This window comes from Mauremys reevesii, linkage group 1 (genome assembly GCF_016161935.1).
Source record: "Mauremys reevesii isolate NIE-2019 linkage group 1, ASM1616193v1, whole genome shotgun sequence".
Taxonomy (NCBI): Eukaryota; Metazoa; Chordata; order Testudines; family Geoemydidae; genus Mauremys; species Mauremys reevesii.
Genome location: NC_052623.1, coordinates 336677795 through 336905278, shown reverse-complemented (window position 1 = coordinate 336905278; position 227484 = coordinate 336677795). Strand labels below are relative to the sequence as shown.

General features: G+C 43.4%; 2 protein-coding genes across 9 annotated transcripts; one reads left to right on the top strand and one right to left on the bottom strand.

Annotated features, from left to right (window-relative positions):
* Window positions 1-32606: 32606 nt before the first annotated feature.
* On the bottom strand, window positions 32607-206676 carry PHTF2 (putative homeodomain transcription factor 2). Of its 4 annotated transcripts, none has more exons than XM_039517872.1 (18): window positions 206569-206676; window positions 174880-174959; window positions 141703-141759; window positions 127933-128002; window positions 122407-122565; window positions 118789-118954; window positions 117907-118071; window positions 95444-95645; window positions 88147-88305; window positions 72983-73201; window positions 65466-65594; window positions 63530-63802; window positions 60625-60756; window positions 55847-55933; window positions 53881-54036; window positions 42304-42399; window positions 35479-35604; window positions 32607-34697 (listed from the first exon to the last, which is right to left on the bottom strand). In XM_039517872.1, the coding sequence occupies exons 2-18, from the start codon at window positions 174922-174924 to the stop codon at window positions 34677-34679; spliced, it is 2262 nt and encodes a 753-aa protein (XP_039373806.1). In that variant the 5' UTR covers window positions 174925-174959; window positions 206569-206676; the 3' UTR covers window positions 32607-34676. The 4 variants fall into 4 exon arrangements, with proteins under 4 accessions (XP_039373806.1, XP_039373805.1, XP_039373799.1 ...); XM_039517871.1 differs by lacking the exon at window positions 206569-206676 and adding an exon at window positions 206268-206431; XM_039517865.1 differs by lacking the exon at window positions 206569-206676 and adding an exon at window positions 205994-206135.
* On the top strand, window positions 206047-215666 carry TMEM60 (transmembrane protein 60). Of its 5 annotated transcripts, none has more exons than XM_039517907.1 (2): window positions 206047-206064; window positions 215012-215666. In XM_039517907.1, exon 2 carries the CDS (start codon window positions 215061-215063, stop codon window positions 215463-215465), a length of 405 nt encoding a protein of 134 aa, XP_039373841.1. In that variant the 5' UTR covers window positions 206047-206064; window positions 215012-215060; the 3' UTR covers window positions 215466-215666. The 5 variants fall into 5 exon arrangements, with proteins under 5 accessions (XP_039373841.1, XP_039373828.1, XP_039373824.1 ...); XM_039517894.1 differs by lacking the exon at window positions 206047-206064 and adding an exon at window positions 206137-206275; XM_039517890.1 differs by lacking the exon at window positions 206047-206064 and adding an exon at window positions 206181-206368.
* The last annotated feature ends 11818 nt before the right edge of the window (window positions 215667-227484 follow it).

The window sequence follows — 227484 nt, the reverse complement described above, 5'->3', positions numbered from 1 at the left end:
TTCTTGAGCCGTTTACTATTATCTGCAAACATTGCCACCTCACTTTTTACCCCTTTCTCCAGATTATTTATGAATAAGTTGAATAGGACTGGTCCTAGGACTGACCCTGGGGGGACACCACTTGTTACCCCTCTCCATTCTGAGAATTTACCATTTATTCCTACCCTTTGTTCCCTGTCTTTTAACCAGTTCTCAATCCATGAAAGGACCTTCCCTTTTATCCCTTGACAACTTAATTTACATAAGAGCCTTTGGTGAGGGACCTTGTCAAAGGCTTTCTGTAAATCTAAGTATACTATGTCCACTGGATCCCCCTTGTCCACATGTCCCTTCAAAGAACTCTAATAGATTAGTAAGACACAATTTCCCTTTACAGAAACCATGTTGACTTTTGCCCAACAATTTATGTTCTTCTACGTGTCTGACAATTTTATTCTTTACTATTGTTTCAACTAATTTGCCTGGTACTGACGTTAGACTTACCAGTCTTGCCGGGATCAGCTCTAGAGCCCTTTTTAAATATTGGTGTTACATTAGCTATCTTCCAGTCATTGGGTACAGAAGCCGATTTAAAGATAGGTTACAAACCATAGTTAATAGTTCCGCAATTTCACATTTGAGTTCTTTCAGAACTCTTGGGTGAATGCCATCCGGTCCCGGTGACTTGTTAATGTTAAGTTTATCAATTAATTCCAAACCCTCCTCTAGTGACACTTCAGTCTGTGACAGTTCCTCAGATTTGTCACCTACAAAAGCTGGCTCAGGTTTGGGAATCTCTCTAACATCCTCAGCCATGAAGACTGAAGCAAAGAATCCATTTAGTTTCTCCGCAATGACTTTATCATCTTTAAGCGCTCCTTTTGTATCTCGATCATCCAGGGGCCCCACTGGTTGTTTAGCAGGCTTCCTGCTTCTGATGTACTTTAAAAACATTTTGTTATTACCTTTGGAATTTTTGGCTAGCCGTTCTTCAAACTCCTCTTTGGCTTTTCTTATTACATATTTACACTTAATTTGACAGTGTTTATGCTCCTTTCTATTTACCTCACTAGGATTTGGCTTCCACTTTTTAAAAGATGCCTTTTTATCTCTCACTGCTTCTTTTACATGGTTGTTAAGCCACAGTGGTTCCTTTTTAGTTCTTTTACTGTGTTTTTTAATTTGGGGTATACGTTTAAGTTGGGCCTCTATTATGGTGTCTTTAAAAAGCGTGCATGCAGCTTGCAGGGATTTCACTTTAGACACTGTACCTTTTAATTTCTGTTCAACTAACCCCCTCATTTTTGCATAGTTCCCCTTTTTTAAATTAAATGCCACAGTGTTGAGCTGTTGAGATGTTCTTCCCACCACAGGGATGTAAACGTTATTATATTATGGTCACTATTTCCAAGTGGTCCTGTTATAGTTACCTCTTGGACTAGCTCCTGTGCTCCACTCAGTACTAAATCGAGAGTTGCCTCTCCCCTTGTGGGTTCCCATACCAGCTGCTCCAAGAAGCAGTCATTTAAAGTATCGAGAAATTTTGTCTCTGCATTTTGTCCTGAGGTGACATGTTCCCAGTCAATATGGGGATAATTGAAATCCCCCACTACTACTGAGTTCTTAATTTTGATAGCCTCTCTAATTTCCCTTAGCATTTCACATCATCACGATCACTGTCCTGGTCAGGTGGTCAATAATAGATCCCTAATGTTATATTCTTATTAGAGCATGAAATTACTATCCATAGAGATTCTATGGAACATGTGGATTCCCTTAAGATTTTTACTTCATTTGATTCTACATTTTCTTTCACATATAGTGCCCCCCCTCACCCCCAGCACGACCTGTTCTGACCTTCCAATATATTTTGTACCACAGAATGATTGTGTCCCATTCATTGTCCCCAGTCCACCGGGTTTCTGTGATGCTTATTATATCAATATCCTCCTTTATCACAAGGCACTCTAGTTCACCCATCTTATTATTTAGACTTCTAGCATTTGTGTACAAGCACTTTAAAAACTTGTCACTGTTTATTTGTCTGCCCTTTTCTGATGTGTCCGATTCTTTATGTGAATGTTTCTCATCTGATCTGCCATTACATTATCCTCTTCCATCCTCTGCTCCTGACTAAAACCTAGAGAATCTCTATCAATAGACTCTCCTCTAAAGAAAGTCTCTGTCTGATCCCCGTGCTCCTCTGCAGCAGTCAGCTTTCCCCCCATCTCCTAGTTTAAAACTGCTCTGCAACCTTTTTAATATTAAGTGCCAGCAGTCTGGTTCCACTTTGGTTTAGGTGGAGCCCATCTCTCCTGTATAGGCTCCCCCATCCCAAAAGTTTCCCCAGTTCCTAATGAATCTAAACCCCTCCTCGCTACACTATCGTCTTATCCATGCATTGAGACTCTGAAGCTCTGCCTGCCTACCTGGCCCTGCATGTGGAACTGGAAGCATTTCTGAGAATGCCACCATAGAGGTCCTAGATTTCAGTCTCTTCCCTAGCAGCCTAAATTTGGCCTCCAGGATGTCTCTCCTACCCTTCCCTATGTCATTGGTACCTACATGTACCACGACCACCGGCTTCTCCCTAGCACTACAAATAAGTCTATCCAGATGGCTCGAGAGATCCGCAACCTTCACACCAGGCAGGCAAGTCACCATACAGTTCTCCCGGTCATCACAAACCCAGCTAGCTATGTTTCTAATGATCGAATCTCCCATTACTAACACCTGCCTTTTCCTAGTGCCTGGAGTTCCCTCCCCTGGAGAGCTAACCTCAGTGCGAGAGGATACCCTAACACCATCTGGAAGGATGGTCCCAACTATGGGAAGGTTTCCCTCTGCTCTCATTGACTGCTCTGCTTCCCTGGGCCGTTCTTCCTCCTCAACAGCGCAGGGGCTGTCTGACCGGAGGTGGGACAACTCTACAGTGTCCCGGAAAGCCTCATCAACATACCTCTCTGCCTCCCTTAGCTCCTCCAGTTCCGCCACCCTGGCCTCCAAAACCCGTACGCGGTCTCTGAGAGCCAGGAGCTCCTTGCACCGACTGCACACATACGCCACCCGCCCACAGGGCAGGTAATCATACATGCTACACTCCCCTTCCAAACTCCCTTGCGAAACTCCCTGGTCGCAAAGCTCCCTGGTCACTTGCACACTGCTTTATAAAGCCCTGGCCTTCTTGATAGCCCTGCCCACTGACTAAGGCTCAGCCAGTTAACAGAGGCTTCTAGCTTTCAAACCTTACTTGGAAGCTCACAGCTTCCAGCTGCCAGCCACAGCACACGGTCCTTCAAACAACCAGAACAGACAGACAGACAAACACAAGCTCAGCACACAGCAAGTAACCCCCAAACACAAACACACACTACAGAGAGCCACTTACCCCACACACATCTCTTACTTAACACATACACACACCCTATACCCCCAGCCCACACCAGCCCCTCCACACACACACACATCCCTACTCACCACCCACAAACATATACCCCCACATGTGCCTTACCACCCCCACATATATACCCCTCCACACCCCTCACTCCATACATACACCCCCTGACCTCCATACACAAGCTCTACACACATCCCTTGTTGCCCCCCCAAACGCCCTTCATCCTCCACACAACTGCTCACTCCTCCATACACACATACACACACACACACACAACTTGTCTGTGTGTGGGGGGGGTTACAACCATGCCCATACACACAAACCCCTCACACACATACCCAACACACACAGGTAAGATTGGTTGCCCAAGAACCAAAAAGTAATGGTCAGTAGAATTTGTAGCCTGCTCAGTACAAAGAACAATTAGGAGGAACATTGGTGACAACTGTTATCACACAGCAATATATCCATTCTCAGAACAATATAATAATGATTAGGGGCGGCTCTAGACATTTTGCTGCCCCAAGCACGGCGTCATGCCGTGGGGGGCGCGCTGCTGATCGCCAGTCCCGCGACTCCGGTGGACCTCCTGCAGGTGTGCCTGCCAACGCTCCACCGAAGCTGCGCCGGACCAGAGGGCCCTCCACAGGCACGCCTGCGGGAGGTCCACCGGAGCCGCCTGCTGCCCTCCCGGTGACCATCAGAGCACCCCCGCCCCCGTGGCATGCTGCCCCAAGCACGCGCTTGGCATGCTGGGGTCTGGAGCTGCCCCTGATAATAATAATATTTCATGACATGCAGAGTGTCCTTATTGGGGTTAAAAGAGGATTTATTTTCCTCAACCAAAAGATGGCAGAAGGGATTGAACTGCTTATAAGACAGAGAGTAGTACCCATTTACCACACATAGGTGGGCTGTACAATACATGCTCCACTTGCATCATCGGGTGCAATTTTCAGACTGATTCGAGCACTAATATTTCTAGCTGTTGTCTCACAAACTGTTACTGTTACCAAGTAACATAACAAATCATCACTGTAGGTAAGGAGAACTGGCTGGGTTTTATGTTGATTGCTACTACTGAGGATGGGTAGCATATGCAATGTCATAAAGAATACTGTGCAATTTGATAAAAACCAAAGGAAATTTTCTTATTAAACATGTCGACATGCTGCCTTAGCAAGGTGTGGTTGTTTCAGAATTGCAATTTAAAGGTGAGGTTTTATACCTTAATCCTGAGTACTAAGCACAGAATTTGTATCACTTCAAATATTCCTTCCATAGAAGAACAAAGCCTTTGAATTAAACTAATGTTTAGTTGATGATTGCTGCATAATACTAAGGGAGGTAGCTTTTAAGGACTCTAACAATATTCGGAAACTAGCCTGACCTACATTACAGAAGGTTAATAAATCACTTCAAATGCAAATCTCTGTCTGCTCTCACCTTGAGGTCTGAATACCTTTAATCTTGGAACATCATAGAAATTTTGATCAAAGGATCTAATGGCTTTAGTGTTGCCAACTCTCATGATTTCTTCATGAGTCACTTGTGTTGAACTCGGGCCAATCTCCCAGTGACAAAGAAACTCTCGCCCTCTTGAGAATGTCAGCCTTGCTTGGGGAAAGCCCCAGCTGATTGGCTGTTTTCCCCATTGCTGCACCTCCTAGAGAAGATCAGCCAATTGGGACTGCTGAAAAAATCAGGCAGAGCTCTATCGCCCTCTGCTCAGGAACGGACGCCATTCTCATAGGAGGGGCTTGGCTCCCCTCCCCTCTTGTGGGCCTGGAGCGAGCACAGCTCCTCTGTTGCTCCTCCTTTCCTCTCCCTCCCTGCAGCATGGGATGTGGCCTGAGACTGAATAAGAGAGACATGCACGCCCTGCACCCACCCACCCAAGCCTGTGTGTGTGTGAACTCCAGAAGCTGCAGGGGGAGCAAAGATGGGGCTGGGGAGAAGCAGCACTGATGGGGACACTAGAGGACCAGACTTAATTGGCATCTGAGGACAGAACTGATGTGGGGCCAGACTTGATGGGGAGCGAAGGTGTTGATAGGGAAGGCCCGTGGGGGGAAATTATTGCTGGGCAGAGGGCTGGACAGCTGTGAAGATAAGAACTCTTTCAGCAAGGACCAAAATCACCTTGATACATTTAGGAGCATTGATAACACTTCCGCTCACCCTAAGGGTGGGGCAGGTAGAGTTCAAAAATCAACACACAGACCAAAATGACATTTTTTTTAAATCACTTGATTTTGGAGGTCTTGACTCGTAAGTTTTGAGCCTTGGTAGCTGGCAATACTGCAGAGTGGAACTGCCACTTGGTAAGAGAGCCGGGACTTAAAGTTTGGACGATTATTTTAAAAAGTTTGAAATTCCATCTCTCTGAAAACTATAAAGCCTAACAAAGAGATAGAGAAGATTTTAATGTTTAACAAAAGGCACGATGGCTTAAAAGGCCCAGTATAGCTGACACCGAGATGCCAATGGGACAGGAAGGAGTCAGGGACTTTGTAAAGATGAATGAAATCAAATGAGCTGGGTCATTCATGATCATAGGTTAAGGAATAGTATGGGACACATTTCTATCAGCTTATTCCAATGACTGTTTTACTCTATAGTATAAATTCACTATCTTTGGAAGAGAACCATTGAGTCTCAGACTTTGGAGCCCCTGGTCCCAGAAGACTTACACATGAAAGGTTGAAGCTGCAAGTGAGTCTTGAAGGCAAAGTCCAGGCTCACAAAGTTTGGAGAAGACAAAGAAATGAATCTTTGAAGATCCTGTTAAGAAGTCTGAAGGAAGCTGCACTATTGACCTTCTAAGAATATTGTCCCATAGTAGCACTGCATGAACTCTTTTTGCCAGCAGTGAGAGATACAGACCTGCTGGCTCAGCCAGCAACCTTTAATAAGCAACTTCAGAAGGTTTTTATGCAACTAAGTTTTAAACATCTTTTATTTACAAGAGCTCTTTAAATAGAAATAAATGTTGCCTATAAAAAAATCGGCCTAAGAACAAATTGTCAAGAAGGAGAAAGCAAAGAGAGATTCTCAGCCATCAGAAAAGTTTAAGACTAGACTGAACACAGCACTGGAATGTGTATTATAGGGACCAATCCAGCACTGACTAGGAGATGGAGAGGATCACTTCAGAGTGCTTTTTCATCTCTAATATCTATGACACTATAATACTTATCTTACCCATCCACTCATCTTGTACAGCTTCAAAGAGCTTCAGATTTGCTTTGGAACATCATTGCACTTGGTATTTATGTAATCCATATGTTTTGTACTGCAGTATTTGATTGTTTTGGCCCAAAACAAGATTTTTGTCCTATGAGGGAAGATTGAAAAACTGGGGTTTGTTTAATCTGGAAAAGAGAGGACTGGGGGCGGGTGGGGGACAGGACACTAGTTTTCAAGTACATAAAAGGTTGTTACATGCAGAAGGGAGAAAAATTGTTCTCCTTAACCGCTGAGGCTAGGACAAGGAACAATGGTCTTAAATTGAAGCAAGGGCGGTTTAGGTTGGACATTAAGAAAAACTTCCTGCCAAGTTGGTTAAGCACTGGAATAAATTGCCTAGGGAGGTGGTAGAATCTCTGTCATTGGAGGTTTTTTAAGAGCAGATTAGACAAACACCTGTCAGGGCTGGTCTAGATAGTCCTGCCTTGAGTGCAGGGGCCTGGACTGAAAGACCGCTTGAGGTCCCTTCCAGTCCTACGATTCTATAAAAGAAAGGAAGATAAGCAATGGGGAGAAGACATGGATTTTAGTTGTACTCTGCATCAGCAGGGCATGCACGCAGCTCCAGAGGGCCCACAAACATACAGAACAACCGTTTGGCAGTTACTGGACATGCTCAGTAGCTGTTATTACAGCTGTACAGGAAGTTTTTATTGTGGGTAAGGAGTCTTGCAAGTCCCAGACATATTCACCATTTGAAAGATGAGCCAATCAGAGAGTGGGGGAAGAAAGGGCGCAATATTATAAACATAGGAGTTAAAGACAGCCCTCTGGACTCAGTGAGTGACCCATGTAGGGTTAAGAGATATGTCTGCTGTGACAGCTGGGTCCCAGTACCTGTACCACTTTGGATCGAGGTGTGTGCTAGTCCAGCTTTGCTTACTAGGGATGCCCTCCATTAGAATAATAGTTGGCCCATTGTTATGTTCGTTATGGACCTGGAAGGCGAGCTGGGGGAGGGAGGGGACAGAGAACAATTGTCGCCTGTAGAGGCTACATTTTTTATGGAACTTAACATTTAGCTATTAGCTAACTGGTTTAAATTGGGATTTTGTCCCAGCTGGAGAGAGACTGGGACAGCCCAGTGATGTGAAGATTTTTAAGTTCTTACCTGAATTTACTCGGTATTTGGGGGAAAAGACAGTGCCCTATAGAAATCCAAAGAATGTATATTTTATATGATAATCCCACTATCTGTACCATTTTGGATACAGGCTACAGATTTCTGAGGAGACCAGTCAACTATTTGATCCAAGGGTTAGAATGCTGCTAACTGTAAGACTTGTTTGCTGACAAGACTCTACAGTGTTTGGAAAAGAACCGAGGTGCTGCCATTCTTCTCTAGGTCTGAGGAATCCAGATGACACACACTGTCTATTAGAGCTGAACTATAGAGAATGAGAAATCATCTCTGAAAGATCAGTGTGTGTACTAACTAATAGAAGTGTAAATGTTACATTGAAACATTCCACTTGAATATATGTAACAGCAACAAAGGTCTGTGTAAATAGATTTACCACCTAGTATCTTTTGTTTTAGCATTATTCAGAAGTATTCCAAATACTATTTACAAATGTTTGTGTGTATTACATGTTTGTTTACTGAGAAATTGAATCCTACTGTCTCTTTGAAGCTGACTGGGAACTGTTGTTAACAGCTACAGTCAACAATGTAATGTTTTCTGAAAAGACAAACCCCGTGCCTATGTTTCAGCAAAAAAGTTTAAACTACAGGTGTGTCATCCTTGCTTTGCACTCATGCAGCGTGTCTTCATCTCAATGAAGTGGTGTCATTATGTCAATTTAGTAACACTTGTGCAAGTGTGTACAAGGCGTATGCTTTCTGACTTCTCTGTAATAGGAATAATCAACTGGAAATAAAAATAAGGTCAATACTGAGGTCTGGAATGTGTTGTCTCTGAGAAAGAAGCTTAAAAATATAAGCACTAAGCAAAATTAATAGCATTTGATTTATTTTTTCCTACCGCTCAGTAAATCCATCGCTGGCCACTGCCAAATACACGTATTTTTGGAGCAGTATTTTAATTTACTTATTAAACTCTGTTTATGTATGTTTCAGAGAGGCTGGTCATTTAGTTATAGTAGTTTATGTTGATATGTTATTAGCACAGCTTATGTTTATCCTATTTCACTGGAGGGTTTTAGAAAAGTTTTGTGAGGTCTATGTAAGTGGAAGGAGTGCTACTTGTTAATTACTGCACTATTGTCTTCAAGAAATTGAGGCCTCCAACTGTCTCGGGAAAAGGCATAGTCTAGCTTGCAAGGTTCAGTTGCTGCTTTCAGGAAACAAGCTGCAGCTCTTAGACATAGGAAGCTCAACTTGTGCATTACTCAAAATGCAACTTTCAATCGCCATCTTCAGGCAGAGCAGAACAGTGCACCCCATCATCTGAACTAGGCCATTGGTATAAGAGTGGGAAAATGCTATTACAGTTATAAGATAGAGAATGTCTTATATTGAACTAATCATGAAAGTGAACTGCAAATAAAATCTTAAAGATCCACCTAGTGCAGAAACGTGTCCCTAGTACCCTGTCTAGAAGGACTATTCATCACATTAACACTTACAGACTAACGTTTTTATGGTCAGGTCCTCTTAAGTTGCTGCAAAATGCTGGCAGTCCTAGAAGTCTGCTGGAGCATGGAGATAAATGCAGATTTTAAAAATACACACACACATATGTGAATTTATGTAGAATGTATATGTAAAAGGACAAAAAGTAATTATTGTTGCTATGAAAGGAAAATATCTGTGCCATAGTCTGACTCCTTGTTTTAGTGACATTCCACACAGTAGCTGTAGCATCACAGAAAGAGACAAATCTAGCCTTTTTATCCATCCATGCATCTAAAACTCTCATCTAACTCTCATCTCATATCTGAATTACTACCACAGCCTTCTCTGTGGCGTAGATAAATGCAATCATGTCCCATTCATATCCATTCAGAATGCTGCTACAAAGGTCGCTTTGACCATGCCACCCCAATCTTTGCATCCCTTCACTGGCTTCCCCCTTTGCTATTGTATCATAAGCTGCTTTTCTTCACTTTCAAGGCCCTTCATGGTTTATCCCCATCCCACCTATTTTCTCTTATTCAGTATCGAAAGGGTGAGTCCCATCTCTGATTGGTACATGATGCCAGCCTCCACCTCTCATTTGTTACAGTTTCAAACAAGCACCTTTGTATTTTCTCCCATGCTGTCCCTCATCTTTGGGGTTGCTCCCCAAAAGCACCTGCAAAATTACCTCATTATCCACCTTCAGATCCCTCCTCAAATCTCTATTTGGCTGAAATGCCTACAAAAAATTGACACTAGTTAACTGGTGATGTGCTAAGACTATATCCTATCATGCTGACCAAAATTGTCATTGCTTCCTTGTATTCCACAATCCGAGTGTAACCATCTGTTGTCCTTTGCCTTATACATGGATTGTTAGTTCCTTGGTACACAGACTTTCTTCTTTTTCTTTTTGTTCTGTGTTTACTACATTTGGTGTCAATACCCTAGGGCAGCTTATAATAATTTTTCTAACTTCCTACCTTTAGAAGCAGTGGATTGGAGGCAACATTTTTAGTCTCAGCCCAGGGTAAAAGTAAGTGGTTCTCAATCACTGCTTTTCGGTGACACAGACTATTCCCTTTAGCTTTTGAAGCACAGGGAATTTTGAGCTTTTATTTGAAGGTTGCCTTTCTGCCCTTTCCTTGTGTTTGGAGATTTCTACATTATCTAGGCACATTCCTTTGCTTACCGACAGGCAATTCACTGATATACTCAATATTATTCAAATACGTCAAAAGTAATTTAAAATCTTATCAAAATTGAAAACCTAAAAGAACATATATCCCCAAAATTCCACTTAGTCAAGGACTTCAGTTTTACTAGGACTTTTTAATGAAAATGACTATGTAATAAAGAGTTTGCTTTAGGGTGCTTGTGTTTATTTTTGTTGTGATACAATTCTTTAATTACTTCTGCTATAAAAATTTACTACTGACTTTTCTCTATCCTATCTGCCCAATAATATGACTTTTGAGGATGAATAAAGAGTTTAATTATTATTATAAAATACCTTCTTTTGGATTTTTCTATTTGATTCACAATATCTGCAGTAGATAAGTCAAAAACAGCTTTCATCTCACTGCCGGAATGGAATTAATTTACTATGGCTGAAATTGATGGCAGCATCAAAAGTGTTCACGGTGACTAACATCATGAATATGAAAAACTATCTTGTCTGAACCTAAGTTGCAGATGGGGCTTGGCAGAAAAGAAGTTAAAGGAAATGAATGTAATAATTGCAAAAATATGTAAGAATGACACAGATGCAGAGGCTAGACAATGTGAGATGATTGTCATGTTTTCCAGTTTAAAATGTTAAGATCTCTTATCATTTATTTGTTCTGTTAGTTTAATGTGCAGAACACAAGTCACTCTTTGAATCTGTATGATCAAGTAATTTGCCATATGTTCTAGTACACTGAATGAGCACACTGAAATTTATACCATTTATACAACCCCCCACCCAAAGCCAGCCATCTATTTCTAAAACATTAATCAGAATTATAAAAACTGCCCTCCCTCTTAAACCACATCAAAATACGAAGGGATTTCCTCAATCCCAACACCTTCCTTTTCTTCTCCTTTGCTCTCATTCTCTAAATCCCTCCACAAGTCCCAGTGATGCCTCCCGTTCTGCCTCATGACTACTCTGACCCTCTTTCGTACTTGCGTCTTTAACCTCTCGCTCATGTAATCTTCTCGCTCCTCAGAAAACCACACCCACCTCTCTAACTACCAACTCATCTCCTTTCTCTAAAATAAGAGTGTGCTGCTCACAGCCACTGCCTGGAATTTCTCTCCTCCAACTCCGCCTCATTTGCTTCTGTCCTGTCCACTCCATGGAAAAAGCACTAACCCAATGGCCTTTTTGTGGCCAGACTTCAGGGCCCCTATTCCATCCACATCCTCCTTGACTTCTCAGCTGCTTTTGGCACTGTCAATCATATCTTACTATTCAACATATCCTTCTTTGAGTTCTGTAGCTGGTGTCTACAGATTCCCCTCTTACCTCTTTTATGGGCTCTTTTAGTGGGTCCCTTCAAACTTTTCCATAGCACCCAATCATTGGCCTTCTATTTTCCTTCCGCTCCTTCTTGCTAGATGACTTCATCTGCTTCTGCTGCTTCAGTTACCATTTCTATGCGAATGGCTCACACATCTACCTCTCTGCTGCTGACCTGTCCCCTTCTGTTCAATCCCACATTTCAGCTTGTTTCTCTGACATCTCATCCCATCTAACTCAGCAACATAAATTCAACATGGCCAAATCTGCACTCCTGATCTCTTCACCCAATCTTTTGCCACATTTTCTGTCATTTTTGACCAGAACACCATTTCCTTTGCACAGGCCCATGACCCAGAGGCCATCTTTGACTTCTCTCTTGCTCTAATTCCATATCTTTCAGTTTTTCTTCCTTAACGTCTTAATGTTTTCATCGTCACCCCATCACACACTCCTCTCCTAACCAATGTTACCAGCCTCGAATATCCTTTTGTCTGCTTCTCCCATAAGTCTTTCTTCCCCCTCACTCATGCACTAATCTATAAAGATACTACGCATTCCGCCTTCAGAGCATCTTGCGCTTGTGATGCTTATGCAAAATTGCCCACTGAGAGTAGCTAGCTATTGGGGGCTTACTGACACGTATGTAAAAGTTTTTGAAATGATTTGGAGCCACGAAGTTGAGAATCTAGCTACTCTATGGAGCAGCATATTCTTATTACTGTTATCCTTCTCTGCCTTCCTTCCTATTGTTTGTTGCACTCATTGCATCCTGTCTTATATTAGGTTGGAAACACCTGTGGTCAGGGACTCTGTCTTTGTGCTTGTACAGCACCCAGCACAATGGTGCTCGGATACTGAACGAGGTTGCGGTGGGGTGGGGGAGAGACTACTGCTTTCCAAATAATAATATTCAACTACAATGTAACAGCTCAACAGTGTGTGCTGCTCTTTAACCCAGACTGGTATTTTAAGTATAAACTGAAGGACCTAAAATCAACAAAATAAGGCAAATATATATGCATGCAAAACAAAATCTGGCTGCCACTTCTACACCTTGTTTGTTCACTTATCATATGATAGTTTTATGATCAAGTGTATCGTTTTGCATTTAGAGCAGTAGTGCAGGGAATCAGAGCTGATTGCCTTCAGAATCGTTGCTAACTGGCTGAATTTCCAGTTGGCTAACAACACTCTGTCTATCCTTTCTCAACCCTGCAGTGTCAATTGCAAAAACTATATCTTCTTCGGTCCTGTAAACTGTTATTCAGCATTGCTAGGTGCTATTAAGTGTGACTGTGTTCAGTGTCGCATGAAAAAAATCCTGTTAAAGCCCCTTTCATTCTGAAAGAACCCATATAAATGTAAAATATTGTTACAGGTAAAGTGTCAAAAATAGAAAAATCAATAAAACCTCAGTGACTTTTAGCTTAATTTCTTTGTTATTTTATTTTTTGTTAAGACAGTTGAAATTTAAATAAGTTTGAGACTGGATTTAAGGAAAGAATGGCATTCCCGCGAAGATCTAATGCCATCCCAGCCTGCTCTGAGAATGTTCTGCATAACATACAAACATGAGAACAGCCATAGTGGGTCAGACCAAAGGTCCATCTAGCCCAGTATCCTGTCTTCTTACAGTAGCCAATGCCAGGTGCCCCAGAGGGAATGAACAGAACAGGTAATCATCAAGTGATCCATCCCCTGTCACCCATTCCCAGCTTCTGGCAAAACAGCCATCAGCAATGTACTACATAAACATCTCTTTCAAGCTTACTCAAAGAATCTGGAAGTGATTGCTCAAGTAATAATTAAATCAGATAAGGAGTATATCAGGAGATTATCAGATTGACCTGCTTATTGATTTATGTTCTGCACATCTCCAGGTTTACTTTGTATTTCTGTTGCACTACAGGTCTTAAAAACCCTCATAAAAGTTGCCATTCAAAGTGATATGTTCTGTGTGTTACATTAAATTTTGGAGGGATACACTGAAAATGAAATTATAGGGCTTAGTTTTCAAAATTAGGAATGTTCAATTACAGTTGCTTAAGGACATGAGATGTTGACATGACTGCACCAATAAACTGGGTAATTCCATGCACAATTAGATAGTCACATGACTAACCACACTGCATGTAACTGCTTTGTTCTGGAGAAAGCAGAATCTCTCAGACTGAAACTCCACGGGGGTGAAATCCTGGCCCCATTAAAGGCAATGGAAGTTTTGTCACTGATATTGGTGAAGCCAGAATTTCACTCCATGTCTTTCTTCATGGGATCTTAGTGGTACCAAAGTTTCTGCAAAGTAAATCACTATCCTTGATATCTTTTTTTAACCTAGTTCACTATGCTTTTCTTGTGACCTCATCCAGGGGTGAAAGTAACTTAAAGGACTTACCGGTATGCCGGAGTCCTGAGCGGGGGCGTGGCCTCAACTGGAAGAGGCGGGGCCTTTCAAGATTTGAAGGCCCTGGGGCTCCAGCTGTGGCTGGGAGCCCCAGGGCCTTTAAATCACCCTGGAGCTACCAGCTGCAGAGGCTCAGGGGGTGAATCAAAGGGCCGGGGCTCCGGCTGCTGCGGAGCTCCGGGCCCTTTAAATCACTGTGGGAGCCCGGCTGCCAGAGCTCCAGCGGCGCTTTAAAGGGCCCGGGGCTCCCCGCAGTGGCTGGAGCCCCGGGCCTTTAAATCACCATTGCAGAAGCCGATCCCGTCCGGCACGGCACACTGGCCCTTGCCGGTACACTGTACCGGACTGGACCTGCTTACTTTCACCTCTGACCTCATCTCAGTTATTTTTGCTACTTTTGCAGGGCTGAGTTTCATACTTTCAGTGAGTGAAAGTCACATCCAAAAAACTGTTAGGCTCAAGCAAGTAATATTTTGGGGACTAACACCAAGTTGGTATACAGAAGAAAATGTTACTCTAGTAGAATGTTCTCCATACACATGTAAAACAAATACTTCCACATAGGGCTGGCTCCAGCCTTTTTTGCTGCCCCAAGCGGCGAAGGAAAAACAAAAAACCTATTGAGCTGCCACCGAAGTGGCAGAGACAGACTGAAGGGCCCGCTGCCAAAATGCTGCTGAAGTCCCGGATGTACCGCCCCTTTCTATTGGCTGCCCCAGGCACCTGCTTCCTTCGCTGGTGCCGGCCCTGCTTCCACATTGCATTATGCCAATGAGAGAAAACATCTTCTGCTGGCATATTTAACATATGTACACAGTATTGCACCAGCATGTGGCTGACAACCAGAAGGCTAAGGGCAGGAAAATTGCCCCGATACTCTTCTCCTTTGGAAAAGGAACCCAAGCCTATAAAGCATATGCAGGGCCTTGAAAGGTACAGGGCAAAGCATTAGGCTTTTCCATTCTGGAAATAAGGTGAAAATTTTTAACCGTGAGAGTAATGAACCATTGGAACAACTTACGAGAGGTTATAGTGGAGTCTCCATCATTGACCATTTTAAAATCAAGATTGGATGTTTTTCTAAAAGATCTGTTCAGGGTATTATTTTTGGGAAGTTCTGTGGCCTGTGTTATTCAAGAGGTCAAATTAGAGGGTCACACTAGTCCCTTCTAGCCTTTGAAGCACCTGGCACTGGCCGCTGTCACAGATACTGGGCTAGATGGACCATTGGTCTGACCCAGTAGAGCAGTTCTTATGTTGGAACCTCTGAATCTTTTGTGTGTTGCTACATGGCAAACGGAACACAAGTTTTAACACTTACATAGACAACTTTTAATATTCAATATGGAAGTTCCAAGCACTCTCTTCACTGGTAGCCAAACACTCAGTGGCGTAGACAATCATTTAGCAGAGATTTCTGTGGTTTACTGTACATGGATGGGCAAATCCGTAGTAACTGAGAAAGAGACACAATCCAGGCTTCTTTTGTGCCCCAAGTAGCATATCTACCAAGTGATCCAAGACGGAACCTTCTCTGAACTGTGCTACTGAGCCACACTAAGCAGTATTACAGTGGTAATCACTTCTTGCACAACGTGCAGGGTGTATTTTTAGAGTGTGCATGTGTGAGTAGTAAAGAGGAAGCAGTTTTCCTTATTTTATAGCTCCACCCTAGTCTCGCCCCAAACAGAAGGCCTGAGTGCGCATGCTAAACCAGTGCATTGGCTTAAACTGTGTCTCCTATCTCTTCCAGGAGAGGCCACTAACACAAATCCAGGGGAAACATTGTAAAGGGATTAAAAAAAAATTGTAACCATTTTAAATTTGGGACTAAAGACAGTATGGGTTAGTGACTATTGTATTGCTTCTCCTGCATTTTTGAAGTCTTAATGAACTAGCACGTTTGAAAGGTTAATGCTGTGCAGAGTAGATACAATCAATCAGTGAATCAGTTTATGTAATGGCATAAGACGTCCAGTAACTACTTGCTGCTATCTATCTAGTAGCTTTCCTTGTATCTTTTATTGAAAGAATGCATGGAGAACTTTCTTACAGCTATTGTTGAGCTTATATTGATAGGTCACAGGCAGTGCTTGTTTCTCAGCTGAACCCGCAAATGATACCTAACCCCTCCAAGCATACTAGATATGTAACATTGAACTGTTTGTCAGCACAGTGATCCAGTGTCTCAGCAGTCTGGTGGTAGATTAGCTCAGGGGATTCTGGAAAAACATTTAAGTAATATCACAGGAAGCCAAAGTGCAACAATGTGCACCAGCACTGTTGGTTTACAAAATAAACAAACTATTTGCCATCCGTTCGCTGGTCTTAATTACATTGAAAATGATAAAGACCATAAAACTATAGGAAACTGAAAAAAATTGGCATTTGCCTGCTGTCTTGAATGAAGTAATGACTGCTGAACAGAGTTTCACTACCTGACTTTGGTAGCAAGCAGGGAAATGAATACCATTCCCAAGACTGTCCTAAAGTAGAGAGGTTGTGTTTTGTTTTTTTATGCATAGAGCCAAGATTGTAAACAATGGTCTATAGAGAAAGTGAGAGTCACCCACTATTTTCATGTCCTTGAGATATTGTTTTCTAATTATTCCCAGTATTTGATGCCTCCTACAGAAAGCCAATATCCTGGAAAAGACTGATGATGATGCCTTATCCCAGAGATCAATAGCTGTCTCGAGGAAAAGGCCCATAAGGGCTTGAATAGCCCTGGCAAATCTGAGATAGAAGAGGAAAACAAATAAAGATTCCATGTGGAGACTGAAGTCAGCAGTTTGAGACATAGCCATGTATTATCAGGGCCAGTGCAAGGATGTTTCGTGCCCTAGGCAAAACTTCCACCTTGTGCCCTCCCCCATCCCCGAGCCCCTGCCCTGAGGCCCGCCCCCCGTGGCAGCTCCTCCCCTCTGCCCTGAGGCGCCCCCCCTTGTGGCAGCTCCCCACCCCCCCACACTCCACCCTGAGGCACCCCCCCACCCCAGCTCACCCCTGCTCCGCACACGAGCACCCCAAGCACGCCGTCGCTGCTTCACTTCTCCTGCCTCCCAGACTTGCAGCGCCTAAGCTGATTGGTGCTGCAAGCCTGGGAGGCAGGAGAAGTGAAGCAGCCATGGCGTGCTCAGGGAGGAGACGGGGCAGGGGTGAGCTGGGGTGGGGAGTTCCCCTGCGTGCCACCCTCCCCCCTTACTTGCTGCAGGCAGCCCTCCCCGCGCACCCCTGCCCCAGCTCCCTCTGCCTAAATGCCAGTGGCAACCGTGGCAGCTGAAGATCTGTCCGCCGCAGTTGCTGCCAAAAAAAATGGCGCCCCCCAAATCCTAGTGCCCTAGGTGACTGCCTAGGTCACCTAAATGGTTGCACCGGCCCTGTGTATTATGCAATGATAGAGAAAATAGCATAATTTGTTCCCAGACCACAAGAGAAACCAATGATACATTCAAGCCCTTTCTACCATCAGAGGTACATTATGTACAATGGGAATTTATTCCAGGTCCTCTCTCCCCAATATTAAGGCCTCTATTTATCCCAGAACTGGGTGGGTATTACAAAAAAAATAGCAAGATTTTGTAATCGCTTGTGTCTCATCAATGGCACGCAAGTAGCATAATTGCACTTTAATGCATCTTTTTGGTCCAATTTTCACAATTCATAGTTAATTATGCATCCCTCCCTCCCCCCCCCCCCCATCTGAAATACTGGCACAGCTGCGCATCAGAGAGGCTTTGAAAACCAGTTTCATGACTGGCCAGGCTTCGGTGTGACAATTGTGTGTTTCTCCTTGATGCAAACCCACCTCCGTTGCTGATTTTAATTCCCTGTAAGCCAACCACCCTGCCCCCTTTGAAATAAAGTAACTATTATTTTGAAACCATGCATTCTTTCTTTCTTAATTAAAAAAAAGGAGATAACGGACAAGGTAACCTGGGTGGGGTGGGGGAGGAGGGAAGGACAAGGCCACATTGCTTATTGTAGCCACACTAAAAATCAAATTGTTTGAATGACAGCCTTCTGTTGCTTTGGACATCCTCTGCAGTGGAGTGGCTGGGTACCCGGAGCCTGCCTCTCCCTTCCCCCTGCCACATTCTTAGGCATCTGGGTGAGGAGGCTATGGAAGACGGGGATGAGGGTAGGCGGTTATACAGTGGATGCAGTGGGGGTCTGTGCTCTTGTTGGCTTTCCTGCAGCTCCAACAGACGCTTCATCATCATGTCTATCTGCTCCCCCAACAGATGCTTCATCATGTCCTTTCCTGGCCTCTGCCACTGAATGCCTCCATGCATTAAGCTGTGCCCTATCAATGCGGGAGGACTGCATGAGCTCAGAAAACATGTCATCGTGAGTGCGTTTTTTTCACCTTCTAATCTGCGATAACCTCAGGGACAGAGATGATAGGGGGAGCATAGAAACATTCTACGCTCTACGATTCTGTGGGGACTGTATGGTCACCTGTGCTGCTGAGTTTGCCACGCTGACTATACAGGAAATGAAATTCAAAAGTTCCCGGAACTTTTCCTGTGTACCTGGCTAGTGCGGTCACAATGGAATACTGTGGGATAGCTCCTGGAGGCCAAGACCATCGATTTGCATCTTCACTACCCCAAATTTGACCCAGCAAAGTCGATTTTAGCGCTACTCCCCTCGCCAGGGAGGAGTACAGAAGTCTATTTTAAGAGCCCCTTGGTTGATGGAATGGGGTTGGTTGTGTGGACGCATTCATTTTTAAATCGACCTAATGCAGCTAAATTCGACCTAACCCCGTAATGTAGAGCAGGCCTAAGAATCAAAAGCAAGTTTGTTCAATCACAGGTGTTTCAATTTGTCACTGCTAGTTCAGACAGCTACAATGTTGTCCCACCAACAAGCAGAGCTTGGCCTGGGTCATAGTCCACTCTTCACACTGTTTAAATTCAGTAATACAGGCAAAATCTCTTTATTTGCCTCTGCCTGCTTTTCTGGTACTAGCTCCAAGAGCTCTATGCTGTTCCCATTTCTACACAATTACATTCCCAGTCTGTTAAGCAGCAAGTTACAGAAGCAGGAGGATGCAGCAACTGTACTGATAAGCAGGTTTCCACAATGGAAATTAGCCGCTGTAATCCCTGTTTCAGGATTATGGGATCTGCATTAAAAAAATCCTATAAACCTAGGTGGAAGGGAGTAATCCTAAAAAATTACTCAAGGAGCTACTGCAGGGGCACTTAGGGTTAGCTGCCATGCATGCATTCATAAAAAAAAAGACACAAAAACAAAAAACAGGCAGAGTACAGTACAAGATGAGGATGCAAAAACCTTCATAAAAAAACCTACAAGAAAAAATGTTTTGAGATCAGTTAATATTACTGTGATTCTAACTGGTTACAGAATCATGGCTGTGGCTTTGTGCAAAGTGGCCCCAGGTGACTTATGGAGCAGAGATAGAAAGAGCCTGGAGAACTGGGCCTGGTGTAAGATTTGAGTCATGAACCAGAGGCTGTGAACCAAAGTCAGGCTATGTATTAAAGCAGATGTTTACAAGTTCACTATCCAGTACATGAACGTGGCAAAGTTGTTGCTAGTGTACTAGGCACCAGATATCTATGTAAATATATTTAATCTAATACAGATGCACCCCAATCTAGTACAAGATAAGATGGTTTGACAAAATAATGACTAGGGATGTTTTGTTCCAATCATCAGGAACAAGGGGAGCTAACAAGCAGATGTTATGAAATGTGTAAGTTATATATTTTAGTTGTCTGTTTTAGCCTATAAACATCAGGGTACTTTGCCTTGTTTGGTGAGGGGATAGCAGAAATTCCTGTTGCTTGTTACAGGGCACTTGCGTTTTAGCATACTATAACCAAGGAGCCAGGGCACCGGGAGTGTCTTTTGATGGCAATAAAACTGGCCAAGTGCCTTTGTCACTGAACCATGTCTGTAGTCTTACTTTATGAGTAACATCACAGTCTGCTGAAGGAGCGGGCTGCCTTATCTGCTCCAAGGACAGAAGCAGTGGGCAACCTGAACAGCATTACTCAGGCAACGACACTCCAGCCTTCCGCACACAACAGTGGGTAATATTATCAAAGCCTGCTAAGATAACTATCTGCAGAGAGCTGGACAGCAGACTGACAGGACACAAACACAAACCAGCTGACAACTCCTCACTCTAGTCCAGAGAGAGGGAGAGTTACTATTAGAGTTAGAATTCCAGAACTGAGCTCCCGCATAGTATACCTAACTTCTGCTAGCACTAGCACTGTTGCAGAGGTCTTTTGACTTAATAAAAAATAAGTGAGTAAATGTAGACCCATGTCAAATTTTGTTGGCTATTTAACTTGAGATTTATATTGTGTTTGGATGACTAGAAACCATTTAGGTTTAGTCAGATTAACTGCCTTTGTCAAAGTGAAGTGACTTGTGTCCCATTTAGTTGTGCTTATTGAATAAGGGGAAAGCAAGAGATTCATTTAATTTACTACTACACCTCCAGTGGCTTTGTTTTGGATTTTTATTTGGTTGGGAGGCAGCTAATCCCTGATAAAATTAACTTTCATTACCAAAAAGATTAAGCTCAATGCTTGTAAATAATTTCTAAAGACTGAACCAACAAAAAAAAGGGTGGTGGTGGAGCTAATGTAATTACAGTTACCCCTTCTAAACAAAAAAAATAGGTCAAATGCAGTAGGTCAAATGAGCTTCACCAAGGGTACATCCACACTACCCAGCGGATCGGTGGGTAGCGATCGATCTATCGGGGATTGAGTTATCGTGTCTCGTCTAGACATGATAAAATGATCCCCAAATGTGCTCCCGTCAACTCCGGAACTCCACCAGGGCAAGAGGCGGAAGCAGAGTCGATAGGGGAACCGCGGCCGTCGATCCTGCGCCATGAGGACAGGAGGTAAGTCGAAATAGGATATGTCGACTTCAGCTATGCTATTCCCGTAGCTGAAGTTACATATCTTACATTGATACCCCCCTCCCCAAGTGTAGACCAGCCCCAAGGGAAGAGTACAGTCCTTGGTTGTTAGCAAATCTTGTAAATAAACATGTATTTTATCTAGGAAATCCTTCCTGTAAGATAAAAGCTCTTTATATTAATCTCCTTTATGATGCTAACAAATTGATAATTTATAGTGGAAAAAGGGAGGCCAAAATTTGATGGTATTTTTATTATTCAGTGAACTGAGGTGTCTGTTCTGAAGATTGTTCTGCAGCAGTTTCAACCTCACCCAAAGGTTGAAAAGGAAGAGAAAAATCCAGTTTGTGATTGTTCTCCCTAAAGGATCCCCAGTTATTGATAGCATGAGATATACCATTGCCGACAGCACAGCTATAGCAGAGACCATGGGCTTTTCTACTATAAAACCCAATTTGCAGCAGTTTCAAACTGCATCGTGAAACCTGAGAAACTGTCAGTTCAAATGCAAGAATGGTTTAAATTATTTAAGTCCTTTGAAGTTAAGGGCAAATCAAAATAACTGGACATTTCTAGTTTGGGTTTTTTTAGGAAGCACTTTAAGGAATAAGTTTTTATGAAATAGGATAACATATTGATCTCACTTACAACTACATTAAGCCAGTGTAAATAAAGTTACACCATGGACATGTGTAACAGACACAAGGGGCAGATTTTTAAAGGTATTTAGGCTCCTGGGAATTAGACAAATATATTTAAAAATCTAGATCTAAATGTTTAAGTAATGACTTGTCAGAGTGCTAACAAAAAAGTATGAAACAGAATCCAAATGTTTTTATTTGCCTTTTACCATTGACTTCCACAGTTATGCTCTAAATTCTCACTGCTGTAATTGAGATCAGAATCTGGTCTTCAGCCCTTAGAACAATTAACAACCTTCAAAATCTTACCATTCTTTATGAAGTTAGATATTAACTTGGATACCCTCTGTGTTGAAATAGTCTAACCTAGAACTCAGTCATCAAAAGCCATAAACAACCTCGATTCTAAAGGATTTAGTGCTATTGAGACAGAACAATAAACCCTTCCAACACTAAGGGTGTGAAGTTTAGCATTCCATAGAAAAAAGTAAGACTTGGGGAAGAAAACTATAAAATTGATTCAGATAAAAATCAGATTTTGGTGTAAAAACTTGGGATGAGGTTTGAGAGTCACTTTATCATTATGAACTACTACATAAAGGGGGTCCTGATATCAAAGGCTGATCTCCCTTATACTTCAGGATGAGGTTATAGCTACCATGATGGAGGTCTTCAATAGGAGATATAGGGAACAAGTTGCTAGGTGTTCAAGAGGGAATCCCATTACACATGTTAACAACATACTGAGGTCTTGAGGAGGGGGCACCCAGATTGAGGAAAAATTAGGCGCCAGACCCTTAAGAAATGTTGCAAATGCTGGATGAGGAAAAATGATACGGCCCTGATTCAGATGGTGGTGATTCAAGATTGCAGCTAAATGTACCCTCTGGGAGCTATTGGAGAGGCCTGATTATGTACTAGCCCTGAAACAGTCCAAAATAACAGAAATTGAGGCATCTATGGATAGCAGGTGATACTGAAAAAAAGAGGAGGTTACTCACCCTGTGCAGTAACTGACGTTCTTCAAGATGAGTGTTCCTGTGGGTGCTCCACTCCAGGTGTTGGTGCGTCCCTGTGCCTTCGCTTGGAGATTTTTGCGGCAGTACTCGTACTGGCCACGCATGCGCAGAGCCTGCCCCCCCCCCACTCTGAATATACCTTAATAGAATGCATGCGTGGCCGTTCTCCTCAGTTCCTTCTTTACAACGGAGGCTACCCCAACTCCGAAGTAGAGGGGAGGACGGTAGGTAGTGGAGCACCCACAGGGACACTCATCTCAAAGAACGTCAGTTACTGCACAGGGTGAGTAACCTCATCTTCGAGAGAGAGATGTCCCTGTGGGTGATCCACTCCAGGTGACTTAAAAGCAGTGTATCTCAAGGAGGTAGGGACTTCGGATCTGATAGGAATGCAGTAGATACAGCTCTGCCCAATCATGTATCCGAGAGAGGGCCTTGAGTAAGGGCATAGTGTTTAACAAATGTGTGTTCAGAGGACCAAGTGGCCACTTTACAGATGTCAGCCAGGGGAACTTTGTGTAAGAAAGCTACAGCGGTAGCTACAGATCTAATTGAATGAGTTCTGATGGAGGCTGGAAGTGTAACTTGTTTTATCTGATAGCACTGTCTGATGCAGTCAGAGATCCAGTTTGAAAGTCTCTGGGTAGAAATAGGTGTCCCTTTGGAATGCTCTGTGATAGAGACAAAAAGTCTAGAAGAGCTTCTAAAAGGTTTGGTTCTATCCAAACAGAAAGACAAGGCCCTGCATACATCTAACGTATGCACTGTGGCTTCGAAAGAGTTTGCATGTGGTTTCGGAAAGAAGGTCGGTAGGTGTATTGGCTCATTAATGTGGAATGAGGAATGAATCTTTGGAAGAAATTTGGGGTGTAATCTAAGGGTAACCTTGTCCTTGAAAAATAGCATATATGGTGGATCTGCCATAAGGTCTGCCATTTCTCCTGCCCTTCTGGCAGAGGTAATTGCCACTAAAAATGTTGTTTTCACAGAGAGGTGTAAAAGGGAGCAGGTGCCTAGTGGCTCAAATGGTTGTTGAGTTAGGCAGGATATTACTAAATGAAGGTCCCACGGAAGGGTAAGCGGTTTAATGTCTGGGTATAGGGTTTGGAGTCCCTTGAGGAAACGCTTGGTGATGAGCAAAGACAGAGGTACTGTCGATTCTGTCATGAAAGGTTGTAATAGCAGCTAAGTGGACTCTGATGGAGCTGAAAGGACAGATTGCTTAATGTCCAATAGGTAGTCAAGTATGAGGGGGAGGGGTACGGACATGGGAGAAAGTTGTTTAGATGAACACCATTGTGTGAATCGCTTCCACTTTTGGAGATAGGTGGTGCGAGTAGATTGTGTTCTGCTGTGTAGGAGCACTCTTTGAACTTGGTCAGAGCAAGCTAGTTTGTTTTGGGAGAACCATGTAGGTACCAGGCTTTGAGGTGAAGCATGGACAGATTGGGGTGAAGAAATCGGCCGTGTTGCTGTGATAAGAGGTTTGGAATGAGGGGCAATGAGATTGGTGGTCGAATTGACATTCTGGTGAGGAACAGAAACCACAGCTGTCTGGGCCACAACGGGGCAATCAAGATCACCGTTGCACGATCTGTTCGTATCTTTGTGAGAACTCTGTGGAGAATCGGTATGGGGGGGAAGCGTAGAGTAAGTTCCGTTGCCCACGAATGCGTCTCCCAGGGAATGTTTGCAGAGTCCTGCTCTGGAGCAAAATTCGGGACATTTTGTATTTTTCGCAGTTGCAGAAAGGTCTATGGTTGGGTGACCCCAAATGTGGAATATGTTGCAGATGATTGTCTCATTTATCTCCCATTCGTGATCCCAGGGAAAGCGTCAGCTTAATTCGTCCACTGTGGTATTCATAACTCCAGGAAGATAGGCAGCCGATATGCAGATGTTGTTCGCAAGGCATCAATTCCAGAGCTTCATAGCCTCTAGGCAGAGCGAGTGAGAGCAAGCTCCTCCCTGCCTGTTGACAGACAACATTGCCTGCATGTTCTATGTAATTATGCGTACATGTTCATTCCTGATTAGTGGGAGGAAGTGATGGCAGGCATTGCGTACGGCTCGAAGTTCTAGGACATTTATGTGCAGGGAGGTTTCAGAGGAAGACCCCATAGCCCCTGGACTGTGTGGTGAGACATGTGGACACCCCACCCTGTGAGGGATGCATCGGTAGTCATTATCAGGGATGGAGCATCCTGGAGAAAAGGGACTCCAGAGCAGAGGTTGGAGGGAACTGTCCACCATAGCAGAGAGTCTTTGACTGGGAAGGGTATGGAGAGAGGCTTGTTTAGAGAGTGCACGTTTGGTTTGTAAACTATGGCAAACCAAGCTTGGAAGCACCTCATGTACAGGCGTGCGTTTTGGACCACAAAAGTGCACGAGGCCATGTGATCTAGTAGTTGCAGGCAGTCTCAGGCAGTGACCTGGGGACTGTTGAGAAGTTTTGTGGCCAGAAGTTTTATGGTGTTGAATTGGTCGGGTGGGAGAGATGCCAACCCCGTTCGGGAGTCGAGGTCTGCTCCTATAAACTCCAGGTGCTGGGCAGGACGTAATGTGGATTTGTTTTTGTTTATTTGTAGGCCAAGAGATAGGAAATCATCGATGGTGAGTTGTGTGAATCGGAGAGCTTCGTCGAATGTCAAGGCTTTAAGGAGACAATCAATCGAGGTAAGGAAATATTATGACTCCTTGGTTCCTGAGGTAGGCAGTGACTATGGCTAGGAGCCTGGAGAAAACCCAGGGGGCGGTGGAAAGTCTGAAAGATAGAACCCTATATTGAAAATGTGTCGAGCTGAGGGTAAAACGAAGGAAAGGAAGGGAATAGAGTAGCCCATTGTGAGGAGCCCTATAACTCACTTGGTGGTGGTAATGCTCTGCCATTTGTGAGAGAATGGCCATAGGTGGTGTTAAAAAAAATAGGGACATGGAGTGTAAGCGCTGAAGTGTGAATGTTGTTTTCTAGGTCCTCGAGCAAAACTTCAAATCTGCTTATTAGTTGGAGGGGGTTGAGGTGTTACCGAAGAATTGAGAAGATGCTGGTATCTGGGTCTCTGGCATTGCTGTTGTTGTTGCTCCTGTAATCTATGGAAGTGCTGTGTATATGCAGGGTAGCGTGGACAGTGGTAAGGTTGAAATCTATATTGTCGCTTTCTGGTCATAGGGATTTGGATTCCTAAGGACCTGAGGGTTGCCCTTGAGTCCTTCATTGAATGAAGTATGTCATTCATGGCAGAAGCAAAGAGTTTGTCACCGTCAAAGGGAAGATCTTCAATGGTACTCTGAACCTCTCGTGGAAAGGAAGAGGAGAGCCATGAACCTCGGCGCATGACCACTGCTGTGGCAGTGGATCTTGCTGCGGTATTGGCTGCATCGAGGGCCGCTTGAAGAGCGGTACGTGATGATATGATTTGTCCCTCAGAGACGAAAGCTATGAATTGTTGTTTCTTTTCATCTGGAATGTCCTCAATAAAGTCCATGAATTTGTTATAGTTTTTGTGGTTATATTTTGCGAGAACTGCAGTATAATTAGCAATACAAAATTGTAGCGTTGAAGATGCATACACTTTACGTTCAAGGAGGTCCAAGCGTTTACTGTCTTTGTTGGATGGGGTGGAGTGGGGTGTTTGGCCCTTTGGTTGGCTGCATCTACTACCAACGAGTTTGGCGCTGGATGGGTAAAAAGGAATTCAGAGCCCTTACAAGGGATGAAGTACTTGCGATCCGCTCGTTTACAGGTAGGTAGGCTTCTAACAGGGGTCTGCCAGATGGCCGTAGCAGGTTATAAAAGGGCTGCATTGATTGGTAATCCAACCCTATGGGAAGAAGAGGGCTGTAGGATGTCCATTAGCTCATGCTGTTGTTCTGGGACCTCCTCCAAGTTAATTCTCAACACACTAGCAACTCTTTTAAAGAGGTCTTGAAATTATGAGAAGCCATCCAAAGATGTTGTGGGAGGGGGAAGCAAGGCTTCTTCAGGTAGTACCTCTGGGTCTACTGGAATAGGAGCAGGATGTGATTGGTGTCTGCCTGGTGTCTTGTGTCAGGTACGCCAGTTGGTGGTGCTAGGTAGGTGTTGCGCCTGGTCAAGGTGGAGTAGCGAGTGTGTTCTCGAGCATACGCTGCCCATGGGGCCCAATATTGCCACGGCAGTGGGAAGGGCATAGGTGGTACCATTCAGGGGTTCACACACCATGGGGCAGGATCTTGAGTAGGATGAGGTAATTTTTCTGTGACATCTGTTGACAGGGGTCTGAGGATAGGAATCTTGATAGGGTGAAAAATCCCCTTGCAGTCCAGCTTCCTCATCACTGGAGGAAGGCTGTGCAGACCCTGAGTCAGCCATTGGAGAGAAGTAGGCATTCAGTAGGGTGACTGCAGGGTAGGTGACACGAGGAGGTCCCTTGACTGAGTAAATTGCAGTGCTGAGGGTCCTGTGTGAGGTGAAGGCTGTGCAGGAGGAATCTGCTGAGAGGAAAAATTCCTCTGCACTGGTGTTTTGAGCCTTAACTCACTGCTGGTCAGCTCAGTGGGTGTCGGTGCTGGAGCCGGTGCCAGGAGATCAACATCAGCCTGCGGGGGGTCAGGCAGGTCCTGATATGTCGGCACCGCATCCGTCACGGTGCCGAATGGTGCCAGGAGAGAGGTAGGCAACTGGAAGCCTGAAGCCTCGGCACTGGAACTTCGCGCTGCTGCCACGGCCGCAGGCGGGTTTTGCATGGTGCCAGAGGAGCCTGGCATGTCAAATGTACTCAAGTGGGGAAGCAGCGGGAGGGAGGCAGTAGACCTGCCCCGAGACAGCTTATCCCGCAGGGTTTCCTTCATAGATGACTGAAGGTGCCCTCTTTTTGAAGTTTTTGTGTGTTTCTTTGAGGCGAGGCGGCTGTGGTGGGCAGCAGAGCTGGAGTCAGCACCTGGGTCTGAAGCTGACCCTAGGGATCTCTGAAGGAGGAGCAGTTTTAGTCTAAGCTCCCTGTCCTTCTGTGCTCTGGAACTAAGTTTGCTGCAGTGGGCACATTTTGGGGGGATGTGGGTCTCCCCCAAACATTTTATACATTTTGAGTGCCCATCTGACAGGGGGAGGCTCCTTGCAGCTAGAGCAGCGCTTAAAGCCAGGGGAGCCCCCGCATGTCTGAAGCGGCTGCTGATAGGAACGAAAAAATCATCTCTCTTAATAAAAAAAAGAAAAGAAAAAAAAAGGGTAACTAACTACAAACTAACTAGAAGGGTTATTTTAACGAGAGGAAGAAAGTTCTTAGCGAGTCTGCTGAGCTCCATCTCAGGACAGGGATGGTAGAGAAGGAACTGAGGAGACCGGCCACGCATGCGTACTATTAAGGTATACTCAGAGTGGGGGGGGGGGGCAGGCTCTGCACATGCGTGGCCAGTACGAGTACTGTTGCAAAAATCTCAGAGTGAAGGCGCAGGGACGCACCAAAACCTGGAGTGGAGTACACACAGGGACATCTCTCAAAGAAGAACCTCTTTTGCCTTACTTTATAATTCACTCTAGTAAAGTTTTTTCTGCTACAAATCAGAATGTTTTGAACTTGAGATGCTCAGCTCCTGTCAGGAGCAATTATCCAGAAAACAACCAAACCGTCAGATGTAATGATGTTAGATCCAGATGCAGGATCTCACTGAAGTTTTGAGAGATTACATTGGGTAGAGCTGGTAGAGTGATTGCAGGTTTTGAACACAGAAGCAGAACAGAGTACAAAAATTGTCTGACCTATACTGGTGCTATTAAGATAATGATGTCTGCCTCCTGTCTGTTTTTCTCAGGACCTTCCGTGTTAATGGAATGGCATACATTAGTCTTGGAGTCCAATGAATGAGAAAAAACATCTGACAGGGAGCCTGGACTCAAACCCTCTCTGGAACAAAGTATTTGACATTTCTTGTTTTGATCAGTGGCATATATACTGATCCTGGGGAATCCCCCTCAGCAGAAAATCTTCTGCAAGATTGATCCTTGAGTGAACACTTTTATGCTAGAATTCTATGCTGCACAGGGAAACATGAGTGTGAGAAGCTACTCCTATCTCCTTCTGTACAAACTACAATCTCAGCCTGTCTCTCTGATGACATCTTGTGAATGTCTACCCATGAATTCAAGTTCAACATGGTTAAAACGGAGCTCTTAACCTTCCTTCTCTCCCTTCCCTCCAATTCTTCCCACTACCTGCTTTCTCAATCACAATGGACAACACCACCATTCTATCTGTCCCTCAGGTCCATAAGATGGGTGTCATCTTTGATACAGATCTCCCTTCTAAAGCCTCACACCTAGGCTATGTCTAAAGCCTTTCAGATTCTTTCTGCATAACATCTCTAAGATACAGCCTTTCCTATTCATCTACACAGCTAAAACTCTCATCCAGGCTCTTCTCTTGTGTCTCAATTACTGCAATATCCTTTTCTCTGGCCTAAATAAATGTAATCTTGCCACACTCATATCCATGCAAAATGCTGCTGCAAAGATCATTTTCCTAGCCCTTCACTTTGAACATCACCCTTCTTTTTGCATCGCTTCACTGGCTCCCTCTTCTTTATTGTATCAACATAAGCTGCATATATTCACTTTCAAGGCCCTTCAGGACCTATTCTCAACCTTCCTTCTCTCTTATTTCAGTAAGGAAAGGTTTACTTACGCCTCTAATTGGCCCATGATGTCAGCCTCCATCGCTCACTTGCAAAATTTCAAAATAAGCACCTTTGTGCTTTCTCCCACGCTAGCCTTCATGCTTGGGAGAAGCACCCCATAAACATCAACAAAACAAACTCATTATCCTTCAAAATCTCCTTTGCTGTGATGCCTATAAAAACTTGACAACAATTAGGCTGTTGGTGTGCTGAGATCACTGCCTATTATTCTGATCAATATTGTTTCATTGATTTCTTGTACTGTCCCATCAGTATGTCTGTATCCATCTGTTATCTCGTCTCATAGTTAGATTCTAAGCCCTTTGTTTCAGGGACCAGCTTTTGTTCTGTGTTTGTACAGCGCCTAGCACAACAGGGTTCTAGGTCTATCACTGGGGCTCCTTGGCACTATGATAATCCAAATAATAAATAATGAAAAATTTGGTACCCGTAAGTCAAAATGCCATGTGTGGTGCACAGTCAGTGCTGGGGCAATCAGTGGAACCCAATTCTGGCTGGTGACTGGCCTTCAGTTGTGGAGCATGATACAAGACAGAACTATGACGACTATGGAGAGAATGTGCTTAATCTCCTCTTTGGAGTGATGCTCCTGCTCCTACTCGTCTCAGACACAAGTACAGTCTGGATCAAGGAGACCTTCTTTGCCCTTCAAGCCTCAGCTGCTCACAACTGGGGTTAGTTTAGTGGAGAAAGCAGTTCCAACACGTGGGGTAGAGTTACATCTCACTGGGGCACTGATGAAGTGTGGCTGTTTAGAGGAATCGTCCTTATGAAGCTCTCTAACAGTCATTTTAACTGTGCATCTCTCGCCTTCTGTGTTCACTTTAAAAAATGAGTAACCGATAGAACAGTAGTCTGGAATCCGCCCTTCTCCCTGATTAAAAGGCACTTAGAGCACCTGTTAAGGAGTATGGAAGCTTCATAAAAACGAAACGATTTAAAGCTTGAGGATTTTGCTTTTGTAAACATCTCGGTGTTGACATTAAAATTGTTTTTTGTATAACTGGTTGGGAATTTTCCAACAGAACAATTTTCTCATCAGAAAATGTTGATTTGATTAACCTGAAATATTTCATGGGAACATATTGATCTAATAAAAATTTTTATTAAAAATAATCTAAGTGCTTCATTTCAACGAGTTTGAGCTGGTTGTTGATTACCATTTTGACTTTTACATTACATAATATCTATTACATTACGTTATATTGCAGTGTACTATAGAAGTCAAAATGTAGAGTTTCAATGAAACAAAATGTTTTGAAAAGGGCATTTTGATATTTCCAAAATGAAATATTTGGGGATTTTTGCTTTGTTGGAAATTTCAGCTTTTCATTCTGAATTGAGACAAAAGGAAATTTTGAAATGTCTGAACTTCCAGTGAAATGGAAATTGCAAATTTTGACCAAGTTCTAGGGCAGTGGTCTCCAACCTTTTTAAGCACAAGATCATTTTTTGAATTTAAATGCAACTCAGAATCTACCCTGACCCTTCCCTGAGGCCCCATCCACTCCACCCCCCCTCCTTTGCTCGCTCTCCCCCACCCTCACTCACTTTCACTGGGCTGGGGCAGGGGTGCGGGCTCTGGGCTGGGGCCGAGCAGTTTGGAGTGTGGGAGGGGACTCTGGGCTGAGCCTGGGGCAGGGGCACAGGAGGGGATGAGTGCAAGCTCTAGGAGGGAGTTTGGGTGCAGGAGGGGGTTCAGGGCTGGAGCAGCATGTTGGGGTGCAGGAGGGGGCTCAGGGCTGAGGCAGAGGCTTGGGGTGCAGGAGGGGGTATGGGGTGCTGGCTCTGGGAGGGAGCTCAGGGGTGGGGGTTGGAGTGGGGGCTCCCACCAGGCAGAAGTTACCTCAGTCAGCTCCTGGTCAGCAGCACAGCGGGGCAGGCTTCCTGCATGCCCTGGCCCCATACTGCTCCCGGAAGTGGACAACATGCCCCTGTGGCCCGGGAGAGGCATATGGCTCTGCACGCTGCTCCTGCCTGAAAGCAGGGCCACCCAGAGGCTGCCCGCTGCCAAATTGCTGCCGAAGACCCAGCACTTCAGCGGCGGGTCCCGGAGCAGAAAGACCCCCCCGCCGCTGAAGACCTGGAGCGGAAGAAGCTCCGGGGCCCCTGGAACAAGTGAAGGACCCTGCTCCAGGGTCCCCAAAAAACTCCCCTGGGGGCCCCTATGGGGCCCGGGGCAAATTGCCCCACTTGTCCCCCTCTCTGAAAGCAGCACCCCCACAGCTCCCATTGGCTGCAGTTCTCTGTCGCCGGCCAATGCGAGCTGTGCTTGCAGGCAGGAGCAGCACGCAGAGTCCCTTGCCTTCCTTCCCCCCCAGGGGCAGCTGGGGCATGCTGGTCGCTGCTGGGAGTGGCGTGGGGCAATTGCAGTTCACAAGCCACCTCAAATGTTTAACTTGAATTCTTGCTTTAGCTCTCTTTTCCTAAGGAGGACATTCCTAATTCCAATAGAACAGGGGTAGGCAACCTATGGCACGCGTGAGCTGATTTTCAGTGGCACTCACACTGCCCGGGGCCTGGGCCACCGGTCGGGGAGGCCCTGTATTTTAATATAATTTTAAATGAAGTTTCTTAAACATTTTAAAAACCTTATTTACTTTGCATACAACAGTAGTTTAGTTATATATTATAGACTTATAGAAAGAGACCTTCTAAAAACATTAAAATGTAATACCGGCACGCAAAACCTTAAATTAGAGTGAATAAATGAAGACTCGGCACACCACTTCTGAAAGGCTGCCAACCCCTGCAACAGAATAAGCATTATCTGACCCTTTGCAGCATCACAAAACTGGATTTAGGTCAAAGGAAGCAAATAAATTCAATAGCAATATGATGGAGTTACAAGACACAGATCACTGCACAGTTTTATACCATCGGCCACAGAATGCTTTATTCCAAGCCTCATCACACTTTCAGTTACAAAACATGTGGCAAAAAACAACAGTTAACACACCAGATCTGCCATATTTCTACTTACCTCTATTTTTGAACTGGCTTTTTAATATTAAGGGATGTAGAACATTTCTCTCATTTATTTTCTTGCATTACTGATGTACCTGATGACAGCAATTTACATGTGTCTGCATTTACAGTGAAGTACCCTTCATTTCCTCTTACAAACCCTCATTTTATTCTCCCCACGCTCCCACTGTTAGTGCAACAATCCAGCATATTGCCAGTTGCTGAGGTATATGTAGTTACAAACTAATTTCCATCTTCAACCCAAACTGTTACTTTTTTTTTTTTTTTTTTTACTGAAAGCAGTATATTCAACACAAGTTTCTCAAAAATATTTCCATTCTGGAATAAATTAGTGACAGGCTGTGAAAACCAACAGCCTCATCTTTTACCCCTACACAATTCTTGCTGTACTCTCCCTCCCCCACCCTCCCCCTTTAAAATACATTCTGTGCAAAATTAAGTTCTGTGTCAGTCTGTACCATATTTTGGAAAAAAAAACCTGTTTATAAAATATACTTAATTCCTAAAAACAATCCCAACATCAGATAACAGAGGAAGAAGAAACAGATCAGATGTAGCCAAATTTATCATGAGAAACTAAGAATAACATGTTCTTAAAGCTCCAGTAATACATTCCTTCAAAAACCAGAATGCACTTTGGTTATTATTAAACATTAGTACATAGGCAAATAAAATACGAAATGCTTGTTTGCGTTGTTTTGTATATATATATTTTTTATACCACACAAGTTTAAGATACATTACCTCAACTATTTAATGACAGAGGATTAGTAATATGTCATGTATGATGGATTTTTTTTAGTGTGTATATATGTATGTATCCCATAGTAGAAAATGTAATAGGCTCTTTTCCAATCTGAAGATGATTTTTCAAATTCTAATCATAAATATATTCCCCCAGAAGTAAAATGTTTAAGGATACTCAAACATGATATTGGCCCTCCTAACACAGTTTTGTAAGTGGGATGTTGTTATATGTTTAAGCACAAACTAATAACTCTAAAGGGATGAATTTCTAGTTTTTCCATATTCATACTCTAAGGAAATAATGAGTCGCAATTGAGCTAATCTAAAATGTAAACCCCAAAACAAATCTAACATCAAAATCATGCTCCTTAAGTAGCATCAGAGTTTAGACTGGAGACTTGGCAACCTAAATAAAAACACTGAGGAGGAGCTTGGTGATGCTAACATTAGCAGCATTTTTTAAAAATTGCCTTAACTACAACAACACTGCATACTAGCTTTAGTTGATAGATTTTGCAAGCTACATTTTTATAATTGCAGGAGATGTGGGCATGCAAACAAATAAGATTTACATTATATAGAAATGTTTGTTGTTGGTTTTTTTTTTTTTTTTAACAACAGTTCTTAAAGTGTGGTATAAACAGCATATACTATAGTGTACTATGGGAGAGTATCTGTCCTATTCTTGAGTGTATATAATTTACCATCTTCCATTAACAACTTTTTCCACTCACAAGTGAAGTCCAAATACTCAGGTTGCAAAAATAATATATTACTCCACAGTCCACCATAATATATTCCCTTTACTATATATAAAGGTCCTAATTAAAAGTAACAATAAAAAGTGCACATACTGAGCATGCACAGTCGAATCTGTGCAAATAGCCCAGTGTTTCAAATAAATACAATAGTTAATTTTATCAAAATATCTTACAGCATGTTAACCATTTACAATTATTGCTCTAATAAAAGTGTTAAAGAGTACTTGCTGACCTGTTATGTAATACCTTATTAATATCCAAGGGTGTTTAAACTGCAGCTTAATCAGTTTAGATCCTGGACTCACTCAAAAAAAGTAAGAAACCAGCTTGCTTCTAGCGTTAACATAAAACATTTTCACTATCTGTCATACTGTATTATCAGTACTTTAAGTTATTTGTAAATATGTATAATTTCTACTGTAACAATCAATCTACAAATACGTTTTTACCCATAAATTATGAAGTATAAAAGCTTAGCATTGGTATTTAGCTTTCAAAAAAGAGACAGTAATTTAGTGTGAAACATTACCAGGATCTCAAGTATCTGGATATCAGTTTTCTAACCCTTTCAATAACTAAGCATACCAATACTTGAAAATAAAATACAAATGTCAGCTAAAACATAAACAGTGAGATGATAAAATAAATATAAAGATTGCACAAGACAATCAGATGTAAACACTTCAGTTTTCCAAACTATATCATTGAAGAGGCAATAGCTTCCAAAGCACAGATTCAGTGACTGCTCTGAGGCAGTTTAGTCAATCAATGCATTTTGCCAGAATACTGTGCTACATCTTCTCTTTGTGTATTGTCATGATTTGATCTTCCAGAGCTGAAAAAGTGAAAGCAGCAATGAACATTTTAACTTTTGCAGGAATTTTCAGTTAAATATTAAAGTTACAGTACATTCCTGTGTTTACATTTTAAAAAAACATACCGCTGTGTCTAAAGTGTATAGAATCATTGTTACAATCCTTTACTTGTGAAAGAACACAGATATTTTTGTAATTTATTTAGAAAAATGAATGGTTGAGCATCAGGACTAGAGGCTTGATATTACTGCAAGCTTTTGTAACTGATATTGCCCTATCTCCTGAGTCTGGAAATTATGACAGCTCATGCAGTTCAGATTTCAGTGTTAAATGATCAGTTCATTCTCTAGTCATCCTGGGGTGACATGATGCGTAGTGATCCTACATCATGTTGTGACATCATGCATATTGTGGGGCAAGAGGTAATATGTACAATTTCTGTAGGACTCCAAGAACTGCAAAAAGCTAGCAGTAAAAAATAATGGTCAAGAGGCAGAGATAATTTCCTAAATTAGATTTAGGTCTTGTAAGATTAGTTAAATAAATTAACTGAGCCTGTAAAGAAGCGTATCTGCTAAATGAAGGCCCAAGGTTGGAAGAAATACATGTGAAAAGCTTTCTGGTGGTTGATGTGTTCTAAGAATAGAATGAAGATCCTCTCTTTATGTACATTAAATTTGATGAAATTATTTTCAAACAATATTCTTAACTTTACTATGTATTTTTACTGAGGCCACTATAAACATACAATTGTGACATTGTGTGTGTTCTGGATCAATACATAGTACTGGAAGTGATCACCTTCAGATTAAATCCAAGCAAGTCACTGATAACACCAGAAACAGCAGACAGGATGACAACTTGGGTGATGTTATAAAGCAGTGGGTTCATTGTAAGTCCATATAACCTGAAGGGGCTGTCCAACTCCTACCAATGGAAATATATTTACATAATTAAAACACAGAAATTATACAAAAGCAATTTTAATGTCAGGAAATATGGAACTAATACTTCAATGATCACATTAAACACATTAACAAGATTTGTGATATGTAATTTTGAATGCCTTTGAGGCTGTAAAGGGGTCACAGTATTGACAAATAAGACAAAATATTTTAAGGAAAAAAACTGCTTGCAACTCCAATTACTGCACCGGGACAGCCAAGCAGCTGATTTAACTGCCCATTTTGTTGTTGGCACAGTGTATGTGCTTGAGAAGCATCTTGAAGTTCCAGTTCTGGAGCCAACAAATACATGGAAAACTAGATTTCCAAAAGAAAGAGGGTGCTGTGCAGTGAAAAGGATGAGAATTTAAGGGCTGAGCAGAAAAATAGGGAAAGTTATAGAGCTCAGTCACTTCAGACTGGCTGCTGTACTGTAAAATAATGTCACAGAGGGCTTTAAAAAAAAACAACAACTCATGCTCTGATGCCTCCTCACTTCTGCTGCAAAAACAAAAAGAAACCTACAACTTTTCATGACAAGAGTTAAAATATACTGATGCTAAGTAATAATACAGAACACATTAGCTCTTAGCAGAAGAAGAGCTATCTATTGTGCCAAAGGGTTAATATGACAGTTCTCATGGGGTTTTTTTGTAGTATAGGACAGAAATTAGTACTACAAAGATATTAATTCAGTTTGTTATGCAAAGGGCATGTCTCCCAGGTGAAAACACTTATTTTCTTAGTATGAAAAGAAACTAAATTTAAAAAAATCACTTAAAAAAATCAAGACAACATAAACAAATGCATAGGAAATATTCATAATGATGCAGTGATTACCTTGTTCACTACTGAACAATGGTTTTATGTGAAATGGTGTTATCTGACACTTTGCATAGTGCCAAAGTTATTAAAATATTTAATAATTGCTTTATTTTTGTTTTATCTTTGACTCATAACTTTCTGTAACAAACAGTTGTTTACACATGTCCAAAATACCCGTTGGTAATTATAAAATCAAGTTTTACAAATGGCATCCCATGTTAATAATTCTTATGGCTCATTTGTTATTTATTACTTGTATTAAAGTAGTTCCTAGAGGTACAACTAAGACTGTGGCCCCATTCTAGTAGGTGCTATACATACACATTGGAAGGGTGCAAAGAATAAGAACCATGATGGGTTAAAATCTAAAGAGAGAGGAAAAGGGTGGGAGAAAGGAAAAGTTACTGTTCCCCACTGTGCAATTCACACAAAGGCATAAGTAGCCAAAAATGTCAAACTTTCATTGTGTGTGAGGTTCGGAAGCTCATAAAAATAAAGTTATTTGTCTCCCGCATGCTCATATTTGTTTCTGATCACATTTTTCCACAAACTTGCTAAACTGCCCAATTCAGTAATATGCAGTAAGTACTAAAGTGAGTGCAGATTAAAGTTTCTACTATACTATTGTATATAAGGGAAATATCTAAGAGATTAGACCACATGGTGTCTCACCTGTTAATTAATATATTCTCTGAATAGCCCTCTTCAGTTACTGTGGAAGATCTACCCACTTGCTCCTGGAGGCAGGGATATGCTAATTTATTTCTCTAGGTATCCGATCCTGGCCTTTCAGAGTCACTGTGGCACCCAAACACCTAGAGAATGCCTCCAATGCTAGAAAACAGACAAGGAACCTAGGAGAACCACAAAGAGGGCAGGATGTTCCACACCGGCAGAGGGTCACTTGGTAAGAAAACCAATTAACAGATGAGACTAAATTGGTCTGTTCTCTTAGAGTGGCCTCCCCACAAATCTGGGTACAACTACTGTGGAAATAGCAAACAAAGTCAGAGAGAAGGAAGACGGGGGTAAAAAACCTCAAAACAATAGGTAACTATTTAATAACCAATATTCTGAACTTTGTTAAATGGCAGAATCTAAAAACAAAGTTCAACCAGAAATATTCTGCACCCAAAAGGTGCCTAAGGACACTTCCACATCAGCTTTATAATGCTTGGTAAATGAATGGAGGCAATTTCAGAAGGATGCATTTTTTAAACTTAGTATTGCAGAACTCTTTGATAGCCATGTTGGCACATCTAAAGATTGTAGCTTTAGAGATTTTTGGCCCTTTATGTAGTAAGCATAGTTACCAGACTTTTGGAATAGGCTCTTTTGACTAAAGGAGAATTTGAGAACTCTGACCATGTTAGGAGAACTATTTTGTTCAAGTGAAGTGGTTTATGATGAAAGGAAGAAAAAAATGAATAACTTGGTTTAAATGCAGTGAAGCTTTACCAAGTGGTTCATAGGAGACTTTCAATGAAAGCATAAAGTACCAAATTAAAACTCCATTTATCTTCTGGGTCTGAGATATTTGACTGCCTTGAGGAAATGTGAGACGTAAGGATGAACTGCCAGTTAAATGCTAATGATGTACAGTCAAGTCAAATGATGACCCACTAGTGAAGTTCCTTCTCCCTTTAGGAGAAACTCTAGCAAAAATCCAGTGGAGGCCTGATGAGGATGAAAGATGACTCCCAACTATGTTGGTAAGCCTAGGACAATTGAGGGCTTTCTGGAAGGAACAGGAATCTTTATTGTTCAAGGGGAAAAGACTGGAGTATCAACCAGACAACCTCAAAGCTGCTAAATGTATGAGACTAGTTCTGATGAAGCACTGATCCCTAATGCACAAGTACTTGAGAAAGGTGGGGAAGCCATAGCTCAGAGACTCATCTGAAAGAATGAGAAACAAGGGTTTCTGGGGGCCACAAGAGGACAATAAAATTATCTTCACTCTGGATTTTTCTGACTAGTCAAGAGGAGGAGCAGGGGAGTTAAGGCAAGGAAAGTGTCATTCAGAGATCAGAGATGTTGAATGAAAATATGTCCATTCTCCACACCTGGGGATAAATCTGGGTGGAATAACTGCTTGTTGAGCAGGTAGGCAAGGAGGTTCACTTGTGGAGATTTTTTAATGAGAGGGTTATTAACCATTGGAACAAACTACCAAGGGAAGTACTAGATTCTCCATCTCTTGTTTTCTTCAAATTAAGACTGGATGCCTTTTTGAAAGGTATGTTTTGGTTAAACACACACACACACACACACACACACACACACACGGGTAACTGGATGAAATGTAATGGTCTGGTATATACAGGCAATCAGACTAGAGGATCTAATTGTCCCTTCTTGAATTTAAGAGAAACTGACAAAAGCTAAACACTCTTTAGGATCTGAAAGGATATTGAGCCCACGTGAATGTTCCATCCATTCAGGCTGGAATCTGCTGCAATTGAGGGGGTAGACGGTCTGACAGTTTTCTTGACATCTGTTTTTTCACAATAGTTGCAAGCCCAAAGATCTCTGGACTTTAGTGGGCAGTGTGGTCAGGGACTGTTTCTTGTGATCTCAAACTAATAAGAGGAAGGCCCAGCAATTTATAGGTATGTCTACATAGAAACACTACTGCAGCACATCTGCAATGCTGAAGTGTAGACACTTACTACAGTGACGGAAAGGGTTTGTCTGTCTCTGTAGTAAACCCACCTCTCCAAGAGGCAGTAGCTAGGTCTACTAAAGAGTTCTTCTCTCACCCTAGCGGTGTATACACAGCTCTGAGTGACGTAGTTAAGCCAAGCTAACTTTGTAGTGTAGATCAGCCTCCAGTCTGTAGAGAATAGCTCACTGTCTATGTTTAGACCTGAAGAAGAGCTCTCTGTAGGCTCAAAAGCGTCTCTCTCTCTCTCACCAACAGAAGTTGGTCCAATGAAAGATATCACTTCACCCACCTTGTGTGCCTGTTTAGAACATTAGAAACAGTTGGTGAGCTGTGGACTTGGAATGTAGGCCTGGAGCATGTTTTGGATTTAAGAGACTTTGCTGAGTCAAGAATCAGATCCTGTAGCTGTATCAGATCCTGAACTAAGAAAAGAGAGTATCAGAGGGGTAGCCGTGTTAGTCTGGATCTGTATTCACCCACGAAAGCTTATGCTCCAATACTTCTGTTAGTCTATAAGGTGCCACAGGACTCTGTCGCATTTTAAGAAAAGAGAGTTTATCTTACAGCTGATGATGGATCTGTGAGTTTGGAGAATGAAGACACTACATGGAGGTAAATCTGGACAGGTTAGAATAAAGTAGTTTTGGTCACGAGATCACCCAAGAAATAAAAAATATGGATACTTCCCTGCTTGGGAGAGGGGGTGGAGGGGAGAGAAAGCAGGTTGGTGCACATTCAATTTTATCAAGGATGTCCTCCAAGACATCAAAAATCAACAAGGGAACACGCGCCAGCCTCTTCAACTCAACAACACTGCCAGTAATGCTGTATGGCAGCGAAACATGGGTGCTATTGAAGACAGAGAAGTAGCAACTGTCTGTCATGGAGAGGGCAATGGAAAGAAGAATACTGGGAATTTCAATCTGCGACCGAGTCCCCAATGAAGTGATCAGACAGCAGAGTGGAGTGCAGGACGTCGTTGCTGAGAGCAGGCATAGTAAAATGCAATAGGCCGGGCATATAGCGAGGCTCACTGACAATGAATGGACTGCAGCTGTCGCCAAGTGGTATCCATGGGAACTGAAACAACCACTCGGCCGACCTCCAAAGAGATGGGAAGATTTTATAGTGAAAAGACATGGCCGCACATGGAGAAGGAGGACAGGATATGAGAAGAATGGAAGACGTGTTGTGATCGGTGCAATCTATATGAGGGCTGAAGGACCGATTGATCCAGGTGATCAAGGATACTTCCCTTTCTTTGGGGCCGCAACCACACTTACCAGCTGGAAAAAATCTCTCGTGGGGCTAATAATAAAATAAAAGGAATGGCCACATAGTAGGAGTTCCTGTTCATAACAGTATTCTAACCAGTAGTTAACCAGGTGAATGTGCACATACAGATATGCCTCAGAGCAATTGAACACAAAGTCCTGGGAGATGATGTTTCGGATGAGGAAAACTAGGATTTCCATCCTGAATATGGATTTCTGGACAAGGAAATATGTGCAGAAGAGATCCAAACTGTGACAAAAATCCCATCCTTCTCAGATAACAGAAGTATACTGTAAACACCTGTGTTCCAGTCTGCCATTAAGATATGAACAATTACCCCAGTGCACAACAGGATGCAATCTGTGTCCTTGTTTTTGCCAGATGCACAGACCAAATCCAAATTATATGGTAGGGTGTGACGTTGATGAAAACCTGGTCTAATTACCTACAAGACTCATTTGCCATTGGTCAAACCCAGATAAGATTCTGAAACACCTCTCTCTCTCTAGGCAGAGAAGGTTGGCCCATGCTAGCATAGCCTTATTGTAACCTGATGGCATTCTTCTGGCTCTTTCACTGGAGATATTGAACTAGTCCTTAGCTCTAGTGGAGTGAAAGGCATATCTGTAACCTCTTTCCAAGCTATACTTAGGAGAGAGAAAGCAAGAGGGTTTTGGTTTTTTTCCTTCTCCAGAGTGAGTAATCTTAAAAACTTTCTTCGGGCTTGGGCTTGAAAGATTTTATTGGTATGACAGAGATTACTTATCTTAAAATAGGAAATACAGGTAGAATCAGTTCTCTCTCACACACAGGTAGAAACTTCTTAATCACACTCACTGTAGTATGTTTAGTTCAGTGGTGTTCTTGACACTGAATAGTATATGGATCTAGATTTGGTATCTGACAGATCCAATACTGCCAGGCTGTGCTGTACACTTACAGCTGTAGAGGTTCAAATCACTGGTGAGTGTCAAAACCAGTCTGATACACCAGCACTTCTAAGCTCTCATCGGAAAAGAAAAAAAATTGCATAATCCTTCCTCCAGAAGCAAGTCGGAAGAGTTACTCCAGTAGCTGTCTCCATATTTGCAGAGAACAAGTCCATTAGAATAATGAGCAAAGTGCATTAGAATACAAGGCTTCTATAGAAGGTTCTAGTGAATGACTTCCTAAGCCACAATCATACATGTGAACACTTCCATCTATTCAATCATAATCTGTCGATCAGTTGACAAAAGGAAGTATAATATTTCCAAAACACTCCCCGTGATGATCTATTCTATACCTATACTACGAGTTCACCTGTAAAAATGTGAGTAATTTTATGCACAGGCATAGTTTCATTTACTTAAGTATCATTTACAACTAGATAATTTAAAATTTAGACTGGATGAAACACTCTGCAACTGTCACAGAAATGAACATGACTTCTATGACAGGATTCTTAAATATGTAAAAATAAGTTGATTCTAATTTTAAACAATAACCAACAACTGTTGCAGCATTTAGGAGGATTAGCTTTACAGAAGAGTATTAATGTTACAATAATTGACCACTTAGCACCTTATATAGAGCAGAGATCAAAACCAAAGCAAGCTTATAGACTCCTCCTTCTTTGGTCCAGCGTATTGCCTATCCCAAAGGCTCCCCTCACTATACTCTCCATGTACTGTTGGTTACAAAGTAAAACAATAATGATTTTAATAAATTTCTATTTGCAATCCACAGCGATGACACAACACAAGAGACTGAAGCATATGAGAGAAAGTGTCCTGGTGACTATTAAGGAAAGTGGGTTTAAAGGGGAAGGGTATATAGTGCATACTACAGAAATGCTAGGAAGGTGATTTATTAAGCGAGATGTTCTCTTTCTTGATCATGTCTAATATTGTTGTATTCCATTTTCACTCTTACCTTCAGGAGTTTAGTAGCAAGTTTTAAAACATTGTTTACTAGTGTCAGTTCCTCCTTCTTATTAGGCTTCTTCTCCATTTTCAAATACAGATTTATCTATTCAAATAAAATATTGATTTAACACCTCAACTGAGTTAGCAAGAATCCATTCAAAAACAATTGTTAACGGGATAAGTGATTAGTCAGTAATAATATGGTAAATACATAACTATTGTGGAAATCCAGAGGGTTTTTTTGTTTTGTTTTTAAGAACAAACGTTAGTATGATTAATACTATAATAAAAACACATTTTATGATGTACCAAAATAATTGTGACTCTCTCATTAAGACAATAACTGAATCTGTAATTTGACACATCCACAAATCTGATTGGAAAGAAAGAGCTATAAAAGTTGCTTAAAGGATACAAGATCCTCTGTTCTCTCTGGAGTCTTAATACTCTGACAAAATTCTCCAGGTGATTATCGAATATGCCAATGAATGAAACTCCTTATTGAAGCAGAAAAATAGAACACTGACAAGTTCAATGACCTTGCAAGACATTTTTGATAACAACATTGCCCTGAAAGTGTAGCTAAAAATTATAATTTAACTCCTTGTTCTAGGCCTTCCAGAAACTTTGGAACATAAGCAGCTTCTGTTTGTCTTCAACACCCAAAATGTGGCAAAGATCACTTGATAATTAATAAAAACAAATGAAAAGATTTTTTTTTAACTTGGTAACTTTTTAAACTAAAAAAAATAAAAAAATAAAAAAAAATCAGCTTCAGTGTAGAATAAAATGAGCAATTTTAAGATAGACTCCAGACAGACAAACTCACACATACCAAGCAGCAGAGGAAAAAATAAAGAATCAAAATAATCTAAACTGGCATTAACATAAGCTGAGGCTCAAACATGAGGAATGACCCAATAATGGCTCCTAGCATCCATACAGGAAAAAAATGCATTCCTACTCAATGCTACTGATTTTACTTCTGAAAAGAAGGAATTGCCATTTTCCCACAATATGAAAATAAAACAAAAAAAGGAGGAAAGAACTTTTCAGGTACAATCATGTTAAACTTCTAACGTACAGTCAGCCCACTTAAAATGTGCATTCTGGTTTTAGACTTAAGACTGATTCAAGCGATATTCCCTATACTTAAAGTGGGAATAGTGCGGAAACCAAAACCATCTCTAAAACAGGAATAAAGTGAGCTAACTGTACTTAGCATACTAATCATATTGAGAAAGTAATAACTAAAGGACACTGTGGGGACAAAGATCCTTTGGCAATAACCAACCTCATGGCTAGTTTACAAAAAAAAAAAAAAAAGGCTGATTCCCAAGTTTTTCAATGATAGTCTGTGGAACGCTCAGGGACACAGTGTCCGTATTTGCATAAGCATGTTAAAGTATGCCCTGAGCACAAAGAGGACTTTAATCAAAACATAGCACACATTTTATACATCAAGGCACTAGACAGAGACACTTTACTTATAAAAGCAATTGAAGGTCGTTTCAGAAGGACCTGACAGGTTACAAGCTGATAATACTAATTTCAAAGTGTCAATGGAAATCTGACTTGACCTAACTAAAAAAAGAAGCTATGGAATATCTCTTTCTCCAGCATGACTGATACCAAAAACAAAGTCCATTCACTGAACCCAGAATAGGAGGAAGCAGTAGAAAACTTAGTTTATGGAAGGCAAACTTAAGCTCCATCTTATTCATGAAGCATTTAAAAATTAAGGTCCAAATTTCTCCAAATGCGTGTTTGTGAAGGAGTCAGTATCACAGTTTGTTGTATCAACCGACAGAAACCTGGGGAACTCAAAACATGAAAGACAAGATGGCTGAATTCAGAATTGTTAATTTTTTGAAAGATGTGTAACTCCGTCCAGTCAGTTCAGTTATCAGCTAAGTTTGTTTTTAGCACATATGAATTGGTTTAGTCAAAGCTACATAATACACAAAATGCTCGTATGTTGGTTAATTGTGTAAGATGGTTACTTACCTTACAGTAACTGGTGTTCTTTGAGATGTGCTGTCTAAATGTATTTTACTCTTGGTGCACGCGAGCCCTCAGGAGTGAGATCAGAACATTTTGGCCAGCAATGCCTGTTGGCCCAGGCCTGTGCCCTAGCTACCCTCACAGCCCAGAAGGCATAAAAAAGCACAGCAGGGCCAACTGCATCTCAGTTCCTTTGCTAACCAGAATCTACATGACTATAGAATCTCATAGTGAGGAAGGAGGGCATGGATTACAACTAGGTAACACATATCAAAGAATATCAGTTACTGTAAAGTAAGTAGCTACTTTTCTTCCAGTGATTGTTTGTGTGTATTACACTCCTGATGATTCCCAAACAATGACCTCCTGCAGTGGGTCAACAGTCTTAACCAAATGGGCCTTGAAAAACTGCCTTGCCAAAGCTAGCACCAGCTCAAGAAGCCTCCCCAGTAGCACAGCATTTCATGAGTGTATGAATTAAACTCCAGGAGGCAGCTTTACAAGTTTTGGAGATGGGGACATTTTTAAAGGAAGCCACAGTTGCTACCTGAGTTCTAGCAGAGCGAGCTTTTATCTAAGCTTAGTTATTTAATAACAGTCTAATAGATTTCAGAATGTATCTGGATAACCTCTAGGAAGAGATTGCTTTCCCTTTTACTCTTTCAATATAGGCTATAAATAATATAGAAGAGACTAAATGGTTTGGTTATATGTTAATAAAAATACAATGTTCTCAAAATTACAAAAGTGTGTAATTTTCCTTCAGAACTGCTAGCATCAGATTGGGAAAGAAAACCAGTAAATGAATGGTCTAATTAATATGAAAGTCAGAAACCACTTTAAGAAGGAATCTCTGATTAGGCTAAAAGAAACCTAATCTCTATGAAAAATAATGTATGATGCCCATGCCATTAAAATTTTAATTTTGCCAACCAGACAGGCCAGACACAATGGCCACTAAAACCAATGTTGTCACTGAAAGATGATGTAATGAATTCAGCAGCCGAACTAATACCACATTAAAGTCCCATGTTGGAGGGGGTTTCCCTAATCGGGTGAGAGGGAGAGTCTGACTAAATACACTAAGATCTTTAAAAATCTAAAAACTGTAAGGTGTGAAAATATTCTTTTATTTTGAATTTGTGAATTATAAGAAGATATAGCTGCTTGATTCTGTTAGTTCTATAAAAGTGAAAGTCCACATGATTTAGTGAAAGCAGATAGCCCAAAATGAATGGAAGGCCTTTTGAAATGGTGAAAGGTTGTGCACAAACAGTGAATCTTTCCATTTGTCATTATAAGTAGATCTTTTAGGGTCCTGTGACACTGCACCCCTTATTCGTCAGAGTAATATTATGATACGATTATAGCATAATTATGATTTATTTTATGCAAAACAGGTCATGTAAGGTGTCACTGGAAAAGTTACGATTTGCTGAATATGATTATCCTATTTGTATGCATGTATCATTTTTGTATCTGAAGTTATAAATATTATGTATCTGTACTTCAAATGTAGTTACAACTGGGAAACACCCACTAGACAAGGTGCTTTCAGTCTAGATAGTTGGTTGGGAAGGGCCTATTCAGGGCAACGAGCCATTAGGGAAAACAATAGGCCTTAGGAGATGCTTATCTCCCACCTGGTGAACCTTCTGGAGAACACACCAAACAGCCTGTAGTGGTAATAGCTGCTATGACTCTACAAAGGCCTTGGCTACACTTACAAATTTGCAGCGCTGCAGCAGGGTGTGAAAACACACCCTCTGCAGCGCTGCAAATTGCGGCGCTACAAAGCGCCAGTGTAGTCAAAGCCCCAGCGCTGGGAGCGCGGCTCCCAGCGCTGTACGTTATTCCCCACAGGGAGGTGGAGTACGGACAGCGCTGGGAGAGCTTTCTCCCAGCGCTGGCGCTTTGACTACACTTAGCACTTCAAAGCGCTGCCGCGGCAGCGCTTTGAAGTGTAAGTGTAGCCAAGCCCAAAGATATGTGACCAGGCCACATGATTCTGGACTCTATCTTGGGATGTCAGTATTTTTCCACAAACTGGTCTGGGACCCAAGTTTTGAAACACAGGGTTCCCGCCATATGCTAAAGCTATGTAAGGCAGGGAGTGACATCATCTGTTGTTCTTCACCCCTCACACAAGAAGATTCCTGAAAACACCTGAGGAACAAAGGCTGAACTGGGGGAAGTGCTGGACCCAGGCTAAAGGTATATGAAAGACCTGGAGATTCCAAGCTGCAAAGCTTGTATAGTTTGTGCCTTAAGAATCTGCAGCCCACTTGTATCATCCGTCAGGGCGAGGGATTCTTAATTCAAATCCTATCTTTCTAGTATATTAAGTATAGATCACTTTTTTCTTTATGTACTAAGTCCTCTGCTTTGACCTGTTTGCTATCACTTATAATCACTCTTTTCTGGTTAATTTATTTTATGTTTTAATCCAAACGAGTGAGTTTGGAGTGACGTGCTTGGGAATCTTAGCTCAGAGAGGCTGTTGAATATTCCTCTCCACATTGAGGGGGAGGCGAACTGGATAATAAATTCATACTGGTTGGGGTTTGGACCAGGGCAGGATGGTACCGCTCTGGGGTTCTAGGCTGGAAAGCTGGGGATTATTTTGGCTGTAGCCTCTCTACTGTTGGTTAACATGCAGTGGCTGGTCAGAGAGCCTGCATGTAATTGCAGCTAGCTGTATCCCTAGCTGTATGTATACTGGTGGAAGTGTAAGGCCAGGAGCATGTCTGCAGCTTGTCACAGTAGCACAGGGTCAGAAGTAGTCCAGGCTGATGGGTCAGAGGGCACAGCAGTACCCCAGTTCTAGGCAGCACCCCGGGGGGAACCTGTCATAAGTCCTTTCTACTATTAAAATATTTGGTATATCCCTGGAGCAAGACTTCTTTACATCTGTTAAGCAATAAGCATCCAAGCTTTAAGGTGCAGTGTCTTCCTGTCATCTTGAAACATCTAATTTGACACTAAAGGCAATGTTATTGGAATCCAAACTGACAGTGTTAGCAGGTCTGGGAACAAAAATTGCCTGGGCCAGGCTGGTGCAGTTAATATTATCATTGCTGTGGCATCCTTGGGCCGTCTCAGAGTATACAAAATTAAGGGGGATAGATGGGTAGGTGGACATCAAGAATCAAGATCATGATATTAGGAAGGCACCTGATAGGGTCAGAGTTGGATCTCTATCTCAAGCAAAAGATGTTGCATTTTTGTTCACTTCTGTGGCTAACAAGTCTATGATCTCTTGCATTCAGTTTTGGAAAGTGTGCTGATTAATTGAGTTCTTTATGGACCACTCCTGGTTGGATCAAAAATGCCTGCCTAGCTGAAACACATGGGAGTTTATTAGTTTTGTTAGATGGATAGCAGTGACAGATACTAGATGGCTGGTGCAGCACTCCCATAGCTGGGTTACTTCCTGACAGAAGAGGCTCCTTCCTGCCTGTTTAAATAAAACGTTTCAGCGCTGTTGTCTGTCATCGCTTGAATTGACTTGCCTTGGATTAGAGGCAAGAATGCTACATGTCAGACAAACTGTTCTAAGCTCCAAAATATTTATGTATCAAAGAGATTCAACTTTTGACCACAGACTTTGAGTCTGATGACTTAAATGTGCTTCCCAACCTAGACTGGAAGCATCCATCACCAGTGTTAACAAGGGGAGAAGAGGCGCAAGAGGGACACCCTTGCATACATCAATCAGATCTTTCCATCATGGAAGCGAAGAAAGTACAAACTGAGTAACCCCTTCCAGTATCTCTCTATGAGGTTCTAGTCGAGTGTAAACTGATTTCAGCCAATTCTGCACACAATGAAGGTTAAGTCTGGCATGAAGAGTGATGAATATGCATGACTCATTGTGCCTCAGAACTCTTAGTCGTGATCTTACTGTTGTGCAAGGGTTACTCTGCAATTGGAAAATGATTCACATTGTGGTCTCAAATCTTGATTGATACCGCAGTGGAATCCAGAAGACCCCCTTGAATATTATTTTGTTGTGATAGAGTCAGATTTTCCTTGTTTACTGCAAGCCCCAAACTGGCGCACGATGGAGAATGTACTGAATGTTAACTGAAACTTGCTGAGGAGAGGTATCTTGAAATCAGCCAATCATCAATGTAAGGATAAACTTGAAATGTTGTTTTCTGAGGGCTAGTCTACACTACACAGTTATGTCAAGATAAGGCACCTTATATCGACTTAATTATGTCAGTGTCTACACTACAGCCTTCCTCCCACTGATGTAAGTGCCTTAATACACTGACATAAGTCCACCTCCATGAAAGGCATAAGGCTTAGGTCGGTGTAGTTAGGGCGATGCAGTGTTTGTGTAGATACTGCACCCTTTAAATCGGCTCTCTTGTCAATTTCATGGCAGGAGTCATGAAATTGACATGCAAGCCCCCACTACCTGGAGAGCTAGGCTGCTTCTGACCCTGCTGCCATCTGGAGCCCGCAGGACTTAGGACCCCACTCTCTGCCTGGAGCCAAGCAGCCATGTCAATATCATGGCCAGGAAATTGAAAGGCTGCCCTGCTCCCGGCAGAGAGCGGGTGGGTTGGTATGAAGCCAGGGCAGCTGGAGCCTGTTCCCCGGTGGCAAGAATCCCCCGGGTGTCTTGCCTCAGCTCCTGGCAGGGAATGGGGGAGGGGAGAAGCACCAGGCAGCTTACCCCGGATCTGGGCAGAGATCGGGGGGACAAGCCCCGGGCAGCTTCCCCCAGCTCCCGGTGGGGAACAGGGAGTGGAGGAGGGAGGACAGCCTGTTGGGAGCCTGTGGGGCAGCTAGAGTCCTGGCAGGAAGCTGCCACTGGAGCTGAGAGACCAGGCTCTCAGCTCCCCACACTGCGGTGGCGGTAAGTCAACCTAATATAGGCGGACATAGATTTGTAGTGTAGGTATACCCTGAGAAATGCCACCACTGCTGCCAGAAATTTTGTAAAGGCCCAGGGGCTGCTGACAGGCCAAACAGAATAACTCTGTATTGGAAATGTTGTGTACCCAACTATGAAACAGAAATATTTCCTGTGTGCAGGATGGTTGGAAATGTGCATCTTGGAGGTACAAAGCTGTAAACCAATTTTGTGGGTCTGAGGACAGGATTAGTGAGGTTAAGGTCATGGTTCGGAATTTGAGTCAAATGTATTTATTGAGTCTGCCTAGATCCAGAATGGGTCTCCAATCTCCTCTGTTGGGAAGCAGGAAAAGATTAGAACAAGTGACCTTTCCCCTGAATTGAAGAGGAACCTCTACTATGGCTGTGAGGGACTACAGAGATTGAACTTTTTGTTGTAGAATCCTCCAGAGGAGTCCCTGAAAAGGGACGGAGAAGGTGGACGGGGTGTAGGGATAGACTGGAACTGAAGAGTATAACCAGGCCGGTTAATCTGGAGAAGTGGTCCCCAACGTGGTGCCTGTGGGTGCCATGGTGCCCACTGGGGCATTCATGTGCACCCACCTAGTGCCCAGCAGTTCTCTGTGCCTGCCGGGGACAGAGAACTCAGGCTGCGGGCGCAGTGTTCTCTGTTCCCGGCTGGCGCGGGGCCTGCCTAGTGCCCAGCAGGGGAGAGAAGTCGCAACCCCGCGCCTGCCAGGGACAGAGGTAGTCCTCTTATGCAGGACCAGCTCCAGGCACCAGTGCACCAAGCAGGTGCTTGGAGCGGCCAACGGAAAGGAGAGGCACGTCCAACTCTTCGGCGGTGGGTCCCTCAGACCGTCTTGGAGGGAAGGAACTGCCGCTGAATAATGAAGCAGCAGCGGTAGAGTTGCCGCTGAAGTGCCACCAATCGCAGCTCCCCTCCCCCCACCGCTTGGGGTGGCAAAAACGCTAGAGCCGGCCCTGCTCTTATGGAAGCATTGCTTCTTTCTTAGAGGTTCAGAAGGTCTAGAATAGGCATAAAAGGTTGAGACGGTTGCTTTGATTGAGTTTGGCTGTATTGTTTTTAGCTGAAGAGTGTATATGCCCAGTGATGGAAATGTTACTCAACCTGTGCAGTAACTGTAGTTCTTTGAGATGTGTCCCCCATGGGTGCTCCACTTCAAGTGTGCATGCACCTCCTGAGCCCTCTATCAAGGATTTCTAGCTAGCAGCATCTGTTTGGCTCATACATGCACCCCTATGCCTCCCTGTGGCAGACACCAAGCCTACATAGGAGTGCATGGATGAATCGCCCTCAGTTCCTTCTCTACTCATTCATCCTCTAGGGAACAACCAAAGCAGAGGGGAAGGAGGGCGAGTAGTGGAGCATCCATAGGGGGACACATCTAGAAGAACTGTAGTTACATCAGAGGGTAACATTTCTTACTTCTTTTAGTAGTGTCCTGTCAATGCTCCACTTCAGGTGACTTCTGAGCAGTATCCCTAGAAGGAGGAGAAAGCTTCGGGACAGGATCCAGAACTGAAGATCATACTGCAGAGCCAAGTGACATCAGATCCAACAGCATGAAGTAGGGTGTAATGCTTCAACATTACAAACTGAAGACCAGGTAGCAGCTCTATATATCTCAAATACTGGGATATTCTCCAAAAAAAAAAAGCAGGAGATGTCGCCTGCCATTTGGTTGAATGCACTCTTGGCTCCAGGGGGTTGCTGACCACCTGCAGACTCATAACAGTAGCAATACAACCCAATATCCACTCTGAAAGTCTTTGAGCAGAAATGCAAGCCCTCGTAGACCTATCTGGGAAGGATATGAAGAGCCTAGGAGAGCTCCTAAACTGCTTAGTTGTACCAGGTAAAACGCTAAGGCCCTTCTAACATCCAGGGTATGGAAATAGGATTCCTACTGAGAACTGTGAGGTTTTGAAAAAACACGGATAGATGGTTAGATTGGTTGAGATGGAACTCCAGTGTAACTTTGGGTAGGAACCTAGGATGTGGATGTAAAGAGACTTTATCATGAAAGAACATGGTAAAAAGGGGGATCTGCCATCAAGGCGCCAATCTCCCTGGCCCTACAGGCTGACAGGGCCTTACAGACTGCTTCAAAGATACATGAAATAGGGAGCAGGTCACCATTGGTTCAAATGGAGTTCTCGGAAGGTGGTTGAGAATCAGGCTGATGCCTCAAGATGGGACAGAGGGTCTAACATGGGGAAAGAGATTACCTAGACCAATGAATCTTGATGATACCAGGTGAGCAAAAATTGAGAATTCCTCAACCAGGGGAAAAAAGCAACAAGATGTACTTTGACTGAACTGATGGACAACCCAGAAAAGTTCAGATCCAGCAGGTAATCTAGGATGAGGGAAAGGGGAACTGATTCCAGCCAGAGGTAGTGACAACCACACAAGTGGACAAATCTCTTCCATTTCTGCAAATCAGTAGCATGGATTGCTATTTTCCTACTATTTAATAACACCTACTGCACCTCCGTAGGGCAGGAAACCTCTATTCCGGAGAAACATCCAGGAGCCAGACTCTGAGCCATAGAACTGCCAGTTTGGGGTGAAGTGTGTGACCCACATCCTAAGGCAGGTGAAAAATGATCAGGAGCCTGATCGGCATTTCGATACAGAGCTGAAGTAGGTAAAGAGTACCATGCTTCTCTTGGCCAGGTAGGCACTATGAGGATAAACTCTGGTCTTATACTGCCTGATCTTGTTAAAATTAAGGGTGCTGGAGGAAAGGCATAGAACAGGGTCCTTTTCCATGGTAGAAGAAAGGTGTCCCACAGGGAGTGGTAACCTAGTTCCCTCTTGGACAGAAGAGAGGACCCTTCCTGTTATCAGAGGTAGTGAAAAGATCGATCTCTGGCTTTCATCATCTCTGGAATATGCATGGGAGGACCTGAGTATCCAGTTCCCATTTGTAGTTGTGGGAGAAGTGTCTGCTGAGGGCATAAGCAGTGGTGTTCCAGATGCTTGGAAGGTGGACTGCTGAAATCTGGATATGGTTGGTTATGCATCAGTTCTAGAGGTTTATAACTTCAGTGCACAAGGAGGGGAATCTTGCGCCTTCCTGCTTGTTGATGTAAAACATACTGGACATGTCTGTCATGACCTTGATCATTTTGCCCTGATGAAGGGTAGGAAATGGAGGCAAGCATTCCTGATCACCCTGAGTTCCAACAAGTTGGAGACCGATTTTGTGGGCTGTCCATCTGCCCTAAAACATGAAGGTGTTGAGCTAGGCTTTGGCTGTTAGAGTCACTGATAGGGCTGGGCAGCAGAAAGGGACACTTGCACAGACATGAGGTTGCTCCTTCCACCAGTTTAGTGAGTTCTTTACTCACCTGCCTGTCCAGAGCAAGGTTACCTTCTCTAGTTGATTCTGCCAGATTTCACACAGAATAGCAGCCTCGTGTTTCACCTTTGTAGCATCAACTCCACACTTGTGAAGAACAACTTCATCATACTGATCTTAGTTCTGCTTTGAGTGCAGGGGACTGGACTAGAAGACCTCTTGGGGTCCCTTCCAGTCCTACAATTCTATGATTCTATAAGAGACCAACTAGAGATCCTCTGTAAGATGGGCCTTCCCTAAGAGAAGTTGCATGTAAGATGTGCTTGTTTAGACACCTTATGTAAATATACCTCTTCCTGGGCCACCTTGAAGAAGAATTTCTGAACAAATGCCCCTGAGATGCATCAATACATGAGATGCATACAACCCCAACCACTCCAACCTCATCATCAGAAGCAAGCTCCCCAGAGATCAGGACAAACCAACTCAAAATGGCACCAGACCCTGCCAGAACAACAGATGTAAAACCTGTAGACATATTTCAACTGCTATGATGATCAACACCCCCTACAACACACCTTCCAAGATTCATTGGTCCTACACATACCTATCACATAATGTGGGGGACTTCACTCAGTGCACTAAATGCCCCAATAAAAATTGTGTGGGTGAAACCAGATAATCACTAAGCTCTCAAATGAACTCACAGAGAAAAATGATAAAAGACAAAAACATCCTATCACCTATGGGTGAACACTTTACACAAAGCAATCACTTCATAGCTGACCTCTCACTCATAAATCTGATCTATAGCCCATTTAAATCCCATCCCTAACATTTTTTCCCCTTTCCCGACCTATGACTTCACCATGATTGATCCATTGAAATATGTGTTGACTACATATGCTAAACAATCTGTTCCACTTTGTATTTAGCTATGACACTGAGTACATTTCCCAGATCTGAAGAGCAGCGTGTAAGATCAAAAACTTGCTTCTCTCACCAACAGAAGTTAGTCTAAAAATATATTACCTCCCCCCACCTTATGGCTAATTTAAAAAAAAAAAAACCACCCTTTTTCTTATAGGAAGCCCATACAAGACTAGGGAAACAGCAACTTTTATAGCAGCTTCTGCAGCTCGCCTGCAAAAGACTACTGTAAGATTTGTGAAGTGACTATGTGAACCGTAAAGCACTTTTTACTGAGAATTACTCTAGATTTGGCAGCAGGGAAAAATATGGGAACTGAGCAACATGTTGTATATGTCTTTAATACCATGATTTCACTGAATTTGGGGTTGTTTAAAGTCCATGGCCCATGGACTCTCAGACTGAAGACATGTGGAGAGAGAAATATGCAGGTCTATGTACATTCTCACCTGCTCAGTAAGTAATATTGAGGTATTGCTGTATTTTTTACTTGTTTCAGATCCAAGTGTAACAAATCTTAGAAGAAAAAGGGTTAATGAAATGCACCAAATCACTAGTTCCCAATTGTAGTGACAATCAAGGAAGATCTCATGCACATGAAGCAACTGAAAGTAAAGAGAAAAAGCAAAATTAAGAGTTATTGAACTTCAAAATAAAGGTTAATGCTACAGTAAGATAAAAGAACTTTAGTTCCTAATATTTTTTGGATCTGGTTTTTACTCTATAATAGACTTTTAAAATTAATTTATATTTCAAAACCAACATTCTATTAACAGAGATAGATTTTCATGTAAGGACTGAGCAGTCCTAAGAGTAGTTTAGGAAGTTTTGGTCCCTTTAGCATGCAAGTAAAGCAAAAAAAAAAATGTTTAATACAAAACGAAGAGGTTTGAAGTCCTTAAGTTATCACATTTGCTTGAAAACAGCAACATACTTATCACTTGGATTAAAAAGAAAACTGAATCCATATAAAGTTGCTAAACTTAAAATTATGTTCATATTAAAATATGTATGATTAACACTATGATTTTGGTATGGAAGTCATGGGGTTCACAATAATAATGCATCTGAATAAAAACCGGGACGAGCCTGTCCCATGGGTCTGAACCCAGCTCCACAGGTGCCACAGACAAGGGAGGTGGAGAGCCAAAGAGACACTCTCCTCTCCCCCACCTCCTTTTTAAAACTAGACTGCAAAGGAAAGTGCTGTGGCCTGATCCAGCTGTCCAGCAGCCAGGTCCCACTATATGTTGTTCCATGTGCTGGTAGCTGGGCTCTCACCTGCAAGTTGCCGAAACGATGGCAGTAGCCCTCTCTAGGTGCTGTGGACCATCTGAATCCAGGAAGAGGGACAGATGTGTCACCAAAGGGCCTCAGGCTCGCCAGCAGGGAGAGTAAGGTAAGGAGTGGGCAAAGGGGAGCAGGGCTTCCAGGAGGGTCGGGCTAGTGGGGCTCCCTCGAATGACCTTTCTGTCATTTATTTTTTTTTCTCCTGCACCTCTGTCATGAAAATTTACTATAAGTTTCCATGCCAAAATCATAGCCTTATTTAGATTATATACCAGGAAAAGGCAGTGAAATTATTTTTGGCTAAAAAGGAAATGGAGAAACGATTGCTAGTCGATTCAAATGACAGGGCTCCTGGTGGTTAGCTGCAGACATCCAAGCAAGTGTTTACAATAAATATTAGGCTATATAAACATAGGTTTGCTTATTCCACTAGAGGGCAGGCTAATACTAGCACACTTAACAATATAATCTTTCCTGAAGAGTTCTGTGTAAGCTCTCGCACCCACACAAACTGGACCAATAAAATATATTACCACACATCTTGTCTCTCTAATATCCTGAGACCAATATGGCTACAATACTATTGCATTTCTCACAGAAATCAGGATGGCAATTTATAGCAACAGAATGAAAGGAATAGGAGCCAATATACAAACACCCGGAATGCAAATAATTAAGACACTATTAAAATATCTCACTGAATAATATTATATTATACTTTTAAAATCCCCAATTAACCCCTCCAGATTAATTTTATTACACAGAGTGCCTGCAAAAGCAGGTTTTTGACAGGTTGTGTTCTGAAATCACTAAGATCCAAAATTCATGGGGAACAGGAAAAAATGGATGAAAAAAATTATAACACGGATATGAAAACAATGTTGTAGTTTATTTTCTTTTAATTTATACTCTTGGTAGAATACATTTAGCCATACACTGGTGGTTAAAAAGTTAAACTTCTAAAATGAATAAATTGAGTTATAGTAGATATTAATCTTCTGAAAAGGCACTAACCATATTTTCACTGTATATCTTCCAGCCTGGAAGGCTTGCTTATAAAGTTTAACATTTTTAAAGAAGCATTATAAAGTCTTGATTGCCTTTACATAAATGAGGTATCCTCACCTGAGCACAGCAGGTAAATACAACTGAAATAGTCAATAAGAAGGCAGACGAAACTATTACATCGACTGACCGCTGAGGACCTCGCCGCTGAAAATAAGGGAAACATATTGAGTGAAATTCTCAGTAGTAATTAACTAAGAAACTTTGTAGATCTAGTCAGGTTCACAACCCCAGCATAGGCTGATTATGGCTCTCAGTGGCATAACCTAGAACTTTAAAAACAAAATGTATTTTAATTTTACAGTGTAGCTACACATTAATATTTCCTGAGACAATGCATCACCAATGAAGAAGAAAGGGGAAGTGGCTGGCTCAGGGAAACTATAAGAGACTATGAAACACTGGTTTGTTCAGTTCCTCAGTGATCAAAAGTTGCTAGTTAATAGTTTTCCCTAACTGCCCTATGAATGGAAAAGATATTCTGCCTCAGGCCATAGCAAAGAACTAAACTTGGGTTGACAGCAGAGTTGGAATACAGACCACTGCTATCAAGATGCCATCTACATGCATCAGTGCAACAATCTCTTTCAGTTTAAGAATACTGCATTGGGATACCAAAAGATTATCCCACATAGCCATACTATACTTCTACATGTGAAAATTCTCATGAGGGATGGAAAAAAAAAGGTCTGGGACAGGCTAATATGACTGGAAAGGCATGTTTTTATTGTTTTCAATAATCTCACTCCTGGTTACATATACAGCAAGATGATCTTGTAATTCTGGGTTTTTTTTCCTTTAAGAATTGAGTGCCCTCTGCTGGATTGAAAAATGTGTATGTTATGAACATACATTCATTTTTACTCCCCATCTTTCTTTTCCCTTCTGAAAATTTACTTCTCTGTTGCATAAATGAGAAATGTAGGAGTTTGAGTGTGAGGTACTTATTTGGGACACACTTAGAACCTGAACAAATAAGACATATAATTTCTCCTGAATCCAGTGACTCCACTTTTTTCTGGATAATGATCAAAGTGAATATTGAGAACAGCTTGTCCTAGCACAAAGTATATTAGTGCATGCATGACAATTGTGGAAAAAACAAAAAGGGGGAAATGAAAATGCCGCATATGAACGTCATTCTAAAATCTCAATGTCTTGACTCACAACGGAACATACAAGCTGCATCAAGGCAGTGTCTCTCTCTGCTTCATAACTCCCCACATTATATAACTCAAAGTTTGCACAAGTTGGCACAGTTGGCTCAAAACAGGCTCTGGAACAGCAGAATTGAACAATTAAAAAATGAATGGCTTTGGCAAAACTATCCAGGAAATCTTTAAAACAGAACGTGTCTGCGTTCTGCATGTCTTTAGGCAATGTTTTCATAAAGCAATAAGTTCATCCACAAAAATGCATGGGAGGATAATTGACAAATTGTTTTTGGACTACAATGTAGTCTATAGTTTATTAGTTGATTTAATATGGTGCAGGGGCCAAATGAACTGCATATACTGTAAAAACAAAATTTTGGCTCGATAGACTGTTTATATAACTGTGTTCAGCCTAACGTTCTACTAAAAATAGTTCTGTGCTTTTTTCTTTGAAATAATCTCTTTGTATGACCATAATGTGCTCTGCTTAGGAAAGCACCTTGTGACCATTTGAAGCTAAAGCTTGTCACTCAACTATAGAATAATGCTTCCTTCTTTGGTCTTCTGGAGTCCAAACTGGTTAACCTTCCAGATGTGTCACAAGTCTCTCCTATTTTCAAGGGTATGTGGGGAAGGAACAGGATGAGGTAAGGAGAATTTGTGAATTATGCTATAATAGTTATATGGTGGGAACAAAGTATAATTGTATAAGATGGCAGTGAATTTACTAAACCCCTGATTGTTATGTATAATGAAAGGAGAGCCTGAAGTAATGGACAGATGGTCCTAGTAGGTATGGCTTTCTTTTTTTAATTGCAGTATTGAAACACAAATATTGCAGTACTAAGTAAGCAACTACATAAAGTGAAACTGATTTCCATTGTCAGAAAGGAGAGAAATAAAGAGCATAAGCAGTAACAGGTGAGCTGTATTTCAAAACTTTCATACAATATTAACTTAAATATTATTTTAATAATATTTGTAATATGGGTAAACAAACTTGTTTACAACATTTTTAAGTTGACAGTTCCCTTTAAGAAAGTGGTGTTGGAAGGGTTCAAAATGAAGTCATGCCCTGACCTTTCTCAAACAGAAGCGTGGTGGAAGCAAAGGGGAACAGACCATTTCAGAATCACAGAGGAAAGTGGAAGACCTCCTGGCCTCCCGGGGGGGGAAGCATTTTTAACAATAGTATACTCTGGATAAAGTTAGCATTCAAGGATATAATTAAGTTGAGAAGTCTAGGCAGTGTAGCTTTTTTATATTTAATCTTAGAAAAGGAAGCTTATTCCATTAAAAAGGCCAAATACTGTAGAAAATTTGTTACTTGACATTTTCTTTCTGGGACTAATCTCTTCCCTAGACAGTAAGACTACACCTCACTTCCTGCAAAGGCTGGAGGCAGTTTAGGTCTTTTCCATGAGGCTCTAGGGCTCAGCCAACCCGTGGAGAATCTCTGTGTTGGAACTGAAGCTGCAGATAAAGACGGATGGAAAACACCTGATTCCACGATATCCTGGAAATCACTATCTGCATCTTTTCAAATCTTATAAATATGAAGGAGGCATCACTGCAATAAATTTTGCTACTCCTGATGTAGCCACCTGGTTCAATCAACTTCAGGTGAAATTGTAGTTGCTGCTCTCCACCAGTCATACAAAAGAAGATCTCTGTTGTGTACAGAGGAAAGAAGTTCCAGTGATCAGAGCACTAGCCTGGGACTCTGAAGAACTGGGTTTGATTCCGTGCTGTGCCACAGACTTCGTGTGTCTCTGGTCAAGTCACACAGTCTCTATGTCTCAGCTTCCCACCTATAAATGGGGATAATAGTACTTCCCTATCTGAGAAGTTTTCTAGGCATAAGTACATTAAAGATTGCAAAACACTCAGATGCAGTAGTAATGGATACCATATAAGTACCCACAATAGATCAGATTAGATAGACTAGATAGGGAAACTAGTTCTCCTATGTTCACCTCAATTATTAGGTGGATTATTCTTGAAAGAGGATCGGGGAATGCTCTTTCAAGTTTATGATGAACCTGTGTACTTGGTGTATAGAAGGGGTCCCCTCTTGGGTCACTTCCTGCAAGATCCTCAAAAATAGTGTTCTGGTAACTATGTCATCTAAGAACAGGTTTAAATGAGTCTGTAGAATCCTTAGCTGAACTGTTAGTAGAACCAACATTTTTATAAACATGCTGTGAATAAGTTGTTAGAGAACACTCCTGAGTCCAGAACTTCTATTTGGAAAGAAAACTGAAAGGATTATTTGCCCAGCAGCTCAGTTACTTAATTTAAGAACTTGAGATGATATCTTGAGTTTTACTTTTGGAGGTGGACTGGACCTTGGACTCGGGTGGGGGATGAGGTTTTTGGCTTTACCCTGAAGAATTGCTCATCAGGAAGGATGATTCACTTTGTGGAGTTTTAAGAAGTGAAGAAGAGGACTGATCTTCCCTTATGGAGAGGTTTCTGGAAGAGCTTTTATTGGTATGATGGGAAACAGAAACCCTAACAAGCCATTCCTTGGAAGAAGAAGGATTTGCAGATTAGGAGTAATCATGGCAGTGCTGTCTTTTTATGACTCTCGAGAGAGAGTCTCCTTGTAGATGGAGCTCTTCTTTATCTTCTGATTGCTCCATCTGATTTTACTCCTGGGGGCATTCTGCACCAAAAAATTAAAAATTCTGTGCTCAATATTTTAAAATTCTGAAAATTTTATTTGTCAAAATAACACTACATAATCATGCCAGTTTCAATTATTTTGGTATTTTACTTCCCTGTCAGCAAGTATGCCTGTAACAAAACAAACACACAAAAAATCCCCCAGGAGTAGAGTTAAAGAAACCCCTATGACAACCCAGTTCCTGTTTCTCTCCCCCTTCCCTCCCTTTCCCCAGAGCCCATCAGCAGCCCCCCCCAATACACCCAACCTCCCCTCTTCCCCAGAGCCCAACCACAGGGCCCCTCCCCAGCCCAGATATCTGCACCCGGTCCTCCCCCAGAGCCCAGCTTCAGAGTCCCCCCTTGCCCATACAACCATCCCACTCCCCCCCAAGAGCCCAGGGATCCACAGGGAGAAACAGCCTAATGCTTGGTCCCAGGCTTGCACGGAGTTTTCTGCATCCCACCCTCTCCCTTCCATCAGGGCATGCTGGGAACTGCAGCTGCCAGGAATCCTCTAGTTCCCTCTCCCTACCCCCAGCAGTGTCTTCTATTTGCAATCTGGGGCTCTGCTGAGTCCAGTGGCCCCTAGTTGTGGCTAGCAGCACTGCAGCCCATTTCTATGGGGGAAAAGGAAATTCTACATGCACAACATTAATTTCTGCAAAATTCTGTGCTGCGCAGTGGTGCAGCATTCCCCCAGGAATATGATTTATTCTGTCATAAGGGAGTCTATGATAAGGCCGGAGGCTAAACCACCACCACTGGAGTCAAAGAAAGGCACAAAGGGCTTGGTGAGGACCAGGAGCTTGTTGGAAAAGCCTGAGCTAGCTTTGTTTACTGCAACAGGTGCTGCCAAAATGTCTTGGATTAGGAGAGAAGTGAGGATATTGATAGGAAATTAGCAATTCAGAGGAGGGCAGACCTCAATGTAACAATATCATCAGCTTTCCAACAATGGGACATGCATTTATATTAACAACGTAAGAGTGATAGGAAAAAATATAGTCATTTTACCTTCAAATAGGACCGGAGAGAGAGCCACATTTTTATATTTTGCACTTTCTTCAGCCGGAAGTGAGGAATCTCTGATTTTCTTGCCCTTCTAGCAGATGTTAAATGACCAAAGAGTTTGGCAAAAAGAAGCCTCTACGAGAGACGAACAAAATTTTAGAGTTAAGTTATTATAAATTCATTAAAAAAAATGCAGTGAAACAAAGCTGAGCTCAACATGGCTTATCAATTTAGTTTCATATATTAAACATGCTACCTTAAAGAGCAGAAATACAGGTAGTGCTATACTAAAAAGAAACATCAATAAATTATATGAATCCATTACATGAATCCAACAGAATAGGAAAATTTAACTGTGCTTGCCTGAAAATTTGTATTTTACACAGATCCATTACCAAGAGAGCTGGGCAAAAGTTTATCTGCAGAAAAATGTAGTTTTGGGTCAACCAAAAGTATTCACGAATTCATGTCATGTTTACTGAATAGTTTCGACCATACACACACAAAACAAAACAAATAAAACCCAGAACTCATGCTTAGTGAGATTCCAAAGAAGCAGGGGCTTCTTCCCTTGAGAGAACTACAGAGTACAATGCACCTCTCATTGATTGTTCCATCAGGAAGAATTTTAAACACAGCTCTCTGGCTTTCAGGATGCATTCTGAAAAAGACTTATAAAATCACATACTTTCTGGGCTTATGGCCTTTTCCCAGGGGAAAAAGGCACTTATTGTGTCCATCATTTATTGGAATGATGCACAACAGCCAGGTTTCAAAACCTGGAAATTTTGCGTCAGCCATAGGGCTGATAGACCTGGTACTGGTCTAAATAAAATAACTAAATAAGTAACTAAATAAAAAACAACCTAACTCTGTCTCGCTCACATATACACAAACACAAAAAGATATATATACACAGACATATATTCATTTTTCATCAATGGGCTAACAACAATATATATATGAAAAATAAAGAAAAACTAAGTATTGTAACTACACTAGCTATATAGCCACACAGAGACTACAGTAGCTAAGAAGACAATGAAGTTGGTCTGTCTCACTGTCACAAGCTGTAAGAAAAAAACTGAGCGGTGGTTCGGGGGCAACTCCACCCTTTATGCCATTGAGCATGTTTGGTGGGGGCGGTGGGCAGAACAGCATGCAGAGTCCATTTGCAGTTCTAATAGACACTGCTACTTAAAAGATTTCCATTCCTGTGTATAGGGCACATATGTACTGGGATCCACATGCACAGATACTCGAAGAAGAATCTGTACTTTTAAGCATGGCAACTCAGAGTGATAACTGAGCAAAACAGCCTGGTAAGGAGTAGGTGACCTATAGATAGTTTCTTACCTGTGGTAGGAAAACTCCATTTCCTAGGGAAGATGGGGAAGGATAAGTAGTTATAGCTTGTGTACAGAAGCCACAGACCTCCTAATTATAGTTTCTTAGAGCTCAGTATTCTGCCTGAAAGATTATCTGCCTTTTTAAAATATATAATTGTATTATTTAATCCCTTAACTCTGATATGGACAACTGGCCTTCCTGCCTTAGGGAAAATCCACCCCCGCCAAGTCTTTGGTTTGGTCTTTTCCACTTTTATCTGTCAACCCATGCTCTATGAAGGTGAACAGGGGAACTTCAGAGAGAGGAACACAATTAAGCTAAGACACACTTCCAAAAATATTTCCAAGTGGCTAGCAATCTCTCTGCCCTCAAGCAGGCAGGGCTCATTGTCTTGTCTCTCCAGTACAGATCCCTTCTGGATCTCTCAGGCAAGGTACTGCGGGATTCAACAATGAACTCCCCAGAGGCTCTAATCCTATCTACTGTACGGAATCTATAAAATACAGATGGTTCTACATTTCCCTGGATGGCCCCATCCTGGGATATCAGTACGGATCCCTTGGGAGGCCTGTTGTTGAGATGGCAGCAGGGAGAGGAAGCTGGGCCTGACTATCCAGAGTTGGCAGTCTGTCTCACTGTCAGCCAATGCCCTCCATACACTGCCTGAGGAGAGGCAGAAGAAGAGAAGACATCTGAGCTCCTCAGTCAGAACTGTGGCTGCTGGCATGAGTTCTAATGATTTAGACACTATTTTCCATCTGAAGCATAGCCCATCTGGCATCACTCCTGTTGTGAAAACAAGAGAGGGGGAGCTGCTTGCCCTTGGAGATGGCTATTTCAATCCTGCCTGACTCCTTTCCCATACAGCAGTGTTTCCCAAACTTGGGACGCCGCTTGTGTAGGGAAAGCCCCTGGCGGGCCGGGCCAGTTTGTTTACCTGCCCCATCCGCAGGTTCTGCCGATCGTGGCTCCCGCGGTGGCTCGGCCCGTGCTGCTTCCAGCAGCCCCCATTGGCCTGAAGCAGCAAACCACAGACAGTGGGAGCCGCGATCAGTGGAACCTGCGGACAGAGCAGGTAAACAAACAGGTCCAGCCCGCCAGAGGCTTTCCCTACACAAGCGGCGTCCCAAGTTTTGGAAACACTGCTGTACGGGGTACAGGGGGATTGAGGGAACTTCAGCTCTGGGAGATGACTGAGAATTAGTTGGACAATTATTGAGCTAAAGTGTTAATCAGAAATTTGAAATAAAAGGTGAAAGTTTTCCTCAGAAAAAAACTGAAGCTGGGATATCTTACTGAGTCACTGGTTGTAAAAGAGGCTGATAAAACTAGAGGGAACTTCAAAGGGCAAGGTGTTCCCCATCTCCCAGTGATTGACAGGTCTGGTTCTGCTCCCCAAGACAATCAGTCTGAAGTGTCCACTGTAATGGATCTGTGGACCTTCACACCAAGGAGAAACGGTTTAAATGTATGTCCAAAAAAACTCAAGCATAATACTTCGTTTTCTTTTTCTTCCATAAAGGAAATGTAATAAAGAGAGGCTTGATAGTATACTTACCTGTTTGTATGTTCTCTCTGCTACACATAGCAGAAAAAAGAAAATCCATACAAGGGACACACGGACTACAAAACTTATTATAACCATAGAAAGAACCAGTATGTCTCCATTTGATCCAAATGCAATAATATAAAGTTCAGAAGCAGAATGTGTAGCTAGCTGTTCCAAATCCTTAGCTTGTGAAAGTCGAAATATAAATGGCGTTAAACCCAGGATTAAAGAGATTATGTTTCCAAAAATCTGGTATCCTATTCCTGGCATGTGGCTGTTCACCTAAAAATGGGAGAAATAAAGTTATCCATTTATTATCAGAATTAATCTCATGCCTGTTGGTGTCAACAACTTAGTTATTACTTCAGTTTAGCAATGGCAGTTCAAAAAAAAAAAAAAAAAAAAGGCCATACAAGATGTAAAATACACCTCTACCCCAATATAACGCCACCCAATATAACACGAATTTGGATATAACGCGGTAAAGCAGCGCTCCGCGAGGGCGGGGCTGTGAGCTCCGGCGGATCAAATCAAGTTCAATATAACGCGGTAAGATTTTTTGGCTCCCGAGGACAGTGTTATATCGAGGTAGAGGTGTATTTATTAAACACCTTCAAAATGTACTGTTATAGAAACAATATACCTTGAATATACAAAATGACGATGAAACTGAGGTTTAGGATGGATAGGTAGCCATAGAAACAGGTGCAAATAGGTAATGCACACTGAAAATAAAATTAATAAATAAATTTAACCTATAAATTATTGTTTTTTTTATAAAGGAACTAAAACAGATGATAGGCTGAGAGGCAGCTGAGTAATTTTATTAAAAATAAAGACAACAGTGAAATAACATATGTACCAATCAACCTAAAGGCTTTGCTTACGTGTTGTAGCTTGTTCTCCTTCCCTGCATCTTTGTCTTTTTAGAATGTAAGTTCTTTGCAGGGACAATGTCTTCCTAAATGTTTGTACGGCACCTAGCACCATGAAACCCAATCCTGCCTGGGTTTTTTGGTCTTATCACAATAGAAGGCTATATTATCTCTGTGGATAAGGCACATGTGGTTCACCTAAGCATGTAACTGTGTTGCATTCTAATGGCTTGTCCACAGAGGATAATGCTCTCAATACTGCTAAAACAAATGAAGGTTCTCTTTAGCTAAAGCTGTGTATGTCTGGATTTGGTATTGAAGTCTATTCTCTCTCTGCTGGTGTCCATATTGGTTCAGCATATGCAGGGGTAGTCAACATGCAGACCGCAGGCCAGATCCAGACCACCAGATGCTTTTGAACGGACCCCCAAATCTTTATTTACCGGTACTTATTATCATTATAGTTATTTAAAAAAAAAAAAAAAAAAAACTTCTGGCGTCTGGACCTTGACAAAAAAATAACTAACTACCCCTGACATAAGGGGTCATATCAGTCTTCTCTTAAGAGGAGAATTTTATTTGGGAACATTTTGGTGCAATCAGACGTAGCATCCATTTTCTTAAAGATTTATATAATAAAGTAAGCAATATTTTTTTCCAACCTTAACTCTAGTTTTCAAATATTTATATCTATAGCTGTATCACTAACATATTTCTAATTTTTGATATTCACATAAAACCCAGAAGTGAAATTGGGTGTTCCTAAGAGTTGGGGGACCAACATTCACAGAATGTTCAAGTGCCTGAAAACAAACCAAATAAAGACTAACAATTAAGCTCACTGTATGGATATATAGTAATTCGAATCTAAAATACATGGTTTTAAGATTAGAGATTCAATAACTCTTGTAACCACTGATGGTGACAAAATGAAATCAGAATGAGATCTCATGGAGCAAGACTTCTAAAGATATTTGCTGGAGATTATCAAAGAGAAAATCTGCCCAAAACATGATAAATTCTGAGTGCTAATTATAGTTTGCATGGAATAAAAAGAAAAGAATACTCACTCTGTTCATTATCATGCCGCTAATTTCAAGCACTGACATATCAGCTTTCTTGCAATCATTACCCTCCCATACAATGGCGCTTACTTTTTCTAGTCCTGGATTGGAACTATGAAGCCAGGGCAAATGACTCTATAAAAGCAAGGATATTCATTTGTATATAAGTATTGTATAGTTCACCAGCGAAATTTACTTCAGTGTCAATACTTCTGCTGACAAAAGAAATTACATCAGATTGTGTCTTGAATATTGTCGTAAAGAGCTTTCATGGCTGCAGATCATCACAGAATCAAAAATGCAAGATTGGAAGGGACCTTGAGAAGTATCTAGTCCATCCCCTTGCATTGAGGCGAGACTAAGTACACCTAGACTATCCCTGACAGGTGTTTGTCTAACCTGTTCTTAAAAACCTTCAATGACAGGAATTCTACAACTTTATTTGGAAGACTAGTCCAGTACTTCACTATTCTTATAGTTAGAAAAGCTTTTCTTAATACCTAATTCTCTCTTGCTGCAGATTAAGCCCATTATTTCTTGTTTTATCTTCAGTGGGTATGGAGAACAATTGTTCACAATCCTCTTTGTAACTGCCCTTTACACATTAGAAGATTATCAGTACCCCAGCCCCCATCAGTCTTCTTTTCAAGACTAAACATGCACAGGTTTGTTTGTTTTTTAACCTTTCCTCATAGGACCAGTCAGTTTTCAGACTTCACCTTCCACAATTGCCTGCACCCCTTCCGGTCGGCATGGTCTCAAGTAACCTCAGACTGTTGGGTGTTCGGTATAATATATCTGGGCTACACTATACAATTCCTCGAGTGCATCCTCAAAAGGAGTGCTTCTAGCCCCCTGGTGTTTCGCCAGGCAGGCTGAGTGGGTGAACGGGAGGTGGAGGGGCAACAATGACTGAACCCTCTGTGTCTGTCTCTCCTCCTAAAGAAACCCTGCCAGGGAGGCAAGGGTGGCTGGAACTGCTTTCTTCCCACTTGCGGCATACACAGACCTAGCGAGCAGAGGGTGGCTCAAGAATTGTTGAGTCCATGCAGCCTCGCATCCGTCAGCTCTGAAAAGAGCCCATTTCCTTAGATGGGAAGGTTATGGATGGAGGACTGCATTTCCTGGGACAACTTGAGGACTGAAGCCAGGAACTGTGCCTCATCACTATGGCCGAGGTGACAATTCTGGCTGTTGAATCGGCTGTGTCCCAGGCCCTCTGGAGAGAGCCCCTTGCTACCACAGTAACCTCCTCCAGGATGGTAGCAAATTCCTGGCCCAAGTCCTGAGGCAGGGAGTCTTTGAACTTCTTGAGGGAGTCCCACAAGTTAAAACTATCTCCCCAACAAAGCTTGGTGGTTCAACACTCTAAAGTGAAGGCTGGCTGTTGAATAAGCTTTTCTTCCAAAAAGGTCCACCCTCCAGGCATCTTTGTTTTGGGGGTTGGAACTCACTTGCCCTTGCCTGTCCTTTTTGTTGGGCGCAGATATGACAAGCAACCCTGGGGGTGGGTATACAAATACTCGAACCCTTGAGCGGGGATGAAATGTTTCTTTTCTACCCCCCTAGAAGGTGGGTGGGATAGAAGACGGGATTAGCCACAGGGCCTTCGCAATCTTTGAACCCCTTCATATACCAGCAGTGCAACCCATGATGGGGCTGCCACCGTTAGAACGTCAAAAACGTTGTCTGATTGCTCCGCCAATTCCTCCATTTCTGAGCCCAAGTTCGAAGCTACCCTTCTAAGCAGGGCTTGGTGCTCTCTAAAGTCATTGGGCAAACTAGCATGTGAGGGTCCCGCTACTGTCTCATCTGGTGACAAGGATGATGACTGCACCACTGTGGAAGGACCTGGGGCACTGTCCCCCGTAGGGGAAGGCTCCCTTGTTGTGCACACCTGCTCCTCTACCCCAGCATCAGAGTCCGGGCTGTGCACCAAACTTGGTACTGTCGGTGGAGGGAGTTGCTTCTCCGAAGCCACGAGGGAGGACTGGTGTGAAAAAGGCATCAGCATCGCCGGCATGCACCAGACATTTCAATAAGGCCATTGGGCTGGTCACTGGCCCGGTCACTGGCCCCTGCTGCCATGCTGGCACCATAGGAGTCGAGACAATCTCCAGCACCCACAGGGGTCGCCGCTGCTGTGGCAAGGGGCTAAAGTCTCACTCCGACCCAGATGAGTTCCTTCCAGTGACCAAGGCAGGGCTGTAAACACCTGGGTCTGGCAGCTGATACTAAGCGCAGCAGAGCAGTGCCTCGAATAAGGTGATTAGCGACTCTCCGAGGACCGGTGCCAGGGACGTAGTATTGGTGCTGCAAAGGTGGGTGGTCCTGTGCCAGTGGAGAACAATGCACGGATGGAGACCTGCGCTTGGGCGTCAGCTGGTGGGAGGATGATCAATGCCTCATTGCAGGTGATCCACGCTGCGCTGGTGGAGACCAGGACGGCAGTGCTGGCAACCTGGACCATCTGACCGGAGACCTCAGTCATGGAGTCGGGGAGTGCTGCCTCTGCTATGGGGACCGACAGCATTCGGCTGTCGTCTGAGGTGGTCCCATGGCTGACTTGCCCTTAGTGCGGGGAGCCTTAGGAACATTCAACACCGTACATGGCGCAGGAAGGGCTCTCTGGTCCCTAACCATCAGGAGGGCCTCAGATGTCAAAGGCACTACCAGGTACTTGGGTCCCCTAACGCTCTCAAGAGTCAGATCCCTGGGGGGGGATGGAGGAGGGGGAGCTGCGGGGGCCAGATGCAAAGGCACCCCCTTGAGACTCTGGAATGGGCAGGCAGCGTGAACCAGGTGCTTTGCACAGCGTCCCTTGTCCTTTCTTGTTCGGTGCCAGGGAGCCTCTCTTTTTCAGCACCAGCAAAGAGGAGTGGTGTCAGGAGGAGCTTGGTGCCAGCAATGCGCTCCTCACCGACACCAAGGTGCTAGGCGTGGAGTCAGAGGAGGAAGGCTCCGAGGCTGGACAAAACGTGGACTCCATGAGGAGGGCCCTCAGACAAATGTCCCACTCCTTTTTAGTTCTGGGACAAAAGTTTTTGCAAATTCAACACTTGTCCTTTATGCGCGACTCTCCCAAGCACTTTAGGAAACTGCCATGGGGGTCGCTAACAGGCATAGGCCTATTGCAGTCTGAACCAGGCTTGAAACCTGGAGACTGGGGCATGCCCCACCCCGGGATAAAGTCCCTGCAAGGACTCTAACTTACTAACTCTTACAACTTAACACCTAATTACTAACTAACAGCTATATACAAAGAGAAGAGCCAATAGGTACTAGAAAAACCACTATCCACTTGGAGGGCAAGGGGAAGGAGCTCCGACCTATGTGGTAAAAAGGAGCTGATGGGGTGTAGTGCCGGCAGCGCCTCATATACTGGTGCATGAGCAGAGCACTCCAGATGGCTCCATAGCTGGCTCAATGGATACTGCCAAGGCAAAAAATTCCAACTGCGCACGAGGGCGCGCACACATCTAGAATGGAATAGACATGATCAAGCACTTAAAGAAGAATCTGTTGATCTCTCGCCATTGTGCAAACTGACTGTTTCCTATCTTTCAAGCAGTTACTGATTCATGAGAGGACTTTTCCTCTCAGTCCATGTTTGCTTACTTTGCTTATTTGGTGAGGGGCCTTGTCAAAGGCTTTCTGAAAATCCAAGTATACTGTATCTACTGGATAACTCCTGTCCACATGTTTGTTGACTCCCTCAAAGAATTTTAATACAGTAAAAACTTTGTTACCAGGCGTGTTGGGGGAAATGGGTGTGTGCGCGCGCGCGCTGGTAAGTCAAAAATTGTGGTTAACTAAAAGGGAGGGAATTTGGATGTGGAAGGGGGCTCAGGGCAGAGGGTTGGGGCACAGAAGGTTTTTTGGGGTGCCGGATTCAGGTGGCATTCACCTTGCGCAGCTCCTCGCAAGCAGTGACATGTCCCTGCTTCTCCTAGGCGGGCACTGGCTTCCACAGCTCCCATTGGTCACGTTCCCCAGCCAATGGGAGCTGCGGAGCCAGTGCTCAGGTTGGGGTCAGCGCACGGAACCCCCATGGCCATCCTTCCGCCTAGAAGCATTGACTGCGACCAGTGGGAGCTGCGGGGGTGGCGCCTCCAGGAAGAGGCAGCGCGCAGAACATCCTGGCCATGCCTCCACATAGGAGCAGCAGGGGCATGTTGCTGTTTGTGGGGAGCTGCCCAGATCCAGCACCCCAAAACCCCTCCTGTGCCCCAACCCCGTGCCCCGAACCCCCTCTCACACCCAAACGCCCTCCCAGAGCCCATGTCCCGCCCCGAAATGCCGGTTTATAGAGCTTTCCAATTGGTAAAGTGCCAGAACACTTTTACTGTATATTGGTGAGGCATGACTTCCCTTTACAAAAGCCATGTTGACTCTTGCCCAACATATTGTGTTTATGTATGTGTCTGATCATTCTATTCTGTACTATAGTTTTTACTAAGTTTTCCCAATACTGAAGTTCAGCTCACCCAGGATCTCTGCTGGAGCCTTTTTAAAAATCAGCATTACATTAGCTACCTTCCAGTCATCTGGTGAAGAGGCTGATTTCAATGATAGGTTACATACTACAGTCAGTAGTTCTGCCATTTCATACTTCAGTTCCTTCAGAACTATTGGGTGGATATCATCTGGTCCTCGTGACTTAATTTGTCAATTTATTCTAAAAAAATCTTCAATTGAAACATCAATTTGGGACAATACTTCAGATTTTTCACCCAAAAAGAATACCTCCAATGTGGATCCCACATCCTCTGCAGTGAAGACCAATGCAAAGAATTTATTTAGCTACTCTGCAATGGCCTTGTCTTCCTTGAGGGTTCCTTTAACACCTTTGTCATATAGAGGCCCCACTGCCCATGTAGCAAGCTTCTGATGTACTTAAAAAAATTACTAGTAGTTTTTGCATCTTTAGCAAGTTGCTTCTCAAATTCTTTTTTGGTCTGCCTTACACATATTTACAAGTTACTTGCCACAGTTTGTTCTCCTTCCTGTTTTCCTCATTAGGATTTGACTTCCAAATTTTAAAATGTCATTTTGCCTCTAATGGTCCCCATTACTCTGCTATTAAATCATGGTGTGATTCTTTTTGTTCTACTACTGTCTTTTTTTTTTTTTTTATTTGGGATCTACATTTAATCTGAGCCTCTATTATGATGTCTTTAAATAGTCTCTGTGCTGCTTGCAGGCCTTTTACCCTTGTGACTACTCTTTTTAATTTCCATAAGTGAAGTTAAATGTTACTGTAATTTTTTTTTAAAACTATTTCCCCTTCCTACAAGCATATTAAATTTAATTACATTATTGTTACTATTACTGAGCTGTTCAGCTATAATTATTTCTTGGACTAGATCCTGTGCTTCACTTAGGACTAAATCAAGAATTGCCTCTGCCTTTGTGAGTTCCAGGACTCGCTTCTACAGGAAGCAGTAATTTACGGTGTCTAGAAATTTTTTCTCTGCATCATGCCCATAGATGACATTTACCCAGGCAATATGAAGATAGTTGAAATCACCCATTATTATTTCATTTTTTGGTTTTGTAGGTTCAGATGTCGTAATTAATATATTTATACTATCAGGAGCTTTTTAGAAGTCTAGGGCTATGTCTGTTATATCTACACTTGGCTTCTGCTGGCACAGCTATGCTTTGCCTCTGAAAACGCCTTACCCCAAAATACAACTCGGGAAGGCTACAGAGTAATAAAATGTCTGGAAGTGCTGGTGATCTTGGGAGAACCTGGTTCTTTCAGAACAACGCTCTCAAAGATACTGATATAAGTGTCCTCTAAGGCCCTATCTGTACTGGCAGTTGTATGTAGGGTGTGTGTAGCTACATGCTGTAGTAAAAAAGCAGGCTGTGCTCACACTGTGGCATGTAGCTACACACAGCAATGAAAAGCTGTGGCCAGGGCCGCCCAGAGGATTCAGGGGGCCTGGGGCAAAGCGATATCGGGGACCCCTTCCATAAAAAAAGTTGCAATACTATAGAATGATATATTCTTGTGGGAGCCCCTGTGGGGCCTGGTGCAAATTGCCCCACTTGCCCCCTCCCCTCTGGGTGGCCCTGGCAGTGGCAGGGAGGAGGCAGAGGGAAGTTGCCAGAGACTTTCCTTGCTGCTACCCACTGTGACAAGCTGCACAAAAAGCTCCTGGTGGTGGCATGAGGCCACAGTGGTCGCATTTGAGAAACACTGGCATGCAAACACTTCAACAGTGGCGTAATACTCCCTCTAATTGAAGAAATTTAAAAAGAATATTGAAAAGGTATAGCTTATTAGTTCACTTTGTAAAAAAAAAATTAGCTGTAATTTTATTAACTGTTTAAAGCTAGATCTTTTTCACAGAATGGCTTTCCTACTATTCATTTGGATTCTTCCTATTGTTAAATGCTACTCACTCACTGGTCAAAACTTCAATGTTAACAGAACGTGAATTACATTACTAAAAGGACCTTTAACCTGGTTAGTTGCAGGGACAGAGTGGAGTGGAATTTAAAAATGATATCAAGGATTTTCCTTTCATTGAGTAAAGCATTTTTTTTTAAATGCACAAATGAACATTTTCTGTGCAAAAACCAACATCTGCAGAAAAGTAAAGATAGCACATCTGGTGTAATACCATTCTATTGTATTGTTCATATGAAATTTAAGCGAAGTGTAACTATAAATAGAACAAAAGATAGTAAATAATAAAACAAAAAGCTAAACTGCAATCTCCATTTTGATTAACAAATATGCAAATTAAAATATTCAATTTATATTGGAAAGTTATTTTTTCACAGTTTTTTTTAACGTTCTAACACAGCAGCTGAATTTGTTTAAAAATAACCGTTTAGGAACTATATGCAAATCATATAGGAAGCAAAACTACAATATTAATTACAAAACAGAATATATATTTTAGAGAAACTGATTAATTTTAAACACTTTTAATGCCCATATTTTCTAAATATGCATGTGAATGTATATAATTTTCATTTACAGCCCCATATGTAAACTAAGAATGTCTCTAAAAAGTCCTGTTTGATCTGTGTCTAATTCAAAGATTAGTTTCCTAAGTCTGCACTACAGTAATGAAGTATAATAGCTCTGATCATCATCATGTGATTCATGAATTGTATGACTGTCCTACACTTATCTATTAATAGATATTGCCCCTAAAACAAACAATTAACCTAAAAATAAAATATGTTAAAGTTATGTTGAGTTAGAAGCAAGTTAAAAGCTGTGCTGCCTTATGAGAGTTGTAGTTTGGGTGCTTCATGACCCCCATATTCCCTCTATGGGCTAGGCTCCCTAGCTGGACTACATCTCCCATGATAAAATGTTCCTTGTTTTAAAGGATTTAAATCAGAACTTTGCTACTAATTCAGCATTTAATTTCTGTTATTTTCATTTAATGTAGGTTTCTCTCCCAAGTTCTAACTCTTGAACACTTCATAGAGCTGTTAGGAGTGCAGGTAGCAAGTATTCCTTTAGATAATAAAAATAATTACAGGACACCAACCTGATGAAATGGGTCATCTCTATATTCTTTTTTCACACAAGGATTAACTTGAGGGTTTTCTACATCTGTTTCACTGGTACAAGAAGACCGGCACTCTGCACAGTGCAACAGATCTTCCCACAGCACATCTTCTGTTTCCGATTCAGGCCTTGTACTCTCAGAATCTTGCCTGGAACTTGAACATCGTGAACTGCAACTAGTACCTGATTTAGGGATATCCTGCAATTAAGATATACACTGGCATTAATTCAGTTTACATATTCCACCCTGTTTATTTAAAATGCCAATTACTAAGTTCAACTGTAATAAATCCACTCATATTAATTTTCCAGTTTCACTGGAAATACAACTATAAACAGTACAAGTATTATTAAGAAGAACTAAAGTTAATCTGTTCAAATTTCACTGTTGCCTTTGTAGGCTACAAATAAATTATTACACACTACAGTTTAAATATTCCAGTTTACCTCTTCTACATAAGTATTCTAAATGTGAAACAGAAATTGAGGCTTGGGCCACATACATAGAATTAACATAGAAATATGACTGAGAATCAAGAAACCTTCATAGACTGTCAGGATTGGAAGGGACCTCAGGAGGTCATCTAGTCCAACCCCCTGCTCAACGCAGGACTGATCCCCAACTAAATCCCCAAATGGCCCCCTCAAGGGCTGAATTCACAACCCTGGGTTTAGAAGGCCAATGCTCAATCCACTGAGCTCTCTCCCCCCTTTGTTATTAATTCAGTATTAATCCGCATGCAGTATTCAAGATGCAGGCATACCATTGATTTGTAGAAAGGCAATATGATATTTTCTGTCTTATTAGCTATCCCTTTCCTAATGATTCCCAACATTGTTAGCTTTTTTGACTGCCGCCACACACTGAGTGGAAGTTTTCAGAGAACTATCCACAATGACCCCAAGATCTCTTTCTTGAGTGGTAACAGCTAATTTAGAACCCATCATTCTCTATGTATAATTGGGATTATGTTTTCCAATGTGGATTACTTTGCATTTATCAATATTGAATTTCATCTGCCATTTTGTTCCCCAGTCCCTATTTTTGAGAGATCCTTCTGTAGCTCTTTGCAGTCTGCCTGGGACTTAACTATCTTGAGTAGTTTTGTATCATCTGTGAATTTTGCCACCGCACTGTTTACCCCTTTTCCCAGATCATTTATGAATATGTTGAATAGGACTGGTCCCAGTACAGACCCTTGGGGGACACCACTACTCACCTCTCTCCAGTTTGAAAACTGACATTTATTCCTACCCTTTGTTTCCTATCTTTTAACCAGTTACCAATCCATGAGAAGCCCTTCCCTCTTATCCCATGAAGGCTTACTTTGCTTGAGAGCCTTTCGTGAGGGACCTTGTCAAATCTTTCTGAAAATCTAAGTACACTATATCCACTGGATCCCCCTTGTCCACATGCTTGTTGAGCCCCCTCAAAGAATTCTAGTAGATTGGGGAAGCATGATTTCCCTTTACGAAAACCATGTTGACTCTTCCCCAACAAATTATGTTCATCGAGGTCTATCACCATTTTGTTCTTTACTATAAAAACAACAAGGACTAACAGATTTATTTGGGCATAAGCTTTCGTGGAGTAAAAAACCCACTTCTTCAGATGCATGGAGTGAAAATTACAGATGCAGGCATTATTATACTGACACATGAAGAAAAGGGAGTTAACCTCACAAGTGGAGAACCAGTGTTGACAGGGCCAATTCAATCAGGGTGGATGTAGTCCACTCCCAATAATTGATGAGGAGATGTCAATTCCAGGAGAGGCCAAGTTGCTTTTGTAGTGAGTAAGCTACTCCAAGTCCCTATTCAAGCCCAAATTAATCATTTTAAATTTGCAAATGAATTTTAGTTCTGCAGTTTCTCTTTGAAGTCTGTTTCTGAAGTCTTTTTGTTCAAGTATGGCTACTTATAAATCTGTTATAGAATGTCCAGGGAGACTGATGTGTTCCACACAAGGATGGACTTTACAAAAACAAGACAGGCCATTTACAATGCACAGTTCACTTCTCTACAGAGGAAAAAAGACAGTAAACTATCTAAACTCCTATATGCCACAGGGATGCCACACTTCAAAGAGAAACTGCGGAACTAAAATTCATTTGCAAATTTATCATCATTAATTTGGGTTTGAATCACCTCTGGAGCCCTTTTTAAAAATTGTCATCACATTAGCTATCCTCTAGTCATTTGGTACAGAAGTTGATTTAAATAATAGGTTAAAGACTACAGTTAGTAGTTCTGCAAATTTCACATTTGAGTTCCTTCAGAGCTCTTGGGTGAATACCATCTGGTCTTGGTGACTTATTACTGTTTAGTGTATCAGTTTCTTCCAAAACCTCCTCTAATGACACCTCAATCTGGGACAGTTCCTCAGATTTGTCACCTAAAAAAAATGAATCTTGCTACCATGGTATTGGAGAAGACCAATCTTCCCTGAATGGGAGAATGAAATGTCAATAATGCTGCCAGATGCACTTTCAATAAACTTAAGATAAGCCCCAACGACTGAAGATTCAGCAGGTACTCCAAAATGTCCTGAATAGAGGCCACCATTGGTTGGATTCCACAGGCTAATGACCACACTGAAAATCGCTTCCATTTCACTGGAACAGGCCATCCTGGTGGTTTCCACTGTTAAGGACGACTTGTTTAACAGTCAAACACTGCTCTCCTTCCTCATTTACAAACAGTAGAACCCCATTTATCTGAGCCACCATTATCTGGCTCTCCGTGTTAACCGAACCACCAGCTGCCTGAGGCTAACAGCAGCAGGGCTTGGGTGGTTAGCTCTGGGCGGCTGGTGGTTCGGTTAACACAGAAAGCCAGATAATGGAGGCCTGGATAAACGGGATTCTACTGTATAACAATAAAACATTGTGTTCAACTGAGACCTATATATATTGTGGCTATGAAAACTGAAGTTCAGTGTTCCATTTTAATAGCAGAAAAATGCAGATTTTCATTATTATTTTAAAAAAACAACAACAGAATTTTGGATTTTTAATCACGTAAAACTAGAATACCTGGTTCTCAGTGAGTAGGTTGGGACAAGGAGGAAACAGTATGGGAGGCTGGATACACAGTGCAAGAAGGTCAGAGAGCCAGCACTGTTTCAGCCACACTGGGGTAATGAGAATAAGCTTGACCCGATCCAGCTTGAGTTTAAGGATGAGCTGAGGGAGGACTGGCACTGAGGGAAAGACGTACAAGAGAGCTGACCGCCAGCTTGGACTGAGGCCTCCTCGAAAACAGAACAGATGACATTTCCTGTTGTCCCTTGCAGCAAACAGGTTGATTGTTGGGATGCTCCAAGCTATGAAGATGACCCAGAGGACACTTGTTTTCAGGGAAAAATACCTGCTGAGAGAGTCTGTGAGATGATTCTGAACCCCCAGGTAAGCCAACAGCTATTGGAGTAATATTCTTCACAACGCAGAACTGCCACAGCCTAATCACATCTAGGCAAAGCAACCTGGAGTGTGCCCCCGGCCTTGTTTGTTCACATAGTACATCGTGGTGGCATCATCAGTAAGTATAGTTGAGATTCAGTGATCCACACTGTCCCCAAAAGCATGACATGCATTGTTGATGGCCCAACGCTTTAGCACATTGGTACAGAGTGAGGCCTCCTGCTCTGACTACAGTCCCTGTACATTCAGCGACCACAGCTCTGCCAGCCAGACTACCAGATAGGCATCAACAACCACCAACCTGGTTGGTGAAGGCCAAACAAAAGGAATGCCTTGGCAAACATTCTCTGGATGAATCCACCATTGCAAGGAGCCCAGAACCACCAAAGGAACATGAACCAGTCTGTCTAGAGCAGTGTTTCCCAAACTTGGGACGCCACTTGTTTAGGGAAAGCCCCTGGCGGGCCAGGCCGGTTTGTTTACCTGCCGCGTCAAATGAGGCATCCCAAGTTTGGGAAACACTGGTCTAGAGGATGAAAAATAAGATGGTAGATTGTCCTGAGCTACGTTTGAAAAGGGCAAAGGCACAGCCTTGGAAACTGGACCACCTGCATGCAAGATGACATGTAGCCCAAGAGCCTCAGACATGTCCACACTGACATGGAAGGCTGAGACAGGAGACCGACGCAAAGAGGGTGAATTACCTGAAAATGGTCTGTCCGCAGAAAAGTTTTTGATGATGAGAAATCTAATATAGCCCCAATAAACTTGATTTTTTGAGTGGGAGTCAAAGTTGACTTTCCAGTGTTTAAGATGAGCCTCAGATGGTCAAGCAAGCATAATGTGGCACTGATGTGATCAAGAACTTCCTCTCTGGATTTGCCCCTCAGTCAGTCATCCAGATATGGGAAGATGTAAATTTCCTTCTTCCTAATATTTATTGTAACAGTGACCATGCATTTGGTAAAAAAACGGGGGGATGAAAGAGAGGCTGAATGGAAACACTGTACTGAAAGAGGTGTTCCGCCAAGATGAATTGAAGGATCTTTCTAAATCACTGCATGAAAGCAGGCATCCTGAAGGTTCAGAGCAGCAAGCCGGTTGTTCCAAGACACACAGGGAGAATACAGTAACTCCTCACTTAACGTTGTAGTTATGGTCCTGAAAAATGCGACTAAGTGAAATGTTGTTACACAAATCCAATTTCCCCATAAGAATTAATGTAAATGGCGGGGGGTTAGGTTCCAGGGATTTTTTTTTCCCCAGACAAAAGGCATTATATACATTTTAAACAAGCAATTTAATACTACAATCATCACTGCTGAATATGAAGCTTGGTTGAGGTGGTGGAGACAGAGAGTGGAAGAGGATGGATTGTCTGGCTGCTCCTCTTGCTGTTCTTGCAAGCACAGGCACTGACTTTGCCGGAGGCAGGGGGCTCAATCCTTGGCCCAACCACTCCACCCCTTTCCCCAAGCCCCCATCCTTGACCTGCCTCTTCTCCCCCTCCCCCCACCTCCTCCCCCTTCGCACACTGGATCCTTGCTCCTCTCCCCTCCCTTCTGAACACTGCAAGCCAGCTGAATGCCTGGGCAGGAGGCAGGCGAGGGAGAGGGGAAGCACGCCAAGTCCTCGCTCTTCCCCCCTCCCTCCTGCCCAGGGCAATCAGCTGGCTTGCAGCGTTTAGGAGGCAGGAGCGAGGACTTGGCGCACAGGATTGCTCTTTTTCATGCACTTTGGCTTCAGTGCCATCTATAGCTATGTGATCCAGAGGGCCTTAGCCACTTTAAGGAGAGCATCTGTCCCAGGTCAGATGGCTGCAAGACATCCACTAATTTGTGGGTGCTCTCTTGGAAAAACTCCACTTGGATACTGAGGGAAGCAGCTACACACTGCAAAAAGTCTTGGTACACCTTAAAATTCTTCAGTATAGAAGAGCGGCACAGAATCATCCAGAGATGGAGAGGCTCTTAAGTGAACCAAAGCAGGATCCTGTTCCAGGGCTGATGACTCCAGAGGCTTCACAAGGAGGACTTCTGGTGCCTGGGCCTGCGGCGGATCGATGGCCACCACTGCAGACCTGGCCATTGATCTTGCCTTCAAGCGAGATGAAGAGCGGGTTCTATGCAACTGAGGAGCATCTCACAGATTCCATAGAGGTTACTGGCATGGATAAGGCATTGATGGCCAGTAGGCAAGAGTCCAGTGGCCTCAATCCCGACCACGAGATGAGCGCCAATCCTACTACCCAGAACGGTCCATCAACAACCTGCAAGGCTGGTCAGGTGATGGAGAAAGGGAGGATGATGACCCTGACTCAGAAGCCATGGAGCCTTGGGATTCTGGGGATGAGTGGACCGAGACCAGAGGGAGCAAGTAACCAGTCTGACTCAGAAAAAAGCCAGAAGCAGTACTGCAGATGGAAGTGGTACCATCAGTACTGACCATGCTGATACTGGAAGTGGTGTCAATTGCGAAGTCAGTAGTAGTACCGGAGTGTTTGGTGGTACTAACGTCGAGGGCGGTGAAAGCTGCCATGGAAGCATTTGCAGTGCCAACTGTAGCGTTGCTGAGGAGATTCCCAATACCAACGTCCCCTGTACTGATCATAGTACCAGCCCTATTTCCACAATCTGTGGAAAGGGAACATTAGGGTGCAGTGACAACAGATCAGAGGGTTCAGCGGCTTGTTCAGTCAATGGGGCTATAGATGATGCAGACCTGGCAAAGTTCTGGGCCAAAGACGACGTCTAGACCCAAAAGCAGAAGTAGTCTGTAGCTGCCTGAAAACAGTTGGTACCAGCATCTCCCTCATTGGTACTGGACTCAACGGATGCCCAGGGTTCAGAAGCGGAGTCGATGGATAAAGAGTTTCTAACCTGCTTAGTTGGTACTGGGGAAGAATAAGAGATACTCATGCCATCCCGCATGCTGCACCAACTCTGTGCCAGTCCATACATTCCATGGGGAAGATGGAAGAGTCACCCTGAGACCTGGAGTGGCCTCGATTGGTCTTATGCAACTTTTTCCTTGGTGCAGTCAATGGGGAACACTTCCTCCATTTCTTCAGAGAAGCGCCTTCTCTGGAACATGAAGCAGCAGCACTCTCAGAAGCAGAGGGTGATCTTGGACCCGATGCCTGCTTCAGTACGGAGGCCCTCCACATAGCCTATTCAAGCACATGATGTTTCAGGTGAAGGTCCCGAGCCACTTGAGTCCATTTTTTGAACAATCTGCAGATCGCACAATGCTCTTTAACATGGGCCTCGCCAAGATAGAGAGGTGGGAATCATTGTTGGAGATCGCTGTCTCATATGAAGGACAATGTTTAAACCCAGTGAGAGAATCACCAAGGAAAACAAACTAATATGACTAAGGGCATGGCTATACTTGTGAGTTAGAGCGCATTAAAGCAGCCCAGTGCGCTCTAACTCATGACGCGTCTACACTGGCAAGGCATGTAAAGTGCTCTGACTCCGCGGCTAGAGCGCTCCTGGTACTCCACCTCGGCGAGTGGAATAATGTTTGATGCGCCCCCCTGGAGTGCTGAAGCACCAGTGTGGACGCTCTGGTCTGTTAATGCGCTCTGATCAGCCTCCAGAAGTGTCCCACAATACCTGTTCTAGCCACTCTGGTCATCACTTTGAACTCTACTGCCCTGCCCTCAAGTGACTAACTGTCAGACCCACCCTTTAAATTCTCTGGGAATTTTGAAAATCCCCTTCTCCTGTTTGTTTAGCAAGGTATGGAGTGCTCTCAGCGCATCTTTCCAGGTGACCATGCCTCCACACGTCAGGCGATCCTCAGTATGGAGCAGCGATGAGGTGCTGGACCTCATCAGTGTTTGGGGGGAGGAAGTGGTCCAGTCCCACCTGCGCTCCAGCCGTAGTAATCACAATACCTTCGGGCAGGCATCAAGGGACATGATGGAAAGGGGCCATGACCAGGACGCACTGCAGAGCAGGGTTAAAGTGATGGAGCTGGGAAATGCCTACTGCAAAGCCCGCGAGGCAAACCGCTGCTCCAGTGCTGCCCCCGCAACCTGCCATTTCTACAAAGAGTTGGACGCGATACTTGGAGGTGACCCCATCTTCACTCTGAGTACCACCCTGGACACTTCAGAGCCCAGTTCAACAACGCAGGAGGAGGAGCAGCAGCAAAGCGGAAGCGAGGGTGCTGAGGTGGAGGAAGACACCCCAGAATCCCTAGATGCCTGCAGCCAGGAGATGTTTTCAAGCCAGTAGGTAGCCAGTCGCAGCGGCTGGTGCTTGGGGAAGGACAAACACCAGAGGAGGTTTCCAGTAAGTGGCTTTTATTTTGGGAAGGAAGTTATTCAGTGCAGGCGCTTGGGGCGAGGAGTGTTAGGGCTGCATGCATGCCTAGATGCAAAATAGGGCATTAATTTGCTTTCACATCGCGGTAATCGGCCTCAATGAGCTCTTCAAAAGGTCTCAGCCAGAACCTGGGCAATGCACTTGCGCAGGTTTCTTGGGAGAGCCACTGTGGTCCTTGTCCCAGTCAGGCTAACATGTCCACACCACTGTGCCGTGAGGGGCAGGGAGGGGACCACTGCTGCATACAGGCAAGCTGCATATGGGCCAGGGCGGAAGCCGCATTGTAGTAGAAGACCCTCCCTTGCTTCCCAGGTCACCCTCGGCAGCGAGATATCTTCCAGGACGAACTCCTGTGGAAAATGTGGGGACAGTGTTCAGTATAGGGGTCCCCTGCAGCTCTCCCCAAGGCACAGAAACCCAGAGGACAGTAAAGCCGTGAAACAATCAATCATTCTCCCTGGACTCTGTGCTTACTCACCATTTTGGGGCTCCTGTGGGTTATGTGTGCTCGCTTTGCGACAGGCAAATTATGCTATTGTGTAGACTGTGCTTACCCTCCTTAAGTACGGGAGAATCATTGCTCTGTCTGGTGTGAACAATGCTGCCTCTTTTAAGTGTTGCATTTTACCTTTACAGATGCAACCTTGAGATCTCAGCGATCTGTGTTATCACCAGCCGAGAGACTGCAAAGACTCAGGAAGAGGCCACGTAGAAGCAAAGATGACATGCTGCATGAAGTAATGCAGCAGTCACTTGATGAGAATCTAAAAGCACAGGAGTGGAGGGAGAGTAAAAGGAGGATCCGCCAGCAGAATGCGGATCGCCGGCACAAAAGCGCGGAGCTCTCACAGCAAAGCACGGCTCGGCTGATAAACATCATGGAGCGCCAAGCGGACTCAATCCAGGTGCTCGATGCCATGCAGATGGAACACTACCGCACCTGCCCCTTCTCCCCCACCCGCAGCCCTTGTCCCAGAACTCTTTCCCTTGTGCCCCCATGTCACCTCCAACCCACTTTCCCCAGCATCCGGGTTCTTATTGCCACGAGCTGCCTCCAACACCTGTAGTTTCACCACCCAGCCCTGAAAACTATTACCCTTACCCATGCACTCAACCCCCATCACCATGCAGTACAGTAACTCCTCACTTAACGTTGTAGTTATGTTGCTGAAAACATTGTTTTGCTTAAAGTCTCATTTAAGTGACTCTAATTTCCCCATAGAATTAATGTAAAGGGGGGGGTTAGGTTCCAGGGAATTATTTTTCATCAGACAAAAAATTATATATATATATATAAAAAACACCTACACACACAGTATACATTTTAAACAAACAATTTAATATTGTTCACAGCTATGATGATTGTGAAGCTTGGTTGAGCTGGTGAAGTTAGAGGATGAAAGAGGGTGGGATATTTCCCAGGGAATGCGTTGCTGCTCATCAGTGGTTCTCAAATTTTTGTACTGGTGACCCCTTTCACATAGCAAGCCTCTGAGTGCAACCCCCCCATATAAATTAAAAATGCTGTTAAATATATAAAAAAGTATTATAAATGCTGGAGGCAAAGCAGGGTTTGGGGTGGAGGTTGACAGCTCACGACCCCCCATGTAATAACCTCGTGACCCCTTGAGGGGTCCCAATCCCCAGTTTGAGAACCCCTGTGCTAAATGATGAACTAGCACTCAGCTGAGCCCTCAAGGGTTAACACATTGTTGTTAATGTAGCCTCTCACTCTACAAGGAAGCAGGAATGGAGTGGAGGGGAGATAGCATAGCAGACAGAGAGACACACACCTTGTGTGTGGGGGAGAGCAAGAAATGCACACTGCCCCTTTAAGTAAGCTGACCCATTCTTAAGTGCATTCATTGTCTTTTTAAGTGGATCAGGAAATTGAGACAGCAGCTGCTGCCCCAGGCTCCCTCTGTCTCTCTCTGACCATGTCCCCACCTTGCTCTATGTGGAGAAGAAGGGGTAAGCGGGATGTAGGAGCAGGGGGACACCCTGAAATTAGCCTCCCCCCCCACCTGCACAACAAGGAGGAGGCTCGGGGAGCAGCTCCAAGGCAGAGGGCAGGAACAGCACATGGGAGTGGGGGGGAGGGACAGCTGCAATTGCTAGCCTGCTGGGCAGCTGCTGCACAGGGAATTTAGGGGAGCTGATAGGGGGGCTGCCAGTCCACCCTGGTTCCAAGCCCCCACCAGCTAGCTCCAATGGGCTGCTCTTCCTGCAAGCAGTGGACAAAGCAGGCGCCTGCCGACTAGAAGGGAGCATTGCACAACTTTAAACAAGCATGTTCCGTAATTGATCAGCAACGAAACAACATTAACCGGGATGACTTTAAGTGAGGAGTTACTGTATAGCCATGCTCAAGTGCAGCACTCATTGCACAGCACTCCAGGCAGGAAGGCTGAGTATGGTAACAGGACATACGCAAATCTGTGATTGTACTGTTCCCCACCCCATCCCCTTGCCCTGTTTCCCAAGCAGTTGAGTTTCTTTTCTATAAATGGATTTTTTGGCTTTGAAAACATTCTTTATTAGTGCATAAAGTAAAAGATACCTTAGCCCAGGAAAGCAACAGGCACTTCAACTCAGCGTAGCAAACACAGATTCCTACTAACATTGGAACCACTGCACTTCACTCCCGTGCAGGGCATCAGACATTACTGGTGGCTTTCAGCCTCAAACTTCTCCCTCAAGGCAACCCTAATCTTTGCAGCTCCGCGCTGGGCCCCTATAATAGCCCTGCTCTCTGGCTATTCAAATTCAGCCTCCAGGTGTTGAAACTCCAAGGTCCATGCCTGTGTGAAGCTTTCACCCTCCCCTTCACAAATGTTATGGAGGGTACAGCACACAGATATAACTGGGGATGCTGTCATCGGCCAGGTCCAGCTTCCCATACAGAGAGCGCCAGCTGCCCTTTAAATGGCAAAAAGCACACTTCAGTCATTCTGCACCGGCTCAGCCTGTTGTTGAACTGCTCCTTGCTGCTGTCAAGGCTCTCTGTGTAGGGTTTCATGAGCCACGGCATTAAAGGGTAAGTGGGGTCTCCAAGGATCACAATGGGCATTTTGACTTCACCTACGGTGATCTTCTGGTCCGGGGAAAAAATCCCGAGCTGCAGCTTCCTGAACAGGCCAGTGTTCTGAAAGATGCGTGAGTCATGCACCTTTCCGAGTCAGCCTGCGTTAATGTCAATGAAACACCCACAGTGATCCACAAGCGCCTGGAGAACCATAGAGAAATACCCCTTCCGATTAATGTGCTCAGAAGCTAGGTGAGCTGGTGTCAGACTTAGAATATGAGTCCCATCTATCGCCCCTCCACAGTTAGGGAAACCCATTTGTGCAAAGCCAGCCACAATGTCATGCACGTTACCCAGAGTCACAGTTCTTCTGAGCAGGATGCGATTAATGGCCCTGCAAACTTGCATCAACACAATTCCAATGGTAGACTTTCCCATTCCAAACTCGTTAGCGACCAATCGGTAACTGTCTGGAGTTGCCAGCTTCCAGACTGCAATAGCCACCCGCTTCTCCACCCTCAGGGCAGCTCTCAATCTCATGTTCTTGCACTGCAGGGTGGGGGCGAGCTCCTCACAAAAGTGGCTTTTCTCATCTGAAAGTTCTGCAGCCACTGCTTGCCATCCCAGACATGTATGACGATGTGATCCCACCACTCAGTGCTTGTTTCCCGAGCCCAAGAGCGGCGTTCCACAGTGGTGAGCATGTCTGTAAATGCCGCAAGCAATCTCGTGTCGTATGTGTTACTCGAATAGATATCATTGTTGGAGTCCTCACTGTCAGTCTGGATCTTAAGGAGTAACTCGACTGCCAAACGTGACGTGCTGACGACTCGTCAGCATATTCCTCAGCAGTTTGGGATCCATTCCCACAGACCAAAAGGGAAGATAGAGCGTGCTGCACAAAAAACGTTGAAAGATGGTGCCAAATGTTGATGGAAGCAGAGGGATTGCTGGGATGCGAACCGATACATCACAGGGTGTTGGGACAGGACCCAGAATGCCCTGCATCCCACACCCCCTTCCCACAAACCACAGCGCCAGAATGGGACGAGGTGCTCTGTGGGATAGCTACCCATAATGCACCGCTCCAAATGCCGCTGCAAGAGCTGCAAATGTGGCCACGCCAGTGCGCTTGCAGCTGTCAGTGTGGACAGACTGCAGTGCTTTCCCTACTGCGCTCTCTGAAGTCTGGTTTAACTCAAAGCGCTCTACATCTCCGCAAGTGTAGCCATGCCCTAATACTAATCTAACACTAGGGCCAGGTTTACACTATAAACTTACACTGGTATAACTATGTTGCTCAGAGCTGTGAAAAATCCACATCCTTGAGTGATGCAGTTATATCAACCTAACCTCCAGTGTAGACAGCACTGTCAACGGAAGGGCTTCTCCCACTGGCATAGCTACCAGTCTTGCAGAGGTGGATTAACTACACTGACAGGAAACACTCTCCCAATGGCATAGTAGCATCTTCACTGAAGTGGTATAGCAGCACAGCTGCACCAGTGCAGTTGCACCTCTGCAGAGTTTTAAGTGTAGAGCTGACCTCATGGTATTACTAAGTATCAACAACAAGGGAAAAACTAAACTATTTGTGAAGTTAAGACCACACTGAGCTCTGACTCTAGCCACAGGTGGTAAGAAGGAACTGAGAGGTGTCCAGGTGGTGCTGCCTCATGTAGCATGGGGAGGGACTATAGCCATGAGGAATGAGCATCACCCCTCTACAGGTGCAGCTAGGCAAATTTCTCCAGATCCAGTGAGTGGAAAACATGGGTGCACCTACTTGAAGAAGAACCACTGCTCCTACAAATGTGAGGCAAGAATACAGCCTGTGGTGATAAAGGACATTTGAAAGAATCTGCTGGAATTACGGATGTCAATTAATCACTGTTAACTCAAGCAATTAACTCAAAACAAATTAACTTGATTAAAAAAATAATCAGGATCAATCACAGTTTGAATCGCACAGTTAAACACTAGAATACAAAGTGTACAGTGATCACTTTATATCATTTTTATTACAAATACTTGCACTGTAAAAATGATAAAATAAGTAGTATTTTTTAATTCACCTCATACAAGTACTGTAATGCAAGCTCTTTATTGTGAAAGTGCAACTTACAAATGTAGATTTTTTTTTGTTACCTAACTGCACTCAAAAACAAAACAATGTAAAACTTTAGCGCCTACAAGTCCACTCAGTCCTACTTTTTGTTCAGTCAATCACTAAGACAAACGAGTTTGTTTAAATTTACTGCTGCCTGCTTCTTTTTTACAATGTCATCTGAAAGTGAAAACAGGAGTTCCCATGGCACTTTTGTAGCTGGCATTGCAAGTTATTTACGTGCCAGATATGCTAAACATTCGTATGCCCCTTCATGCTTCAAGAGGACATGCTTCCATACTTGTAAAAAAAATAATGTGTTTATTAAATTTGTAACTGAATTCCCTGGGGGAGAATTGTATGTCTCCCGTTCCATGGTTTTACCCGCATTCGGCCATATATTTTGTGTTATGGCAATCTTGGATGATGACCCAGCATATGTTGTTCAGTTTAAGAACACTTCAATTGCAGATCTGACAAAATGCAAAGAAGGTACTAATATAAGATTTCTAGAGATAGCCACAGCACTCAGGTTTAAGAATCTGATGTGCCTCCCAAAATCAGAGAGGATGAGGTGTGAAACATGGTGTCAGAAATCTTAAAAGAGCAACACTACAATTCAATACTACAGAACTCGAACTACCGAAAAAGAAAATCAACCTTCTGTTGGTGGCATCTGACTCAGATGATGAATATGAACATGAGTCAGTCCACACTGCTTTGGATGCATACAAATGTTTAGCATATCTGGCATGTAAATATCTTGCAACGCCAGCTACACCAGTGCCATGCAAACACCTGTTCTCCCTTTCAGGTGACATTGTAGATAAGAAGCGGGCAGCATTACCTCCTGTAAATATAAACAAACTTGTTTGCCATAGCAATTGGCTGAACAAGAAGGACTTAGTGGACTTTCAGGCTCTAAAGTTTTAGACTGTTTTATTTTTGAGTGCAGTTACGTAAAAAAAAAATCTACATTTGTAAGTTACACTTTCATGATAAAGAGCTTGCACTACAGTACTTGTGTGGGGTGAATTGAAAAATACCATCTTGTTTATTTTTTACAGTGTAAATATTTGTAATAAAAATAAAGTGAGAACTGTACACTTTGTATTCTGTGTTTTAATTGAAATCAATATATTTGAAAATGTAGAAAACATCCAAAAATATTTAAATAAAAATGGTATTCTATTATTATTTGACAGTGTGATTAAAACTGCGATTAATCAAAATGATTTTTAAAATCTTGCGATTAATTGCAATTAATATTTTTTAAACTGTTTGATAGCCCTAGTTGGAATACTAAGTATTCACTGGTTTGCTTTAAAACCTGCATGCCTTCAGCAAAATGATACAAGTTGTTATCCGAGAATTCTATTTCCATTTGGTTCCCCACATCTGAATTTCATTTCTATGAAGGACTCCACCAATAAGGGATTGCTGGGTTGCTGCTCTGCTCTTTGACTTCACTATGTAGCTCTTTAAATCAGAACACTGGAACTTCTTTTGCTGCCATGCAACAGCAACAATTGTGGCTTCAATAGCATACAGCATATTCTGAGTAATTGAAAAACTAACCTTTTTAAAGAATGTTACATACTCATATCTAGGAGAACATCCACATTGGTGGATCCTCTCACAATAGAGGTAGAATCAAATTCTCTTGTCTGATCAGAGTTCCCCTCATATGGGCTAATGGACTTATTGGAGACAATGGTAAAAGAAGCGGGGATGCAGTCTGAACTATGACATGGAGAAAGCACTAGCATCAACACAGTGATGACTAAAAGTGCGAACAGACTGCTGGAAAACAGTTTGCCAAATCTCTGGCAAGAAAGCTCTCTCTCTCTCTCTCATAAGAGGAAACCACTAGTTTCCTAGAAACATGTGCCTCCAAAGGAGGTGGTTGCTGCATAATGGGGCTGCTTCTGGAAGGCAAAATAGAAAGCATCAAAGCTCTGATGGGATGGGGTGTAAGAGCATAGCAACAGACCAATTATCCATATTGTGGACCTGCCCCCAAGATGTGAAAAACATGCTAAATTCAAAGTGACTCTTGTGCAAACTGGACATCAAATCGCAATGATTCCCAAAGACAGTTACTTCACAGGAATATTTTTAACAAGCATCATGAATTATTAATATTGACAAGATCACCACTAAATTCCAGTGATCCATAATGAGTTCAGAAGAAATAAGCTCAATGAAGATGTTGGCAAACCAGTTACAAAAAGGACTTTTGGGAAAAGAACATACCTCCACAGGGTAGTGTTTCTTATAATGGTGAGATTTCCTGTTTCGAAGAGCACAGTCACTAGAAGCACGTTCTACATTACGGCGTAAGGGATATCCAGATTCAGGTCCCTCCTCACTTGAAACTTCATCAGATACATTTGTTACTGTCCTGTGTGTATCCTAGACCAATTAACAATTTAGTATTAGTAAATCACACTATTTTTTCATAATGGTCTTTTAATTCATCTTAAATACTGCAATAAATTTTCTCTCATCAATTCTTTCAATTAAAAATATTTAATAATTCCCTTTTGCTGAGTAGGGCATAGAAAACAGTTTCCCTCTTTAGGTTATTGACTGCATGGAATGGTGATACTAGAAGCGATATACAATAGAAGATTATAACATACTAAAGTAGGTGATTAATCATTGCACAGCAGTTGTGTGTCAGGCTAATTTATACTATACTGCAGAATGGATTCAAGATATTCATGTTCCAAGTGATGTTTTAGGTGAAATCACAGCAACCCCAAATGGTGCATGACTGTGACCTCAAAAGAAAAGAAAGCAACATTCTATTCTTGGTTTTGTCCTCTCAAACACAGTAATTTACATTATTGACAGTTTTTTCCAATCTTAAAATTTAATTTCTACAACCTCTCCCCCCACACCCAAAGAAGTGTAAGCCAGTAATCAACAACAGTTACAAAGGTGAGTAACCGTCTTTTCTTCGAGTGCTTGCTCATATCGATTCCATTAGGTGATTCCCAAGCCTTACCTAAGCGGTGGGGTCGGAGTGAGATGTTGCAGAATGCAAAACTGCTGAGCCAAAGGCTGCATCATCTCTGGACTGTTGGACCAGTGCATAATGTGAGGATAAGGTGTGGACCGAGGACCAGGTAGCTGCGCGACATATCTCCTGGATGGGTACGTGAGCCAGGAAGGCAGCAGAAGAAGCCTGAGCCCTGGTGGAATGTGCAGTGAGGTGGCTCAATGGAACATGGGCCAAGTCATAGCAGGTACGGACGTACGACGTCACCCAAAATGAAATCCTCTGGGAGGAGACAGGTAGGCCCTTCATTCGGTCTGCCACTGCGACGAAGAGTTGGGGCGTTTTACGAAAGGGCTTTGTCCGCTCGATATAAAATGCGAGCGCCCTATGAACGTCTAGGGAGTGCAATTGTTGCTCCCTTCGCGATGAGTGTGGCTTCGGAAAGAAGACCGGAAGGAAGATATCCTGGTTGATATGAAAGGCCGATACCACCTTAGGGAGAAAGGCCGGATGTGGCCTCAACGGCACCTTGTCCTTGTGAAACACAGTATACGGTGGGTCCACCGTGAGAGCCCGAAGCTTGGAGACTCATCTGGCCGATGTAATGGCTACGAGGAAAGCTGTCTTCCAGGACAGGTATAGCAGCGAGCAGGTTGCCAGCGGCTCGAATGGGGCAATCATAAGTCTGGTTAGAACCAGGTTGAGGTCCCAGGTTGGGGCGGGGCGGCGAACTTGGGGGTATAAGCGCTCCAAGCCCTTGAGGAACCTAGAAACCACAGGGTGCGAGAATATGGAGCGGCCACACTCCCCTGGGTGGAAGGTAATGATGATACTGCCAGGCCCTGCTGTTTGAGAGACCAGAGGTAGTCCAAGATGGAATGGATCGGGACCTCGGTGGGAGTAACATTGTGCGTTTCGCAACAGCAGGAGAAACGCTTCCACTTGGCCAGATATGTTAACAGAGTGGAAGGTTTCCTACTACCCAGGGGTACTTGTTGTACCGAGGCAGAGCAACGTAACTCGGATCAGTTTAACCACGCAGCAGCCATGCTGTGAGGTGCAGGGATTGCAGGTCTGGGTGGTGAAGTCTGCCGTGATCCTGCGTTATGAGGTCTGGGTGAAGAGGCAGGGGAATCGGGTTGGCTATCGACAGGTCTAGCAACATGGTGTACCAGTGCTGCCTAGGCCACGCTGGAGCGATCATGATCAGGTGCGCTCTGTCCATGTGGAGTTTTAGCAGGACCCTGTGAACCAGCAGGAATGGTGGAAAAGCATACAGCAGATGGCTCATCCACGGCATCAGAAAAGCGTCCGAGATCGAGCCCGGGGAGAGGCCTTGAAATGAGCAGAACGTCTGGCACTTCCTGTTTTTGCGAGAAGCGAAGAGGTCTATGCAGGGAAAGCCCCACTTCCGGAAAACAGAATGGATAACGTCTGGACGAATCGACCACTCGTGAGACAGGAAGGATCTGCTGAGATGATCCACCAGAGTGTTCCAAACCCCTGGGAGAAAGGATGCTACCAGGTCTATTGACTGGGCTATGCAGAAGTCCCAGAGCTGGATGGCTTCCTGACAAAGAGGGGAGGACCGTGCTCCTCCCTGCTTGTTTACGTAATACATGGCCGTTGTGTTGTCTGTGAACACTGAGACACAACGGTCTTGTAGATGCTGCTGAAACGCCTGGCACGCAAGGCGGACTGCTCTCAGCTCTCGGACATTGATGTGCAAGGCCAGCTCTTGAGCTGACCAAAGGCCTTGAGTGCGAAGCTGACCAAGGTGAGCACCCCAGCCGAGAGATGAGGCGTCCGTCGTCAGGGACACTATGGGCTGAGGCGGATGGAACGGCATCCCTGCACGCACCAGGGAGGGCATCGACCACCAGTTGAGGGAGCCTAGGATGCTCGTGGGGATCGTGACGATCATGTCTATGCTGTCTCTGCCCAGGTGGTATACCGAGGTGAGCCACGATTGGAGGGGACGGAGGCGTAGCCTGGCATGTTTGGTCACGAACGTGCAGGCAGCCATGTGACCCAGGAGACCGAGGCAAGTGCGAGCCGAAGTTGTCAGGAAGTTCTGTAGACCTTGTATAATTGTTACCATCGCCTGAAACCGAGGCTGAGGTAAGCAAGCTCTGACGAGATTGGAGTCCAGGATGGCCCCAATGAATTCTATTCTCTGTGTGGGAATCAGAGTGGATCTCTCTATATTGATCATCAGGCCTAGGCGCAGGAATAGGTCCTTGATGATGCCCATCATGACGGGTGACTTGGGCCTCGGAAGTCCCTCGAATGAGCCAATCGTCTAGATACGAAAAAACGTGTATCCGACAGTGGCTGAGGGAGGCGGCGACTACAGCCATGCACTTTGTGAATACTCTTGGGGCTGTAGAGAGTCCAAACGGAAGGACCGTAAACTGGAAATGTTGACGGTTGGCCACAAACCAGAGGTATCTTCTGTGGAGGATAAATGGCGACGTGAAAATATGCGTCCTTCATATCGAGGGCAGCATACCAGTCTCCGGGATCCAAGGATGGGATGATGGTCCCCAGGGATACCATGCGGAACTTCAGCTTTATCATGAACTTGTTGAGTTCTCGCAGGTCTAGGATAGGTCTGAGACCTCCCTTCGCCTTGGGGATTAGGAAATAGCGGGAGTAGAACCCCTTGCCCCTTTTGTCCTTTGGTACCTCCTCTATAGCTCCGATGGCGAGGAGCGTCCGCACCTCTTGCGAGAGGAATTGCTTGTGAGAGGGGTCCCTGAAGAGGGACGAGGATGGAGGGTGGGAGGGGCGAAATAAACTGGAGGCGGTACCCAAATTCCACCGTGCGTAGGCCCCAATGATCCAAGGTTAGATGGGACCATGCAGGGAGGAAAAAGGAGAGGCGATTGTAAAAGGGAGGGAACGGATCCTGGGTAATAACTGGTACACCATCCTCGAGCGTGTCTTCAAAAGTTTGGCTTTGGCCCCGCTGGTGGTTTGGCGGGACCCTGATTTTGGCCCCCTTGGGGTCCTGACTGTCGCCTATGACCGCCTCGGCCACGCCTTCTGCCAAAGTCCTGTCTTTGTCTAGGCGCAGGGTAGGAGCGGTGAGGCTGGGGATGGAAAGGCCTGCGCTGAGTCACCGGCATGTGCATGCCGAGAGAGCACATAATGACCCTGTTGTCCTTTAGGCTTTGTAGCCTAGAGTCAGTCTTTTCTGAAAACAGGCCTCTACCGTCAAAGGGCAAGTCCTGTATAGTATGCTGTAGCTCCGGTGGGAGGCCTGACACCTGAAGCCATGAAATGCGTCTCATGGAAACACCCGAGGCCAGAGTCCTGGCTGCGGAGTCGGCTGCATCCAATGAGGCCTGGAGGGAAGTTCTCGCCACTTTCTTCCCCTCCTCCAAGAGGGCAGCAAACTCTTGACGGGAGTCTTGAGGGACTAACTCCGTAAATTTACCCACCGCCGCCCAGGTGTTATAATTGTAGCGGCTAAGCAGGGCTTGTTGGTTTGCCACCCGGAGTTGTAGGGCCCCTGCCGAGTATACCTTACGGCCCAGTAAGTCCATACACCTAGCCTCCTTTGATTTTGGAGCCGGCGCTTGCTGGCCATGGCGTTCCCTCTCATTGACAGACTGCACTACAAGGGAGCAGGGAGGAGGATGCACATACAAGTACTCGTACCCCTTAGAGGGCACCATGTACTTGCGCTCAACTCCCCTGGCAACGGGCGGGATAGAGGCCGGAGACTGCCAGATGGTATCAGCATTGGCCTGGATCGTCCGGATAAACGGTAAAGCCACTCTTGTGGGTGCGTCAGCCGACAGGATATCTACTACCAGGTCCTCTATCTCCAGGACTTCCTCCACCTGAAGGTTCATATTGAGTGCCACCCATCTCAGGAGGTCCTGATGGGCCCTCAGGTCGATTGGAGGAGGGCCCAAGGAGGATGTTCCTGCCACCGCCTCATCTGGAGAGGAGGAATAGGAAAGGCCGGGGACAAGCGGGTCTTGTGTAGGCTCTTGTTCTTGGACGGCCTCCTGCCCCAGGTGGATCTGGGAGTCTGGTGATTGAACTGGAGCTTCCTCTGTACCGGTCAGAGGGGGACGGCTAACAGTAGCCTCTGGCACTCGGTGCTCTGATGGGACAGAGAGAGACGGAACTACTGGTACACCTTGGGCCTGGTGGTACGCCCAAGGTGTCCAGAATGACCACTGATGGGGGCCTTGGTCTTGGGTCTCCTGGAAGACTCTGGTGGGCACATCGGAATCACAGTCCTGTGCATAGGAACTGTCCGCATGAGACGACATTGATGTGTGTCGAGATGGCCATGGAGGGGCTGAAAAGCTCTGGGCAGAGTTTCCCTCTCTGACCGATCTCGCTCTACTCGGCACCAGGGATCGGTACCGGGAGCCATACCGGTACCGGGAACGAGATCGGGACCTACGACCGGAATGGTGCCGGGAGGTCGACCGAGATCTCGAGGCTCGACGACAGGAGCGGCTGCGAGAGTCACAGTGCCTGGAGCGGTGCCGGGAGCTGGATCGGTGCAGAGAGTACCGGGCCGGCGAACGGGACGCTGATCAGTGCCGCGAGTGCGACTGGTACTGAGAAGGAGAACGGTGCCGGGACTGCGAGCGGCGTCGGGACCGGTGACAGGACCAAGAACGTCTGCGGGACCGCGATCGTGAACGATGCCGCTCTGCGGTGCCGACAGAGGGTTGTCTGATCAAGGCAGGCTTGCCGATCGAGTGTATGACCCGCACCAGCGGTGCGGGGGGTTGAGACAGCACAGACTCTGACATTGCAATCAACTCCCTCGCCGTGGAAAATGTCTCCGGCATGGAGGGAATAGTGAGCTCAACCACGGCTCTCGCCGGGGAGCTTTCAGGCACCGGACTCGACGGCCCTTGCGGGACCGGAATCGACGGTGCCGATGTTGTCGGTGCCACGGCAGGTATCGGTGCCGGGCGGTCCGACCTAGTCAAGTGCTCTGGCTGCGGTGCATGTGTCACGGAAGCAGCCGGAGTCTTGTCTCTTTACCCTCAGGGAGAGGGAGCGGTGCCGAACAGACGTCGGTGCCGAGAGGCCTTAGCAGTACCGGTGCGATCCGGTGCCGAGGAAGCACTTCTGCTTGTAGACTGTCCAGCGCTTGGTGCCGAGGGCGGAGGGGTAAGAGCTGCCTCCATCAGGAGCTGCTTGAGACGAAAGTCCCGCTCCTTTTTTGTCCTCGGCTTAAAGGCCTTGCAAATACGGCACTTATCTGTGGAGGTGAGATTCCCCGAGGCACTTAAGACAGGAGTCGTGGGGATCTCCTGTTGGCATAGGCTTGTGACAGGCCGAGCACGGTTTAAAACCCGGTGAACCGGGCATGGGCCCCGGCACCGGGTGCGGGGAAGGGGATAATCCCCGAACCCCTCTTAACTATATACACTAACTATGTTATGAACTAATAAAATTAACTACAACTATAGAAATTTGAACTGTGGAGATCAGCTAAGCCGCGCTCCACTGTTTCAATGACCGACACGGGCGGTAAGAAGGAACTGAAGGGCCGTTGGGTCGGCATGGGTATATATTCGGCGCCATGGCGGCGCCACTCTTGGGGGTGACCCAGCCGACCCACCGAGTGTTGCTAGGGTAAAAACCTTCAGACGAGCGTGCACGCGGCGCGCGCACCCCTAATTGTAATCAATATGAGCAAGCACTCGAAGAAGAACCATGAACCCTTTGAAGGTGTGGGGGTTTGTTTGAATTTTGGAAGTCGTCATTACTGTGAAATGTGTCCAACTGTAGCCGAGAAGCAGACCCATTCCAGAGAAAAATCTAACAGTGGCAGGTGAGGTAGAAGCAAAGCCTTCTCATGAAGGCTAAAACAAATAAGAAATACAAGGACACACGATGAGTCAAGTTAAAGAAAATCAGAGAACCTAAAGTCAGTAAAATGAGGTTCCTGTGGTAGAAGTTGAGCCATAGATATGCACTTGCCCAATCCTGGGTGACCAGTGCTACTGGGGGTCTCTCATTGTGTCTACCGCAAAATAGTTATGAAGTTGCACTCGCATAAGTTACCACAATTTAGATATAATAAAATATTTCTGAAAAGCAGTATTTTTGCCTTTGGGATGGCCTACGTTGTTCAATATGGTATGTAATTTCCCAACACATTTTGCCAGAGAAGGAGGACTCCAGACATCACTACAAAAAGGTTTAAAGTCTTTTATACAAAATTCAGTTGCAGATATTTTTATTTTATTTCTTTTTATTAAATTATTGCCCTGAGATTTTGGTGGAGATTTCTTCTTGAAGGAAGAAAATATTGATGGGACAGTGAAGAGAAAACATAAGGAGAAATTTAAGAGCAAGAAACCCAGAACTAGATCTTGCACTTAGGCCCTTAGTATCCTAACACAAGTCCTTTTTTTTTTTTTTTTTTTTTTTTTTTAAGTTTAAGAAACACAGGGTCAAGATATAAAAGGGAACCTATCCAAACTGCTGTGGTAATACAATGTGCATATAATTGGACACACTACTGTTAGTTATGAAACAATGAACCATACTTACTTTGTGAGGACTATGATTGTTGTATGCGTTTCTCATAGTTCCTGTGCTCCAACCTCCCTCTTCTGGCCTAATCACTTCACAGTGAGGCTCATGGGTCTGTACTCCATCTTCACTGCTTTTACCTGTCTTTTTCCCATCAAGGGAGACATAGCCATTATCAGTCTCTGTTGATTTATCTATTGAATTCTTGGCTTTCTTTGATCTAGATTTAAAAAACAAAACAAAAACAAACATGCACATAAAATTACTATATGACTGTTATTGTCTATGTCCTTTCTTACCCTTCTCCCCCAACTATTTTGACTGCATTGTTGAGATGGATGAAAACTCGTAATCTAAATCTGATTCTGTAGTATCTATGCTACTTTTCACCATTTAAAGCTTATCTGTTACAACTGAAGGAATATAGAATACCAAATGAAACATCCAGCACATGAAAGAATATTATATATTACAGTACTGAAAGAAGAGATGAAGACCAAGAAAAGCTGTATTTTACCACATAAGGCTTTATAACAGCAACTTGACAAAGCCAACTGCAAGTTGTGAACGGAATACATTTTCCTGTTCACATTTTTGTATCAAACCGAAATGTAAAGGTATTCCCAAATAGCTGTTGATTCTCAGGAATTTTTAACTGGTACTTATTGAAACTAAAATTTCATATTCATTGCACACCCTTCATGAAGCATGAATTAATCATATTGAATTAAAATGAAAACAGCTATCCAAAAGTTTAAACTTTTTGGCCTACCTTCACTTTGCTTCATCATCAATCTAAAAGTTTATGCTAATTAGGAGATTTTCAGATGCGTAAACCAGGTTGCTGCAGTCTCCCATATTACCTGGCAACAGTATGACTATTAGTGTTAAAGTTCCTGGCCTAAATCCTCCCCTGCCAAAGCACAAAAGAGCAGTGCAAGTATATACAGCCTATTTCAAATGACACACTAATGGGAGGCAGGAAGGAGGTAGGACAGAACAAGAGAGAAACTAGAAATTAGAATAATTCTAGTTCTACAACCCTTAGAATAATCTTCCCTGTCCTGTGTGCTTCTCTTCCCATCCTACATGCCAACATCTCTGAGTAAGCAGCAGACATAAGTGGAAACTCTAAAAGAACCGCTTACAACAGTGGAGTTTGGATGACTGCACTTCCAAATTACAACTTGGTATGTACGGTGGCTTCCAACTGATGGTGGTGGTGAATGTGTGATGGAAAAAGAGCAGGTGGCTAATTTATCAACTGATGAGGCAGATAGCTCAGAACTGCAAGCCCTTGAGATTGACACACTTTGGACATGTCTTACAGGCACTGTTGGATCAAAATCTTTACCCAGTGAGCAATGGAGATTTTGTAACAGAACAAGGTGGCACACAGCTATATGAAGTAGGTAAACATCTGCATTTTAGATTTCTGGATTACAAATGTACGTCCAGACCATGAAGCTTTCTTGTGGGAGTAGAGGGCTCTGGACACAAGGTAGGTAAAAATTAAGTTATTTGAGTTCTTTCTTCTGTACATCCCCCTTATTGAGAGAGAAACTGGTGGCGCAACTGGACCACCACTATATCTCCCAGTATTTGGATCATACTAAGGCTCCTCTCGAAGAACTCCCATTGTTGACAAGTAACCTTCATCTGAACTTTAAAAGTATGAAATAAATTTGAGGGGCCACATGGGGGAGACAGAACACCTCTTGATCTAGAAAATGTGATGTTAGAATGGAGAAACGGGGGAACTGAGCTCTCCCACCTACAAGCCAAAGTTATGGCAACTAAAAACACTTCTTTCAAAAAAAACCTTCATAGGTTCAAATAGGGGACTCAAACACATTAAAAACTAAGCACTCTAAATAATAGATTATGTTTTGGCTGTTGTAAAGAAAAGAATGCATGTTGCTTCAGGTAGGGTTTGGGATGCTTCACCCTGCTACCCAAGGCAGACCTGTGTATTGTAGAACTTCCTCAAGAGGGAACTTGTGGGGAATTCACCTTAAGGCTTATCAAGAGCCATTGAAGGATGCAGGAATAAATGTCATTGTCCGTCTCTTTCCCAGAGATAAGATTTCAGATCCTGGATTATACTTACTTACTTACTCACAAACACACAACCTCCCCCCCGCCCCCAATAAACACACACAAAAAACACTCGTCTAAGTTCTAGAGTCATTCAACTTCCAAGTCATCAGAAACAAGTTCTGGACTGATTAACTGAATGAGGCCCTAGGTTAAGAGATCTTTTCTGGGAAGCAGATTCAATTGCCAGGAAATGGCCACTCATGTGAAACACAGATTATGAAGTTACCTAGAACCACCAATATGATAGCTGTCCTGTCTGACTTTTGTTAAAAATCTGGGAAACAGGAGAATAGGGTGACTGAAAGCAGAAGCCTATTTCCAATCTCCAATCTGGAGAGAACACACTCATCTCAAGGACTCCGGGGTTGAAATTCCTGGATAAGTGTTTAATGAACTTTGCCACCTTCCTAGAGATACCCCAAGCCCATCAGATGGTTGTCCCAGCCTTTCACAAATTTCCTGAAATAACTGAGGTTGTAAAGGGGACTCCTGTTGAGTCATCTAATCTGTTATGACTTTATCCTTGCCCAGAAGCAGATAAAACTGGACCCCTGCTCAAGCACAGAAAACTTGCAACAGGAGAGGAGGTCTGCAAGTTTTCCCCTCCACTTACATCCACCACTATAGCCTGGCTGTTGCACTGGACTTTAATATGACAATAAGCTAACAGCAATTCTTAAGGAAGACAAGCTAAGTGAATCCGAGAACTTGGAGTCAGAGTCAGAGACTTTAAGGTCAGAAGGGACCATTATGATTGTCTAGTCTGACCTCCTACACGACGCAGGCCACAGAATCTCACTCACCCATATAGGTTAGGAGTTTATTTCAGGCGCCTGTAATAAACCCCTAACCTATGTCTGAGCTACTGATGTCCTCAAATCATGGTTTAAAGACTTCAAGGTGCAGAGAATCCTCCAGCAAGTGACCCATGCCCCACGCTGCAGAGGAAGGCATCCCCCCCCTCCCCCCGCCAGGGCCTCTGCCAATCTGCCCTGGAGGAAAATTCCTTCCCGACCCCAAATATGGCGATCAGCTAAACCCTAGGCATGTGGGCAAAACTCACCAGCCAGACACCCAGGAAAGAATTCTCTGTAGTAACTCAGATCCCATCCCATCGAACATCCCATCACAGGCCGTTGGACATATTTACCACTAATAGTCAAAGATCAATTAATTGTGAAAATTAGGCTATCCCATCATACCATCCCTTCCATAAACTTACCAAGCTTAGTCTTGAAGACAGATATGTCTTTTGCCCCCACTACTCCCCTTGGAAGGCTGTTCCAGAACTTCACTCCTGTAATGGTTAGAAACCTTCGTCTAATTTCAAGTCTAAACTTCCTGATGGCCAGTTTATATCCATTTGTTCTTGTGTCCACATTGGTACTAAGCTTAAATAATTCCTCTCCCTCCCTGGTATTTATCCCTCTGATATATTTATAGAGAGCAATCATATTTCCACTCAGCCTTCTTTTGGTTAAGCTAAACAGGCCAAGCTCTTTGAGTGTCCTTTCATAAGACAGGTTTTCCATTCCTCGGATCATCCTAGTAGCCCTTCTCTGTACCTGTTCCAGTTTGAATTCATTCCTTCTTAAACATGGGAGACCAGAACTGCACACAGTATTCCAGATGAGGTCTCAGCAGTGTTTTGTATAATGGTACACTAACACCTCCTTATTTTTAATGGAAATACCTCACCTGATGCATCCCACGACCACATTAACTTATATCATATTGGCGGCTCATAGTCATTCTGTGATCACCCAATACTCTGAGGTCCTTCTCCTCCTCTGTTACTTCCAACTGATGAATCCCCAGCTTATAACAATACATCTTGTTATTAATTCCTAAATGCATGACCTTGCACGTTCATGACCTTGCACCTTGCACATTCACTTAAATTTCATCCTATTACTATTATTCCAGTTTACAAGGTCATCCAGATCTTCCTGTATGATATCCCGGTCCTTCTCTGTATTGGCAATACCTCCTAGTTTTGTGTCATCTGCAAACTTTATTAGCACACTCCCACTTTTTGTGCCAAGGTCAGTAATAAGAATAAATAAGATTGGTCCCAAAACTGATCCCTGAGGAACTCCACTAGTAACCTCTCTCCAGCCTTACAGTTCACCTTTTAGTATAACCCGCTGTAGTCTCCCCTTTAACCAGTTCCTTATCCACTTTTCAGTTTTCATATTGATCCCCAACTTTTCCTATTTAACTAATAATTCCTCATGTGGAACCATATCAAATGCCTTACTAAAATCGAGGTAAATTAGATCCACTGCGTTTCCTTTGTCTAAAAAATCTGTTATCTTCTAAAAAAAGGAGAGCAGGTTGGTTTGGCACGATCTACCTTTTGTAAAACCATGTTGTATTTTGTCCAAATTACCATTGACCTCAATGTCCTTAACTACTTTTTCCTTCAAAATTTTTTCCAAGACCTTGCATGCTACAGATGTCAAACTAACAGACCTGTAGTTACCCGGATCCAGGGACGGCTCCAGGCCCCAGCACGCCAAGCGTGTGCTTGGGGCGGCATGCCACGGAGGGCACTCTGCCGGTCGCCGGGAGGGAGGCAGGCGGCTCCAGTGGACCTCCCGCAGGCGTGCCTGCGGAGGGTCCGCTGGTCCCGTGGCTTCGGTGGAGCATCCGCAGGCACGCCTGCGGGAGGTCCACTGGAGCCGCGGGACCAGCGGACTGGCAGAACGTCCCCCGCGGCGTGCCGCCGTGCTTGGGGCCGCGAAATGGCTAGAGCTGCCCTGCCCGGATCACTTTTTTCCCCCCCTTTCTTAAAAATAGGAACTATGTTAGCAATTCTCCAGTCATATGGTACAACCCCTGAGTTTACAGATTCATTAAAAATTCTTGCTAATGGGCTTGCAATTTCATGTGCCAGTTCCTTTAATATTCTTGGATGAAGATTATCTGGGCCCCCTGATTTCATTCCATTAAACTGTTTGAGTTTGGTTTCTACCTCGGATGTGGTAATATCTACCTCCATATCCTCATTCCCATTTGTCATCCTGCCATTATCCCTAAGCTCCTCATTAGCCTAATTAAAAACTGAGGCAAAGTATTTGTTTAAATATTGGGCTAGGCGTAGATTATCCTTAACCTCCACTCCACTCTCAGTGTTTAGTGGTCCCATTTCTTCTTTGTTTTCTTATTTATATGGCTATAGAACCTTTTCCTATTGGTTTAATTCCCTTTGCAAGGTCCAACTTTACATGGCTTTTGGCCTTTATCCCTACATGTTCAGACCTCAATAAGACAGCTTTCCTTGCTGAGCCCTCCCATCTTCCACTCCTTGTAGGCGTTCTGCTTTTTCTTAATCACCTCTCTGAAATGCTTACTCATCCAGCTTGGTCTACAACTCCTGCCTATGAATTTTTTCCCCCTTTCTTGGGATGCAGGCTTCTGATAGTTTCTGCAGCTTTGACCTGACGTAATTCCAGGCCTCCTCCGCCTTTAGATCCACAAGTTCTTCAGTCCGATCCACTTCCCTAACTAATTTCCTTAATGTTTTTAAGTTAGCCCTTTTAAAATAAAAAACTCTAATCACGGATCTATTTTTGTTTATCCTTCCATTTAGTTTGAACTGAATTAGCTCATGATCGCTCGAACCAAGGTTGTCCCCCTACAACCATTTCTTCTATGAGGTCCTCACTACTCACCAAAACCAAATCTAAAATGACATCCCCTTCTTGTTGGTTCAGCACCTACTTGGTGAAGGAATCCATCAGCTATTGCATCCAGGAAAATCTGAGCCCATTATTATTATTAGCACTTGTACTCCAGTCTATATCTGGGAAGTTAAAGTCTCCCATGATCACACAATTCCTGTTAGTATTTACTTCATTAAAAACATTAACGAGATCTCTATCCATATCCAAATCAGATCCCGGTGGTCTATAGCACTCCCCAAGCACTATCCCAGGAGGCTCTAGTAGCTTTCTTCCCCAATCTAATTTTTGCCCAGACAGACTCTGTCTTATCTATTCCATCACTTATTTCTTTACAGTCTACCACGTCATTGATATACAATGCTACTCCACCACTTTTGCCTTTATTTCTGTCTTTCCTAAACAGCACATACCCTTCAATACCTGTACTCCAGTCATGACTACTATTCCACCATGTTTCTGTTATCCCTATAATATCTGGTTTCACTTCCTGCACCAGTAACTCTAGTTCCTCCATTTTGTTACCTAGGCTCCTCACATTGGTGTACAAACATCTTAATTTTTTCTGTTTAGTTTCACTCACATTCTTTACCCAATTAGGCACAGACGTTGTACCGCCAGTATCACCTATTAGACTGGTATCTACACTACCCCCTTCCTCCTTATGTCCATTCTCCTACCCACAGCTGTATCCTTTCTTACTTCATTTTCTTCTCTCAATGTTAAAATCCGGTGTGGAGATTACCTGAATATCTCCCAATCATCTCCCCCAAATTCCTAGTTTAAAGCTCTCAATCCGTTGTGCCAGCCTCCATCCTAGAAGTCTATTTCCCTCCCTACTCAGGTGAAGTCCATCCCAAGAGAACAGTCCTCTGTCCAGGAATGCCTCCCAGTGGCCATATATCCCAAAGCCCTCCTTATAGCACCACTGCCTGAGCCATCTGTTGATCGTCATCATCTTGTCACACTTTTGTTGCCCTTCTCTAGGAACAGGCAGAATTCCACTGAGATCACCTGAGCCTTGATTTTCTTAAGCGTCTTCCCCAGCCTGAAATAGTCTCCCTTGATACGTTCCAGCAAGAATCTAGCCGTATCATTCGTTCCCCACATGAAGGGCAATCAGTGGATTCTTTCCCGCTACCGTTAGGATCCTCTTCAGCCTCAGGTCCACATCCCACATGTTAGCACCCGGCAGACAGCACACCCTTCTGTTCTCTGGATCAGCTCTGGTTACAGGCCTGTCTATTGTTCCCCAATCATGTAGACCTGCCTTTTCCTGGTGATGTTGTGATCCTCCGGTCTATCCCCTGTTCCATCTGGCTGCAAGTCCTCTCAATTCCTATTCTCCCTTGCAATCCTCTGCAACCCATCCTGAATCCTTCTGGGGCTCATATTTGGTGTTCTCTCTATTGACTCTTTCCATCTTCCTATAGGACTAGCTGCTCTTCTCTTCTTCCTTGCCCTCCCACCTTCAGTGACCATCTGCTGTGCCTCTTCTTCATTTTCCAATGAAACTCCGCAAACCTGTTCCTGAACTCTAAGAGAACCAGGAAGAGGAAAAGATGGGCTAGTGAAGGAGAAATAATCACATGCTTCCACTGTCCACTTTCCTCACCCAGCAGTCTCCTCTCAGAGTTCTTTGGTCCTGCTTTCATCTGCAAGTCTGAGCTTTTCCCTTCAGCCTCCTCATGTCTTTGCTCCATCATCTGCTCGAACCCCCTTCTAAACTCAACCAGAGTTTCCACCTGCATCTCCAATCCTCTGATCTTTTCTTTCATCAGCTCTATCAGGCGGCACTTCATGCAGACGGAACTCTTTTCAGGTTCCCCCTCCAGGATCATATACATACCGCAGCTTCCACACCCAGACATCTTCAATGTGTCTTCCACGGCTTGAGTCACTACCACTGCTACCTCTATCTGTCATAGCCTTCCCACCTAAGTGCTGCTAAGTCCCCGGGAAACACAAACCAAATCAAAACCAAAACACCACCACCCACAGTAAAACAAACCCTCAACGAGCACCACAACACTGCCAGAACACCACACACTCCCTTCACTAGCCTGTCTGTTCTTCTGCCTCATTCTCCTGGTCTTCCCTGCAAACTCCCCTTGCAAACTGCCACTCAAACTCCCCTGTTTACAGCTCTGTTTGCTGGCTCCTGTGCCTCTGAAAAACTAGTGGAGATTATCTGCATGCCCAAACAAATTGGCTCCTGGAAGGAGGACAAGTGGGACTTCTACCAGTTTGATAGATACCATGACCCATAATATTTTTGTTTGTCTGAAAGAGGCTGAAAGTGCCTAGAGCAAGAAGTTATCCTAGTAGAGGTATACATGACACCGCTCCTGGTGCAAACTGACTATGAGCATGAAGAGTCTCTTGATAAAGACAGGGAGTAAGGATGAATGAAAAGAAAGAGCACAGAATTTGAAATGAAGAATATCCAAGATAAAATACAGGTAACAGTGTTGGGCTGAAAAAAATGGAGATATCAAAGTCCATCTTTCAGGCTGACCAAATGATGAAAATCATTCTGCAACAATGCAGAATGAGCTACATGAGAATTTCTAGTAAAAGCTTCTTCTGAAAGATCTGAGGGTTGAGAAAATGAAGATCTAGGATCAGACTGAAGCCTTCAGCTGCTTATAAACTAACATGTATTGATAGTAGAATCTCCAGCCCCTCTGTGCAATGGGAGCGCAGGAGGAAGGAAGAGAGACAGAGGAAGATCTATAACAAGTGGCCTGCTGATGAAGGAAATCTTTGATTTCTGCTCCCAAATAGGGCAATGTCACTGTAATTACAGGTCAGGCCATAGCCAAAAGCCTCAGAGATCCCAGGTCTCTGTAAATCCGACTTTGACCACACTAACAAAATTGCTTGACAAGAGCCTGCAAAGAAATGAAGATGGCCCTCAATAGGAAAAAGCCGATAAAGGGGATTGGGTTAGCTAATCTTTCAGTGATACTATTTTGGAGGCTGGGAGGGATAGGCAAAGCTAAAAAAAGAAGAACTGCCGGTGGAAGAACTACACCTAGAACAGGAATGGCAGAAGCAACAAACCTCCTTTCATGGCTCAAAAAGCTCGTAAGTTGTTCTGTTCAAATGTTTCTCCCTCAAAGAGTTTTAACCCTTTGGGGGTTTGTAGACATGTTTAGTCCTAGCTCCTATCTGAGTATGGCAGTTCCTCAGCCAAATACACCAGTAACACAATGTAGATAGACCCAGGGATGTAGCAGCTACTCTAAAGGAGTCCTGAAAAAAAAGACAGCGCACCTTGAGTAGAAATGGACAATTTGCCCAAGGCCTTCATGACTTTACTCGAAGGAGGAAGAGAGAACATGGTCAGTAGGAAGTCAGGAAAACTTGCCAGTGCTATCTGGAGAGGAGTCATCTAAATTGAATCTTACCATCCAGTTGCCCTAGAAGTTTATGGGAACCAATGCAATAGAGTTAACTGTAGAAGAAAGTAGGTCTCAAGACCACCAAGAACACTACTTCCCTGGTTATTTTCCCAAATAGCTTCTGACAGAGACCCATGAAGGAGAGTTACCTCTGGGATTTGGACAGCTGTGGCAAGAGATGGAGCTGTGACAGAGGAATGTATTTTTATAGTCCTGCTCTTGACAATTTTTCATGTCTACAGTTTCTCAAGGCTCTTTCCTCTCATTTGAGCTGCAGAAGTGCCCCTAGCATAGAAGAGGCTGAGCAGAGTAGCCACTTATGAACCAGATGAATCAGAGGAGCAGCTAGGTACAACTTTATCAAAGGGATCTAGAGTCTAACTGTGTTGGAGAAATAGAAAAAAGTTTGGTTCATTTGTGTCTGTTTTGGGCTCTGCTTACAATTATAAGGCCACATTTTGGGAGTTCAGGCAGACTCTGTTAAGCAAGATTTTTTCAAGAAAGACATTCCCCAAAAGCATTTTTCTTCACAGGGGGTTTTGCCTCAAGAGGTATTCCCCAGAAGCTCCCCCCAACACTATAAGAGGAATCATGCTGTAATATTTTTGAAGGACTATTCTATTCTATGATTTGACTTTTTTTTTTTTTTTTTTTTTGCACAAAATGCTTCAGCACAGAATGGATGTAGTCTTGGGATTGCCTATTTTAGCCCTCACTATGGATGTAAACAGTCCCTGCTCCAACAGATGTACAATCTAAAAAGACACAGGCAGCTGAGAGTGAGGGAAAAGGATGTAATATGCACACAAAGTGATGGGGTGATAGACACTTTGTTTTGTTTTAAGGGGAGGATATATTTTGTTTCAGTAAAAAATATTAAAATTACCCCAAATCACAATTAAGCCCTTTTGACCATATTTCTCCTTCATCAATTCCCAGTTTCAATTCCACTGTTTTTATGTCCCTCTCTCCACACTTGATGAACAATTTATTCATGAGATAAATCAAACAGACATACAAGTTGACTGAGCTAGTCATTTTGTTATGTTGTCTATGATGTCGATCTACAGGATGAATTTAAAATAAGGGCAGTGGATTGGCAGATCAGCTCATGGAAGGGCATTCCATGTATAGTGTGAGTGTAAAGGACAGAACAGAGATGGTTGTGGAGAACTGGGGACAAAGTTGGAATAATTTGTGAGACTGGGGGTGTGACAAAGTAGGGTCTTTATTCACGATGCTCTTCAGTTTCCTTCACTTTAATTTTTTTCCGTAAGGAAAAGAAAGAAGGATTGGGTGGGTAAGTGGTTTAATATAAGTGCCACTCCATGCCCTCCAGTATGCAAAAATCAGACAAATGAGGAAGAACTGAGAAAACACGGTTACTCACCTTTGTAACTGTTGTTCTTCGAGATGTGTTGCTCATATCCATTCCAATTAGGTGTGCGTGCGCCGCGTGCATGCTCGTCGGAAGATTTTTACCCTAGCAACACTCGGTAGGTCAGCTGGGCGCCCCTGGAGTGGCGCCGCCATGGCACCGGATATATACCCCTGCCGACCCAACCGCCCCTCAGTTCCTTCTTGCCGGTTACTCCGACAGTGGGGAAAGAGGGCGGGTTTGGAATGGATATGAGCAACACATCTCGAAGAACAACAGTTACAAAGGTGAGTAACCGTCTTTTCTTCGAGTGCTTGTTCATATTGATTCCAATTAGGTGACTCCCAAGCCTTACCTAGGCAGTGGGGTCGGAGTGAGATGTTGCAGAATGCAAGACTGCTGAGCCAAATGCTGCATCATCTCTGGACTGTTGAACCAGTGCGTAATGCGAGGCAAAGGTGTGAACCGATGACCAAGTAGCTGCTCGACATATATCCTGGATGGGAATATGGGCCAGGAAGCGGCAGATGAAGCCTGAGCCTGAGTAGAATGGGCGGTGAGGTGGCTAGCCGGAACATGAGCCAAATCATAGCATGTACGGATGCAGGACGTCACCCAAGATGAAATTCGTTGGGATGAGACCGGTAGGCCTTTCATCCGATCTGCCACAGATACGAAGAGCTGAGGTGACCTTCGGAAGGGTTTTGTTCTCTCGATATAGAAGGCGAGAGCCCTGCGAACGTCTAGGGTGTGCAGCTGTTGTTCCCGTCGCGATGTGTGCGGCTTTGGGAAAAAGACTGGGAAGATGTCTTGATTGACATGAAAGGCAGACACCACCTTAGGGAGGAAGGAGGGATGTGGTCACAGCTGTACCTTATCCTTATGGAATACCGTATAAGGGGGATTAGCTGTCAAGGCCCGAAGCTCAGATACTCGTCGCGCCGAAGTAATAGCGACGAGGAAGGCTGTTTTCCAGGAAAGGTACAGTAGCAAGCAGGTGGCCAGTGGTTCGAAAGGGGCACCCATAAGCCTGGCTAAGACCAGGTTAAGATCCCAGGTAGGAGTCGGTCGTCTGACTTGAGGATACAAACGTTCTAAGCCCTTGAGGAACCTTGAGACTGTGGGGTGAGAGAAGATTGATCGGCCATTTTCCCCTGGGTGGAAGGCGGAGATGGCTGCCAGATGGACCTTTATGGATGAGACCGCTAGGCTCTGTTCTTTCAGGGACCAGAGGTAGTCCAGAATAGCAAGAACAGGCATCGAGGCCGGGGACTGCCAGATGGTATCTGCATTGGATTGTATGGTGCGGATAAATGGCAGGGCCACTCTAGTAGGTGCATCAGCCGAGATGATATCCACAACAGGGTCCTCTACTTCTGCACTGGTAGCGGAGAGCGGTACCGTGAGCCATAACGATACCGCGAGCGAGACCCGGACCTTCTACCGTAGCGGTGCCGGGAGGTCGACCAGTACCTCAAATCCCTTTGTCTAGAGCGACTGCGGGAAACACGGTGCCGAGAGCGGTGCCTAGAGTCGGATCGGTACCGGGAGTACCTGGTTGGCGACCGAAATGTCGACCGGTACTGCGAGTGCCACTGGTACCGCGATGGAGAGCGGTACCGGGACTGCGAGCGGCGCCGGGAGCGGGAACGGTGTGATCAAGAGCGTCTGCGAGATCGTGATCTTGAACGACGACTCTCTGTTGGGGCAACGGAAGGTGGCCTTACCAGGGCCAGTTTCCCCACTGATTGAATAACCCGCACCGGCGGTGCCGGGGGTTGAGGCCGTGCCGACTCCATCATGGCAATGAGCTCCCGTGCCGTGGAGAAGGTCTCCGGTGTAGAAGGCAGGGCAAGCTCAACCACAGCATGAGCCGGGGAGCTGTCAGGCACCAGACTCAACAGCCCTTGTGGGACCGGAATCGACAGTGCCGAGCTCAGTGGAGTCGCAACTGGCGGTGCCACGACTGACGGTGCCATGGCAGGGGATGGTGCCGGGCGAGCCATCTTCGAAGAGCACTCCTTCTGTTGAGCTGCAGCAGTTGGAGCGCTATGTTGCTTCCTGGGTCTTGGAGACAGGGAGCAGTGCTGAGCAGATGTCAGTGCCGGTAAAGGTCGGTGCCGGGGCTCCTTCTCGGTACCGGAGCGGTCTGGGGCCGAAGGGGCGCTCCTTACCGAAGCAGTCTGTTGGGCACTCGGTACCGATGCTGCAGGACTAAGTGCCAACTCCATGAGGAGCTGCTTCAATCTAAAGTCCCGCTCCTTCTTCGTCCTTGGCTTAAAGGACTTGCAAATGCGGCACTTATCTGTAAGGTGGGATTCCCCTAGGCACTTGAGGCAGGAGTCGTGGGGATCCCCTATTGGCATTGGCTTTTAGCATGCCGAGCATGGTTTGAACCCCGGTGCCTTGGGCATGGGCCCGTACCGGGGCGGGGGAAAAGGGGCTAATCCCCGATCCCCCCTTTTAACTATATACACTAACTATAAAAACAACAACTAATACTAACTATAACTACCAAACTCGAACTATGACACAATTAGCAGTACAGAACTACGAGTAGCTAGGGATGTGGAGATCAGCAAAGTCACGCTCCACAGTTCCAATGACCGTCACGGGCGGTAAGAAGGAACTGAGGGGCGGCTGGGGCGGCAGGGGTATATATCCGGTGCCATGGCGGTGCCACTCCAGGGGGCGCCCAGCTGATCCAGCGAGTGTTGCTAGGGTAAAAATCTTCCAACGAGCGCGCACGTGGCGCGCTCACTCCTAATTGGAATCGATACGAGCAAGCACTCGAAGAATTAAAATTATGCAGTTGAATGACAGAACTTGCATCCTACTTACTGCCTGACAGATAGAACCATAAAGCTGATAGTCAGGTTTACTACTGGGTAATATGGGAGCACAGAAATGTGAAAATCATTGTTTCTGATGTAGAATATATGACTACTTCTAAAGGATAACCTTCTTACTAAAAGCTTAAAGAGAAGAAAGGATGGCAAAATTTTCTACACTTGCAGTAAACACCTTAAAAAAAAAAGCCTCTGAAGACTCACTTGTAGGCTTTCTGCTTTTTTCATAAGACCAATGCTTTAGCCTGTATACATATTTATTTTAAAGTTTCTAAATACAGATTAGCCTGATGAAGTCCACTTGAACACACTATTGAAGCTTTAGAAAAACATGTAAAACTACCCAAAATAGGTATATTAAAATTTTGCTTTGGTGCAGTTCTACGGTGTTGAAATTATTTACTTAACAGATGAAGAGTAGACTAGAGAGATGGAAAGGGAGATGCCTATGAAACCTATCATTTATGTTTATGGAAAATGGATGATTAAGCATAGGAAAGAAAGCAAATCAACCCTCTGGTGCTAGCTGGCCTTGTTTGCAAGAGAATGCGCTTCAAGAAGTCCCAACAACCAACAATGAAGAGGCTGAATAAGAAAAAGGAACAATAAGAGGGAGGCAGAAGAAGCTCATTTTAATGTACTAAAACAGTATTTTTGGTATCTTTTCTTCTTCATAGCTACAGTGGTTGAAAAGAAATGCAAATCCCATGAGACACATAGTTAATAGAAATTCAGTACAATACAAGACAATTAAGTACTCAATTCTGATCAAGTCTACCACAAACAATTTGCTAAAATTGAACATTAAGTAATATTCAGGTAATTCAATTCCTTAGAGCCTTTTTCTGTGTACAGTATATTAATAAAGAAGCAAAGCTCATTAAATGTCTTCTGGCACACAGAGCATCAAGAGTATTAAATGAAATAAGTAGTAATGAAATATGAAAAATTCTTTTAGACAGTGCACAGATTAAAAAAAATGCAAAAGCATAACCAGTGAGACTCTGCTATTCCATGACTTATTGAACTGATGCATGAGGTACAGTTGTGATAATTCTTCCAACTTTGATTCGAAATGCATTCATAGGCCTGTAAAGTTCAAAAAGGTGCTGGTTCAACTAAACCTGGTTTTCCCCATGATCAACTTTCACTGCAAAGATCAGGCTAGACAAGTTTGAACATCCTGTAAACGTTTACAGGAACTGGAATTGGGATTAATGGTCGCACTGGAAAGTATTATGCACTTGCTTCATGTGACCTTTCCCAGAAAAAACAGTTTGAACTTGAAAAGTACTGGGAAAGAGCAACCCCAATGTACTCTCCAAAAACCACATTATTTCATTTTTTTTCCCCACTGCAATGTGCTTTAAAAATTTCGCCTGAGGTGGGGAACAAGTGTAACTCTCTATTAGAATGTTAATACATGTTTATTACAGATTACTATATGAAGTGTGAAAAATCTAAAGGAAATAAAGTGAATGTAGAGGGGGATAACATGAACACTTGTAGGAACATGAAGGTGTCTTGCGATTTACAGACATACCAAAAGACAGGACAGGCCAAGCAGTACTTGACATGGTCTTCTCTCTGGATTAGCTAGAGGAAAGTGTTAAGGAAGGCTTAAATAAGGTTTCTGGAAGATAGATTTTCATTATCATAAATTGGGGGAAGTAAGGGAGGAGAGACTAAAGAGCAAATCTTCTTTCTGTAAATGGAGAAATAGTCTGCTCCCTTTACTTTCATTTGTACTGATCTTAAAGATTCTCTCCTGACCCAATCCTAGAGGAGTTCAAAATTCAGAACTGAGGTGTTACATTTTGTGTGTTCTTTGAAACAGATGCTAACCTTATTTATTATGAATGTGTACAGAGCTTAGCTCAATGGGACCCCAACCTGGTTGAGATTTCTAGATAATATCGAAATATAAATAATAAATTATACAATTTGTACAAGGTTTCCCTCACCAAAATGATATTCAAGACTGGGTCAGAATTTCACAGATTCCTTTTTGTGCTGGATGAAAATCAAGAACTAAATGTTCTACAAACTATTAATGACATTGGACTCTGCTATTCAGAAAGGATAGGTTTCAAACACTTAAAAATTATTTAGGTCTGAATGTATGTATATATTTGATAAAAACTGTTTTCACTCTATTGTGTTTTCAATTTATGATATACTCCAAGAACAATACATCCACTTCTGTAAATACAATCCACTGCTTCAATCAGCCATTATAATAATATACAAAAACATAATGAACTAGTAATGTGGGGGAGAGTGCTGGGTGAGGAACCATGAATTCTGTTGTTACTGTGTAAATTTCAGCCTTTCTTGGAAGAATCACTGGGGCTCACTTCCTCCACACTCATCTCTCAAAGATTCTGCATTGTGAACTTCCTGCCTGAGAATGCTGGACTTCTAGAGCCTTTAAATACTGACCTGTGTATTTGCCAGAGAAGAGTGACATTGCTAGAAATCAATAAGAGGCACTCCATCCCTCCAAGAGGCGTGTATTCTGTCTCTTTGATGCTCTCAGCCCCTGGTATAAATACCCTGCACAACTACTAGATTGGTGGCCAGCCCCACTTCTTGACCAAACTGTATACATTTAATAGTGTTTCTGATACTTTGTTCTAAAAGAAGTATAGTTGTCACCTTTGGAAATTAAACTCTGATGGAAGACAAGACTGTTGGGCAACATGTTAAACTGCTTAATTTTATTTCTTTCAAAATACTAACACAAAGAGATGAAGGTTTTAAAAAGAAAGAAAGCATTGAAAAATCCCAGCTCCTAGATGCCATTGTAACACTGACAGACCCCGGTTGCCAGTGGGTGGGATCGAACCTGGGACCTCTGGAGCTTAGTGCATGAACCAAAAGCCATATGGCTGTTAACTAAGGCTGTAGAACAGACTCATTAATCTCTAAGTGGTCTCAGTGCAACTCCACCAGAGAGGTCCTTTGGGGCCATCTGCCTGTCCCAAGTCAGGGTAAAGGAGGAGGGTTGGGCGTGGGGCTAGCAACTCCACCCTGTAAAAATCAGCTTGCTACAGAAACGCCAACAATAGAGTTAACAGAGACTTTTAGCCTGGAAAAAGAAGGGTCTTCAACTCGAAGATGCATGACGCTGGGTGGTGAAAGCCGCGAGGAAGCCACTAAGCCGATCACCCTTCTTGCAGCCAGGAGGATTACCATCGGCACATGGAACGTGAGGACCATGTACGAGTCAGGAAAGACGGCGCAGGTTGCAGCAGAGATGAGGAGCAACAACCTGACCCTACTAGGCATTAGCGAGACAAGATGGACGCAAGCTGGACAGAGACGACTGTTGACAGGAGAGCTGTTGCTGTATTCAGGACATGAAGAGAGCGACGCACACCACACACAGGAGTAGGCTTCATGTTGTCCAAGCAGGCACAGAGAGCACTGATTGGTTGGGAGGCACATGGTCCCAGGATCATCACAGCATCCTTCAGAACTAAAATGAAGAGGATTAAGATGAATGTTGTTCAGTGCTACGCTCCAACCAATGACAGTGAAGAGGAGGACAAAGACTACTTTTACAACAGACTCCAGAAAATATTAGAGACTCTCCCAGACAAAGACATTACCATCCTTATGGGAGACTTTAATGCCAAAATTGGACCTGATAACACAGGATACGAACAAGTCATGGGGACCCATGCTCTGGGAGAGATGAGTGAGAATGGAGAGAGATTTGTGGATCTGTGTGCACTTAACAATCTGGTCATAGGAGGCAGCATCTTTCCTCACAAGCGGATCCACAAGAGTACCTGGGTATCGCCAGCAGGCATGACAGAAAACCAGATCGACCATGTCTGCATTAGCAAGAAGTTCAGAAGATCCTTGCAGGGCGTTAGAGTTAGAAGAGGAGCAGACGTGGCGTCCGACCATCACTTAGTGGTGGCCAGATTGAAGCTGAAGCTGAAGAAGAACTGGATAGACGCGTCAGACAGAAGAGCGAAGCACAACGTCAACCTTCTGAAGGACCATAAGACCAAGGAAGATTTTGGATTGACGCTGAAGAATAAGTTTTCAGTACTACAGGATCGGTCTGAGGAAGAGGAAGACCGTGTACTCAACAGATGGCAGAAAGTGAGAGACACACTTAGGTCAGCATGCCAGGAAGTGCTTGGAATTAAGAAACACCAGCAGAAAGAGTGGATCACAGCAGAGTCCTTGACAAAGATAGAAGACAGAAAGAAGAAGAAGGCAGCAGTCAACAACAGCAGGACTAGAGCAGCAAAGGCCAAAGCTCAAAAAGAGTATGCTGAAGCCCACAGAGCAGTGAAGAGGAATATTAGGAAGGACAAGAGATATTATGTGGATGGACTGGCAGCAGAAGCAGAGCAGGCAGCATACAGCGGTAACATGAAACAGCTGTACGATACTACCAAGCGACTGTCTGGAAAGTTCAGCAAGCCAGAACGTCCCGTTAAAGACAAGCAGGGAAAGTCTATAACAGGAATAGAACTACAGATGAACAGATGGGCGGAGCACTTTGAGGAACTCCTGAACAGACCAGCACCACCAAATCCACCAGACATCGACCCAGCCAACGAGGACCTCCCAATCAATTGCGATAAACCAACCAGAGACGAGATCAGAAGAACAGGAAGGCGGCTGGACCTGATGATATCCCAGCAGAGGCCCTGAAAGCAGACCTGGATGCCTCAGTGGAAATGCTGTACCCCCTCTTTGAGAAAATATGGGAAGAAGAAGTGATTCCGGCTGACTGGAAAGAGGGATATCTCATCAAAATCCCCAAGAAAGGAGACCTCAGCAACTGTGCCAACTATAGAGGAATCACACTCCTGTCAGTGCCAGGGAAGGTCTTCAACCGAGTCCTCTTAGAGAGAATGAAGGATGCCATCGATCCACAGCTACGAGATGAACAGGCAGGTTTCCGGCAGAACAGATCATGCACGGACCAGATAGCAACGCTCCGCATCATAGTCGAGCAGTCTATGGAGTGGAACTCCTCGTTGTACATCAACTTTGTTGACTATGAGAAAGCATTCGATAGCGTGGATCGAGAGACCCTCTGGAAGCTCCTTCGGCACTATGGCATCCCAGCAAAGGTGGTCAACCTGATCAAGAATTCATACGACGGCATACACTGTAGAGTGATCCATGGAGGGCAGCTCACAAACAGCTTCCAGGTGCGAACCGGAGTCAGACAAGGATGCTTGTTGTCACCACTTCTCTTTCTTCTCGTCATCGATTGGATTATGAAGACATCCACTTACAAGCGTAGGAATGGAATCCAATGGTCATTGTGGACCCAGCTTGATGACCTGGACTTTGCCGACCTTGCACTCCTTTCGCACAGTAAACAGCAGATGCAAGAGAAGACCAACGTAGTGGCAGCCACGTCATCACAGGTTGGCCTTAACATCCACAAGGACAAGACCAAGATCCTTAGGATCAATTCCATCAACGACCCAGTCACACTGAATGGAAGCCCCTGGAAGAAGTGCAGTCCTTCACCTATCTAGGTAGCATCATCGACCAGCAGGGTGGCACAGACGCAGACATCAAAGTAAGGATTGGTAAGGCAAGAGCAGCCTTCTTACAGCTCAAGAACATCTGGAGCTCCAGAGAGCTGTCTTTGGCAATAAAGATTCGACTGTTCAACTCCAACGTGAAATCAGTCTTACTGTATGGAGCTGAAACCTGGAGGACAACCAAAACAACCACCAGGAAGATCCAGACCTTCATTAATAGCTGCCTCAGAAGGATTCTCCAGATCCGCTGGCCAGACACCATCAGTAACATCCACCTCTTGGAGAGGACCCATCAACTCCCAGCAGAGGAAGAAATTAGAAGGAGAAGGTGGGGCTGGATAGGACATACACTACGCAAGCAGCCAACCAACATCACCAGACAGGCACTGCAGTGGAACCCCCAAGGCAAGCGGAAAAGAGGCCGCCCAAGAAATACCTGGCGACGCGACCTTCAGGTTGATAGCAAAAAAATGGGCTATACCTGGAACCAGCTAGAGAGAATGGCCCAGGATAGAAGACTATGGAGATCTGTTGTTGGCGGCCCATACCCCGGTTGGGGTGACGGGCATGAATGAATGAATGAATGGTCTCAGTGCCATTAGATGGGACAGAACACTACACCCAGTAGGTGTGTGGGTTACATCATCATACACAACACTCATTATTATATACAATATTGTAGGTGTTCGGGGGAAAAAAAACACATGCAAAACATTTCCTCTATAGAGGAAAAAGTGCAAAGGATTGACTGAGCAGCTTATACACAGTGAATCATGCAGGTGAATATCTGAGCAACAATGTTAACAATTCCTTTGGTACAGAAAAAAAAAATCACAAATCAAATTCAGTTCAATTTGTTCCATACCAAAGGCTATGCTAGAAGCAGTATTTTCTGCACTGGTAGCTCTGTGGCACTAGTAGAGCAATAGCATGAAACTTCACCACAGCTAGCTTCCATGATTCTCTGTGTTGACTGCAATTAGACCCTTCTAACTAAGGAAAATGGAAGTAATCATGTACAGCGAAATGTTGAATGTGCCTTCAACTACAGTACTAAGTGCTTGTCTACATGGGAACATCCAGGAAAGTGAATCCAAATTAACGAACGGTGTGAATTTGAAGTGGCTTTGTTAAGCTGCATTAAATCCCTGTGTGGATACTATTATTCAGAATTAAAAGTAGCCTTAATATGGTTTAGTATAGTTCTCTTAGTGAATTAAGCTAAACTGAGTACAAACCTACCTGAAACCAGTGAATATGCACTCAGCACAGCTCAGCCCTGCCTCCACTACCGCTACCCATACAACCGCAGCTATGCTGCTATTTACACTCATGCTAGGTTGATGAAAGCAAATGCTAAATGTGTACACAAGCAAGGGAATCACAGACCCCAGCTCATAGTGTACACAAAGACAACCTGAGCCTTCCTAATGACCTAATAATAGTGCTATGCAATGTGCTATACGAGACGTAGGTTAGATGTGAGTTTTCAGTTTCCTCAGATGGGCTGTCTAAGAAGCTCTAGCCTTTCAGGGTAGGGTGTAGCAAGTTCTTCTCATTGCTTATAACCCTGAGATTTGATTAAATGATGTAAATAAGCTCTAAAGTTAGACACAAACAGCCCTGCTTAACTGGAAATATTGAGTATGTGATGCTGACCCTTGAGAAAGTGAGGGAAAATTTTGGGGTGCCACAGGCCTGATCCTGTGTGGTGCTAAGTGCAGTTGATTTCTATGAAAGTTGAAGATATTCAGCACTTTACACTGTCAGCTCCAGATGTGCTGGAATAGACTGCATGAAGAACAATTCATTTAGATGTGGGCTTACTCAAAAAGATCACCCGTTTGATTACTTATACTTTTCAAAGCCAGTTTAGTTTACATAATGAAAAATGTAAATAAAATGTATATAAATTTAAAATGGGATAGAATTGCCACTGCTTTAAAATATCTAAAAGCCTGCAGCTCAATATGAAGCTCCTGGTAATTAACTTTAGAACACCGAATAAACTTTAATCAGAGTTTAAGAGCACAATCACAAATATGAAAGATGTTAATATTACTACACTAAGACGAGACTTCCACCATAAAACATACATGTAGGAAACTGCAGTATCCCTTTTCTCAATTTTAGACCACCTTCCATTACATACCATATTTTGAACTGTTTCTAAAATGCCTCCCAATTTTTAATGCAGTTGTATAGTGCACTTGCATTTGGATTCTAGAGAGCTATTAAATGTTTTAACGTAAGTTTTCCCAAGGACCATTGTTTGAATAGATTCATTTTTTGCAAAAGAAATAGGCTACTGAAGGGCACAATAACTATACTTTCCCTCCAATTGTATAAAGGCTTAATTTAAAAAAGAAGAAATATGGAAGTTGCAGTTCATTACCTTAAGTGTTCTATGGTCCTTGCTGAACAATAAAAGCTTATGGGTATTTGACACCTTGACTTTTTTTTTTTTTTTTTTTTTTTTTGCAGGCATAGATTTAGAGCAAAGAAATATATACATTTGAATTTGTCATGCCATGGAATTCCATTGCCACCAGTAAGTTATTCTCTGACAGGATTTAAAAATAGAGAAACTGAAGTGTCTTACCTTTGATAGCCCTTATATCAGGGCCCGAGGGCCGCATTGATGTTGCAAAACTGTATGGAGGACCGGGTAGGGAAGGCTGTGCCTCCCCAAACAGCCTGGCCCCCACCCCCATCCACCCTCTCCCACTTCCCGCCCCCTGAATGCCCCTCTCAGAACCCCCAACCCAACCAACCCCCCCCCGCCCCTTGTCCCTTAACTGCCCCCTCTCAGGACCCCCCCTCCCCTAACTGCCCCCTCTTGGGACCTCACCCACTATCTATCCCCCCTGCTCCCAGTCCCCTGACTGCCCCAACTCTTATCCACACCCCGCTCCCTGACAGACCCTCCGAGACCCCACACCTATCCAACACCCCCGTTCCCCGTCCCCTGACCACCACCGCCCTCCGAACCTCCGCCCCATCCAACTGCCCCCTGCTTCCTGACTGCCCCATGCCCCCTATCCAACTCTCCGGCCCCCTTACCATGCCACTCAGAGTAGCATGTCTGGGAGTCACGCCGCCTGACCGGAGCTATGCACACTGCAGCGCTGTCCTGTAGAAGCTCTCAACCAAACCGCCCAGAGCGCTGCCTGCGCAGTAGGGGAGACAGCAGGGGAGGGGCTGGGGGCTAGCCTCCCATGGGCCGGATATGGCCCATGGGCTGTAGTTTGCCCAGCTGTGCCTTATATACACTACTACTCCCTTAAGCATCAAACACATTTGTAAAATTAAGCCATTAATTTTGTATTTCACATGGATTATTTCACTGGAATTTGCCAAAATACAGACTAATGTCTACACAAGCTCAAATAATTCAGAGTATGTTAGAAAAACAGAAAAATATTCTGTTTGGTAGAAAAACATTTGATAGAAATATAGATCAAATATTACTTTTTCAGAAAAGGGATAGCGCATATCTAAGACATACATAGCCTTAAATAAATACAAACCCTGATAAAAAGAAAGCAGCATGCCAGATATCTCTGAAGACGGTGCCAATACTGTAAGGGGTGCTTGTACCGTAGCTCTGCACTGTTCCCTCCTGTGTGTTATCTGTGGTACTAGAGCCATCTCCTTCCCTATGTACTTCCAAATGTGCTGCTTTCCTTAATTTCCTTTATCAGAAAAGATTAAAATGGGAAGGCATCTTTATAAATGTAATCCATTAGCTCTATAATGTGTTCAACAATTTTTGTAAGCATGCAAAATAAGAGACTTTTCAAAACATATATTAATCTAGTAATTTACCATATTGTTTTAATAAATATTTTAAAACATTCAGCACATTAAAACTGTCCATTTTCATTATATAATTTCTTCTAGACAAAAATGTAAATTCACTGAACACTACATTTTGTGGGTTTGAGCCTTTACTTTTGTGAGTAGTCCCACCAATTTCAACAGGATTACTCATAGTAGTAAACCCTATTCATTTAAGTGTTGGCAGGATGGGGCCCATGTTTCTGGTTGCACTGTTTTTCTTTTAATTTGGGCCTCCAACAGGAAGATTATTGATCAGTATTGAGTACTGAATATACGTTTACATTCATATTTACAGAACAGTCTCTACCAATATTTAGTGACACACAATTTGAAGCAAAAAGGTTCAATACAAAGACAAATAAAGGTGAAATCACAAGACTAAAGTTTTTAACAATCACTTTTAAAGTTTAGTAAATATATACACAGTACTCAAATTTCTTACAAGACAATGCATATCATACTCCATTGTAGACAAAACCTTGCAAAATGGTTCAGAGATCGTATATTCCAAAATAATTTCATGTACTCATGATCCTAACTGATAGGAAACATTTTAGTATAGACTGTACCTTCTTCTTTTACCCCCTGTGCTAGGTGGTGGTTTAGGAGTTCGTGTTGAAACAATCTGGCAATGCACAGTTCCAAGTAGCAACATTAGCCATATTGGCCCAATTACTTCAGTCAGAGGTATGTTATGTGAGCTTGCTGCTGTATAGAATAATACTATTGCGGCAACTGCAATAAAGGAAAAAAATATTCAGTGTCTGAATTGTCTTGAATTGGTCTATTGGTCAACTAACATGGATATTTCACAAAATTAAAACTGTTCACATCTCTAAAGATCCTTTTCCACATCCTAACTGCTCTTCACCTAACTCACTCAAGCCAAATATATCCTCTGATACAACTTGCATTGCTAAATGACAGGTTGCAGATTCTACTCTAATCTTAGAAGTAGAACCACACCCATTCTGATATCTTAATTATATGCTGCAAATAGAGATGTCATTTCTGACCCAGACACATGGAAACAATTTCCAGGTCTGGTGATCTCAGAGGATAATTGGAAGAAATCTTTAAATAGGATTACTAGAAGATTAAAAAATTAACAACTATAGGACAGTATCACTTATTCATACCGTCACATCCATTACAAATTTATCTTCATCTGTATGTAGACCACAGCATGGCATGTTTATACATGTTTTGGAATTGTAATAAAATGGATCAATGTGTTCAATATTATAGGACATTTTTTATTATATCTCACAAACACCACGAGTCCTCTGAACTAGAATGTCAGCTTGTTTCATGAAAAAAAAAAGTGTCCTGGTGCAACTATTTCTTACAGTTGGTCAGAAGAAACCTGTATAAACTGAATATTGATGCATCAAGAAATGTGTCACCTGTGGAAACCTTTAAAGTAGGAATTGTTCATGCTTCCACGAAAATTTTTGAGGTGCATAACTCATGGAATCCAACAGTCAGAACAAAGCTCATATATAATTTATTAAAACTGGCCTCTGTGCTGAAAGTTATGAACAAACTAATTTATTTAGAAACAGCAAATATTGACTGAATAGGAGATAATACAGGATCAACCCTGATCATACAGCCACAGTGAACATTTTTTCCATTTTAAATCACATTTCCTAGTTGCTTGTCTCCTAGAGTTAAGTAAAACATATTGTACATCTACAGAGAAAGATTGCTCTGATTCTGCCAGAGTTCTATCGCCCACATTGTCAGATGCAATGAAAGCAGATCTGGATAGTATATTTTCCATTGCTGCAATGACACAAGTAAGTGTCTGTAATTCCCTCTGGAAAGAAGGCATAAGTCCATGTACCACTGCTATCTTGGCTGCGCTGGGGCAATAAGTATCATCCTGGCTGATCATCTTCACAATCTTCCACATTAGAAGGAATGGTGGGAAAGCATACATCAGATCTGTACCCCAATTTAGGAGGACTGTATCTGTTAGAGAGTGAGCAGCTAGCTCCTGCTCTTGAAAAAAATAGAAGAGAACTTAAGTGTTAAATCTTCTGGTAATTAGATCTTTATCTGAAGTATCAAAGTAGCTATGAAGCCACAAAGTACCATTTGTGCATCTGGGGAAAGTCTCTGTGTAGCTGGTCCACTGACTCATTGAGAGACCCTGTCACATGCAGAGCTACTGTTATATTGTCTGTGGCCACTTGAACCACTGATCTTTGCACTGGAGTACTGAATGATCTGAGTGCTAACAAATTGCTCTCAACTCCAGAACACTGACATGAAGGCAAGACTCCTGGTTATTCCAGAGACGTCTTGTTAAAAGTCTCCAATTAGAGGCACAGGGACACAGATGCACCTACAGTGGAGCATTCATAGAAACACTACTTGAAGAACTTTTGGATGTATCTGTTCAGCCCTAGATCCAGGATGGGACAAAGACCTCCATCTTTCTTTGGAATTAGGAAACAGTGGGAGTAGGAACCCCAATTTTTGAGATTTTCCTGAACCTCCTCTACCGCTCCCTCCATTAATAGAGTGTAGATTTCTATTCTTAACACCAACTTTTGACAGGGATCCATGAAAAGAGAGGGAGGGGAAGTTGATCTGGAGGGAAGATTTCAAACTGTCCTTTTATAATATCCAAAACCCATATGTCTACAGAGTCTTTTGCCACTTGCTGTAAACATGACACAAAGAGTCTCCAATTGTTAGGGGAAGTGAATTCAAGGTTGTTTTGTTGCTCTTGAACTTCATGTCACACCTGCACTCTAACTGCAGGTACAGAAGCAATGGAGGACAAATTCCTTTGTCTCATCATGGATTTACAGGGACGTCTTTTATATTGCTACCGAGAAGCAGTGATTGCCATTGTAGCTGCTGGTAGTGTGTGCCTTTGTTGAAATACAAAGATGAAGAATAAGGTGGACAATGTTTCCTTTGATATTTGAAGGCAGGTATAGGAATTTCCCTCTTAAAAGGTTGCGAGAAACCCTGATGCATAGCTGTTGATCTTGTCTCTCATTTTCTCTAAGACTCCATTTGTTTTAGAACTAAAAAGTCCGTCCCCTTCAAGTGGAAGGTCTTCAATCTTTGACCTTGTTTCAAAGATTCATTTTAAAGTAACATGCATGATACCATAGTAAATTCTTCTAAATTAAGTGTGAGAGAGAGAGAGAGAGAGAGAGAGAGTGTATATTATATATAAATATATTTTCAATAGTTTAAAAAAGGAAGGTCCCTTTGTGGATATTTGTTGGGATACATATTTGCATGGTTTTACCATATGTTAACATCCTTTTAATCTGATTTTAGGCTGGTGAACATATTACATGAAGCAGCAAAGAATCCTGTGGCACCTTATAGACTACGTCTGTTAGTCTATAAGGTGCCACAGGATTCTTTGCTGCTTCTACAGAACCAGACTAACACGGCTACCCCTCTGATATATTACATGAAAAAATACACCCAACTATCCACAGATTGCATCTACCCAGAGTAAAATCTCCCCAGTGATTTAAAATATACCCAGAATGCACAGCTATTACAGAACCTAAATTCATCATCAATTATGGATTTTAAATACACTTAGAAACAGGGTGTATATATAAAGGCAAGCAAAAGGAAGTATTACTGGGAAGTGGAGCTAGAAGTTTGGGCAGCAGGGAAAAATGGTGGAGAAAATAGTTGATCAGCATTGCTACTGGAACGGTGAGGATGAAGTGATTTTCCTCAGGGCTCAGAGTTCTGGCATTCCATGGATGTTCAGAAAACTCTTACTATTCATATTCATCATAGAGAGGATGGAAGCACAGCACAGATTTCACTGTTCAAGTGGAAGGGGTGCTAAAGTGGCTTTAAGCCACCATTATGCCCTCCCAATCCTGGGTTGTTCCATGCCCCCCTGTGTAATTTAGAAAGTCCTGAAGCCAATTCCCAATGCCTACTGGCCACAATGCTGTGTGCTGCCATCTATGGTCTCTTCCCCTCCTTTTGCCAGGACTTACAAGGGGGTCCTTGGAAAGCAGCCTTTATCTGAAGTAAGCGGTGTAAGTTAAAGGTGCATTATTAGGACTGCTCAGCATTTTGAAAATACTGGATCTTGTCAGTACTGAGTGAACTTGACAAGATATAGTATTTTCAAGATTGTTAAAAACAAATGTTTGCTTTTATATTATCTTATCCAATTATACCTTGTAGAAGGTAAAGAACAAGCAGCCAGAAAAAGATGACGTTTGATGTCACTTGTAACCACCACCTGCAGAAAAATGGAAAGAAAACTACTCGAACAATTCCTTTTCGGGTCAGAGATGTCCAAGGACTATCAGGTTTTGCTTTAGCAAAGGCAGATCCTAAAATTAAAGAAAACATATGTTATTCTTAAAAACACTTATCTAATAAAGTTCTGGTTACTACAATATAATCACAATGCTGTCTTGTGTATTAATGCAGCCATATGGTACATACATATATACACATGCACCATCCAGGTGGTATAAAGGCAACCTGCTGCAGGATTCAAAAGTTCAAATCCACCTCCAGTATTACATAGAATAAAGCAACCAACCATTAAGGATTTTTGTTGAAAAGTGAAAGTTTACTTTTAACTGCATGATTTTATTTTGCTATATTAGAATAAAGTTAGGTACTCCTTACTGTGTTATGCATAACTTCAGTTTTTCTACCTGAGTTACCTAAAACACATGACAAATAGTCAAATGACCAGGAATTTAAGATTTACATAGAGTTGGCTAAAGATACATTTTATGAATACAACTGTTAAATACACTAACAACCAATGGGGCCCAGAAGACAAGTGGATGATGCTCATTTTTAACTGGCAAACACACACATTTGGAGACTTCCAGTAGTAAATGTGCTAGACTGTACAGGCAACATAGGAATGCAAGTTTCTCACCTATGCCAAAACAGGTGCTCCCAGTTGGACTAATTAAGGGGGCAGGGCTGCACCTGCAGTTACGAAGTCAGACAGAGAGCCAATGAAGCAGAAATGGCTGAGAGCGTGCTAGGAAGATGAAGAAAGAGGAACTGGGAAGGGAAGAAGTAAGAGACTAAAATGTAAATGGCCAGCTGCAGAACTGTTCATGTAAGTTTGGATAATAAACCTGCCTAAGAGAGACTGTGGGTGTTGCAATGAGACTATAACAAGTTGGGGAGAAGCCCTCCTTTTGACATATGGAAGAGAAGGCTAGCACTGAGATCGGCCCCTGGTACTAGGGGAGAGCAAGGAGGATTACTGGTGCCAAGAAAAATGGGAAATTGAAGCCCCAGCATTGACTGAGCCCACCTAGTTTGGCTGATTAAGGAAGATGGAGGAGATGATACATCTATTGGTAATAGAAGCAGCAAAGAATCCTGTGGCACCTTATAGACTAACAGACATTTTGCAGCATGAGCTTTCGTGGGTGAATACCCACTTCTTCGGATGCAAGCAGTGGAAATTTCCAGGGGTAGGTGTGTATATATAAACAAGCAAGAAGCAAGCTAGAGATAACGAGGTTAGATCAATCAGGGAGGATGAGGCCCTGTTCCAGCAGCTGAGGTGTGAAAACCAAGGGAGGAGAAACTGGTTCTGTAATTGGCAAGCCATTCACAGTCCTTGTTTAGTCCTGAGCTGATGGCCACACAATAGCAGATTTTAAGGTGGCCATCCTACAGCAAAAAAACTTTAGGACCAGACTTCAAAGAGAAACTGCTGAGCTCCAGTTCATCTGTAAATTTAACACCATCAGCTCAGGACTAAGGACTATAAGGAGCCACAGGATTCTTTGCTGCTTCTACAGAACCAGACTAACACGGCTACCCCTCTGATACTATTGGTAATAGCGCAGCAACACCAGACAGCTGCACTACAGCAGCAACAGGAACAGCAAAGACACAGGCTATGCTCCTACAGTTGATGAACAGGCTAGAGAAGTAACAGAGGCACAACTTGCTGCTCAACAGCACTGGCTAGATGCCCCCCTTCCAGCAACAGGAATGGCTACAGAAGCAGTTAGGTCAAGAGACCCAGGGGAACCTGCTTGGTGATGGAAAGGGAAGCTCAGGTAGCTAGTCCATGGCCTGGTGAAGCTTGGGCCAGAAGACGACCCACAGGCCTTCCTCGGAGACAGCGGCAAGTGCAGCAGGCAGGAAGGAGTCAATTTACATTGCACTGTTCCTGATGGGTGAGGCACAGGCAGCATACCAAGCAGTACATGATGAGCAGACAGGCTCCTATCCTGTGGCCTCGTCTACAGAGAGAGAGAGAGAGAGTGTGTGTGTGTGTGTGTGTGTGTGAGTGAGATACGCAACTTCAGCTATGGGAATAGCATAGCTAAAGTCACCGTATCTTATTTCGATTTACCTCCTGTCCTCGCGGCACGGGATCGATGGCCACGGCTCCCCCATTGACTCCGCTTCTGCCTCTAGCCCCGGTGGAGTTCCGGAGTCGACAGGAGTGCTTTCGGGGATTGATTTATCACGTCTAGACGAGACGTGATAATCGATCCCCGATAGATCGGTCACTACCCGCCGATCCGGTGTGTAGTGTGGACGTACCCTGTGGTGAAGGCTGCCATCTTAGATAGACTAGGACTGACTTCAGAGGTGTATAGCACCGGTTTTGGGCTGAACCATTTCCATTGGGGCCATGACCACAGGTAGTAGTCAAAGATTACAGGACCTCAGGGCTTGGTAGCTATGCCCAGAGACTAGTTCAACAGAGAAAATCATGGACCAAATCTTCCTGGAACAAATTTTTAAAAAGGTCCTAGTCAAGGGAGCTGAGCTAGGCAACGCAAGCCTACCTCAGTGTGGGAGGCAGTCAAATGGGCAGAAGCCTTCTCTGTGGCTGAAGGAGATGAGCAGCCTGAATGATGTGGCAGAGTAAGTGTGACCCAACAGGGTCACAAAATAGTCTCAGAGAAGCTCTCATATAGCCCAAAACAGGGGTTGTACAGGGGCCACCAGGCCCCTGCACTTTTTGGTTTGTGGGTGGAAGAATTCCAGAAGGGGCCTCAAGTCAGAAAAAAAGCCTACCTGTGAAAGAGGCAGAGTTTTGTTTTTTGTTTGTTTTGTTTTTTTTAAGGGACAGGTATGTCACAAGGTGGCTGGCCCCTGTACCTGAAGTAGGTCCCAGTTCCCTGTGCCAGAACATGTGCTCCCAGTTGAGCCAATTAAAGAGATGAGGCTGCACCTAGGGCTATAAAGGTTAAGAGAAAGACCCAGTGAGGCAGAACTGACTGAGAGAAAGCTAAGAAGCTGCAGGACTGCCAGAGTTTGAGAGAAGAGACAGCAAGAGTTTAAAGGGTGAGCTGAGGAAATTTTTTTTGTTTGTTTTAAGTTTGGACAATAAACCTGCCCAAAAGAACATAACAGTCTGTAACAAGCTGGAGAGAAGTCCTGCCTTGTTTCATAGGTCTACAGATGATAAAGCCTCCTAAACATAACAGAGTAATACATTTTAGATGTTTCTAAAACTAGCCAATACTCCAACTTCTGAAGCAATGGACATTTATAGATTATTATGACCATAAATCCCATATCTTCTTATAGTTACAGTGCTTTTAAACCAATTTTTGTTCACATAAAAATTATGTATAAACTGTTACTTTAACACTTATGACCTCTAGTCATGGACCAAGACCCTATTATACTAATTGCTGTATAAACATAGAACGGAAAGGTGAAAATTTAACTGATTCTCGTTCTCAATTATAATGAATTTAATGCAAACCTATTTATAAAGACATTACTGAAAAACATGAAGAGCTGTACAGTAAAACTAATCTAAAACAAAAATAAAAACAAACACTGATCTCTCTCTCGATCTCTCTCTCTCTATATATACACACACACACACACATATATATATATAGCGCTCTCTCTCTCTATATATATATATATATCTATATATAGCCTGTTCCAACCAAAGGATGTGGTACAGGGCAAAACCCACCACCATTCAGGCAAGTCACTAACAAATGAGATCAACGCCCAGTTAACCCAACCCCTACAGATTAAAAGGAGGCAACAACATATAAGAGAACAGAAGACAAGGTGACGGTTCTAAAAGGATAGGCCTGACAAAAATAAATGGGATCTGCAGTGTGTCAAAGACAGTCTCAGGAAGACTTGTTTCGAAGAGAGCTCCGCAACCTCTACTGAGACACTCCTGTCCCTGACCCAGTTGGAGAGTGAGTGTGCCCTGCCTGATTTTAACTGTGGAGCAGAGGCAAAAGGTCAGAGGTGATTGCGTCAGTACTTAGGGACTAACCTATGAAGAGCTTTATACAATACTATGACCTAGAATTGTTTCCATTCTGCTTATAATATATGGCTATTTCCACAGTGCCTAACACAACGGGGTCCTGGTCCAAGACTAGTGCTCTTATGGAACAATAATACAAACAAAATAAATAAATAGCTCTGCAGTGCTAGCCACTCATATTCCTGGAAAGAACTACTCCTCTGTAGATTGCACTTTCAAATATTTAACAAAATACCAATGGATCTGGTCCTTCAGCTTTATATTGCCAAATAAATATTGCATTTCATGTTTCACTTAAAATAACTGCAGGGTATTACAAGCTAACAATTCTTAGGTCTCTGAGTTTATTCACCCAAGGATATGCTTAATACTGCATTAGCAGAAAATATCCATGCTATACTGAAATGGTCTCCACCTTCTCTCCCTTTCTTTGTTCCCAAAACCATTAGTCTTTTTAAAAACTGACTTGTGTTTATTTTTTGTTGCTTCTTTACTTTGTACTCCACCTTATCCCTTTAAAAAGTGAATGGGAGCAGCCCTCCATCAATTGAGACATTCAATCAATTGAGCTAGTCTGAAATGGGAACACAGGCACTTCTCAGGGTCACAGCTCAGTTTTCAAAACTCTTCAGAGCTCCTGTTGTGTCACGTAGGGACTGGCCTCATTTTGCTGCCAGCTCCTGTTCTGACTGACCCCTCACAGAGTCTCACAGGATTGCTCAGCATTTAGTATTTAAGAGGGAGTTGAAAGAGAGGAAGATGAAAAGAGGCATTGGTGTGAAAAGAGGGGAAAAGGGAAGCTAAAAATACAGTAAAAGTTACTTATTGGGGTGGAGTGTAAACCTTCCCAGGGTCAAGAAGCAACAGAGATTCTGAAAGCAGAGTGAGGCTGGTAAGTGACAGGGTGATATGCACATGTCTGTATATGCATTTAGATTAGGCGTTCCAAGGGCAGCAGCCAATCAGGACAAGGATTTGTACTCTGAGGCTAAGAGTTATTAGCCAATAAGTATGATCAGATACACCAGTTTCACAGGGAAGAAATAACTGTACAGCATCTGCAAACCCCTTCTCAGACTATGCTCAAGCTTATTCCTTGAAGTGTCCTTATCAGGATTTCTTGAACTTTCCTCTGAAGTTTCTTAAAATGGACACTTTCAGATACAAAATATATTAGCAATTGTTTTCTCTTTTCTTAAGACTATGGCTATAATAAATCTACATGATCAAATACATAAGGTAACTAAACTGATTTAATTTTAATTTAGACATAAATAGGAGACAACTGTTTCCTGGTGTTTCTTTAGCTATAGGGTTTCTTCTCATTTTTATAGTTATACTCAACTCTTCTGCAGCAAGGCTATCAGGATAAAGGCAATTATTTTTATAACTGTCCCTATAAGGTCAAATTACTGACAAATTCAGCATTTACTAGCTCAAGCCTTACCTCTTACAAGATCGACATCTATGAGGTCTGGCTTCACATGTCCTGTTTTCTTTGGCTTGTTCCTCAGACCCTGTAATATGCAAAAAATATTAGAATATAAACATCACAACAGAAAATATACATTAGCTAAAAATACGAATGGGGGTCAGTAATTGTCTTAAATTTTTTCAAAAAAAAAAAAAAAGTGTAAGAAAATGCCAAATTCACAATTTGAAATCTAAAGTAACAAGTGTTCCAAAGAACAATGTATCTGGTATTAAATACAAACAATGTGTTAAAGTAAAGCCAAGATGGGGTAAAAACATTTTCAACAAATAGGATAATGTAACGAAAACTAATCAATTACTGCCCCCTTAGAGTGAGATTTTCAGAAGTGCCTAAAAATTCTTATTGACTATGATAATGCAACATACTATACACACATTTGCCAGCGTTAGTAATATACTTGGATTGTGGTTTTACTGTCATCTTCTTTATTTAAAACACTACACCCTTTTTCTCTTTAATCGCAATCTATATATACTATGTAGCTTTTAGTTCTCAAAAGGAGCACCAGCTAAAACAACTGATGGCAAACAACGTTGTGTTCTGCAAATTGCTGGTCAACTAAATCTGCTAAATCCCAGTGTCACAAAGGGTAATATGTTTTCCTGACAGGCAGCAAGGATCTTCCATAAAAAGGCAGAGTTAGGCAAAGGAAAGTGGTCTTTTTGCTCCACCACTGAAAGACACATACCCCTTGTTAACTGGCTGGGGGAGGATCTCAGGGCTGGGGATTGGGATGCATGGTAGTGCTTACCGGAGGGGGGGGGGGGGAACATCCCAGAAGGGCAACAGGAAATCCCCTCCCTCATCTCCTAGCTCCACATGCTGCCTCCGCCCGCAGACACCGTCCCCGCAGCTCCCATTGGCGCAGTTCCCAGCCAATAGGAGCTGCAGGACTGGGGCTTAAGGTGGATCAGGGGCAGAAGGTGGAGTTTGGGACTCTGTAGGGAGTCTGCCCCAGCCCCACCAACCCCCACCCCAGCACCTCCCAGACCGCAATTCCCACCCCCACCCCGAGCACCCACGGCGTCCTCACCCCCAGCACCTGCTGCGCCACCCCCCAAGTTTTAGTCAGGAGTATATAGTAAAAGTCATGGACAGGTCACAGGCCGTGAATTTCTGTTTACTGTCCATGACCTGTCTATGACTTTTACTAAAAATACCTGTGACTAAAACATCACCTTAATTATGGTTCATTTGGTTTCTGAAATTTGAGGTCAATTACACTGGCCACATTATGGGAATATGGACTCTATAGAGTACAGTTTTTAGAGATTGAAAGTTAATATGTTGTTCTCAAAAGATAGCAGGTTAGTGGTGTGGAATTACTATCAGGGATGGCTGAACCTTATTCCTTCTGTAATACTTTTTAAACGAATGCATAAACTGCAGTTGCCTTTGTAAAACATTTAAGTATTTATTTTCAAGAATGTCAATTTCATTCATAAAATTAGGAACACAAACTTACTATTTTAAATATGAGTTAAAGGGTATATATACACTGCAATAAAAAATCCACAGCACTCAGTTTCAGAGCCCAGATCAATTGACTCAGGTTCACAGGACTTGGGCTGTGAGGCAAAAAATTGCAGCTCAGGCTGGAGCCCAAGCTCTGAGACCCTCCTCCCTAATGAGGTCTCAGCTCTCAGGATCCAACCCACACCTTACCATCTGCACTGCAATTTTTAACCCTGCGAGCCTGAATCAACTTGCTCAGGAAAGTTACAGCAGTGCCAAGAGTCTTTTGTTGCAGTGTAGACTTACCCAAAGTAAACAAATGTCAGTGATAATTAGTCATATTACTGTAATGCCAGAACTGGCAAATTTATCTTATGAAAAGTAGATGCATGAATGCATGCAACTTTCTCCATTTAATTTAAATGGGTAATTTCAGTTTGGCATGCTCAAACGGGTGTGATGCTGGTAATGTTGAACAAGACAATACTGTTGCTACAGATTTAGATCAGATAAATCAGAGGTGTAGAATGCTGGAGAGACAAACAGGAGAAATTAATCAAAACAAAGCAACATACTATAGAGCACAACTAAACATGGTTATAACAAGTTAAATATCTTACAAGACAGCAAATATGGAAAAAGTAGCTGCATGTAAAAATTAAAACACTGTCAGATAAGTCTTGTGCAGACTGAAGGAAGACTTTTACACATCATGTTCTTTACAGTCTGATTATTGAGATATGTTATGCTGAGCAAAAAATAAGCCTCCATAACAAGAAATGGGAATCTTAATAGTTACATAATTTGCTGTTGATCACTGTGAAATCTGAAGCAAGACAGCTCCAAATGTAAAAGGAAGTTCATCTATCACAAAAAAACCACTATTTTAAACAGCTTTAAGTTATGGGAGTGGGGGAGAGTTTTGTATTGTGGTGTGAATCCTTCCAAAACTGGTGTCTTACAAGGGCGTGGTATGTATCTCTATCAACAGGAAATCCTGTTTAAGCCTCATAGTAGTTTAATGAGCTTAAGGCAGGCCTTACTTCGGCCTTGCAAAAGAAAACGAATTTGTAAAAGGTTTTTTTTTTTTAACCAATATAAATAAAGAGAACAAGGAAAGAAGTCGGGCTGCTATGGGGTAGAGCAGTGGTTTTCAAGCTTTTTTCATTTGTGAGCCCCTGAAATATTTCAAATGGAGGTGCAGACCCCTTTGGAAATCTACAGTCTACAGACCCCCAGGGGTCCGTGGACCACAAGTTGAAACCAGTGGGGTAGAGAGTAAACAATCTAGGTATGGCTCACAAACTAAATGAATACGTTGTGATGATGCAGACCATGGGGGCAAAGGCAGGATGCTAATGGGAGCGAGTATAATGACAAAGGGATAGAAAGACCTGGATGTATTAATCTATCACAGGATGACTTAGCCACCAAAATGCTGCAGCTGTGAAAAAGGAAAGTGTATGCCTAGCATGTATGAAGCAAGGTATTTCCAGTAGAGATAGGGAAGTATTAATACCCTTGTACAGGGTACTGGTAAGATCTCATTTGATATAGTGTATACAATTCTAGTCACCCATGTTCAAGAAAGAATTCATATTGGAACAAGTGCAGAGAAGGGCTACTAAAATGACCAAGGAAATGGAGACTTGGAGAGCCTCCTTTACAAGAGGAAACTTAAAGGGCTTAGCTTGTTTAGTCTAGTAAAAAGAAGGCTGAGAGGGGATATGATTGCTCTCTATAAATATGTCGGGGTAAACATCAGAGAGGGAGAAGAGCTATTTAAGCTTGAGGACAATGTTGGCACATGAACAAATGTGTATAAACAGGCTATGAATAAAGTTAGGCTGCAATTTAGCAGGTTTATGACTAGAAGAGTGAAGTTCTGGAACAGCCTTCAAGTAGGACGGGGAGGTTGCGGGGGGCGGCACAGGGGAAAAACCAAACTACTTTTAAATTGGGGCTTGATATATTCATTTACAGAATTATATGATGGGGCTGTTTGCAATAACAGTGTACTGGACCTGATAGGACTGGAAGGGATCTCCTGGGTTATATCCCTATATTATTTTAAGTTTATTTTGTGAGGTCTCTTTAATTATGAAGATAGTGCTATATTTTAACATTCTAATAGGCATCTTAGATACACTTTATAAAGAATAAGCTACATTATATTTTCATTTCTATGGCACAAAATCTGCAACTTTCAAGAGCATTTTTTCATTTTATTACTAATTGTTGACTACTTATGAGAATATAAGTATTGAAAACACTTCCTTGTTAACACGCTTAGCAAATTAGCTAGAATTCCCTAGATGGACTAGAGTTTGATAGAACCAGTAGAAAACACTCCAACAATGTAACCATCTGTGCTGTTCAATTATCTTCTGTAAAGTGGCTACGAGCTTAATACACAGGCAAAGGCCTTGGCTACACTTGCAAATTTGCAGCGCGGGTGTGAAAACACACCCTCTCCAGCGCTGCAAATTGCGGCGCTGCAAAGCGCCAGTGTGGTCAAAGCCCCAGCACTGGGAGCGCGGCTCCCAGCGCTGTACGTTATTCCCCACAGGGAGGTGGAGTATGGACAGCGCTGGGAGAGCTCTCTCCCAGCGCTGGCGCTTTGACTACACTTAGCGCTTCAAAGCGCTGCCGCGGCAGCGCTTTGAAGTGCAAGTGTAGCCATAGCCTAAGTGACCATATTTAACTCTTTTTTGATATCACAAAGCAACCATTAAATCTGTTAAAATGCAAAAGTTCAAGTATTTTCTTCTCTCTATAAACTGTAAACCAGTAGTCAATGAATTCAACTAAATCTTTTGAGGTTTATTCACTATTTTACAATCAATTAAACCTGCTTTCTTTTTAATTTTATTAGCCCTGCAAAGCCTCCACAGGTAGGAGTGAGAAACCTGACTCTGTTTCTTCTTGTGCATCATCACAACTGCTTACTAATGCCTGGTATACAACTACACAATTAGGTCGACGCAAGGCAGCTTACATCGATCTAGCTGTGGGATGTGTTTATGCTTAAATTTTGTTCCCACAAACGTAAGTGCCTCGCTACGCCGACTTAATTACACCATCTCCCTAAGCAGCGTAGACTGGGGATCAATGTAGTTAAATCAACGCTATGTCAGTGAAGACATTGCATGACTTATGTTGACTGTTACTGGCCTTCAGGAGCTGTCCCACAATGTCTCACACCGACTGCTCTGGTCACCATTGTGAACTCAGTTGCCCAAGGGTCAGGTGGACAGGAACCCGCCACTCCCCTTTAAAGGATTGCAAATTTTTGAAATTCCTTTTCCTGATTGCCCAGCTTTCTGAGAAAACCTAGCAGCTCTCCACTGTTGAAATGTAACTGTCAAGCTGACCATGCTGGCTACACACTGCAGACATGCTCCTGCCTGGAATACACAGGAAGTATTAGATCCCCTCTGCAGACACAGCTCCAATCCACAAACAGAAATGTGGACATCTATGAACAGATTGCTCAGGGGATGCAGGAGAAGTGCTACAACAGGGACCAGCAGCAATGCCACACGAAAGCCAAGGAACTGCGACAAGCATACCAGAAAGCCAGGGAGCTCAACAATCAATCCAGCGTGGAGCTGCAGACCTGCCTTTTACAAAGAGCTGTATGCCATCCTCAGCAACAGGAGCCCAAATGACAGACCCCCACCATGAACAGCAAGGAGGAGGAGGTGGACGAGGAAGAGTATATGGAAGACAGGCAACCGGGGGAATCCAGCTCCGCAGCAAGCCAGCCAGCCATGTTTTTTAATTCACCACAGTCCAACCAGTCCCGATAGTCAAGCATGGGCAAGCCTGATGCAGGGGAAGGAACCCCTGGTAACATACAGTTTGCTCTGAAATTACAGGGATGGAACACACAAAGTAGCAGGACATAGCTTTTGATTTGCCCCCCCCTTTTTTTTTTTTTTAATTTGTGCTAGAAGAGGTACTGGAACAATCAAGAGAGGTAGAGTTGCTATCTGCTCTTCATTCTCCTCTGGAGTTAGGCAGAGTGGGCCATGCAGAGCTGCTTGTTTATGTGCACCAGGATGTCCTGTGAATCCTCCCTGGGGATCTTAATTAAACTTTCATGGAGGTACTCGGCAATCCATTGCCAAAGGTTTCTGGGGATGGCTGCCTTATTTCTTCCACTGCAGGAGGACACTTTCTGCATGCTACTCAGCAATTACATCAGCAAGCACCACTGCAGTGCACAGGCTAGCAGCATATGGGCCCAGGTGGTAACAGGACGCCAGCTGTAGCTGTGCTGTCTCTGCCTCTGTTACTCTCAGGAGTGAGATATCAGCTAAAATCACCATCGCCCATGGAAAACTGTGCCAGTATTCATTACCCTACATAAATATACTCATGTCTGTGAGCTATTCCCCACTCATTTCTCCCCCCAATTCCTCACTGAGGGCCATACTCTCCATGACTGGTGCTGTGCTGTATCAATGCCAAGGAGAAGGGAGAATATAAGTGCTTACAACATTTGGGGATCAAGGGAAGTGAGTTCAGTATCCTAGTTTTGATTTCAATGGTGAATACACTGACAAAGGTACCTCTGTGTGTTGTATCTGCAGCTGCTACCATTTTGGCCTTCAGGGTCTCCCTCTCCACATTCACAGAATGCTTGATTCAGATAAGAAGAAAGAAGAGGACTAAGGAAAACATGCTCCAGGAGATCCTGCAAGCCAGTGCTACATTAGAGAATGAGCACAGGATCTGGGATCACCCTTGCAGACAGCATGAAGGATCATTAAGAATAGACTGGAGAGGAAAAAGGCACAAAAAAAGGAAAGGGACATGCAGCAGGAAATGCTTATGCTTCTCAGACAGAAAACCGAGATGCTAAGGACTCTGGTAGGCTTGCAGGTTCAACAAATCTGTACTCAACTCCCACTGCAGTCCATAGAGAACTCAATATCGGGACCTCCCTCTCCCTTCCCCCAACATTCCACATAGCATGAGGGGTCACTGCACAATCCATACCACTCCACAGGAAATTAAAGACAATCATAGCTGGACATAAACTGACCTGTGAAAGCCAAGGTTGGTGTATTTGTACCTAAAATGCCGTGTTTTTTCCCCTTCATAAGTTTTGTTCCCTTAATTTATTAAAGTTTTAAATGGTTTTTTTTTTAATTGCCTGGTTCATGTTACTGAATAAAACTATTTTTTTATCAAGATTAATCTTTATTAGTTCACAAAATATGCTGTCTGGTGCCAAGCAGGTCTGACATGTACCAATTTACTATTACTTCATTTTGTCACAGAATCCGTGACATTCACAGACAATATTAATATGTGCATTGACATTATATTCCTACAGATACAGCAATCACTACAAGATTCATACAGGGCTACAAAAGAGCAAGGCCAGATAGAGCACACTACAGCAACACACTACTCTGGCTCACTATTAACATAATCTTTCAAAGCCTCCCTGAGACTTAGAGCTCCACATCAAGTTCTTCTAATAGCCTTTGTATCTAGCTGCTCAAATTCAGCAGGGAGCTGTTTCACCACCACCCTCTACCCCAGCAGAAACTTTCCCCCTTCACTTCACAGATATTATGCAGGACACAGCTGGCAGCTATAACCAATGGGATATTTTTCACATTGAGGTCCAATTTTGTGAGTAAACAATGCCAGCATTCCTTCAAATGACCAAAAGCATATTCAACTATCATTTTGTACTTGCTGAGCTGGTAAGAACATAACATAAGAATGGCCGTACCGGGTCAGACCAAAGGTCCATCTAGCCCAGTGTCTGTCTTCCGACAGTGGCCAATGCCAGGTGCCCCAGAGGGAGTGAACCTAACAGGCAATGATCAAGTGATCTCTCTCCTGCCATCCATCTCCATCCTCTGACGAACAGAGGCTAGGGACACCATTCTTACCCATCCTAGCTAATAGCCATTTATGGACTTAGCCACCATGAATTTATCCAGTCCCCTTTTAAACATTGTTATAGTCCTAGCCTTCACAACCTCCTCAGGTAAGGAGTTCCACAAGTTGACTGTGCGCTGCGTGAAGAAGAACTTCCTTTTATTTGTTTTAAACCTGCTGCCTATTAATTTCATTTGGTGACCCCTAGTTCTTGTATTATGGGAATAAGTAAATAACTTTTCCTTATCCACTTTCTCAACATCACTCATGATTTTATATACCTCTATCATATCCCCCCTTAGTCTTCTCTTTTCCAAGCTGAAGAGTCCTAGCCTCTTTAATCTTTCCTCGTATGGGACCCTCTCTAACCCCCTAATCATTTTAGTTGCCCTTTTCTAGTGCTCGAATATCTTTTTTGAGGTGAGGAGACCACATCTGTACACAGTATTCGAGATGTGGGCGTACCATGGATTTATATAAGGGCAATAATATATTCTCAGTCTTATTCTCTATCCCCTTTTTAATGATTCCTAACATCCTGTTTGCTTTTTTGACTGCCTCTGCACACTGCGTTGAACTGTTCCTTGGTCTTGCTAAGGTGGACGGTGTACAGCTTCATGAGCCATGGGAGCAAGAGATAGGCTGGGGTCTCTCATGATCACTATTGGCATTTCAACATTCCCAACATTCTCTGGTTGAGAAAGAAAGTCCCTGCTTGCAGCTTTCTGAACAGTCCTGTATTCTTAGAGATGCATACATCATGCACTTTCCCTAACCAGCCCACACTGACGATGGTAAACTGTCCACATTAATCCATTAGTGTCTGTCATTATTATAGGGAAAATAGTCCTTTCTGCTGATGTAGTCTGAGGCAAGGTGGTCTGATGCTAAAATAGGGATATGCATGCCATCTATTGCCTGACCACAGTTTGGGAAGCCCATTCCTGCAAAACCATCCATTATGTTCTGCACGTTGCCCAGAGTCTCAGTCCTGCATAGCAGGAGGTGATTAATAGCCTTGCACACTTGCATGACAATGGTCCCGCCGGTGGATTTCCTGGCTTCAAATTGATTCCTGATTGACCAGAAGCAATCTGGCATTGCAAGTTTCCATAGTACAATCATCACTCGCTTCTCAACTGTCAATGCAGCTCTCATTTTGGTGTCCCCGCACTGGATGGTTGAGATGAGTTTGGTACACAGATCCAAGAATGTGGCTTTATGCATCCAAAAGTTCTGCAGTCACTGCTCATCATCTCAAACCTGCATGACAATGCAATCCTACTAGTCAGTGCTTGTTTCTCGGGCCCAGAACCAGCAATCCACCTTCTCCAGCTGTTCTGTGAACACCACCACCAACCTTGAATTGTTTCTTTCTATGTCCCAAACCAATCCAGCCTTCAAGGAATCGTCATGTTCCTCATGCCTCAGAATCAGGCACCCCATGCTGGCAATGCTCATGACGACTGTGCAGAGCTCTGCAAGCTCCATGCTTCTCTCAGAGGGTGGACAGCAAGGAAGAACATGCACAGGTTTGCGGGGATTTTGAAAAGAGGCATGAAATACTATGGGACGCAGATGAAATTATGGGATGGAGAACACTGCATTATGGGAAGTTGACCCATGCTCCCAGTCACCCCTGCACAATTCATTTCAGCCTCATGAAGCACTGCAAAAGCTTCCCAAAACCCCACACTGTGCTGGATGGTGGTGAGTTGCGCAATGAAATACCTATCCACAGTGCACTGGAATGTGCATCGATACAAGCATTCCTGTGAGCAGCACACCACCCACACAAGAAGCATAGCACGCACAAGCAATGAAATAACTGCGGCAGCATAATTTTGTAGTGTAAACATGCCCTAAGTTCCAAGCAGCTTTCACAGGTAAAGGGGATGCACAAGTGTCATTTAAGGTAAGTTGGGTTTGTGGCAAATTTCCGGCACTACTATGATCGGTCCTGCGCTTTCTCTTCTTGTGCGGGTGTTCAGGGTGCCTGATCTGGGGTATTAACTGTTCCACTAGTATCCCAGAGAAGGGGAGTGGAGAAGGAGGGACCTGGGCCCGCCCTGTACTCTGGGTCCCAGCCCAGGGCCCCTAGGGATAGTGGCAAACCACTTGAACTAGCAGCTACTTCCCTCTCCAGCCCTTCATGCATTTATGTGGTCTGGTCTGAGCCGGAGCCATGCATGCCAGACCACATAAATGCAGGCCGCCATGTGGCCCAACAAGTGCAGGCATGTGTGAGCAGTGGTAAGAGGGTGACTTACATGCACAAGATGAGGTCCACCATGGCTTGGAACTGAGCCTCATGGAGGAAGGCTCTGGCCTGAGAAGAGTCAAGGACCACGCCAATGAACTCTATGTGTTGTACCAGAATTAAGGTCAACTTTTTCTTGTTTATTAACAGCCCCAGGTCACAACAGGTGCAACACCTGTCACACATGATCCTGGGACCAACTCTTTATTAGCCAGTCATCGAGGTATGGGTAAATTTGAACACCCCAGCATCTCAGGTAAGCAGCCACTTCTGCTATGCACTTCGTGAACACTCTTGGGGCAAGAGACCGAATAGCAATGCCATGAATTGGAAATGGCGCTGGCCCAGCATAAAACAAAGGACATGGCTGTGCCCTGGGAAAATGGAAATATAGAAATGTGTGTCCTTCAGGTCAAGGGCAGCATACCAGTCTCCCGGATCTAGGGAGGGGATGTTGGAGGCCAGGGAGACCATGCAAAACTTCAACTTTTTGAGAGACTTGTTGAGACAAGGCAGGTCCAAAATGGGTCTGAAGCCCCCTTTTGCTTTCGGGATTAGGAAATAGCGGGATTAGAACCCTTTTCCTTTCATAGAATCATAGTCCCTGGAAAAATCATGGAGCAGGTCCTCAAGGAATCAATTCTGAAGCACTTAGAGGAGAGGAAAGTGATCAGGAACAGTCAGCATGGATTTACCAAGGGCAAGTCATGCCTGACTAACCTAATTGCCTTCTATGAGGAGATAACTGGGTCTGTGGATGAGAGGAAAGCAGTGGATGTGTTATTCCTTGACTTTAGCAAAGCTTTTGATATGGTCTCCCACAGTATTTTTGCCAGCAAGTTAAAGAACTATGGGCTGGATGAATGGATTATAAGGTGGATAGAAAGCTGGCTAGATCATCAGGCTCAACAAGTAGCGATTGACGGCTCCATGTCTAGTTGGCAGCCGGTTTCAAGTGGAGTGCCCCAAGGGTCGGTCCTGGGGCCGGTTTTCTTCACTATCTTCATTAATGATCTGGAGGATGGCCTGGACCGCACTCTCAGCAAGTTTGCAGATGACACTAAACTGGGAGGAGTGGTAGATACACTGGAGGGTAGGGATAGGATACAGGGGGACCTAGACAAATTAGAGGATTGGGCCAAAAGAAACCTGATGAAGTTCAACAAGGACAAGTGCAGAGTCCTGCACTTAGGATGGAAGAATCCCATTACTGTTACAAACTAGGGACCGTGTGGCTAGGCAGCAGTTCTGCAGAAAAGGACCTACGGGTTACAATGGATGAGAAGCTGGATATGAGTCAACAGCGTGCCCTTGTTGCCAAAAAGGCTAACGGCATTTTGGGCTGTATAAGTAGGGGCATTGCCAGCAGATCGAGGGATGTGATCATTCCCCTCTATTCGACATCAGTGAGGCCTCATCTGGAGTATTGTGTCCAGTTTTGTGCCCCTCACTACAAGAAGGATGTGGAAAAATTGGAAAGAGTCCAGTGGAGGGCAAAAAAAATGATTAGGGGGCTGAAGCACATGACCTATGAGGAGAGGTTGAGGGAACTGGGATTGTTTAGTCTGCAGAAGAGAAGAATGAGGGGGGATTTTAATAGTTGCTTTCAACTACCTGAAAGGGGTTTCCAAAGAGGATGGATCTAGACTGTTCTCAGTGGTACCTGATGACAGAACAAGGAGTAATGGTCTCAAGTTGCAGTGGGGGAGGTTTAGGTTGGATATTAGGAAAAACTTTTTCACTAGGAGGGTGGTGAAGCACTGGAATGGGTTACCTAGGGAGGTGGTGGAATCTCCTTCCTTAAAAACCTTTAAGGTCAGGCTTGATAAAGCCCTAGCTGGGATGATTTAGTTGAGGATTAGTCCTGATTTGAGCAGGGGGTTGGACTAGATGACCTCCTGAGGTCCCTTCCGACCCTGATATTCTATTATACCAAATTTAGCCCGGTCAAGTTTCCAGAAAGTGACTAGGTCATTTTGGGATCCTCAGTTTTGGGGGCTCAATATTAGACACATTAAAGGAGCCAGATTTTCTAAAGCTTGAGAGCTCATCACTTTCTGAAAATCAGGCCATTTTAGGGTGTTTCAGGTTGATCACACAAAAAACTGAGGCACATAAAATTACTAATCATTTTTTTAAATCTTGGCCCTTGTTCCTTTCAGAATCTATCTGCAAGAGGTTACCGTGCATGTTTACTCTTCAGAAACTTCAAAGCTGGTATGTTTTGTGTTATTTGTTCATTTAGAATAGTATCTCTATTTCAGTCAAACTGTATAAAAATATGTACCGAGTAGGTAAAACACCCCACAAGAATGCATGTATCAAGTTTATGCAGTATTTTAGCCCAATATATTAAAAACTGACTAGTGATAGTAGATGCCCAAAGTGTAATGTAGCCAAATTTTCAAAAAGTGCTCGTGCTAGACCTCAGAAAATCAGGACCTTTTAAGATGTCTCAAGTTGGTGCCCAAAAATCAAAGCATCCAAAACTACTAGTTATTTCAGAAATCCTTGGCCTTAAATTTCTTTTCATAAGGTTTTATCTTGAGAAATAAAATGCAACAGAAAAGGAAAAAAAAAAAAGTGTGAACAGAATTAAGCAGTGGTTCTAAACCAGGGGTTCGTGTACTCCTGGGGGTACGCAGAGGTCTTCCATGGGGTACAGCAACTCACCTAGATATTTGCCTAGTTTTACAACAGGCTATTTAAAAAGAACTAGTGAAGTCAGTACAAACTAAAATTTTATACAGACAATGGTTTGTTTATACTCCTCTATATACTATACCCTGAAATGTAAAGTACAATATTTATATTCCAATTGATTTATTTTATAATTATATGGTAAAAATAAGAAAGTAAGCAATTTTTCAGCAATAGTGTGCTGTGACACTTGTGTATTTTTATGTCTGATTTTGAAAGCAAGTAGATTTTAAGTGAGGTGAAACTTGGAGGTACGCAAGACACAGATTCCTGAATGGGGTACAGTAGTCTGGAAAGGTTGAGAGCCACTGCTATAAAGTATTACATTCTTACTCTCAATGGCTAAACCATTTAAGTTCATAATTTAAAAACATATATATGATGCAACAATTTAACTGAAGCATTGCTATCTGATTAGTGTACAGCAATGTGCCCTCTAAAATATATTTAAATTTTCAAGCATTCTTCTCATTTAACAGATATAAAGATAGGAACATTTCAGTAGAAAGCAATTATTTTGTAGAATTTAAACAAAAAAAAGTCTATAGTGAAGTCAGGGTCACATAATTACACAGTCCAGGTCAGTCTCAGATGTGTTAATGCAGGTGAATTTCCACTTAATAAAACATGCCCAAAGCGCATCAAAATCCCCTATTCATTTTCCTATCCAATCACTAAAACCCAGTGAAATCTTAAGCAATTAATATATTATCAGAATTATTTGTGCTAAAATCAGCAACGGTTTTCAGCCCAGGAAATAGCAGCCCATTTACCATATGCAGAACTTGAGAAAAAAAAGTTGATATAATATATTCATGTTAGAAAAACCTACTTCATTTCTATAACCGTGTAATATAATTTATTATCCATTAATTCCATAAAATCATAATCTATTACAACAAGACTCCTATCAATTGTTATTTTTACATAACAAGATGGCCGTGTCAAACACTGATGACATTCTGTTAGTCACCCCAAAATGCAGAATCACAGTTAAGCATAGTAACACAAAACCACCATCCTGAAGTACTTACCAGTCCAATAAACTGTACAAAACAATGACAGCATCAAAAAGGAGGATATAAGGTGGCATAGAGTAACTAACTGAAAGTAAAAAACAGCTCAAACAATTGACATTAGAATTCATTCAAAGAAAATTGAATTTCTTGCCATGAACTGCAGATTGCTAGTGTTTTTTTAGTAATTAGGAAATAATATATGATTGATAAACTACTTATTGTTATACACTGGAATTCAGAACATTATGAACATTACTTTTTCATTGTAATAAGAGTTTTAGGAGTGTAAATCACCATACTTATGTAATTTGAAATTTAAGATCAAGTTAGCCATAACCTATACTATGAACAGAAAGAATTATTAAAACGTTAAAATATTACCTTGATTTCTCTTTGTTCAACAGATTTTTCCCATATTTGTTGATCATATGCCCCAATCTAAAAAGAGAACAAAAATATCTAAATTAAATTATATTTAATGAAATATTATGCAACAAAAAAGACAAAATCGGTCTTCACAGAGGTAAGGTACAGCACGAACACAAACAATAGACCATAGTTTCCTTGGAGACACTTATTTACAGAGAAACCTACATTTTCCCTGCTTCCTCCCATATTTCATTTCCTATTATGATATAAAGGGCTCGTAATATCGATATCTGTGCTCCAACGAGGGGAGTAGTGCTGAAATCGGTACTGCCATTTCGAATTAGGGTTAGTGTGGCCACAATTCCATGATATTGGCCTCTAGGACCTATCCCACAGTACACCATTGTGACCACTCTGGACAATGATCTGAACACAGATGCACTGGCCAGGTAGACAGGAAAAGCCCCACAAACTTTTGAATTTCTTTTCCTGTTTGCCCAGCGTGGAGCGCCGATCAGCACAGGTGACCATGCAGTCCCAGAATCAAAAAAGAGCTCCAGCATGGACCGTATGGGAGATACTGAATCTGATCTCTGTATGGGGAGACGAATCTGTTCTATCAGAACTCCGTTCCAATAGATGAAATGCCAAAACATTTGAAAAAAATCTCCAAGGCTATGATGGACAGAGGCCACAACAGGGACTCACCACAGTGCTGAAACTTAAGGAGCTGAGACAAGCGTACCAGAAAGCCAAAGAATGAAATGGACGCTCAAGGAGGGAAGGGCGACTGACGACTGTAGCTATCCCACAGTTCCCTCACTCTTCAAAAACCATTTGAATTCTTGGCTGAGTTCCCAAAGCCTGAAGGGTCAAAAAACATTGTCGCGGGTGGTTCAGGGTGTATGTTGTTGCCCCCCGCCTCCGTGAAAGCAATGAGAAAAAAATCCTCTCTCGCCTTTTTTCAATGTCACCGTATGTCTACTGGATGCTGCTAGCAGACGCGGTGCTGCAGCGCTATACAGCAACATCCCCTTCCTTTCCCTTGCCTTATGGACAGCAGACAGTACAGTATGACTGATATCCGTCATTGTCGTCCCGTGAGTGCTCCTGGCTGGCCTCGGTGAGGGTGCCTGGGCAAAAATGGGAATGACTCCCGGTCATTCCCTCCTTTAAGCTTTGTCTAATGGAGATCCAGTCCTGCCTGGAATATCATAGCAGCTGGAGGCTGCCCTCCCCTCCCCACTTTGATCTCTGCTTGCAGAGGCAATAAAGTCAGTGTTGTTTCAAATTCATGCATTCTTTATCACACAAATGGGGGGATAACTGCCACGGTAGCCCAGGAGGGGTGGGGGAGAAGGGAAGCAAGGGGTGGGGTTGTTGCAGGGGCACCCCCTAGAATGGCATGCAGCTCATCATTTCTGCAGGATGTCTAGGGCTCTGACCCAGAGCGGCCGTTTGCCTCTCTGGTTCTTTAGTAGGCTTGCCTGATATTCTAGACAGGACTGACTCTCCCTTTAGACAAAACTGAAAGAAGGGAATGACCTGGGGAGTCATTCCCATTTTTGTCCATGCGCCCCCGGCCGACCTCACCGAGGCTGGCCAGGAGCACCCATGACAGCAGCAGACGGTACAGTCTGGCTGGTAACCGTCTTTGCTAACTTGCAAAAGGCAAGGGGATGCTGCTGTGTAGCGCTGCAGTATCGCGTCTGTTAGCAACATCCAGTAGACATACGGTGACAGTAAAAAAAGGCTGAATGGGCTCCATGGTTGTCGTGCTATAGCATCTGCCCAGGCAATCCAGGGAAAAGGGCGCGAAATGATTGTCTGCCATTGCTTTCACGGAGGGAGGATTGAGTGATGATATTTACCCAGAATCACCCGTGACACTGGTTTTGCCCCATCATGCATTCAGATCTCAACCCAGAATTCCAATGGGCGGGGGAGACTGCGGGAACTATGGGATAGCTATGGGCTAGCTACCCACAGTGCAACACTCTGGAAATCGACGCTAGCCTCAGTGCATGGATGCACACTGCTGAATTAATGTGCTTAGTGTGGCCATGTGCACTCAACTTTATACAATCTGTTTCCAAAAAATCAGAATAATCACGTAGTGTAGACATGCCCCAAGATAGGGAAGAGCATCTTCACAGGCTGGCTGGCTAACCTAGTGAGGAGGGCTTTAAACTAGGTTCACCAGGGGATGGTGACCTAAGCCCAGAGGTAAGTGAGGAAGTGGGATACCAGGAGGAAATACAAGGAGGGTGCAGCAGGGGAAGCTTGCTGATCCATAGTGAGAAAGTAAGGCAATCGGCTAGTTAACTTAGGTGCCTATACACGAACGGTCTCAAGTTGCAGTGGGGGAGGCCTAGGATGGATATTAGGAAACACTATTTCCCTAGGAGGGTGGTGAAGCACTTGAACGGGTTACCTAGGGAGGTGGTGGAATCTCCATTCTTAGAGGTTTTTACGGCCCGGCTTGACAAAGCCCTGGCTGGGATGATTTAGTTGGGGCTGTTCCTGCTTTGAGCAGGGGGTTGGACTAGATGATCTCCTGAGGTCTCTTCCAGCCCTCATCTTCTATGATTCTATGATACTTTAGTCAGGAATTTTGGATGCAGACATATGTATACCTTTTCCTTATTTAAAAAACTGCATTAAGGAGAGTCAGCTACCAAAGCTTGTAATTCTGTCACTCTTCTCATGGAGGTAACAGCTACCAAAAAATACTACTTTCATAGAGAGATGCAGTAAAGAGCAAGACACCCTTCATTCAAAGGGTGGAACCATCACCTGAGTTAGATCCCATTCCTCCCTTGGACTCCATGGTGCTATGACATGAGGATTTAAAGTGACCAGACCCTGTCCAGATCTGATTGACACAGGATTAGAAAATACCAAACAGCCCACAGTTGCTTTCCCCCACAGGTGGAAAGCAGAAATAGCTGCCAGATGAACTCTGATGGACCAAATCGATAAGCCTTGTTGTTTTCGGTGGAACAAATCATCCAAAACATGGTATAGATGCCAGTACTGGTGAAACATCCTTTTGCTTTTACCAGAAGGATAATTATTTCCACTTCAACTTAGTAGGTGACTTTCTGGTATTCATGAGGATGTTTTGCACATTCCCCGAACATCGCCTCCTGAGACATTAACCATGGAGTATTCAGGCCATCGGATGTAGCAAGAAGCTGTGGCCTTGGGAGTTCAGATTGGCTTCTGAAGGTAGTATCAAAGGAGCCTCAGCAAACAGGCTCACCAGACTGGTGAACAAATGCTGGTGAGACCACACTGGTGCTATGGAGATCATGCGAACATGATCCTGCTTGACCTTGAGCAACATCTGGGGAGGTACAGGAGGAGTGGTAGGCAAACAGTGGTTTCTCTTTCCAAGACAGTAGGAAAGAGTCTGGTCAAAGATCCTTGACTAAGACCTCCCTGGAACAAAAAAATCTGGCATATTCTGTTGAGACAAAGTAGCCAACATGTCTAGACACGCACCGACTCCCAGATTTGAAAAAATGAATCATACTATATCCAAGCTTAGAGACCAGTCAAAATTCTCGCTGAATGTTCTGCTCAGGAAATCCCCAGAGCTGTACTGAACACCAGGAAGGTGGGAGGCTTTGAGATGTATTGTTCTGGTGATAACAAAACTCACTTCTAAACAATGTATCACTTCTAAAGATGTATCATTTCTAAACAATGACTATCTGATCTCGCCACTCTCTGCCTGTTCAAGTATAAAATTGTTACAGTGTTGTCCATGAGGACTTGTGGGGCCTCTCCCTTGATAGGAGGAGAAAAGCCAGATGAATAGCTCACAACTCATATGTTTTTGAGGAGAGCCCAAATCTTGAGGAGACCATAGATGCCGAGTCCATAGATTTCCTAGGTGAGCTCCCCAACCCAGAGAATCATAGGGTTACTAGGAACCACAAGGGCCATCCAGTCCAACCTTCCAAGATGTAGGGCCTGTTGTGTCCAAACCACCCAAGACAGATGGCTATCCAAACTCCTTTTGAAAACCTCCTCCAGTGAAAAAGCTTCTACAACCTCCCGAGGTTCCATTGTCCTACTGTTCTTACAGTTAGGAAGTTTTTCCTGAGATTTAATCTAAACCTGCTACACTGTAGTTTGAACCCATTACCTCCTGTCCTACCCTCTGTGGCAAGAGAGAACAACTTTTCTCCATCTTTTTTTTGGCAGCCTTTCAAGTATCTGAAAACTGCTAACATATCCCGCCTTAATCCCCGCTTTTCCAAACTAAACATACCCAGTTCCTTCATGCTTTGCTCATATGGCTTGTATTCCATCCCTCTGATCATCTTTATCACTCACCTCTGAATCCTATCACTCACCTCTATATTCTTTCTATGCATGGGTGACCAAAACGGGACACAGCACTCGGGGCCGCCTCCAGGCATCAGCTGAGCAAACTCATGCTTAGGGCGGCAGATTCTACGGGATGACATTCTGCCCAATCCTAGGGTAGCATAGCAGGTTGTTTTGGTTTTTTTTGGTTCCCTGATCCGGCCACCCTGTAGGGGGTGGAGGAGGGGAGCGCCCTGCAGCAAACTTAGCAGGGCAGCCTGCGTCCTTCCCTCCCAGCCAACCGGAGTGGCGCAGAGCCCTCCCGGCAGGCGGTGGTTGGGGCCGTGGGGCGAGCGCCCTGCTGAAGCTCTGGCCGTGCCCCTTCTCTCTCTCCTCCCCTGTCCCCCCTCCCATTAGACCAGGGGTGCACTCCACTGCACCCTGGCTGCCGCCACCCTGTAGGGTTTTTTTGTTTTGTTTTTTTCCCCTGCTTTGCCGGCTGCACTGTTTTCTCCCCCCCACCCCGCTTTGCCACTCCAGGCACGCCGTTTTTTTGTTTGGTTCCCCCCCCCGCTTTGCCGCTCCATGTTATTTTTTTTTCCCTCTACTTTGCCACTCTGGCCGTGCCGCAGGTTTTTTTTGTTTGTTTGTTTTTCCCTGCTTTGCTGCTCCAGCCGTGCGCCCCCTCCCTTTTTTTTTTTTTTTTTTTTTGCGCTTGGGGCAGAAAAAAAAGCCAGAGCTGGCCCTGGCAGCACTAACCAGCATCGAATAGAGCGGAGTTGCACGCTATACCTCTGTTAATGCAACCTAAAATTACATTTGCTTTTTTTGCGACCGCATCATATTGTTGACTCATGTTCAGGCTGTTATCCACCACAAATCCCAGATCCTTCTCAGCAGTGCTGCTGCCAACCCAGTTTTTCCCCATTCTGTATTTGCCCATTTGGTTTTTCTTCTCCAAGTATAGCATCTTATATTTGTCTTTGATGAATTTCATTTTGGTGTCTAGTTCTCCAATTTATCAAGATCCCTCTGAATTTTAGCGCTATCCTCCAAAATATTGGCCATCCCATCCCCAACTTTGTGTTATCTGCAAACTTGATCATTATGCTCTCTATTCCTACAGTTGATACATGATCAGTTCCTGTAAGAGTCTCACCTCAAACAATACCAATAAAATCTTCAGTTCATTTTTTAAATTGATTTGTTTCTACAATTAATCATGTCCTTTGGCCTAACCCTAGGTAATTCTCTGGTATTGGGTTTATTTTGTTCCACAATAACACTTTGTACTTATTAGATAGTATTGTATTTTCCCTGGTAATAGCTGATCTGAGAGTAGAGATGGTTGCTTCCACAGTATAACAAAGCATATTCATTTCAGGACTTTGGCTGAACCTAACTGAACCAGTCCAGTCTGCAAATAGAGTAATAGCGTTTTTATAAACTCAGAAAAATGTTTTGCATTTAAAAAGGTAGCAAAATGTTTCCTTTTCTTTTGATTATCTCTTTCTTTGGTTAATCAACACTTAACAAAACAGAAGCAACTATACTTTTCAGCTACTTCAATTTGACTACACCACCATTAGTTGTGAGTACTATATATGGTTGTATACTGAAATATTAACAAGCATATAAATTATGCTAGCTTGTTACTATGTTTATAATTCTAATTCTATGATGATTGCAGAAGCCTGGAAAAAGCTTAACATACCTGCCTCTTCAGTACAGAGTCCAAATCATAATTATACAATTCCTCCTAAGAAAGGCTTTATTATAATGATATCCACTAGGTCTGGTACTTCTACATTTATATGAACATCTAATTGAGGCAACGTCCCACCTGTCAGTAATGATTTGAGACATTCTTTTTGTACCTAAATTAAATGGCTGAGTATATATTGATTAGTTTCTTTAATTATAAATCTGAATCTACTGGTGTCAGCTTGAATTTTCTCATGTACTCTTTCTTATATACCCTTTTCTGGCCAGAAATGATATACTTCGTTATTAATATTGCTGTAAATTAGTAGCTCTTGACTGAAACTTAGCCTAAAGGATTTGAAACCAAAAAATGATGCTGCTTTGATTTGTACTGAGTTCCTTTGTATTCAGTTCATTTTTTGAGACTTTTAAGTGTAGTATCTTTTGCAAAATGAAAAAAATGGAAAGGCCGCCTCTTCTTTCTTTGATGTGTTGGTCTTCCACACCTTAAGGTTAAATTTATAAGGTTTATTTATACATGTTCAGGTATGCACACTTAGTTCTTCCAGGACCCATATAAAAATACTTTGAGTATTCTTCTGACCTCTCAGTGTCCCAGCAAATAGACGGTAAACGAGCTACTGGCTAAAATGTAAATTTCCCTTTCACAATCAAGAGGTTATTTTCAGTTACAGAAATAAATAGCGATTTTGTCTTGTAACAATGTTTCAATAAAGCTCCATTCAGGTTTGATTGATTGCTTTAGTAATACAATCTCAATTATTTTGTTATTTATAGAATATTAAGTTATTCTGAATGCCTTTTCTCTTTAACTTAATTGTTCATGGTCAAAGCTTAAGTAGATCATAATTGATAACCATAAAAAAAACCTGCTGGACAGAAAACAAGCCACCGAGTATTCCCTAGGAACACTACTATATGTGGAAGTAATATAAAATCTGACTCTTCAAGTGACTGCACATCCATTGCACTTCAGGTGTTTTGGGTGCCAAGTGCATCAGAGTCAGATTTTTTCCTTAGTGGTAACAGTTGGGGAAAAGTGGGGACACATGCTGGTTAGGCCTCAACTGGAGTGCTGTGTCCAATTTTGGTCACCCATGTGTAGAAAGAATATAGAGAACTTGGAAAGGATTCAGAGGTGAGTGATAAAGATGATCAGAGGGATGGATTTCTAGAACCTCAGAGGCTAATACTGGCCTAAACTCAGAAGAATCTACATTTATACTGCTTGGTCTCACATAGAAGCTGACAATCATATGCATGTCCCCAAACATGGAGATAATCAGAATCCACCAAGCTGTTAATTGCCAGATTAAATTAATGGAAGGATAACCAAAAAACCCATAACAGTTTTGAAAAGTAAATAACTTTTTAGGAGAGAGTTTATTTGCCTTTTAGTGTTGAAGCATATAGGGGTCAACATTTTCAAGTTCTTCTCCAGAACCATCAGGATTAAAACCATTTTTTTTATTATAATTTTTAAACGAAAGTGGAGATTCTCGAGTACACTATTTCCAGCAGCTGGGGACTTTAAGAAAAAAAAATCAGAAAACTTAAACTAAAAATCTTAATAATAGGCAACCACTATATCCCTCATGATTTGGAAGATACTCTTTTAAACAAATGACTGTAAATAGATGAAATATTGTCTTCCTGAGTCTGCAGGCAGCCTGAAACAATAGTCCTGCAAAGAATGAACTGCTCCCCTCATCTCAATGGAATAGGAGCTCTGAAAACACAATGATAATATTTCTGTGTATAAGATCCAGAGGTCCACAATCAGAGTGTGCATATGTCTCTGAAGACAGATCAGAGGGGAGGACTGTAGCCATTTGTGTCTTCTTAACATTACGCAGAAGCCAGTGCTCAACAACCAACAGGAAGTGGGGAAACTAAGGCAAAATTGTTGTAGAGGATATTTTAAACCCTTAACTTCTAGAATAGAGGCTCTGGTCATACACGTCCCCAACTTTAATTACTAAACCAGAGCTCTATGGCTCTTGAGCAAAGGCAAATAATGCCATACAGTGAGGATCTGCAGAGGAAGTTTTACTGAAGGGATAGAAAGTACTGGTATTTGGGAAAAAAATTGAAAAAACACTGAGTTTCATTCCAATCTCTCTCAATTGGCATTTCCATTTTTATGCCTTGTTAATTTTTTGGTGCTTTTTAAAAAATGTTAGCAGAGGTATTTCCTACAATGCTAAGTATGGATGTTAACCATCATCATTTAGATTTGACATCCCTCTCCCCTGCTATCCCTTGCAAATCACTCTAAACCAGCGGTTCCCAAACTGTGGGTCAGGACCGCAAAGTGGGTCCGACCCCATTTTAATGGGGTCACCAGGGCTAGCGTAGAATTGCTGGGGCCTGGGGCTGAAGCCAGAGCCCTACCATCCAGGGCCAAAGCCAAAGGGCTTCAGCCCTTGGCGGCGGGCTCATGTTACAAGCCCCCTTGCCTGGGGCTGAAGCCCCCCACCCACAGCAGTGGGGCTCAGGCTTCCCTGCAGTGGGGCTCAGGCTTCGGTCCCCCCTCTGGTGTTGTGTAGTAATTTTTGTGGTCAGAAAGGGGTCACAGTGCAATGAAGTTTGAGAACCCCTGCAGTAAAAACAATACATGCTTCCCTTTCAAACCAAGTTTGTGGGAGAATAAGAGACAATTAGCCAGTACAAAGAATAATGAAGTGGGGGGGGGAAGCAATGGAGTGGGAGGTGCGGTCAAGGCAGGACAGGTGGCGTGGGGGGTTGGGGGAAAAGGGTGGAGGGGGGACAGGGCAGAGCACTCCCCAGGAACTGAGGAAGTCAGCGCCTATGCTCGCACTCCTACCTATTCCAGCCTCAGCCCCTATAACACACTTAAATCCCCATTTCCCTCCCATACTCCAATCCTAGCATTTCTAACACTATGGGTCCTTCAAATAATCCCCATCCAGGACAGTCACACATGGGAAACAGAATAAGCCTTATGTTTACAGAAGAGTGACTATTGCATATACACCTCTACCCTGATAGAATGCTGTCCTCGGGAGCCAAAAAAAATCTTACTGCGTTATAGGTGAAACCACATTATATCAAACTTGCTTTGATCCGCCAGAGCATGCAGCCCTGCGCCGCCGCCACCCCCCCTACCCCGGAGCGCTGTTTTACCGTGTTCTATCCGAATTTGTGTTATATCGGGGGAGATGTGTATGTACATAGATGAACAGGTAATACTTTAATCTAATCATACAAATGAAGGTCTGGAAGGGACCTTAAGAAATCATCTAGTTTCCCCACCACCACCTCCCACAGGGAGGTAGATACTTAGACCATCCCTGACAGGTGTTTGTCAAATCTGTTCTTAAAAATCTCCAATGACAGGGATTCCCTGGGTAACCTGTTTGAATGTTTAACTACTCTTATTGTTAGAAGACTTTTTCTTGATAGCCAACCTAAATTTCCCTTGCTGTAAACTAAGCAACTTCTTGTTCTAGCCTTCTTGTCCCTATCAGATCCATGGCCCATTTTGGTTAATTTCATGGTCATCGAATTTTAAAAATCATAAATGTCACTGTTTCAGATATTTAAATCTGAAATTTCACGTAATTGTAAACATGGGGTTCCCGACCCAAAATAAAGTCATGGGGGGGAAGGGTCACAAGGCTATTGTAGGAGAGTCGCGGTATTGCCACTCTTACTTCTGTGCTGCTGCCTTCAGAGCTGGGCAGCTAGAGGGCAGCCACTGGCCAAGCGCCCAGTTCTGAGGGCAGCATTGTGTCCAGCAGCAGCGCATAAGTCAGGGTGGCAATACCATACATGCCACCATCACTTCTGCGCTGCTGATGGCAGCAGCGCTGTCTTCCGAGATAGACTCTCAAGACAGCAGCCATGGAGCTTCCTGCAGCTGTGGGAGGTTCCCAGAGATGGGTCTGACCCAGCCTGAGAGCGGCCCCATGCAGAGGAAGAGACAGTCCCGTCCCTCCCCAGACAGTCCGAGACTAGCAGCTGGAGCCTAGGGCACCATAGGCGTGCTAGCTCCAGGCCCAGCATTTGAGAGTTAGCAAGGGGGTTGGGCTGGCTGTGTGACCATGACGCCCCCCCCCCGACAGAGACCTGGGTGGTCGCTGACTCACAAAATTGGCCCTGCCTCCCCCAAATGTAATGACCCCTCCCCCTCATACCATGCCACCCTCACTTATGCACTGCTGCTGGTGGCAGCACTGCCTTCAGAGCTCGGCTCCCAGCCAGCAGCCTCCACTCTTCAGCTACCCTACTCAGTGAAATTTGGTCTTCCCCATGAAATCTGGCTATTGTAGGGGAGATCAGATTTCACAGGCTGTGACATGTTTTTCTCAGCCATGATTTTGGTAGGGCCTTAACTATAACCATTAGATCCTTTCAACATCAGTGGTTGCAAGTTTGTTACTGACTCACTGGCAGTTCAGGTCCATTCTAGTTCAACAATAGCAATGCACCAGTTAATCCCACCAATATGACATTTCTTACTATATCTATATTTAAACTGTCTGCAAGATATTGGTGAAGTATTTGACAAGAGCACAAAATCCTGATTTTAAAGCTAAGCATCATAGAAATTTAATGGAGTTCAGTTTCCAAAATATTTGTTTTCCTAGTCCAAAATAGACATGAATAGGATAATTCATCAATAAAGCTTTTACTTTAATCATTAATTATTTTTTTTTAAACATATTGAGCATATGAAATCTAGGGACCTGTACTGTGGCCATCAGAGATCTATCTTCACCCTATCACACCAGCAAGAGAGCACAGTTGCCAGCTTTCATGCTGTAAGCATCCCGCCTTTCACAATAAACCAAAAAACAAGTGAATCCCTTTTCAAAACAAGGCCAAAAAAAAGCCAATCCCTAAGAACCCCAACACTCTACGTGACTAGATCCCCCCAGCGTGCAGTCTGGGACTGTGTTGGGCCCACTGTGCACCCCTGACTCTCCCTCCCACCCTTGCCCCTGCTTGGCAGGAGCCGATATTAAAAAAAAAAAAAAAAGCAACAAGCTACAAGCCAAAAACTGGCCAACAAGCAATTCACCAGCCAATTAAGCCAAAAACAAGCCCAATTTCTGCATTTTTTTCCCAGGTTTGGTGTGTCTGCAAGAGAGTTTTCCAAACACTGCACATGTGTGTGATTGATGGTTTCCTGGAATGCAGCATGACTGCAATAATTTTATTCAATAGCCCTCTCTTTTCAGGTTTACGTTTTCAGCATAATTCTCTTTTTTGGCCTAGTGGTTGAGTCTTCATGGCAAATTCAGCCTTAGCCCTTAAAGTGCTGAAGGCGGAAACTAAACAGCAGAACTCCTTTCTTTAATCCATTCAAGAAAAATCCAAAAGGAAGATCTGAAGGTGCTATTTGAACACCAGAAGAAAACTTCATCCAAATTACATTAAGAATTAATTATGATAGAGGGAGCAGTCCTGTGGAAGATATGGTATAGAATCATGTAGTAAGTCTTCCACAAAAAGGGGAAGAGTCAAGGCTGAACAGGCAATCTTAACCTTGTCATTTCCCAACTTCTTAGTGCTTCAATTTTCAAATGCAACATTTTTAGACTTTTTGTAGCAAATTCCCTATGGTTTGGGTAAAAAAATTCCATCATATTTCAATATTTGCTGAGTACTTCAGGCTCCCTAGATACCACGGTTATAGGGACCATATAATCAGGGGTGGCTCTAGAAATTTGGCCGCCCCAAGCACGGCGGCACGCCGCAGGGGACACGCTGGCGGTTGCCGGTCCCGCGGCTACGGGGAACCTCTTCCAGACGTGCCTGCAGAGGGTCCGCCGGAGCCGCAGGACCAGCGGACCTTCCGCAGTCATGCCTGCGGGAGGTCCACCGGAGCCACGGGACCAGCGGACCTTCCGCAGTCATGCCTGCAGGAGGTCCACCGGAGCTGCTGGTCCCGCGGCTCCAGTGGACCTCCCGCAGGCATGACTGCGGAAGGTTCGTCGGAGCCGCCTGCCGCCCTCCCGGCAAAATGCCGCCCCAAGCATGCGCTTGGCGCACTGTGGTCTGGAGCCGGCCCTGCATATAATTACAAAGAGATATGATACTCTAGTTGCACGCAATGTGCAGTACAATCAGGCAGAATTCTTGACTCCTTCCACGATCTAGAGAAATGCTGGACTCCAGAGGTATGCTTCTGTTTCTGTGCACCTTCATTAGATAAACAAAGATGCAATACTCCCTATGAACTTTCCTAAGATGCCTATGCATTATTATTATTTGTACTGCAGTACCAGCCAAAGACCCCAATCAAAGTTACAGCCAAACTGAGCAAACACGCACTGAAGTCATGGTCCAAAGATCTTACAAACTAACGTGCTGCCCCAAGATCTTACAAACTAATGTGCTGTATCCACAGCACTTCCAGCTCTGACTGTTTGGAGAGTTACAAATGAATCAGCCTAGCCAACTGCTTCTTCACTATGTCTCTTAGTAGCTCCACATTGAGGAATGCTGACAGGGAGAGGCACAGAGTTCTTTCTCGTGACCCCCCCTTATTGACTCCTAAGCTTGGGGCCTAGGTGACTTCAACTGTTATCAAAGTTTCAGCTATCACTTTTATATTAATGATTTTTAATTCCCTCAACTTCTCTCTGGTCACATAGGTGCTGGAATTAGGGGTGCTGCCGCACCCACTGGCTTGAAGTGGTTTCCATTATATACAGGTTTACAGTTTGGTTCAATGGCTCTCAGCACCCCCACTATATAAACTGTCCAAACACCCCTGTCTGGTCAATCTTTCATCCATGTCTGTCTCATTATTCACCTTGGATTTTTGAATGCCATCTCAAATTCACATAAAAACTTATTTTTTTTCCTCCAAAAAGCTTTTTCCTCAACTTTCCCTCACCATCACATTTAGCCCTGTCAAAGAGGCTCAATCTTCATTTTTGTCTCCTATCATTCACTTCACATACAATCAGACTTTTGTCAAAACCAAACAGTATACTTCTAAAAAAATAAAGTATGTTTGAATGAGGACACAGTGGACCAAAACTTAAAGTTAAGAGTTGCACTAGTTTAAATGAGAAGAATATGACTTAGATCTTTAACAAAATTAAAGTTACAAATAATACCTATCAGTTAACTGACAGTAAATATATTGATACTCTAAAAATATATATATATTTTTGCTAGTTTATGCACTCAGTGCCTTACAAGTGATTCACAAAACAATGTACTTTACTAAGCAATGAGTATGATTTACACAGGGACACTAAGAAACTGCCAAGCTACTGAAGGGTAAAGAATAAAAAAACATTTCTTGGCTACTATTCAAAATTTCTAACCACTAATCCACTTGAGCAACTGGATAGCTACATTTTTCCTCAAGAACATAAACTTTAAAATATGTCTAAGATCACTCAGCCTAGAAGCTGAGGGACACATGGAGCCAGGTAGAGACCCCCTGACAGCCCCGCCAACCCTCCCCTGCCCCAGCATCAGAGGGAGTCCCAGGCAGCACCCAGTGTCCTCCCAACACCAGTGGGGGTCCCGGGCCACCTCCCCCAGTACTCACGGCATCCCCAGTGCACCTCCACCCCCTGCCCCCGCCCAGCCCAAGTTTTAATTAGGGGTATATAGTAAAAGTCATGGACAGGCCATGGGCAGTGATTTTTTGTTTACTGCCCATGATCTGTCCATGACTTACTAAAAATACCCATGACTACAACATAGTCTTAACTGTAAGTGATTGTTTATAAGTTCCCAGACAAAATCATTCACAGAATATATTTTACATAGTTTTACTCCATTTTAATTGATATATGGATGGTGCCTCTAATACAGCTCAAAGAATGCTACTATTTGATTTAAAAAAAAATCAGTACTTTTTATAGCAATTGATACAAAATAAGTTCTCTTTGATCAGTGTATCAATTGAGTTATTTCAAAGACAGCTAATCTGTCATTCAAGTAATGCTTCGTGCTAGCTGTGTTTGCATTGTAAATTATTTCTTCCCAGCATCTTATTTGTAAATAGACAGAATAAATAAGCCATATGTGCGCCAAGACTGAATTTGAGCTTTGTGAAGGACATTGATATTCACTTTAAGCTAACATAGTAATGGTATCAACATGTAGTCCAATACTCACAATGCCTTGTTATTCTAACAGAATCAATTAATATTTCAGGAGTCATTTATAATTTATGTGCAGGGTAGACTACCATTCTTCAAGATTATATTCCTGAGAATACATACTTGCTCTTTCATTATATATAATGTTCTAAAGGTTTAGCACAAAAAAAGTTAATTCATAATGAAAAAAAGAACCCAATCATACTAAATTTTTCTGCTTAGAAATTCTGAATGAAAATGATGCAACATCATATTTAGTACCAGAATTCTAAAAGATACTAAATACAATCCCAAGAGCAAATTCTTTTTAAAATTAGTTTCTATGGACCTTCTGCTCCAGAAATAAAGAATAAAACCGAATGTTTTATTATGAGTGCCTAGTATAACTGTATTTACTAACATCTTTCAGAAGTTATTTTATTCTTTCCTCAGTGATCTACAGGGCAGGGGTAGTAGCTGTGTACTTTGTAGTACCACAGACTTTGCTGTAGTTTCTTTCTGTTCACTATGAATAAGTCTCTCTCTGTTTGGAGACAGGCAGAGCTTTAGGTATGGACTGTGTGAAAGGAGACAAGAGAGTGGAGGTAGGGAAATGGAGCACAGGTGCAGGAAAAAGAAGTGGTCATACTGAGGATGGGAAGAATGCTCCAGTGATTAGGATGCTAGCCTAAGAATTGAGAAACCTGGGTTAAACTCCCTGCATTGCCACAAAACTTTGTGTAACCTTAGCAAGCCACTTAGCCTCTGTCTCTCAGCTCCCCATCTGAAAAACAGGTACTGTGTAATACTTTCCCTACCTCACAGGGATACTGTGAGGATAAATACAATACAGATTGTGAAGAACTGAGGTCTACTGCTTTAAAATACTTCATAAAAAAAGGTAAAGGTAACAACACTACATTAGGTGATACTGGGAAGTGCAGTAGTGACTTCAATTTTTCACCATTCAAGTATTATGGAGATATGGAAGTAGACCGTACAAATTGCCCACCACATTGTTCAGGGCTTCTAACCTTTCAGCTTCCTGATGTGAGTCCTGACTCCTTGTACTCTAACAGTTTAACCCTCTCTTCTTAGTCATTGGTGGTTTTCACCTTATGTAGTAACTGAGGTTCTTTGAGATGTGTGTCCACTTTAGGTGCTCATGCACCACCTGCTCGTAATTGGAGATTTGTGGTAACTGCCCGGTTGGGTCATACATGCATGGTCCCCATTTTGAGCTGCTTCAGGTGGTTTTCTGGTGCTGTGTGACCATTCTCCACCACCACCACCACCCCATTTCCTTCTCTACTGCAGAACACTTAGAGTGAAACTCCAAAGTACAGGGAAGGGAGGGTGGGTAGTGGAGCACTCACAGAGGGGGTGGGGGTCTCAAACAAAAACAAAAAACAAAAAAACACAGTTCCTGCACAAGGTGCACTCTTCTTTGAGTGATGTCCTGGTGGGTGCTCCACTTTAGGTGACTTCAGAGCAATGCCCTGCAGTGAAGGGAAGGGGCTTCGGCATTGAAGTCGTGGCAGATAATATGGTGAGTCCCAATAGCGCATTGGATATTGAATACTGTTCTAGTGTATAGTGTTGTGTAAATGTGTGGGCTGATGCCCACATTTCTGCTCTACAAATGTCTATAATGGGAACATTGTTGAGAAATGTTATGGAAGCCGATAAAACACTGGTGGCATGAGTACGAATGTCTGTAGGGGGTTGTACATCATATCTGTGATAACACAGTTTGATGCAATCTGAAATTCATTTGAAAAGCCTCCGTTTAGATATGGTGTCCCCTTTGGATCGTTCAGTTATTGAGACGAATAATTTCAGAGACTTGCCAAATGACTTTGTTCTGTCTGTGTAAATTGCTGATGCCCTGCGTACGTCCAGGGTATGGAGTGTTAACTCCTGTCTAACCCTGTGGGGTTTTGGATAAAATGTCAGTAGATGGATGGGTTGGTTGATTGAGGTGGAATGATGAGGCAACCTTAGGCAAAAACTTGGGATGCAGCCTAGGGAAACTCTCTCTTTGAAAAAGATTGTGTGGTGGTGGGTCTGCAATGAGAACTCCCAGCAGTCCGACCTATCTGACGGATGGAATAGCTACAAAAAGCAGTACTTTCATCAAAAGGTGAAGGAGAGAGCATGCTGCCATCAGTTCAAATGTGGGGGGCGGGATGTGAGGACTCGAAGGATTAAGTTGAGATCCCATGCTGGGATAGGATTTCGCACTTCACGGTAAATATTGTTGAGGCCTTTGAAGAACTGCTTGGTGAGTGGGAAGGTGAAAAAAAAAATCTACTTTGTGGTGGAACTCTATGATCGCTCAGATGGGCCTCTCCAGGAGCTCAATCAAGGTACGATTTTTTTAAGTTCTAATATTAGAGGTAAGGGGGCTGAGATTGAGAATCTTTCTGCTGGCACCAGGTATTGAACCGCTTCCATTTGTGTAGGTATGTGTGGCAGGTGGTTGTTCTGTGGCTATTTAATAAAATGTTTTATATTTCCTTCAAGCACGTAATTTTGGATCCTTAGAGCAATCACGCTTTGAGACTGAGTATTTCCAGGTCCAGGGGAAGGATTTGATGTGCCTCCTGGGACAGGAGAAGAGGAAAAAGGTGGAAATGTGCGTGGTGGACACACCACCATCTTGAGAAGGTAAGGGAACCAGGTTTGCCGAGGCCATGTCGGGCTATATCAGGATTACTTTGGACTTTTCCAGCCTGATCTTGTAAAGAATCCACGCTAGGAGGCGGGGTGGGAGGAAAGGTGTATAGGAGTGGAGCGTCTCATTTAATAAGAAAGGCATCGCCTAAGGAGTGAAGACTCAGCCTTGGTATTTGGCATTTTGTGCAGTTGCAAACCCCCAATGCCTGAATACATTGTGGAGCACACGTGTATTCAACTCCTACTCATGGCCCTGAGAGAAGTTCCTGCTTAACGTATCTGCTGTGGTATTTTGGCATGCAGATAAGTATGATGCTGTGATGTCAATATTGTGTGCGATGCATCAGTGCCAGAAGCACATGGTCTCTATGCATAGAGAGTGTGAGCATGCTCCCCCTTATCTGTTTATGTAAAACATGCATGCCACCTTGTCTGTGAGGACTTGTATGGTCTTGTCTTTTTTGATGGGGAAGAAGTGGGAGCAAGCATTGTGAACAGCTCATAGTTCTAAAAGATTTATGTGAAGAAGGGATTCTGCTGGGAACCAACCGCCCGGGATAGAATGTGAGTTTAGACGTACTCCCCAACCTAAAAGTGATGTGTGTCGTGATGGTCATCATTGGGGGATTCTGTACAAAAAGACCATCCCCATGCAGACGTTGTCTGGCTGGGTCCACCAGAGTATGGAGTTTTTTATCTTGTTTGGCATTGTGAGACATTTGTTGATATTGTGCCTGTGCGGGACATCTCGCATGTAGTCTCACATGCTTGACAACGAAAGTCGTGGCAGCCATAGGGTCCAATAGTTGCAAGCAAGTCCTGGTGGATACTTGAGGACTGTTTCATGCCATGGTAATCAGATTGGTTAAGATCAGAAATCATTGCCATGGTAGAGAGGCCATCACCTCAGGAGAACTGAGGGAGGCTCCTATTAATTCTAGTTCTTGCACTGGTGTTAGCATTGATTTTTGTGCATTTACTCTTGTAAAGAGAGCTACCATCTGTTTGGTGGCCTCTAACGCTGCTTGTCATGTTGAGGCTTTCAGTAAGCATTCGTCCAAGTACAGGAATATCTGATTCTTTTTTTGTGGAGGTAAGCAGCCAAAATTGCAAGGACCTTCGAGAATACTCAAGGAGCAGTGGATAGACTGGAAGTCAGGACATTGTACTGGAAGTGATCCAGTCCAAGAGCGGATCGGAGAAACCTTTGACATAAGTGAATTGTTATATGAAAATACGCATCCTGGAGGTCAAGGGCTGAGAAACAGCCCCCTCTTTCTAGCTCTAATGTGATCATCCTTAAGCGTTGGGTCTTCACGAACTTGTTGAGTTGTCTTAGATCATGAATGGGTCTCTCCACCTTCCTGTTTTTTTCTGTGTGAAGAAATAATGTAAGCAAAAGCCCTTCCCTCTGTTTTGTGTTGGTATAGGTTATACTGCTCCTATGGGCTACCTCTTGATGCAGCAGATGTTTGTGAGAGGAGTCTCTGAAGAGGAATGGGGAAAGAGGGTGGGTACGGGGGTTGGAGATAAAAGGGATAGAATACCCAGCCTCAATAATTTCTAGAACCCATCTGTCTGTTATAATAGTTTGCCAGATTGGGTAACTCCAAATGGTTGGGAGATGGTTTCAGCGCTGAAAGATATGGGGGGGGGGTATCTCGGACCCTCGAGCAAGGCTCAGATTTGCTGCCTGGATATTGATGGTTGAGACAGTAGTCAGAGGACTAGGCTGTCATCTCCTCGAGGGTCTCGGTTTCCACTCATGATGCTTGTATTGTCTGTGCTGTTGTGTATGGGGAGTGGGCTGGTACCTCTATGGGACATAATAATTTCTTTGTCTTTTCTTGGTCCTAGGTATATAAATGCCCAGGAGCCTCAATGTCGCCCTCAAGTCCTTGAGCATATGGAGGGACTTGTCTGTTGTGGCTGCGGAGAATCTGGGACCTTCAAACAGCAAATCTCTGACCGTCAACTGCACCTCTTTGGGGAAATCCAGAGAGATGGAGTCAAGACACCCTTCTCCATCACCACTGTGGTGGCTACAGACCTTGCTGCTGTGTCCACAGAGTCTAGAGTAGCCTGTAGGGCTGTCCTGGTTATAAGTTGTTCCTCTGATATCTGAGACAGGTACTGAAATTCTGCAGGTGAGGCAGTGATTAAAACCCAGGAAGCTGGGCATGGCCCTTAGGGGAGCATTTCCTTCCCCCACAAGGGGAGAACTAATACTCTTCTTTAATGCTTCAACAGAAACCCAAACTCCTAGTGAGGGATTTTTTTTTAAGGGAAAGAAAATAACAGGGATTTAAAAAAAAAAAAGACTAACTATATCTACTAAACCTAGAACTAGTGAGAAAACTATGCTATTAAGACTAAGCACAGAGGCACTGCTAGATGCTCCGACTCGAGCCAAAGGAGGCAGAGAAGGAATTGAGGGGGGTTGATTGTATAGTGCCAGATAACTGCCTGAAGCACCACGAGATAGGGACCATGCATATACAACCAACCAGCACTGCTACCACAAATCTCCAATTACAAGAGCAGGGGTGCACAAACACCTAAAGTGGAGCACCCACAGAGACATCACTAAGTAGTAGTGCTGGGATCCTCCCACCCCACTGTCCCCCACATAGGGGAACAAAACAAAGCAATTTAAAACATAACTTTTATACACGCATGTGTTCCCTCGTTTAGAATCCATATAGAGACCATCGCTCAAAGAACAACTTTGCCTTAAACAAACATTTTTAAAACTTTTTAATGGTGGTGCTCAAGTTACCAACTAGTGAATTGTTTGTTTTTTGGTGAGAACACTAACAGTGTTACATTTTTTGAGGGATTTCACAGAACTAGAATTTCACTGAGGTTTACCTCCCTATAGCATCTCTGAAGTAGACAATTACCATTATGAAAATAATGAAATATTTAAAATGATCAATAGTGGAAAAGTACCTTTCAAAGTGCAATAATTCATGTTACTAGAGTGTTTACAATAAACATTCACAGATATCTATGATCTAAGCATTGGCAGAGGAAAAATATGAATCAGTCAACCTTATTCATTACACTGTTTGATGTTTACTCTTTTCTAGTATCAGAGAGGCAAGGTGGGTGAGGTAATATCTTTTATTGGACCAACTTCTGTTGGGGAAAGACACAAACTTTCAAGCTACACAGAGCTATTCTTCAGGTCTTTCCTAGCATGTTTATTATACAAATCATGAAACTTACATTTTAGGTCTGATCTATTCATTACAAAGGAAAATTATACCTATAAGAATAGGCAACAGTTTCCAGTCCTCTCTTTCTTGACCAGTGAGTTAGTACCGGTATGAATGCATCCACTTGGCCTCACTAGCACTATTTCCCTTTCTAATGACACACCTTAGGATATGTCTACACTACCTACCAGATTGGCAATAAGGGATCGATCCCCAAACACGCTCCCCATTGACTCCGGAACTCCACCGCTGCGAGAGGCGGAAGCGGAGTCAACAGGGGAGTGGTGGCCATCGATCCTGCGCCGCGAGGACTCGAAGTAAGTCAATCTAAGGTATGTAGACTTCAGCTATGCTATTCTCATAGCTGAAGTTGCATATCTTTAGATCGATCCCTGCCCCAGTGTAGACCAGGCCTTAGATTTTGGTATTTCAGCTGCCCACATTTCTCAGGCCTATTCTGGCAGCATCAGAAGACTACAAGAAAGCCACGGTTGGAGAGAGACTCTATTCTTTGCTCTGCCATTAAACTATAGAACATATTCTTTAGAACATAATTTAGAGTTTTTATTTTGATCTTTAACTTGACTTTAAATTATACGTTAAATGTTCCAAGATATCAAAACTAATGTCCCCTTAACACTCTTTCTCTTTGCGTTATGTCTGAGGGTAACATAGCAGCCCCAAAGTCAGAAATACTTCAGAGATTATGCCAGAAAAAGTGCTGCAGCAGTATTCTTAAAACTGATTCCGATACTCTCCTGGTGCTAAAATTTTAATTGTTCCAACAGAACAAAGCTATCTGTTACTGAAAGAGCAGCTGGTACCAGCTCAGTATCCGATCTTGTCAGTACACAGGAAACCCCTAGATCCAACAAGTTCTTCAGAAGGCAAAAATCAGCCTTGGCACTGATGATGTTTGGCACCAGAAGGACTGCTTCTTTGAGTTGATGTAATTTTAGTACTCATTGAAGTCTTTATACAGTGTAGTCACAAACCCAATCCATTTGGCACAGACTTCTTTGGTGCCAGGGCCACCCATGACTTGGCTGACTGATGCCAAAAATGGAGTGGAGGAGCTTTGTATACAATTCCCTTAAGCATAACAAAATTATGCTATTTGCTTTCCTTTTATCTTGCCAAGTTCTGGACAAATTTGGCACTGATGCACAATATACTACAAATTTAAAACAAAAAAAATTAAAAATGCATGTAAATATAATCCTAATTATACCATAATCTATGCAAACTTTACCTTTTGCTAATAAATCTACTATTAACAACTTGAAAGAGCATTGTGACATAGGTAGGGCCCAAAATGTGTTGCTATCCTTCCCCTAAATGTCATTCAATACCCTGTGTTTCAAGTGTACATTCTTGAAATTTCTAGACATTTGATATTCTTCATAACACATTCACTTTAAAAAACAGCAAAAAAGGGAGATTTAAAACTAATGAAGTTTTAAAAGAGTTTTCCTGATCCTCAAAAGATGCATCAGTCAGTCAATATCAAGAGCTGGATTCTTCCAGTTTCAGAATGGAACAGAAGGGGTCACTGGCATGAAAGGATTCTGATTAAACTATTTAGAAAGAAGATATTTATATACAAAAATCCCACTAATATAAAGTTAAGGTCAAGCACTCAGAAGCTATGAAACTGAAAAAAATTAAAGTTTGCCCTCACAGTACTTCCTATGTTGTCAACTCTAACCATTTTATCAGGAGTCCGATTATACTGAGTGTTTTTCTTAAGTCAGTCTTCATTTTTACAAAGTAAGTTTCTAGCTCATGTGGCTATTCACAAAGAAGGGTCAAATTTTCAAGCATAAGGGTAGCCTAAAGTTTTAAAAACTAGAAGGCAAATAAAGAACTTGAGATTTAAAAATAAATAAATAATTTTGAGGTCTGAATCACAATTTTTGAATGTTTGGGTTGACAATACCATAACGGCCATATTGCACACCATGTATGTTTTACTATATATACTAATAATAAAGTAAGGCTCCAAACTTGCAAATGAGTACTTGGGAACCTCTGTATTCATGTGAAGCTACACTGACTCAAAGTTAATTGACATGCAGTCAGATGCAGAATCAAGGCCCAATTCATGACGATCGTTAATTGACTAAGATCTACTTTTTCCAGGAAAGAGGAACACAAATATTAGATACAGTATGCACGTTAACATTTCCAGATAAACCTTAACTTTAAGAATTTATGACTGAATGCTGATCTTGTAATCTTAACACTACATTAATGTTACATTCTTGCATTTAAATTCCCCAGGCATTTAAGAACAAAGACAATCTAGAGATAATCTGCTGAGCATCTTGTAAATTCCTTGCACAGTGCCAATTCAACTTCCTCACCTAAAAAGATCAACTTGAAAATTATGCCTGTCTAAAATTTTTGTATCTATTAGTTAACAAAAAGTAGTGAAAAGCTGTCAAAGTTTGTGTATTTCACAACAAAATTAGCAATAAGTCAAATGCTGTTTTCTCTTTGAAGACCATTAATTTCCCCCGTGCTAAAAAGGGCATTATAAACAGTGGAACTGATTTTGGGGGGGGGGGGGGAGAAGCAATGGAGAACAACTGAAAATGTGCTCAGGTGGACATGGGAATTATTTAAAACAGGGTGGATTTGATTTAAATCACTATTTAATCATGGATTTCTACATAAAAGTGTATTCTTGTTGGTTGTTATAACCTTAATACACATTCTTCACACCTCAAAGATAGACATAGGTTTCATTTTTAGAAGGTACACACTATACATTTTTAAAGTGATTTATTTTGAAAAAAAACTTTTCAGATTAGTTTTTATATCAGAAAATGAATGATTGGTTAGTTCATTTACCAAAGGTAACTGAAGCAGATATTTATGAAGTTATTGGGAGGTGAACTATCACCAATTCAACAGGTAATCATTAATATTTGGAGGATTTTCTTGCCATGCTGTATTAGGAGGAGAACATCACCAGACAGACATTTAAATTGTTTTATTTAACTAAAACAACAAGGTTATGTATCCTGGATTTATTTTCTTCAACAGCAAACAATATTTTAACAAAACAAGCATATGAATTTTTTTATTTAGTTAAACATTCAAGTTTTTTAAAATCAGGTTTGTTTTTGTTAAAATTGTTTTTAATTAAAATAGTTAAATGAAATATTAAAAAACCAAAAATTAAATTGACGACATAAGCCAGGTCAACATGAGAAACTTAACATTTTGGCTTCTGCAGCTAACTTGGTTGTCTTCACCTTCATTTTCCTGTTTTTTCATAATCTGAAAAAGAAAAAACGAGCTTCCCTGCTTTTTCAGGTCCCAAATGATTTCTCAATTTAGAATGAATTAGTCCAAAGGAAGAAAATATTCTTTCTACACTGGCAGAAGAAGTTACTGCTGTTAACAGGGAGATCAACAGTCTCTGAATCCAAGTGCTTAAGTGATAAAGTGACTTCCACCAGTTCACTGGTGTGACTTTCTTTAAAAAGATCAGCAGCAAACATATTTCTTGAATGGTTCACCCTTAGCTCTGAAGTTTATTATAGTTGGCATTATGGAGGGATGATTCCCGGATGCCCATGTCATAGCCAACTCCTCTTCTTCAGCAGTTAAGGTTTGATGCTGGTACCAAGTATTGAGAATATTTGCAAGAAAATGAGATGGAGATAGCGCTTGTCCTATTGGTTTTTTTAATGCTTGTAATTTAACTCTTTCATTGCATATTTCTCTTTAAGATCTCACTCAGTTCCTTCCAAATTTCAACAGCGTCAGCAAACAGCTATTTCCCTGCATTTTGTTCAAGACTACAGAAATAAGTTTCAGGGTACTCAGCACGTGTTCAACATTTCTCTTACGCCCAATGTTGAGAACTTTGCCATCTATTTTTTCAAGATTTTGTTCACAAACTGTCATCAGATTAGGCCAGTCCTTGATATACTGCTCAAAACAGTCCACTAAGGAGTTCTGTTGCACGTCTTGTGGGAGAGTTAGCTTGGTTCCTCCCACTTTTTTCAGAGTAGCTGCTGCAAAGTGGTTGTTACGGAAGTATTTTGCAGTTTTAACAACATTAGCCTTTATTTCTGGAACACTCAAGTCTTTGGCTAGGAGGTGCCATCAATTAGCTTGGGTCTCTCCTCACTCTCTTCTAAATAATGTCTTCTCATCTTGGATACATTTGCAGCATTCTCGGTGACCAAGCTGCATACTAGACATTTGAATTTTTTTCACAGTTTGTTATAGCTTTTACTGCTACTTCTTGTAAGTATTCTGCTGTGTGTGCATTTCCTGATGTATCAGTTGTTTCTGTAAGGAAGACATTCCCTTCTTCTGTTGTCACACAAGCACGTACAACAGGATCATTGTGGACATTGCTCCACCCATCAAGACTCAGGTTAACAATTTCACTCTCTAGACCAGGGATCGGCAACCTTTGGCATGTGGCCCGTCAGGGAAATCTGCTGGTGGGCCTGGACGGTTTGTTTACCTGCAGTGTCCGCAGGTTCGGCCGATCACAGCTCCCACTGGCCGCAATTCACGTTCCAGGCCAACGGGGGCTGTGGGAAGCAGCGCAGGCTGAGGGATGTGCTGGTCGCCACTTCCCACAGCCCACATTGGCCTGGAACGGCGAACCGTGGCCAGTGGGAGCTGCGATTGGCTGAACCTGCAGACGCTGCAGGTAAACAATCCATCCCGGCCTGCCAGCGGATTTCCCTCATGGGCCATGTGCCAAAGGTTGCCGATCCCTGCTCTAGACCTTTTGCACACTGCTCAATTTCTCTTTTGTACACTTTATCAAGAAATGTGCCTGTGACATCTGCTCTGCTGGGTGGACTGTATCCTGGTCTTAATGACTGAACCATGTTAATGAAGTGTGGGCTCTCGATTATACAGAAAGGAGAGTTTGTTGCATAAACAAACCGAGCAATGTTTTAATCTTTTTGTAATCTGCTGGTTCTTATCACAAAAAACTTATCTATGGCTGTTTCTGGATGATGAAGATTTTTTTTCATTTTGCTACAGATATACTGTGGCTATGTGACATACATGATGTGACTGAAACACTGTCATTGGCAGATAACTCTGAAACTATAGAAAGTGATAGCGATCTTGAAGATGGATAGTCTTCAGAATGCTGTAGGTTGAGGATGGATTCTCCTAAACAAAATAAGTCAATACAGTTATTTAATTATATTACCATACTGCTCATTTAGTATTACTCATTGCATTCACTGAAACTCAGTACTACTTTAAAGGTGAAATTGTAAAAGGAAGATCTGCTTATTTCAGCTATTTATTTTTTATCACAATTGCATTTAAAATGATAGTACCATTGGGTAACAACTATATTTTTTGCTCAAACATGAGAATTCAAGAATAGTCCAGAAGGAAGACAGGCAGCCCTTAAGAAAGAAGTAGGAAATAAAGTTTACCAACCTGAAGATCCTGTATGTTCAGACATGTTCCTTTCATCATCTTCCAACGCAGCTTCCTCCTGAGAAGGAACACTTCTCACGGTGTTGTTTCATTCGGGCGACCAGGCCTTGCATTTCTTTGTTGCACTGTTTGCATTTTGCATGCATGTGTCTTACCCACACGTAGAGGAACTTCATTAAAATATTCCCAAAATGGGTCTCTTACAGCCTGCTGCCATTATAGGTTCTCCCTTCTAGTGAGAGAATAGTATGGTAGATCTCAAATCAATGAAGGCTACACTCAGAAAGACCTCAAGATTTCTGGAATATGCTGCTCAGTTTCATTTTTGTTTCTACTGCTTGTCCACCCCGTCTCACATTTATCTCTAGACTTCTCCTGGTCCATATTTATTCCACCCCCAACTGTCTTCTATTCATTGAACTTTTTGAAACTTTTCACTTTTAGAGAGGTAAGGGATTGACTCTGTGTACACACATTTGCAGAGAGACAGTAGGGTTGAGGTCTGTCATTTCTCACCTCTATATATTATTTATTTAAAAATATTTTTGCTGTTAATAAGCATATGATCTCTGGAAACACAAATCCACAGTTTGAGAACCGCAAAACTAAGCATCTCTGATGGTATCTTCTAGGGCAGGCATGGGCAAACTTTTTGGGCCGAGGGCCACATCTGGGTGGGGAAATTGTATGCAGGGCCAAGGCAAGGGATTGGGGTGCGGGGTATATGAGGGAGCTCAGGGCAGGGAGTTGGGGTGCAAGGTGCAGGCAGTGGGCTTAGGACCGGGAGTTTGAGGGCGGGTACAGGAGGGGTTTGGGCTCCAGTCCCGCTTACTTCAAGCGGCTCTGGGGTGGCAGCGGCGCACAACCAGGGTCAGGGTCATGCCTGCCCTGTCCCTGGCCCCGCACCGCTCCTGCAAGCGCTGTGGTCCCTGGGGGAGGAGGGCTCTGCATGCACTGCCCTTGCCACGCCTCCAGGTACCTCCCCCAAAGCTCCTATTGGTCACGGTTTCCCGTTCCCGACCAATGGGAGATGTGGGGGGCGGTGCCTGGAGGCAAGGGCAACGCACAGAGCCCTGCGCCCTCCTGCCTGGAGGCCGCAGTGCTGGCGGCACCGTGGGCCGGATCTGGCCTGTGGGCCATAGTTTGCCCATCCCTGTTCTAGACCGAGCACTGAGTCCCATTGGGTAGATAGAAAGATTAACCTAAATAATCTATACAGAAGCTCCTGGAACCCTATAAGATTGGGTCCTTAAAACATGAACTATTAGAACTCATTTACAAAACTTTTCTTAAGCATTATGAATATATTGTTTCCTACTACAGAATTAGAATTTATAATCCCTATTCCATGATGAGATATCTTTGAGCTATAATGTATCTATCTTTAGAATGTTTTCTTCCCTCAAAAAGCATTTTATCAAAAAAAATCTGATTCAAATTTAAAAAATCCAATTTATTTATTTTAAATATCATTGATTTTTATCCACCCTGGTTTAAAATAAGTTGACACTGTTTCTCAAGTTTCTCAGACTTTTCAAGGGGAAATGTTTCTCTGCAGGTACTCATCTATTCAAGTTGTGATATGTGAATTCAGTGTATTAGTATACACATGTAGACCTAAGGACATGTTCTGACAAGCTACATATGCAATTTTAAAAGGGTTCTCTTAAGTAAAACCAATTGTTTCCCCTCCTCCTCAAAGCAAAAGCATTTGTTTTCAAAGTTGCATCCATGCCAACTCTCCTGTTCAAACTTCCAGCATTTTTACTTTAACTTCCATCTTAAAAAAGAAAAATACTGATTAAGTCTCCTCATGCATATACCTTTTTCAAAGTTCAAAATAAGCTGATCTAATTTTGCAAAAACTTTCTGGGAAAGTCACTTTTGAGCAGAAACAAAGCAGTAAAATCACTATTTAAAGATAAATATTTCAGAAAGAGGAACATAAGCATGAATTGTAAGCACCCACTATATTTTATAAACCTCAAGTTGTGTGGGTAAGTCTTAAAATTCATATGAGTAAGGAAATTCTGACTTGGTCACCATAACAGATCATGTAAAAAGCGACAGAGTCCTGTGGCACCTTATAGACTAACAGATGTATTGGAGCGTAAGCTTTCATGGGTGAATACCCACTTCATCAGATGCATGTTATGATACTTTAATGACACTTTTCCAGATCACTATTACAGACAAGAGCTCACATGCATTCTCCCAAGACACAGAGTACATTTACTGTAACAATATAGAGGGTATGAATTTTAACACACTTAAGCACATAAATAACTTTAATCATCTGAGCAGCTCAATTTCAGCAAATGGGATTGATCATATGAGTAAAGTTACTTGTAAGAGTTTGCAGGGTTCATAGATAATACAGACAGTTGGTAATGACCCTGTAAGAGGGTAGTTTACTCCTTTAAGGGCCAGGAGTCAGCAACCCTGTTCAATTATCAGACCCACTTGGGAAGAGGTCAATGATGCCTATAAAGGGCTGAAAGAGCTAAGCTGGAGGGAGAGCTGCAGAAAGGAGATGGACTCCTGTGACTGGTCCTGGAGCAGAGAGAGATATCCAGTGACAGGCCTCTGGGCCCCTGCAGTCTACACTAGGCATGTGAATAGTTTTGTATTACTTTGAAAGCTTTTTGGTTTGAATTAATAAACTATACCCTTCATATTTAGGTTGCCTAATTCTTTCCATTAAAAAAGGTCACAAAATATTTCATTTTTGCAAAGCTCTAAACACCTCTGTTCTCTACAGAAGGCCTTTGAAATTCAGCTGGGAGAAGAATCCTGGGGGGATCAAAAAAGGGCCTTGTCTTCATCCATGAAATTCCATTCAAGTTTTAAAAACTGTTAAAATTGCCACTTCCCTTCTATCTCTTATGACATTAGCAAAAAAGTTGGCAGCATGCCAAAACAACTGAACACAAACATGGTCCCATGCCATTGCCAAAGTAACAGGAGCACAACACATGCTACACTGGGAACTCCAAGAACAAACTGTTTCCAGGAGTAGGGAAGAAAGAGCTGGTTCGTGTTTCCCCCTCTCAACAACTCTTCTCCCCACCCAAACCCAAAAAGCCCATCTCTCCAGTGGCTTAATTTGTAATGAAAGAGGTTCCGGGGCTCAAGCAATTTTTGTACTTTCATAACCAACATGGCAAGTGGTGCCAGGGCTATGAAATGCCAAACCTAAAGGTGCCAGGGCTCAGCCTTGACACAAATTAAGCCCTGCACCTCTCCTTCTGGGACCACCATATGAGGAAGAAGCTTACCCCTGCCTCTCAGTATAGAGGGAAAAGGAGGGTAAGCCAGGTGCCTTTAAACAAGGCCCAAGACATGGCCCTACTGATTCCTCTCCTCTCTAGGGTATCACATGAGGGGAGCGGGAGGGGAGGGGAGAACTCCTGCTCCATCTTCTGGGGAAGAAGAAAAACAGGCAGCAAAATCCCTGACATCACTCCCGAGAACAAGCAAAGCTCACAGCCCCAGCGGCCCGTTCCCCCCACCTCGGGATAACAGCTTTCTGCAGCAGGTCCTGTATTTCAATTGGCAGAATTCCATGCTGAAGGAAGCTTCAGGGTTTAAAGCTTGAAGATGATGCAATGGGGGGTGGGGGTGGGAGATGTTATAGTTGAACCAAATATAATTTTTTCCCTTTTTAAGTAGAGGCTAGGAAATAAACTGCATTAAAAATTGTTATTTAAATATATTTTATGTTGCCAAGTCAAGCCCTTGAAAAATCTTCAACATAGGGAATGAGGCATCTATTCAATGACTGTTTTTATCTTCACCATTTAGTGTGTGGCCCCTCTTTATTTAATGCAAGTTATCCAGATTTTGGACTGAATACAGAATTATTTCCTTGTTGTCTTTTCTAGGGCATTCACATATTAATGAATTTATCTCCCCAGTGAGATAACAGTATTATTCTCTCCATTTTACAGATAGCCTCAGGCAAACCTCTCAATCTGGCCATCTCAGGGCCTTCTCCTGATTCCCAATCCTGTTCTCACTTGTTCAGCTATCTTGCTGCCAGAGGAGCTGAGCATGCACAGCTTCCATTGACTTCAGCTGCAGTTGCGAGGACTCATCACTTCCTCACAGCAGGCCCAGGAACACAATATTAACATGAAAATAAAGTATTCCTGTGTGCCATTCACCTGTCTTAACCACAAGACCATTCGCTCTTTCAACAGTTCCTTACCTCATTCCTTACATATCTTCCAACTTCTAGAGCAAATGAGGCAGAGATCCTACCGATAGCCTAATTTCACAACACAATTCTGAATCAGTCCTTGAACACCATCCATCCTGATCTCTGAATGGCCAGAGTACAGTGGGGGAAAAAATAAGGGGTCATAATGGAATTTAAGACTAGCATAAAGCATACCAAAAGATGATCAAATTAATATTTTTATTTGTTTCCCATGCAACGTTATTTAAACTTTCGAGATCATGACTTTACAACCTAAATAATATTTTAATAGGTGGGTGTTTGGTATGTAATTTTATCTTAGAATGTTCAGACTCTAAGGTTTACAGACTTGTAAACAGAGACTGCAACTAGTACCAGAGGGTGAAAAAACAATCCTAAAGCTTCAATCTATTTGTCAGTAATTCTTCCACTCTCCTGCACTTTTAAATTTAAATGTTTAATTTTATTTCTTCTAGCAAAGACCTAAATAATGGGGGACAGGGATAACTAAAGATCACTGAAGTAGTCTTCATTCATTAGTGTGCTTTGAAAACATTTTACAATGAAATGTGTTTTAATATAATCAAAACTACATTATAAATAGCATCTCATTTAGTTATCAAGGTTTTAGATTTGCCTTTTCAATGTCATGTGATCCACAATTGTAAAGGTTCAACACAACACTGCAATGAAAACATTAACTGCTGCATATCTTGTATGTAGGATAGTGAACCATGCTACTGAAACTGTAAACTGCTGTTACCCTGCTCATAAAAATGAGGTGTATTCTCATTAGGCTATCCCAAGTAAACAAAAAACATTAAGAGTTGCTGATTTACAAATGAACGAGGGTTGTTTTTTTTAAAATCCATAACCAAAACACAAAACAAAACCAAAAAAAAAAAAACCCTTACTTTTCATTAGAGCCTAATTACAGCACATATAACACGTTACTTTAAAAAAAGACAGACCTTCCTGGTTTAAATCCTACCATCAGAGCACTGAAATCATGAATTCTAGCCCTGTGCTGCTTTATAAATGAAAAGCAGTTCAACTTATAAAGTATATTCAAAAATTGTGGGAGACTAAGTCATGAATGATACAGTTTGAAATTGCTGAGATTTTAAAACCAAAATACAGAGCAACATTTAGCAGTTTTCATGTACATTAATGGAACAGGTTAACAAATCCTAGAAACACAATTGTGGATATATAATGGATAATTAAAAAAAAAAAAAATCTGGTCAACTTTTATCAATACAAATAAAAAATTTTAAAATTTGAATGTTCTGGAAAGCATAGCCATTAACTGATGAGTGAAAAGATAAATGAAATCTTTATTTTCAGTCTTACAGTTTGCTTTTCTGTCAAATAGTGTCGGGATGTCCTAAGAGGAGGCGGTAAAGAACATTGATCATCCTTCATGAGCGAATGACACGGCTGGATAGATTCTCGAGAGAGGAGGAGAGGGGAGACTAGGTTGGGTAGGGTAAGGGCAAGGAGGTGCTGTCTCAGGTGTTGGGATTTGATTTTACCTGTCCCTAGGAAGGGCGCCAGGGGGGGAGAGGATCGTGTGATGATTATAGGCTGCTGAGGAGTGGTGTTACAGGAGGGCTTTGGGATGTATGGGCACTGGGAGGCTTAAGGCTGGCTCATCTGATTAGAGCTTTAAACTAGACACTGGACGGGGGAGAGGAGAGGTCCTAGTGCTCCACCAAAAATTCACACATTTGGGGAGGACACAACACAAGATAATATATATCCAGAGGGGGGGTTACGTGTGTAAAAGAGAGAGGACAGATTCTAGATCTACAAGTCATACTGTAAAACATGTGGTGCGGTAGCCATGACTGGAGTACAGGTATGGAAGGGTATGCTGTGTTAGGAAAGACCGATGCAAAAAAAGGGGTGGGGGGTAGCACTGTAATATAAAAATAAGGTAAAAAATGTGAGATAACTACGCTGCAATGCAATGGACAGAGTCTGTCTGTAGGCAATAATGGTCACAGGGGAAAAACTACCAGAGCCTCATCCAGGATAGTGCCAAAAATGGGAGGATAATAAATAAGTGCATCTCTGAGACTAGGGTGTATTTTCAAAAGGCTAATTTTTACTAAATTAGGCGACTAGTTAGAAGTGGACTGGGCTAACATATTTAGGGATCTAAGGGCAGGTTAGCGATAAATAAAATAAATCCTAAATTCGGGTTTGACGACTGACTGGAGATTAGCTAATGTAGTTCCTATATTCAAGAAGAAAAAAGTGACCCGAGGAATTATAGGCCTGTTAGTCTAACATCTGTAGTATGCAAAGTCATGGAAAAATTTACTTGTAACTGTAGTATTAGTATAAGGGATGAAAAAAATAAGAGAGAGTGTAAGTTATGCATTTTAGGATGGTCTACAAGAACTTTAAGTATAAGCTGGGGACGCACCAGTTGGAAGTAACGGAGGAGGAGAAGGACCTAGAGTCCTGGGTTGATCGCAAGATGACTATGAGTAGGCAATGTGATGTGGCTTTTGTAGGGATAAGGATATATTATATATAAGGCGCTGGTGAGACCTCATTTGGAGTATTGCAGCAGTTTGGTCTCTCATCCATGTAAGGATGAATTAAGAACTAGAACAGGTACAAAGAGAAGGGCCAGAAAATGATCCGAGATGGAAGGCCTTTCTTTCATGAAAGGAGACTTGAGGAGCTTTTTGTTTTTTCCTACCACCAAAAGAGGGAGGAGAGGAGATTACACCACTTTTAAATTATATATCAGGATATAAAGACCAGGGAAGGAAGAATTTTCAGCTCTCAGTGCTAATGTGACAGGACACGGACGGATATACTGTGTCAGTCAAAATTCAAATTTGAAAAATTAGAAAGGTTTTTTAAACCATCAGAGGAGTGCAATACTGGAACAGTCAACGAAAAAGAAACAGTGTGGGCGAAGGACATGATGACTTTAATTAAGCTAGAGATAATTATGGAGGGGATGGTATGATAGGATAACGGCTTAGTCAATAGGTCAATTATGTGCCTGGTATGATATAACCTTTTCAGAGGGTTTGGCTGGAGAGTCTTGCTTGAGGGAGTCAGACTAGATGATCATAATGGTCCCTTCTGATCTTGAATTCTATGATTCTATGATTCTATGATTCAATGCTTTTAAAAGTACGAGAAAATGACTACATAAACTGAACATTCTACTATACACCAATGCTTTAGTCTACAACCAATAAATGAAAAAAAACTTTCCTTCAAAACTACATTTTTCCCTTTAAGGAAAAAAAAAGAAAAAAAAGGAGCAGCCCAAAAGGAATCAAAATGCTTTTAATATATGTTCAATCAATCATTATTGGAAAAATAGTTTGAGCTACTCATTTCCAGACACTACGCAAATTAACACTTCAAGAACGGGGGGGGGGGGCAGAGGAAATGTAAAAAAAGAAAAAAACCAATCACCACCAAAATCCCCTTCCTTTCTTCTACCACTACCACCAGCACCAACACATATTTTAACTGTAAAGCTTACCTTCTTCTGATACCAGACTATAGCATCTGTTACTTTTGACGCCATTTATTCTACTGCATTCGCACGGTAGTCATTTTAGGCTGTTAAAAGAAAGACAAATTTTACTTCCACCTTCCAAGAAAAGACTGATCAACAGGCATGTAAACTACTCTAGTTACCTGCAAAGGAAAGTGATCTACAGGTATATTTACATTACATCTTGCCTCGCTATTTTAGTGATAAGTTTTCCCCAACTAAACAAAAATCTGCTGCCATATTAAAGAGACAGAAGTTTCTATTATAACAGCTTTCTCCACCCTGTAAAGTAATGCATACCTGGCAAACGAAGTAAGCTTTACTGCCCAGCTAAGTCTCATAGGATATATCTACACTGCAATTAAAAAAACAAAAACAACAAAAAAAAAACATGGTACCAAGTCTCAGGGCTGGTCTACACGGGGAGGCGAGTGGAGGGAAATCGACCTAAGATACGCAGCTTCAGCTACGCTATTCGCGTAGCTGAAGTCAAAGTGTCTTAGTTCAACTTACCTGGCCATCCTCACAGTGGCGAGTCGACTGCCGCAGCTCCCCTGCCGACGCTGCTTACTCCTCCTGCCAAGGTGGAGTACAGGCGTCGATTCGTGGATCGATTTATCGCGTCCAGACGAGACGCAATAAATCGATCCCCGATAGATCGATTACTACTCGCCGATCCGACGGGTAGTATAGATGTACCCTCAGTCTGGGTCAACTCGTTCAGGCCCATAGGGCTTGGGCTGCAGGGCTAAAATTTGCAACATAGACATTTGGGTTCAGGCTGGAGTTCAGGCTCTGAGACCCACCCCCATCATGGGGTTTCAGAGCCTGGACTCCAGCCTAAGCCGGACTATCTACACTGCAATTTTTAGCCCTGCAGTCTGAGCCCTGCAAGCCAAAGTCAGATGACCTGGCCAGCCACAGCCATGCCATAGGTCTTTTATTGCAGTATAGAAGCACAGATTTTTAAGGCCAGAAGGAGCAATCATTATCATCTAGTCTGACCTGCATATTGCAGGTCACAGAAACTCATCTACCCACTCCTGAAATAGGCCCATAACCTGTGTCTGAGTTACTAAAAATCTTCAAATCTTGATTTAAAAAAAGACTCCAAGTTAGAGAATCCACTATTTACTCTAGATTGAACTAGCAAGTGATCCATACCCCACGCTGTAGACGAAGGCAAAAAGTCCTCCAAGACTCTGGCAACCTGACCCGGGGGAAATTCCTTCCCAACCCCAAATATGGCAATTGGTTAAATGTAGGTCAATGAGGCCCACTGCCAGACACCTGGGAAAGAATTCTCTGTAGTAACTTGGAACCCTCCCCATCAAGCATCCCGTGTCCTGCCACTGGAGATATCTGCTAATAGCTGTCAACAATGGGCCTCATGCCATTGTACGCAACTTCATCATACAATCCCCTTCGTAAACTTATCAAGCTCAGTCTTGACACCAGTCTGGTTTTTTGCCCTCTCTTCTCCCCTTGGGAGGCTGTTCCTGAAGTTCATTCCTCTTATGATCAGAAACCTTGAACTAATTTCAACCCTATACTGGTTGATGGTCAGTTTATATCCATTTATTCTTGTGCCAAATTTTGGCCCTGAACTTAAATAATTCCTCCCCCTCCCTGGGTATTTATCCCTCTGATGTATTTACAGACAGCAATCATATCTCCCCTCAGCATCTGTTAGACTCAGCATGCCAAGTTCTGCAAGCCTCCTCTCATAAGGTAGATTCTCCATTCCTCTGATTATCTTAGTAGCCATTCTCTGCACCTGTTTCTTAAACATGGGAGACCAAAATTGCACATAATATTCCAGATGACGTCTCACCAGTGCTTTGTACAATGGTAACAACCTTCCCTTTCCCTACTGGAATATCTCGCCTGGTGCATCCTAGGATTGCACTAGCCTTTTTCACAGCCTCACTGTCACCCTGTCATCCACTAATACACCCAGATCTTTCTCCTACTCTGTTGCTTCTAACTGACAAATCCCCAGCTTAAACCAAAATTATTGTTAGTCCCTTGCATTTCGCACTATTAAATTTCATCCCATGTCTCTCTCTCCTGTGTTCAAGGTCATGCAAATTTTCTTGTAGAATATGCCAGTCCTCCTCCCATATTAACAATACCTACCAATTGTGTGTCATCCGCAAATTTTATTAGCGCACTTACTTTTTCTGCCAAGGTCATGGATGAAAATGTTAAATAAGATTGGTCCCAAGACCAATCCTTAAGGAACACCACTAATAACCTCTCTCCAGACTGGCAGTTCACCTTTCAGCATGACCTGTTATGGTTAAGGCTAAGATTTTGTCATGGTTATTTTTAGTAAAAGTCATGGTCAGGTCACAGGTAATAAACAAAAATTCACAGAAGCTGTGACCTGTCTATGACTTTTGCTGCTGCGGCTCCATGATTTCCCCCACCATCGTGGCGGCTGTGGGGTTCCCCCATCCACTCACGGCAGCTGGGAGTTGCAGGTTGACCATATTTCCCAAAAAGAAAATGGGCCACCCCAGTCACTTGCCCGAGGCTTCCCCCTCTGCCCTGGGGAAGTTGTTGCCTGTAACTGGAACCCTGAGGAGGGGCCCCCTCAGGAGTCTATCACCTGTGCTGGAACTTTGCGGGGGGGCCCCTGTAACTTGAACCCTCCCAGGGCCACGGATTCCGTGACTTCCATGACCTCCATGACACAAACATAGCCTTAGTTATAGTCTCCCCTTTAACTAGTTTCTTACTCACCTTTCAGTTCTAATATTAATCCCAATCTTTTCCAATTTAACTCAATTTCTTCCCACATGGAACTGTATCAGATGCTTTACTGAAATCCACATAGATTAGAGTCTACTGCATTTCCTTTATCTAGAAAATCAGTTATCTTAACGAAAATCACAGCATTTCTTAGTATTTAAGTTCCTGAGAGTCACACTGCACACAAAATCTTTATTTTTAACAATGGGAATAGCTTTATGCTATTGCCTTGTTAGAATCTGTCAACAAGTACTTTTCTATGGAAATAGTGGGATTTAGTGAAGTCAACAGTGTATTCAAGAAAGTGAACCATAACATTATAAATGAAAAGGGGAACCATTTCAGACTTGCAGCCAAATATTTTAACAAAATTACTATTGGGATCACCCTAATTATGATTTTAAAGTTTGCCAATTTTCTTACTGAAAGGGTAAACTAAAACTGTATTAAAGAGGATAAGCAAAGGCATTTTTTAGAACTATCAAATGGTTGTATTTATTACATCTATTTAATTTTTTTTAAAAAAATTAGGCATTATCTTTACATAAGAACGGCCATACTGGATTAGATCAAAGCTCCATCTAGTCCGGTATCCTGTATTCCAAAAGTGGCCAATGCCAGGTGCCCCAAAGGGAATGAACAGAAAAGGTAATCAAGTGATCCATTCCTTGTTGCTCATTCCCAGCTTCTGGCAAACAGAGGTTAGGGACACCATCCCTGCCCATCCTGACTAAGAGCCATTGATGGACCTATCCTCCATGAATTTATCTAGTTCTTTTTTTAATCCTGTTATAGTCTTGGCCTTCACATCCTCTGACAAATTATTCCACAGGTTGACTGTGCGTTGTGTGAAAAAATACTTCCTTTTGTTTGTTTTAAACCTGCTGCCTATTAATTTCATTTGGTGACTCCTAGTTCCTGTGTTATGAGGAGGAGTAAATAACACTTCCTTATTTACTTTCTCCACACCAATCATGATTTTACAGACCTCTATCATATCCCCCTTTAGGCGTCTCTTTTCCAAGCTGAAAAGTCCGAGTCTTATTAATCTCGCCTCATACGGAAGCCATTCTATATCCCTAATAATTTTTGTTGCCCCTTTCTGAACCTTTTCCAATTTCATTATTATTTTCTCTCTTTTTTGGAGATGGGGCGACCGCATATGCACACAGGATTCAAGATGTGGGTGTACCATGGATTTATATAGAAGCAATATGATATTTCTGTCTTATTATCTATCCCTTTCTTAATGACGCCCAATGTTCTGTTCACTTTTTTGACTGCCACTGCACACTGAGTGGATGTTTTCAGAGAACTATCCACAATGACCCCAAGATCTCTTTTTTGAGTGGTAACAGCTAATTTAGACCCCATCATTTTATATGTATAATTGGGATTATATTTTCCAATGTGCATTACTTTGCATTTATCAACATGGAATTTCATCTGCCATTTTGTTGCCCAGTCACCTAGTTTTGAGAAATCCAGTCTGCCTGGAACTGAACCATCTTGAATAATTTTGTTTCATCTGCAAATTTTGCCACCTCACTGTTCACCCTTTTTTCCAGATAATTTATGAATATGTTCAATAGAAGTGGCCCCAGTCCAGACCCCTGGGGGACACCATTATTTACCTCTCTCCATTCTGAAACTGAACATTTATTCCTACCCTTTGTTTCCTATCTTTTAACAAGTTACCAATCCATGAGAGGACCTTCCCTCTTATCCCATGACAGCTTACTATGCTTCAGAGCCTGCAGCGAGGACCTTGTCAAAGGTTTTCTGAAAGTCCAAGTACACTATATCCATTGGATCCCCCTTGTCCACATGCTTGTTGACCCCCTCAAAGAATTCTAGTAGATTGGTGAGGCATGATTTCCCTTTACAAAAATCATATTGACTATTCCTCAACAAATTATGTTCATCTATGTATCTGACAATTTTGTTCTTTACTATAGTTTCAACCAGTTTGCCTGGTACTGAAGTCAGGCTAATGGGCCTGTAATTGCCGGGATCACCTCTGGAGCCCTTTTTAAAAATTGGCATCACATCAGCTATCCTCCAGTCATTTAGTACAGAAGCTGATTAAAACGATAGGTTACAGACTACAGTTAGTAGTTCAATAATTTCACATTTGAGTTCCTTCAGAACTCTTAGGTGAATACCATCTGGCCTTGGTGACTTATTACTGTTTAGTTAATCAATTTGTTCCAAAACCTCCTCTAATGACACCTCAATCTGGGACAGTTCCTCAGATTTTCACCTAAAAAGAATGGCTCGGGTTTGGGAACCTTCCTCACATCCTGAGCTGTGAAGACCAATGAAAAGAATTCATTTAGTTTCTCTGCAATGGCCTAATCATCCTTGAGTGCTCCTTTAGCATCTTGATTGTCCAGTGGCCCCACTGTTTTTTTTAAGCAGGCTTCCAGTTTGACGTACGTTAAAAAAAAAATTGCTATTACTTTTTGAGTCTCTGGCTAGCTGCTCTTCAAAATTATTTGTTGGCCTTCCTAATTATATTTTTACACTTCATTTGCCAGTTTATACTCCTTTCTATTTTCCTTACTAGGAATTAACTTCCATTTTTTTTGCTAATGTTTAGCTAATTTTAACATTAAAACTGAAATTTATTAAATATTAAATTTTGATCTCAGGAATTCTAGAGTGCTTAAGTGGTTTTCCCTTAAAAACAAGCTAAAATAGTTCTTTGCTCCACTTAACTAATTAATTACATTGTAAATCTAATTTTAAAAATGAAAATTCAACATAAAGAAGATTTTATTGAAATAAAGAACCTTATTTTTAGAAGATAGATTTTTTTCTCTATTATATTGTATAGAGAGTCCCAATAGTTCAAGCACCACCTCAAGAGTCATTCCAGGGTTGGTGGAATTTGCATAAGTTATGTAATGCATCAATAGTCCTACAAAAACACGGATATCTGGTTTTTTGTATACATAAAATTGAAAGACCAATATAATTACATGTCCTCTTACCTATTCACTGTCCATTAAATGCAGTGTAACAAAGGACACATGAACTGAGAATTAAGGGATCCTGTTTTTACAAAGTGTTGTGAGATAATATCCAAGTTATTTAAATAACTATGCAAATCAAAGGAACGATTAAGACAAATTGTTACAAGGGCACTTCACAAATGTTAAATAGTTAAGGTTTAGAAATCAAGAAATTTGAGATTAGTGCTTCATTTTAAGAATGCAGTTAACTATTTCAATGTAGTTATTTTTAGCTGTTTGAGACTCTTCCAGACAAGCTTGTGATAACTGTAAGACATCTATTTCAGGGGTTCTCAAACGGGGGGTTAGGACGCCTCAGGGGGTTGTGAGGTTATTACATGGGGGGGTCACGAGCTGTCAGCCTCCACCCCAAACCCCGCTTTGCCTCCAGCATTTAAAATGGTTTTAAATATATATAAAAGTGTTTTTAATGGGGGGGGGGGGGTCACACTCAGAGGCTTGCTGTGTGAAAGGGGCCACCAGTACAAAAGTCTGAGAACTCCTGATCTATTTCCTCTGTCTAGGGCCTCTAGGCTTTTATGGCAGACAAAAAAGCCACATTTTGGGGCCTCCGCACAGGGCCAGGTAGGCTGATTAGCTGGCCACTGGAGTCTGGCCAGTTAAGATCATTGGAACTGTACTTAGATGAATCTAGTGAGCAGGTACCCCATACACCAGGTACAAAAAAGTTGCAAAGTGTTGGAATAGCAGTTGCTTTGGTGCTACATTGTAACCCTACAATCTGCTCCCAGGTTATCAGTGGTGAGCTGCAGCCGGTTCGCACTGGTTCGCGAGAACCGGTTGTTAAATTCAGAAGCCGGTTTAGAACCGGTTGTTCCTGGAGGGACAACTAGTTCCAAAAGGGCTTTTAAATTTAACAAAAGCTCTAGCAGCTCCCTACCCTTCCCCTGGCCCCAGCTCACCTCACTCCGCCTCTGCCTCCTCTTCTGAAGCTCCTCTGGCTTCTCCTCCCCAGCTTCCAGCGAATCAGCTGTTCCTGCGGGAAGCCTGGGAGGGCTGAGAAGGAAGCAGCGGCTTCCACTAGGTCAGCTGGGGCTGGGGGGTGGGAGAAGGGTTCCAGGCACCGCGCCGCCCGGTGAGGTCGTGGTGGGACTCTGGGGCCGGGCAGCACGGCTCCTGCCCCCCAGGTCCAGCTGCGACCTCGCCGGGCAGCATGGGAGTGAACTCAGCCCGGCGGCCCGGCACGGCTCCTGCCCGGCCCCTGGGTCCGGCCCCAGCCCAGCTGGGCCCCCCACCTCCAGGCAGCACGGTAAGGGGGCAGGTGGGTGTGTTGGATAGAGAGCAGGGGAGTTGGGGGGGTGGATTCGTGTCGGGGCAGTCAGAGGGCAGGGAACAGGGGGACTGAAGGGGGGCAAGGGTCCCAGGGGGGCAGTCAGGAAGGAGCAGGGGTTGGATGGGACGGTGGAGGGCAGTTAGAGGTAGGGATTCCAGGGACAGTCAGGGGACAGAGAGAAGGGGTGGTTGGATGGGGTAGGGATCCCGGGGTGCCATCAGGAATGAGAGGAGGGGTTGGATGGGGTGGCAAGGGGCAGTCAGGGGACAGGGAAGGGGAGTGGATAGGGCACGGGTCCCGGGGGGGGTGGCTGTCAAGGAACATGGGGTTGGATCAGGCAGGAGTTCCGGAGGAGGGGGGGGGGCATGACCCCTCATGGGGTGAGGAGGAGGGAACCGCTTGTTAATATTTTGGCAGCTCATCACTGCGTGTTATTCTAGTCTTTTGTGGGGAGAGGTGATTTTTTTTTCAACCTATGTAAACGGTTTTATACTGATATGTGACAAGCCAAGCTTAGAAAGGACAATGGGGTCACATGGAAGGTGAAGAGTCAATCTTTTGACCCCTCCTGCGGCACTGAACAAGCAGATTTGCCATTCTTTCTACAGATATGTGCATTTTTTTCCTATAATAGCTACACTCTTAACAGCTACAGGATACAAGGTGGCTGAAAATGTTCAAACCCCTCTCTAGCACTTGGTACAATTGATCAGTTGTTTTATCCACAAGGCAAGATACAAAGATTGAAGCTAGGTTGAGATACCAAGTAATCTGTTCAAATTCAGCTGTACAGTATACACTTCCAGATCTCAATCCTATGACAAATAGCTCAATACTTCCTACAATTAATAACAATGCAGAAGACATTGTGACAGAAAGCAACTAAGGGACCATAATCCAGATGCATATATTTTCCCCCAAGATCTGCCCTGACAAACTGCCCCTTAAGTAGAGAGACTTTAAGGAGGAAAAAGGTGGGGATAGTATCACTCTCTGACATGGTCTGGCCTGTTTTTCTAGGTCATTATTTTGGCAAGGAAAAATGAGGTGCAAGCTTCTCTAGGGATTTCTTAAACTGTCCTAGAGCATTATGGGTTGCAGCTGCCATATCCCTAAATAGCCACACAAATCATGAAACACACGGTTCACAGGAGTAAAAAGCCAGCACCTATTAACTCTAGGGCAATGCAGAAGCGCAAGGGGAAAGCTCTGAAACACCTCAGAAAGAAGTGAACTCATTTCCTTCTAAACGGATATTGAAAACATCTTCCAAATTTAAGAACGCTCCAGGATAAGACTTAACTCATGCTAACATATCCAAAACAGATTCTGAAGGCTCAGAACCAAAGACAACTCTCTCACATGAAGAAGCAGAAGTGTGCTACAAACAAGGCAAGCCACAAGTTATTGCTAACAGAATGCAGTACAGAAGCATGTACCAGTCATATAACCATCAGCATCTGCTTAGTCCAGACTTCTAACTTCAGAAGACGCCCAATCTGAGGAAATCTCAGAGGAGAGGCTCTAACCTGTGGAAGGCCCTGAATTGTAAAAACAAAAAACACACCATTAGATTTTTAAATGCTTTCAGATCAATAAAGGAAAGCTTGTTTAGTTCCAAAAGATACACTTGCATCACTCTTCTTTTATAATGGCCTCAACTTGACAAAACTTGTCCACATAGAGTACATTTTCAGGGACCATTATTCCCCAAGACAACTCCAACACTATTCATTCTGGACATGTTTGCACTACAAAGCATAGCTCTTAAATGAGCTGACGGTCCTATAGTCACCTCTATTTTCTCTTAGGCTCAGTCATGTCTCTGCATCAAGCAGGATCCTATATGAAAAAGAACTAAATTCTCCACCAAATGCCAACATGGAACTTCCAGAACCAAAAGAACTGATCAAGGTGGACCCAAGAAAAAGTTGGTGCCAGTACCTACTAGAATTCACTAAGCAAGAACATGGGGACTCTCGAACAGACCATACACAAAGCCAACAAAAGCAAGCAGATGGCCTGGTGATCTTGCTACAGCATAGACTCAAATGCCCAGAAGAGCTGGATAATCTTCAGTGGTATAAAATTGGCTATATCCAAAAAACTTTTTAAAAAGAGCTAGTTTATTGCTCAACACACACTAACCATGTAAAAAAAGTTAACCGATGCAAGAAATGAGCACGTATTTAATTCTTCCCTTATAGGCTTCAGAAACTAAAAGGATAGACCTGTTAGCAACACCTCTTTCGAAACCTGTCCCAAACATTTGGAGCATGTGGGAAAGTACACATGATTAGAAAAAACATAGGTTTCTAGGTAATTCTGAACTTACAGAAGCAAAGGAGCACAACACACTTCAAAAGTAGGAGTCTGCAACGATAACTCTCTACGAAACAGTGGACAAATTACATTCCATCAAGGCAACATACTAGAGCCACACCTTGAAACCATGCTATAAGTGTATTTGTACTGCAGAGAGCAAAACCTTGTCATGTAATGTACATAATCTAAAGTTTTTAAATTTAATTTCAAACAAAATAAATATCAACTAAGCATTATGTGTGGGGGAGCAATGAGCCAACCTTGCAAGGGGATTACCCTATTTTAAATGGCTGACCCTGAAAGTTGGGTTTTCCAGTCAGAAAGCCCAGTAGCTTTAGCCAGTTCATCTTCCTAGAAGATGGTCCATGCCACAAGTTAGTGCCATTTTGTGACCTGAGGAAAACCGTTCTTACACATCATCCCCAAACATGTACATAAAACTTTACAGCTGTGACCCATCATGGAAAGTTTGATCACTGTGATTTCATGTTACTCCTGAAACCTAATTTTCAGAGTTTCAAAAGTGACACCACAATAGACTTAATTGCAAAATGCATAAAAACTACTACATTGCACAGAGGATTTCTCCCACCAATGAGTGAAATTCATAAGTTTTCAACAGCTCTACTATTAAGCTGGTATTTCTGGATGAAACTAAACCTATGAAATGCAAAACATGGAGCCAAAAATGGAAGCATACAAGAACACAAAGAAGTTTACTCACCTGTAACAAGCATTCAAGATGATCAATGCATATTTACACTCCTGAGATATGCCAACAATGAAACTTGGCCCAGTGGAACCTAATAGCTGTGCACATTGGAGCACTTTTGCACCCCCATACCTTCCCTCACTGTTCTGACAGTTCAGAGGGAGGGACTATAAAAAGGGAGACATGACATGCCAATTGCCTCAGTTCCTTCCAACCACCTCTTCCAGTACAAGATTGAAATTAGGAAGTGGGAAAGGTGAGTGGGGAACATGAGGTTCTCTCAAAGAATTCCAGTTTACAGATGAGTAACCTTCATTTATTTGAACGGTCTCTGTACACTCCTGGTAGTTTGGCAAGGAGTACTTCTCACTCAGGATGTGGGATGAGGAAATTAATTAAATAGAGTTTTAAAAACTGCTTTACCCAATTAGGTAATAAAGGTAATAGGTAATAATTGGAGATATACTGATCTCCTAGAACTGGAAGGGACCTTGAAAGGTCATCTAGTCCAGCCCCCTGCCTTCACTAGCAGGACCAATTTTTGCCCTAGATCCCTAAGTGGCCTCCTCAAGGACTGAACTCACAACCCTGGGTTTAGCAGGCCAATGCTCAAACCACTGAGCTATTCCTCCCCCCTCCCCCGGTGCATCTGATTTAGTTGCCAGGTATAACGAATGGTTTGTGAAAATATTAACTAAGCTCCAAATTGGTCCAATAAAAGATATTACCTCATCCACCTTGTCTCTGAGCTCCAAGTGGCAGCTCTACAGATTTCTAATATGGGAACATGTTTACGGCAGGCCACGGAAGCAGGCTTTGCTCTAGTTGAGTGCTCTCTAAGCCCTTAAGGAAGGGCTAGAGAAATGTGCTTATAAAAAACTCTTCAATGCAGAGACTAACCTGCCTTGAAAGGTACTGGGATGAGACTGGCTGACCTTTATTCTTTTCTCCAAAAAGAGTCTGCGTGATGTCCTTAGAACTATTCATATAGAAGACTAATGCTCTCTTAGTATCCTAGACTTAGCTCTTCCTTCCTTCCTCCCCCCCTCCCCAAAGTAACAATGAGGCCTAAATACTGACAAAATTATGGACTGGTTAAGATTGAATTTTACTACCACTTTTGAGAGAAATAGGTGTGGATGAAGGTCCACTTTATAGATTCATGGAGTTTAAGGCCAGAATGGACCATGAGATCATATAGTCTGACCTCCTGTATATCACTAGCTTTTTCATAGTTACCACTGCATTGAGCCCAATAAAGTGTGTTTATTTAAGGTATATACTCCAGAAAGGTATCCAAAATTCATATGAAGACATCAAAAGGAGAATCCACCACTTGCCTTGGTAGACTGTTTCAACGATTAATCCTCACTGTCAAAATGTTTTGCCTAAACTTCCAATTTGAATTTGTTTGGCTTCAGCTTCCAGCCATTGGTTCTTGTTATGCTTTTAAAAAGCCCTTTAGGAGCTGGTATTTTCTCCCAACAAACAAATTTATACACTAATTAAGTCACCTCTCAGTCTTCTTTTTGTTAGGATAAACAGATTTGGCTATAAGCCTCTCACTATAAGGAATCTTATCTTTGTGAAAAACTGTGAAGAGGAGTAGACAGGAAAGAGAGCCTGTAGCTTGCTCACTCTTCTAGCACAGTGGTTCTCAACCAGGGGCACATTTACCCCTAGGGGTACACAGAGGTCTTGCAGAAGGTACATCAACTTATCTAGACATTTGCCTAGTTTTACAACAGGCTACATAAATAGCACTAGCAAAGTCAGCACAAACTAAAATTTCATATGGACATTGACTTGTTTATACTGCTCTATATAATATATACTGAAATGCAAGTACAATATTTATATTCCAATCAATTTATTTTACAATTATATAGTAAAAATGAGAAAGCAAGCAAATTTTCAGTAATAGTGTCCTGTGACACTTTTGTATTTTTATGTCTGATTTTGTAAGTTGAGGTGAAACTTGGGGGAACGCAAGACAAATCAGACTCCTGAAAGGGATACAGTCATCTGGAAAGGTTGAGAGCCACTGTTCTAGCAGATGCAATAGCTACAATAAAGTCTATCTTAATAAAAAGGTCAAACAGGGAACTTTTTTTATGGGTTCAAAAACGGAAGATTTCATAAGCTAAGTACTAGAGTAAGGCCCCATATAGGTGTGGGCTCTCCAGACAGGGAGTATAACTTCCATTAACTCTTAAGAGTCTTTTGATTATATACTTGCTAAATACAATCTTTGATTAAACTATGATGAGCTGAGATGTATACTTTCACTAACGATACAGAGAGTTCCAAGGATTTCAAATGAAGTACTCACCTGTGGACTGAATAAGAGTGGAGTTATTTTTGATTGCGCACAAAGAGAACCTTTTCTACTTATGCTCATAAGAGCTAAATTGACTGCTTCCTGGAATTTAACAGAATCTCCTGTACCTATTTCAAATAGGTCAGAGTCCTCTGGGTGAGGATTGGCAAATCTGACCTCTCTGGATCAATAGGCCTGGATTTGTGGGACAGTCAAACCCCTTGTGATAGTTACTGTAAAGAAAGTAGCTGTTCTCTCTCAGATCTATTGCAATTGTGGTTCATTGAGATGGGTTGTCCACATAGATTTCACCACAGGTACTTATGGACCCCCTGTGATGGGGTTTACCAGGCCTTCTCCACCCCTCCTGGGGAAGTCAGCACTGTGACACTCCCCCTGCTCAAGGAAACCCACTGAAACTGGGCTACCACCAAGACTCAGTCCTCCATGGACCTAGAAGGGCCAAGAGGAGACATGGACCAAGTAGGAGCCAGAAAGACAAGTTAAGGCTTGCCTGCTTCCTCTCAGAGGGAATGCTGGATGAGGCTGGGATAGGAAAGGAGCTCCTCAGCCCTAACCCAGAACTCCAAGCCCATGTCAGGGCCTTTGTTTAAAATGCTGCAACCAGTTACCTTTTATGTTTGTTTGCTAGTTTAAAGATGCAGACAGGCAAATTGAGCTTTACTGTTTAACCAGTTAAAGACAAATAGTGAACTCACAGCATGGGCCATTCTGCTCCATGTGGGCTGCCCCAACCCCATGTGTTTAATATCAGATTATTTGAGCTAGCAGGGTCCATTGGAGCGACACCTGTGCCCTAGATGTCAATGCAACTCATCCACCCAAGGACAAAGGGTGAAGTGGGCTAGTACAGAATCTCAGCACAGGACTCCCACATGGACAACCTCTCACAGAACCAGTTAATGTAAGATAGGAAATTAGTTCTCTTCAAGTGACTTGTTTACACAGATTCCTCTCTTGGTGACTAACAGGCAGTTACCTGTCTGGAGGTGGATAGGAGTCATCGTACTTAAACAATGACTGCAAGACATCCCTATCAAAGCAGTCATCCAATGTGGAAGCATCTACCAGAGCACAGGGTCTTGTTAAGGTGTGGACTGAGTGACACATTGTTGCCCTACAGGTTTCAAAAAGATGTGAGATGACAGCCTGAATGAGATTTTTAGCTGTGTGGATGGACAGGAAGGGCTGCATCTTAAGAGATGTTATGCAGAAAGAATCTGTAAGACTTAGACATGGATGTCTAGTTCTTCACATCCAGTCAGTCAAAGATGACACCCAGGTTACAGGCCTGAGTGACAAAAAGAATGGTGGTGGTGTTCACAATGATCAAGAAAGGAGGTAATGGGGAGGGTTGGGGGTAAGATTAAGAGCTCTGTTTTAGCCATGTTGAGCTGGAGCTGATGGCAAGACATCCATGCAGGGATGTCAGACACAGACCGAGATTGTAATTTAGACAGAATTAGACAGATATGGAGTAAAGAGAGATCTGTGAATCATCCACATACAGATGGTGGTTGAATTTGTGTTTGCAGGTGAGATTACCCAGAGATCAGGGGTAGAGGGAGAAGAGAAGGACCAGAGACAGAGCCCTGGGAAACCCCCACAGAAAGCTGAAAGGGGGGGGGGGAGAGGGGGATGAAGAGGATCCTCTAAAGGCAACTGAAATAGCAATTAGAAAAACAGGAAGAGAATCAGGAAAGGACAGTCCCAGAATCTAAGGGAGGCCAAGATTTTAAGAAGGAAAGTATGGTTGACTTGTGTCAAAGGCAGCTGACAGTTATAGGAGGATGAGGACAGTACTGGTTCTGAGAGCTGGCTAAAAAGAGGTCATTAGAGACTTCGGCAAGAGGTCACAAAAACATTCTCTCTGGGTTGAGATTAAGTAGGAACATTAACGTAAACGAATGACTTTCTTTAAAAAAGATTGAGTGAAAACAGAGGTTTAATGAAAGGTTGTATGTAACCTTAACCACAATTTTTATACTGTCAAAGCTATCACTATACATTATAAATGACTTAAAATGTATTAGGAAATTTAGCTAATCCAATCAACTAAATCACTGAACATTCTAAGATATTTTATAATATGGCAGTATTGCATGCATTGGCCCAGTGAAAAAACCATGCAAATAAACTGCATTATTTCGTTCCCAATTTAGCGTAGCAGTTTGTCATCTTCTCAGTCAATTCTGCACTTAAAAGTTGAGTTTTCTACATCTCTATAGAGTCTTTATGTCTTTGACATGCTACAACATATATTATTTAGCCGCATGCTCTTAAGGTGTGATCTTACTCCCATTACAAACAATGGCAATATTGCCACTGAACTCAGAGGCGCAAGAGCAATTTCTTAAAGCAAAGATTACAGACTTGTTTTATATTTCCATTTAACTGTGCTTTTTTACCCTTTGTATTAAATCATTCCTGTTAGTCCACCTATACTGGTTTCCATTGCTAGGTAGTCTACAATAAACCAAGCCATCATTAATATCATATTCAATTTTAAACATACAGCACATATGGCTGACCTCCAATTCTGCCTTCTCACCAGTGTTTAGCCCTGTATGTTTGCTATTGATACTATAATACTCGAGAATAGAAAGTTAGCTCAGATAAAAACTATGAAAAAAATAAGTCTACACTTATTATTTTCCCAAAATACATTCCATCAGTGTGATTTTTTAAAAATTCCCTAAAATATTAAGTACACATACTGCAGGGCAACTACATTAACATATTTTTAATATATGCCTTTCCAGATGTAATAGTTGAGTATTTCCCCACAACTGATAAAATGATCAAAACTGTGCATACAAGTAAGGTAGCTGTACGCCTAATAAATAGTCAAAAACAAAAGGCAGAAACAGTGGTTGTATTGAAGTATGCTGGATTGTTCCCCTTTTCCCCCACCCCAAGTGATGATCTTGTTGGCCACCTGTCTACAGAGCCATAATACCACGAATTTTTAAGTGTGGATCTGTAGCAAGAAATTGGTATGACAAAGCTGTGGTATGTTAATGAGTGCATGCAGGAAGTAGAAAACCACTCCCAGATTAAAGTTTTTAACACATTCTATAAACAGCAATCAACTGAGCTTGTGAAGGAACTTGGGTATGAAGTGACTGAGCTGCTAACAAAAACATGCAATCTCTAAATACTGTGCCTATATTTTAAAAAAGTTCTTGGGGTGATCTGAGGAATTACAGAGCAGCAAGCCTCACATCTGTATTGGACAACTGGTTTAAATGCTAGTTAAAAACAGAACAGTAAAATATCTAAAAGATCAGTATATGATAGGGTCGAACCAGCAGTTTCTCCACAGGAAACTTGTATCTCACTAATCTATTAGTATTCTTTGAACATTTCAGTGAAGTAATTAATAGAGGAGTAATGGCTGATAAAACTTATTTACACTTTCAAAAGGTTTTGGATTAGGTTCCTCTCAAGAGACTACTACAGAAAATAAATTGGTATGAGTGAGAGGTAGAGTATTGCCATGGGTCAGAAACTAAAAACAAGAGATAGGATTATATATGATTGATATTCATTATGACAAAAGGGTAATAACAGGGTACTTCAAGATTCTGTACTAGATCCAGTGTTGTTTACTATATTTATTAATGATTTGGAAAAGGGAGCAAGTAGCAAAGTAGCAAAACATATAGATGACAAAGCTATGTATGATAGTCAAGACTAAGAAGGACTGGGGATCAACTTCAGAGAACTAACCAAACTAAATGAATGGGCAATATGAAGGCCAATAAAGTTCAATGCTGATAAATACAAAGTAATGCACATGAGAAGGAAAAACTACACATGAACCTTACAAGGTTCTTAGTTAATTGCCATCAACTTAGGAAAGGAACTCTGGCTTCTTCATAGACAACTCAGTGAAGACTTCCGCTCAATATGCAGATGTGGTCAAAAAAGCAAAACAAGACATCTGGATGTATAAGGAATGGGACAGAGAATAACTCATAAAAATATTATAATGCCATTATATTAATCAATGATGCATCCTGTTCTTGAATACTGTGAGAATTACTGGTCACATCACCTCAAAATGGATATTGCAGAATTAACAGGAATTCAGAGAAGGTCTCTGAGGATGATATGGGGCATGGAAAACTCTTCATGAGACTGAAAAAAAATGGGACTGTTTACTTTAGAAAGACAACAAAACAAAGGATGATAATAAAAGTATATAAAATATTGAATGGCATAGAGAAAATAAACCAGAATGAGTGGTCAGTAAGTGAAATTCAAACTGTGGCAAATTCAAAACTGATTAAAAGGAAATCCTTTCACATAATGGGTAATTAGACCATGGAACACACAAATACAAAATGGGGAATAACTGGCTAGGCAGTAGGACTGCTGAAAAGGCTTGGGGGTGGGGAGGGGCAGGATTAGAAAACCTGACCCGTGAGGAAAGGTTTATAAAACTGGGCATGTTTAGTCTTGAGAAAAAGACTGAGGAGGAATCTTACAAGTCTTCAAATATGTTAAGGGCTGCTATAAGAGAAGACAATGATCAATTGTTCTCAATGTCCACGGAGGGTTGAACAAGAAGTAATCAGCTTAGTTTATAGGAAGGGAGATTTAGGCTAGATAGTAAGAAAACATTTTAATTCAAAGATATATACTGTCAAAGTCATCTCTGTTCTCTACCCATACGCTTTATTCTGGACCAGGGACGAAAGTAACTTAAAGGACTTACCGGTACGCTGGAGTCCTGAGCGTGGGTTGGGGCTTCAACTGGAAGAGGCAGGACCTCAACCGGAAGAGGCTGGGCCTTTAAATCTTGATTTAAAGGGCCCAGGGATTTAAAGGGCCTGGGGCTCCAGCTGTGGGGGCAGCGGCTGGGAGCCCCAAGGCCCTTTAAATCACCCCCAGAGCTACCAGCTGTGGAGGCGGCTGGGAGCCCCGGTGCTAAGGGGCGATTTAAAGGGCCCAGGGCTCCAGCTGCCACTACTGCAGGGGAGCCCCAGGCCCTTTAAATTGCTGCCCAAGCCCCGCTGCTGGATCCCCTGGGGTAGTGGCGGCAGCCAGGGGCTCTGTTGGTGATTTAAAGGGCCCTTTAAATCACCGCCTGAGCCGCCTCCACCACTGAGGGGCTCTGGCAGCAGGGCTCTGGTGGCAATTTAAAGGGCCCGGGGCTCCTGCCGCTGCCGGGAGCCCCAGGCCCTTTAAATTGCCGGCCTGGGGAAGCTGGTCTGGTCTGGCACACCATACTGGCAAGAGCCAGTACAGTGTGCCAGACCGGACCGGCTTACTTTCACCACTGTTCCGGACCATTACAGATTAGAAGAACACAGGAGCACCACAGTGTACCTATGAGAGAAAGCACCTCATGTTAAATGATCTCCTCTTAACAATGCTTCCTTTGAAGTTATGTTCAGCTGCCCTCTATGGGGCAGATGTTCACTATAAGATGAGGTCTTGGTGAATGACAAAAGACTCTCAAAGGACTTTGTTTTCTTTTAACTAATGGCTGCAAGGCTAAAATGAAATTATCAGCTATGTTATCAATCTCAGAAGTGAATCTGTACACCATACACATGTGCACTGAGCTTCCCCATAGAAATTCAAGTACTTGTGCTCATCTCTGGTGTTCCTATGTGAGAAATTCACAAGAATCCATGTTCTTGTAAATTTCAAAAGCTTACAGAAAAATAGAGGATGGTGCTAAAAGCATGTTGGTGCTTAAAACTAGGTTTGGCACAATGATTTTTATTTTCTATATTTTATTTTATATAAGAACCTGAAGGAGAGACTGAAGGTTTGGGTGCAGTGACTGACTCTGGTTCTGAAATAGGAGATCCTTGATGAGAGGTAACATTACTGGAGGGCTGATGGAGACTCAATGCAGTATTGTCTTGGCCAAGATGAAGCGATTAAAATCAATGTTGCTTTATCTTGTCTTAGCTTCCTGATTACCCTGGGGTTGAGAGAAAGTGGAGAGAATTTATAGAAGTAGCCAACCAGACCATGGGAGAAAATGGAGACTGTGACTGAACCAGCCTGTGGACTTGCCCATGAGCAGAACTTCCTGAATTTGTTGTTGAAATCTGTCATGATCAATCTACTAACAGGGCTCTCCACTGCTGAAAGATCAGAAGAAGGAGTATGTCCTTTTCCGATGGACTACTCATGATGGTGCACGTGACTCCCTCAGCAGGTTTTACCATTGGTGTTTTTCTCTCCCAGAAGATGGGAGATACACAATTCCTGATCCATATGTTCCAAAGATGGAAAGCTTCCTGACATAACCAATTGGATCTCACACACAGCACTACCCAATTCCTGAGGGTGGGCATAAACATCTCACTTGCTCAGCAAATCACCTGCAGCTCCAGCACATTTGTGTGTAGAGACACTTCTTGGCATGACCAATGAGCTTATGCCTTCAGTGTGTTAAAATGGGCAACCGAATCTGTCCTGGACGTGTGTGTTACTAATGTCATGGTCAGTTCTGGGTCTAGAAAAGCAACCCCCACTGAAAACACTGCATGGTTGTAACCACCAGTCTAGGGATCTAAACATTCATGCAGGTGCGCAAAAAAACATTCTGCAAGGGATAGGCAGACAAAAGGACAGCGTGCTGCCTTCCTGGACCCAAGACACGAGACCTCACTCTAAGATTGGAAAAACTTCTAAAGTCGACGGACAAGGATCCATTGGTGATGGTTCATATCACCACTACAGACATTTCATTGCAGGATATCTCACAGATAATAGATGACCCTCAGGGAACTTGGAAACATATTAAAGAAGAATGTCCAATGATCTTCTCCGAGATCCGTCCTCTCTCACAAGCACAGGAAGGCAGAAGATTCTGGAAGCGAACTGCTGGCTAAATAAGTGGAGGAGGATTTTGGTTTTATGGAGCATTGGTCCTCCTCCTACAGGGAAAGAGCTGTATAATTTGGATGGCCTCCACCTCAGTAGAAGGGGAAACAAGCTCTCAGGGACAGGCTGGCCTGAGTAGTCAGGAGGACATTAAACTAATAGCAAAAAGGAGAGGGTAAAAAAATTGTCAGAGAATAGCCTAGAGCCCTCAAATGGCAGATTTTCAATTGAGTTTTGCAGTTCTTTAGGAATTCCTGATGCCTAGAGCGAGGAGGAACATCTTACATCAATTCCAAAGGCCATGGATCATGCAGCCATATCTACAGCATCAACTGCTGCCTGTAGTAAAATCCTTGCCACAAGGTGTCCTTCAGAGACTAAAGCCATAAATTGTTCTCTATAGTCTTCCAGCAGTTTGTCCACAAATTTGGCAATTGCAAAGAAATTAAAATTATACTTGGGCAATAGAGCTTGATAATTTGCTACCATCATTTGATGTGGAATAAGCCTGTCTGTTATGCTCCTTGTCTTTAGGAACAAATTTAGGGTGTGACTGGCACAAAAGTGTTTATTTGCTGCTGTGATCACCAATGAACTGGGAGTGGGATGAGTGAAGAAGTAATCCAAGTCCTTCTGGGGAAACTTGATATCTATTCGCTCTCTTGGTAGTCAATGGTATGGTCTGCCAGAGTGAGAGCTCCACAAAAGCCTCATTAATTGGAAGGTTTCAGAGTAGCAGCCGTGATAGTCTGTATCCGCAAAAAGAACAGGAGTACTTGTGGCACCTTAGAGACTAACAAATTTATTTCAGCATGAGCTTTCGTGGGCTACAGCTCACTTCTTCAGATGCACAGAATGGAACATACAGACAGGAGATATTTAAACATACAGAGAACATGAAAAGGTGGAAGTATGCATACCAACAGGAAGAGTCTAATCAATTGAGATGAGCTATATCAGCAGGAGAAAAAAAAAACTTTTGAAGTGATAATTAAGATGACCCATAGAAGGTGTGAGGAGAACTTAACATAGGGAAATAGATTCAATTAGTGTAATGACCCAACCATTCCCAGTCTCTGTTTAAGCCTGAGTTAATTGTATCTAATTTGCATATTAATTCGAGTTCAGTGGTCTCTCTTTGGAGTCCGTTTTTGAAGGTTTTTTTGTTGCAAAATTGCCACCTTCAAGTCTGTCACTGAGTGGTTAGAGAGGTTGAAGTGTTCTCCCACTGGTTTTTGAATGTTATGATCCCTGATGTCAGATGTGTCCATTTATTCTTTTGCATAGAGACTGTCCAGTTTGGCCAATGTACATTGCAGAGGGGCATTGCTGGCACATGATGGCATATATCACGTTGGTAGATGTGCAGGTGAACGAGCCCCTGATGGCATGGCTGATGTGATTAGGTCCTATGATGGTGTCACTTGAATAGATATGTGGACAGAGCTGGCATCGGGCTTTGTTGCAAGGATAGGTTCCTGGGTTAGTGTTTATGTTGTATGGTGTGCGGTTGCTGGTGAGTATTTGCTTCAGGTTGGGAGGCTGCCTATAAGCGAGACTGGCCTGTCTCCCAAAATCTGTGAGAGGGAGGGATCATCTTTAAGGATAGGTTGTAGATCTTTGATGCGTAGGAGAGCTTTTAGTTGGGGGCTGTAGGTGATGGCTAGTGGCGTTCTGTTATTTTGACTTGAAGGTGGCAATTTTGCAACAAAAAAACCTTCAAAAACAGACTCCAAAGAGACTGCTGAACTTGAATTAATATGCAAATTAGATACAATTAACTCAGGCTTAAACAGAGACTGGGAATGGTTGGGTCATTACACTAATTGAATCTATTTCCCTATGTTAAGTTCTCCTCACACCTTCTATGGGTCATCTTAATTATCACTTCAAAAGTTTTTTTCTCCTGCTGCTGCTAACTCATCTCAATTGATTAGACTCTTCCTGTTGGTATGCATACTTCCACCTTTTCATGTTCTCTGTATGTATAACTATCTCCTGTCTTTCTGTTCCATTCTATGCATCCGAAGAAGTGAGCTGTAGCTCTCAAAAGCTCATGCTGAAATAAATTTGATAAACTCTGAGGTGCCACAAGTACTCCTGTTCTTTTTATTAATTGGAAGGGCACCCCTTCTTGGAGCTGGGATCTGTAAAATGTCAAGGATGGTTTGCTGATTCTTTAATGAGTTCTACCCGAATTCCCTGAGAATTGGCCACTTGTCTCATCAAATCCTGGAACACCTTGTAATTTCTGGGTGAGGAGAGAGACTCAGGCATGAACATATCAGCCGCAGACAATGACAAAATATGGAGTAACATCTATGCGTTCCTCCATTATTTCTCCTTTCTCAAGGAAGGTGCAACCTGGATAGGGGAAGGACTGGTTAAGGAACTGGTTCAAGGGCTTCTCAAGGTTGAGAAGGAACTCTCTTTTTAGCATGAGACACTGACAAGCATCCAAATTCTCTTTGACCAGCCATGACCAGTAAGACCTGGGTCACTCATGGAGAAGGACACCATATAGTAGATTCCTTATAAGACCACCATTCCCTAGGTACCAAGTCCCTGTTGTGATGCCAGTACGCTGATGTAGGTGTGTGTGAAGGTGACACTTGGCCCACTGAGGTTGAAGGAAGCATCAGTAAAGGAGACCCCGTATAATCAATACATGATATAGGATAAGGTGGTCAAAATGCCGAGGATATAATCAGTGCCAACTGTACCAGGGGAGCTGCTGGTGCCAACAGAATCAGCCTAAGAGCGACAACATCAACGGTTCCAACAGTGCTGGCCATGTTAGCACAGTAGACTGCATCAGCAGCGTTAGCCTCACTGGTAGTGCTGATTGCACAAACCATGTTGATTGTACGGAAATTTTCGGTAGCAGTGCCTGGTTGGGCCGCACATGTGCAGTAGCCGTTTCATAGCGCTGCAGGAGTCTCATTCAGTGCACGCACAGCCAGACCCCCTCAGTTCCTTCTCTACTGTAGAGTCCTAGAAGAGAACACTAAAGTAGAGAGGAGGAGGCTGGGTAGTGGAGCACCCACAGGGACACACATCTTGAAGAACCTTAACCACAGCACAAGGTAAGTAGCCCTCTCTTCTTCTTCGGGTGCTGCCCCTATGGGTGCTCCACTTCAGATTAATGTACAGCAGTACTCCTTACGGTTGGGAGGGGACTTTGGAGTTATGTGCATAGTAGAAGTGCAAAGGACCATAAGGCCTAGTAGGGCATCCACTCTGGAGTCCTGTGTAATGGCATAGTGATTGACAAAAGTATGTTCTTACGCCCACGTGGCAGCTCTATAAATTTCCAAAATGGGTACATTATGCAGAAATGCCACAGATGTTGCCATAGCCCAAGTAGAATGGAATCTAAGCCTCGTTGGGGCTTCTATCTTATGCGTGTGGTAGCATAAGAGAATGCAGTTCGATATCCACTTAGAAAGCTGCTGTTTGGATATTGTAGCACCTTTGGATCATTCAGTCGTTGAGACAAACCACCTTGTGGATTTACGGAAAGGTTTCATTCTGTCTAGATAGAAGGCTATAGCCCTTTGGACATCCAAGGTGTGAAATGCTGCTTCCTGTGCGGTTTTGTGCAGTTTAGGGTAAAATGTAGGGAGATTAATAGGTTGGTGATGGGGAAGGTTGATGCCACTTCGGGGAGGAATTTCGGATGAGGTCGCAGCGTGACCTTGTCCTTGAAAAAGGTTGTGTAGGGTGGGTTGGCCATTAGTGCACTAATCTTTCTAACCCTTCTAGCAGATGTGATAACCACCAGGAATGTTACCTTCTTAGACATGTGTAGTAATGAGCAGGTAGCCAGTAACTCGAAGAGGGGTCTCATTAGTCCCTTGAGCACTAAGTTCAGATCCCACGTAGGCATGGGTGAATGTACTTCAGGGTGAAGATTCTGGAGGCCAGCCAGAAAGCATTTTATAGTCAGATGTGTATATGTTGAGAATCTGTTCATCTTGTCGTTGAAGGTGTTAATCGCCATGAGGTGTACCTTCATAGAGCTTAATGACAGTCCTGAGTTCTTCAGCTCTAAAGGGTACTCTAGCACCATTGGTAGTGGCATGGTGCTAGAGCGAGCTGTTTGGTTAGACTCCATGTGGAAAAACATTTCCATTTTTGCAGGTAAGTACTGCACATGGATTCATGTCTGCTGTTCAACACATGTTTGACTTGTTCCGAACAGGTTAACTTGTGTGAATGGAACCATGGAAAAACCATGCTTTCAGATGGAGTTTCTCCAGTTGTGGACGGAGGATCTGGCGATTGGCCTAGGACAGGAGGTCTGGTCTCATTGGAAGAGCCCACGGAGAATGAACAGACAAACGCAGCAGGTAAGGGTACCAGGTCTGTCTGGGCACGCTCAGGCAATCATGATCATCTTGGCCATGTCGTCCTGTATCTTGCGTAGGACTGTCTATCAGCGGGATTGGCAGGAACGTACACAAGTGTCTTGTCCCACTGGATTAGGAAAGCATCCCCTAGAGATCAGGGACCGAGTCCTGCCCTGGAAGACAACAGAGGACATTTGTGGTTCTGCACTGTGGCGAGTAAGTCGACGGATGGAAACCCCCATTGATGGAATATCTGTTGTAAGATTGTAGGGTTCAATTCTCATTCGTGCTTCTGTGAGGACCTTCTGCTTAGTCTGTCAGCAGTGGTGTTTTGGCATCCTGGAAGGTAAGAAGCTGAAATGTCAATGTGGTGTTGGATACACCAATCCAATAGTCTCATGGCTTCGGTGCATAGGGAGCCGGGATCAGACTCCCCTTGTCTGTTGATGTAGAACATGCACGTGACATTGTCAGTCATCACACAAGTTGATTCATTCTTTATGAATGGTAGAAAGTGGAGACAAGCATTCCTTACTTCTCTGAGTTTTAGCAAGTTTATGTGAAGGCATGTCTCTGATGGAGACCACCTGCCTTGTACTGTGAGTTGGTCCAGGTATGCCTTCAGCCCAGCAAGGAGGCATCTGCTGTGATCATGACTGAAGGTGGTCTGTGGTGAAAAGGGACTCCTACACAAAGATTTTCGGGCCTCATCCACAACTGTAGAGATGTTAGCACTTCAAGAGGTGGTGTTACCATCATACTGAGGCTGTTTGGTGGGTTTGTATACTGAACTCAGCCAGCCCTGGAGACACCGAATGCATAACCTGGCATGTTTTACCACAAATGTGATGGCGGCCTGTACTTGCTTCAGTTCATGGGCAGATGGAGACAGTGTCTGAGATGTTTGATGGCCAGAAATCTGGCATGAGGTAGACACACACTGGCTTGAATTGAGTCTAGGTTAGCTCCAATGAAGTCTAGTTGTGTGGGTACCGATGTTGACTTCTGGATGTTCAGTTGCAACCCCAGTTTTTGAAGAGGTTGATGGTCAGTCGTGTGATTGTTTTGGTCTGTGTACATGTGACCTTTGAGAAGGCAATCATCTAGGTATGGGAAAAGTACGATCCCTTGTTTGCACAGGTGAGCTGCGACTACTGCAAAGGTATTGGAGAACACGCTTGGTGCAGTAGATAGTCCAAACGGGAGCACTCTGTATTGGAAATGGTCCTGTCCCACTGTGAATTGGAGGAATAGTCTGTGAGATGGATGTACTGTAATGTGGAAATATGCATCAGAAATATGCTCAGTGGTTTGAGCATTGGCCTGCTAAACCCAGGGTTGAGAGTTCAATCCTTGAAGGGGCCGTTTAGGGAACTTGGGTAAAAATCTGTCTGGGGATTGGTCCTGCTTTGAGCAGGGGGTTGGACTAGATGACCTCCTGAGGTCCCTTCCAACCCTGATATCCTATGATTCTATCTTGTAGGTCAAGGGCCAAAAACTAGTCCCCCTGTTCCAGCGCTGGGATTATTGTGCCTAAGGTGACCATCTTGAATTTTTGGGAGCGTACAGATTTGTTGAGTTTTCGTAGGTCTAGTATCAGGTGCCATCCACCACTTTTCTTCTGGGTTAAGAAATAGTATGAATAAAAACCTTTCCCCTCTGTATTGTGTTGATACTGGTTCCACAGCACCTAGATGTCTACTTCCAGTCTTAAGAGGTGTTCGTGACACAGGTCCCTGAGGAGGGATGGGGAGGAAGGTATGGTGGAGGGCAAGTAAAAGGGATGGAATAGCCCGACCGTATTATTTCTAAGACCCAATGGTCTTGGGTAATGCGCTCCCATGCCTGGCGGTGGTGCAGGCAGTGACCAAATGGGAAGGTAAGGGCTGGTGTCAAGAGGAGGTCATTCAGACCCTTGACCAGACCTCCAAAACCGTGGTTTGTTCCCTGAAGGTTGAGACACCGCTGGCTGTGGTTGTGTCTGTCAGCATAAAGGTGGCCTATTTTTGTGTCTGCCCACCTTGTACAGTCTGGATTGAATGCAGGTATATTGAGTATCCCTGGTTCATTGGTAGAGTTGGTACCGCTTCCTTTCATGGGGCAGTGTATAGATACTGAGCGTATGAAGAGTCACGCAAGAGTCCTTCATGGTGTGAAGAACTTCATCAGTTTCAGCCAAAAAAAAGTTTGTCCTTGTTGAAAGGTAGGTCCTCTACCTTTACTTGTAGCTCTTTCAGTATGCCGGATGACAATAGCCAGGAGGCTCTGCGCATCATTATAGCTGTGGCAATGGTACAGGCTACATTATCGGCAACATCCAGGGAGGCCTCTAGGGCCATCCTTGTGACCAGTGGTCTCTCAATAAGCACAGATTTGAATTGTGCTCTCCTGTCTTCAGGGATCTCAGTGGTAAACTCGAAGTGTTTTCCATAATTATCTAAATCATATTTAGCCACAAGGGCACTGTAGTTGGCAATCCAGAATTACAATGTCGAGGTGGTGTAGACCTTGCAGCCCAAAAGGTCCAGTTGCTTATGGTCTTTGCCCTGTGGTGTAGATCAGTGTTGAGTTTGTTTGGTCCTGTGGTTAGCAGCTTAAATCGCTAAAGAATTCAGTTGTGGCTGGGCAAACAGGAAGTTATTTCTTTGGCTAGCACATATTTTCGGTCCACTCTTTTGCACGTTGGGGGGTGGGGGGGAGGAATGGTGACTGGGGTCTGCCACACCATGGTGACTGGGGTCTGCCAGGTCTAGAATAGCATCATTTATGAGTAAGGCTATTTGAGGAAGAAGATGGTTGCAAGATTTTTAACAGTTTATGTTGATTTTCTTGGACTTCAAGTGGGATGTCCTGGCTAATTGCTATACATTTGAATAACTCCTGGAATTGTTTAAAGTCATCAGCCAGGGTGGGTGGAGGTGGCATTACGGCTTCATCAGGAGAAGAATTATGTTCAGGGGATACTTCCTCAGGAGTGGGTTCTTCCTCTGGTTCCTCTGCTATCTCCTCTGTGGTTGGTTCAGACCTAGTTGGAGAGCACTTAGGAGAAGGTTTCGGGGTGTCCTTCTCTGATTCAGGTTGAAGTGATTTTTCCATTAGGATCATTTTTTGAGGTGGAGATCCCGGTCGCTCTCACCTTCAAGTTGCTACAGTGGACACACTTGGATGGTACATGCATCTCTGAGGCATCTTACACAGAGAGTGTGCCCATCAGGGCACAGCATAGCTTCTTTACAAGAGCCACAATTTTTTTAAACCAGAGAAGCCTGGCATGATCAAAGTAAAGTCCCAGGTGGACCGAGAACTTTTTGAGGTTCGTGCTCCACAGGAAGCAGGGAACTGGGGAACACAGGAAAAAAAAAAGAATTTTTTTTTATACAACACTAACTACTCATCTAAGGAAAGTTAAACTGAAGCTAACAATTAACTATTTTGCCATCTCCAGGGGTAGAAGCTGACGCACTACCCCGAGCTCCGTCTTCAGTCGAGGACGATTGAGAAAGAACTAAGGGGGTCTGGCTGTGTGCTGAATGAGACTCCAACGGCGCCACGAGACAGCTATTGCACACGCATAGCCCGACCAGGCACTGCTACCAAAAATATCCAATTAACAGCGCCGAGATACAATATCACCTGAAGTAGAGCACCCACAGGGCCACACATCTTGAAGAACCTCAGTTACTGCACAAGATAAGTAACCCTTTCTTGCACTGACGGTGCAGACCATATTGATGTTGCTGGTTGTCACAGCAGTGCTGAGCAACATGACTGCACTGAAGGTGCTAAGTGTTCCAATTGCATAGAATAAACAATAATGCTGTTAGCTTTGGATGTACTGGCAGAGCCAATAGTCCTGAAAAAGCTGCAGACTGAAGAGTCCAGTAGAGGGAGACATCAAATCTCTTCCAAGACAAAGATCTGGGGAGTTAAAGGCACCAAGAGAGGTGAGGACTCTAGTCAAAGAGCTTAGTATATCGATAATGCCAAAATAGGGTGTTTTTCATTACTCCAGAGTGGGACAGGTGAAGACACCAGACTTCATGGTCCCAGAGCCAACAGCACTGCCTCAGACAGAGCCAACGTGCTCTTGTGCTTTTGATGTGCTGAACCAGTTCCAGAAGACTTACTGTACAATTTCTTTAGAGATGTAGATTTCTGAATGCTTCTCAGGATGAGAACACTTAGAGCACTGAGATGACAACAGAAGAAGATGAAGATCAATGTTTCTCATCCAACTTCTGCTTAAAGTCTTGTGCTAGACGAGGGGCACTCCTGATACAGAATCTGTCGGTTCAAAGTTAGGGGTCCAGTTCTGATACTGGACACACAGGTCTCATTGTGTCCATTAGACGGACCTTGGAACAATAGTCTGTCTGCTTTTTCATTGTAGTGGGCAAGGATGCACAAATTGGCCATTTGTCCCTCACATGCCCTTCCCCTAAGCAGAATAAACATCTTTCTTGTCTATTCGTGACAGAGAACACAGCCCTGCTCATAGCACATAATTATGAAGAAATCCTTGGGTTTCAAACCAACCCCTGGGATTTACTTTAGATTTAACTAACTACCTTAACACTAATTAAACTAACCCTAGTATAAACAACTATTTACAAAAAGATTTTTAAAAAGCTGGCTGAACTGCAAAACTATGGGAAGCACAGACGCTTGCCACTGGCCAGGAGAAGGAAATGAGAGGATGGTGGTAGACACGCCCACTTTGCAGCCTTGGCTGGGCTCATGCACCATCTAGACATACTGCAGACAAGAATCTCACTTCAGTGCACTAGACTCGCACTGACCTAAAGTGGAATCTAATGTGCACAAATACTTGAAGAAACATTATAACACAAATCGTCAACATCACATGTCAAAATATACAAAGTAAATATCCTTAAATCAAACTCTAATAAGTTCTCAAATAGCATTTTTCTTACTTTGCCTACCTGCAAATTTTGATTATTATAGATGGATATATTTTTAGCTGGTTTGTGTGTGAGGTGAAATCATAGTTTACCAACATTTACTGATAAAAAAAATCTAATTCTCCTAAACCTATTTAGAATACATTCCACTCTCAGGAATGAGGAAAGAAGGAGTGGCCATTGCTTTCCAGTGACCCCTGCCAGTCAGTACAGGAATAACATTGTTTGGCCCCAAGAGCTTGCTCCACTCTGCTGGCTGTGTAGGAATAAGCTGTCTTGCTCCATCAAAATGAACGAGGGCTCTTAATTCAACTACACTATATATGCCCGAGATCATTAGTATTTCCTTGTTTCCCCATGCATTTGTGAACTTATTGAAACATTTCAACTATTCTAGCACTGGGCCTTTTTCTAAAGTAGAAATAGCTTATAATGTTACATTACTGGAATAACTTTTTTAGAAGTTATGTATGGTATAATTCATTTTTCCTACAAACCCACGTTGAGTAAGTCTTTCATGAATTCAAAGTTGTTGCTCAGATGACTCAAACTCACATTTTATTAGTAGTAACGTTTATATTTAGAGTAATAAATATGTTGGTACCAACAACACACTACAACAGAGACCCTAATTACATGAAAATTCCATTTCAAATATGAATCAGGATCTTAAAATGTATCATTTCCAAACAGTATCCTTTATTTTCCCTTTTAGCACGGAAAATAGTTTGCAAAGACTGTATAGGAGCTATAGAAATAAACCAAAACTTAAAACTAAAATAAATGTTTTATATCTTACACACATCCGTTCCTGAACACTTTACAGAAACAAAAATGAAGTGTTGAGAAAAGGATAATCCTTTCCAGGAAGCTACAAATTAAGCAGCAAAACAAGGCAGTTCACTAGAGCCACCCAAAGCTGCAGAAAAAGTCAAAGGCATACAGCTCCTCGCAAAGAGAGACACATATATACTGCAAACACAAAAACAGCAAACACAGAGCATTAATGAACTGTAATACATAATGAGGATATAACCTACCATTTAGTAATTGCACTAAATGTAGCTAAAAATGGTGGCCTTTCACATACTGGGATTAACAGATTATATCAGTAAGAGATGCCCTAGTTGAAACAAAAGATGCAGCCATCTGGTTTCTCGAATCAACATAAAGTAATAAATTGGGGAGATTACTGAGGACACATTCCAAACCATGTAGTTGTATCACTCTTAGGAGAGCGGAGACCCAAAAAAGCTATGCCATGTCAAAATAACACTAACACATAACATTATCTTCAACCATTTTTTAATCAAAAGGACCTCAGAACACTTTACAAACATTAATTAAACCTCACAATGCTCTTCGGAGGTAAATCATATCACAGATGAGTATCTAACGATCAGAGAGATTAAGCGATTTACTCAAGGTCACATAGCAAGATGCTGGCAGAGCTTGGAATAATAATCAGAATTCTCAACTCCCCATTATTTTTCAAGCACCCAAAAATATACTAGGCAGCAGATAAAACAAATGAAAAGAGAGTCTTTAGTCTAAAGAGCATACAGACTGAAGTGTACAAAATGTAGTAAGTGAGGGTCATAGACAAAGCTTGTTTTACCTGTTAGCTATTTCCCCTCCACTTCTCTCAGAAGAGAGGCCAGAAGGAGTTTTAGAGAGAACTTCTAAGGTGGCCTGGCAAACAGTTTCTGAGAGGAAGATCCAAGCATAAGGGCAGCTTGGAACAGAGGGGCTGTCAGTGTTTGGGTGGGGAAGATGCAGAAGTGGGGATGCAAAAAAACCCACAGGCAAGTGAGTGGAAGGGATGCAATGTATGAAGGTGAGAATATGAAAGGAGAGGAGGTCAGAGATGAAAGCAGGGATTGCATGATACAGGGCCTTGAAGGCAAGAAAAAAAGAGTCAATGTGATTCCCATCATCTGCTCCACCTAGTGAACCAAATTCATCCTCTCCCAAGAAAATGAGGGTTATTCATAGCAGCTCCAAAATTAGGCTTTTCACATAGCACCCATGAATAAGGAACCATTAGTTCAGGGCTTGAAAAATATCAGAGTACGCCTATTAGCCCGAAGGCTAAACCAACTATAGCCCAATAAAAAGGACCAGTGAGCTCCAATGACAACAGCTCCAGCCCCTCAGGCCCCCTCCCTCCCCGCGGGCCGCCAGCCCCAGTTCCCCTCCCGCCCCGCGGGCCACCAGCCCCTGTTCCCCTCCCTCCCCGCGGCTACCAGCCCCTCAGTCCCCTCTTTCCTCCCCCATTCCTTCCTCGTGTGTGGAAGCTGCTCTACCCCCCGCCGCTCATCCTCTTCCCTTCCCCTACCCCACAGAGCCTAAGCCCCCTCCCCGCATACTATCGCCTTATCCCTGCCCCAGTATGCGTAGGATCCAGAGCCAGCCTGGCGCCCCCCACCCACGCGGGGTGCGTAGCCTGCCCCCTCTCCTCCCGTGTGTAAGGAGGTTTTTCCTCTGCTCCCGACCCCGGTAACCGTTGGGATTCGAGCCTTACCGGTTACCCGGCGCCGCGATGAGGCGGCAGCGGGGAGAGCGCGCGCCGCAGACAACAGCAGCTGTGCGGGGGTAACGAAAGGCAACAGCTGTAGGGAAGCGCGAGCTCGACAATGAGGCAGAGCCGCGACGGCAGCAACAGCGCGCGGCCGGGATAGAGAGGCGGGAACAATGCGCGGCCAGGATAGAAGGGAGGGAAAAGGGGCGGTGCTTCAAATGACGCTCCGCCCTAGCCCGAGGCAAGACATACGGAGCTTCGTCATCACGTCACTTACCATCTTCCGTAAGATTTAAGTGGGCTCCCTCCCATTAGACTACATGAAGAGGGGCGGGAGCTATATTTGATGGATGGCAACTTTATCCAATGGGAGAGGAGGTGAGGCGGGATTACGTTAGATGGGTCCGTCTCTACCACAATAGGAGTCGCTGACTTGATGCTGTCCTGTTTAATTGACGTCCCTGTCCCTGAATTGGAAGAAGGGAAAACTTGGGCGGGCTGAGTGTGAATTGAGCTTCTCATATACCCAATGGCTATGGGGCGAAGGCAGGGCTCAGTTTGATGGGCATCTGGTCTACCTAATAGACGTGGTACATAGACGGCTTCAACTTGATCGGCTCCTCTGCTGCCCAATGGGCGCTGGCAGAGTCTGTTTAACGCGTGGTGGGCTAGCCAATGGGCGCGCTGTAGAGATGGTCTGAGCGTCTCTCGCGCTCTGTCTTTTCCCTAATGAGGGGGGCCGTCCTCTCCAGCTGGGACCCGTTTGCTGGCTGGGCCCCTCGCAACGCGTGTGGGGGCCGGGGGCTGCGACGTGATGAGCCGAGACCCTGCGAAGGGAGAGGGCAGGCTCTGGCCTCGGTCGCGGGGTGAGGCAGCAGCGGGTGCTGCGCAGGGCGGCCCGGGCCTGCCTGGTAGGTACAGGGAGAGGCGGGGCCTCTCGTCTCCTGGTCCCGGGGACGGGTTCCCACCGGGGACGGGGCTAGCTGCTGTTGCGGGGGCCGAACCCGCTGTCCGTGCCTAATGCGGGCCCATCACAGGCCGAACAGGCCGCAGGGAGGGCGGGAGGGAGCTGGTGCACGGAGGGGACCCCGCCCCCGAGCCTTTCAGAGCTGGCGGTTGGTTGAGGCGACCCGCTGCGCGAGGAACCAGAGCAGAGGCGCGAGAGGGCAGCGCAGCTGGCAGGCAGCGCGAAGCCTCCCCTTGGACCCAGGGGAGCTGCGAGTCCGGCCAGGGCAGAGGCGCCATTTCCCGGGGGGGTGGGGCGCAACTTTAACCATGTTTCCTGGGGCTACTTAGGCACTTGAACAAACTAGTTTTGTTATTTGACAGGAGCCCTGTCTCTAATTCCTTTATAAAAGAAATTTAAATAAATATTAGACCCACTAAGCCCTAATAACATGTTCTGTCATCTTGTGGCAAGTCACTTAAGGGACTGGTTAGGTTTAAAATGTTAACGTATATTCTTACTTTATTACTAACTCTGTGGAGAGCGAGAGCCCCTGTCAGGCCTCCTCCCCTCTGGGAGGAGAGCAGGGAACAGAGACATCTGGGTTCTATATAAGAACATCAGGGGCTATATGGTGTCAGACCAAAGGTCCATCTAGCCCAGTATCCTGTCTTCTGACAGTGGCCAATGCCAGGTGTCACAGGGGAATGAACAGAACAGGCACTGAGCAATCCTCAAGTTCCTCTGTTGCTCACTCCCAGCTTCTAGCAAGCAGCAAGGGACATGCAGAACATGGTGTTAGATCTCTGGCTAGTAGCCATTGCTGGACCTATCCTCCATGAACTTAACTAGTTCTTATTGGAACCATTATAGTTTTGGCCTTCACAACATCCCCTAGCAAAGAGTTCCACATGTTGACTGTGAAGAAATACTTTGTTTGTTTGTTTTAAATCTGCTGCCTATTAATTTCATTTGGTGACTCCTAGTTCTTGTGTTATGAGGAGTAAATAACAATTCCTTATTATTCTGTTAGCTTTTTTAATTGAGCTGGTGTTTTCAGAGAACTATCCACGATGACTCCAAGATTTCTTTATTGACGGGTTCAGCTAATTTAGACCCCATCATTTTATATGTATAGTTGAGATTGTATTTTGCCAAGTTCATTACTTTGCATTTATCAGCATTGAATTCTTCTGGCATTGTGTTGCCCAGTCACCCAATTTCTAACTCTTCGCAGTCTGCTTTAGACTTAGCTATCTTGAGTAATTTTGTACTATCTGCACATTTTACCACCTCACTGTTTACCCCTTTTTCCAGATCATTTATGAATATGTTGAATAGGACGGTCCCAGTACAGACCTCTGAGGGACACCAGTATTTACCTCTCTCCATTCTCACCTTTTAGTCCTACCCTTTGTTTCCTATCTTTTAACTGAAGTCCCTGGCAGAGCTTTTAGGATCATCCTTAATTTACTTTAATGCTAAGTCTTTTGTTATCTTAATCACCCTGCCTCTGTTTATAAACAAACTCCCTGCCCCAAAGGCTGTGCTGCTTCCAGCTTCAGAACTTATCACATATCACACTAAGGCTGTGGCTACACTTAGCACTTCAAAGCGCTGCCCCGGTAGCGCTTTGAAGCGCTAAGTGTAGTCAAAGCACCAGCTCCCGGAGAGAGCTCTCCCAGCGCTGTCCGTACTCCACCTCCCTGTGGGGAATAACGGACAGCGCTGGGGGCTTTGACCACACTGGCGCTTTGCAGTGCCACAATTTGCAGCGCTGGAGAGGGTGTGTTTTCACGCCCTGCTGCAGCGCTGCAAATTTGTAAGTGTAGCCAAGCCCTCAGGCTGTTGCAGTTAGGAGCTCTGTCTGGGGCTACAGTGAGTAGATCTCCCCTAGGAAACGGGCGGAGGGGCTAGAGCCCTCCCCTACCCCCCCCATGGCACCCCTGGGGCAGGGGTGGAGACTCATGCACTTCAGGGAACGTCAGTGACTCACAAGCACCTTCTGCTGTGAAGGAACCCTGCTGACACAGAGGACAGGAATATAGCTGCTGCCTGCTTCAAGTAATCGCCTTGAGTGGGGAACAGACCAGGCAGTGCAGGGAGACCCTGAGGCATTCATGATCTCAGAAGTCAGCTATGAATTCCAGAAACCTGCTTCTCCTAATTGGCCGGGCCTAACCACAGGAAATGCTCCTCTAGACTCAGGCTTGGTTGGCCTACACATGATACTTACAGCAGCATACCTGTGTCACAGGGGTGTAGGGGAAAAAAAACACCAACATAACCCTCACTCTTGATGTATCCATCAGCAGAAGTATTTGTCCATCATCATTTGGCCAACATCATTCAGGGAGGTGCTGTTCCTACCTTGACAGAAAAAAACACTCCTATCAGTGTTATACTAACCTTCTAGCTGCTCTCTTGCTGCATATATATATGCCCCCCCCTGGAAATTTCCACCACTTGCATCCGAAGAAGTGGGTATTCACCCACGAAAGCTCATGCTGCAAAACGTCTGTTAGTCTATAAGGTGCCACAGGATTCTTTGTTACTCCTATCAGTGTAGGCCAGTGGTTTTCAAATTTTTTTTCTGGCAACCCAGTTGATGAAAATTGTTGATGCCCGTGAACCAGTGGAGCTGGGGATGAGGAGTTTGGGGTGTGGGAAGGGGCTCTGGGCTGGGTCAAGACTGGGGGTGCAGGCTCTCAGGTGGGGCCAGGGATGAGGGGTGCAGGAGGGGGCTCTGGGTTGGGAGGGCTCATGGCTGAGGCAGGGGATTGCGGTGTGGGAGGGGCTTTGGGCTGGGGGTGCAGGCTCTGGGCTGGGGATGAGGGTTTTAGGGTGCAGGAAGCAGCTCCAGGTTTGGGGGGGGGCTCAGGGCTGGGGCACAGGCTTGCCTCCAGCAGCTCCCGGTCAGCAGCACAACCAGGGTACAGAGGCAGGCTTCCCGCCTGTCCTGGCACTGTGGACCACGCTGCACCCTGGAAGCAGCCAGCAGCAGGTCTGGCTCCTAGGTGGAGGTGTGCAAGTGGCTCTGCATGGCTCACACCCACCACACAGTGGCCAATGGGAGTGCTGAGCAGGTGCTCAGGATGGGGTCTGCGCATGGACCCCTGTGGGGCCCCGCCCCCAGCGTAGGAGCCAGTCCTGCTGCTGGCTGCTTCTGGGGCGTAGCACGGTGTTGGAACAGGTAGGGACTAACCTGCCTTAGCCGGGCAGCACCGCCAATGGGACTTTTAATGGCCTGGTCCATGGCGCTGACCAGAGCCGCTGCGACCCAGTCCCTTCCATTCCATGACCCAATTCTGGGTTGCGACCCATGGTTTGAAAACCACTGGTGTAGGCTATGGCTACACTCCAGTCTCCAGCGTATAGCCATAGAGTAAGGGTTTATTGACTTAGGGAGTTATTCTGGATTAAACGAATTTAGAATATGGCATTTATGGGGGAGTAAGAGCATCCACTAAAACAGTTAATCTACTTTAAATTAACACCCTACTTTATTCCAGATCAGTTTTCAGGGACAGACAAGCCTTAATATCCCAAAATAAAAGGGATATCCATGATTCTTGCTGTTGGTGCCTTTAGGCCAGCAAAAGGAGGCTGAGAATATGAAGTGTCCCAAATAACGAGGCAACTGACAATAACTTATTCCCCAAGAGCAGAGAATAACAACTGTACAGTATATGCCAAAAACACAACAGAAGATGGTATTTCTTTCCATTTGGATAATTAGTTGGAGCTAGTGAATGTCAGTTTTCTTTCCCTAAAAAATGTAAATGTTCATTTTTAACTCAAGAGAAATAAAATGCTTTGGCCTAGTAAGATAGATTTGTGACTAAAGCCATTCAATAAGGTAAAATGCCCATGGATTAGTTGAAGAAAATTGATCAGGACAATCATTCTTAACATTCAGTGCTACAGGAATGAGGTTGTTCCTTGAACTGAAACATTGTTTTAGGATATCCTTATCCTTTTAAAGGTGAGTAGAACAGTTTTTAAAAAAATTGAGTCCAAATCATTAATATACTATTACCAAAACATTGACCTTTTCTTACCTGCCAAGCTCTACGGTCAGGTTCTACCCTTGTTTCGTGCATCAATATTTCCACTAAAATAAATGAGTTGCACACACACACATCCTCCAAGAGCAAAATTTTGACTTCAAGAAACCTAAAAGAGCAGACAAGATTTTCTGCATTTCTTGGATCATATCATACTCCCTACATCCCAATGTGGAGAGGAGCCTCCATGCTTGATTTTCAACTCCCCATTCAGAGTGTGTTGCCTTTTTCTGTGGCGCATTCCCTGTAAGAGAGAATTTCCTCATAGCACAGTTCTATTGGAGCCATCCTGCCTGAGTGCTGGGGACCAGTGGTGGTGCAGGGACAGAGGCTTCTACAAGATCTCCTGGGATCTGACAAATTTGTCTCACTGAGGTAAAGGATCGACCCCAAACCCCCCTTTACAGGATACAATGAGGAAACCTCTAAGGAATTCTAGTAGAGATGTCCAAACAAAAGCCCCCCTTCCATAGTTTAACATGTTTTGGAGTAGGGGGAATGGAGGAGAGATGGATGATGTAATCTCTTGTTGTTAGGTCACCATTTTTATGGAAGGAAGCTGTCCGTTTGGTATATGTAAGTGTTTTGGCTATACATGTCTTGTTAAGTATTCCTTCTCTAAAGAACATATTTAAACTACTGGTTTTTATTCACATTTTTACATCTAATTTTTCTTTCCAATAAGTTTCTCTCATAATTTTTCTCAACTAGGGGAAATTTAGCCCCTTTGAGAAGCACCAAATATATAAATTATTAGTTGGGACTGTCCTCATTGTCTATATTGAATATAATCAGGTCAAGATCATTGGTCAATGGGCAGTTTCCAGTCCAGTGATTAACTCATCTTTATCCATCATAATGTGGTCCAAAATAGTTCTTGTGTTGGGTGCAGTATCTTTTTGTGTTAGAAAATAGTCATTTATAAGTTTATAAATTCCAATGTTTTACTACCAGCTGCATAAAACCTCTATTTCATGACTCTCAAATTGAAGTCCTCCATAACAACCATTTTTTCCCCCATACATTAAACAGGTACAAAAGGAGTAACTTAGAGGACAGTTTAAGAACAGCCTGTTTCGATTTGGTGGTCTGTAACAGGTCTCCCCAGTAGTTAGCACAGTGATCTATATGCAGTCATGATCATATAGTTTTGCATTAATCATAACTCTGAAACAGGTAGTGGTGTCACTATCCTTCCTAAGCAGGTTATAACCAATGATATTTGACATTCCAGACCTGTGATTTGTCCCACCCATTTCATTAAGGTCAATATCAATTTTCTATTCATTGAGAATTTTCAGTTCCTCTTGCTTGTTACTCATACTTCTAGCATTGTTAAACAATTTCTTCTCTTCACATGCTTTCCCACATCTGTTCAATGTGTTCGGAACATGTTGAATTTGAGTTCTTACCACATTTGCCTCCTCCACTCTCACCTTTCTTTGTTAGGTTAATGCTTTCCAGGCTGCTTCTGCTAGTCTCCAGCTGAGAAATTTAGCCCCCATAACCCCCAGCCTGCGAGATGCAGGCCATCTCGTTCGTAGTGCTCCTCCTCGCACTGGAATGTGGCCTACTGTTCCACAAAATATCCACTTGTAGTGCAGCCAGCAATTCATCTCCTTCAGCCTTCTATTCATAGGACTAGAAGGATCTATGAGAATAGATAGAAGCCTTAATCCTAAATTAACCTTAACTTTGGACTTCTCTGTGCAGCCTGTCACCTTTGTGAATCTCTCTAGATTGTGGTCTCCAAAGCAGAAACTGTATTTGTTGGTTTGTACAAGGCTGAACACATTATCAAACACTTTTTCCAGGATTATGACATACATGGAAATGTTACGTTACTTAGTCGCTGCCAAAGCACAAATAGTGTGCAAATTTCTCTAAAAATGGATGCTGCTCTTGTAAATAGCAAAGACACTCATTGAAATGTCGTGCAAACTGCGGCTCAGACTGAATGATCTAAGGGAAACTTAATAAAACTTGGTCTTTTATCTTCTTCAGCTCCTTTTCAAAATCTAAGTCACTTGTAATCTGTATAGTTCCATGTGATGCGAAGTCATTGGTTCTAATGTTTCATCAGCAGTAGAGACTTGCCAATTTACTTCATAATCCTGTCCAGTCATGCAATTACATGTCAAATATTTGCTCCAGGGAGACAACACACCATCCTGTTATCCTTCTGTCCCTTGCTGAGTTCTCTCTCCACTCTTCTTAATATGGAATCACTACTGACAATTGTTTGCATTTTCAGGATGATTGAATAACCTGTCACAAGGCAAACAGCTACCAAACTGCAAGGATGCCCATCAGCTATGTCCCCTATAGCTTCCTGTTCCATTCCTCCAGAAAGAGAGTTCCTCAATAGTTGACTTACTGGTTATCTGATAACTATTTGATAATTCTAGCCAGGCTGAATGCCTCCTAGCCCTGTGTCACAAGTGATCAGTTTGTTTCTTCGGTTTCTACTCTTTCTAGTTCCCTTGGTGCCAATCCTTCCCCTTGTGGTGTCTGTGGCAACAGTTGCTGAATCTGGTTATCCAAGTAGTAGTCGCCTTCTTGGATGATGTGCATTTATGAAAGTACCATTTCCAGACCACATCTCCTTGATAGTACCCCCACCAGCCAGGCAGCATTCTTGTTTTATCCCTTGACAGCAGCTTTTGTTGTTTATTCCTTTCTATGGGAATTTGGAATCAGAGCATGTGGGAGAAGTACATTCAGTAAACAATGGGTCTCTGCACTTAAGTAGATAGGAATATCTTTTTCTGTCTCCTGGGCAAAGCTCCTTGCTTCTTAAAGATTAAATCAGAAGAAAGTTGTACAAATCTGAATATGTGCTGTTAGGCAACTGAGGTCCTCTTTGGAAAAATGTCTATAGGGTTTGACTTTCTGAAATCACCACCTGATAGAGAGTGGGAGAGAAATAGTGGAAGCAGAAAAATCTGTGTAACCATGGATCTAAAACACATTTCTGAGGATGTGGGTAGGAGGGGTTTGGTATTTTTGAAATCACTGGTCTATCTTTCCTGCTTTGAAATTTTCTCTCTAATATTGTAGAAGCAGGTCATATATAGGGCTGTATGCAGGAGCCCTCAGAACTCCAGCTCTTGTGACACCAAGCTAAAATCATGAGCAACTAGAGCTGTGAATAGGAAACAAAATAAACTTAGATTGTAATTGGAGCCTGTTTGTGCATACACACCATATCCAGTTCAGCGGGGCATTGGTCCCTGACTGCCCTCTAAGCACTCCTGTAATACAACTCATGTCAGAGCCCACACTAACTGCGCAAAGGGCTGAGTGCCTACTGGCTAAGTTATCACAAAAATTGTCCTTAATCTTTATTAAGTTTCCCTTAGATCATTCAGTCTGAGCCGCAGTTTGCACGACATTTCAATGAGTGTCTTTGCTATTTACAAGAGCAGCATCCATTTTTAGAGAAATTTGCACACTATTTGTGCTTTGGCAGCGACTAAGTAACGTAACATTTCCATGTATGTCATAGTCCTGGAAAAAGTGTTTGATAATGTGTTCAGCCTTGTACAAACCAACAAATACAGTTTCTGCTTTGGAGACCACAATCTAGAGAGATTCACAAAGATGACAGGCTGCACAGAGAAGTCCAAAGTTAAGGTTAATTTAGGATTAAGGCTTCTATAGTTTAACTGTAAATTGCTGTATTTGCTCTGCAGAGTGTTTTGTTAGGGACATGAGGTTGGGGGCTTGGCTAATTGGCTTACAAAAGCATTCAGGTTTATGAGTGATGAATTAATTTGGGAAGAGGACCAGAATTAAAATGCTCAGTGTTAAGTCTTGTATCATTGGAAGAACAGAGTCATAAAATGGAAATGAGAAATATGGTCTACTATCTAGGTAAGGTGGGATTGTGGTGGGTTCTGAAAGCAAGAACAAAAAGTGAAACTTTTGCATGCGATTCTTCAAGATATATTCCATATGTTTTGGATATGCCATTTTTTTGACTTTTTTTTTTTCCCCTTGTCTTAGGTTGTTGCTGAGAGTTGGGGGAAAATAACTCCCTATCAAAGCTGTTTAAATGAGAATGTCCCTGGCGCAGAGAGTGCTGCTCACATGGCTTTTCACATTACTCTTCCTGATCATGTTGGTGTTAAAATTGGATGAGAAAGCACCATGGAACTGGTTTCTTATCTTTATTCCTGTTTGGATATTTGATACTATCCTACTCGTTATGCTAATTGTAAAAATGGCTGGGCGATGCAAGTCTGGTTATGACCCTCGCAATGGTTCTCAAAATATAAAGAAAAAGGCCTGGTACCTCATCGCAATGCTGCTTAAATTAGCTTTCTGCCTTGCCCTCTGCGCTAAACTGCAACAATTTACTGAAATGAAACTAGTGTATGTCTTTATCCCCTTATGGGCCTTACTCATGGGGGGAATGATTGAGCTTGGATATAACATCTTCTATGTACGAAGAGACTAAGTTGTAACAACTTTTTCAAGTTGACCAATATCAAATTACTGGATCATCCTATCTTGGTACAAGCTTAAACTGCACACAGCAACTACAAATGTCATTCTGAAAATTTTATTTAAGACAGGCTGGTATTAAAGTGGATTTGTTCAGTTCTTATTTTAGAACTGTCACAAATATCCTCATGTAAATAAAGTATGTTTGACTTCAGCTGTGTTTCTAAACATGACTTAATTTGTTAAAACAGCTTCACGGCCTCATAAAGCTACTAGACCATCCATTCTAAAGAGTGCAACCTGTTTAAATGCTGGGAAGAGGATTTAGTTTTCCACTACATATTGTACTATTAAGTTCCAGGGAGCTACTTACAATAGTTCTAATACAATTTTCTATAATGTACTAAATTTCCTTTTGAGCGTTGATAACAGATGAAAGTAATTAAAGTAGGGCTAATAGCCCTGCCTATTACAATGGCTGGATACTTCACATAAGATGCTGTTTTTCTGTAATTTACAACCATGCCAGACTAACAGTTCAGGCTGAAATTTTCCAGGGGGTTTCTGTCTCAGAATTATTTTTTTAGTTATTTTTGGCTAATATGGTTCAGCCATTTCTTAGTCAGGTTCTCTTTCAAAAACTCTAGCACTCCTGGATTTTGGAGCAAGGAATCTGAAATGGGGGAGGGAGTTACTTTGTGTCAGGGATGCGCCTTTTTCAGTCTCTGTGACCATCTGTACAAATCTGGGCAAGTTATAAGCCTTTGGGCAAAAAAATGTTTGCACATGTTCAGTAGAGGCATGAGCTAAGAATCTCAGAAGATTCAGTTCCCTCTCACAGCTCCTAGTGCTGATCAGAGTGTTCATGTAGCATCCCCACAAAGCCCAGGGCAACAAGGGTGAAGTCAAACTCCAAGTTATAGCTGCTCTGGGGCTAACGACTGGAAATAAGACCTGGGAGCTTCTCTGTGCTGACAGTGACCTCCCTGTTGGAACCAAAGCAGCCTCGTGGAAGCTGTGTGATGCAAGTGGAGAGAGGACAAGACCCACACCTAGGAAATTGTGGAGTAGATTAGTAGAAAGAGCCTGGGGGTGGGAACTGGGCCTCCCCAGATAAGGAGACTAGGTCTGTAACCTAGCAGGCACCTAGTGGGCCTGGGGGAAGGAGACACATCAGACAAGCTAGGGGAGATGAGGATGGTGAAATTAGATGAGACACCCAGGGAGGGAGACTGACTGGGAGCCAGTGGGGATGCGACTGTGTGTGTCCAGGGGTTAAGGGAGTGTGTAGCTGGAGGCTGAGAGGGAAGAAAGATCAGGGAATGGGCAAGGAGATGGATAAGCATCCTGAAGAGCGGAGAAGACAATTGACTAGGTTAGAAAACTGGGACAAAAGGCCAATGGTCTGGTAGACAGTGGACAGGTCAGGAGGGAGAGGCAAAAAAATCAAGCTTAGGGGGAAATGGGTAGTATATTTTATGCCTAGTAGACAACACACTGCTCCAGTGCCTGGAATGGAACCCAAGATCCAAATCTCACCATTCTTTGTCAGCAAACATTTGAGACCACCATTGGTAAAATGTCCATCCTCTTCTAGATGTGGTCCACCTATAGAATGATTTCGTACTACTGCTATCAGTTACTTAACTCTAAAAGTAGAGGTTTGTGTGGTGGATGTAAAGATCTCAGTCCCTGATGCTGAGCCCTGTAGTATTCACTCTTATGCCTCAATAAGATTTGTTTTCTCAGTTTACTTTAACTATTTAGAAAATTACATGAAAAGGTACAAAGTCAAGCAGTCAAAAATTAGGAAGGGCTGGAATTAAGATTGCCTGTGAAACCTTATTTCAGCCCCTTTTTGCATGTGTATCAGGTCCAGTTGAGAAGATACCATGTGTTTTAAGCCTCTGGCATCTGAACCAGTAACTTTAGGCACAGCCCTGTCTTAGGACCACTCAACACACTCAGGTTTCTGAGCTATCCAGAGAGCTGCAACCACATGGCCTGTTACACCCTCCCAGGAAACAGGGCTAAGGCCCCAAACTCCCCTTGACAACTCCACCTGACAGTGTGAGCTTTCTCATTTACCTCTTCAAAGGGCAGATGACAGCTGTAGCATATAAGAGCATTTCTATACTACAAACTTTGGTTGAAGCAAGTTACATTGGCATATAGCCATTGAAATTTATATCATTTGGGCATATTTGGTTGCTTGTATCGGCATTGTGCTTACCAGGAGCACTTAGTGTTGATGTAAAGGGCGGTGCACCATGGGTAGGTATTCCAGTGTGCCATGTATCGCTGTCCAGTGAATGCCTTTTCAGTTATATGTGCAATGTTTATAGGATAGTAATGACTTATCCAGGTATCTCCAGGAGCTAGGTTTCAGGTTACCAGCATGCTGTCTCCATCCTATAATATTCCTATCCCATAATATTTTCAGCTTATTTTAAAAAATCACACAAACTCATGCAGAACTTTTCAGTTTCTGCCACTCTGAAAGTATGGAGCACCCAGAGCTTTGCACTATTCTCATGACTGTTGCAAATACATGCCATGATTCTCCTGTATCTGCAGACTCCAGGAAGTACCACGTGACAATTTCTTTGAGGGCAGTTTGCTGAGGGACATAATAGAAAACATTTCAAGGTTGTTTGGTGGCATTCATGGAGCAGCTGCAGACAGTGGAGAGCTGCATCTGGGCCTGGAAACAAACACTGACTGGGGGGATCATAATGCAGGTTTAGGACGATGAGCAGTGGTTGCAGAATTTTTGGATGCAAAAGGCCACATTCCTAGAGCTGTGTGCCAAGCTCGCTGCAGCACAGACACACCAGCATGAGAGCAGCATTGACAGTGGAGAAGTGAGTGGGAAATGCACTCTGGAAGCCTGCAACGCTGGATTGCTACCAGTCTGTGGGAAATCATATTGGAGTTGGAAAATCCACAAGTTTATGTTGATTTGTATACCAAATGCAGCTACCTTTGCAAAAGGAGTCTCAGGAGCAGGTCCCTTTATCAGACCCAAGATTAAAAACACAGTGGCTAGTTCCACTGCGTGGATATGTTCTCAGAATATGTCCTGTGGTAGGCAAGCTAGAATTCTTCTAGAATCTATGGGGAACCTTATAAAGGTGTTGAAACCTTTAGTATACTCTTTTACAGAGATCTGAACAGAGATCAAGTGACCCAATATGGGAGCGCTTCCAGAATTAGCTGGTGCAATATTCAGATCTGTAAAGTCCACAACCGCTACTAATTTCAAGCCTGGTGCCAAGATATTCTCAGAGCTGGGAAAAGCAGATCTCTTGCCATTCTGCTGCAATCTCACCTTTAAAGTGACTCCAGTTCAGGCATAAGAACATCTTTGGAATCTCACATATCTTCTTCGGCAGTTCCAGAGGGTAAATCTTACCAAGTTTTTCCTCTGTATGGGTACTTTAGGATTTTGAACCTAGATCTGACAGGTTCTTTGTCATCAGCTCTCTCTCTTAATAAATGTACATGGCTCCACAATTCAGATATTTCTATAAAATATCAAGTCAATAGATAAACTTACAAAGTAGGTGATCTTTAGTTTTAAAACTAATGAGGTCTTGGAGAAACTAAAGGCCACCAGATCTCCAGTTGAGTCAGTCAGTTCCTCACAAAATTCTTTCAGAAGTCAGCAGGTATTTCAGTAGAAATCTTCTGTACCTGTCTGTACAGAGACCCAGACAGTCTAGGAAAAATTTTTGCCATATCAAAAAAGGCAAAGTTTGTGCTTCCCTAGCCTCTGCTGCCTCAGCAGCAGATGCTGCAACATCCAGCATTCTCAGACTTGCTGCTTAGAGAATCACAAACCAATTGTAAGATTTAAATCCTCACTTTCTTTTCCTCCTCCTTTTTGGAGACAATTTGTCCCCAATTGTTTCAGGTATGAAAAGCTATTTAGTCAAACTGCTCCGCACTAGAAATCAAACAGAACAGACACTTCAAGATCATATCAAAATCCAGTCCTTCCTCACCCCCAGGGGTCTTTTCATGAAAAACTGATGCAAAAAGTAGTCTTCACCTTACTGAAAATTGAAATCTGGAGACAGAAGTAGTACAAGAGCCTCGGAGGGGAGAAAGACTGGTTTTATTCCTAGCAACGTCTTATTTCTAATAGAAACTGTCTTACATGTTCTACTGCATCTCTGCAAATTGAAAAAATGCCTATGCAAAAATTCTGCTCATTGGAGAAACCATGCACAATATCTCCTTTCAGCTTTTCAGCATTAGGCCACACCAGGGAATTGCTCAACCTTGCCTGGGGACTCAGCAATGCCTCGGACTGCGCCACTTCCCGCAGCCCCCATTGGCCTGGAACAGTGAATCGCGGCCAGTGGGAGCTGCAATTGGCCAAACCTGCAGATGCTGCAGGTAAACAAACTGTCCCCGACTGCCAGCAGATTTCCCTGACGGGCCACATGCCAAAGGTTCCTGATCCCTGCTCTAGAGCCTCACATCCAAACTTTGTCTGGAGTTTTGCAGATTATTTCTGTGTAACATCTCTAAGATATGACCCTTTCTGTCCGTCCATTCAGCTAAAACTCTCATCCAAGCTCTCATCTGACTTTGATTTGTCTTCTGTCTGGCCTTGCACATATCCATTCAGATTGCAGAGATCATTTTCCTAGCTCACCACTTTGACTATGTCACCCTCCTCTCTTTGAATCCCTTCACTGATTTCCCATTCTCTATCTGATCAACATAAGCTGCTTTCATTTTCAAGGTTCTGCACAGTTAGTCCCTACTCTACCTATCCTATTCTCTATCAAGACCCTGGTGCTTGTCTCTGATCAGCCTTCCCTGCCCACTTACTAAATTTTCAAACACCTTCATGCTTTCTCTCATGCTGCCCCACATGCTTGGGAGGTGCTCCCCATGAACTTCCATAAAGCGCTCTCATCCACCTTCAGATCCCTCCTCAAAACTCTCCTCTGCCATGTCTACATAAAACCTCACAGTGGTTAGGCTGCTGGTGTGCAGAGACCGCTGCCTACACCAGTGGTCCCCAACCTTTTCCAGTGGTGGGTGCCAGACGACAAGCCACCAATGACTGTAGCCGGCGGACAAGCATCCGCTGAAATTCCGCCAAGAAGCAGCAACATCAAGAGGCATCGCCATCAAAATGCCGCCGAATTAGCATCATCAAACGGCCTCGCTGCCGAAATGCCGCTGAAAAGCGGCATTTCGGTGGCGGCATTTTGGTGGATGCTTGTCCGCCAGCAGTACGCGGGACCACTGGCCTACCAATATTTACCAATATTATCTGATTACTTGCATTCCCCCATCTGCCTGTATCCATCATTTGCCTCTTGTTTTACTTCAATATTTGTTCTTTGTCTGTACCATACCTAGCACAATGAGGTACCCCATGGCTAGGGTTCCTAGGCACCATGGTAATACAAATAATAATAAGCTAACAATGTAAACCACTTTTACAATTATTTACAAGTATATTTGATTATCACAGAAGAGGAGAGGTTAGTTCTGTGACTGCTCAAACTGGTGGAAAGAGAGAGAGGGGAGAACAGAAGTCAGTTTGTAGAAGATAGTGTTTAAGGGAATTGCATGCACTGCCTTACTCCCAACTAAGGCTCAACAAGATTATGTGGCTTAAACTTTCATCTATAGAACTGTTTTCTAAATGTAACTCTGAACCTGTTCGGAAAATGGAAAGAAATTAGCCCCAGAATTTTCAAATGGAGTTGCTGGGTTTTTTTTTTAAAGTGTATGGAATAAACATAATTTTAGTGCAACTTTTTTTACACTCATATCTCAGGTGGTTATACATATTTTTCTCAACATTTCCAAAAATTACCATTGGGGTTCAAAGCATGAGAAACTTCAGTTCAAAGTTAGAATGAGCATATGAAAATAAGGATTTATGATTATATTCCCATAAGTTTAACTGCTATCAGGCAACCCTTTTAATAATCACTGCACTTGAGTCCAAAGGAAAACAATAATTTTCCAGTTAGAAAAAACTGTCAGTTTTAGAGTTGCTGAAAATAAGCTAATAGTTACATTAGGAAAACATTTTACCTTCTGAGATAATCTCAGACTGGAGCCCACTCATTCCCAAGTACCATCATAATAGACTGGAGGAAATTAAATCATCCAAATGGCTACTGCACATCTTGTCACATCATGGCCATGAGCTTGGTTATCTTGAGACTAAGGGTATGTCTACACTACAAGAGTAGTTCGATTCAACTTAATTCGAATTTGTGGAATCGACCTTACGAAGTCGAATTTGTGTATCCACACTAAGGACAGTAATTCGACTTCGTGATTCCACACTAACGGGGCCAGCGTCGACTTTGGAAGCGGTGCACTGTGGGAAGCTATCCCACAGTTCCCGCAGTCCCCGCTGCCCATTGGAATGCTGGGTAGAGCCCCCAATGCCTGCTGGGGGAAAAATATGTTGAGGGTGGTTTTGGGTAACTGTCATCATTGAACTGTCAATCACGTCCTCCCTCCCTCCCCGAAAGCACCTGCGGGCAATCTGTTCGTGCACTTTTCTGGTCAGTGACAGCACGGACACCACAGCACTGCGAGCATGGAGCCCAGTGCAGTTATGGCCGTTTTCACCTCCTCGCACCTTATCGTCCACCTCTTCCACAGTCAGCTGCTGAGAAATCGGGCTACTTTTCAATGGTGCTGCAAGCACTGGTGGACCATAGGGGACGTTTTATCAACATCAACGTCGGGTGGCCAGGCAAGGTTCATGACACGCGTGTTTTCAGGAACTGTGGTCTGTTTAGACACCTGCAGGAAGGTAGTTTCTTCCCGGACCACAAAATAACTGTTGGGGATGTGCAGATGCCTATAGTGATCCTCGGGGACCCAGCCTACCCGCTAATGCCCTGGCTCATGAAGCCCTATACAGGCGCCTTGGACAGCGACAAGGAACTCTTCAAGGAGCAGCGAGCAGTGTGACCTGTGACTGTTCAGTTTCTTTACAGAGAAGCTGAACCTGCCCCTGTTTCTTTACCCAGTTACTGTTGACTATCCTCTGCAGTTACATACCCCGTTTCCCCCTCTTCCAACACACGTGTAAAAATAAAATACATGTTCCATTGTTACTTAAGAAAGGTTTCTTTATTAATGACTTTGCGTTAAAGGGTTGAAACTGGGATGCAGACTGTGCTGGGTAGGGTGTGCGGTGATGTAAAGACCGCCTCTGAACTCGAGGAATAACAGGTTCCTGCTCCTAGAGCGGTCCGCAGTGCCGGACTGGTTGTTTCAACGGAGCCTGCCATCTCTCCTTTTTGGGATTCTCTGTGCGGGGGCTATGTGACCTTGTGGCGGAGGAGGACGGATACAGATTCCTCTGCTGCGTGACTCAGCGGTCCAGGACAAGGACCGCTGCATAAGATGTGTAACCGCCCTCCCCCGCTACAAAGTCACATCCCCCCACCCACACAGAACCTGGAAACCACCTCCCATACCGACCAGGGTGCCTACTGACTGCACTGTGTGTGTGACCTGCTGCTGATCCTGCCCCCGTGTCTGTACCCTGGTAAAGGTGACTGTCCTGTCCAATTACCAACCCCCCACCCCCCTTCAAACACAGTCTCCTCTAAAAGAACATGACGGAAACAGTAATTAACAGAAAAGTATTTTTTATTATCAACTAGCCAGTTAGGGGATGAAACTGGGACGGGGGCTTGGGTGAGGCGGGAAGGAAAGGACTTCTCAAAATTTAGGGAATGGGAGCTTTTGGGTACTTGAGCACTCTGCTGGGGTGCAGTGGCAGTTTTAACGCCCCCTGGCACCCCTCCTTCTGGTTATTTTGGGTGAGGGGGGTATGGGACTTTGTGGCGGGGGAGGGCGGTTGCAGATACACTGCAGGGGGGCTCTGTCCTCCTGCCTGCGGTCCTGCAGAACATGCACAAGGCGCCGGAGCGTGTCCGTTTGCTCCCTCATTAGTCCAAGCAGCGTTTGAGTCGCCTGCTTGTCTTCCTCACGCCACCTCTCCTCCCGTTCGCTGTGAGTGTGCTGGTACAGAGAGAGGGTCTCCCTCCACTGGCTCTGCTGGTCCGCCTCGGCTCGGGAGCAGCCCATAAGTTCAGCGAACATCTTGTCCCATGTCTTTTTCTTTCGCCGCCTAATCTTTGCCAGCCTCTGTGAGGGGGATGCTGTGGCAGGTCTGGAGACAGTCGAAGCTGTGTGATGGGAAAAAGGGAGTGAATTCCTTGCAAAGATACATTTTTGCGAACAATGAACACAGTCTAGTCTGTGACTGTGAACAAGAGCATGCGCAGCACCTATCTCGTGCGCACTCCTGCTGCAGGCAATTCAGAAAGCATAAACTCTGCCCCTGTTCCACCCCATCGCAGTGTCCCCCAACCCTTGGAATTCCAGGTTGAGATCCCAGTGCCTGATGGTGCAAATTTCATTGTCACGGGTGGTTCTGGGTACATGTAGTCACTCATTCCTTCCTCCGGGAAAGCAACAGCAGACAATCATTTCGAGCCTGTTTTCCCTGGATTACCCTGGCAGACGTCATAGCGTGGCAACCATGGAGCCTGTTTTGCCTTTTGTCACTGTCACCGTATGTGTACTAGATGCCGCGGACAGAGGCGATTCAGCAGCGCTACACAGCAGCATTCATTTGCTTTTGCATGACAGCAGAGATGGTTATCAGCCATACTGTACCATCTACCATGCCATTGTAAATTGGCAAGGTGATGATGGTTACCAGCCGTATTGCATTATACCTTCTGCTGCTGTCATAGGTGCCCCTGGCCGAGATCAGCCGGGGGCACAAAAGACAAAACTGGGAATGACTCCCCGAGTCAATCCCTCCTTTAGGGTATCTAAAAATAGAATAGAATAGAATAATAGAATAATTCCTGCATAGAATATCGGGCTAGTGTAGTAGAGATCCAGTGTTTCAGAGAACCAGAGAGCACAGCCACTCCGTGTCAGATTATGCAGGAATGATGAGCTGCATGGCATTCACAGGGGGTGCTCCTGCAACAACCCCACCTGTTGCTTCCCTCCTCCCCCAGCCTTCCCGGACTACCGTTGCAGTGTCCCCTGATTTGTGTGCTGAAGTAATACAGAATGCAGGAATAAGAAACAGTGACTTGTTACTGAAATGAAATGAGGGGAAGGCAGCCTCCAGCTGCTGTGATTGTCCAGACAGGACATTAAGCAGTGTGGGGGAGAGGAAAACAGCATCCTGCTGCTATGACAGTCCAGGCAGTACAGAATCTTTTCTTTACACATGAAGGGTGGGGGCTGATGGAGCTCAGCCCCCTGTTGCTATGATGAAGACGGTTAGCAGGCCGTCTACTTATGGGCTGATGACGAGGACGGGTACCAGTCGTATTGCACTACACCATCTACAGCAGGGCTGATGATGACGACAACGGATATCAGTCTTACTGCACCATCAGCCACCCATGAGGCGGAGAGGGGGGAGAGGATGCTACAGTACAGTGCCGCAGCATCGCGTCTACCAGCAGCATTCAGTACACATAGGGTGACATTTAAAAGAGTCAAGAGACGATTTTTTTTCCTTTTCCTTCTGGGGGTGGGGGAGGGGGGTACATTGACGAGCTATGCCCTGAACCGCCGCAGACAATGTGTTTGACCGTACATTGGGAGATCAGCCAAGAATGCAAATGCTTTTCGGAGACTGCAGGAACTGTGGGATACCTTGCGTCCTCAGTTCCCCCTCCCTCCATGAGCGTCCATTTGATTCTTTGGCTTTCCGTTATGCTTGTCACGCAGCAGCGTGCTGAGTCTCTGCTACGCCGTCTGTCCGGAGATTTTTTAAAAATACTTTGGACCAGGCGTAACATTACAGTAATTCCCCTAATTAGATGCAGGAGTCTCCGAGCGAGATCACCCTGAGGACGGTCACTGAAGGAGATAGAGAGCGCATGCTGCGTGAAAGCCGGCACAAACCAGGGGCCTATGCAGCCGTGCTCGGGGAGGCAATGCTCCCTGAGTACCTCATGAAAGCCTCGTGCGGAAAGGTGTGCTACCACGGAGCACCCAATAAGGCAGCTCTCCCCAGGAACCTCCTGCGGAGGCTTTTCGATTACCTCCAGGAGAGCTTCGTGGAGATCTCCCAGGAGGATTTCTGTTCTATCCCCATATATATAGATCTCCTTTTCACATAGTTCAGATTCCTATTCCATTAATAATAAAAGTTTACATGTTTTAAGCACTTACCGACTGATCCTTCCCCTGATTCAGGGTCCGGGTTAACGGCCGGGGAGTGTTGGTAGGGGCTCTCCGTGAGGGTGATGATGAGATCCTGGCTGTCGGGGAAACCAGCATTGTAAGTGCTGTCGCCTACCTCGTCCTCCACAAACCCTTCCTCATCTTCCCCGTCCGCAAACATCGCCAAGGAACTGGCCCTCGACACTATCCCATCGTCAGAGTCCACGGCCACTGGTGAGGCAGTGGTGGCAGGCTCCGGAGCGTCCGTTTGCCGCTTTGGTCTTCTGGTAGCCTTGTTTCAGGTCCTTGATTTTCAGGCGGCACTGCGTTGCATCCCAGCTGGATCCTCTGTCTGTCATGGCTTTGGAGACCTTCTCGTAGGTCTTTGCATTCCGTTTTTTGGAGCGCAGCTCCTAAAGCACAGACTCCTCGCCCCACACACCGAGCAGATCCAAGACTTCCCGGTCAGTTTATGCTGGGGCCCTCTTTCTATTCAGAGATTGCCTGGACTCCTCTGCTGGAGAGCTCTGCATCGTTGCCAGTGCTGCTGAGCTCGCCCCGATGTCCAACCAGGAAATGAGATTCAAACTGGCCAGACAGGAAAAGGAATTCAAATTTTCCTGGGGCTTTTCCTGTGTGGCTGATCAGAACATCCAAGCTCGGACTGCTGTGCAGAGCGTCAACAGAGTGGTGCAGTGTGGGATAGCTCCCGGAGCTACTAAGGTCAATTTACGTCCACACCTAGCCTAATTCTACATGGCCATGTCAAATTTAGCGCTACTCCCCTCGTCGGGGAGGAGTACAGAATTCGAACTAAAGAGCCCTCTATGTCGAATTAAATGGTTTCCTGGTGTGGACGGGTGCACGGTTAATTCGAATTAACGCTGCTAAATTCGAATTAAAGTCTTAGTGTGGACCAGGCCTTAGGGTACATCTATGCAGGAAAACAAACAAACAAAAACAAAACACTGCAGCAAGGCTCAGAGCCCAGGTCAACTGACTTGAGATCATGGGGCTTGTGCTACAGAGCTAAAAATAGCAGTGTATATGCTTGGGCTGGAGCCTAGACTCTGAGACCCTTCCTCCTTGCCAGGAATCAGAGCCTAGGTTCCAGCCTGAGCCCAAACGTCTACACTACTAGTTTTAGCCCCATAGAGCCTGGGCCAGCTGACTCGGGCTTGCACTAAGATTCACTATCAGGAGAGTTTTTTTTTGCTGTGTAAATGTACCCAGAGGTGGAAATCACACAGCTAAGTTTCACAGTTGAACTACACACAAAATGTGTGTTCTCTTCATGGCATCTTTGTGATGTAGGACATTTTTAAAAACTGAGCCCATCTTATGTTTGACCACTTTAGGATTTATCCAGGCTTGAACTTCCAATTTTGCTGGAGAAGAATAGTGACAATATCAGAAACCTGACCTACATCTTTCCAAGTCTCAGGCAGTCTAAGCAGGTATCACTATGTGACCATTAGAATAATCACAACACAAATTATCTAAGTCAACACCCCGCTTAGTTCATGGCTGAGAAAGCTGCAACTCAGTGTTCAGACCATTGTGATGTCACTGTCCACCTCCAGCAAAAACAGAAGTCAAGTGCAGATCATCTTAAATTTAAAGAAGTATGTTGTGTAGGGTGGGGCAATTCAGACAGTGTCATAAAAGAGCAAGAAACACATTTTTAAAAGCAGGAAGGAAATGAGTGCTACAGCATAACTAAATATAAAAATGAACAATGCATTTTATAAAGAAACCGTTACTACAGGATGTATATTAGTCTTAACATAACACTTCTTAGGTGATGGAAGCACTCAGCT

What these genes read in the sequence shown, in the direction of transcription:
- PHTF2 (XM_039517872.1), bottom strand. Translation starts at nt 174,924, where the DNA reads ATGGCGTCAAAAGTAACAGATGCTATAGTCTGGTATCAGAAGAAG. An exon ending in TGTTCTTTACCTTCTACAAG is followed by an intron (nt 118,955 to 122,406) that starts GTATAATTGGAT and finishes CCTTTATTGCAG; the next exon opens with TTGCCGCAATAGTATTATTC. An exon ending in AGAAACACTACCCTGTGGAG is followed by an intron (nt 73,202 to 88,146) that starts GTATGTTCTTTT and finishes TCTTAATTGCAG; the next exon opens with GATATCCCTAAATCAGGTAC.
- TMEM60 (XM_039517907.1), top strand. Translation starts at nt 215,061, where the DNA reads ATGAGAATGTCCCTGGCGCAGAGAGTGCTGCTCACATGGCTTTTCACA.